Consider the following 214,189-nt stretch of genomic DNA (forward strand, 5'->3'; position numbering starts at 1 on the left):
TAAGAACATACCATACTCTGGCACTCATTAAAATGGGTAAAGATTCAAAAATTAATAAAACTCTGTGCTAGCAAGAATGTGGTGAAACAGACATTCCATAAATTGCTTGGAGATAACTTTATGGATTAGGAAAGTAGTTTGGCAAGTATAGTGGAGGTGTAAGACAGGTTCAGACTATATAGTTCAACTTCTAGGAGTCTAATCTGAACTTGGGAAAAGGTATATATGCCCTTAAACATCTTCATTGCCATATACTTGTGAAAATTGCTATAAATCAGTGTTTCTCAGGCTTTTTTCATTATCACTCCCCCAAGAGCAATTTTACATTTTTCTAATTACCCCTCATGAAATTTTAATGCCACAGATATACTGCATATTAGTTAATATACTGTCTGTATATCTGTGCTTTGTACATTAAAAAGGTACATTTTTTTACTCTGCAAGAACAAATTTTTGCCCCAGTTGAAAATGCATTCTATGAATAATGGTATATCTTTCTGATGGAATATAGTGCAGTTCTTTAAAAAGAATGAAATTCCAATAAGAAAAAGACAACTACTCAAGAGGAAAATGTGCAAAAAGCAGGAACAGGCATATTGTGAACAATGAAACATGTGTGGCCAAGAAGTGCATGGAGAGACGTCCAAGTCTTTAGGGATCAAACAAATGCATGACAAGGACACAACGAGGCCCCATCTTATTCCTCTACCATTGCACCAAATTTAAAGTGTCCAACAATACCAAATGTTAGAGGGGCTGTAAATACACAGGGTTTCCCCACATTGCAACCACTTTGGAAAACAGGTTATCATTAATCACAACACTGAACATTCCTGTGTCACGTAACATAGCCTTTCTGCTCCCAGATACATGGACACAAGAAACCCTTCTTTTTTTGCCCCAGGAAACATGCCCCAGAATGTTCATCACTTTACTGTGAAGAAGACCAAAACCCAGAAACAATCCTAATGGCCATCGCTGAGAAAATGAAGAGATGCATTGTGGGAAATTCACTCAAGGGTTTATTAATCAGCAGCCACAGTGGTGTTCTCAACTACAGGCAAACAGCATAGATGGATTTAGCAACATAACATCAAGTGGAACAAGAAGCTCTCAAATATTCCACACAGCATGATGCTTTCTTTATGAAGTTATAGTAACTAAAGTGAAATAACACTTTTTGAGGGAAATAATATATTTGAGATACAATTATTTTCAAGCAAGGAAAGGATAAATTCCAGATTCGGTAGTATGATTAACTCTGGGGAGAGAATCCCGGAGAGCAGAATGAGGGAAATGCAGGTTATTGCTAAATTTCTGTTTATCTGGGTGGTGGTGAGTTATGGGGTATTTATTCTATTAGCAAACTTTCACACTTACTGATAAATGGAACAATAATGAAAGCAAGTTGTGAATGGGACTGGGATTATGTTCATTCCAGCATCCAAAGCCTAAATAAATAGCTAAATCATTAACTCATTTGCTGAGAGTAGACGTCAGCTCCATGATGGGGATGGTGGGGGAGAGGCTCTTTTGTTCACAGCTGCATCCGGGACCCTGAAAACAGTGCCTGGTACATAGTAGGTGCTCAATAAATATTTGTGGAATTAATGAAAATCTCAGGGGGACCAAAGGTCTTGTAAGTACCATTTTAAAAGAATTATATATGTGTATTTATGTATTATGTTATGTATACATAGAAAATGTGTGATATAAAATGTATATTAAATATGTATTAAGTATGATATATACATATATAAAATGTATATATTAGATATGCAACATATATACATATATGTGGAAATAAATATATTAAATATGTAAATAAACATATTTAAAATAATCATACACACATACACACACACACACACACACCAGGCTTTCTCAAACAGAGCACTGATATGAACTAGTCTCGAAGATGCTTTGCTTGGAGGGGGGGAAAAACACAAATCACTGAAGGATAAAGGCATGCTTCCAACATTTGCATAAGAAGAACACAAACAAAGCCACATAGCACAAAGTGCCAGATATCTAGCCCCATTTTGTAGATGGGGGAACTGAGGCTTGCAGTTACTCACTCCCCAAAGTTATTTTCTACTCCACTCTGCCTTTGTAGCACACAAGCCAACACAGACAGTAAGTAAAGGAATGGGTGTGGCTATGTGTCCATCGCATTCTTTCCTGTCTGGTTTCTTCCACTTAGTATAATTATTTTGTGGTTCATCCACATTGCCGCATGTACCATTAGTTCATGTCTTTTTATGGCTGCCCGGTATGGCCACCATACTGTTACAGCTAAAGCGGTTCTGAGCCTCCTTGCACAATCTTTGTAGGAACACTTGCTCTCATTCCTCTTAAGCGAATGTCCGGGAATGGAACGGGTCATCCGCTAAGTGCATTTATGTAAAAGTCTTTGCACGACTATAGCCTTTCATTCCTCTTGGGTAAAGACCAAGGAGTAAAAGGTTGGATCCCTTGGCGGTAGGTGTGTGTTTAACTTTTTAAGAACCTGTCAGACTGTTTTCCAAGGTGGTTGCACCATTTGACACGCCCACCAGCAGAGACCGGGAGTTCCAGCTACCCACTTCCGGTGGCTGAGACTGAAATCGTTTGGGTGAGTGATGGGAAGCATGCCAATCAGATGGCAGCAGGCGTGAGGAAGTGGGCCAAAAGAGGAATAAATCCAGCAGGGGCTGTATTATACATAGACTTGCTGGCCACACCTCCCAGGCCTTGTGGAAAGGCGTGGCTGCAGGTTTGGGTGGGGCCACCACACCTGGATTCTAAGCAGAGGTTGCCATTACCAGTCTTGACAGGATGGCCAATTTTCCTGGTGACTTGAGTACAAAGCTTGCCTGTAGGAGGCCATAGTTGAGTTGTGAGTATCAGACTTCAGGTTGCCATGGCACTGAGTGATCTCAGTATATGTCCAGTGGAGTTAGCTGGCCAGTGGTTGAATTCTTGAATCTTTGTCATTTGATACAAGGATTCAGCTATCTGGCCTTTACCTCAAGGAATGAGGAGAGTGGCCCAAGGCAACAGTGTGATCTTGAACAAATCACCTTAACTCTCTTAGCCTCAGTTTGCCCATTTGTAAAGTAAGAGGATTGCGGTAGTCATAGTGAGGATTAAATAAGTTATTAGCAAAGTACTTAGAATGGGACCCATCACCCAGTGAATGACAGAAGTATTTGTTACATTTTTTTTTTTTAAACCCAGCTGGAAAAGTGAGGCTGTTCACAACAGCTCTGCCTTAGCCACTCAAAACAACCTAAGTGCCCAAAAGGAGAGGACTGTAGAGATTTCACGTCTCGGGAATAAGGCAGGCTTCTGAGAATCATCAGTGGTACGGGAGAAAGGCTATGGCGATGCTATGGTTACAGGGGAAAAATAGCATGTGACTTTTGTATGAATGATACATTTAAAAACAATAGCAAGCACACCTGGATCAAGCTCATTTTGTGCCCAGCACTGTTCAAAGAAAGTAACTCAGGGATTGCAGTTTTGTTTTTTGTGAGGGTTTGTTTTTTTTCTGTGAAGAGTCACAGGTTACATATTTTAGCTTTGCTGGCCAGATGGCCCCTGTCCCACCTATTCAGCTCTGCCCTTCTAGCTCAAAAGCCAAAAACTACCAAAGATAGTTTTACATGTCAACAAATGGGCCCTGTACCAATAAAACTTTATTTAATTTCACATAATTTTCACATATCACAAAATATCATTCTGTTGATTTCCTCTATTTAAAAATGTAAAATCAATTCTTAGCTCACACGCTGAACAAAAAATCCAGCCCCTGTAACATAGTTTGCTGATCTCTAAGTTAACTCATTGCCACAGCTCCACATAAAAGGTCCCATTATCATTCCCATTTACAGACGAGCAAGCTGAGGCACAAAGAGGTTGAGGGAGTTGCCCAGGGTCATACAGCCAGTACGTGGTAAGCTTGAGATTTGAACCTGGGCAGCCTGGTTCACAAGGCCCATCTTTCTAAACCCAGACAGTCCCACATTCTAGCTCTTAGCTGTAAAAAATGGCAAGCCCTAGCCAGATAGCCCAGTTGGTTAGAACATCATCCCGATATGCCAAGGTTGAGGGTTCGATCCCTCCGCGGTCAGGGCACATATAAGAATGAACTAATGAATGTGTAAATAAGTGGGACAACAAATCAATGTTTCCTTTCTCACTCTCTCTCCCCCCACCCCCAAATCAATTCTAAAAAAAAGGCAGGAAAAAAGGGGGGCGGGGAGGGATGGACAAGGAAGAAAGAGGTCCAAATTGCAACAGTAATGTTGACCATTTTTCTTTTTCAATGTTTTGGCAGGAGGTGTTATTATAACTGGGGTGGGGGGAGGAGGATCTGGACTTCCCCGCAGAAGTCACTCTCCCCACCTTTGCAGAACTTTCACAGCCTTCAGACTTCTCCTCTGCAAAGCATCATAATTACCCCTTGAATTCTCAGGAGCTCTGGGAAGTTAGCAGCAGCAGGTATCATTATGCCCATTTTACAGATGAGGAAATTGAAGACCACAGGTGGCTCTGAAGCCCTAGTAATAGCTTACATTGTGTAGGCAGCCGTTTCGGGCTATGGTACCATCTGATGGACACACAGCCCTCTAGGCAAGCACGAGAACCCTTATTAGTTTGTTTGATAGATAAGGCATTGGCTCAAGCCCTGAGAGAAAAATGACTCGCCAGGGTCACAAAGTGGGTAAGTTGGTGTGACCATGTCTGCTGGGGTCATTTCCCCAAGGGTCTGTCCCCAGGGGTGGGGACCAGACCTCCCTCAGGCTTTGGATTGGCCCTGGCACAAACTAGATCCTTAGGGCCAAAATGAGGGTGAGGTAAGTGAAGCACTTATTGTGGGGCGTGCAACGTTTAAGGGCAGGGGGTGCCAAAACTCAGTCATCAAGGTAACTAATCTTTTAACACATCTTTTAAAGAATCCAAATGAGCCCTGGCCAGTGTGGCTCAGTGGATTGAGCACTGGCCTGCGAGCCAAAGGGTCACTGGTTCAATTCCCAGTCAGGGCACACGCCTGGGTTGCTGGCAGGGTACCTGGTGGGGGGTGCGCAAGAGGCAACTGCACATTGATGTTTCTCTCCCTCTCTTTCTCCTTCTCTTCCTGTCTCTCTAAAAATAAATAAATAAAATATTTAAAAAAAAAAGAATCCAAATGAATGCCGAGAATACGTGATGGACACAAATCATGTTTAAATAAAGACATAATCAGTGCTACTAAATTTTTTTGTCCTTAGGCTCCATCCTGGCTCCCATTGCCTTGTAGGTCCAGAGAGATGGAAAACCAGATCCAAGGTCGCCTTGGGGGGATGCTGAGGTAGATGAGAGGGCATCCCAAGCAGAGGGAAAGGCCTACAAGGAGGTCTGGAGGCAGGGGAGCCAGCTGAGAAGCTGGCGGAAGAGGGGCTGGAGCTGCCACCAGGGGGCCTTGAAGGCTGTGCCTGGTGTCCTTCGAGGAGGCCACCCCTTTTCTGCAAAATGTGGGGATGCTGGTAGAAGATGAGCCTCTCCATCCTCCCTTCCCGTCATCCAACTCCCAGCTATTGAGCACTGAGCAAGAGGCCAGGAGAGAGCCTGCCTCGGCTTGGCTCAATACCTTCTTCCTGCCAACAGTTCTTCCTCTCTCTCTCTCTCTCTCTCTCTCTTTCTCTCACTCTCCCTCTCCCCCCCCCCCAACGTCTCTTTGATTCTGTTGGGGGGAAAAAAAACAACTCTCTCCCTCTGCCCCCACCGCTGCCGGGAGGAATCTGACATGGCAGCGAGCCCAGGTTTCCGCCCTCCCCCACGCTGTCCTCTGCCAAGTGCTACGTGGCCAAACCTGGGGACCCTGCAAGAGTGGTACCCCCTGTCCTGGGCACAGAAGCTTGGAGGGGCTCCCTGACTCAGTTTCCCTTCTGGGAGCACAGCAGGGCTGCTCCAGGGACCTCTGGTCCCCTCCAGGGATCAGTGCAACACCCCACCCTCCTTGGCCTGCGGCCATCTGTTTGTTCATCGTGGAAAACCTCAGCACTGGGGTTTTGTTGGCAAAGAAATTCTGGAGCTAATAGCAGGGCCCCAGGGCCTGAAATGGATGAGGAGAGGGCTGGCCTGGGCCTCAGCGGCCCCTGATTATCCAAGGTGGGATTCTGGGCTGTGAAGGGGGTTCAGACCCCTGCACACATGTGCACACATCCACACGGATCTGTCTCCTCGGTTCCCCGAAGAACCAGCCCAACACCTTTCGATGCTGGCCAGAACTGAGGCCCAGCCACAGCTCTGCAAGGCCTGGCTAGATCACAGAACCTTCCCCCAAACGCAAACATTTACTCCCCTTCTAATTCAGAGAGAGAATCATGTGGCCATAGAAGTGGCTGTCAGTGTGACAAGGTGGCTGAGGGCTGCTGGAGGTGAGCATGACTGTGGAAAATAAAGCTAGGGTGAGAGGAGGAGGGGAAGTGAGGGTCAGGGTTGAGGGTGCCATTTGAAGGAGCTGAGACCTGAAGTAGGTGAAGGAGAAGTCATGTGGCTCTTTGGGGCAAGACTGTTCCAGAGGGAACCAGAATATGCAAAGGCCCTGGGACAGGAACAGGCCTGCCCTGCTGGGGGAACAGTGAGGAAGCCCATGTGACTGGAGCGGAGTGATTGAGGAGGAGAGAGAGGGAGGAGGCGAGGGCATGGAGGGGACACAGACAGGTCATGCAGGGCAGGGCCTGGGCCCACAAGGAGGATTTGAGCATTTTTACAGAGGGAGGCGGGAGCCCTGGAGATCTGTCGGCAGAGGGAGAGGTGGGACCTGACTTTGGCGTTCAGGGGTGCCCCCTGGCCACTGTGGAGAGGGCAGACTGTGGGGGGTGAGGACATAAACCGGGGGACCAGGACTAGGGGCAGGGGGCTCTGCAGGTCCAGGAGGGCAATGATAGGGGCTGGAGCAGATGAAGGCTGTGCACCTACTTTGTGCCAGTCACCTTGCTGGACCTTTTCTTTACCTTCACATCAGCTCCCCAAGTAGATATCGTCACTTCTACATTTGGTGGATGAGGAGATTGTGGCTCAGAGAGAGAGATAGGAACTTGTTCCAAATCCTACAGTCTTTAGGTGGCACATCGCATCTCCCCACTGTCTAAAGCTCTCCAGGGCTCCCCGTTGCCCTTGATAAAATCCATTCTCCTCCATGCAGCCCACAAGGTCCTGCCCAAACTGCCCCTGGCCCTATGCCCTCTCTTCTTCCCTTTCTCCCCCTCGCCCACTCTGCTCCAGCCTCACAGGCCTCCTTGACATTCCTTCAACACACCAGGGTCTGGTCCTGCCCCAGGGCCTTTGCATAGGCTGTGCCCTCTGCCTGGAAAGCTTTCCCTTCAATGTGGCTTTTCCTCAAATTAGGTTCACATTCTCAATGAATATTTAGTGAATGGTTTACTCAACTTTTAAGTATAATCCTGCTCTGATAAGGTAATAACAGCTCAAGGGCACATATCTGAGCAGGGAGCTCCCTCAAACCAACCCTTAGCATCCCCATATTAGGAAGCACTAGCAGAGGACTCTCTGTAAGGGACCAAGAGTGCTGGATTTGGGGGACTTGAGGGACCCACCCTCAACCCTTTCATTGACCAATGGGCTTCACTTGGAGGTGTGGCCTGACTGGCTGGGGCCTTGTCATTGGTCAGGACACACCCAACCCTGCCCTAATAGGCGAGGCAGCAAGACGCAGTGTCTAACTCAGCCCTTATTCTCCGGCGGCCACCCCCAGGCCTGGGTTCTACCATTTGTCTTAGTGCCCAATTCTGAGTTGCTTTCTCTTTCCTGGGGGTGCGCCCAGAGCCGAGGTGATGGCACTGCCCAGGCATGCCGCCCTTGGATGTTGCAACTGTGGCATCTGGGTTCCTTCTGCCAGTTCCTGGAACCCTGGCGTGGCTGAGGATGTGGACTACCCACCCCTGCCCCCACGTGGGCCCGGAGTCCTGTGCAGTGAGGGAGCCTGGGGCAGGGGATGGCTCCGCCCGCTGTGCTGTGAGCTGCCCAAGTCCTTGCTCCTCTCTTAGCCTTAATTCTCTCCTCTGCTAAAGAACTTCGACCTGTTGCAGGGATGTTAATGAGGCCATAAAGCAGGGCGTCTCAGAGGGGCATTTCTGCCCCATAGGGGACACTGAGCAACATCTGGGGACAGCTGTGGTTTTCACACTGAGGGTGTTCCTGGCCTTGAAGGGTGGGGCCAAGGATGATGCTCCACATCCGACAGGGGCCAGACCCGCCCCAGTGTTAGCGGTGAGGAGCAAGGGGCAGGGGGAGCTCTGCATAGAGGTCTAGCCATTTTGGAAACTGGAGAACACTGTGTACGAGAAAGGGGCTGCCTGGTTATCATTATTTACTCAGCAAGCATGTATCAGCCTGCTGTCATGGGCCAGCCCTTCTAGGGCAAGCTTCACTTATCCTCATGACAGCTTTGGGAGGTAGGAATAATGAAAGCATGACAGGTTTATTTTGTACCTACTGTTTGCCAGGCACTGCTCACACCTCTTCTACATGTGAGTCTATGTCGCAACCCAGATGCAGCCCTCTCTCCTTGCCCCAGTTCACAGATGTGCAAACTGAGGCACATAGCCTGGTCACACACTGAGCCCAAGGTCCACTCTGGTTCCTTCCACCCCAAAGCCTGGCCCTCCCCAGGGCTGGCTGTCCTCTGCCCAGCGACCATTGTACCCACCTCTGCAGGCTGTGCTGGTTTGACAAGAGCACACAGTAGGTGGTACTCACATGGTCCAGCCCCCTAACACTTGCCCGGGATGAAGAGCCGAAGAGCCAAAGAATCAAGACTGTTTCCAGTGTCCACAGCCAGTATCTATTGTCACAGTCAGGCTACTCATTGTCATAGGTGCTTTGGTGGCATCTGCATATGGTATCATAATAGGAGTATCAATAGCCAACATCAAAGAGAGCCTACTAGGCATCAGACCCTGTGCTAAATCCTTTATACACTCAACGTGTGGATCCTCAAAGCGACTGAGAGTAGCACTACGATCCCCATTTTACAGATGGGAAACTGAGGCCCAGAGAAGGATATGTCTCTTCCAGGGCTCCATGGCCTCATACAATACCAGGTTCGCAGGCCACCTCAGATTTGCACCGGCATCTTGGTGGGACCCAGTCCCGTGCTTAGGGGCCGCTGCCCGCATTTCTGCCAAGTTGGGTCCCCCAGCCTCTCACCTCACACGCCTGCAAGGGGGCTGTCCTCCCTGCGCCCTCTAAACAGCTGGGAGGAGAAGCAAAGCAGCAAGAGATATGGGAGCACTTCCCCCGTTTGGAGATCTGTGGAGCAGGGAGTTCACCCAATCTTCCCGCCCCCGGCCCCATGGATACATTTCAAGTCCTTGAAAGTGGACCTGAGCCGAGAGCAGGCGAGGGATGACTCTTTAGGAGGAGACAGGGCGACTGTAGCTCGGGAAGCGGCAGCCACTTGCTGTGGACAGCAGGACACCCAGCCTGCGGGGGAGCCGGTGCCCTTGAACCCTTTGAAATTCTCCAGATTTAGTGGTTTTGGAGCTGGGCTAAGCTGGGATGGAATTCTGGTTTTGTCACTTTCTGTGTGACTTGGGGCAGAGGTCTAGAGGTGGGACTGAGCTTGGCACATGCGGGGACAGAACGAGGCCATGGAGTGAGGTGGCCAGAGCCAAAGCCAGACTCTATGGGGGTAATGGGGAGGCCTCTGCCCAGCCTCTTGCCCAAGGGCCTGGCTCGAGAACCTGGGTGTGGGCTCGCCCCGCCTGGAACTCAGGAACCTGCCCACACACGTTGGTCCCCAGGGCCAGCCTCCCAAGTCCTGCTCCTATCTCTGTGGAGTCTCTCCCTTCGGATTGAGAAACCGAGGTCCAGGGATGCCAGGGTCGCACAGGGTAGGAGCTGCTGAAAGATATGGAGCATGCGGACACTGCCTGCATGTCCCCCATGGCTGCCCAGCTCAGGCACTTCCTAGGCTACGCCTGTCCCGCTGTTGTCTGAGCCTCAGCTCCCCAGCCCCCACCCTCTCATGCGAACTCCCTGCCTGGCAGGGGTCCCTGCAGGGAAGAAAAGATATCTAACTCTGTGCAGAAATGGGGGGCATTATGATTTCCACCCCACAGAGGCCACCCAGATCTTCTATCCTGATCCCCCGAAGTTCCCTATCAGCCAGGCCTTTGGAAGTTTTGGAAGTTGAAAGCCCAGCTCTGCCTCTTACAAGCCAGGTGGCCTTGAGCAGGTAGCATCCTCGCTCAGCGCCTCAGTTCCCCATCTGTAGAATGAGCACAGTGCTATGACGACGGTAACTCTTCATCAACCGCGTTGCTGGCTGGAGGACCCTGCATGTCCTCCATATTCTCTTCCAGGCCAGGGCGGGGCTCACCTCCCTGCGCACCGCAAAGGCAGCCCTTGTCCCTGCCCGTGACTCTGAAGTCCTGCTGACCTGGGGGTTTATTTCCTTTTTGCAAGTTCGGGGGTCCACGTCTCTCCATCTGAAAAGGGGGCTTCTTGGCCTTTGGCCTTGGCTCTCTAACCCTCAAGCAGAGGGCAGGTAGCAAGCAATCTGCCACCCAAGTGGCAGAGGGGAGCTTGGCAATGGGCACCAGCAGCCTGAAGCCCCATCCAGGAAGATGTGCCATTCTTGGGGGCGCTGAGGGGAGGGGGCCAGAGCTCATTCCTTGGGGCAGAAGCCTCGAGGTGAGAGATTGCAGCCCTCTGCCTCTGTAGGCCCAGGGTGGGGGGTAGGGAGCGGGTAGCTGGTACCCAAGGTGGGTGGGTAACGGCAGGAAGTCGGTTACAGAGGGAGGGAGTCGTTGGCACTGTGATTTCCGGCTGTGCTGCCGGGTTATGCAAAGGAGCAGAATGTTAGGGTGGGAAGGGCGGGCACCCCGACATTGCTGCCCACCCTGGTCCTCTGTGACTGAGGAGGGAAATGGGGGTTCAGAGCAGGGTGGCCACCAGCTTCAGACAGCCAGGAGGGGATCTGACTCAGGCCCATTGGGGCTGGAGGCTCCCACTCCCTCCGACCCAGACGCTGCCCACTGGGCAACAGGAGGGTGGGGGGGGCAGTCAGCGTGGCTCCTCCACTCCCATCCCTGCCCCTGCCATACCGCATGAACCCGAGCCTTGTTCTGTTCACGTGTGCAATGGGCCTGGGTCATTTATTTTACTTCTTTTTTAGTTCTAATGTTCTCTTATGTAGTAGACACATATATTCACCTATGCCAGCACCCATTCTAAATGCTTTATACGGGTGAATGAGCTTAACTTTCTCAGAGGCCCTGGAACACAGAGGGGACACTTGTCTGATCCCCATTTTACAGACAGGGAAACTGAGGCAGAGAGCAGCGAAGTGACTGGGATGACACAGCTAGTAGAGGAGGAGTGGGGAGATTTGAATGAGGCCTCCCTGTGGGGGCATCCCTGAGGCTTAGAGGAGAGGAAGGTGCACGCCTGATCTTGGTGGGGGCCACCAGCGTCCCAGTGTCCTGGGACCAGTCCCCAGGGCTGGTCTGTGCCTGGTGCACCATGTGTGTGGAATAGGCACTGACACCTCTGCAGGTTCATCTTAACAGCAAACAACCCACGTTAACTGAGCATTTACTACATGGCATGTTCATTCCTTGCTTGGATTTGTCAACCGCCTGGAAGTTGGGACCACCAGGGCCCTCATTTTCTGGAGAAAGAAACGGAGGTGCAGAGTGGAAAGATGATATGCCCAGGATCAGAGTGGGGCCGGAGCCTGACTTTGGCATCCCCGGTCTGGGCCTGTGCTCCAATTGTGCTCTAATGTCTAAGACACGCTCCATCAGCCATGCCCAGCTGCCCACGCCTCCCACCAGCTGAACACACTGGATCTCCTTGAAGAGGAAAAGGCGGTGGCTGGGGCACAGGGGGTAGGGAAGGTTGGGTTGCAGACCCCATGCCTTGAAGATGCTTGGCCCCAAGCGCCCTACCCCTGGCCCTGTTCACAGGGCCATTAAGGAGTGACAGATGAGGGGAAGCCTGCAGGAATTAAACAAACACAGGGAGAGGTCGGTTTATACAGTCTCTAGGACAACGTGTCCTCCGAGCCAGGATTAGGCGCTGGCGTTTCCCAGACAGCTCTGGGGGTGTGTGGCAGACACCCACTCCTGCTCCGGCCTGCCCTGCCCCGGTGCCGGCCTTAGTCACTTCCCTCCTGAGGCCCAGCCTCCATGGACCTCTGTTTGGGGAAGATTGGCGTGAGGGGGTGGGTGCAGCTGGGAGGGTGCCGACGCTGCCTGGGAGAGGGGTGGGGTCCAGGAACCATGACACCTGGCAGATCTGCTCCTAAGCTCTGCCTGCACAACCAGCTTGTGACCTCTGACAAACCACAGGCGTTGCTTTCTCCTTGGGAAATGGGCTAACGGGATTATGCCTATGGAGCGTGGTAGGCAATTGACACTAAATAGCTGCACATCTTGAAAGGCTTCGGAAGCTGGAGTGTGGGCTATCCAGACTATCGATGGGGTGTCAACAACAGTAATCACAATAATAAAACCTCATGATCATTTTAGTTTTCTTCACAGTGCTCAGTACTCCTCGACATGATGTGCTGTTTTTTTGTTTCTTGTCTGTCTGTGTCCCTGGAAGGCCAGCTCTACAGGACAGGCATCTTCGTTTTGCTTGCCGCTGTGTTGCCAGCATCTAGGATGGCCTGGCACCAGGAGGCAGCCTGTGCCTGCTTTGGGCACCGGTGGCTGAGCCGTCAGCATGTATTGCATAGCCCCTCAGGGCCGTGCTCTGTGCTCAGAGTGTCAGTATTACATTTGAGTCTCACAAAACCAGGAAAGGGGGAGGGTTCACCACCCTCATTTTCCAGAGGAGGAAACTGAAACTCAGAAAGAGGGGTCACCTTCTTAAGGTCACCCTGAAAAAAAGTGACAGAGCCGAGATTTGAACCCAGCCCTTTTTGATGTCAAGGCTCCCAACCAAGTTGCTAACTTGTTCCTGCTGGACACACTTGGTCCTCTGGGACCAATGTGCAAGGAAACACATGAGAAAACCAAGGAGGAACCTCTACCCTGTCACAGTTTGGTGGCCATGGCACTCCTGTCTCCAGCAGCCAGGCTGGGGACCCAGCTGACTCCCCTCCACACACACAGGAGGATGCACTGCACCACTCAGCAGGCTGAGGTATTTTTCCAGCAACGATTACTCGGCTCTGGGATCTAGGAGAAAAGTCGCGGCCCCGACCAAGAGCAGCAGCCGGACTAGACAAGGGAGGGGCTGGGATTCCCACCCACCCCCGGCCTAGCTGGCTGCTGCCCCTTTCAGGTGTCTGTGTTCCTGGAGGCAGGAAAGAGGCGTGGAGGCTTCCTGCCCCAGATATGCCCCAGACTGCCCCACAGGGTGGCTCTCTGTTATCCACCCTGCAATCCACTCAGTCCCGTCTCAGCCACCTGTCCCCAACCTTCAGAACTCATGCCTTCTGATGGTGACTGGACCCAACTGGCAGCATCTCCTGGGGACCCCCTTCCCCCATGCCTGGCACAGACCGGGGGGAGTATGCAGAAGGGGCTTCCCTCTTCTGCTCTCCCTCCATTCTCTTCCTCCATCTCCGACGTGTACCAACCAGGCACTTGACATGTGTCCACCTCCCCCAGTATGGCTTGGGAGCACTCTTTCCTTCCCCGAGCCTCGGTTTCCCACCTGTCAATGGAGATTGTAAGAATCTCGACCTCACAAACAGTATCCAACGGGGCAACGTGCTTACAGTAATCAAATGGGCTGACAGAGAGATTTGAGAGCCCAGAGATGCATCCCTGAATATCTGTAGAGGTGATAACACAAGCTGATGAAGGTGGTTTGGTCAATGGTCTCGGGGAAAACTGGCTTGCTTCATGACAAAGCTCAAACTGGTTCCCTGCCTGAATCACCTATAGCGGCAGAGGCCGCCTGGATTAAAGACCTAAATGGGAAAGATCAAATGGAAGCATTAACAGAAGAAAGTGTAGAAGAGCTTGATGACCGAGGGGAGAGGAAAAACTTCTTAAACAAAGCTTCTGAAGCACAAGCCAGAAGGCAAAAGATGTGTGAAACTAGTGACATTAAAATTAAAGATGTTCAGTGAGAGAACAGGCTGATGGCTGTCAGAGGGGAGGGGTTGGGGGACTGGGTGACAAATAGGAAGGGATTAAGAACTACAAATGGGTAGTTATAAAGTAGTCACAGGGATGTAACATACAGCATAGGGAATAGAGTCAATAATATTATGTAATAACTATGTACAAGTGCCAGGTGGGTGTTGGAAATATCAGGGGGAACATTTTGTAAAGTATATGATTGTCTGACATCATGTTGCACACCTGAAACTAATACAAGATAATATTGAATGTAAACTGTAATTTAAACCTTGGCTGGGTAGCTCAGTTGCTTAGAACATTGTCCCGATACACCAAGGTTGTGGGTTCAATCCCCAGTCAGGGCACATACAAGAAGCAACCAATGACTGCATCAGTAAGTGGAAGAACAAATCAATGTCTCTCTCTCTCTCTCTTTCTAAAATCAAAAAGTAAAATTTTAAAAAAATCTGTAATTGAAAAATAAAATTTAAATTAAAAAGGAATGTATATGAGACCCTAATACGTAACTAGGCTTTCACACTTATCTTTAGAAGGCTAGTACCTTGGTAATTGTACCCACTTAACTACTCCCATTATTTATTTATTCATATAGCCAAACCTAGTAGTGGTCAGATAGGGTTATTCTTAAGAGGTCTGAAATATGTATTTTAATTATGTTTAAACTGGGGGCTCTATTTCTCTTTACAAACCATGTCATTGACATTCCCAAATTTATTCTGTATGTGTTCTTTATTTTAATGTATTTATTTATGTTGTTTTTCTTTTCCTGTTTCATTATTCCAACTTTTATATCAAGCCAGTAACTTGAGGAGTGTTTATCTTTTCTTGTACTTTGCACCATTAAAGTTTATTCTTACTGATTTTCAACAGTAAAAAAGATTTCTGCCTAATGATGGACACTGTGAACAGAGTGAATAGAGGGATGACAGGATGAAAGGAATGGCAGAGGTGACAGCTGGACTATACAAGGAGCTCCTACCCAGGGCTGCTGTACATTGCATGTTACTTGGGGAGTCATTCTCACTCTAGTGTAATTGAGTTTCAAAGAGTCCCAGTGGGAATGTCTGTCCTGAGGGTATGCTGTATGATGACCCTGCTTCTCAAAATTACTGCGAAAAGGTGGCACCACTAGAGCCAAATAGATAACATGTATGAACAGTCAACTTTCAGAGGACAGGAACCTAAAGACCACCAGACTCAAGAAGAAATGCAGGCTCCGTGAGTAAAGCCAATTAGCACGGCAGGCAGGTGGCCCTTCGCACCTGTCAGAGAGGCAAAAATGAGGAAGAGAGATGATGCCAAGGGCGGCAGGGATATGAGAACCTGGGAGCGTGTGAGCCTGTGTGAGTCTGGACTGTGGCAGTCCCTCTGACCAGCCTGTCACTACCAGTTGACACAGACAGGTACACACCCAACAGGAAGGCCGCATCCGTCCACCAGAAAGCAGGTACTGGAACGTACACAGAAGCTTCATTCATGAAAATCTCAAACTAGAAACAACATAAATACCTGTCTATACTAGAACGGATGAAAAAAGGAGGTATATTCATATGATGAAGTATTATACAGTGATGAGAAAGAACCACCACATTTAAAGCAGGAGGTCATGAGTCAAACTGTGCCCCCACAAAATTCATATATTAAAGTCCTAACCCCCAAGGCCTCCAAGACCTCAGAATATGACTGAACTTGGAGATGGGGTTTTCAGAGAGGGGGTAATCAAGCTAAAAATGAGGTCATTAGAGTGGGCCCTAATCCAATATGACTGGTGTCCTTGTAAAGAGGGAAAGTTTGGACAGAGCTGTGCGCCCGGGGAGAATGCCATGTGAACGTGTAGGCGGCCACCCAGAAGCCCAGGAGCGAGGCCCGAGTCAGGTCCTTCCCGTGGCTCTCTGAAGAAGCCAGCCTTGCTAACACCTTGATATCAGACGTCTAGCCTCTAGAACTGTGTGACAGTCAACTTCGGTTGTCTAAGCCACCCAGTGTGTGGTCTTTGTTACAGTAGCTCCAGGAAATGAATAAACCAGGCATGGCAAGTTAGAGCCCATGGATGAAATCCAACCTGTGACGATTAAATTTTAAGTGTCCACTTGGCCAGGCCATGGTGTCCAGCTATTTAGTCTAACATTCACCTAGATGTTGCTGTGCAGGTTTTTTTTAATAGGTACAATTCACATTTACAATTTAAATGAAGGAGGTGACTTTCGGTTATGTGGGTGGGCCTCATCCAATCAGTCAAGGGGCTTAAGAGCATAACACCAAAACCTTTCCTGGTAAAGAGGGAATTATGTCTCAAGACCGAAGCACAAAACTACTGCTTGAGTTTCCAGCCTGCCTGCCTTGCGGATGTCAGACTTAAAACCACAACATTGCCTGCTACTCGAATTTTCAACATGCTGGCCTGTCCTACAAATTTTGGGCTTGCCAGCCTCATCTTTATCTGTTTATATCCATCTCTATACTTATCTATTCATCCAGACATACACAATACATATACAATATATACACACAAAAACATCCCTATTGGTTCTGTTTCTCTGGAGAACCCTGACCGATGCTCAGCCCATCACCTGCTTATAAATAAAACTTTATTGGCACACAGCCACACCCATTCACCTATGTATCACCTTTTCAGGCAGATTAGGAACATGTGCAACCTATAGCAACAAAATACATTTTTTGAGGACACATGGAAATAAAAAAGACACACACTGAACACTGAAACATTCATCTGTGGGGGGAAGATAATGAGAAAAAAGGATAGAAATACTTAGGTAATTATTATTATTATTATTATTATTATTTTTTTTTTTTTTAAGGGAGGAACAAGGAAAAGAAAACCTTCAATAACGGGAGAAAGGGAGAGCAAAACATGAAGGCGAGTCTCCCGCGCGTGTGCTGCCCTCTAGCGGCGGCCTTGAGTATCGCAGCCCGTGTCACTTGGTTTATTTTACAGGTGGTTTGCCCATCTTAGAAGCCGAAACTCAAGTCTGTTAACGGCTGCGGTGGCCTACTGCAGGGGTGCACCACTGGTTTGTTTTATTTTGCTTTTTTCACTTGTGATTAAATATATGTAACCTAAAATTTGCCATCTTCACCATTTTTAAGTGCACAGTTCTGTGACATGAAGTACATTCATATTGTTGTTCAGACATCACCACCATCCCTTTAAAGAACCTTTTATCTTCCCAAACTGAAACTCTGCCCTACTGAATACTAACTCCCCGCCCCGCTCCTCCAGCCTCTGGCACCCACCACTCTGCTTTCCGTCTCTCAGTCTGACTCCTCAAGGGACATCATCCTATGAGTGGGGCAGATTATGCAGGGCCTTATGGGGCGGGGGAGGACTTGGGATTCGGCACCAGGGAGGTGGGAGCCCTGGAGGGCTGTGGTCAGAGGAGGGGCAGGACCTGACTCAGGTGCTCACAGGTGCTCAAGTCCTCTGGCAGCTTGTGGGGACTAGGTTGGGGTTGGGAGATCAGGACAGAAGGAATGGTACCGGTCCAGGCATACAGGGACGTTATCAGGCCAATTTTTCTAGCTTCTGAGGGCCTCGGTGATCCCATCCTTAAAGTGGGATTGCAATGGTTTGGTGACCAGAGTCCTACGCCTGGCATATAGTATAGTAAATGCTCAGTAAGTAGCAGTTTGCCCTGAATACATCATTTATTCCTCCCTCCCCCAATAGCCCTGTGAAGAAGGGGTTATTATTACCCCCTTTTTTTAATAGATGAGAAAAACCAGGCACAGAGAGAAAAAGTGACTTACCCTATGACACACAGGTAGTGAGTGGCAAAGTGGGGTTATTGCTCTTAATTCCTGTGTATCTAGGAGGTTAAGATTGTAGGTGATCTGGGCAGATGCCTCTGAGAGTAAATAATTGGAGGGCCTCTGAGTGTAAATAATTGGAGGAATTGACCTAGTCTGGGAGGGCTCCCCGGAGGTGGTGATGTTGGAGCTGAGACTTAAAAGATGACCTACCCAGGTAAAATAGGGCTGAAGGAGCACCCCTGAAAGAAGAAAATGCATGGGCAGAGGACCTGGGACCAGACGCCCAGGAACGCAGGGGCACAGGCGGGGCCATCTCCGGAGCCCAGGGCCATCTTTCTCCTTTACCCCCCCACCAGTCACGACCACCACGTGGCTCTCCCCAGCAGTACAGCAGCGCTGTTTCCAGCCCCCCTCCCTCTCCCTTGCAGATTGGGTGGCTTGGCGCTGACCCCCTCCCCTAGCCACCTCCAGCTGGTAACAATCCCCAGAAAGGGGTCATTAAGTGGCCCAGCTGAAGCCGCCGATCACCAGCACACAGGGACTATTTTAATTTTCCACTGATTTGTCTGCGGTGGGCCCCCCAGAGCTGAGCCATGTGTGCGTGCAGAGGAACATCAAGTTCCAATGCTGTTTATGGGGAGTGAGGGCAGAGGAAAGGACTTGGTGGGAAGACCTCACTGAGACATAGTTATGGGGGTGACTGGCATGGTTTCTGGGGGCACCACGTCTCCCCTGCCTAGCCCTGAAGTGGGAGATTCCCGGTCTTTGCTGGGCCCCTTGCCTTTCACACTGAGAGCAAGCACTCTTGTCTTCAGCCTTCACTTGTCCATCCATCCACCTCTCCATTCATATGTCCATCCATCCATCTATCTGTCCATCTGCCTATCTATCCATCTAGCCATCCATCACTCACCCATCCTTCCATCCCTCCATCTCTCAACTATCCACCTATTCCTCCCTCCATTCCATTGACAGGCAGTTATTGATCACATAGGAGGTACCAGGCACTGCTTTAGGCCCAGTGGCCTTCTCCACACTTACTCAGTATCCCTAGAACACCCCCAGGAGCCCTGAATTCAGACTCTTCCTCCTCAAGCCCCCCTCCCTGTGTCCCTGTCTCAGAGACAATTCTACCACTGCTCCCCATCCCCGAGGCAGGGACCCAAGCACTGGCCTCGTTCCCTCCCTCCTTCTCACTTCCCACGGCCTGTCAGTCCCCATTCTGCCCACTCTGCCCCTGACCGGCCTGGTCTCCTCACCCTCCGTCTGGACCACGGCTCTTCTGTCTCCTTCTGGTCCCCATTCAAGTTCCCACACCTGCGTTAGACCTGCCCGTGGCATGCCCTGCTCAAACACCTCCCGCAGCTCCCTGTTGCCCTGGGGAGAAAGCCCCTACTCCACAGCCTGGCATTCAAGGACCCTCGTGGTCTGGCCTGGCCTGGCACATCTCTCTGACCCCCTCCCTGTTGCGGCCGTCACACTCAGCACAGTCCCACCTCCATGCTTTTGAGCAGTTCCTTCTCCAGGAAGCCAGCAGCTCCCTGTCCATGACTTTATACCACAGGACCAGGTGCCTCCACCCTGCCAGTGGCTCTGCTCTTCCGGCTCCTGGAGGCTTGCAAGGCCACCAGGTGCAGAGTTGGACAAAATCACCACATCATGACAATCACAAGCGCTGAGTGTGAAACTAGGGTGCGACACACAGTTTCTGGGTGATGCAGCCTCCCGGAGTATCACCCATTTGCAGATGGCAAAGCCGACACTGATGTCCCCGCTGACTCTGATCCAGCAGTTAGGCTCTGAACCGTCACATTACCCTGCAACCTCCTACCGTAACCGTCCTTCTGTGGGCCTCAGTTTCCCCACCCATAAGATGGTGATAACAACAGTTCCTTTTTCATAAGCCTTTTCGGAAGATGGAGCAAAATACAATGTGGGAGGCCCAGCTGGCTGTGACTCCAATTGGTTATGATTTGAAGTCTCAGCTCAGGACTGCGAGTTCACAGCCATTTGCTGTGTGATCTTGGAAAACGTGCCATCGCTCGCTGAGCCTCAGCTTTCCCTTCTCTGATGACTTCTAGAATGAACAGCATCCTGGTTCTACCCTTCTCCTGGAGGAAAAGGCTCAGGAGTCCCCCAGGGAAGGGTGACTCCACATTTGTCTGCCCTGGAGAAAAAAGGATCAAGGAGAGACTGAGGTCGGATATGAAGAGGGACTTCCAGAAGGTAGGAGAAATGCCGGGAACTGGAAAATGCGGTCTGATGGGTGCCATCAGGGTCCTGGGTTGTCAGCCTGAAGTGGGAGGCGGGGCTAGCTGGTGTTTTCTGCCTTCATTCACTCACTTTCATCATTTCTTCATCATTCATTCATTCACTGAAAGAACTGCACTGGCTCCTTTACTATGGGTTAGAGTTAAGCCCCCAAGCTCCGCAGCCAGGTGGTCTGGATTTGAATCCCAGTGCTGCTTCTCCACTGCTCTGTGGACAAGTCCATTTGCCACTCTGTGCCTCAGTTTCCCCATCTGTAAAGAGGGGGGCACCACGGTGACAGTAACTTCATGTTGACCTGTGGTGCCACCCGGGCCCGCTTTCTGTGTCTCCCCGACTCTCTTCTCGGGGCTCCCCACCCTTCCCCTCCTCACCGCCGACATTCCCGGCCCGGGCGCTCCGGGAAACATTCCGTGGTTTGCAGCAGACTGTCCGGCTCCTCGGCGCCTCAGATGTGGGCAGAGTGGGCGGCGGCTGGGCGGGCGCAGGCCGGGGGCTGGGGAGACTGCACACCCCCGGCCCCCCGCTCCAGCACCGGGCACCCGATGGGGGAGGCAGTGGGTGGCACTCACAGACGGGCACAGGGACCTGCTTGGGCAGATGGGGAGGCCCTCCCCTGCTTACAGCACCCCCCAGGGCTCCCTCATGCCCCTTGGATAAAACTCAAGTCCCCCCTGTGGCCCACTAAGCCCTGCCTGACCTGCCCTCACCTCCTCCCTCTCTCCCCCTCGGTCACTCTGCTCCAGCCACGGGGGTCTCCTTGCTGTTCCTCCAACATGCCAGGCACGTCCTACCCCAGGGCCTTTGCACATGCTGTTCTCACTGCCCCCAGAACTTTTGGTCCATTGAGATCACACAGGCTACAATGTCGTCTCCTCAGAGAGGCCTTTCCTGCCCACCCAGCTTCCATTGCGCTCTTCTAAAGCCTCTGCAGCCTTTCTCCCAATGTGAAATTATCTCATGCATTTATTCATTTTCTCTTTCACTGTTCCCAATGCTGGGCCGTGAGCCCGGGAAGGGCAGGGCTGGGGAGGCCTTGTTCACCGCAGACAAGTAACAGGCCCTCACTGAATAGACGGAGCAACCACGAAAGTCCTCCTGGAATCTGACCACAATCTCTTCTGTTTTAGCTGCGTGAATATCACACAGTTTCCAACCTGGACACAGTCCTTAACAGTTTACAAGACACCTCCACAGTCATCGGCTCATTGGATTCCCCACAAAGCCCCTGTCCAGGGGGAGGTTCTATTACTCATGGCTCCTCATTTTACAGATCAAGAAACTGAGGCACAGAGAGGCAGTGAGATAACCTGCTCTTTGAACAAATGGACGGAGATTGGATGAACTAGCTGCATGATGACTTTTGAGGGCGTGATGCGCACTTGCCTTCCTCCGTGAAAATAAAATTGTTAAATATTCTCTTTTAGGGCTGCATTGGTGTACAGATGAATATAATCCAGGCTGGATTCATTTCTATGTATTCATTATATGATATTCACTGCTTTCTTCCGATTGTAAAAGATGTAAAAATTAAAATATTTACGAGGACCCTGAAAGTCTCGCAGAACCCCGTCCCGGGCCTCCTCTGACTCCAGGAGGTGTTGGGTGTGTCTGGGACTGGGGGGCTGAGGCTGCAATCTCTGACCTCTACCCTCTCTCCCCCACTCAGCCCCACATTTTAAATGATGCACGGACCCCTCCACCCCCTGGGGATCCTTGATGCTCTGAGCATAAGGGACCTTTTCAGAACCACCTGGTTCACGTTACTTAGGAGAATGAAATTCTTACCAGTTGGGGCTTGGATGCCTCTTGTGATGAAAACCTCATTACCTTTTAGCCAGTTAGGAGGAAGTTCTTTCAGAGGTTGAACTGACCCTGCAGAGGCTGAGCTCTGACCTCTGGGGTTGAACAGACCCCTCCCCTACTTGACCCTCATCAGCTTCCTATGCCCAAGGGCGGCCCTGCTGGGAAGACTTGAGACCTGTCTTGCACCTGGCTTTCCAGCTCTTGTGACTGGGCGCTTCTTGTGGGTGGGGCTGGAACAGATCCTCTGTGGGGAACCCAGATGACATAACTCACAGCCGAGCCCAGAGAAAGGTCAGAGGAACCAGGAGAATTGAACCAAATTCTCCCAAGCACCTTCCTTTTTTTGGGTGGAAGCCCTGAGTCTCATTCTTCCTCTGCAGGCTGCTGGACTCCACCCTCTTTCCCTTTCCGGATACACCTCAGTTTGACACCTGCCCTTGGCTGATTTGTGGATCCATAACCTCCTCCATATTGGCTTCTACCTCTGTTGATAAGACCTCAAGTTTGCACAGAAACGCCCACCTTTTCTCGCACTGCCAGTTCTGCTGGGCCCTCCGAGGGCCCTGAGAGGGGGATGGGGACTGCGGCCCTCACCTCGGGCCCCAGGCCTCTTCCCCACCCCCGGCTCTTCCCTTCGCTTGCTGTGTGACTCTGAGCAAGTCACTCTGTTATCTGCGCTTCCAGTTAAGTCACGAAGTCCCTACCACTCTTCAGCTGAAACCCACCCACTTTCTTCCACCTCCAGGCCTCCATCATCGCTGACCTGGGCATCGCCTTCCTCTGGTCTGGGGCTGACGTCGCCGCCCCAGACCATCCCTTCTCCTCGCAGGAGCCCAAGGGAGCTTTCAGAAATGAAAAACAGGTCCTGTCCCTGCTCTGCCCGCAGTGCTCCAGGGTCCCCCTCTCACTGGCCTAAAAGCCTAAGCCCCCGCAGCCCACAAGGCCCTGTGCGACCTGTCCCCCCTCCGCCCCCTTTCTGCGGTCACCTCCTCTCTCTGTCACTTTCGCCCACTCTGTCTGCTTCAGCTACAGAGGCCTCCTCGCCGTTCCTCCCCGCCCCGTACCTAGCATGGTCGCGCCTCAGGGCCTTTGCATATACTCTTCCCTCTGACTAGAACTCTTCCCCCTTCTCTTCTAGTGAATTCTGTCATCTGCCAGGTCTCAGGTTGGATGTCGCCTCCTCAGTGAAGCCTTCCTGGACTACCCAGTCTCAAAGCCCGCCCAGCTCCTTGTGACCCCTTGCACAATCATGACTAACTCCTAGTTCGTGCACTGATATTTTTATTTTCTGCCTCCCCCACTGGAACATCAGACCCAAGAAGACAGGGGTCTTTGTCTGTATAGGTCACTGCTGTGTCCCCAGCATGAGGGCAGGAGACAATAGGTGTTCAGCAAATGCTGGCTGAATGAAGAATCAAAATGAAAACAATTTGCGACACTCCACAGGGATGTGGGGACAATCTCTGTCCTCATGGACCCCGAGACCTCAATACTCTCAGTCCGGGAGGTGCCACCCCCATCATCCCCCACATGCCTGAGGCAGCTACAAGGGAGTCACAGAAGGTCATAAGGCGCTGTCTCTTCCCCCGAGGCCCAGCTGTCCTCCGGGACTCACAGAGCACCGGCCACAACACCCAAGACGTTCAGGCCCCAAACCATTTCCTTGATTGGGAAACCAAAGGCCAGGAGGGTAAGCCACTGGCCCAAGGTCACACAGCACACCCAAGTTCAAACCCAGGAATGTGTGATCTATTGCAGAACCATGCTGATAGGTTTCAGAGTTCCGCTATGGGTGACAGGCCTGGGAAGACGGATGGGTGGACAGCAGAACAGACAGCAATGCATTGGCCCAGGGGCCACGCTGGCCTGCAAGGCACGGACTCACAGCCTCAGGCTCCAGGACTTCTTGCACTGCCTCTGGCTTCTCCCCTCGATGGCTGGGTTCGGGAAGCTTCCGGAAGTGTGCTAAGTCTTAGGGGTGGGTGCTGCAGGGTGCCCACTCCCTCTCTGGGGTCAGGGGGCACAGAAACAGCCAAGGTCCCACAGTGGCTCAGACCCTAAGCCTCCTGCCTCCTGGTCAGTTAACCGCTGGACCCCTCCAACCCCCTAGACCTTGCTGCACTCACAGCTTCCCACCTCAGGCCCTGGGGTCACAGGAGTCGCGGTGATGCCATCACAAGAGCTCCAGGTCCAGCTAACTCGCTGCCAGTCTTCCAAGGCAGCAGCCACCCTTGGCGCCCTCCCCGGCCAAAGAAACTGGCATGTCCCAACCCTGAGTCGCATCTGGGGAGTCTCGGCCATGCTTTCAAGTGCAAGGCTCAGAAATGGTTTTTCTCCCCATTGTCTGGTCTCGGTTTCCCCACTTCTGATCACCTTTCCCATTTTCAACTGCCCAGGGCAGGGTCGCTGCCACTGCCAACCACGCCTGACAGCCTAGCACCAATGCTCAAGTGTCCACACATCTGAGAGGCCCCCTTGCTGCCCGCTGTCCCCTCCTGCCTCCGGGGTGGCCGCCTGAGTCCCCACTCGGGTGCCGGTGGGCACCTCCCCACTCACCATCCACCACATTTTGGCCGTCATGTCGTAGCAGAGCTGCCATTTGACCGAGGTCTCTCCTGGTTTGCTGGACACGGAGGCCCCGGGCACCTCCATGCTGGGACGGAGGGGGAGGGCGGCCCCACGTCGCCTTATTCAGATAAAAGTGAGGGCTGGACCAGCTGCCTCGGGTGCAGGGATCCAGCATCCATGGCCCTGGGCAAGGGGGCTTTCTTCTGGGAGTCGGAAGAGGGTGCCTGGGACGTTCAGAGCTGGAGATCATAGACGAGAGGGAGGGAGGGAGAGAGAGAGAGAGAGAGAGAGAGGCGGAGGAATGGAGATACGTTAATCTGAGACACACCAGCACCAGGCCACCAGTCTCATGCAAGTGGCCACCCACAGCCCGAGGAGGCTGTCAAAGGCCGTGTGTGTGTGTGTGTGTGTGTGTGTGTGTGTGTGTGTGTGTGTGTCGGCAGTCAGAATGATCATACCAGAGCATGGATTTGTGAATGAGACTCTGATTGGAAATACCCCTCACTCCAGCCCCGGAAGGAGTGTGGCTTGTCCCATCTACCCCCAGCCCCACCCCCACCTTTTGACTCCCCATCAACTTCATCAGGGAAGAAAGCCTGGGGCCTCGACCCACCCCCTACCCTGTCCTATATGCCATCTGGAAAAGGCAGCCTGAGGCCTTGTTAGTTCCAGGAAGGGCCCTGAAGCCATGGGACAACAAATATGTTCTGCAAAATGAGAAAGGCGCTCTAAGTGTGTGAAGAGAGTCAGGGGCAAGGGCCCTGGACTTGGAAAGAGATGGGGTATTGTGTTCTGGCTGTGTGATCTTGGACAAGTTGCTCTGCCTCTCTGGGCCTCCCTCTACCTACCTGGAAAATGGAAGATAATCACTGAAAACAGTGGAGGAATGGAGGTGGGGGTGATGAGACAAAATGCAAAGCTCATAGAAGGGGATGTAATTGTCATGATTCTTCTTCCTTTCTTTCTTTCTTTTTTCCTTTCTCTCACACAAGGACTTTTTTTTTCATTGTTTCCAGAGAGAGAGGAAGGGAGAGACAGAAATATCGATAAGAGAGACAAGCATTGATAGGTTGCTTTTCAAACATGCCCGGACTAGGAATCATATATGCCCAGACAGGGAACCAAACCTGCAACCCAGGCATGTGCCCTGACTGGGAATCGAACTTGCAACTTTTTGGTTACAGAACGATGCTCCAACCAACTGAGCCACACTGACCAGGGCTCATTTTCTTTCTTTCCTTCTCCAAACCTCTGAGAAGAGACAAGCCAGGGGGATTTTTTTTTTAAATTTATTGATTGATTTTAGTGAGAGAAGAAGGGGAGGGGGAAAGAGAAAGAAACATCAATTTGCTGTTCCATTTATTGATGCATTCATTGGTTGCTTCTTTTCGCACTGAATGAAGATCAAACCCGAAACCTTGGCGTATTGGGATGATGCTCTAACCAACTGAACTACTCAACCAGGGCTTGGATTTTTTTGTTGTTATGATCTAATCATTACTGTGCATACATGAAGCCCTGAGTGTGTGTCTAAGCTAGATGAGAAGGGGCCGGTCACTGCTTGTGTGCGTTGCATGTCCTGGCCCCACATGGCAGTAGGAGGGACTGAATACAGACAGCAGGAGGAACTTCCCGGTGAGGGGCTGCCCAGCAACTCTGAAATGGCTAGACAGCATTTGGCCTTTGTTTTTGCACGTGGCCTAGCAGGCCTAGGAGTGGACAGAGGGAGTGGGAGATGTTGAGCAGCAGATGCTGGACATAAATGGGGACCGAGGTCGATCCCTGTGGAATCAGGAGTGAGGACAGAGCGGCATGCGGGAGCGTGGCCAGCGCAGGCTTGCCCCTTCTCCTCTGTCCCACAACAACCAGGAGGACTCTTCTGAAAACATGGTTCTGACTAGTTCCCTCCCCTGCTTGACCACCAGTGTCGTCAGGTTCCCGGCCCCACTGGCGTCCCCCTCACCCCCTGCCTGGAACGCCCTTCCTCTCCCATCACCTTTGCCTCCTTTAAAACCCAGGCCAACAGTCCCCACCCCCAGAGTGAGACAGAGAGTTAGAGAGACGGGGAAAGAGATACAGAGACAACAGGAGGAGACACAGATGGAGGCACGGAGAGAATGAGAGAGACAGTGAGAGAGGTAGAGGGGGCTATCCGCCACGCCCATCCATTGTCTGGGTCACACACTCCCGACTCCCATCCAGAGGCCTGGATTATCAGCCATACTTTCCTTGAGGAAAAGATGCCTAGGTGGCACCCCCTCCCAGCCCCAGCCCCAGCCCTGAGCATGCAAGGGCTCCAGAGGACAGGCCCCAGGTCTGAGCCCCCCGCGGGACCCCTCATCACACCGGACAGGGCTGTGCACGCGACACGCTCCAATGATCGCTGGCAAAGGGCAAGCATGTGGATTAGACCCAGTTATTTGAATCATCCTTATTAACAGCAACCACTGATCGATCGCCTACTATGCGCCAAGTGTACAATCACACCCATCCCTCCCAAGAGCCATATGAGGTGACTACTTTGATTGTTTCTATTTTACAGATAGGGAAACTGAGGCTCAGAGACATTCAGTCAGGAGCCCAGGGACACCCAATGAGTATAGCTCACCCCTCGGACGCAGGGGAGTCGAATATTCACCCAGCTCCCCTCCTTGCCTCCTCCAGGTCTCAGCTCAGGTGTGACCTTCCCATGGGAGCCTTCTCTGACCCCCTGCTTAAAGTTGCCCACCCACCCCTGGTATATTCACCTCCTCCAACTTTATTTTTCTTTATCACTACTATTTATTTCTTGTCTGTGTCCGCCAAGGGAGTGTCAGCCTTTGTCTGTCTCATTCCCTGCTTTGGCCTCAGTACCCAGATCAGGAACAGCCCCTGGCACAGGGTAGGTGCTCGGTAATATATCTGTTGAATGAATGAACGAATGAATGAATAATGGGTCTAGGGTTTTGCAAACATTGGCATTTCCTGCTGACTTTCACGAAAGGCATTTACATCTTGGCATAAAAGATACAGGTCTGGTAAGGGGGGCGGAGAGGGGTAAGAAGCCAGGCATTGCTCCCATGGCCAGAGTAGGGCCACGCCTTGGCCATCTCACCCAGCTGAGGCCAGCAGAGCCCAGCCCAGCGGACGCGGTTCGCCCACATGGAGGCCCCCGCCCCGTAACTATAATTTGCCTCAGTACCTTGTGGTCTAGGAGACAATTACCCCACAGATGTGCGGTTGGAGTGAGGCATTCAGATGGCGGGTCAGAGCCTGGGCCTTGGCGGAAGGCAGATGTGGGAGGCAGCCTTCAAACGGGAAAGGAGGGAGGAAGAGGGAGAGAAAGAGAGAGGAGAGAGAGAGAGAGGGAAAGGGGGGGGAGGAGAGAGAGAGAACACTACCCTGAGAGAGATAGAGACAAGGAAAGAAGAAATTGACAGAGACAGAGAGCAGTGGGGAGGGGGGACAGAAACAGAAAGGAGAGAGAACAGGGACACACAGAGAGAAACAGAGAAATAGAGAAATTACACACAGATGAAAGAAGACAAGTAGAAACAGAGAGAAAGAGAAGGAGAATGGGAGGAAGAGGGAAGGAGGGAGAGAAAGAGACATACATTAAAAGAGAGAAACAGAGATAGAGAAATGCACACCGAGATAGAGACAGACACACATAAAGGGACAGAGAGATGTGAAGAAGATGCGAGGGAGCCAGAGGAGGGAGGCATACACAGAGTGAGACAGAGGTGAGACAGAGGCAAGGAGAGACAGAGAGACAAAGAGAAACAGGTAAGAGAGAGACTAAATGAGAAAAGCTAAGAGGTCCAGCCATGCCCCATCCAATGGTACAGGCTGTGGGACTTCTGGGTCACACCCTCCGTACTCCCACCCTGAGAGACCTACCTGGCTTATCGGCTACATTTTTCACTTGCGGAAACTGAGACCCCTGAGGGACGGGCCCAATGCCCAAACCTCCCATAGAAGCAGAACTAAGCAGGAGCCTGGATCTCTGCGAGGGCTCCCCAGCTCCTCCCCCAGTTCCCATTCCTCTACACTAAGAGCAGAGAGCCCAGGTCCGCCCAGTATCTCAGTTTCCCCAGCTTCAAAGTGATGAAGCTAGATAGGGAAGCCCCTCTCAACCATATGCCCTTACAGACCACCATCCCCATTTTGTCTGTGTCCAGATATTACTGAACATTTCTCTTTCAATCAAACCACTAATATAAAGAGACTTGGATGTATTTAAAGAGAAAATGCAACTACAGGCTGCCGTGAGTCAAGGTCAGCTGTAAAGATAAATGCAGTAAAAACCTCCTAAATCTTATCTAACTCTACCCGGAGATCAAACTGGAAACCTGCTCTCTTTGTTAAAAAGATACTCACGAATTAGAGAGGTGTCACAGGCAGGTTAAGAGAACCCAAGTGCTGAGGGACAAGATCAAGAGATCTAACATATGTGTAATGAGAATCCCAGAAGGAGAAGAAAGAGAAGGGAGCAGAACATTTTAAGAGAGAATGGCCAACAATTTTCCAAAATTAAAGACATCGTTACAGATCCAAGAACTTCAGAAAATGCCTATCAGAAAAAGTATCGCTCCAAACACATTCCCAGACACATAATATTCAAAATGCAGGAAATTAAAGAGAAAGAGAAAAAAATTGAAAGCAGCTGGGGCAGTGGAGGGGGAGGGGAAAATCTTGCGTAGAGGAACAAAGACAAGAATAACAGATTCGTCATCAGAAACTGTGCAAACAAGGAGACAATGGAGTGATATATTCAAAGTGCTGGCAGGAAGACTCTCAACCCGGAATTTTATACCCAGTGAAAATGTCATTTGAAAATGAAGGAGAAATGAAGGCTATTTCAGCAAACAAAAGCTGAAAAAAATTATTATTAACAAGACCCTTTCTTTCTTTCTTTCTTTCTTTCTTTCTTTCTTTCTTTCTTTCTTTCTTTCTTTCTTTCTTCCTTTATTTCTAAAGATTTATTTATTTTTAGATAGAGGGGAAGGGAGGGAGAAAGACAGGGAGAGAAGCATCAGTGGGTGGTTGCCTCTCACGCACCCCTTACTGGGGACCTGGCCAGCAACCTAGGTCAGTGCCCTGACTAGGGATCGAACCAGTGACCTTTCAGTTTGCAGGCTAGCACTCAATCCACTGAGCCACCCCAGCTAGGGCTATTTATTTATTTTAATTTTTAAAATTGATTTTAGAGAGAGAGGATGGGGGGGAGAGAGAAAAAGAGAGAGACATTGATTTTTTTGTTCCACTTATTTATGTATTCATTGATTGATTCTTGCATAAACCCTGACTGGGGAATGAACCAGGGCAAGACACCCTTTTACAAGTAAAAGAATGGGGGAAGTACACCAAGAAAACACTGATTTAAAAAATGCTGTAGTGGATACATTAAAGTCAGACAAAGCAACTGTATGTCAACTGTAATTGAAAAATTAATAGAATCAGACAGTGCAGACATCACAGCAGGGATACACAAGGAGAAAGGGGTCAGTGGACTGACCCTGACTGTGTACGCGTCTAACCACATACTATCCAGCAACACACAATCACAACACACAGAGCTGATACTGTGGAGCTTAAAGGAGAAACTGGGAGATCTGCGATTATATGTGAAGTCTTCACACTACTTTCTCAGAAACTGATGGAAAAAATAGACAAAATCTGCAAGGATATAGCAGACCTGAACAACACGACAGACCAACTTAAAGTGACATTTATAGAATTCTCCATACAACAACAGTATATACACTGTTTAAGTTACCATGGAAATTTCACCAAGATAGACCATACTCTTTAATCATATTCACTGAGATAGGCCATAAAATAAACCTTAATAAAAATTTTAAAAGATTTTATTTATTTATTTTTAGAGAGCGGAAGAGAGGGAGAGAAACATCAGTGTGTGGGTGCATTTTGTGCACCCCCTGCTGGGGACCGGGCCTGCAACACAGACAAGTGCCCTACACTGGGAATCCAACCCGCGACACTTTGGTTCACAGGCCGACACTCAGTCCACTGAGCCACACCAGCTAGGGTTAAACCTTAATAAATTTTTAAAAATTCAAGTCCAAATTATGTTCTCTGGGCATAAAAAAATCAAATAAGATATTAATTACAAAAAGATACATGAAAAAAATCTCCAAATATTTGGAAATTAAACAACAAACTTCTTAATAACTTAGGTCAAAGGAGAAATCTTTAAGAGATCTGAGAAAATACTTCTCTTTTTTTTCCTGAGAAAATACTTTTAATTCAATGAAGATGAAAATGACAACATTTCAAACTTAGTGAGATGCAGCTAAAGCTGTGCTTAGGAGAAAAATTATAGCTTTTAGTGTTATTTATACATTTCATATAAGTGCCTATAGCACTTCATATTATTTATATTGAATATAATACATATGCCTATATGATAAATTATGTGAATGTTCTTTAATGCTATTGAGCTGTAACGTCTAAAAATGGTTAAAATGGTAAATTTTATGTTTCATGTATTTTACCATATCGACAAAAACAAGAGAAAGGGAATGTAAACAGATCATGAAAGTGACATTGTCACCTTTACCAAATTCTATTGGTCAAGGCAAGTTACAGGTCCTACCCATGCTCAAGCGGCGGGGCTGACCAGGGGCGGCGTCAGGCAGGTGTCACGGGAGCTGGCAGTCCCCCGCACTCTGCTCTACACCCCACAAGCACTCCCAACTCAAGACCATCTCTCTGACCCTCAAGCCCCACACATTCTACCCATCAGGTTTCCAGCTGGATTTCATCCTCCTGCAATTGAATGACTTGACTCTTGCTCATGCCATTCCTGTAGCCAGGAGTAACCTCCTCTGACCCTTCATCCTCACCCTTCCAGACCCCACCCAATGCCACCTTCCCCTGGAAACCACCAGAGGACTCTCTCATGTGGCCTGGGTTTGCTCAGTCAAATCTCTTCCCTTCTTTGAGCCTCACATTTCCCATCTGTACAGTGGGTCCAATTACGCCGTCTTTGTAACTTTGGTGTGATTTAATGTGATGTCAGATATCTCCACGCCAGAGCTCTGGGCATGAGACATGTCTTCATTCATCTGTTCATCAGACTTTTACTGAGCACCTGCTGTATGCCAGGTTCTGTACTGAGCTCTAGGGAACATAGCAGGAACAAAGCAGGGGAATGCAGCCTTCGGGGAGCCCACAGTATACAGGAGCAGATGGATGTTAGGTAGGTAATTACATACTTAATGTTTAAATGACAAAGGTGACAGATTATGGGGGAATTCTGGGGGTCCCCAGTCTTATCTAAACCATACCCTTGCTTACCTAGAAGCCAGCACAAACCTCTTCTTTTTACCTAGTCTCCCCTGCAACATGTCCACACAGCAGCCAGGGGGAGACTTAAAAATGCAGATGTGATTGTTTGAACACTACCCCATGTAAAACCTTCCCGTGGTTCTCTATCACCTTTGGGATAGGCATCAACATCCTCACTGTGTCTCCGGAGCCTGTGATGCCTTCACAGCTAGCCCCCTGCTAAATTCTCCCACCTCCACCCCCCCCATACAGGATACCCATATGAGTGAGAAGTAGGTGAGAGCAAGTTTGCAGGTGAGTAGCTGGAGAAAGAGGGTTCCAGACAAAAGGCACAGCCCATGCAAAGGCCCTGGGGCAGTACCGTGCCTGGCAGATAAACAGCAAGGTAGCCCATAAGGCTGGAGCAGAGTGAGTGAAGAGGAGAAAGGGAGAAGATGAGGGCTGAGAGGAGGTGGGGGCAGATTGTGCAGGTCCTTATGGGTGGAGGGGAAGGCTTGGGTTTTTATCTTCAGGGAGATGGGAGCCCTGGAGAGCTATAGGCAGAGGGGCAGAAGAGGTTGTTCACACGCGCCCTCTGGTGGCTGCTTCTGGGAGAACGGACCTAACTGGGTGCAAGGAGGGGAGCCTGGGGACCAGAATAGAGAACTGCACACGTGTAGATGGGAGATGATGGGGCTGGACCAGGTGGCGGCAGAGGAGTGGGGAGAAGTGGGCGGATCCACGATAGAATTTTGAAGGCAGAGGCAACAGGACTTGCTAATAGATTTGCTATGGAGTGAGCAAGAAAGAAAGGCCCTGTTCGACTCCAGCACCTGGAAAGATGGGACTGGCATCTGCTGAGATGAAGACCGTGTGGAGGAGCAGGATTGGGGGACCAGGAACAGTTGCGACCTAAGTAACATCTGCTTGGAGATGTCAGGTGGGTTCATAGATTTAGGGCTGGGCTCATTGGAGTCTTCGATAGGGGGCAGACAGGTAGAGAAATACTAGGCCCTTGTCCCCGTGGGCGGGCTGAGGGCCTGGGTTTCATTCTGGACTCTGTTCCCAGAACGTCCTATACACCCATCCACCCACCCACACAGCAACCCTCTGTCCAGACCCTGGAGCTGTCCGCGACCCCCGGTGCTGAAACTCCAGCTCTCTGTTGCAACCTGGCTCCCCAAGCTGGCGAGAGAGAGCGCTCAAAACGCATGCCTGGACTTCACCTAAGCTGGCAAAGCTATTCGGTCCCATTGGTCTGTGCAGGTCTTTGTATGCTTCGCACACCCCAACCTGCATTGCACAGAGCTCCCCCAAAAGGGGCAGGTATGTATCTCTCTAAGTTGGTTCCAAACTCTGACTTACAGTTTACTTCTCCTTTAAGGACCATTATTGTGTGCGTCACTCCTGACGTCACAATCACCCAGGCTCTGAAGCCAAACCGGACCTCAGACTGCGGATTGGCTGATGGCCTTATGAATACGTAGATCACCCTCACATCCAACTTGCTGTGGTAGGCTCGGGAAAAGAGGGCAGAGAGGAGGCCGGTCTGGGGTGGGGGCAGGGCTCTGGGGACTTGGTCACGGAATTTTGTGCATTTTGTTTCTTGCAGTGTCTCCAATATCTACCACAGGGCCTGGCACACGGCAGGCGCTCAATAAATGTTCATTGCTGTTCGAATCCAGTAGAAGTGATGTCCAAGAGTTCACTTTTCTGATTTTGGAAGAGTTCCTGTTTTGCCTTATCAAATATGATAATGACAAAGCTGTTATCTGTGTGCATTAATCAACCTCCTGGGTTGTTTAAACATACCTGGATGGTGCTTACTATCGTGAGCCCCATTTTACAGAGGAGGAAACTGAGACTTGGAGAAAGACCGAGGTTGCTCAAGAGCAATGCAAACCTTGAATTGCTTAGCAAATATTGAGAACCCAGAGGTGAGCATGTCAGTCCCTGTCCTCCTCCGGCTCATGTTCCACTTCAACCTCAGTTTGACCACCACATGCCCTGCTTCTGTCCCCTGTGCAGCCTTGAGACCCACCAGGCTGAAGGCCCCATATTCTCTGACTAGCACCCAGATAATTCATACCTCTATAGCTTGGCCAGCGCTGTTCCCTGTGCCTGAAAGATAACGTGTGCCTCCATCCCAAATTAGCATCTCAGAACTCTAGGGGTTGGGGTTCGGGGGACAGGGAAGAGAGTGTTCAGACCAGAGTCAATCTGGAGAGAGGATGGGAGAGAAGGGGGGTGGGGCAGGCTTTAAGAGACAAGCTAAGGAATTTGCATGGGGTAGCTTTTGTGTCCCAGGAGAGAGCCTGGAGGTCCCCTCACAACCTCATCAAGCCGCACAGCAGGTGCTGTAGGTGCAGTAGGTGGCACATGCTTAGTACTCAGTAAATGCTTGAGGCATTTCAAATGAAGGCCCCAATACTGAACAAAGGCGTGGGTCTCTGCTGGCCCCTGCTGGTGGCCAGGGACAAAGCCTCTGGAAAAGTCGATTTTCTACTTTTCAAAGGGATTATTTTGACACTTTTGAAGCTTGATAACTATCAACTCCCACAACAATCCTCAGAAGCATGTGCCCTCTTAGCCTTGTTTTCCAGAAGGTGAGTGGGGGGGGACAGGGACTGAGCTGCAGGGAGATCAGCCGCTGGCCTGATGAATGTCATAACCAGGATTCACATCCTGGGCAGTCAGCCTCCAGATTCAACCACTACGCTTTTAGGACATTCAGGAAGTAGCTACTATGCGTGGGACTCCAAGGAATAGAAAAGTAAATAAGGCGCCACAGACACTGGTGACACGCTACTTTAGTTACTATAGCTTCATAATGTGTCTTAGTGTTTTACAGGGCAGTGGAGCATAGAGGCCAGCCAGCCAGTCTCTGTATTTCCCCGTCGGTGAGCTAGATCCTGCAGCCCAGGACTGCTGTGCTGACTAAGTGTAAAGTGGCATGAGACACACTGGGAACTGTGTCTGGCACAGAGTAGGTGTTTAATAAACAGCTATTAATTTCAGCCCATTCCAGTTCTGTTTTCCTTACTATCCCATCATCCACATGAATTTCAGAGAACGTTTGCCCAGTTCTGTGGAAATTACTCTGGGGGTCTGAACTGGGCCGAGGGACTCACGGTTCACCCGGACAGAACTGGCGCTTTGGAATCGTGAGCGGTCCTGGGTGGTGCCACCATCGTCCAGTCCACTGCTTTTTCTTTTATGTCTTTCAACAAAATGCTACCACGTTCTCCGGGTTTTCCTGAGGTTCATTTCAGGTAGTTTGTAGTTTTTGTCATTGTAGTTGAAGAGGTTTTACCAGCGTGTTGGTTATCATGGCTACATAATGAATTACCTTAAAAGGCAGTGGCTTAAAACATTTATCTCACAGTGTCTGTAGGTCAGAAATCCCAGGGTACTTAGCTTGGTTCTCTTCCTCAGGGTCTCTCACAGGTTTTCTCAATGTGTTACCTGGTCTGGAGTCTCATCCGAAGGCCCAGCTGGGGAGGGTCCACTTCCAAGTTCTCGGTTGTTGGCAGGATGCAGTCCCTGGCTGGCTCTCGGCCCTGGCCTCACGGGCCCCTCCACAGGACAGCGGGGCAGTTGTGTTAAATGTACGCACTTTTCCCCAAATGTTTCTCATGCCTGCCTTTTACACTTATCTTTTGAAAAGGCATTGAAAGTAAATTCTTAATTTCCTGAGTAATACCTGAATATATTCACCTCATAAAGATTGTAGCTAAGGCTCAAATCTGCTTCATCCTGGCCCTCAGTTCCTCATTTCCCAAAGCCACTACCTTCATCATTGTGGTAAGTATACTTCTGGTCTTTTCTTCTCATTCTTTTTTTTAAGGTTTATTTTATTCTCATTCAACAGAGAGGGGAAGGGAGAGGGAGAGAAAAATCAACGCAAGAGAGAAACACCTATCGGCTTTCTCCAGCACGTGCCCCGCCAGGGGACTGAGCTTGCAACCTGGGCATGTGCCCTGATCGGGAATCGAACTGACAACCTATCAGTTACAGGACAACACTACAGCCAACTGAGCCATGCCAGCCAGGGCATTCTTCTCATTCTTACAATTATATACATGGCCCCAGAGAGAATGTATATATATTTTAGAAACCACATACGCGCGCACACACACACACACACACACTCCTCATGGATTACTTCCTGCTGTATTTTTCCACATCTCTCTCATTTTCCCCTAACAATGTGACCCGAGGTGACTCCATCCTCTAATAGCCACACAGCAGGAGTAATCCTTGTGGGGGCCACCCTCCTGGTATTCATGCCTGTGTCTATATAATCCCCTGCTACGACTGTAGGCTAATTTAGTGACTTGCTTCTAACAACTAGGATAAGGCAGAGGTGATGGGGTGTGAGAAAAATCACAGAAGGCAGGGTTCAAGAGGTCCATGTGGAGAGGAACTGAGGCCTCTTGCCAACTGCCACATGAGGCAACCAGCTAGGAGGGGCCCCTCCAGTCCCGGTTGAGCCTTCCAATGAGGCAGCCCTGGCGGACGTCTTGACTGTACCTCATGAGAAAGCCCAAGCCATTACCACCCAGCTGTCATTGCTGGTTTCATGACCTACAGAAACTGTGTGAGATAATGAGTGTGTGTTGTTTTAACCTGCTAAAATTGGGGCAGGTGACCCGATGTGCAGCAGTAGCTGACTAATGTGCCCTGCCTGTCACCTAGTCTGTCCCCCTGACGGACACCTACGCCGCAGCCAGTGCTCAGCTGGCCCAAGCGCATCCCTGCGCGCTCCGAGGTAGAATGGCTGTACTGTAAGGATGCACAGTCTAAATGCTTAACAACTTTGAGTTAAATTTCAAGGCTTACATTGACTGATTACAAACAATAACTGAATTATAATCTCACATGTGAACTTTAGCCGCTACACAGCATGGGGAAGTGGCATAGCACAGCCGTATAGCGACAGCCTGAGAGCCTAGGTTTGACTCCTGCTGTGTAGCCTCAGGCGGGTCACCTCACCTCTGCGGGCCCTGGTTTACTAACTCATAAATGTGGGCTATTAATAGAACATCCTCACAAGGTGGGGGCAGGCTAAGTGAGCTAAGCCACGTAAAACACCTAGGCCAGTGAGGCCTGCTAGGCTTTTCTGCAGTGACCGGCATGTGGCTACTGAGCCCTTGAAATGTGGCTCAGTATAACTGAGGAAGTGAATTTATAATAATTGAACCTGATTTATTTTTAAAATTTTTTATTGACTTTTAGAGAGATAGAGGGGGAGAGAGCGAGAGAAACATTGATGTGAGAGAGAAACACCGATCGGTTGCCTCCTGACTGGGGACTGAACCCGCAAAGTAGGCAATTGAATCTGTAACGTTTTTGGTTTATAGGATGACACTCCAACCAACTGAACCACACTGGCCAGGGCTAATTAAAACTGATTTAAATTTAAATAGCCACATGTAGCTAGTGCCTCCTGTATTAGATGACACATCTTGAAACAATGCTTGGCAAACAGTAAGTGCTTAATAAATGCTTCGTAGGAATAGTATCCTGCCAAATTATCCTCCAGAGTGCTGATTAACACCTCACCTGCTTGGCGGTCACTCCAGGTACCCTCCTAACACCCCAATCTAATTATGCCCCTCCCCCGCTCAAAGCCCTTCTGTGGTTCCCCATTGCCCTATGGTGATGTCCCAGATTTGCTAATCTCACTGTGGCCACAACCTTCAGCATGCTCTAGAATTATTTGACTGAGGCCTCGTTGAGCACACAATAGGTGCTTCATCATGAAAGGACCTCTGTAATCTGGCTCCTATTATCTCTGCACCTGTTTCCTTGCCCAGTGCTGCAGTCTTAGCCACCTATCCAACTGTCGAACCACCACACCAGCTCAAGCCTCTAAGCCTTTGCCCAGGCCATTTCTTCCGCCTAGAAAACCCCTGCAGGCAGACTTAGACTCACCGTCCCAGCTCGTACCCGAGCTGGTCCTTGTTCTCTCTGCGGGCGCTAAAGCAAGGCACTCCACGCCTCAGAGCCTGTTTCCTCAACCATAAAATGGAATGAATTACCAATAAAAGACATGGTTCTGCAAAACATCTGGCAGGATATTAAGTAGCTCATTAAACTGAGTCGTTAGCATGACTCCCATCCATTTCGAGAGGCTCAGCGGGGGTGTGGCCGTCTCTACTATTCACACCCCCATCCCAAGTCCTCTCCTGAAGCCCAGTGTCCCCCACCCCAGGTCTCAGGATTTTTTTTTTTTTTAGGAACTTTGAGGCCTCCATTGGAGTGGGGCAGGAGCCAAAGAAAGCCACATCACCTCTCTGATCTTGCCTTCTTCGCACCTCACCTCCTTGGGGCACTTCTTGGTCCTGGGCTACAAGTCCAGCTGGGGACTTTTCCCCTCAACATTTCCATTCAAAATCTATTGTATAACAGAGCTGGCAAAAATGTGGAGAAATCCTGGAACCCCTGTGCAATGCTGGTGGGAATGTAAAACGGGGCAGTTGCCATGGAAGATGGTTGGGTGGTTCCTGAAAGAGCTAAAGGTAGAATTACCACATGACCCAGCACTTCTGCTCACAGATATCTACCGTGGAGAACTGAAACAAGTGTTTAAACAAAAACCTGTACACGAATATTTATGGTGGAACTATTCACAATAGCCCAAAGGTAGCAACAACCCAAATGTCCATTGATAGATGAATGGATACACAAGGTGTGGTCCACATGCTGCAATAGCACTCAGCCATGAAAAACAGTGAAGCCCTGACACTCGCTACAATGTGGACAGACTTTGAACACATGATGCTCAGTGAGAGAAGCCACACACCAAAGGTCACATAGTGTGTGATTCCATTTATGTGACATGTCCAGGACAGGCGCATCCACAGAGAAAGAGAGTGGGTTAGTGGTTGCCTGGGGCAAATGGGGAGTGACTGCTAAGAGGGATGAGATTGCTTTCGGGGTGACGGAATGGTCTCAAAGTAGACAGAGGTGATGGCTGCACAACCTTGTGGATGTACTTAATGCCAATGAATTATACACTTTAAAATGGTAAATTTTAGGTACTGTGAATTTTACCCCAATTTTTTAAAAAGATTTTATTTTTAGACAGAGGGAAAGGAAGGGAGAGAAATATCAATGTGTGGTTGCCTCTCATGCACTCCCTACCGGGGACCTAGCCCACAACCCTGGCTCCTATTATCTCTGCATGTGCCCTGACTGGGAATCGAACTGGCAACCTTTTAGTTTGCAGGCCAGTGCTCAATCCATTGAGCCACACCAGCTAGGGCTTTTACCTCAGTTTTTGAAAAATGTGTATTGTATAGAGTCTCTTCTCCTGGGCTGCCTCCGTGAGGGCAGAGACCAAAGCCATTTGGTCACTGCTATGTCCATGGTGGCCAGTAGACAGGTGTGCAGTAGTTGCTCAAGAAACATTTATGGACTGAATGACTGAATGAACGACTGCAGGAATCAAGGAACATAGACACTTTCTCTTCCGAGAAAGAGCACTCTGTTTCTTCAAATTCTGGACAGATGAAATTTTGGCTATGAGAACTTCAGACTTGCCTTCTTAGAATATTTCCGTATCTCCTAACTCTAAACCTGAATTTTTCTCTAGCCCAGGAACCCAGTGGGGCCAGAGGCACTTGGTCTTTATCAACATGAAAGGGCAAATAAGGGAGGACTCAGTCCTTTAGCAAGTAAAACTTTTATTAAATAAACTTTCAGTTTTTCCAGACCAAAGAGAGGCGTTTTGGACATAAAGATGATGCTTGCAGTTTCTCACCTGAGACACGCCACAGTGACAAGGACCTCTCCAGCCACGAAATCCATCAACCCAGAGTTTCTTCTAAGTCCTTTTCTTGTTTTTCATGTGTGTGTGTGTGCGCGCGCGCGGCAGTTTGTTTCCAAAAGTCGGTTTGCAAGTTGAAACTTCATGAAATTACTAGTAGCAGAAATAAAGTACATTGTACAAATCATGTAGATCTTCAGTGTGGAGTATAAAAATGATATTTACAGCCAGTAAACATGGACCAGAAGGACACACGCCACTGCACGCCAGGCCTGGCGGGAGCTTGGTGGGTGCCGGAGACACAGACGAGGCCCCCTCGCGGCCCCTGAGCACACGCTTGCACACGCAGACGCACGGGACACAGGCACACTAGAGAATGTCTTGGAACAATTACCAAACTCTGGAATATCGAAACAAGTTGGTCAGAAGATTTTTTTTCTTTTTCTTTTTCTTTTTTTTTTACTATGTGTTTTTTTTCTTTTTTTTTTTTCTGGGTCAGTCAACACATTTGGTAGAAACAAAAGGGAACGCTTTTTTCTTTTCCAAAAAATTATTTTTCTTGAGCTTATTAAGTTCTCTGGTGCCGCGTTTGGCAATAGGCCCCACTGGACGACCCAAAGAACTCGACTCTGTGCTTTACGGTGGGTTTTCGTGGTTTGGGTGGGTGTACAGCGGCGCCCCACAGGACCTCCCTCCCGGCCCCAGCTAGGATACAAAAGTCCATTGTTCTTCGATTTTCCCCCCATTTTTTCTTCTCTTTTCTTCTTTGTACCTGCTCAGAAAGATCAAAATTTAAAAAAAAAAAATTCTTTGAAGAGGTATCTTCGGCAAAGGGGTGCTTGGCCAGTGCAGGTTGGGCTTGTCCAACGAGCGTGGCGGTCTTGGTATGAGACTGTGAATTCCAGGCTGGTGATCCTAAGGCAGGGAGGGTTGGCTGCCTGCCCTTGGGAGGGGGCAAGAGGAGTGGCGGTTCCCACAGACCCCATCTACCCCCGACGGAAAGCTAAGGGCTATTGGTCACATGAGTAAGGCTATGACTGGGGGAAAGGGCTGGGGGAGGCCAGGGGTCTCTTTTGTGCTGAGGAAGGCAGGGCCCGAGGACATGGGAGGGAGTTTGGGGCTCCCGGAGCTGCAGCTAGGACCAGGGACACTCAAGCCGGCTGAGCCCACAGGCCCGAGAGAATCGGTGGTGGCAGCGGCCAAAAGTCCTGGAGGTATATCGGTTGGCTGATGACTCCCAGTGCTTCTCCGGTGCCCTGGCCTGACATGACAGCCGGGAGGTGGGGAGACCCCGGGCTGCCCGGCCAGCCTCAGACCTTCTTATGTCCCTGCTGAGTGACCAGCCTAGGGTCACCTTCTCTTGGATGAAAGGAAGTCAGAAAAGTTTGGTCCCATGATCTATACTCAAAAAATATATATGTCTATAGCTCTATATATATATGCATATATATATATAGGAAAAGTTGTGATTTAGTTTGGGGAAGCCACCAAGGTTGTTGGGGGGGAGCCAAGGAAATCTCCCAGGAGGAAGTGGCGAACTCCTCAGCCCCCAACTCAGGAGCTTCCTCACCCCCGCCCCCTCCAGTAGCATTTCACATTTTGGGGAGGGGCTCAGGGGAGACAGGAGAGGAGAGGGAGGGCTGGTGTCCAAATTCGGTTGTAATTTACGGAAAAGTCCTGGATCAGTTGGAAGCGGGGAAACCCTCCTGGGGTGGAAGGCCCCTCACCTGGCGGAGAAGGGAGGGGCGTTAGAGAGCTCCGGGCCAGGGCACGCAGACGACCTCACCTCCCATCCGCCCTCTGCCCTGACCAGGCTGGGGTCTGGGGCCCAACGCCCCTCATCTTTTCGAAAGAGTCCATTTTGGGGTTCAGAGGGCCGACAAACCCGGCTTGGAACAGATTTAGGGTTACCAAGCCCATGTCCTTATCTGGCAACTGGGGACAAATATTCCCGTTTGTGTCTCCTCTCCCCTGCTGCCTGCCACTGAAGCTCCAGGAAGGCAGTTTCTCCCTCCACCCTCCCCTCAGTTTCTGTTCATTCGCAGCTGTGTTCCCAAGTGCTGGAAGCAGTGCCTAGGACATAGTAGGTGCTCAGGAAGGATGTGCTATCCCGGAGTGTTAAAAGTGTGCAGATCGCCTGTGAGTTGGTTTCCAAATGTGGCAGGTTTCCAAACGTGCGCTCCAAGATGCAGGGCTGTGGCCACATGCCCTCAAATCTGTGGGTGCTGACCTGACAGGGTCTGAAGCTATCACCGTCTCCTAACTGAGCACCCACTTTGCACAAGACCCCAAGCAAGGCTCTCTGGTGATGATGGCAATGGTGATTTAAAAAGGGAAAAAAACCCCGAAAGGAATTATCAAGACCTTTACAGGTGGTGAGTTCTGGGCTCGATGGGGAAAACACTGCATCTCCTATATGAGTCCACCCCACTGCTTCTGGGGGAAGTGACTGTTATGAGCCCATTTCACAGATGAGGCTCAGGGAAGGTTAAGATCAGTTCTCCTCATTGGCCCTTTAGGCTCACTATTTGTTCCCAAAGAAGGTGATTAGTTGATAAAGATGTTTGCTCTGGTAGCAGAATACTCTTGGGGATTTGTTTGTGGCAGGGGCGTCATTTTATTCTGGCATGCCAGTGGGCGGGGCAAAATCCCACCTTCCCTTCAACCCACCAAGTGTGAATTATATCAAATAAGGGAGATGCCAGTGGGGCCCAGCTGGGCGAGTCACAGGACAGGATAGAAGCCCTTCTGCACACTCCCCACCCAAGACCACACCTGGCCTCTCACATAAATTTCTATTCATCCTTCAAAGCCTTCTTCAGGAAGGATTCCCTAACCACCCTGGGTGAGCACTGGCTTTCCCTGCTTCCCCACCCCAATCCTACCCTCCAGTCTGCGACAGGGAGTGACAGGGTCTTTATCTAGCTCCGTCCCTACCAATCCAACCTGGGGGCTCCTGTATGCAGCCTCTTGCAGCAACCTCACCCCCACTCTTGCCTTCCCCAACCGGGCCTGGAGAGGGTTCGAGACTCGGGGGGCCGGGCCACAACACCGGGCAGGGCAGGGTTGGGGCCGCCTGGCGGCTCACCTGGGCCAAGCCCACAGCCTAGGGGTGGCTGTGGGCGTGGTCAGTAGGGGTGTCCCGGGTCTTTGGGCCGCTTCAGCTGCACTTTCAGTCTCTTCATGCCAATCTGAAAGCCATTCATGGCCTGGATGGCGGTCTGCGCGCTGGCCGGGTTGTCAAAGCTCACGAATCCTGCAGAGACCGGGGTGGACCCGCGATGGTGGGCAACGTGGGCGTCTTCCACTCGGCTTCCCAGCTCGGGGTCCTAGGGGCGGGGCGTGTGCTCGCAGGGGCAGACAGCCCCTGGAAGTGGCAGGGCTTGCCAGAGGACACAGCAGTCCTGGCCTGGTTCGGACACCCCTGGGCTTGCATGGCTCTGGGAACAGGGCACCTACTCCTTAACTGAGGCGTGTTCTGCTGAGACTTCCCACGTGGAGTTGGGGACAGGTGGGATCTCTAGGGGTCCCAGGAGGGCCACGTTCTCCCTCCCACCCTGATGCCAACCCTTTGCCTCCTCTGAGACCCCTGTCCGCCTGGGATCTTGTCTGTCCATCTGACTCTGTGTGTCTTTGCCTCTTCTGTCTCCTTTTCTATCTCTCCCTCCCTCCCTCTCCCTCTTTTCCCTCTGTCCCTATCTGTCTCTCTCTTTTTTGTCCGTCTTCTACTCCCAGTCTGCCCCGAGATCATCAGAAACACTTAAGCCTCCCCCTCCTTAAACTGCCACCAGCCCAAACTCCCTTTACCTACCACCTCAAGGCCACCTGGCCCTACTCCTGCCCCTCACCTCTTGGTCCTCACAGACTTCACAGGGGACCGTGTGTAGGCCACAAGGACCAGGGGCGCTCCACGGGGAGGGAACCCAATGTACAAACATTTGGAGGTGGGGTCACCAGAGCTCTGTGGCCAAGAGGTCAAGTGGGTGAAAGCTCAACCAGTGATATAAGGGGTACAGGCTTGAAGGGTCTTGCTGAGGCCCATGGGGGGCCATGGGGGAATTTAGAGCTGGGGGGATTGATGTCATCATATTTATCTCCTCTAATCCTCCTTCATCATATAGATGAGCAAACTGAGGCTCACAGAATGCGTATGACCCTGAGTGTCGAAAGTGATTGAGTATGTTTTCTTTCAGAAATTTCATCTTCCTTCTGGGAGCAGGATACAGAAGAGGGGGCCTGGGAACTGGTAGGAGTCCCTTACTTGCTGTGTGACTTCAAGTGTGTCCCTTGACCACTCCAGTCCTCTCCTTCCTCCCTCAGTAAATTGGGACAGGTCTTCTCTTTTATGGTTGGATACTAAGCACATACCGAAGGCACTTAATAAATAGACAAGAGTTAGCCCTTCAAAGACGACAGGGTGAGGTTAACAAATTTTGTAGTCAAACAGACTGGTTCTAATCTAGGTCCTGCCTCTTTGCTGCTGTGTAACTTTGAACATGTCAGTGCCTCTCTGAGCCCTAATTTCCTCTGTTTCTGGGGAACAGAAAGAAGTCCCTCCCAAGGTGTGCAAGGCCCTGCATGACCTGCCCCTGTCCCCCACCTGTCCTTATCTCCTTCATTTCTCCCTATCATTTACTCTGTTCCAGCCACACAGGCCTCCTTGCTATTCCTCCAATAAGCGTGGTCCAGCCCCAGGGCCTTTGCACATGCTGTTCCCTCTCATTAGAACACTTTCTGCAGATTTCCCCACGTTCGCTCCTCATCAGTCAAGTCTATTTTTCTTCATATCATTTAAAATTCCCTGACCTATATTCCATGTTTCTTTATTTCTATCTTCTCCCCCTAAACCTGTGCTTTCCAAGTCAGTAGCCACTAGCCACAGTGGTTATTTAAATTTAAGTTAATTAAAATTAAATAAAATTTCAAACTTAGTCCTTTGGTCACACTGGCCACATTTTAAGTGCTTGGTAGCCACATGGGGCTGATGGCTTAGAGAGCCTGGATGCAGAACATTTTCATCATCAGAAAAAGTTCTGTAGGACAGCGCAGGAGGGCTGAGAGCTTTTGGAGGGCAAGGGTTTGTCGGTTTCCTTCACCACAATATGCCCAGTACCAAGTGCAGAGCCTGGCACACAGCAGGAGCACAATGTATCTATTTGTTGAATGAATGAATGAACAGGTAAGTCTTGGAAAGAACGTATGGCAAGTGCCTGGAACACGGTAGGTACTTAGGTGCTTAGTAAGTGCTTTGATTATGAATGTGATTCTTAAAAAAAAAAAAAAGGTGATTCCTTTGGACCAGGCCTGTCTTGTGGCTGACCAACCCTTCCCCACCACCACCCACTGCCGCCCTTTCCAATGCAAGGGGTGTAGGACGGGCTGGCCAGCAGGAAGGGGCACCCTCTGCAGGTACTCACCAAAACATTTGCTCTGGTTGGTGGCCCGATCCATAAACACCTTGGAGGAGATGATATTGCCGAAGGGCAGGAACATCTGCGTCAGCTCCGTGTCTCCAAACTCCTGGGGGAGGTGGTAGATAAACAGGTTACAGCCTTCGGGACCTGCAGGTGGGGAAGAGAAAGACATAAAGCCCCCAAGGAGAGGAGGCGGACCCGCCCCCAGTGGAGAGCAGTCCGGACCCACATCTGGCAGCTCCAGCTGTCAAGAGAGGAGTGCCCCATGACACCCAGAAAGAAGGGGAGTGGAAATGGGGATAGGGAAGGCAGGGCACCTTGACTTCTGGTGTATATAATCCCACACACAGATACTCCGAACCTCTGATGATCCTCAGGCTCCAGACAATTTACAGAATTCAGATGATCCCTCCCCCTCCCCCCAAACCAAGATAAATCCCAGGAACTCCAAGCTCCCAAAAAATCCCTTAGCCTCAAACTCCAGGTTATTTACAAATGTTAAGTTAACTAGGTGATAGAGATATGAAAACTACAATCTATCTTTGCAATTATTCTAATTGCAATGAATAAATAAGTCTAGGACTGGTTCTGAAATAAAATAAAAATGTTTGTTTTTTTAAAAGTCCTATGATTACAGAATACAAGAGAAGTAATTATCTGGTCCCAAACCCCAAATATCCAGATATATTTTCCAAAAGCCTTGGATAATCCTTGTAACTTTGGATAATTTTCAAAACTCAGATGATGCAAAAATAAAATAAAGTGAAAGAAATAGAATTCTCCAGTCCTAAACCCCAGAAATCCTGAAACCATGGATCATTTTTAAATGGTAGACTATACCAAGCAGAATTGTAGTATTCATGTATTTCTTATACATCTAACATTGATAAAACTATGCTACAGTTTTTATTAGGATCCTATCCTTTTTTTTCCTCCCGACATGGCTGTGCGCCAGACTCCGAGCTTCCTTTGCCATGGGGTGACCGGGGCTTTTCTAGTTCGTTGGTCACCTCTCCCCAGACCCTGCACCCCTACTAGCTGGATTAAAGGCAGAAGGTGCTCCCTGGTGATGAGCACCCTATGTGTCAGAAATGGCTACTGTTTACTTCCCATTAAGATGCTTTGCACAGATAGTCGCCTGTGTTACAGGTGAGAGAACCGAGGCCTAGGGTAGTGAGGCACCTTCCTTTTGGCACAAGTCAGAACTAGGTGGATATGAACTCCAGTTGCCCGACTTAAGAATCTAATTCCTGCATCCTTCGACTTTACTGGAGAGGCGTCAGTTTACCTGAAATACCTCATCATCCCATCCCCAAAATCAAAACGGATTTTCTCTCCAAAAATTCAGAGAATCATTCAGTTTTGAAGAGGGCACCTCTATGCCTACGGGGTCGAGCTAGAATGGTTCCTTCTTTACGGAGAAGGAAACTGAGGCTCAGAGAAGGAGATTCATTTGCTTCCCCCCAACACCCAGGGGCTGCGGCATAACTTGAACCCAGGCCTATACGGCCCAAAGGCTGCGTTCTTAGTCCCCGGTTCCCAGACACCTGGTCAGGTAAAAGTCCTAGAGGTGGAGGGGGCGGTCAGAGGGCGGGGCTGGCGCCCAGGGGAGTTCGCGGCCCCCTCACCTTCTCGCTGCTGCTGCTGCTGCAGGAGGGGCGGCGGCTGTGGGACGCTGTGCGCGATGGGCGTGATGGCCGCAGTGGGGTACACGGCTGTAGAGACCCGGAGCGGAAGCGGGCGTGAGGCGGATGGGCGCCCGACATGAGCGGGACTGGACTGACTCGAGGGGGAGGGGCCAAAGATGAGGGTGCGGCCAAGGCCGGGTCTTGGGAGAGGGGCGTGGCCACAACGAACAGCTAGCCTAAGGGTGGAGCCAAGGCAACAAGGAAGGAGGCGGGGCCAGGGCTTGAGAAGAGGGGCCATAGGTTAAGGGAAGGGCCAAGGTAGGCCCTAGGAAGAGCTAGAGATGGGGTGGGGCCTTGGTAGAGGCAGGGCGGTACCAAAGGTGGGTTTTGAAGGGCGGGACCAGACGCTGAAGAGGGAACAAGGGCTAAGAGCTGGGATTGGGCCAAGGCCAAAGTAGGAAGCCTGGCTAAAAAAGAAAGACGACGGGGCTGCGCTCTGGGGCCGGGGCTTCTTGCGAGGTGGGTCCACCCGCAAGGCGGGCCGGGCTGCTTCCCTACCTGTGTACTGCTGGACTCCGGAGAAGGCAGGATGGAGGGTCTCAGCCATGGTCGGGCTCTGAGCTGCGGGCAGACGGAAGGGCTAAGTGGGGCAGAGGCTGCATAAGACTTCTTTCCACCCCCAATTCTTAAGAGCCGGAAGGAGAGCAACAGACATCTGCCCCTACTTCACCCCTGTGTAAACGGTTTACAGGTATGATTCCCATTTTACAGGTGGGGAAACTAAGGCTCAAATAGGTGAAGTAACTGGCACACTCAGATAGGAAATAGCAGAAGCCAAACTGGAATCCAGGTTTCTTGGACTCCAGAGAGGCTGAAATATCACCCCCATCTCTCTCTACCCATCCTGGCCCGCTTGCTCCTTCCCTTTTATTCTCTACATTCTCCAGGACTCCAGGCCTCTGCACCAGACCACCGCTCACGCCCATCCCTTCTCTCTCCATCATTTATCAGACACCCTGCGGACTCCCTACGTGGTTGTGACCTGACTCCCCCTAGTGGAGGAGGTAAGAGAGTGGAGAGTTTGTCCAGGCCACCAGAGCACGTGAATGTAAGAAAATTAAGCCAGAAGACTCTTCAAGTGAAGAGAGGTTGCTACAGGATGGAATGGTGTTGGGGAATGTGACTGTAAAGGGGATGCATGAACAAATTACTTTGTAGAGGTGGAACAATTCTGTATCTTGGTTGTGGTGGTGGTTCCATGACTCTATACCTGTGATAAAATGGTATAGAAGAGCGCACACACAGAAGTAAATGTAAAAAGTGGTGAAATATGAATAAGCTCTTCTACTCCAGTTGAGTTCACTGTACATACCAATGTCAGTTTCCTGGTTTTGACAATGTCCCATGATTATGTAAATCATTAGCACGGGGGGAAGGTGGATGAGGGGTACACAGGACTTCTCTGTATTATTTTAGCAACTCTACTGGAGCCTCTGATCATTTCAAAACAAAAATAAAAATAAATTATCTTCAATGGTGGAAACATCGGTGACTTACTTCACCTTAGCAATATGTTGGAAGATGTTTTCCTTGAAATCACAGAATAGGGTAGGGAAAGGTGGGACCTCTACTTCATGAGGGCAGGGCCCAGCCCAAATCAGCGCATGCTCCATACTGAGTGGATGAATGAATACAAGTACTGATAGCTTCCCAGATAGTAATGATTAGTAACTAAGATTGATGGTGCCATTCTTGCTACTAAGTGACGTGTTAAGCATTTTACATACTAAATTCATTGTCAGTGCAACCTCATGAGATGACTGTTGTTATCTGATCCATTTTACAGATGAGCAAATGAAAACTCACAGACTTAAAGGAATCACGCAGGGCCACCAAACCTAAATATGATCCCAGAAGCATCTGAGTCCAAAATTCCTATGTTTAACCTTTTCCTCTGTGCCCATAGCACATATATGCTCAGTTAAGACTCTCTTTGTTCTGCATCTCTGTTCCATGGGCACCAAGGCATAGGAAATTATGCTTGTCCTAGAGACACCACCCCTGTGCCCTGATGCTCTCCTAGGCCCTGAGGAACCATCTGAGTTACCTGGGTAGGGCATGAGGCCATTGGCATATACAGTCTCTAGGGCAGGGTGCCCGCCAGGGAAGGGCACAACACCTGCAAAACTGTTGGTGATGGGAGCCACGAGGCCAGGTACGGCGGCAGTGCTGAGCAGCGGGGGTGAGTGTAGTCCTGTGGAACAGAGGAACGTCAGGAGGAGCCTGGCCCTGGCCCCGGCCCCGGCCCCGCCCACCCATCCTTGGGCCTCCGGGGGACTCTCACCAGAGGCAGGGGCAATGGGCGTGGCAGGCAGCCCATTAAGGCTGACTGCGCCGATCTGCTGGATGTGGCAGGGTGAGAAGGCCACGCCAGGGCTCAGGTAGCTGCCTGAAGTGGACAGGACCGTGGTCTGCTGCTGCATGAGCTGGGGGTGGAGAGGGAGTCAACATGCACAGTCAGGGTGGCTCCTGCCCTGAGATCATAGCTTCTGGGGGAGGCCTGGTCCTCCAGTAACTAGGTGGGTGGCGGGGAGGTCAGGCTGGATACTATGGCTCAGGCCAGGGTCAGGGATCAGTAAGGAATTGGGGCTCAGCCTGGGATTAAGTCTCAGTCCAGGATCAGGGCTCTGCCTGGGGATTCAGGGTTCCTAGGAATCAGGGCTCCTCCACGGATTCAGTCAGGAATTTGGTCTTGGTCTGGGATCAGGCATCAGGCGACATTGAACTCGGCCAGGGTTGGGATTCAGTTTGGAGTTAGCCTGGACTGAGAGGCTCAATCCGGGTTTGGTCTCAGTTTGGGGTTGAGGCTCAGCCTGGATTTGGGGTCTCATCTTGGGGCCATGTCAGTCCAGAGTTGAGGTTCAGCTTGGGCTCAGGGCTCAGTTTATGGCTGGGGGCTCATGTTGGGTTGGGGCTCATGAATCAGCCTGGATCTGTGGGCTCAGCCATGGCCAGGAAAGGACCCTGAGTCAGAGAGACTGGGCAAGAGACAGAAAGATGGGCAGAGTGGCAGACCTCTCAACAGATACTAGATGGAGAGAGAGACTGAACCAGATCATCATCAGAGTGGTCTTGGGAATCCCACTGGAGACAAAGGTGTATCTTCTGGGGTCACTCACAGCCTGGGCGTAGGCACTGTAGGGGCTGAAGGGCAGGGTGAGGGATGGTGTCAGAATGCCCAGTTGGCCCACCATCTGCTGCATGCGCCGTAGCGTTCGCTCCTTATCCGTGTCGGCAAACTTCACCACCAGGCTGGAGGAGGCACCCTGCAGGAGCAGCCGAGAGCAGGAAGGGAAAAGGGGAGGAAGGTAACCAGGACTCTGGGGTCTCCAGAGCCACACCAGCTCAGGTCCTTGTGTGAGGGGTGTAGATGGCAACAGCTGTTGGCCCTGACCATGAGCGCCCAGCTGCAGACCTCAGGCATCCCAGCAAGACAACCTAAAGGTCAGAGTCCTGCATCTCACACTTGACCTGCAGCCAGCCCTGCGCATAGGAGGGGCATCGGGCCCAGCGCGCTGTGTTTTGGATACAGTGGGGGACCCGGATTCTCAGGCAATTCTCTCTCAAAAATAGCAGGGGAATCCAACTGCTGGAGAGCAACAGTGGCAGCCTGGGTGGAGGAATAATTGTCACCCACACACCTGAGAACAGGTCAGAATCTAGTCACCAGTGAGTAACAATGGAGCACAATGGATAGCCCTGCGAACAGCACCTTGCACCTGAGAACCGCCAGAGAGGCTGGCGTGCCCCTCTGATGAGGAGCTCACTCCCTGCTGTAAGTGCAGCCCCCCACTGGACAGCGCTGAGCAGGCGGAGGCCTGACCTGGTGATACGCTGAATCCTGCCTCTCCAGGGACTAAAACTGACGCCTGCTCTTCTGCGACTGCCCTGTGCTTCAAGACTGCCCCGTTTTCAAGAACAACTGAGAGGAGAGATGGTTCTTCAAGGCTCGTCTTCCCTTGTAGATTTGGACATTTACATACAGTGAAGGTGGCTCCTGGAGCTTCCCTTCTAGGGGAGCCGGCTACCCCCAGTGCCTGGGTGCTCCTCCCCAGCCTTACTCCGCTGCCAACCCACAAGCTACTGGCTCCAGTTTTACCTCTGCCCACCCCCTACTCTGGCCCCAAGGAGACATTTCAAACCAACCTGGTTCTTCCCTTCCTTGTGGAGCCCCTCTGTGGCTCCCCACGGCCATAGGAGGAATCTGTGTGCCTCAGCCTTGAACTGCAGGCCCCTCCAACCCGCCCTCCTCCGCTCGCCTGGGGGTGCCCATTTCTAACACCGCCTTTGATCTTGTCACTCCCCAGCCCTCATGGCCCCCTGCCGGCCCCGGCAAATCCCATCCACTCTCAGGTCTCACTCCTCCTGTGTGCTCACGCATACACACACATACTCTCACACACATACACTCACCACGCATGCTCACATTCATGCATAGCACTCACACATACACACCATGCATGCTCACACATACTTGCATGCATCCATTCACATATTCATGCACAAAATCACATACATACACACATAAGCATAATAGTCACTACATATAATTACAACCTTCACCCACACATTCACACATGCACTCATCCACACACATATTCACACACCCTCACACCTAAAGAGGCACACACATGTGCTTTTCCCCCACATCACCCCGGCATACTTACGCACTCAACATGTTTGCACACATGCACTCCCACTCACATACATGCACTCCCACATACTCTCTCAGACACACACTGGCAGTACATCCTTGCACACTCACACATTCACACACACACACACACATGCACAATCACATACATGCATCCACCCACTGGCACCATCAGAAACTGCCCCTTTTTCCAGCTATGTCTTTTCTGAAGAAGAGCCAGGGACTCCCAGATGGCTGGGACGGAAGGGACAGGGCCCCCGTGCCTCTCTCCCATGTTCACCACCTTGGCCCAGGGCAGCTCCTACTCACCGGCATGGTCTGGCTGCCATGCAGGGCGTGGATAGCCGCCTGCGCCTCTGTGTGGGAGGAGAACTTCACGAAGGCACAGCCTGCACCAAGAGAAGAACAGGTGAGAGGCAGCGGGGTCTTTCTGGGCAGGCGGGGGCCACCAGAAGGGGCTGGAAGCCCTGGACGGCCAGTCAGCATCAGGCACACACATCCAGAAAGCCAGACATCTGGGCAACAGAGCCAGCCAGCCATTTGCTCAGAGAGCTGGTCAACGAAGGGTCTGACAGTCAGAGAAGCACAGAGCCCGCCGCAGAGCTGGACAGTCAGCCAATCAGCCACCCATTCAATCAGAAAGCCATCCAGCCAGATAACTGTTTGCCAAATGCACAATCAAGTGAAGGGGACAGACTTAGAGGACACCCACTAGCCACCAACACCATGAGATCCAGAGTTGTAATTAGATGTGGAGAATTAAAGTGATAAACCATGAGACACAGATGCAAAGATACAGTCCTGTGCACACACCTAGGCAGAGATGGACTCAGACTCAGAAGGATAGACTCATGTGACCAGAATTGAAGAAATGGGGATAAAGTCACCAGACAAGGGCAGACATAGCTGGTCACTCCAACAGGCAGAATCAGGTGGATAGATAGCCAGAGACCACCAGACACATGAAGACCCAGACAGAAATAGTCATTTGGACACCCAGGCAGAAAGAGCCAGAGACTGAGATGCAGAATGAGTGATATTCAACCCCAGTTACATACAGTCATGTGGGCAGACAGGAAAATAAGTCTTTGGAGGTCATTAAACAGTCATTCCTAGAAGGTAGAGCTATATAGGCAGAAATCCAATCCACAGGACATAGGCAAATCCAGGCGGAAACTCCCATGGAGAGTCAGGTGGAGAGACGCATTCCCAGATAGTCGTAGGCACATAGGTAGGACCAGCCTTCTGCTCACTCACGGATGGAGCGAACACCTGACCACCCACGTGCCCCATCCCACAGTCCCGCCTGCGCGTGCCCCGCCCCGCCCCTGGGTCCTAGGCTCCGCCCCCGGAGCCAGCCCCGACCCTAGCCTGTCACCTTTGCTGCTGCCATCAGGTCCCCGGAGCACCGTGCACTCGTCTATAACCCCGAAGGGCTGGAACAGCCGCAGCACGTCCTCCTCTGATTGCTGCTTGTTCAGCATCCCCACAAACAGCTTCCGGTCCCCTGTGGGCGGAGACACCACCTCAGCCGAGTCCTGGCTTGAAAACCTCCGGGAATTTCTCCACTGACCCCGCCTGTTTGTGCGTGCGAGGGAGGTCACAGCCAGGTGCTTTCCCTGCCCTGGGTCTCTCCACCCTCCCACAGTTCTGGACAGTCCCATCTCCACGCCTCTGCTCATGCAGTGCCACCCCCGCCTCCACCCCCCGCCTCACCGTCCCATTTGGAATGCCCTCCCTTCAAATCCTCCGGACCTCTGCTCCACTGCTCCCACTCTCCTGGCAAACATGGTCTCTCTCTCCTGCGGCCTCTGAGAGCCTGCCCTAGTACCAGGGTTAAGAACTGCTCTGCCTGGCTTAGGTCCTTGTTGGTCTGTCTGTCTGCCATCTACATTTTCCAGGGAGGGGTCAGCGCTGATGGCCTCTGCATCCTCAGGGTGCCCAGCAGAGCTCCCTGCTCAGCCTTGCCAGGGCTCAAAAGGGTCCAGGCAATCAATGTTTGTTGAATGAATGAGGGCACATGTGCACACAGGACCAGGTGTCTGGGGAGCCTGCAGTCCCCATCAGGTGGGGTTGGAGTGGGCTTCTGGCTGGATGCCTGGACGCCCAAGTCTAAGGTCAGGGGTCAGTCTGGGCCAACCTCTCCTGTGTTGGGCCAGCCCTGCCCTTGGGGGTAATCGCGCTGCTCCCCTGTAATCAGGAATGTGGCAGCTTCCTGTCCCTGAGATGGTGATTGCATTACTATGGAGACCAGTTTTCTGGCAGATGTCACTCACGGGGGTGGGAGGGAGGAAGAAACACAGAAGAGAAACTGAGGATCAGGGAGAGAGAGAGATGAAAGAGAGAGAGAAACAGACAAAGAGAGACACAGAGACTAGCAGAGAGAGAGAGAGAACCAGAGAGGCAGGACAGAGAAACAGATATGGAGAGAGAGGGAGACAAGAGAGGATAAAGAGGTTGAGACACGCAGACCGCACCTCTCTAATCCCTGACCCACACTGGCAGTCAGGTTGGAGAGTATAAAAACAGGCTCCCAGCCCACAGGGGCTTTACCAGACTCCTACACATACATGGGGACCCTAACAGCCCTGCCCCACAGACCATCCCCAAGGCTGGTGGTTCTCCCTCAGCTCCCAATCTACTTGAGATGAGGAGGGAAATCTTCAAGATGTTTTGTTTCCCACTGGGGACAGCCAAGCACCCCCATAGGCACACCCCCCTGCAGTCCAGCCCCACACAGACACCAGGCCTCCAACCCGCACTCCCACACGCCCAGCCTGTTACAGTCAAGCACACACACTCGAACATACACGCCCGCACACTGGCTCCGTGTGCAGCCATGCATGCACCCCCACCACACCTGCTGCAGAAACATGCACACATATGCAGACATGGGCAATCATGTATGCTTGCCCATGTCTGCACGCCGGTGTGCTCAACTATGCGTGATTACACACACACTTCCACTTGTTCAGATGTGCAAACGTGGTGTATGCACCAGAGATCAACCCACAGCCCTTCAGAGACACCATCCCCTCTGCATCTAAAGGTCCCCATTGCTGCTCCCTGAGAGGAATGGGGAATTTCAAGCTCCAGAGGGAAGCAGCTGCACCTGGCCTGTGGCTCTATGGTTGGGATGAGGGGACACAGCCCCTCCTGCTGTCCTGTGCCTGACCCAATAGGTGTTTGAGCAGGCAGGCAGCCACTGCAGCCTTTTGTGCAAGGATCTTCCCTCCTTCCCCCATTCCTCTGCCCACCCCCAGCCTGGAGGTCAGGGAGAGATGACAACTACCTCCACGACTTTCGCTGTCCGCAGGCTTCACCTGGATTGGCCGCGCCATCTGTGGAGAGAGGGGGGAGGGGGAGGTCAAGGTCAGCAGTAGGGGCTCTGCCTGGGCTCCACCGGGCGACCCTGCCTGCCTCCCCAGCCTCAGCATCCGGCCAACACCCGGCAGCAGCTGACCCTCCTCTCGAGCCAAACAACACGTGGTCCCACCCACGGGTTTTGCTCATGCTGTCTGGAAAACTCTTATTTAGCCTTTAAAACTTAGTAACAATATCCCTTCCTCCAGGAAGCCTCCTTGCCTCCCCAAGTGCGATAAACTGCTTACAACGATGGCCCAGCTCCTCCAGTCCCTGTATGTGATCCGACTCTGTGGTGTCTCTCATCAAGAACTGGAGTCTATTTTCCCTTTGCATCTGGACTTGGCCAAATGACTTGCTCTGACCAACAGAATGTGATGGAAGTGAAGTTGTGGGAGTTCCAACCTTGGCTTCAAGAGACCTTGCAGCTTCCACTCTTGAGTTTACCAGGGGGATATGCCCTGGCAAGCTACTGGAGGACGGTGGACTTCACACACAGCGAGGCCCCACTGACACAAGCACATAGGAGTGAGGTCGTCCCACCCAGCTTGCCCCGGTCAAGCCCCAGCTGACTGCAGCTGCACGAATGACCCCTGGAGAGGCCAGCCGAAGAACCACCAGCTGAACCAGACTAGCATTACCAACCCACAGAATCCTGACCAAATAAAGTGGTTGGGTGATTTGTTACTCAGAAGTAGCTGACTAATACACCAAGGCTGCAACTTTTAGTCAGCTCCCTGAGCCTTAGGTGGGAGGACTATCATACCTAAGTGGACCAGCCTGCAACATGGAGTCAGTGTTCTGAATACTTCTATCCTCCACCACTAGCACTAAAGGTAATGTTCAATGAAAGAAATCTTCGCCTAGCCCCTACCCCCAAACTTACCCAGCTACGGGTATGATATGAGCTAATGTGAATATTTGACAACAGACTTAAGGGATATGGGATGGGGGTGACATTTGTTTTTCCACTGGTCCTATGACAGAATCCTCCCAACCTGGTGTCTCTGGTGAACTCCCACTCATTCTGTAAAACCCAGTTCAAAAGCCCCCATATGAGCAATCCATCCACCCCTCTGGGTTCCCTCCTCCTTCTGCCTCAGGGCAGGACACGTCTATGTGTTGATCTCCCTCCAGACTGGGGACTACAGCGTCCCCCCATACCGGGCAGAGCACATGGGAGAGTCAGAGGAGCCTGCCAAACTGAGCTGACCAGAAGAAAGTGGCCAACGTCCACCATCACCGAAAGGCACCTGGTCCCTCCCCAGCAGGGCTGGGGTCAGTGCGTGCTGGCCCTAGGCCGGACAATCTGGGAGTAGACCCCCACTCATCCAGAAAAGGTGCTTGATAAATGTCAATGTTCTAATCGCAATGTAGCTTGCCCAGCAAGCTCAAGAGAGAGGTCCAGTTTTCACCCCATTTTATAGATGTCAAAATCAAGGCCCAGAGAGGAGTTATTTACTATATCTACCAACGTCATAGTAGGTAAGTCCAGGCACTAAGGATTCTGAGAGGTCAAATTTAGAGATCTTTCCACCCACTCCCTTGAGTATAGACCCCTCCCCAACTTTGGAAGCCCCCTGCCTCTTCCCCTCAGAACTCCTTCCCCTTCTCTCAGACACTGTCTCCGCTCTGAACCCCCTCCCTCACTCAGCACCCCCTTTGCCTGAGTACCCTCCCCTAGGAAGTGCCCCTCTCTAGCTTCCCTCCCCTCTCTGAGCCCCACCCCGTTCTGAGTTCTTTCCTTCTCTCTGCTTCCCTTCCCCATCCACGCCCTTCCCACTTCAAATACCCTCCCCCCCGAGTGTGTGTCCTAAGCACATATGGGCCCAACTGCCTCAATCTGAACTCAGCCTTGGGAGCTCCAGACACAGAGAGGTCTTAGCCTCCCTTATCCAGTGTCCCCAGTTCCCGTGGCCCAACCTTCCTGCCACCCAGCCTCACCCTCAGAAAAGGGGAAACTATGTCTCCCTTCCCCCACTACATACACACATGCATGCACACACACTGAGCCTTCTCCACCTGGGTACCACACCCTCTTAGCTGGAGGAAGGAGGGGAGGTTATTTCAACCAGATGGGACCAGATTCTGGACTGAGGTGGGGAGGGGAGAGGGGGGGTAGGAGGAACCTGAGCATCAGCCTGCTGCTCCCCCATTCCTCCCACCTTACCTCCACTGGCCCTCACCTCCTCCCCCCTCCCAGCACCTTGGGCAGATGAGGATGGGGTTGCCATGGCAACACTGATTCACCACTTGGAAGCTGGCAATTGTTGTTGTCATGGAAACCGCCTCTTAGGGGCGAGACCAGCTCCTGCCTTGCACAAAAGAGATATTTAAATATAATCTTCTGGAGATGGATGAGCCAAGAGAGGGAACTAGGGAGGGGGCCACAGGGAGGGAACCTGCCCTCATCACAGCACCCCTAACCCTCACCCCATTCTCATGGCCTGGTTACCTGCTTGCCATCTGCAGAGCCTGGGACCTTTCACCTCCTACTGGAAGGCTCCTTCCCCACCTTGGGTCAGATTGGCAAGGGGAGGCGGTCCTGGTCTGGTCCCCGAGGCCAGGTGGGCAGTCCCCTCTTCTTCAGCCCCCAGACTCGAAGGCGCGGAGGTCCAGCTGTTCTGTCGCACCCCACAGCCCCGCACCCCACGTTACCCACCAACCTGGGGACTCACATCCACGTGCTGAGGCCTGCGCAGAGGCCCTGGGTGCACAGGGGTGCATATGTCATACAAAAGTTGAGGCCAGCGCCTCATTCCCTGTGCCTCACACCCGGGCAATTCCCCAGCTACTGGTCAGGCCCTGCCCACCCGCTGGAGCCCAGAGGAGGCTGCAGGAAAGGGGGAGCCAGGTCTCCCCATACGCCACCTCTCCACCTCTCCACTTGCCCCTGCCTGCCCATCTGGCTCTGCCCACCTCCTTCCAGCTCTTTCTTTCCATCTGTCCCACCAAGCTCTCTGCCCAGTCCCTCCCTCCTCCATATTCTCTGGCCCCCAATGCTGCATCTCTTCTTCCCTTTCCTCTCCCTTCCTCTTTTCATTCATTCAACAGCACTCCCAGTGTGCCCCATGCTGAGTGATTCTGCAGAGTCCCAGAGAGGACAGCACTGGTCTGCTGGAGGGGAGACAGAGGCAGCTACAGACACTCCCAGGCACAGAGGGTCAGAGGTGGAGTAACAAGTAGGATCAGGGGCTGGGAGAGCCTGGGGTGAGGAACAGTGAAGAGCTAAAGGCAACCCTGGGGCTGCGCTGAAGATGGGAAATCTGTGGTGGGTTTTGAAGTGAATAGGAGATTGAATAGGAGTTGGAGGAAACAAATTTCTCACGTTGGAGCCGTATGTATATCCACTGACTCATTTAATCGCCAGACAACTTTATGAGATGTAAACATTCCCATTTTATGGGTGAGCAAATCAGAAAGGGAAAGATTCAGGCTCAGAGGCCCAATCTCCTGCTGATTTCCTCATGGTCCTCTGAGGACCCAGCCCCGCCTCCAGCCAAGGGTCCCGTGGGCTGGGGCTCCAGGAGTGTCTGCGTCTTTGGCATGGGCACGCATGAAGTGGCTGGGGTTCAGTCCCTGCTCTGTCCCCCTCAGCGAAATCTTCAAGCAAGCCATGCACCACTAGGAAAACAGAGTCCCTTAAGTCTGACCTGTGTAGATTACAGATAGGGAAACTGAGGCCACTGCGGGGAGGGACTGCAGGAGGACTCTTTAGTGGTCAGGCTGGGGCTCCACAGAGTCTCCTGGATTTGCAAAGTTGTGACTTTAGAAGATGTGGGGACCCCCAGGGAAGCCCACACTGGGTCGTTTCTGGAGGTGTGGAGAGGAATGAAGCAAGGCGGACACCCCGCCTGGGCTGCCCAGGCCGCCATTCCAGCCTCCTCCTCTCCCATCTGGGCTCAGACCAAGCCTTTCTCCTGGTCTAGATGCTTCCATGGCTCCCTACTGCCCTTGGAGTAGCATGTCAGCTCCTCGTCCTGGCATTCGAGCCACCTTCACTGCTTAGCCCCAGGTATGTCTCCCCCCAGGACACCGCTGTCGCACTGTGTCGCTCACTGCATCCCATCCTCACCTTGAAGAGGCCCCCTCAAATGTCACCGTCCCTTAAAACCTTCCCCTCACTATCCATTTGCTTTAGTTGCTTTGCCCAGGCCTTGCTTGGGTCACTGCACATCTCCCAATACACACACACACACACACACATATGCACATGCATGTGCACGCACACTGTCCCTCTTCTGGGTGAGCTCCTTGGAGCAGGGGCTGAGGGGCTTGGTGCCTCCTTACCTGAAAAGACCCAGCACAGGGCCTGAAAATAACAAGCAAAATGAAATGAGGCAAGACCTACGGTTTTTCACAGAAAGCAAAACCCAGGTCCTGCCCCCTTGGGCACAGCGCAAGCTGGGCATGTGCTGGGCACAGTGCCCAGCAGGGGCAGTAACCCAAGAGTTTGTGCCAGGCTGTGTCCACACCGTCCCCCTTTCATGGGACATAAACAGGCTCGGAAAGACACCACAACTGGCTGTGGGTCCCAAAGCTCGACTTGCCTGGGATGGTTCATTCATTCATTCATTCAGCGTAGATGTATCAAGTTCACATTGCGTGCTTAGCACCTGGCACGCATCACCTCACAGAATCCTCAAAACACTCCTGTAGTCTCATTTCACAAGTAAGGAAACTGAGGCCTAGGAAAGTCAAATCATTAGATGTTTGATACCTTGGGGCCCTTCGCTCATTTGCAGGTTTGGCTTGATGCTCACTTGGCCATGTCATGGGGCATGGGTATGGGCCTTGAAGGGGGTCACCTCAGAGACCCCTGTGTGTACAGAAGGGGTTTTCAGGAAGGGTCTATGGAGGAGACTCACAGATGAACAGACAAACACACTCCTTCCCTGGGTGGTCAGATGAGAACCAGATCTGGAGTGTCCCTCGCCCCCAAGACCTTCACAATGAAAGAGATGGTATTTCCGTAAACAGTCCAGCCCCTTGATGGCCAAGAGGCAGCAGCTGGCCCCGCTGGCACCCACTACCCCTGTGGGACCTGTTCTGCCTCCAGGAACCCCAGTCTGGGGTTTGACAGCCCAGCAGAGACCGTCCGCTGGATCTGAGGCACCTGCCCAGCTTGGATTCAGGGACCAGGGTCCAGCCTGGGCTCTATTCTGGGATTCCGTTATTCAATTTAGGATTCTGTTCCAGGAGGCTGAGATTTGATTAAACCATGTCCCCCATGGACCCTGCTGGCACACTCAAGGGGGAAGCTGGAAAGGGGTGTTATCCTCACTTCAGAAAGCAGCATGGGGAGGGAGCGCTACACATGGCAAGCCAATGACCTGGGTCACCCCCTTCCTGATTTATCAAGAGATAAAAGACAGAAGTGTCCACTCCACACTGCCTTCCCCAACACACACATGCACATGGGGGTTTTTGAGAGGATACTGTGGACAGGAGGGATGGTGGCTATATCTTGATCTCTAGAGCGACTCGGCTCTGGCTCCTGACTCCCAGGCTGCGCCTGCAAACGTGTCCAGGCGCAAGAGCCAGCAGGGTGGGCTTTTCCAGCACGAGGTAAATCTTATGTGGCTCCATCTTCTGGTGGAGATGCTTTGGGTGGGGTATGAGTTGGGGATCAGATGTCGGTGCTCAGGTGTAGCTGACAGGTGAGGGGGCCTCTGCTCCAGCAGTCACCTTCCCCTGCCATGCAACCTACAAATGAGCCTCGAGCTCTGGTTCTGAAGGGCTAATCCCAGGTCTGTGGGTGTCATCGGGGAGGGTGGCTTACCTGGAAAATCATCCCCTTCACTAATCATAAGCCAAAAGTACACAGACTTAGAGATCAGAACTCCTGGGTATGTGCCCAACGGGAACATGGCACATGCCCACCAGAACCAATACACAGACAAGGGTCTCTATTTGCAACTGCAAAAATTGGAAACAACCCAAATGTCCACCAGCAGGAGGATGAACAAATAAGTTGTGTATTCATGTCGTGGAATACTACACGACAATGAAAAAGCACCAGTTAAGGATGTATGCGATGCTGGCTCTTATTAGCATCATACTAAGTGGGGAAAAAATGCAGATAGAAAAGCCTACATATAATATGATTCCATTCCTATCATAAAGGAAAACAGACAAAAGCCATATAATGGACTTAGGAGTAAACTTTAGGAAGCGCTGAGACCACGGAGAAAAGCAGGGGTTAGGCACCATAAAAGTCACAGTAGCGGCTCCTCCAACAGGAAGTGAGAGGCTGAAGCTTGGGGACTGGGATGGCGGTTTCCAGGGCGGCAGCTATGTAGTAATATAGGGGTAGTGACCTGTGTTGCATGTGCTTTTCTCTAAGGGTGTAGTATTTTGCAAACTTTAAGAAATATTTTTTTAAAATCAGGCTGTTCTCCCGGAGAATGCTGCTCCGGCCTGGGGGTGGTCCCCAGGGGGGACCCTGCATACCCAGGGTCCAGCTCTGAGCCACCTTCCCCTTATTTATCAAACATCAGCCCTACCTCCGGGAGGGCGGAGGGACCAGCTTGCAGGAAACAACCAGACAAGCCCTGTGGAGTGGGGCAGAGAGAGCTGCAGCCCTCGCCCTGCCGGGTGACCTCGCATGAGTCCTTCCCTCTTAGCCACAGCCCCCGCCTCTGTCAAGCAGGGCTGGCAGCAGCCCCGGCCCCCCGGTGGACATGGCATTGAGATGGAGGCCCCAGCAGTGCTGGGCAATGGTGATAATTCACACCCCAGGCCTCGTGGGGAGGCTGGGGAAACTGAGGCCCAGAGGGTCTTGCCTAAGACTCCTCATCACTCAACCGTGAACTAGTATCAAAGAGAGACCTTGGACCCTGCAATCTAGACATATGATGACACTGCATCATAACCTGGGTCTAGGACATTCTAGGTCTGTGCTACCCATTATGGGGCCTGACCCCTGGTCTAGAATATTCTGGGTCTGTGCTCTCCACTACAGCGGCTGGCTCAGTCTAGGACATTCTAGATCTGTGCTGTCCAACACAGTACCTGACCCTGATCTGGAACATTTTAGATTTTAGCTGTCAAATACAGTAGCCACTGGCCACATGCAGCCATTTAAACTTAAATTTACACTTATTAGAATTAAATACCATAAAAAATTCAGCCCCTGAGCCATACTTGCCCCATTTTAAAGAGTCAGTAGCCATGTGGGCCTAGTGGCCACCATATTGGACAGCGCAGGCAGGGCATGCCCATCACTGGAGAAAGTTCGACTGGACAGCAATGGTCTAGAATGGGGTTTGGCAAATTATATCGCCTTATTCTGACCCCCCTGTCTGTTTTTGTAAATAAAGTTTTATTAGCACACAGCCACATCTATTCAGTTACATGTTGTCTGAGGCTTTTATGTGGCTGTGACAGTGGCCATATGGCCGGCAAAGCCAAAAATATGTACTCTGATCCTCTGCATAAAAAGTTTGCTGATCTTGAGCTTAGAACCCTTTAGAACTATAGTGTCCAATATGGTAGCTACCAGCCACACGTGGCTGCTGAGCCCTTGAAATGTGGCTTGTATGACTGGGGACTGGGATTTTAAATTCTGTTTAGTTATAATTAATAAACTATACTGACTGCTTGTTGAAATAAGATTTTAGAGATATTCGGTTAAAATGAAATGTAGTATTAAAATTCATTTTACCTGTTTCTTTTTCCTTTTTAAATGTTGCCACTAGACATTTTAAATGCTCTGTGTGGCTTGCGTTATATTTCTATTAGCACTGCTCACCAGCTCCTTATCCTCCTACCCAGGCTCCATCCACCGGGGCTCTATTGATTCGGCGGGGGGCGGGGGGGGCGGATAATTCTCTGTTGCAGAGGGTCATCTTGCGCACCCTGTAGGGTGCTGAGCGGCATTCCTGGCCTCTACACACAACATCTTCCAGTCTTGACAATGACGAATATCACCAGAAATTACCCAGTGTCCCCGAGAACAGAACCACCCTATGTTGAAACCTCCTCCTAGCCTAATGTAAACTCTTCCGTTAGACTACAGGGGCCCTCGTGTGTTCTCGGCAACACACCGGGCACATTCCTGCCTCTGAGTCTTGGTACACTCCGTCCCACACCGCCCCATCTCCATCTCCATCTGCCACCACCCTCCCCACCTCTCAAGGCTCAGCTCACGTGCTCCCTCCTCCGAGAAGCCATCCTGTCTGTCCTCTGCTAAGTCCTCCGTGCAGGTCTGCTGGCTCTCCTTGGCGATGCCGCCCCCTGTCGCCCTTACGTCTGGCCATGCCCTTTGTAGTAACCCTCTGTAGTGGGTTGAATGGTAGCCCCCCTAAAATACGCCAAGTCCTAACCTCTGGAGCCTGTGAATGAAATGGCACCTTATTTGGGGGAGAGGTCTTTACGGATGGAATTAAGTGACAGATCTGGAGATGATGTCACCCTGGATTTAGTGTGAGCTCTAAATCAAATGACAGGCGTCCCTATAAAAGAAAGGCAGAGGGACATTGGAGAGATGTAGACACAGAGGAGAAGGCCTTGTGATAAGAGAGGCAGAAATTATTGGAGTGATAGGTCTACAAGCCAAGGGACTTCCGGCAGCCTGCAGAAGCTGGGAGAGAGTCATAGAGACGATTCTCCCAGAGGGGAACGGCCTTGCTGTCACCTTGATTTCAGGCTTCTGGCTTGCAGAGCTGTGAGACAATGTGTTTCTGTTGCTTTAAGTCACCTCCCAACCACCAGTTTATTGTGCTTTGTTAGGTAGTCCCAGGACTCCAGTAGTTGGAAGAGGATTTTTATTTAAAGATTTTATTTGTTTGTTTTTAGAAAAAGGGGAAGGGAAGGAGAAAGAGAGGGAGAGAAACATCTATGTGAGAGGGAAACATTGATTGGTTGCCTCTCGTACACACCCTGACTGGGGACCGAACACCCAAACCAGGCATGTGCCCTGACCAGGGATCTAACAAGCAACCTTTTGTTTTGTGGGACGCACAAAGGACTAAGCCACACCAGTCAGAGCAGAAGAGGGTTTTGAAAATAAAAATCAAACCAGTTTACTCCTCTGCTCGCCACTCTCCTGTGGCCCTAGTCACCCTTGGAACAAAACCCAAACCCCTCCTGAAGTTCTCCTTTCCTCTCCCCACCCTCCTCCTCACGCCCATGGCACCCCTCTGCTGACCTCCTCGCTGCTCCTCAAATGCACTGAGTTTGGTCCAGCCTCGGAGCCTTCGCACTGGCTCTGCCTCTGCCAGGAATGCCCTTCCTGCAGAGAGTGCACGCTCCCTCCCTCATCTCCGCCAGGTCACCTCCGCAGAGGGGGCTTCCCTAACCACCTGGTTTATCTAGAACCTGCTTAGCAGGCACACCCCAGCCTTCCCACGATTGGCTGTGCTGTGCCCATGTTCCCAGAATTGAGGGCTACAGATGCCCCAAGCAGCCCCTAAATGCTTTTGATGCTGAGAATTCCAGAGGGAAAGGCAAGCCCCACTCCCAGAGCCACAAATCTCAACATGGTTCCTTCACTCTCCATCAGGAGGTACTGCCTGGAGACCAGGCTCATTTGGCTCAGAGGATGCCCACCTTTCACTGGGGGCAAGGACCTCCTGCCCACCCAACGAGGACAGGGCTAACAAGAGAGACCTGGCAGGATCAGAGCCTGGGCCGGCCTCCTCTGGGGATGGAAATACTGCCCAAGCAACCTCTGCCCCCAAGGACTGTACCTCTATTTTCTTCAATGTTCCTTTAACGCACCAGGCACAGTCCTGCCTCAGGACCTTTGCACATGCTGCTCCCTCTGCCTCATGCTAATGCTGCCTCATCTTCAGGTCTCAGGCCAATGACAATTGCACCCTGGGCAAAGTGCCACCTTCATAACCATGCGCCACTACTCTGGTGTGCCACATAGGACCCGATATGCTCACTCCGGTGATCATTTCTGTCCCTCTGCACCTTACACCTCTTTCTGAGTCCAGAGACACATGGGTTTCACATCTGATCCCAAGAAGGGTCTCAGCCTTCCCAGGGCTGAGGGCAGCCCCTCCATCCCCCATCCCTTCCCAGACAGCATTCGACTCACCCCGGGCAAGGTCTTCTGTTCGTGCAGAGCAGTCTGAGCTTTGATGGCAGAGTCCCTGGCACAGTAAGTGAGAAAGGCACAGCCTGCAAGGGAGAGAATGGGGGTGTTAAGAGAAAAGGATGCTGCACACCCATGTTCATAGCAGCATAACTCACAACAGCCAAGAAGTGGAAACAACCCAAGTGTCCACGGAAGGATGAATGGATGAACATAGGATGAATGGACTGCATCCATACAGTGGAATATTATTCAGTCTCATAAAAGCGGAAATTTTCACACCTGCTACAACATGGAGGGGCCTTGAGGACATTTTGCTCAGTGGAATAAGACAGACACAAAAGATCAAATATTGTGTTTCCACTCATACGAGGTCCCCGTAGGTGTCAAATCCACAGAGACAGAAAGTAGATGGTGGGCGCCAGGGTCTGGAAGGAGGATGGGGAGTCAGCGCTTAGTGGGGACAGAGCTTCAGCTGGGGAAGGTGAGACCGTCCTGAAGACGGACAGTGGGGACAGGTGCACAACAGTGTGAGTGGACTTAATGCCACTGAACTGTACATTTAAAAATGGTTAAGGCTGTAAATTTAATATTATGAATACTTTGCTACAGTAAGAAAATTGAGGAAAAAGAAAGAAAATGGTAGATTTCATGTTATGTGTATTTTACTACAATTAAAATAAGAAAAAAGAGGACCCTGAAGCCAGCTTTTTTTCAGGGGGAGGCAGTAGCAGGGGTTCAGCCCCCCACCCACTGCCACTTCCCAAAGAGCCAAACAGGGAAGGGAAGAGAGGAGGCCCAGCTGCTAATGAAGCCTGTGGCGGACACTAGATGAAGAGATTCTGGAACTGAGGGCTGGGCGATGCCGACTCAGGGCAGTGAGCAGAGCCGCTGCCCCGAGCGGGCAGGGGGCGGGGAAGGGGGGCACCAGCAGCTCCAAGGAGCCAAGAGCGGTCCCAGCACTGGGATCAGGAGCAGCAGGCTCTCCCACGGACTCGTTTTGTGGTCTCGGATGGGGTGTTGCCCCGTCTTTGCCTCAGTTCCCCCACCAGAGAATGGTCCGAGAGTGCCTTAGGTTGGGCCAACCAAGGGGCGTCCGTGGAGCTAGAGGATGTGTGGTTTGGCAAAGAGCAGGGCCAGCCAGGAGAGGCGGAGGGCAGGGCCGGCCCTGAAGGGGGTCCAAAGCCAGGGTGTGATTGCACAACGTCTGTTGCGAGTCACAGAAGCAGGGAACATTGAGAGAGACAGAGACAAAGAGAAGCGAGGAGAAAGAAACGCCAGAGAAAGACCAATGAGGTCAAAGATATTTTGAAAGGTGTTTGCTGGAGGTGGGGTGGGGGTTGCAGGCAGGCGTCCGTCCCCTGGGATAGAGGTCTAGGCCCAGAGTTGGGCTCCGCCTTTCTGACTTCTGTGGACCTTATTTTCACTGCCTGTGAAATGAGACCATCATCGGCTGCTCTGATGCTGTTGGACCTTATATTCCCCCACGCCCAGCCTCTCCCACTCATGGTTCCCACCTCTCTGCCTCCCTTCACTCCTGACCTCCTGGGCAGCATTCTTGGGAACCGGCCTGGGGTGCCCACGCCTGCTCCAGGCAGGAGCTAATGAAAGCTGAGCCCTGCTGGGCTACACTCGCCACAGTGGCCGTTCCCACCAGCTGGGCCGGGCGATGGGGAGGGGTCCCTGCCCCAGGCCTGAGAGGTCTCCTGGAACCCTGGGGAAGGGGGCACCAGGCAGAGCTGAAGCCAGTCTCTAGCATTTTAGAAAACATTTGTAAAATGTAAAACGGTGCAGCCACTGTGGAGAACAGTTTGGTGGTTCCTCAATAAAGTTAAACGTAGAATTACCATATGATCCAGCAATTCCACTTCTGAGTAGATGCCCAAAAGAATTGAAAGCAAGGACTGAAAGAGATATTTGCACACCCATGCTCACAGCAGCATTATTCATGGCAGCCAAAAGGTAGGCACAACCCAAATATCCATCAGCAGACGAGTGGATAAATGAAATGTGGGATCCATATACAAGGAGATATTATTCAGCCTTAGAAAAGAAGGAAATTCTGACACCTGCTACAACGTGGATAAACTTAGGTACATTACACTCAATGAAATAAGCCAGACGCAAAAGGACAAATGCTGTATGTTTTCATTTTATGAGGTTCCTAGAGAAGTCAAGTCCAAAAAGAGAAAAAGTAGACGGCGGGAGCCAGGGGCTGAGGGAGAAAGATGGGAGCTCGTGTTTAATGAGGACAGAGTTTCAGTTTGGAAAAACGAGACAGTCCTGGAGACAAATGGCGATGATAGTTGCACAACAGTGTGAATGTGTCTAATGCCACTGAATTGTACATTGTAAAATGGTAACTTTTACCACAATAAAAAATATAGTTAGAATATATTACAAATCATCTCCCCCCAAAAAAGTGCAGAACATGCCAGTGTACAATGTAACAAATAAACATAAAGTCATGTGACCATTTCACAGATCCAGAAATAGAACGCAGCAGCCACCAGAAGCCCCAATGTTCCTCCCACGCTACAACAATCTTCCAGCCCCAAGAAATAAACCACCCTGGCTCTTGTGATAACCAGGTCATTGCTTTCATTATGGTTTCCCACACTGCATGCATGAATCGCTAATCAATGTGGTTGAGTGCTTCCCTGTGTTGATCTTATATAAATGGAATCATAATGTATGTCCAGTTTTGTGTCTTGTTTCTTCCACTCAACAATGAGTGGTTGTACGTCTCGGGGATTAATTCCTTTTTGTCCCTGACTACTATTTTGTATTACTATGCTACAAATGGATATCCATTGTCCTGTGGATGGCATCGAGCCTGTTCACTGTTTGGGGCTCTCATGAATAAAGCTGTGGAACATTCTTGCATATGTATTTTGATGCACAAATGCATAGCCAGGGATGAGAGTCCTGGTTATAAGGTTGGTATATGTTTAGTTTTGATTGATTTTTTTCACTTTTCCAAACTGGGTTGCACCTTTGTATATTTCCCCCAATGGAGTCTGAGAATCCTATTAGTGCTTTTTTCTCACCAACCTGGTTTTTTCAGACTTTCAAGTGTTAGTCATTGTGGTGTGTGTGCATTGTATTTCATTGAGATTTTAACATACATCCCTAGAGTTATTAATGAAGCCAGGAACCTTGTTGTTTCGCAGTTCTTTATATATTGTGTGCTTATCTGTTTTTGGTTATGTATGATGCAAACATGTTCTCCCGATCCATGATCTGCCATTCTATTTTTTTTCTGTGTGTTACTATTTTCTGAATTAAATCCCCAGAGCCTTCAGGAAAATGAGAGGTGCTAAGATACCTCTCCATAAAACTCAGAGACATTAGGCATGGCTGGCAAGAAGTCAGGTTGCAGGGAGATGTAAAAAAGAGGGAAATTCCTTCCTCTTTCAGTCTTTTCTTGCAGGTGGAGCCCTACCTGCATAACATGAAGTCTGCTGACCCTAGGAGGGTAGGGAGGGGCCCCAGAGCAACCTTCCAAACCATCACCCTCCGCATCCGGAAGAGGGAAAAAACGAACTCGAGAGCCGCTGTCCCTGGTGCTGAAAAGCCTCCCAGTTCTTTGCCCAACCTTTTCTGGGACTCTTAGTTTTTCTTTTCTAGTTGGTGAAAATATGTGACATTTACCTGTTTCTGGATAAATAGAGAGCTTTGGTTTTCAGTTCCTAAAACTATTGGATGGTTTTCCCCCTCCCCCCAATTCATATGTTGCTGCCCTAACTCCCAGGACCTCGGAATATGACCTTATTCGGAAATAGAGTTGGTGCAGATGTAATTAGTTAAGATGAGGTCATGCTGGATCAGGGTCAGCCCTAATGCAATAGAACTCGTGCCCTCATAAAAGGGAGGAAATCTGGACACAGAGACGTGCATACAGGGAGGAGGTCATGCGAACACAAAAGCAGAAATTCAGGCAATGTATCATCAAGCCAAGGAACAGTAAGGATTGCCAGCGGCACCAGAAGCTGGGAGAGGGGACTGGATCAGAGACTCCACCACAGCCTCAGAAGGAACCAAGTCAAACCAAACCTTGATCTCAGACTTCCAACCTCTGGAACTGGACCCTCTGAAGGAAAACTTGGGCTGCCCAATACCCACACTGGGTGAGCCTCTCACCCTGATTCCAGCTTTGGTCACCCCCACCCTGCACATCAGCCCCATTGATGACATGGGTGCTTGGGCTGGGTTTCCAGCAGCCCCTCCTCAAACTGACTGAACCCTGAAGGGTTAATTGAGGAGTGGGGCAGGTAGAGGGGGCAATCCCACCTGCAAGAACCAGCAGGCAGAATGCTTAGCACTTGACAATCCTATGGTTCCCTTTACGCCCACCTCCATTGTCAAAGATAGGACCAGGGCTGATCCTGGGCGGGGCGATCAGCGCCCACAGATCTCTCAAGACTCAAGGGCAGAGCAGCACCAATGGGGGGATCCTTGGGGAGCAAGACATTTCCTCCAGGTTATGAAGGTCTCCTTGTAAGTAGATCTGCCTCATCACAGGTCTGTTACTCAGAAGAGGGCTCCCCACAAGCAGTGTTTCCACAAAGAGGAAACTTCTTTGCCATGGAAACCTCAGGGTCCATCCTCATGCCAAGATCCTCTGCTCTCTGCTCTGAGATCTGCTCTTTTTGGATTTCACATTGAAACTGTAATAACAATAATAGTCGACGTCCACTAAGCACCAGGCATCTTAGGGGGTCATGCCACCCATATCACCTTTTGAATCCTCAGACTAGTCCAAGAGAATGGTACTACCGGTTGTATTATTATTCCCATTTTACAGATGGGCAAACTGAGACACCAGCCATTGAGTCCCCTGCCCGATGTCACAGAGCAATGGGGGCCAGGGGCTTCTGAGTTTCAGAAAATCCCAGCACAATGGGGACTACTTAAGTTGCCAAAGTTTGTTACACTGATCAAATGGCCTAAAAATGTTTTAAAATAAAAAGAAAACATGGTTTTTCCTTCTTACTACTTATAATCTTTATTCTCATGCATCCACCTGGGGTTTTTGTCACTTCCTGTGGAGCTTGGTAGGTCTGGGGACTGACTCTGGTTGGCCATGTCCCTGGCTGCACCCAGACCCAAGCCACATGCATGCCCAGCCTCTCACAGGCTGTCTTTGAGCACCACATTTCCTCAGTCCACACTCTCTGGTCTTCATCTTTCGCTCATTTCTTCTCAACCTTGGGTCCCAACTGAGTCACTCCGTCCTCTGGGAAGCCTCCCCACCCCCAACCTATGCTGGGTGAGGCACCCCACAGGCTTTTTCTGTGCTTGTGTGTCCCCCATCACAGCTCTGCTCACTCATGCCATAACTATCTAGTCCTGTGTCATTTGTCCCCACAGGACTGTGGACGCATGGAAGGTAGGGCCATGCTATGTCCCAGTCACCGACATGTCCCTAATGCGCAGCATTGGGCCCAGCACACAGTGTCTGCTCAGTAAAAATTTGGCCACTGATCATGGTCTCCGTCCTGGTTCACTGCCATCATCTCCAGTCTGGGCCAGGACAGTTGACTCTACCCTGGTTCCCCAGCTTCTACCCTGGCCCCTTAGTCTGTCCTCCCTACAGAAGCCATCAGAGGGCAACTGTGAGCCCCTGAGTCACGTTCTGTCCCCTTCCACCCACGGCCCTCCCGGGCTCCTACCTCCTTCAGGGTAAAAGCCCAAGTTCTCCCTGAAACCCACATGGCCTTGCACAACCTGCCCCCATCCACTTCGCACCCTCACCTCCTCCCTTGCTCCCTCACTTCCTCTGCTCCAGCCACATGGGCCTCCTCACTACCCTCCATCACACCAGGCGCAGTCCTGCCCCACGACCTTTGCACACGCTGTTCTGAAATGTGCTTCCCCCAGATCCTTGCATGGTTCACTCTCACTTTCTTCAGAGAATGGCTCAAATGTCATCCCTCTTAGGAGTGAAAACTTAACTTGGAGCATCCTGTTTAAATTACAGCCCTCAACCATCTCCCACCCTGTTCTTTTTTTCCCCAGTGCCCTTTTCGCCGTCTCACATGCCATATATTCTATTTATCTCTGACTCCCCCTTTGAAATGCAGCTTCCACAAGGACTGGAGCTTTGTTCAGGGCTGGGTCTCCAGAACCTAAATAGTGCCAGGCATGCAGTAGGCACTCGATACATGCTTGTTGACTGGTTGAATAAATGTATTTTGTTTCCAAACTGATCTGCTAATATCAAGACCACCGCCATGAGGGCAATGACCACATTTGATTCATTTTTATCCCTCGCCTTCCCCACACCAGTCAATATTTTCTGAGTACCTGCTATGCGCCACCTTTGCTAGGGCAACAGATGTAGTAAAGACAACCTTGTTGATCTCCTCTTTGAGTTCCAACATCTCATTCTCTCCCCAGCCAGGACCCCAAATATAACCAATCATGTGAACTGCTAGTCCAAATCCCTTTGATCCCCAACCCCCTGTACACTGGTATCCCACATTCTTGATTTTTAGCTTCAGCTCCCTAACCTAGTGGTTAATCTAGACCCAATGCCTTTCTACTGTGTGATCTTGGGCCTACAACTTACCCCTCTGAGCCCCCACTTTCTCATCCATAAAATAAGAGTCATAGTACTATCTACTAAGGATTATAGGAGACACTCTTCTGCTGTAGGAACCACCTCTCTGTCACTCACCTGTCCCTGGCCACCCTCTCTACATCTTCCCTCCTCTCAACCTGAGGCTGTTACCCACTTTGCTGATAACAATGGGGCTGGCAGGCCCTCTCCCATATTCACTGTCCCCCCCAACACACGCTTATAAACTCATCAGTTCCTGTCCAACAGGGCAAGGCCTCGGGCTCCGGGATCACACTCCTGGAGCCCTGCATCGGGCACACTACTCTCAGGCTGACCGCCACTTCCCTGGCTGTCATTCTTCTACCTTCTTTGCTGACTTCTCCTCTGCCCCAGCCTTCCATGTTGGGGTTTCTCAGGGCTCTTCTGGACCCCCTTCCCCAATCTCCTGCCCACAGCCTCCTGACTCCTCTCAGGGATTTAGTCACCATCATTGCACCAGTAGTTCACCCATCCTGGCACCCACTTATACACCTTTCCATCCACCTACCTACCCATCCATTCATTTATCCACCCACCCACCCATCCACTCACCCACTTGTCCGTCCATCCATCCATCCATCCACCCCCCTGTCCATTGACCTATCCATCCATACATACATCCATACATCCATCTATCCACTTATCCATTCTCCCTAGAGCAGGGTCTCTCCCTCGGCACTGCTGACACTGGGACTGGGTGACTCTGAGGGGCCGTCCTGAGCACTGTGGGGTGTTGAGCAGCATCCCTGGCCCCACTCATTCAATGCTAGGACCACCCCTAGTCCTGACAATCACAGATGTCTCCAGACATCTTCCGGTGACCCCTGGGAGCAGGGTCACCCTGGGTGACACCCATTTTTCAAGAACTCTCCTTCTTCCTCATCACCTACCCTCTCCTGCCAAGAGCTGATAATTTGACATCTTAAATATGTCTCCAACAGCCCTCTCCTCTCTACACCCACCACCTAGGCCCGGCTCAAGTCTTATCCTCTTCCCCCTGAACCATGGCTTGGCCGCCTCTCTGACCTTTGGCGTCCCATCCTGCCCCCATCCGTCTTCCACACCAAATACCAAAAGAATATCCCTGCACTCAGCTGTGAACTATGTCTCTCCCTAGCTCTAAACCCTGCCATAGCTCCCCAGTGCCTTCAGGTCAAAACGAAGATTGTCAGCCTTTACAGCCCTTCCCAACCTAATCACTGCTGTCTTCTGACCCCTTCTCTCAACATTTTCCTCCACTGTCCTTGAATTCAGGCCTCTTATAATTTCCCAGACACACATGTAGCCCCCTTCATGCCTCCATGTGCCTGACTCCGGAGTTCTAACCCCTCCCAAATATCCAGCCATGCCTAAGACTATAATTTTTCCATCTAGTAAATGGAAGACCCAGAGTTCACATTCTCCAGATTCTGAAGAATGATCTCCTTAAGAGGCCCTGTGTTTCCTGCCCACGGCCCTCCAAGGCTCCCATCTCCTTTGGGGTAAAAGCTCAAAGCCTCTCGAGGCCCACATGGCTCTGCACAATCTGACTCCCTCACCTCTCCCCTCCTCCTCCCTCTCTATCCCTTTCTCACTCTCCTCCAGCTACACAGGCCTCCTCACTGTTCTTACAACATGTCAAACTTGTTCTGACCTCAGGGCCTTTGCACGTTCTACGTCCTCCTCCTAGAATGCCTTTCCGTTGGGTTTGGAATAACAGCTTTCTCATCTGTCATTCAGGCCCCATCCCAATGTCACGTCCTCAGAGAGGCCATCTTTGGCCACCCAAAGTAAGCCATCACCCCCTAACACACAGTTGGTTTTATTTCCTTCATAGCAACTCATTCTTATCTAAATCTTAGTTCTGTGTTTACAAGTTTATTGTCAATCCCTCCTCCCTGCTGGATTTCTTAGTGTCCCCAGAGACTAGCTCAGTGCCTGGCACATCACAGAGACTTGATAAACAATTGTTGACTATCTGACTGCCTGACTATGTATTGACACCAGCCATATGTAAGACATTACTCAGAGTAATTACATTAATCACATTGTATAAGTGAATTCTAATTTTTCTAACTACTCTGTAAGACAGCTGTCAATATTCTCTCTCTTTTACAAATGAAGAAGCTAAGAAAAGATGAGGCAGCTTGTCCAAGATCACACAGAAATAAAAAGCAGAGACAGGAATGGAAATCAAGTCTGTTGTCCTACAAAGCTGATGGTTACTCCCATGCACCAGCTCAGGAGGAAGGTGGTAAATGTTGGAGAGGTGTCTATCTCCCATCCTTCAATCCACCCATCCATCTATTCATTCATCCACCACTCACCTGTCCCTCCATCCATCCATCCATCATCTGGCCATCTTTCCATCTATCCTCCATTCATCTATCCATCATTAATCCATCTTTCCATCTATCTACCCATTCCTCTATCCATCCATCTATTCCTCCATCCATCTATATATTTATCCACCCATTCACCCACCCAGGTATCCACCAGTCCATTCAGCATTCTATCCATCCACCCACTCTTTGATCCACCAATCCACTGACACATCCACTGAGTCATTGTCATCCATCCATCCATTCATGCCTACATTCATCTCACGTATCCATCTACCTGTTAGCTGGTCCACCCTCCCTCATCCCACATCATCCCATATTCCCAATCCTCTGGTTCCCTCATTCATCTCTATGCCCTCACTCATCTACATGCTCCACTTGAAACTAGCAAACAAAACCCAGTCCCCTATTGCTAGGTCAATGTCTTCTTCAGTCCAATGGCCTTTGTCACCTTCAGTCCAAGGACAGCCTCCCTGGATGGCTTTCACCCTGAGTCTACGTCTCACAATCACATCTCTTTCTCTGCCTCCTCTATTTTTATATTTTTGGAGAGAGGGGAAGGGATAGAGAAAGAGAGAGAGAAAAACATTGATTGGTTGTCTCCCATATGTGCCCCAACCAGGTATTGGGGACCAAACACGCAACATAGGCATATGCCCTAACTAAGGATGGAATCAGTGACCTTTTGGTTTGCAGGATGACGGACAAGCAACTGAGCCACACTGGCTAGGATTCTTCTATTAATCTCCTAAAGTGAGTCAAGGCTCAAGCTGGGAAGTGTGCTGCCTAGCTATAGTGCTGTGTGACTTGGGGCTGGGTCTTGGCCCTCTGTGAGCCCCAATCTATCACCTGATCCATGTGGAGGAGGGGAACTGGTTTTCTAAGAACGACTGCAACCTGAACACATGCCTGCTCCTTTCCATTCTTTCCACACTGTGGGCCTCACTCCAAGGGGAAGCTTCCATTTTATTCCTACAGGTTTGTAGGAAGTGGGCATACTCTGAATAAGGCTGGGAGGAAAGAGGCAGGTGGTGGCAATGGCAGATAACAAGACATAAAACTCCCTTTCCATGCAGATCTGACATCCTCCCCTACTCTAAATTCTTCCATGGCTCCCAAGTGCCCTCAGGGAAGAGTCTAAGCTCAGTCCAGCATCAGAGGCTCTTCAAGGTCCAGCCTCTTCTGGCCCCATCTCCCATGTCTCACCTAATTCTTTCTCAATTCCAGCTGTGCCCTTTCATACCTCCAGGACATTGCAAACCCTGTTCCTTCTGCCCATATCTAGAAGGATGGAGACATCCATCTAGTGACTCACTGCTGTGTTTCACACTCATCATAGGGCCCAGAACACAGCTAAGTACTTCTCTTAATAAATAAGTGAAATATTTTCTCCACCTGGCTTGCTCCTATTCATCTTTCAAAGCCCCAGTTCGAATGCAGGATTTCCCAGGTGGAGTCTCTGATCCCTATCTATTTCCCTCAACCCTGCATCCCTCCCTCAGACCCAACACTGACCACTGTGGCTGTAGGTGCCAGTGTCTGCCTCTGTTTATACATAGAGAACCCTTGGACCTCTCTTGCCCAGTATAAGGCCAGTCCCCAAAGGGCTTTCAGGAAGTGTTGAGTGAGTAAGTGAGTGAGTGAATGAGTGTGGTCCTACTGAGTGCTCCTTATGGCCAGGTTCTCTTCTAACAATATCAGGGGCGAAAGAGAGACACAAGCCTATATCAGAGAGAGCTCCTGGATTCAACTCCAATGACAGAACTTTTCAGGAGAGACCTGCAGCTTAGAGCCACATCGGGACTCTGGGGCTCCCAAGACCTTTTCTCTCTTCCCGCCAGGGCAAAAGCTCCATCCTCCCCACCATCTGAAGCTACCAGGGTCAGCGCTCCTCTGGGCATTCACACATGCTGCTCTCCACACCAGGAACACCTTTCCCCATCAACAGACCCTTCTCACCCTTCAGGTCTCAGCTTAGTCACCCAATATGCTCCCAGCGACCAAACATGCGCTCTGGGGCTGTCATTCCCACCCTCCCCTCCCCCAGTCCCAAGGTGGGAGGCTCCTCTACAGAGGATGACACTGGGGCTTGGAGAGAGAGACAAAGATGCCTGTCCAAGTCCCCATAGCTGGTAAGATGCAGAGAAACCAGATTCGCATCAATGCTAAGCTCTTAAATGCTCTTCCACACTCACTGCCTCCTCCAGGAAGCCTTCCTGGCTTCCATGCATGCAAGGGCTGACAGATCCTCCTGCAGGTTGTCCCTGCCAGTGTGTGTTTCTGCCATCGCAGCCTTGACATCAACACCTTGTAACCTGCTGGTTTCTCACTGTGTTCCCCAATCAGACTGATTCTGGGCTTTGGAGGGCTCTAGGTGGGGGGGTATCTATCTCTTTAGTTCAACAGGTCTAGCCTGGTACACAGCTGGCACTCAATAAGTGTTGGTCATATAGGAAGATGGATTCACGTATTGCTTACTCTTATAGAGATTCCCGTTTGCATGAAATTCCAGCTCTGCTCAAATGCGGGCACACAGTAGGTGCTCAATCAATGTCCTCTGCCTGAAGGAGGGCAGAAAATGCGTTACAGTCATTTGTAAGGCCCCAGGAGCCTTGTAAAAGCCTGTTAAATCACCGAAGAATGGGAAGCTGGGGAAACTGAGGCACAAAGTGGGGTGCTTGGCTCAAAGCCACACAGCCAGCCCGGGTGGCTCCTGCTCAGCCCCCGCCCCCAGCCACTGTCCCCTCAGATGTCTCAGGGAGGGCAGCTCCTCCCTCAGTGCCCCACCCCAGGCAGTGCCTGATGGCCGCCCAGCCCAGCGCAGCCTGTTGTCTCCCTGGGGCTGGCACGTCACACACGGAATCTCACGCCTCAGAGCTCAGCATGCTCCAGCCTCCCCTCCTGCCTCTGAGCGGAGCAGCTGGTGCTCCCATGGAAACCACAGGCCCCCCCATATTCCCCCCCACCTGCACGGCCCCCCTCGCAACCTCCGCTTTAAGATAAATATTGTCATTAACATGCAAATGCATATGTGATTACCATAAATGGGGGGTCACGCGGCAGCAACGGCCAGCGAACCCTATCACCAGGATGGGCATTAATATTCAGCCCTGACCAGAGAGGGGAGAGAAGCACCTCAGGGCCCCTACAGGCACCCAGCCCTCTCAGAGCGAGGGTCCTGGGGGATCCTGCCTCCATGCAGGGGACTGGAGGGGTGTAATGACTGGACACCGGCCACTGGGAGCCCCATCCCAGCCTCAGACCCTGGCCTGAGCCCCTGGCTGGGCTGGGGGCACAGCAGGCGGTCCCCTTCCTCTGGATGAGGCACAGATCTGGGAGAAGGGGGTAGGAAGCAGCACCGTGGCTTCCTGCTTCCCCTTCTCCATCTCTCTCCCTGGCTCCCACCCTCTCTCTGCCTCTCCCTGTGCGTGTGGAGGGGGAGGGCTCCCTCTCTTTCTCTCCCCCTCTCTGTCTCTGTCTCCACCTCTCTTTAAAAAAAAGAAAAAAGAAAAACCCAGCACCATGGGCCTGCCCTCTTTCTGAGAACCCCTCACTTCCCACCCCCTCCCAGCCCCTGTCCAGCCCCAGAGTCCCAGGACTTGCCGAGCCCTCAGTCTTTCTTTTGGTCCCAGCAAGACCCCCACTGCACAGGCCCTGCCCTGCCGTTGGCTGAGGCTGTCAGATGTCACAGCCGCTTCCCCCAGACCATTTTTGGGGAGCCTTATTCTCAGCTTGGGGGAACCTGTCACTCCTTCATCGCGCACATATACCTCCGCTTCCCCTGGCCTGGGAGGGAAACAGGTAAGTGACAGTGGGGAGGACAGTTCTAGTTGGTCCTTGGGACCAAGTAGTTGGCCCTCTGTGCCTCAGTTTCCCTTTTGTATGAAATGTGGCAATGCTCCCAAGCCACCCTCAGTAGTGATGTCTTTGGTGAGAGATCAAACAGGCTCCTGAACGTGAAAATTAAGGAATTAAGGATAAGACGGTCATGCGGATGTGACAACACTGGGGTGCGGGGCATCTCGACCACAGTGATGTTTTTCTTCACCCCATTCTGGCCCTCTCAGCTGCCCTGGTGCCCAGCCTCCCTCAGCATCCAAAGGCCCAGAAGGCTCTGGGAGAGGGGTTCTCTCCACCCCCGGGGCCCAGGCCCTCCCACCCCTCCCGCTCTCCTCCAGCACCAACAGCAGGCACCCTGTTTAGTCGGCTCCCCAGAAATTGCACCATGTAAGTGTTGTTGGGGAGGCACCTGGACCTCCCCCTACCCCGCCCCCACTTCCCATTTATCATTTTACCTCCCTTTACTTGAGGCCCAGAGAGGGGCAGCCACTGGCCACGGGTCACACAGGCCTCCATCCCTGCTGCTGGCCCTCGAGACACCCGCACCTCCAGCTTGCCTCCCTCAGGGTAGGGTCTTGCCTCAAGGCCCAGCATAGGTGGGACCAGGAGGGGGATCCATTCTTGACCTGAGGGTTTTGGGTGAGGGCAGACACAAGGGAACCCCCCACCCTCTTGTTCCCCTCAGGCCCTGCACCCTGAGTTCAGACTGGCCCAGGATCCCTGCAAAGCGAAAGATGAGGACTGAGTGTCATGGACACCCCGCTTCCTAATTTTAAGCATCCAAAGAAAGACAGGAAAGACCCTGAGACACCCCCCCAATCCCAACATTCTCCAGCCAGAAAAATCAACCCCACATGCATGGGGCCCTGCTTTACCGGTAGTGGGAAACTGAGGCTCTAGTCCAGGTGGACTCTCAGCCAAGCACCCCCCTTTTCACTTGGGGGGACTTCCGTGGGAGATTTAAAAAATGAGAAAGGGGGCACCTCTGCAACCCATTTGTTTCCCTGACCCCGAGCTCACCAGCAAGTCTTCCAATCCAACATTTGAGACACCACATGGACACCCCTGACTCCCATGAGAATCCTTCTAGAAATGGGCCCTTCAGACATCCTAGGGGGTTGGGCTGGGGTGTGCAGACAGAGCCCTCCATAAGCTGCGGACCCCTGAGCTGGATTCATGGATTCATTGGCAAAAAGGGACCATCAGCCCCCTTAGGCCACATGGAGGAGTTACATTTTCCAGGCTTTTTTTTTTTTTTTTTTTTTTTTACTTGGCGATGGTAGAATTTGAAAAAAGATTAAGGGTGGGAGGGGTTTCCTTCCACCATAGGGTACCAGCTGAGGGTCTAGCTGAAGTGACAGGCCTGGGCCCCATCCTACCAGACTCTCATTCATTCATTCAACGAACATGTATTAATGATTACCACGCCTGCAACACTGAGGGGAGGGTGGGGATAAGCGGGTCTGAAATAGGTCATGGGCCCCGGTCCACCCCTAAGGTCTTGCCATGGATGTCCAGCACAAAGCCTTCACCATCGCCACCCCCAGTCCCCAACACCTGACAGGAGAGCTGTCAAAGCAACCCCAATCCAGCAGGGGCCACAATCCCTGGGCACCTGCTCCCAGCATGCCATCAGAGAGAGAATCAGGTTGGGGGGAGGCAGGCAGGCCTCCTCACCCCACCTGCCTCCCCGCTGGGTTTGCAGGCCGCCCACGCCTCCCCTGTCCACCCCAGGATCTGGGCTCGGCCAGATGGACAGCCCAGGCTCATCATCGTTGGCCTGAGACCTCAACACATTGCTGACAGGATCGGCCAGTTTTAACTTGAGCCAAAGGTGGAGACAGGGAGGGGAAGGGCAGAGAAACGGAGGGGGGATGCTGATCCAAAGAGAGAGGGTGGGCAGGGGGAGGATGAGCGGTAGCGTTTGAGCCACCCGAGGCTGGTGCTCCCCCCTCAGCCTGGCTCAGCTCCCTGCGCCCCCCCAACCCCCCTCCTGCTTTCTTTGTAGTTACCGATTAGCCCGGGGTCCTGGGCATCCGTGTGTCCCCGGAGGCCAGCTGGACCTGCCCCACCGGCCTGGCTTTGTGAAAATGACCAAAGCAATGGAGTCCGGAGGCGCAAAGTTCCCCGACGGGGCCTGGGGAGGCTGAATGAATGGGGGGGGGAGCAGAGAGGGGTGGCAGTGTTCAGGCAGCTCCCCCAGAAAAGGGGCAGGATAGAGTGGGTGAGGGGGAAGGGGTGGGGGTCTGGGAAAATGGGAGGGAAGGGAGAGAGAGAGAGATGCTGGGGGGTGGAGAATGGGAGGTAAAGGAAGATGGGAGAGTAGAGAAAGGGGGAGAGAGAGAGCGAGAGAGAGAGAGAGAGAGAGAGAGAGAGAGAGAGAGAGAGAGAGAATGAATGCCGGAAGGTGGCGAGGGAGGGAGAGGGGGCGGAGGAGGGGAGGGGGCCAGATCGTATCTGTCAGCTGCACCCCCAGAGGGGGGAGGAGAGGGTGGGTGGAAGGGGGGAGAAATGATGCCGTGGCAGAAGCAAGTGGAGGGAGGAGGTTAGGAGAGGAGGGCTGGGGGAGAGAAGATGCCGGAAGGTGGGGTGGGGAGGAGAGAGGAGGGGAGGGAGGGGGCCGGGGCGCCCACCTTTGTGCATGCCCGTGTAGGGGTCTTTGAGCACCGTGAGCTCATAGATGCGGCCGAACTGCTCGAATAGCGGCTTGAGGTCCTTCTCGTCCAGGTTGCGCGGGATCTGGCCCACGAAGAGCTTGATGGCGTCCAGGTCCTTCATGCCGTCGGGCTGCCCCCCGGGGGGCTCGGGCCCGCTGCTGCCCACCGGCGAGGGCCGCGGCTGCAGGAGCTGCTGCTGCTGCCGGCGCGCCTCGCTTTCAGTGAGGCGGGCCATGGCGAGCGAAGGCGGGCGGCGGGCGCGGGACCGAGCCGGCGGCGGCGGCGGGCAGCGGGCGGACTCGCAGCTAGAGCGACGGACGCCGCCTCCCTCCCGCCCGGTCCCCGCGCCCTCCTCCCTCCGCGCCCGCTCGCTCCAGCATCAGGACCACAAAAGGGCGGCTCCGCAGCGTCCCCTAGCGGCCGGCGAGCGCATAGCCATCCCGCCTCCCGCCTCCCGCCTCCCGCCTCCCGCGCGCATCCTGCACTTCTCATCCCTCATTCCACATCCGTATCCCCACCCCCAGTCCAGGCGGGGAAACTGAGGCCAGCAGGCCCGAAACCCCGCCTTCTGGGTGGGTGCCAGAGAAGCTTGGAGCAGGGCTGACCTGACTTCCAGTTGTCACAGGCTCCTCACACTGATAACAACAGGAAAAACGCTAAAAGTAGAGCCCAGCATTTACTATTTACTGGGCTGCTCTTGGCATTTTTAAGAATACAAATTTTGTTGTTGTTGTTATTGTTATTATTATTATTATTAATTGTTATTACTATTATTATTATTGCAACAAGTTCAAAACTCTCCCAAAAAGTAAAAGTCCAGGTCCAGGTGACTTCACTAGGGAATTTTACCAAGCATTCAAGGAAGAATTGATACCTATCCTTCTCAAACTCTTCCAAAAAAATTGAAGAAGAGGCAACGCTCCCTAACACACTTTATGAGGTCAACATAACCCTTATACCAAAACCTGGAAAGGATAACACTAGAAAGTAAAACTATAGAGCAATATCCCTGATGAATATGGATCCAAAAATCCTAAACAAATTACTGGCAAATTGAATGCAACATTGCATTAAAAAAAATAATACACAGCGATCAAGTGGGGTTCATTCTAGGGACACAAGGATGGTTCAACATACGCAAATAGATCAATGTAATACACCACATTAACAAAACAAAGGATAAAGATCATATGCTCTTATCAATAGATACAGAAAAAAAAAGCATTTGTTAAGATACAACATCCAATTGTGATTAACACTCAATGGAATGGATTTAGAAAGAAAGTCCCTCAACATAATGTAGGCCATGTGTGACAGACTCACAGCTAATATCATTCTCAGTGGTGAAACACTGAACGCTTTCCCTCTAAAATCAGGATCAAGACAAGGATGCCCTCTCTCACCACTCCCATTTAACATGGTTCTGGAAGTCCTAGCCAGAGCAATCAGGCAAGAGAAAGAAAGAAAAGGCATCCAAATTGGGAAGGAAGAAGTAAAAGTGTCACTTTTTGTAGGTGACATGATTTTGTACATAGAAAATCCTAAAGACTCCACACACACCAAAAAAAACTATTGAAAACAATAGGCAAATGCAGTAAAGTTGCAGGATACAAAATCAATGTACAAAATCCACTGGTTTCCTATATACTAACAATAAAACTTCAGGAAAAGAAATGAAAAACACAATTCCTTTTGCAATTGCAATCAAAAGAATAAAATACCTAGGAATAAACTTAGCAAAGGATGTAAAGGACCTATATACTGAAAACTACAAAGCATTATTAAAAGAGATGGGAAAAGACAAAATATAATGGAAAGATATTCTGTGTTCAAGGATTGGAGGAATCAACAAAATTTAAAATATGCATATTACCCCTAGCAATATACAAATTTAATGCAATTTCCACCAAAATATCAATGTCATTTCTTTCAAGGTTTTATATATTTATTTTTAGAGAAAGGGGAAGGAAGAGAGACTGAGAGGGAGAGGATGTGCAAGAGAAATATCAATTGGCTGCCTCTTGCACACCCCCAGTTGGAGACCTAGCCCACACAACTCAGGCATGTGCCCTGACTGGGAGTTGAACCAGTGACCTTCCATTTCACAGGCCTGTGCTCAATCCACTGAGCCACACCAGCGAGGTCACAATGTCATTTTTTTAAAGAAACAGAGCAAAAAAAAGAAACACAGATTTGCATGAAAACACAAAAGACATTGAGGAGCCAAAGTAATCCTGAGTTAAAAGAACAAAGCCAGAGATATTATACTACCTGACTTCAAAGTATACTACAGAGCTATGATAATCAAAACAGCATGATATTGGCAGAAAAACACCAATGGAATAGACCTGGGAACAGAAATAAAACCACAGGCACATGGGCAAACAATTTTTGACAAAAGAGCTAAAAAAAATTGAGAAAAGAAAGTCTCTTCAATAAATTGTGATGGGAGAATTGGAAAGTGACATGCAAAAGAATAAAACTAGATTATAGTTTGTCTCCTTGTACAAAAATTAATTCAAAATAGGTCAAAGATCTAAATATAAGATTTGAAACAATAAAGTACATAGAAGAAAACATAGGTACTAAACTTACAGACATTGGCCATAGAGAACATTTTATGAATTTAACCCCATAAGCAATGGAAGTAAAGGCAAAAATAAATGAATGAGATTATATCAAAATAAAAAGCTTCTGCACAGCAAAAGAAGCTGATAACAAAATAAAAAGGCAACCAATCAAATGGGAGACGATATTTGCAAACAACAGCTCTGACAAGGGGTTAATATCCAAAATATATAAAGAACTCATACAGCTCAACACCAAACAAACAATCCAATTAAAAAGTAGGCAAAGGACCTGAACAGACACTTCTCCCAAGAAGACATGCAGTTGGCCAACAGATACATGAAAAGATGCTCAACCTCACTAGCTATTAGGGAAATGCAAATCAAAACTACAATGTGCTATTGCCTCATACCTGTTAGAATGGCTATTGTCAACAAAACAGGTAAATTAAAAGTGTTGGAGAGGTTGCAAAGAAAAAAGTAACCCTCATTCACTGCTGGTGGGAATGTAAACTGGTACAGCCACTGTGGAACCAGTGTGGCAGTTCCTTAAAAAATTAACAATGGAGTTATCACATGACCCTCAATCCCTCTTCTGGGTATTTACCCAAAAAACTCGAAAACATTTATTCACAAAGACATATGCACCCCTATGTCCATTGCAGCATTATTCATGGTAACTAAGACACGGAGACAGCCAAAGTGTCCTTCAACAGAGGGCAGTTGATACAGATGTGGTACATACATACAATGGAACATTACTCAGCCATAAGAAAAGATGAAATATTGCCATTTGCGATACCATGGATGGTTCCTGGGAATATTATGTTAAGTGAAATAAGTCAGTCAGGAAAAGCTAAGAACCCTATGATTTCACTCATACGTGGGATATAAAACTGAAACTCACAGGCACGGACAGGCAACAGCATGGCGGTCACCCGAGAGAAGGGGCAGGGGGAGTCAAAAGTAAAGGGGGACAAATGTGTGGTGGTGGAAGACGGTCTGACGTGGGGCGCTGGGCACACAGCGCAACATACAGACCATGTGGCACAGAAATGTACGCCTGAAACCCACATGGCCGTATAAACCGATGTCGCCCCAACAGATTTAATTTAAAAAGAGGTTAGAGCATATAAACTGGTCTTGAAGCCACAGCCCAGAGTGTTCCCTTGTGATATATTTGAAGGAAATGAATGAATTAATCATTTCTCAATCATTTCTCAATTACTATAAATACATCCTTTAACAGAAGAATACTGAAATCATTTATTTGTTTTATTGAAATTAAAATTATTCTCATCCCCCCTAAAAAAATAGTAAACCAAGAGATTTAAAGAAAGATTGAAAGCCTATCATATATCTTCCATTGATAGTTTTCAGTACACACAAGGGGAGAGAATGCACAGGCTAAATATTTGGGTCTATGAGACACATTTGTTAGTTGTCTACAAATGGCACAGCTGTTGACGTAGCATTTCATAGCAGCTGTGAAATACAGGAGGTTGAATAAAGTGGCATTAACAAAATAATAACTATAATAATAATAGCAAGAAGAAAGAACACTCTTGATAATATTATGTGCCAGGCACTGTGCTCAGCACTTTTAGGTTTATAACTTAGAAATAGCAATAGTGTTATATCAACAGCAACAAGAAGTAACATATTTTTAATCACACTTGCTGTGTCCACAGTGTTCAAAATATTTCAAAGGATATTGATGCATTTGGGCCAAAAACTCTGTGGACACATCCCCTGCTTAAAACTCTCCAAAAATTCCCTAAAATTAAGGCTGAGTCCTTTGTGCAGCGCCCAGTGCCCTACGAGACATGCACCTGTCCCCTCCCCGCCCTCCCCGCCTCCCTCTCTCCTCCGCTCTCTGCTCCAGCCACACGGGCCGCCTGGCCTTTCCCCCAGCACACCAGGTACTGTCCTGTCCCAGGGCTTTTGCACAAGCTGTGCCCTCTGCCTGGAACACCCTTCTCCCAAATGGTGCATGACTCACTCCCTCAATCCCCAACACTTTCTCTGTCCATCCTACCTAAAATTGTTCGGCCACCATTACCTTCTTCCTCGGGCTTCCTTTTCCCTCCATAATATTTATACCTATTTTAATGTGATTTAATTCTAATATGCTAATATGCTGAGCTAAATTATTACCATGTACACATTCATTCAACCTACACAACAAACCCCTGGGGTGGTTACAAATAAAGAAACAAGGTGCTTTTAGACTATGATAGATGCATGAAGGAAGCAATTATGTGAGTGGCAGGAAGGCTTTGCAAGCAATTCAGGGAAGGCTGATAACAGAGAGTGACTCCGAGCTGAGCTAAGAGTGGGGCAGCAGGTGCAAAGGCCCTGAGGCAGGATGCGTCCTGACAGGCAGGAGGAGCAGTGAGGAGACCGTGGCAGGGAGAGCGGCGCACTGAGTAAGTGGGAGGCAGTCTACCAGTTCTGATTTAATTTTTAATTTATTTTCTTTATTTTAAAACAAACACAGGATCAGTAACAATGCCAGGCTGAGCCAAAGGAAAACTCAGTGATACTGATTCTATTAAAAATGTTGACCTTTTATTTGTCCTTAATTTGGAGGGTGTTTAATTTTAATTTTTTAAAAATATTGCATTGAAGTATTCTTTATCTTGATGATGAAGTTTTTTTGGTGTCCCCTTAAGCTTTGCTCCCCAGGTGAGCTCACCCTGGTCCCTGCCCATCCCTCAGAGCAACCATTAAGAGGTTAGTACTGTACTCACACCCCTATGACAGAGAGACAAGCTGAGGCCCTAGTCACTTGTGAAGGTCACAGAGAGAGTGCTAGGACTGGAACCCAGCACTCACAACGGAGCCCTCACACTTCCCACCATCTCACACGCTCCTTCCCATGCGTTAGGCAGCCAAGCCTTGATTTCCCTGTTTGCCAAGTGAGACTAAAGAGTGAATAGGATGAAGCGCTTGCTGTGGATTTGGTGAACTAACAGGTGAGGCTTAGCAGAGCACCTGGGACATTCTTACTGCTCAATAAATGGCTGTCGTTGTGACTGTTACAGGCAGCCACCTGCCCAGCCCCAAGGGAGGGGCAGGGTGTCGGGGTTGGGTGAGGAGCCGAGCCACCCCTGGTGTCCTGTTCTTGACTTGCAGCCCCAGGCTGGGAGACCGGCTCTGTCTCCATGGAGAGCCAATCAGGATGCTCGAAGCCCTGTGGGCCTCTGATGTGTGGAGAGTCGTTAAAAAGAGTAAAAATTAAAACCCACCAGCCCTCCTGTGAACCAAAGGTGAATTTTCTCAGACTCTTAACACCCAAAATAAACTGGGGGGAATGGGTGAGAAGGACCTCAGTCTAGCTTGAACGTGACCTCCAGGAATGTAAATTCAGCATTCCGCCTCCTGAATGATACTCGTCTCTGGAGTTCATTCCCTGACCCAGCTGACACAATTCAAGGTCAAGGCAGAGAAAACTTTCACGGCCGTGTGCCTGGAAGCATTTGGAGCCTAGGAGGCCAATTTTCTGACATATTGTTGGCCAGAGGAAACCTATTTTGAGAATAGGACTTCTCAAAATACACAAACTTGAATAAATTTGTCTTGAAGGAAAACTGTGGGCATTTGGGCATTCTCTCTGGGGGGCCCAAGTCGGGAGGGTGTTAAGCAGCATCCCTGGCTCCACTCATTTCGTGCCAGGAGCATCCCCAGCTGTGACAAGCACAGATGTCCCCAGACACCTCCTGGTGTCCCTTCTGGGGCAGAACCTCCCCAGGTAAGAACTGCTGATGTAGGCAGGTAAGGCGCTTACCTTGGCAGAGGGGCCGGGGCAGGGTCAGCAGCAGGGTCCGCCTGCAGAAGCGCACGTGCGCTCCTGGGCATCCCGCTAAGAAGGCAGAGCCTGATCTGGCAGGTCCGAGGTGGGGTCTGGGGCTGCATTTTCTAACGAAGCTCCAGGTGACAGGCAGCAGAGTTCTGGGGAGATGTCTGGCATGTTCCCATTCTGACTTTTCATAGCAAGATTCTTATTTCATGGGTCATGGGTGTGAAAAAGGGCTGAGCCCCGCAGGGAGGAACGAGAAATGGCTTCAGGTCCTTTCTGGGTCCACCAGCCCCCTCTCCCTTCTGCCAACAGCTTGGCTTTCTGCCTGCGGGGGTGGGTGTGGGGGTGGCAGGGTCAGCAGGTGGGGGCCCAGCCCGGAGCTGCCCTGGGCAGGGGCCTCTGCTCGCCGGTGCTCTCTGCACAGCCAGCTGAGTGTCTCCCTGAGTGATATGGGCAGCCTCACTCTGACCCCTCTGCCCTGATGCCCTTTGGCCCTGGCCTCTCCGTGCCCCCAAGTCCCTCGCTGCCCAGGCTGCCTGCAGCTCTTCTAGCGCATTTGCAGGAGTTGAAGCACCTCCACGCTATCGAGGCCTAGGGGCTCGAGATGTGTCCCCTAGGAACACTACCCCACAGTCCCCTCAGGCTCCAGATGCCTCCCGCCTTCACACATCTACAGACACTCAGCGGACAGAGCTCTCTGGTTGCCACATCCCCAACTCTACCGTCTCCCCTCTGTCCATCTTCCTGCAGGAACCCCAGTCTTTGCCTGGATTCTCTCAGGTCCCTGGCCCTACCATTTGGCTTCAGGGATGGGAAAGAATGCCTCATTGGGCCAACCTCTCAACAAACTCCACTCCCTGGATGGGCTGGGGTCGTATGAGGTCTAAGGCACAGCCTGGCCACACTTAAGCCAGTCTGGGGGCAGGGGGAAGGAGGGAGGGGGCTAGGGGGTAGAGACCTGGCCATGCCCCACCCTCCGAAGTTGTGGCCCCTTCTCCCCCATCCCGCCTTCAGTGTGGCTCCACCCCTCTGGCCACAGCTCACGGGACCAGAAGGGGACGCCTGCTCTGCAGGGCCAATGAATTCTTTCCCTGGGAACAAGAGGAGTGGCTTCCTCACCATCCTTGGAGCTGAGTGTGTCTCACATTGAACTTGGGCTTTTCCCCAATATTAGGATGAGAAAGAGGGGAACACGTTACTTCTGAATAAGTCAGCCACAGTGCATTCCCATAACTTGCTATCAAAACTGCATGGGTTCATGTATTGTAGGGTTCCATTTATGTAAAATGTCCAGAACAGGCAAATCCGCAGAGACAGAAGTGTGGATCCGTGGTTGTCGGGGGCTGGGAGGGGAGGGGGGATGACTGCCAATAGGGATGGGGCTTCTTTTTGCAGTCATGGAATGTTCTGGAACTAGATAGACATGACAGCTGCACAACTCTATGAATGTAATAAAAAACCACTGCGTGGTATACCTAAAACAATTAATTTTATGGCAAGTGGATATATTCCAATAAAGCTGTTTGTTTGTTTTTTAAACTGTTTGAATGCAAACTCGGCCTCCTTTTTTGCCACAAGACCTTAAGGTGAGACAGCTCACCTGTCTGAGTGTCCCTTTCATCTTCTGTAAGTTGAAAATAAAAGCAGATACGCATTAAATAATCCCACCAAGGGATACAATGAGAAGAATCCCCACGTGGCAACCACCGGCATGATCATGGTTTCGCAGGAATCGTCAGTGGCTTTGGAAACTAGAGGGTGACGTTTGAAGAGGGACAGGGTATGTGTGCCACCTGAAAGTATCTCGCCACAACTTGCTTATGCGGGGAGGACAGTGACAGCAGCGGAGAGAGCCAGCAGACGCCCCATTATCCCCGCAAGTGGAGCTCACACGCCAGGAGTGCCCTGGCGAAGACACGCTATCTCCGCTCTCACCGCTTTCTGTGCCGGGGCCCCCTCCCCTGTAAAACACATAGGCCGAGCCCAATCGTATGGAAACATCAGAAAACCCAAAGTGAGGGGCCTGCCCGGCCAGGACTCAGAGCAAATGTCAAGGTCATGAGACATAAAGATGGGGAACCATTCCAGGGTAAAGATGGCTAGAAGGATAGGACCCTGGCATGCAATGCATGATCTGGAATCTTCTTTGCTCTAAAGGACACTGTTGGGGACAAGGGCCAACATGTGAGTAAAATCTGTAATTTGGTAACACTGTTGTATTTGTGTCAATTTCCCGATCTGGGTGATTGTTCCGTGAGGAGGGAGGAGGACGCCTTGGACTTTAGGAAGCACACCTTGGCATCTTTAGGAGCGAAGGGGCGGAGGGACAGACAGAAGGAGAGGAGACAGAGAGAGGGACAGAGAAAAAAACAAAACAAAGGTGGTAAAATGTTAACATTTGCAGAATATATGAAGGGTTTAGAAAGTTCTTGGTACGATTTCTGTAAATCTGAAATTATGTCAAAATAAAAAGTTAGAAAACAGAAAGAAAATGGGTTTCATGGAGAGCTGGGCAAGACAGCCGGTTTCTCCCTTTCAATCCATCAGGTAAGTTGGCCTGCGGCCCGGCCGCCCCGCTGCCTGACTGTGGGCTGGCATCTGCCTCGAACCCCAGTTGCAAGCATCACTGCTGCTTTCCTCGTCCCTGGGCCCTGCAGTTTCTGGGCCCTGAGCAGGTGCCAGGCATGGATTAAGGATGCCCTTGCGATTCGGGCCAACAGTGGAGAAGCTCGTGCAGCCCCCTGGAATCACATTTCTTTTGTGCCCCACCCAGCACTCCTGTTCAATTTGCTCTGGACCTTTTTGTACGCCAGAAGGGTGATTAAAACCATTAGTAACTCTCGGAACTGAGATTGAAAGGTCAAAAGAAACCAAAAACATGTGTCCGTTGCAAAATGGATCTGTTTTGCTCTCTGGTAGTGGCCAAAACTTATCCACTATGAAAGAGAAGGAAAACTAGAGCGTGGAAGTTTCCAGTAAAGAGCCGGGTGCCAGGCATTTGGAGGTTGGTGGACCCCACGGCCTCTGCTACAACTGTTCAGCTCTGCCCTTGCACATGAAAGCAGCCCCAGAAGATACACAACTGAGTGGGCTTGGCTGTGTGCCAACAGAACTGTATTTACAACAGGAAGAGGGCTGGACTAGGCCATGGGTGCAGTTTGCTGACCTCTGGTTAAACACACTCCCTCCTGGTGTGCCAAGAGGCACCTACAAAGGCTTATGGTGGTGGAAAGCTGGCCACAAGCAGTTGTGTCCATCAGCATGGGTCTGGGTGGACAGCTTGAGATACCGAGCGTAGAATACTGCACAGCAAAGAAAAGGAGTGTGTATGTGTCAGTGAAATATATAAATGCAAAAGTTGGGCCCACCCAGAGGATGCACTGTGTGGTCCGGGTGGCAGAGCCCATGCTGCCACGCTGAACACGTGACTTATGACGGTCTCGAGGACTGGGTATAAAAGGTGCTGACTCCTCCCTTCAGGTTGACCTCTCTCCTCAGCTGTGAACATGAATCAAAAGACTCGATAGAGGTGCGTTAGTCTGGAATCTCCCAGGAAACAGAACCAATAAGATGTGTGTTTATGGAGAGAGGTTATGGGGACTGGAAAGTCTGAAATCCCCAGGGGAAGCCCGCAGTATGGAAATTCCAGCAAGAGTCAGTGCTGCGGTGAGAAGGCAGCCTGAGGCAGAATTCCTTCCTTCTCATGGAACAGTCTTTTCTCTTCACCAGACTGGATGGGACCCACCCATGTTATAGAGGGTGATGTTTATTCTGTCAACTGTTTTAAATATTAATCACACCCAAAAATGCCTTCACAGCAACAACCAGACTGATGTTTGACTGAACAGCTGGGCACCATAGCCTAGTCAAGTTGACACAGAAAATTAACCATCACAGTTGGTAACTTGTCAGTTCTACAGTCCTTTTCAACCTGATCTAGAGTCATTGTAACCCCAATTAAAATCCAAGGCTTAAAAAAAAACCCAAAAATAATTGATAGGCTGATTCCAAAATTCATATGGAAGTGCAAAGAAACTAGAATAGTCAAAACAACTTTGAAAAAGATCGAAGTTGAAGGATTCACAGTACCTAATTTCAAGACTTACTAGGAAGCCACGGTAATTAAAACAGTGTGGTATTAATGAAAGAATAGACACTTAGATCGATGGAACAGAACGTAGTCCAGAAATTGATTCACACACATTCATCAATTGATTTTTTTAAAAAAGGTGCAAAGGCAATTCAGTGGAGAAAGGATAGTCTTTTCAACAAATGGTTCTGGGACAATTAGATATTCATATGTAAAAATCTAAACTTGTTCCATATTTTGCAACATATTTTTTAAATAGGGGAGGCTGATCTTTTCTGTGCCTTGGTTTTCTTCATTGCATCACTTTCACTTTCTCTTTCCATTTTCATTATTAGCAAAGAAAACAGATATTTTTGTAGCTAAATAACAAAAGTGCCAAGTAAAAATGAGTATGGATTTAAGGGCTTAAATTTTTAAACATCAGTTCCTAATCTTAAAATACATCAAGTTAATATCTAAAAATTAAAAAAAGCACAAAATGGACCATAAATCTAAATGTAAAACCTCAAGCTATTACACTTTTAGAAGAAAACAGAAAGAAATCCTTGTGACCTTGAGTTAGGAAAGAGGTTCTCAGATAAGACACCAGAAGCATAATTCACAAAAGAACAAATTGAAATGTTGGACTTGATAAGAATTAAGAACGTTTGCTCTTTGAAAGATTCTTAAGTGAATGAAAAGATGAGCCACAAACTCGAGGAAAATATTTACAAAGATATAGCTGAAAAAGGGATTGTATCCAGCATATATGAAGAATTCTCAAAACTCAATAAAAGAAAACCTGTAAAAAATGGGCAAAAGCTTTCAACAGGCTTGTCACCAAAGACACACCAAAGATGTGGAAGACAAATATAAATATGTAAATAGTCAATAGGAAGATACAAATTAAAACTACAATGAGATATCACTGCACACAAGACTGACCATACCAAGCACTGGCAAGAACGTGGAGGAACTGGTGGTAGGAATGTAAAATATTAAAATCATCTTCGAAAAAAGTTAGACACCTATGATGAGACCCAACCATCCCACTCCTAGGTATTTACCAAAGAAATGAAAGCACATGTCCATACACTTAATTGTATACAAATGTTTATAGCAGCTGATTGGTAATAGCCAAAATTTGGAAATAACCTAAATTTCTCTCAACAGGTGGATTGATAACAAATTGTCATACACTAAGTCCTCATTTAACGCCATCAATAAATTCTGTGACTTTAAGTGAAACAACGTATAATGAAGTCAGTTTACCAGATACTGCATCCCAACATTATAAGGAAACGACATTGAATTAAATGACATTACTCGAGTACCTGCTGTATATCCAACCACACCATGGAATACTACTCGGAGTAAAAAGGAATGAACTATTGATACATGCTACAACATGAATCTCAAAATAATTATGCTGAGTGAAAAAAGCCAGATAAAAAGGTCACATACAGCATGATTCCACTTATATAAAAATCTAAGAAATGCCAACTAGTACATAGTAACCACAGATCAGTGGTTGCCTGGGAAGGTGTAAAGGGAAAAACAATGAACAGACAAAAGAAAAATTTGAGAGTGAGGACTCTGTTCATCATTTTGATTGTATCTGATTAGAGATCAATAAAGCTATTTTAGAGATTTTTAAAAAAGACAATGCAAGGTAAGGGCAGCACGATGTTTAAGCCATACAGAAAAAATGTTGAATATTGTTCATGTATTCATAAATATGTATGTAAAACATGTTCTAAAGAATGCAAAGGATGTGGACAGTAGGTTATGCCTTTGGGCAAAAGGGGGAGAGACCGAGATGGTTACAAGAGACACTAGCTTGTGTTTTATTGCCTTAAAACAGAGACCCCCCCCAGGGAAGAGGTCAGTCACTGGTTGGGACCCCTTTGGGGTCCTGGTGGAGGATGCAATACCCTTCTTGGAGGACACCTTTGCCCACACTTCTGCCACCCAGGAAATGATGGGGACTAAAGGTGAAGCTCGCGGGCACCAAGGGAGCCCAAGGAACAATCCCTTGGGTGTGTGGCACATGCAGCCCGATCTCATTTCATTTTCATAACTGTCCTTGGGGAACAAGTGACCTTTCCAAATGCAAGTCAGGCCCCATCCTCTCCTCCTTGGGCCACCCTCTCCCCACGCTCCCCATCACACTGAGTCTGAAATGCAAACACCTCGCCAACACCCTTCTGAGTGGCCTGACACCTCCTCCCTCTCCCTGCTCCAGCCACACGGGCCTCCTCACTGTGCCTCCAACACACTGGGCACCGTCCTGCCCCAGGGCCTTTGCGCGGGCTGTGCCCTATGCCTGGGCCATGGATCTGGACTTCCTCCTAGCTTAGTCCTTCTTGTCATTCTGATCTCACTCAAAAGCCCCCCTCAGGGAGCCATCACTGCCCTCCCCACCCCCACTATTTCTGTTGCCTGTCTTCCCCAGGGAACTGCAGGCCCCCAAGCGGCTGGGACAAGGTCTCTTGTTCTGAACATACAGCAGCAGGGCCAATATTGACTTCACAGTTGAGACATGATCAGTGGTGGCCTGGAGACCAGGAGGGCACAGGGAGGGGTTGCAACGGGGAGCAAGGAAACGTTCACCACCTCAGCGTGGCGCTTGCTTCACTGTGCACACAGGACACTGTGCGCCTGACACAGGCACCTCCCTGGCGTTCCTGCTGTCTGCAAAGGGCTGTCTAAAAACAAAAATACTCTAAAAATGCTGCATACCAGTCCTATCTTGAAAATGAGGTTGTACTTCCTTAGATTCTCATGCGACACATACACTGAAGTGGCATGAAAGCACACGAGCATGTTGATGGCAGCCATGTCTGCCAGCTGGGCTAGCGGCGGCTTTCATTTTCTTGGTTACAGTCAGTGGGACGTTTTGCGTAAATAGAGTAAACATGAGTCTGTATTAACGGGAGGTGACGGGCTTGGCCTTTCTTCTGAAGCGTGGGAAGTCTTACCCACGTCCAGGCTGAAGCCAAAGCCACTTTGCCAGCCTTGAGGGGGGGGGGAAGGCGGGGAGAGGAGACAGGTATGGCCCTCTTCCCATATGCAGAGTGACAGCACCCCATAAATCCAGAGTATCCCAGAGGCTGTGCCCAAGCCAGGATATCCCCAGAGCCTGATGGTGGTGGTAGGGAGGGCTTGCCAGTTGGAGGGGCCTCCACACAGCCTGGAGTGCCCCCACCCCTGCCCCTGTAATGGGTTGAATGGTATCCCCTCATATTCACATCCCCTGAGAACCTCAGAATGAAATATTATTTGAAACGTGGGTCTTCACAGATAGTACTAGCTGAGTTTGTACTGGAGTAGGGTGTGTCTAATCACTATCCTTGTTAGACACACACACACTCCACATGAAGGTGGAGGCAGACAAGAGCCACGCGTCCACAAGCCAGGAACAGACCCTCTTACAGCCTCAAGGAATCAGCCCTGACCACACCCCCAAGAGCCCCCAGAAACACACTTGAGGATGATTGTTCGATATGGCTTTATTTTCTGATCATCCGACTGCATCCCACAACCAGCCTGAGCTCTAAACAGTCAGCCACCCTGGGGAGGGAGGACAGTCGCTGGGCAACCCCAGATGGTGCGCCCATCACTGTCACAAGGGGAGGGATGAGCCCTCCGAGGTGGCCGGGCATTTGGGGAACGGTCTCTGGGGGGAGTCGGTCCACCAGGCAAGGTGGGGTGGAACGAGGCAGAACCTGTGACCCCAGCTGACCCCTCCATAGGCCTGGCTTAGCCAACATCCGGAGCCTGGAAGGCTAGACAGGACCGCCAGACAGGCTCATGCTCAGGGAGGAAAGAACTGGTTGGCAAAAGTGGGATGTCAGAGGTGGAGGCAGACATGAGTCCCCGGAGGAGCCCAGTCCCTCCTGCTGGCGGGCTTTGGGGACAGGGCAGCAACAGGCAGGGTGAGGGGTGGGCGGGCCAGTCCTCGGGCCCCCTTAGGCCATTTCAGACCTCCATGGAGCGCCTGGAGCCCCTTCTCCCCTGTCCTGACCCGCCCCTTAGCACTTAACACTTGATTGATTATATTGCTCATGAATCGGTACACCTGCACCTCCCTGAGGTCCACCCGGTGCTGGAGGCCTCCTCCCCTCCACGAGAGAAGCTCACGCCCCATGAGGCACCTGGTTTGTGGGGTGAGGGCTTGGTCAAGGCTCCTGTGAAGCCCACCTCCTCCCCCTCTGGTTCCCACAGTCGTATCTTCTCTGAAAAACGCTCTCCCTTGCTCCCCCGCCCTCCCCACATGGATGTTGCTTCCCCAGGACACATCCTCCTTTTCACAAATGAGAAGACAGGCCCGAGGAGATGTGCTAAGAAGTGAGTCAGCAGAGGGGCCAGTGGGCCTCCAGCCCAGGCCTCTTCTCCAGGGCCTCCCAAGGCACCCGTGTCCCCTTTGAGAGCCAGGGGTTGGAAGCCCAGGAGCCAACAGAGAAGACAGCCTAGGGGAGGTGCTGGATCTCCCCAGGGCACAGTGGGAGGGAGCTGAGGCTAGAGGCTGCGGTGAGGGGGTGACGCAGGGCTGGCCAGGAGGAGGCAGTGCGGGGGAAGGCCGCCAGGTCGCTGGGTCTTCAGGGCATCAGCTGTGGTTCAGGGGAGGCCTATCCCTCAGCCCTGGCCCGGGGAAGAGACACAACCTTCCAAGGGAGGAGCTACAACCTGGGGGCCCGCTTCAGACAAACACGAGGAGAGCATCCGAGTCACCAAGTGGGATGGAGACAGCCGGAGGACAGACGCACAGCCAGTGCCAGCCATGGTTGGCATCGCGAGCAGGAGTGACCCCAAGGCTGAGCCGGGTAACTTTCCTTTTGTAGCATAAGCTTAGCGCCCTGTGGGCTGCAAGGTCACCTCCTGGGCCAGAGGCTCAGCCAAGGCTCGTTCCCAAGTCCATGGCCTGGCCCCAGGGCTCCAATCACTGCTCCTCCACGGGAGTTTGAAGGACAGAAAAGAGAAAGAATCCCCCAAATCCTCAAGAGCAACACAGAAAAGCTCTGTAATTCGGGGTTTCGGCAAGCCCCTGCAGACTGCGGGTGGCGAGGGTGGCAGGCAGAGCCCGCGGTGCTGGCAGGGTCGTGTCATTGCGTCTTGGCCTTCAGGAGTAGTCTCTGAACTGTTTTGTACAGGAGGTCGAAGTGCTGGGGGCAGCGGGAGGGCGCAAGTGAGGTCATGAGTGAGGTCGGGGACAAACCCCAAGGAAGCCCCAGGGACCTGTGGAGTAACCTGCTTCTAGGCAGGACAGGGCCAAGGACTTGCTGGGCCAGTCCACCCCTCCCACCGGAGCCCCACGTGCTCACCTGGACCGCCGTGTAGGCCATGCCGAGGTAGGCGCCGATGCAGACTGCCAGGAGTAGGTCAAAAATGGCTGGCTTGACCCTGGAGAGAGGGGAGTCGGGGTCAGGGGAGGGTGCGGGACTCGCAGCAACCTGGCTGTCCTGTGGACCGCAGTCCCTTGGACGGCAACCAAGGGGGACACGGGCTCCTGGTCCAGAGCAGCTCACCTGTAGGCATTCATCACCTGCTTCAGCTGGTCGTAGAACACAAACTCGGGGTCCCTGGGAGAGAGTGCGTTCTCAGTGGCCTCGCCCCGACTGCTGGGCCAGGTCCTGTGGCCCCCGCAGACACCAGACCACCCGAAGGTCCCACCAGCCCAGCAACGTGGCAGGGAGCACGCCGTGTGTGTGTCTCCTTGAGGCTGCCACTGTCCCTCCTGGGAAAGAACTGTCCTTTATCCTGAAATCCCGTCTTTCCTATTGCTTTTTTGGTGTTAAAATGTTCTTTAAAAATGAAATATGGTGACTACAGAAACTGTACTGGTCTAGAAAGTACTTCTTTACCGGGTGGGTGACCATGGCCTGGGAATCAGAGACCCTGGCTCCACGGCTGTGGGTCCACCTGGGGTCTCGGGTTCATCTAAGTGCTGTCTCCTGAGAGGGCCACGAGCAGGGAGGAAGGCGAGGCCAACAAGGGCAGTAAATAGGCCGGGGGACACCTCCTGCCCGCGGACACCCACAGTGCCCCTCTACTACAGGCCCCAAGGGGCCCACTCAGCACAACTGGGGAGCTCAGGAGCCTTGAACAGAAAAAAGACAAAACTTGGGGGGCTCGCAGTGGGGAGAAGCACCCTAAGGGCACACAGGGACCCAGGTACAAGCCACCTGATACAGAGCACAAAAGGACTAGAGGGTGGGTGGGGGCTACAGAGCTGCCACATAAAACACCGGACATCAATTCTCTGTGGATTCAGATAAACGAATAGGCTTTTAGTGTATTTGGGATATACTTATACTAAAAAATAAATTGTTTGTCTAGAACTCAAATTTAACTGGCACCCTGTCCTTTTTTATTTATCTGCTTAAGCTGGCACTGCAGGAGGTGTAGAAGACTCTAGAAGAGCATGTTTACTGGCAAGCTACACCTTGCACAAGCCTGTGACCGGGTGGGGGCCATCTGCGCCTCACCGTTTGTCAGCCTTGATATGGTGCTGCTTCACCTCCTTCAGGTAGCGGCTCAGGTAGTGCTCCAGTGTGTTGAGGAATGTGCCATCTTTGTCCACCAACTGGGCAGCCCGGGGCTGGTTGGTGAGCCAGTCCATCACTGAGTCCAGCTGTTCCTGCTGGATCTGCTACAAAGGACAGGGCCACGGTCACGGGACCCCTGCCCACCCCTGCACCAGGACCCTGCCCACCCAGCCCAGTGGTTACCATCTGCTCTGTGAAGACAGGCATGTCCGGGGGGGTCCCCTGCAAAGAGAGGAAGGGACAGGCCTCAGTCCAGACCCACCAGGTGCATGGGGATGGAGGACCTGCGGCCACCGCGGGGGGCTCACCTTCTCCGTCAGGTTGTAGATGACTCGAGTCAGGGCCTCCGCGATGAGCCTTGTGTTGCGGGTCAGGGTTTTAGAGTCAACCCGGGACCTTCAAGGGCAGATGTGAAACAAATCTATATGTTTGGAATCAGCATTATTTATAATCACCAAAAAGCAAAGGCAATCACATATCAAATGACAGTGAAATTAGGAAAGTTCCAGCCTCCTCAGGCAAGGTAGGCACCGCTTTGCACCTCAGATTCGGCTTCTTTTTTTTATATCCTCACCCAAGGATATGTGCATTGATTTTAGAGAGAAAAGAGGAGTGGTGGGGAGAGAGAAAAACATCAGTGAGTTGCCTCCTGTATGCACCCTTACTGAGGATCAAACCCACAACCTAGGTATGTGCCTGGATTGGGGATCAAACCTGCAACCTTTGGGTGCGTAGGACGACATTCCAATCAACTAAGCCACCTGGCCCGGGCCACATTCCACTTTAAAATGGGGGACCCTGCCCTCCTCAAAAGGCTGTCCAGCACCCTCAGGGGTTATTTGCAGGTGCAGGGAAGCAGACCTGGCTCCTTGTGTCTGCCTGAAATGCCTGGATCCCTTGAGGCCTCAGTTTTCTCACCTGGATCATGGCATGGGGGTGGTGAGGGCACCTGTCTCCATGGTTTGTTGAGGGCAGAGTCAAGGTAACACCCAGTAGTAGAGTAAAATGTCCCCCCAAATTCACACCAACCTGAACCTGGAGGCGTGACCTAATTTGGAGGTAGGATCTTAGCAGACATTAGTTAGGATAAAGTCACACTAAAGTAGGGTGGCCCTGTGTCCAATGGCTGGTGTCCTTATAAGAGAAGAATTTATAACAACAGAGGCAGAGATTGGGGTGATGCAGCCCCAAGCCAAGGGACACCAAGGATTGCCAGCAACACAGACGCAAAAACAGGAACTTTGGAGGCAAAATGTCACTGATCCAAGAGGGTGTGAGATGCTGGGATCTCCCTGGGAGGGGCAAGTAGAGGGGTGGCCTGGCTCATTCCTCAGGCTGTTTCTCCTTCCCTCCAACTCTCCTTTGCTCTCAGCACCCTCTGTCCTGGAACACCCTTCTCCTGACTCAGGTCCCTTGGTTTCAGTGCCACCTCTTCCAAGAAGCCCTCCAGCCCCAGGACCAGCCAATGCTCCCGCTATGCCTATTCTCTCTCTCTGGGTCTTGCCTGTCCCAGGCTCGCTGGGCCCCTCCAACACCACCTTTGCATTCCCTGCCCCCTCGCTGACATGTGTCTGTTGCTGGGCCGTTGCCTATGAGGGCAGAGGCAGACTATCCGAGGACTGAGTTTGGCAGCTGACACCACCATAGAACCCTGGCCCCACTGAGAGCTGCCATGCCAGCAGGGGGAGCTAATGGGATGGAGCGAATAGTGAGGTTCTAAAATGACAGAAGCCAGAGACATCCATCATCACAGAGGGAGAGAAAGTGATTGGGAAGGCTCCCAAGGAGGCACAAGGGGCCAAGGAGACAGGGCACAGCCCTCCAGGCTGCAGCACAGCGTGAAAAGGTCTGGGGGCAGAAGCCGCAGGGTGAACTGAGGTGCTCAGGGTCTAAAAGTCACACACAGGGGTCAGGCCATTCACTGTGTCCTCCCTGTCCCCAGCACCCCTCTGCTGAGTTAGCACAGGTGACCCACCTTCCTGTTTCTTGAACTGCCAAGCTAGTGCCAGCCCCTCCCCCACCACCCACAGGCGTGGGTCCCTCCCCTCCAGGCACCTATGTTCATAGGACCCAGATGGCAGAGAGACGGCTATGAGGGAAAGTGGGAGGCCTCAGGGCCCCACTCACCGCACGTCCATAATGCTGCTGCGCTGGCCGTCACGGTGGCTCTCCAGGTGGGACAGGGTGAAGGCGGGCAGCCGGCGGATGGCGAAGCGTTCGTGCTCCCAGGCCAGGATGTCCTCTGCCAGGTTGATCTTCTTGTGCACCATTGAGAAGCGCACCTCTGGGAACTGGTGAGCAGCCACCTGCGTGGGCAGCACAGTCAGGGAGTCCACCCACTGCCCTGGGGTCCCGGCCACACCTCACCAAGTCTGCGGAGGGGCCCCTCACACCGAGCTCATTCCACAAGTTTCCACATAGGGCCCTGAGAGCCGGGAGGGTCCCAAGTCCCTCCCGGAACCTCTGGCATTTGGAAATAGGGAGAAATCTGCTTACCCCCCTAGGAAGCCAACTGAGGCTCACTCGAGGTCCCAGGGTTTACAAAGCACCTGGTCTGATGCCTGGCCAATGGTGAACACTAGCTAACGAGGGACAGGAGGGTAGATAACCCGGCCTGGCCTGAGTCCCTTGTGACATGCTGCCACCCTTCTCAGAGCCTCAGGGGCCTCTCTCTGAAATTCTGTCAAGCTGCCGCCCGGAAGGCTCCCTTGCTCCTGGGGCACCTACCATCTCCAGTTCCCGCAGGAAGGCGTGTTGTAGAGTCCCCTCCCTGGGTGGCTTAGACACATGCAGGTGGAGGCTGTTCCCCCGGCCCAGGGTGTCCAGGCAGAGGACGAAAGCCACATTGTCCTGGAGCAGGCTGGAATCTGTGGGAGCAGCAGGAGCTGACTGGGGTGGAGAGACACCAGGACCCCGGACCCCATGTCCTGTTACCAGCTGGGGGCCACTAACCTGTGTGGTCCAGGTTGTCTTCTAACCAGCGCTTGGTCCCCTGATAGTTAAACTTGCCCCCTCCTGAGGCGAAGAACAGGAGATTATACCTGGCGGGGAGAGCAGAGGTGTCAGCTTTGGTAAATGATCACTCAGGTCCTCAACAAGGAGGCGGTGGTCTCCCCAGACACAAAACCCTAACCAGCCCTCAGGGCAGGGCCTCCCCGCTGCTGACACCAGGCCCGGGTCCTCTCTATGGGGCCCGTCCTTGGCATGTGGAGCAGCATGGCTGACCCCCAACCACTTGATGCTAGGAGCGCCCCCAGCTGTGACAACCACAGATGCCCCAGACATGGTCCAGTATCCCCTAGGACAAAGTCACCTCTGAGAGGGTGAGAACCACTGCTGCAGACACTTCTCTTGAGCTTTCAAAACCAGGAGACAACCTGGTTTCAACTAACTAGGAAACAGACCCAGAAGATAAAAAGTGGAAGGGATTCAGCACCGCATCTTCCTGAGGCAGGCCTGGTCCAGGCCGTCACAAAGGACCACGTCCCAGGGCCTCCCTCATCTCCAACTCGCCCATCCCGCCAGGGCCACCGCAGCCCTTATGGGAGAGAAAAGACAGAAAAAGAGAGGACCAGGCAAGGATAAGCCAGAGACTGGAGCCACACAGCCACAGCCAAGGCACTCTGAGGACAGCAGGCAGCTCCCAGAAGCTGGAGAAAGCAGGAAGGACCCTGCCCCAGAGCCTTAACCTTAAGCATGGCCCTGTGGCACCTTGACCTCAGCCTTCTGGTGTCCAGAATTGGGAACATAAATGTCTGCTATTCAGCTACACTGTGTGCTGTGTGTGGATGAACAGAGAATCCAGCCCAGTGTCCACAGTGTCGAGGTAAGGAAACTCATTTAAGCAACTATTTTGTTTGAGTGTTTCTGTTACTTGCAGCTGAAAGCATCCATAACACTTGCTGGGACTAACAGCAGCCAGGCCTCCTGAGCAGGATGCCAGCAGGTGAATGGGAGAGACCCAGCCCCATTAGCAAGTGGCCTCACCAGCCCTCCATCCCTCCCACCTGGCCATCACTTACGCCGCATGGGTGCGCTTGTAGGTGTACAGCCTGGAGAAGAGGCGGGCGAGCTCCAGCAGCACGGAGATGCCACTCCCGTTGGAGTCCGCGCCATGTGACAGCCACTGTGGGCAGGCAGGGCAAGGCAGGCAGGCAGTCACCCCCACCAGTCACACGCAGCACCGCGATACCCCCCTCGTTGGTGGCCCACCCTGCTTGTCCCTGATCTTGTCCCTAGTCCACACTCAGCACACAGGGAGAGCTGCCTCCTCTGCTCAGAGCCCGACGGACAGCACCCTGATGTCCACATGGGGGAGCCCCTGGACACTGGAGGCCCTTCTGAGTCTCCTTGTTCACAGCAACTCTGTCCTGGGCCCCGGCAGGTAGCTGTGCCACCAGGGCAGCCTCTCAGCCTCAGCACGTACACATGGACCCTCACACCTATCACTGTGGGGGGAGTCAGCAGCACAGGTTCCCTCTGGCCAGGCCACCAGCCTTCTGCTCCTTGAAAGCCTCCCCCCTCCCCCCCATATCTGGGTTCTATGATCGAAAGCAGTACTGCAATGAAGGAATGACTACTTCTTGGAGAAAGAGAAGTTTCGGATGCCATAGTGTCTTGGGAACCTCCCAAGGTCACAGCCCATAAACCGACATACGTTGTATCAATGTAATAAAATTCGTGATGTTCAGCAAGAGGAGCCAGACACCAAAGGCCACATAATGTTTGATTCCATTTATGTGAAGTGCCCAGGCTGCTAATGGGGATGGCGGCTTCTTTTTGGGATGATGGAACGTTCTGGAATTAGATGGTCATACAGTCTTGTGACTATATTAAAAACCACTGAATTATATGCTTTAAAAGGGCAAATTTTGCCCTGGCTGGTGTGGCTCAGTGGATTGAGCACCAGCCTGCGAACCAAAGGGTTGCCAGTCTGATTCCCAGTCAGGGCACGTGCCTACGTTGCAGGCCAGGTCCCCAGTAGGGGACGCTCGAGAGGCAGCCACACATCGATGTTTCTCTCTCCTTATCCCTCCCTTCTCCTCTTTAAAAATAAATGAAATTTTTTTTTAATATATTTTAAGTTATGGGAATTATACTTCAAAAAATGTTTTAAATTACACAGGCAATGAAAAATTAGAATGTCTAAAAAGGAATAATGAACAAGTTCAGAAGTGTTGTTCTCAGCTGACTGTCCAGGGCCTGTCTCTGGGCCCCGGCTGCTCCCAGTGTTCCCAAGGATGGCCTTGGCCTTCCAAGTGGTGTGGCCTCTGGAACAGCTGTTACTGGGCTGTGGCACAGTCGGAGCTCGCACCAGGCTGCAGGTCCATCCACCCTCAGTACCCTGTTTGGTTTGGCTGGTTGTTCTCTCAAAGCGAGACTTTCTGACAAAGGAAGCCAATTTACACTTGGCATGAGCCACAATCTCAGTGCTGGGGGCTCTGAGAGCACGGCCCCACCGAGGCCTGCGGCCTGGGGGTGGGGCTAAGGGCGCCTCTGACTTCTATCCGCGTGGCATCTGGAACTGAGCCCTGGGGGCTCCCTGACCATAAACTGTCTGGAAAAGTGGTTCATCTCATCATGTGCATATGTTCTCCTGGAGTCTGGGATCCCATATGTGCCAGGCAGAGGGGTCCGCAGATAGGCCCTCAGTGAGAACCCTGGGCACTGGGACTCCATGAGGCCCCTGGGGACCACACCTCACACGCACTGTCACATCTTGTTGTGTGCGAATAAGTGAGTCCTATGGACTCTACCAGGAGAGAACTCTGGAAGCTTACACCAGGTTCCCGCCTTGACCTGCTCCATGTACTTTTCCTTTGGCTCATTTAGCTCTGCCCTATCTCTGTACAAAGCATGGCCATGAGGACGACCATCTGCTGAGTCTGGGGTCCTCCTGGTGAATTATCTTGGAGACCTTGACAGGCACCCTGGGCTCTATTCCTGGCCTGGCCACCTATTTGCAATGGGACCCTGGCCACAAGACCCACCCTGGCTTAGCCTCTGTCTCAGCTCTGCAATGCCACCCACTCTGCAGGGTCCCCATGGGGAGCTGATGTAATGCCTAAAGGGCCCTCTGAGTAGGTGTCGCTGCTCTGACTGCAGCTGCTGTCCACAGACAGCTGCTTCTGCCTCTGAGCTCGGCTAGAGCAGTGAGGGAGAAAAGGCGCCCACGTCCCCTCCTCCAAGGCGAGCGTATACGTACAGGGGCCACTCCAAAGGCATCGTAGTGAGCCACAATGACGATGGTGGGAAGGTCCTCTCCACCCAGGCCTGTCAGCCGCCCCTGTGAAAAGACAGTCTGTGAAGCACCAGCTGGCCGAGGCCCTGATCACGAGAACAGTCCAGGCTACCCCCACCCAGTGGGAGTGGGGTGGGGGCAGTATTTTTAGCTTTGCTGGCTCTATGGTATGTCATGACTAGTCAGTCGTGGGTGATAAGTGAACAAATGGACATGGCTGGGTACCAATAAAACTTTATTTACAGAAACACGCTAGGGGCCAAGGGCTGCAGTTTGCTGACCACGGCTCTGGCGACGAGAATCTGCTCACTCCTCACAGCATGCTTCTCCCCCGGAAACCATGCCCACCCCTCAAAGGCTGAGCTACATGCCACTGGTTCGGAGTGCAGAGTTCTGCTGATGAGAACAGTGCAGTTGGGAATGGAGCCTCTAGAGCCCCAAGGAGTTAGGGTCTCAGCACTAGTTGGGGACAGTGGGAGGGAGTCCAAGCACCTCGACTCTCTCCCTGACCTCCTCCCTGACCCTGCTTCCCAGGTGAGTAACAGGGATGGCAGAGGACTCATGGCAGCACAGACATTTCCAGAACCAAAGGCCATGGCAGCCAGGTTGGCAGTTTGCAAGAGAGTCCCTAATGGTACGAAGGGCCCACCAGACCCTCAGTGGATCATCTGCTGTGACCCCCTTGGGAAACCAGACCAGTCGCAGCTCAACTCAACCTCTGCAGGTCTGATAAGGTCTCTGGCCAGTGCAGGTTTTCTCTGCCCAAATCACCACCATCTCTTATGCAGTTTTAAAAAACATATTCATCTGATTATTTTATCAATTGCTCAGAGGCTGTAGCAGCTTCCGCTCATCCTCAGTTAGCCTGTCCAGCCCTGTCAGCTGCTGCACCTTCTCCTCCCTGGTCTCCAGCCTGGTCCACTGAGAGCCCCAGTCCTATCCTCACTGCCATTTCACTTGGCTCCAGGACCCTCAGCTTACGTGTCCCTAAGTGCCTCCCACGACGTACAGAAGAAATTCTAGGGAGGGATGACGTCTTGCTCACCACTGCCTCCTGCATACAGCAGGGGCTCAAGAATTTTTCCCAGAAAGGCACGGGATTCACGACTGACTGTGTCTCAAACAGCCCTGAGGTAGGCTCACTTCGTCCTGAACGGGGAGGGGTGGCTGACAATGTGGCTGCACCCCAACTTTTACCAGAGACCACACACTGACATGGGGGGCAGTGCCAAGCAGGCTTGCACCATCTGGTGTAAACCCCTGGAGACTGGGGCCCACAGAAGTCCCCCCTAATACCGAAGGCAGTGCCCAGTCCAAGCCCAGGTCTAAGGAGGGTGGCACACCCAGCCACAAGCGCTCACCGATGGCCCACTGGGCATTGGGCGCCAGGGCAGGCTCTGAGGGTGAGACAGCGGTCTCAGCGCAGGCCTGTCCCTGGGTTTTGGCACAGCAACAGAGCTGGCACTCACCTCCACACTGGTGATGAGCCAGTCACTCACAGCCTTGCTCTGGACCCCGCTGGTGACCATCTGGAAGCCGTTGGCGGTGGCAGTGTGGAGCAGCACTGGGGACAGGAGCAGGGAGGGGTCAGCCCCAGGGTTCCCCAGCACACCAACACCCCGGACCCTTGGTGCTCAGTCTGCAAAGCCATATGCAGAACTGACCACACAAACTAGAACACAAGGTGAGGACTGGATACAGCAAAGGGCTTGGGTGTCCAGGGTTAAGGGCTGGGGAAAGTCACCCCGACCCCAGGTAGGCGGGGGGTGCCCTTGCTCTGCAGGACCCTTAGGCCTCCATTCCAAATTTACAGAGGCATGTGCACACCCTCTGACCCAGCCTCCCAAGGACTGACTCAGCATCCACGCCACAGTCACCCTAGAGGTAACGGAGAAGCAGGCGTCTCCCGCTGGATGGCCCACGATCCAAGAGCCCCGTGCAAAAGGCCTAAACTGCCTGAGCCCCCAAAGGTTTGTAACCCACTTGCTCATGACCAGAAACAACTACCTTTTCATTTTGTGTCACACACTAGAAACAGCCATGAGTTCCCCATCTCGAGTCTGCTTCTGCTATTTACATATTTAAAAATATAATTTTAATGGGTATGTAAGATATTATCACTGGAGAAGGCTGGGAGAAAAGTGCCCTCAGGAACTGTAATATTTTTTCAACTTCTTCTAAGTTTTAATGTATTTCTAAGAAAGACAGTTGTGATCAATATGTATTATTTTTGTATCCTGTTTTTTCCACTTACCAATGTAAAATAAGCATTCTCCTGTGCTGCTAAAATTCTACCCCGATGTCATTTTTAATGACTGCATAATGTTCCACCAAGTAGAGGATTCTTCCTCTTATTTCTCTAACTGGGAATTTAGGTCTTTCCAAAAATTCATTCTTCTGCTCCCACAACACAGATGAATGTTGTCAAGACTTTGATCTAGACCAGAAGTTGACAAACTTTTTCTGTAAAGGGCCAGAGACAATATTTTCTGCTCTGTTCTGCCACAGGCACTCAACTGTGCTGCGATAGTGTGAAAGCCACCATAAACAATATGTAAACAAATGGACACGGCCAAGGGACAATAAAACTTTACTTACAGACAGCTGAGGGCTGTAGTTTGCCAACCCCCAATCTAGCATCCTATGCAGCCAACCAGCTGGCCAGGAGGATCAAATCTTTGTCTACGGCTTAAACACATAGCGCACACTATTTCCCCAAGGAGCTGACTGAGCCTCCCAATGTGGACAAACCCACCTGCCTCTCCATTCCTGTCAATTCGGAGTATTTTTTACTGTTTCACCTGCCATTTCAGTAGGTGAAAACAGAGCACTGGGTGGTTCCTTTTGGTGGCATTTCTTTGACTCATTTTGCTATCTCACTCCCGACAGCAACCCACTCATGCTCCCCGTTCACCACAGCATCCCCAGTCCCTGGTGGGAGAAAAGGGGTTTTCTGCTGCCCCAGAGACCAGAGGACGCTGCTGACCAACCCTGAAGTACTCAGCAGGCAGGACCGACAGAGAAAACTGACTAGATGCTGTGTTTTTCATAAACATCCAGAGGCTTAAAGACAGGAAACACCTCCCTCCAAATTAAGTGGCTCTCAAGCTTTTGTTTGCATGAAAATCAGCAGTGGGGTGAGGTGGGGGGTATCAAATGGGGAGTCCTGGCTCCCAGCCCCAAGACTGTGACACAGCAGGTTTGGTGCAGGGCCTGGTAACCTGCACTGTTAAGTATGGGTGGTGTGTTAAGGGTCTCAAAAGTGGCACAGCGTGACGTGGCCCTCAACAGGGAAGGCTCCCCATGAACCCACCCTGCTCCTGCAGCCGCCAGCCCACCTTCAGCGGCAGAGGCAGAACCCTGGGAGGCGGAGGCGGCCTGAGTCTGCTCGTAGATGGAGAGCAGGGCTTCGTCTTCTACAGCAAAGTACACGGGAACAATGGTCTCCATGGCCAGCATCTCAGGCTCAATCTCCATGAATTGCTGTAGAAGAGACACTCATTTAGACTTATGGCCTGGGCGGAGGGGACTGGGGGGCCCAATGGCTGTCCCTAGAGGGCAGGTAGGCCAGTGCCTGAAAGAACGCCTCCTCCGAGGCAGCTAATGGGGCTAGGACTATGCAAGAGAAAAGGAAGGGGCAGGAGGGGGACCAGGGTGTACGAAGAAGACAGAGGGACAGGTGAGGTGTGGCGATGCCCGGGGCCCGTGGATGGCACCCAGCAGGGAGGAAGTGGGCTGACAGAACAGGTGTTAGAGCCAGCCAGGCAGGGTCAGGCTTGGCGTTACTGTGGGCCCACCCTGCCCTTACTGGCCACGTCCTCAGCTCTAAGAGGGCAACAGGTGCTGGCTTCCCAAGCTGGTGGCATGGACCCACATAGACAGTGGGCATGAACTGCCTGCCTGGCACAGAGCTGGCTTTCAGAGAGCATGGGCTCCCCCACCCCACGCAACCCCCACTGCTCTATACCCCCTTCTCATCTACAAAAGCATCTTTAGCACAGAATTTGGAGGGATCCTATGAGACCCTGTTCATCCAGAACAGATCTTTGCCCCTTGGCACTGCTGACATCGGAGCCAGGTCACCCTCTGTGGGACCTGTCCTGGAGACTGTGGGGTGCTGATCGACATCCCTGGCCCCACCCACTTGATGCCAAGAGCACTTCAAGTTGCGACAACCACAGATGTCCCCAGACATCACCCAGTGTCCCCTGCAGAGTCACTGCAGGGGGACAGGGACCAATGGTGAAGGAGAATAGGCACCATCTGCTTCCTGAAGGGCAAGGGCTCAGGGAGGCAAAACAGACTTGCCACATAGCTGACTCCAAACCTAGGCATTCCTTTCTCCACAGAAGCTTCTGGACCCTGGACTGTGCAGAAGGTAGGGGGCAGGGGCTCACCCGGATGACGTCCTGGGGCACAGCGGCCATGGCCCGTGGCAGGATGATGACCACAGCGCCCGCCGACTGCCGCAGGGCCTTCTGGTACTGCTCATAGGAGAAGTCTAGCAGCCTCATGAGCACACAGCGGCGGCTTAGCACGTCCGCGTCGATGGTGCGTGCCTCCGTGTTGAGCACTGCGTTCCGTGTCCCTGTGGGATGGACACAGAAGGGGAACCACCACTTCAGCAGGGTCCAAGACCTCTGTCCAGAGACCAGTGACTCAGGAGCCTCCAGAGTCCCATCAGCCCTCTGCCCACACGCCCCAACATGTGTCTGCCATGGCCAGCACCCGACTGACACGAATGCAGTGCCCACTTGAACCCTGGAGAGCTGCAGCACCTTTTGAGACCTGAATGAAAGCTGAGACCCTTCCCCCTGGACAAACCCAGAGGTCTGTCCTCCCCAGGCTCCCAGAACCCTGAGGCAAACCTTAACTCCAGGCCCTGCTGACCTGAGCCTGGTGGCCCCTCCTGCCGGGTGCCCCTTCCCCTCCAGGGCTCTAACGTTGCCTTGGTCAATTCCCTGGGGCCTCAGCACCACCTAGAATATTTATGGCTATTTATTCCTCTAATTAGACTGGGGTTCTGGGGGCAGAGACCTTGTTCACTGCAGTGTAAAACTAGCACTCACAGCCACTCCTGGCCCAACAGGTTCTTGATGAACACCAGCCAGGAGAACAAATAAACAAACACTAAGCTCCCCAGTGACATTCAGAAAGCTCCAGACAGGCCAGGGTCAGGTCATTCCTTGTGAGGGGGTGTTCTGGGAACTGTCAGGGGTTAAGCAGCATCCCTGGCCCACATCCACTCAATACCAGGAGCACTTCCAATTGTGACAAACACAGATGTCCCTAGACAATAATGACCTAGGTCCCTAGACATCGCCAAGAGTCTGCTGGGGGAAGTCACCCCAGGTAGAAACTTCTCCCTGCTCTACACACCCAAGTGCCACCTTCCACCTTTCTTTTAAGAGCTCGAGAAAGATCCAAAGGCTCAGAGCAGGAAGAATAGCCTGAGTCCCAGGACAGGCATGGACCCGGCCACTCACAAGCTTCCCCCAGGCAAGTGAATCCCCCCACCCCCACCTAACCAACAGAGCTAGGGTCAGAACCAGAATGTTGCAGAGAGCTTTTCTAAGGCCAGCAGGGTCCCCTGGAGCACACAGCATGTTACTGCTGCCCTGAGAGAGTTATGCTGGAGAAAGGGGTCCTGGAGAAGCCCTGCTGAGGTTAAATGCAGGACCATGAGGCCAATGCAATGGCACAGGCAAGCAAGGAGTCCAGAGCATTTCCCACACTGCAGGCTGACCCAGGCCGAAGCAGGCAAGCAAATCCTAACCACATGAGGACTAGATGGGGCTCACAGGGCCTCCAGTTTGAGACCTAGGCAGTGAGCACAGAGAAGGACACATAGAAGTGATCTGGCTTCCCCAGGGGAGCCAGCCTCAGGTCGTCCCGGAGGCAGAAGCTCAGGGAAGGCACCATGTTTGTACTAATAGAAGCAGACCTACGCTGGGCTACACTAAGTCTCAGGCTCAGGGCCAGGAGCCTAGATCCCTGCTTCTGCTTTCCAGGAATGATCTCTCTGAGAAAGTGAGCAGACAGGAGAAAAGCTGCTTCCAGTGGAGTGCCCTCAGTGGACGGTGGGGAGAGGAGGCTGGAAGGACACAGCAGGGATGGCATCCCAGGTGGGAACAGGGGGAGGCCATCTCTGGGGCAGGCGGTCCGTGACCGAGGAGTAAAAGTGGGCCACATGCCCTGGGCTAGGGGGCACCCTGACTCCACCCGCAATCCTCTAAGGAACTTTTCTCCGCTTTAGGCAGGGAGAGGGTGACAAAGACCTTCAGGACGTCCTTGAAGGTCTTGGAATGCCTGAAAGGCCCCTCCTCCATGCCCTACCTGTTTCAGGCCCTCAGTTTCCCAGGGGCCCACAGCCTCCAATGTCACCTCAGGGGTGAAAACACGGAGGGCAGCCTGTGAAGCCAACTGTGTGCATCTTCCCCCTGGGCCTGGTGCTCCTGCAGGGCAGGAATCAGGACCCCAATTTCCAGAGAAGGTAAGCAAGGCCAGAGAAGGAGAGGAATAAGAGCAAAGCCAGGGACTGGCCCCCAGCCTCTGAGCACCCCAAGGGCAGAGACCATCTTTGCTGATGTGACTCCCAGGCCCCTGCTCTACACCAGCAGAGATCCAGGCTTGGTGGACAGCACCAGACACCTAGACAAAAGTCGTCGGTTCCCACACTGGGACCAGATATGAGTGAAGCCTGCAATCTTCTCTATCGAGGGCCAAATGATCAATCCTCTGGCCTGACTGGGCCACACCAGCCCTGTCATGGCTACTTAGTTCTGGTGTCAGAGACACATCAACTAGTAGGTGTGGCTCGGTGCCAATAAAACTTTACTTACAACAATGGCAGAAGGGCCACCCCAGGTGAAGAAGCCCTGGCAAGTCTGGGATGCTAACAGCCCCCCCCCCCCCGCCCCGGGCCTTGCTGAGCCTATGGTATCAAGGCTGAGAGGGGCGTGAGTGGGCTGCTAACCACCGCATGCGAGCACACAGCAGGTGCTGTTGAAGCAGCAGTCACCTCAAGAAGGCCAGAGTCCACATCTGTGGCCCTGTACCTGGTATATTTCCTCCAGCACAATTTACAGCACAGCACAAAGAGCACACACCTTTCCTTCCTGGGCAGCTGCCCAGCCCTGTTTCTCAACAGGAGCGAACAGGAAGTTGGGAAACGAGAGGCCCAGAGCCAGAATTGCACCAGAGGCGGGGAGCCTGGGGCGTGGGCTCTAGAGGAGGGTGTAAAAGACACAGGGGAGACTGCAATCAGCAGTGACCCAGCAGACCAGCTCTCAAAGGCACCACTGACAGGGAGCAACCAGAGGCTTCTTCCAGCCACACCAGTTCTTTCTGATGTCAGAGAACAAGCAGCAATGCCTCAGACCCCCGAGGGTCCTTCCCTCCAATAACCAACTCCCGCTCCACAGCACCAACTATCCCATCAGCTTCTCCCCGGGCAGCAAGGGTCCGCCCCACATCTGGGCAAGGGACATTGCTAGGTGTGACCCGTGTGGATATGCAAGCCCTACTTGCAGGGCCTCATCAAAATTTCTCAAGCCAGGCCTCTGTCTCCCAGCTCTGCAGACAAGAAGCGCTCAGCTAAGATGGGTGGGTGCCTCACCGGGTCTCCTCTGATTACCCCCCAGAACCCACAGTCTCTATGATGCCTCATGTAGGGCAGGCAGTGCTTAGGTTCCTAACTAGGAGCAACACAGATGGGGGGCCAGGAAGGAGGGCACGTGAAGGGGGGAGATCAAGTCAGAAAAAAGAATGGGAAGGAATCCCAGGATCAGGAGCAAAGCGCTCAGAGAAGGGAGGGAAAAGGAAAAGAAAGCTTAGGGAAAGGAGAGGAGAGGTCACAGAGAGAGAGGATTCCCAAGAATCTGCAATGGAGGGAGATGGAGAACATGCTTCTGCATTTAGAAAGGCAGTGATTTGACACCTGTTTCCTCCACAAATTCAGCCAGCATTTCCTGGGCAGGCTTGGAAGGAAGAGAGGAGGCCACATCAGGTGCAGGACAGTGTCGAGAGGTCCAGAGGAGGCCAGGGGCATCCAGGCTACAGATTACAACTCTCAAAGGGGCCAGAGGGAGAAGTTGGGTGCGCTGGTAGGAACAGGACAGGAGGCTCTTAGCAAGGCTTCTGAGTGTGAGTCGTCTGAGTTGGAACCAAATGACAGGGGTGAATGCAGGAACTGAGACTCAGGATCTGGAAAAATTGGTTATACTAAGTTTTAGGATCTGGGCCTCTTGGACTATGGATTCCTTTGGGAAACTAAGAAAAACTCTAGACCAGGATGGCAGCTACCAGTCACATGTGACTATTTGACTTCATAACAATTAAATAATACAAAAAATTCCCTTCATCTGTGGCATGAGCCACATCTCAAGTGCTCAGTGTCCACCTATGGCTGATGGCTTCCATATTAGTGAAAATATAAAACCCACTGACAGTCACAGAAAGTTCCCTTGCACAGCACTGACCCTTCCCCCAGGAAAATGTCAACGCACAGAAACATGCCCACAACATTAAGGGCTCCTGGATCCCCACCCCAACCCCTCCAGAGCCTGAGGCTTTGGGTTCAGAACCATCACTGTAACACCAAATTTCTCCCCTAAGCACTGGGGCCAGATCACTGGGGCAGGATCCTTCTGTGAGGGGCTGTCCTGGGCGCTGCGAGGTGATGAGCAGCACCCCTGGCTCCCACCCGCTAGAAGCCACTAGGAGCACCCTAAATGTGACGATCACAAAGTCATCACCCAGTCACCCCTGGGTTGACAACCACTGCTCTGAATAGAAACAACGTAACTTTGTGGAGAGGCAGGATCTCAGGGGAAGTCTGGATAAGTCTCCAGAGTCTGAGGCTCTTCAAAGGGCTGGCAGGGGCTTGGGAATCGGGGTCTCAGGTTGGGCCTGAGATGGCCTAACAGGAGAGGGCAGTCTAAGAGAACTGAGGCAGACCCTTCAGAGATGAAGGGACCAGGAGAACTGGAGAGGGGGGCTCCTATATAAGGAAGTCAGGCTTTGAGTTGAGGGGAATCTAGGCACCAGGCTGGAAGAGAAACCTACAGGCCAACAGATCCAAAGGAATTTAAGATGACTTGGGCACGGGGGTCAGAACCACCACAGGCAGGTGAAGAAGCAGGAGTAGGGAGAAAGGAGCTACGCAGGATCCAGGCCCAGGAGTCAGAGACAATACAGAAATCCTGGGGAGAGGGAGCAAGCGGGGCTCCAGGACACTGGGTATAAGGAAGGGGAGCTGGGAGGGGTAGGCAACAAAGAAGAGGACAAGACATGAGTCCAATGAATCCTCAGAAAGCTAAAGGCAAGGGGAAGTCTGGCTAGGGAATTTTGAGGGATCTGGCTCAAGAGCTGGGACCAAGGAGAGCCGAGAGCCTGGAGAGAGATGGGTCCTGACATAGGGCCAGGCCTCAGTTAGCAATCTGTGCTCTGGAGCCCTGAGGTGAACAGAATGTGGACACCGCACAAAAAGCATCACAGTACCCAGGGGCCGTGGAGAGCAGGGGCTGGTTGGAACATCACATTGGGCAACTCACCTGGCAGACCCCAAGCAGGAAGGCTCACCTCCAAATCAACCAGGCCAGAGACTGAAGCTCTGGGTGTAGAGTACGACCCAATGAGGACAGGCACCAGGGTGGTGTCCCAAGGAGGGGGACTGGGCAACACGACTCTGGCCCAGCTGGGAACGGAAGAGGGTACCCCAGGGGTACAGGAGTAGGGGAAGCTTGGCCTGAGAGTTGGAGCTATGTGCTCTGGGACATGAAGCCCTTGTCTAGGACGGAAGGATGCGGGAGCCAGTGCGGCGGGGAGGGGGTCAGTTCCTGGGGGCACTAAGCATATAGTTGGGGACCGCCTAGCGGAGGTCCAGGCATCCAGGCTCTGACATGCCTCGGTATGGGTGAGGGTCTGGCCACTGGACTCCAGCTGGACAGCCCGGAGTGGCGGGTCCTAGGGAAGGAGGGGCAGAGACCCGCTTGAGGGAAGGGGACACCTCGGCTCGGGGAGGCTGGGCCCGGAGTAGGCCGAGAGGAGGCCGGTTGGGCCAGGGGCCGAGGGGTGAAATGGGGGGCTGAAGGAGGCGGGGGCCAGGGAGAGGCCCGGGGGGAGGCCGGGGTCCACGCACCGTATGGTTGCCCCTGTAGGTCGTACTGCTGCATGCGGTAGACTGTGAACTCGTGCGCCGCATCTGCAGCGGGCAGCGGCGGCGCCACCAGCAGCAACACGGCGGGCAGGAAAACGATGAAGCCAAGTGGCAGGCACGACGCCTTCAGCATGTTCTCCAGCACCTCGCCAGCTTCTTCCAGCATCCTGACAGGCGGGGGAGCCGCGCGGGGCGGCGGCGGGGACGGGACGGGGACGCGGACAGCGGCAGCAGCGACTGTTGCGGACTCACCTCAGCATGGGTAGCCGCTGGGGTCCTGCGATCAGTGCGCCGGGCAGCCCCCAGGTCCTACAGGCATTGCTGCGGGCCGCCCCATTCGCCGCGCTGCCCTCTGGGAGGTGTAGTTTTCACGGCGCGCGGTGCCACCTAGCAGTTGTCCACTCGATTACTTCCCAGTGTAAGCAGCAGTCAGTTGTTCGACTAAAACTGCTCAGGTGTCACATAAACTCCACGTCAGAAAATACAGATACTTAAAATAGAACTATTCACACTGGAACTTACTCAAACCCTGTCCTTGTGGGAGGAGAGGGAAGCGACTGCGGAAGTAGAACTTGACCTTGCGACCGGGCAAATTGTTGGGAGCGAAGGGAGAGGCCTGTTTGGTGCGCTGGGTCTCCTGGGAACTGTAGTCCCATTGAGCAAGGACAGGAAATTATGGGAGCTGTAGTCTTCCTGGCAGAACTCCGAGAAAAATCACTTAAGACTTCCAAGGAACGTAAACGTTAAATTCCATGAGGGCAAAGACTTTGGTCTGTTTTGTGCATTGATGTATCCCCGGAACCTAACACAAGGCCTGGCACACAGTCGGTGACCTATACAATCTTGGGATGTAGAAATCATTATAGAAGGCTCCTAAAAGGATGACACAATACATCATGGGACTTGTAGTCTGGAGCCTGGAGTTCATGCAGGGGTTGGTGACATGCTTATTCATTCTGAAGTACTACTCATAGTGAAAAATTATTTATTATTCATCAGAAATTGAAATTTAACTGGTGTCCCGAATCTGTATTTTCTGACCTGGACACCCTAAGCACCCCCTGTCTCGGGGCCAGAGATGTTTGATGAGCATGAATAACACACCCCCTTGTACAGATGGGAGGACTAAGATCACAACCACGGCAAAGAATACAACAGCCCTGACTCACAGCTATTTGACATCCCAGGCTCCAATATTGCAGCATTTGTGCTGATTAACAGCACTGGGTTCAAGTCCCACCTGCTCTGCTTCCCAGATGTGTAACCTTGGGCAAGTCACTTCACCTGTCCCAGCTTCGGTTTCCTTAGCTGCCAGATACGATAAATAGCCAAACACTCTATGACTCCCCCCAGCGGTGTGTAAGAATTCAATCAGATAATCCACATGAACTAACTCCAAAAGAGGAAGGCACACATAAAGCTATCAGTAAATGTCGATATTATGAGAATGCACTCACTTGTGTAGCCGCAGGACTACTGCATCTGCTTGCCTGCAGGACACCCTCCCCCGTTTTCCTTCATTTTTACTGAAATGTTGTTGGGCATTTCATAGCTCAATGTTTGCCACCCTTACCAAAGTAGGATCTTTGTGAGGGCAGAAACCAGGTTGTTTATAGCTGGAACCTCAGTGCCCAGAAGAGAGCCTAACACAGTGGTTGAGTGAATTAATAAGTGAGTGAATGAACTAATGAGTAGTGAAAACTCTAACACACCAGGCACCTTTCCTAGCCATTCTTCTTACTCCTCTGCTTCCAGCCATGCCCCAGGCCTCTCCAGGGAGATCCTAGGCCCGAGGAGTCTGGCATGCCCTGTCAGGGCGGGGAAAGAGACAAGAAGTCATCCTGGCCCACACGGTCTTCATCAGCAAAGGTTTATTACCTGCGTCTTCCATCCGCCTCCCATTCCCCCAGTTCAGGCTATGAACACACAAGATACACACACATATACCCAGAGACAGGCCAAGATAAGGGCCTGAACGTGGCTCAGACAATGAGGTTTGAACCTAGAGCTGCCCATGCTGCCTCCGCTCCTGAGCCTTGGTTTTTCTGTCTAAAATATGGAGGGTCAACTAATCCTGCCCTGTGGAGACAAAATCACGGGCAGCCAAAGAATGATGTGTAACATCTGTTCTGAGTTTTCTGAGGAGAAAAGGAACTGATATTCATTCATTCATTCATTTGTTCAATCATTGAAGAGGCAGTAACACACAGGGATCAAGAAGCCACCTGCCTGGGTTTGAATCCCAGCTCTGCTGCTACCCAGCTGTGTGACCTTGAGTAAGTTACCTAACATCTCTGGGCCTCAGTTTCTCATCTATAAAATGGAGTTAATGGAGTGGTTTTGTAAGGATTAAATGAATTAATATAAAGGTGATTACACACTAGGCTCTGAATGATATATAAGGCATTGTTGTTGTTATTACTCATTTACAAGTATACACATAATAGTTCATGGGTCTTTTTATGCTTCGAGTTATCAACATCCCAGGAGGGCAAGGGCTATCAGTGTCCTCATCTGACAGATGAAGAAGTTTAGGTCCATGGCATTCAGCAGAGCTGAGGAATGGTTATGGGTTACCGACATCTGAGCCATCTAACAAGCGAGAGACACGGATTCTTGGGAACGATTTTGCCACTGTCAGGGAGCGGGGCTGGGGAAGGAAAGGAGGAGGAGGAAGAGGTTCCCGAGGCTCAGCAGAAGGCGTACTACTGACTCCAGTGCTTCCAAAGCTCCTGGTCACTGAGTACCTACTGTATGCTGAGCTCTGTGCCAATTGCCAGGGACATAGTGGTGACCCAGACACTACCACAATCTCCATCATCCCAGAGCTCACAGTCCAGGGGAGGATATGGATACATGACCAGGGGTGATCAGAGCTGCAGTGGGACTCACAAGGAGTTGTGGGAATCCAGAGGAGGACTGGGAAGGGGGAGAAGTCAGAGGAGAATTCCTGGAGGAGGGGATGCTAAAGCTAAAACCCCAAAAATGTACAGGGCAGATGGGGCAACTAAGCCAGCTCAACACAGGCTCAGAGTCTGAGAGCTTTGGGGGTGGTCCAAACTCCACTCTCCTCAAATATCACCAAGCCCCCACCCTGCCTACTGCCGCCCCAGATAAACACATCTGAAACAGGCATCAGGAAAATGTAAGAATCATTCCAGTTTATTGTGCACCCAGATACATGCCAGGAACTCTTTCCAGCTGTGTCCAACAGAACTTCCTGTGATGATGAAAACATTCTGCCTCTACAATATCCAAAACAGTTGCCATGAGCCACACATCACTACTGAGTACTTAAAATGTGGTAGCATGACTGCCATAGGTTAAATTTATATGTTGAAGTCCTAACCCCCAGGACCCCTGAATGTGACCATATTTGGAAAATAGGGTCATCGTATTAGCACACACACAGGGAGAATGCTGTGTGAATGTGAAGGCAGAGATGTGATGATGCGTCTACAAGCCAAGGGACACCAAAGATTGCCAGCTAACACCGGAATCCGTCATGGCCCCAGAAGGTACCAGCTGTGCGGGCAGCTTGACCTCAGACTTCCAGCCTCCAGAACCAGAAGAGAACGGATTTCTGCTCTTTAAGCCCTCTAGTCTATGGGACTTGGATATGGCAGCTCCAGCAAACCAGTACACCGAGAAACTGAATTTTTAAATCTCATTTCATTTTAGCTAATGATAAATAGCTGCACGTGGCTAGTGGCTGCTATATTGGACAGTGCAATAAATGGTTTTCAGTCACTGCACCCCCTCCCATTGTGCAGAGGAAAAACTGAGATAGGGGCTGCCCTGAGGACTTGGAAAGACAGATACAGGAAGACCCACAGGCACTGGCTCGGTCCTGGGAGGGCAAAGAAAGAGAAAACCCTTTCCAGCCAAAGGTAGCCACGTATGGAGGATGTGCACCTGCACTGTCCAATATGGCTGCCCCAAGTCCCATGGGCTGTTTAAATGCAAATTAATTTAAAGTTCAGTTCTTCGGTTGCACCGACCACTTACTGAGTGCTCAATAGCCACGTGGGGCTCCTGTACTGGCGAACACAGATGGGGAACCTTTCACTATTGCCTGACGTTTTATCAGACACATAGATACCACTTACTGTGGCAAACCCTGAGCATGCAACAAGCCTCATGCTGTGGGTTCTGCTTGTTATCAGCCCACTTTAGACAGGGAAGGAGAGGACAAGGACGAGGCTGTGAGTGCTCAAGGGAACTCTAGAGAGTAGGCAAGGTCCCCGAGGTCAGGAGAGCCAGACTGCCGCCCCTCTCCTGGCCCGCAGACTGGGTTCCCAAGCGATGCAGAGCCCAGAGGTGGGGGAAGGAGGCTGCGGCCGGGCTGGGGGGAGGGGCGGGGGGACCAAGATGAAAGATGGGGCAGGAAAGGGGAAGTGAGCGAGAAGGGGCGGGTGTCAAGTCTTGCTGCCCTCCACCCTGGTAGCCTTGTAATACTCAAATACTTTCAGCAGAGTGGTCCAGTCACGCAGGTTTGCACGCGCGCACACACCCCCCCTCAGGCATGAGGCCTGCCGCACAAGGAGACGCCTGTGCACACACAGAGGCACAGCTTATGCTCACAGCACAACATGCTCAGCCTCCCACTTCTCTCCTTCACCCACACACCCCCGCCACCTGCCCTCACAACCACACGCCCCTCCCCCAGAAGCACACAGACCCTGGGCCTTCCCTGGCCACAGACAAGGATGCAGGCTCCCAGCAGACCCACAGCCCTCATGCTACTGTCCCTCTGCAAAAACATGAATAAGAGGAAGGCTGAGACATCTCATACCATCATTGAACTTCCATGTTGCCAGGGCATCGACCCCACAGCCTACCTACCCCTTGTCACCTGGGAGCCCCACTGAAATCCAGAGAGGAGCTGGGGCATACATAGTAATCCCAAGTGTCCCCATTCCAGGGTGCTCTCTGTTCCAATGAGTAGTTGCCTCCTTCTCCGAGGAGACCGTGAAACACCCACAGACCTGAGGGCTGTGAGGAGGAACACAGGGCCTTGGAACACCTGGCTGGTTGCTTGCTCTGTCCTCTCCATCTGGACCTGCCTGCTGCCTCTCTGCATGTTCCCAGGCTCCTGGCCCGCCCATTCTGGGCCTTCTCCAGGCCAGGAGGAGGGCCAGTGTGGACACGCACTGGCAGCTGGACCATCTTCCCCAGCTGTGGCTCAGACGCTCCTCACACTGGAGATGCTAGTCAGTGGCTCCCGCATCCGAAAGCTGAGTGACCGGGAGCCCCGGAAGCTGTCCCTGGGCCTCAGGGAGCTGTCGGTGGTGGAGGCTCCTGAATGGGCCTCAGCAGCCCGGGCCAGACAGTCCCCAGGCCCTCGCAGGCCCAGCCTGAGACACCCACAGCAGAGAAAGCCCAGCACGGCCCGGCAGACTTCCCGGCTGCGGAAGGAGTAGATGAGAGGGTTGACAGCCGAATTGAGCACGGCCAGCGCCAGGATCCAGTCCATGCCCCTCAGGTACTCCTGTGCCCAGACGTCGGAGCCAAAGATGTCAGCCAGCAGCAGACCGAAGAGTGGACCCCAGCAGACCACGAAAGCCACCAGGATCATGAGCACCGTGTTGAGCAGTCGGCGGGCCTTGCGGCGGACTGGGGGGCGCGAAGCCTTCTGCCCATTGGCCCGCACCACCCGGAAGATGGCCCCGTAGAGCACCATGATGGTGGCCAGGATACAGGCAAAGATGATCACGCAGAAGAGGATGTAGGCCTTGGAGTAGAGCGGGAGCAGGCTGGAGCACCTCTGGAAGGAGCACACGCAGTTCCAGCCGAGCAGGGGCAGCAGCCCCAGCAGGGCGGCCAGCAGCCAGCAAAGCCCGATGAAGCCCAGGACACGGCCCCTCTTGGTGTCCCCACTCTCAGCCACCGGCCGCACCATGGTAGCGAAGCGCTCACCTGCAGTGAAAAGCAGGCTGAAGGTGGATGCAGCCAAGGCCATGAAGAGTATGCCCTCCCGTAGGAACCAGGAGGCCGGCGCCAGGTGGAAGGTGTGGGCCCCGGAGAGCAGCACGTTGACTAGGTAGGCCAAGCCAGTGAGCAGGTCACTCAGTGTGATGTTGACCAGGCAGTAGTAGACCCACCGCCGGGACTGCATGCGAGTCACGATGGCCACCAGCACCAGAAGATTCTCCAGCACCACCAGACAGCTCACAGCCACAAAGAGTCCCTTCAGGAACCCCAGGCTCCCATTCTCGGTCTCAGCCCGCCCCATCAGCCGGCCCGAGTGGTTGTAGTGCAGGATAATGAGCTGGCTGTGCCCACCGGCCGCCAACTGCTGGCAGGCCTCATGGGCCTCCACTGGGGACCCTGTGGCATTCATGGCAGTCCCTCGGGGCAGACTGAAGCCCAGGGTGGCTGGCCCCGAGCAGGGTGGAGCTGCTGCCTTGCCTGGTCTTGGTTTCCTGTTATTTGAAATTTCCTGTTATGTTCGAGGTACCCCCAGGGTGGGGGTGAGGCCCGGGCAGGGAGGAGCATCCCAACGGTCTGCTCTAACCCCAGGACCCAGGAGGGCGCTGTAGCCACCCTTGCAAGACCCCAACCTCTGCCCTGCTTCTGTTCCTCGAAAGCCCAGGGGGGTGGAGGCCCCAGAGGGAGGGAAAATTCTCCCCGCAAAAGCACTTGCCACCCCTCCTGGCTAGGTGACTCCCTCCAGGGGACTGGGTGATTCCATCACTGTCTCCTCAACTGCTCCAACTGCGCCTGGAACACAGTAGGTGCTTAGTAAGTGTGTGTTAAGTGACCGCACACACATGAGCATGGGCGCTGCTGGCCACCTTGTCGAAGGGGCAGACGCGCCCCATTTTAGCTCCATGACAGGGCTGAACAAACCTGCAGCATACCTGTCCACAGAAGGGGAAACCGAGGCCTGAAGAGTCGGCACCAGCTGTCACACAGTGACCACCTACAATCACACAGGGGTCTCTGGGTCAGGACTCTCCTTACCAGAGTTTTCGGTTGCCTCTTCTGCCCCCTGAGTTAGGCCCTACTCGGGGCAGAGTTGGGAGCCCCTACCCAGGGTCCTCACCTCTGGGAGGAGGAATTCACGGGAAACATGGGGACTCACCCCACCCCCACCCATGTCCATCTGACCGCGCTCAGGCTGACTCAGTCTGAAATGGCTGAGGACTGAGGTGTGGGCAACAAGCTGAGGTGAGAAGTGGGAGGAGCAGCCCCCACCAGTGTAGCTCAGTTGGTTGGGCATTGTCCCACTAAGTGAAAGGTCGCCGGTTTGATTCCCGGTCAGAGCACATGCCTGGGCTGCGGCTTCAGTCCCCAGATGGGGGTATCTGAGATGCAACTGATCAATCTTCTCCCCTATTCTTTTTCCCTCCCTTACCCTCTCTCTAAATAAAATCTTAAAATAAAAAAAAAAATAGAATTGGGGAAAATAGAGCAGTCCTGGGGGACCTGAGGGTGTGAGGCACAGCCTTACCCTGGGGTTTCAGGGGGGAGGAAGGTTCCCTTGCCAGGCCCACAAGGGGCACAAGGGTGCCCATGGAAGTCAGGGGGGCAGGAGATTGGAGAGGGCAGTCCAGGTGACCATGACCCCTGACCAGCACTCCTCTCTTTGGTCGCTCTTCAGCTGTGGCAGCAGGACCGTTACAGGGAAGCTCAGATCAAGGCACTGGCTTAGGAGGCGGTAGCATATTGTCACTGGAGGTGACAAGCAAAAACGGCCCTAAAGAGGTTTTGGGAGGAGGGGCCACCCAGGCAGCTGTGCAGGCAGCTGGGGTTTGAGGCCAGGGGTGAAATGAGAAACTCAACCATGTGTTTCCCTCGTTGCTGGCCTCACAAGGGACCACCATACTTGGGCACATTAATAGAGAGACACACTGCATGTTCTGAGGCTAAGCCTGTACCCTGTATTGAATCCTGATTCCAGGCTGAGTCTAGACCTTGAACAGAATTCTAACCCCAGGCTGAGCCTTGATCCTGGGCTGAGCTCTATTCCCAAGCTGAAACCTGACCTTGGCCGAGCCCTGGTCCTAGACTGAGTTTTGATTCCAGGCTGAACCCTGAGCCTGTGATTGTAAGCTGACCATGACCCTGATCCTTGACCTTGGGTGAGACCTAGCCCTGGACTGAGCCCTAAACCCAAGCTGAGCCCCAACTCCAGTTCAGCCCTAGCCTCAACTAAACCACAACCCCAGCTGAGCCCCACAACCCCTGGCCCAGAGAGCAAATTCGGGAGCAATGCACAGCACTCGGAGACAGCAGTTTGACCAATGAGGCAGAGCTGTCCAGAGGTGACCTCTCCCCTGAATGACTTGCTGTCTGGGAGGAAGGCCGTACACACATCGCACCTTGTTTAATCTCACAATTATCTCGAGCGGCAGAACAAGCTTTAGAATCTGCCCTGAAGACACAGTTCTAACAATATGCAAGTGCTCACACAGAAGGTCATTATTGTTGTTTGTAAATGAAAAACATTAGCACCCCGAATGTCTGTCCATAGGAGACGGACTGATAGATTAGGCCGCACCAGAGCATGGCACTGCACAGCTGTGAGAAAGAACAGGGACAACTTCTGTGAATGGAATGGAGTGATTTCCAGGTCCTATTGTTGAGTGAGGAGAAAAGTACAAAACAGCTTAGGGTCATATGGTACCTTTTGTGTAATAAAGAAGGGGGATAAAATACACACGTATTTGTTCGTTTTTTTCAAAACACACACAGGAAAGATAAACCAGGAACCAATGAGATTGGTTACTTAGGGGAGGGGCAGATGGGACTGAAACTGAAAAAAAGGGAATGACACCCTCTGAGTGTCCCTCTTTGTATAGTTTTTGAACTCAGTGAATGTTTCCTATAGTCAACAAAGAAATTAGATCAAACAAGGATGGAGAAAAAGAACTTTAAGATGGGAAAGAAATAGAAATCAATGTAATTGCATTTCACATGAAAAACATAATCACACAGAAATAGAAAAGAACCAGCCCATACAACCTTTGGACACAGTACTAACTCTAAAGACAAAAGGAACTGCAAAGAGATTTTGACCTTTGTTTAGGAGATTTGTTTTCGAGAGTAGAAAGAGAGTAGTGATTCTGAAACTACCATCATGTGCCTTATGGGACTAAGCACAGTAGCAAGGGCATTGACATTAGAAGCCAGGTCTTTCCTGAGGGATGACGTGTAAATATGGAATGGGAGAACGCAGAGGAACCCCACAGGAATAGACCAGGGTTGAAAGGGGCAGGGCAGACTCAGGATTTATATAAAAATCTGTTTCCTCACTCTGTCCACTGAAACTCCTCAACAGCAATGAAAGCATTAAACACCCAGATCCTGGCTTCTCAGTATCACCCCCTTCAAAAAAAAAAAAAAAAAAAAAAAAAAGAGGCTCTGGCTAGTGTGCTCAGGGGATTGAGTGCCGACCTGCAAACCGGGGGTCGCCTGTTTGATTCCCAGTCAGGGTACATGTCTGGGTTGCAGGCCAGGTCCCCAGTGGGGGGCACATGAGAGGTGACCACATATTGATGTTTCTCTCTCCCTCCCTTCCCCTCTCTCTAAAAATAAATCAATAAATCTTTAAAAAAAAAAAAAGAAAAAGGACTTAGGCAGGAAGTATGCAAAATGAGCCTGGAATATGTTGGTGGGTCAGAAAGCAAGAAAGTGCTCCGAGAAGGATGGGGACCTGTCACAGAGACACAGGAGCCAGACTGAGGGGCTGCTGGCCAAACCTGGAGCTATGTGAGCACTAGCAATGAATGACCTGAAAATCAGAGCAACAGGAAGTAGATGGTCGGGGCCAGGGCCTGGAGGGAGGGCCACAGGCAGCTAGTGTTTAATGGGTACAGTTTCAGTTTTACAGGATGAAAAGTTCTGGAGACAGATAGTGGTGATCGTTGCACAACAATGTGAATGTGGTTAATGCCACTGAATGATACACCTAAAATGGTTAAAATGGTCAGTTTTATATTATGTGTATTTTACGACAATATAGAAAATGGGAGCCCTTGCTGATGTGGCTCAGTGGATTGAGCGCCGGCCTGCAAACCAAATGGTCTCTGGTTTGATTCCCAGTCAGGGCACAGGCCTGGGTTGCAGCCCAGGTCCCCAGCAGGGGGCGAGCGAGAGGCAACCACACATTGATGTTTCCCTGCCTTTCTCCTTTCCTTCCCTCCTCTCTAAAAATAAATAAACTCTTTTTTAAAAATGGGGGAAAAAATCTTTCCATATGATCCAGCAATTCTATTCTTAGGCATCTCCGCAATACCTGAAAAATCACCTTTTGTAATCATCATAGCATTAATTGATCCAGGCAAGAATCATTGCTAAAATTATTGTGCGAGAGTTTTGTTGGGGGAGCAGGATATTTGCATAATATCGAAGTATCTTTCTACAGAGTACATATTAATTACAAAGAGAAAAATATCCTACTTGAGAAACCTGGTGAATGTCATCTTAACCAAGAGATCCAAGTTAAAACGTCACTGGAAATGCAATAAATAAACATGGCTGGCCTCCTGACGCGACACACTGGGGAGGACACAACACTTCTATGATATTCCTGTGAAAGCATGCAAACTGCGTTGGATCATGAGGAGCCATCACATGAACACACACTGAGGACACGCCACGGAATAGCTGGCCTATACTCTTTGAAAGAGTCAAGATCATGAAGGTCATGAAAGACAGAAAAGCGTATGCCCGTCTTGGATAAAAGGAGACCCAAGACACATGCAACTAAATGCAATGAGTGGTCCCCGACTAGATACTAGAGTGGGGGGAGAGTTGCTGTAAAAGACAATAGTGAGGAAATTTTCATATGAGCTGTGTATTAGATAATATCATTGTATATATACTAGATTTCCTGAATTTGACTCTCATCCTCTGCTTATACAGCAGAAGATTTTTTTCATGAGAAATACATGGTGTTCTGGAGTAAAGGTGCACAATATCTTCAACTTACTCTCAAATTATTTAGAAAATTAAGAAAAAGAATGTGTATATTCTCTATAGAATACCTAACACACTCTTAGATTATGTTTATAGAGAAGTATAAAGCAAAAGTTAACCATGGGCAGATCTAGTTCAGGGATCAGCAAATCTTTTTCTGCAGAGGGCCAAAGAGCAAACAATTTCATCTTGAGAGCCAGGCAGTGTCTGTAGAAACTCTGCTCCCCACGGGAAAAACTGCCAGACAACATATAAAGGAATGGGTGTGGTTGTGTGCCAATAAAACTTTATTTACAAAAACAGGCATTGAACAGATGGTTTACTAAACCCTGACTTAGATGAAGAGTTGATGGGAGTCCATTGCAATAGTTTTGCAACTTCTGTAGGTTTGAATTATTTTCAAAATAAAAAAAATGAATGAAGAAAATATGGATTTCCTAACTTTGTGGCCAAGAGATGGTCTCTAAATATCTTCCATTAAAAAGAATCAGGGTTCCTTGGAGGAATGGCTGCATACAGAGCTGGTGCTGGGAAAGTATAGGACAAGCCAAAAAGCATCTCTCTTTGCCAGGGCTATGAACTCTTAAGACCACCGGGGTCATGTCAAGGGGGCTGAGGAACCCACTCAAAGAGGTTCCACTGGCCACAAGCCACCGGATGCCTGAGCCATCAGAAGCTGAGAGAGGCAGGAAGGATCTTGCCCTAGAGCCCTCAGAGGGAGTGTGACCCTGCTGGTGCCTTGATCTTGAACTCTGGCCTCCAGAATTGGGAGAACATGTTTCTGTTGTTTTAAGCCACCCAGTCTGCAGTACTTTGTTACAGCAACCCCAGGAAAACTATCGGCACTCCTTGAAACTGCCGAGGTCATCAAAAACAGGGCAAAGTCAGAGAAACCATTGCAGCCAAGAGGAGCTTAAGGAGACGTGCCAGCTAAATGTCATGTGGGGTCCTGGATGGGATTCTGGGACCAAAAAAAAAAAAAAAAAAAGACATTAGGGAAAAACCAAGGAAATCCAAACAGAGAATAAATGTTAGCTAATGTGTCAATATTGGTTCACTAATTGTAAAAAAAAAAAAAAAAAAAAAGTACCATATTAATATAAGATGTTAATAGTAGGGGAAGGCAGAGACAAATGTATTTTAAAAAAAATAAAAGAGAGCTGGAGAAGTGAAAAAAAATAGCAGGGGAAATTGAGTATTTTTTATAAGGCAATTCTCTGTACTACTCTCACAATTTTTCTGTAAATTAAACTATTTTAAACATAAGGATTTTTTTAATTAAAAAAAAACCAACTTGTTGAATGAATAGAATCTTGGCTCTGTGACCTCCCAGGTGTGTGACCTTAGTCAAATTGTTCCGTTTCTCAATGGCTGTTTCCTCATCTGTAAAATGGGAGTGATAGAGCCCTGGCGGAGTAGCTCAGCTAGTTAGCGTGTCCTCTGGATACACCAAAGTTGCAGGTTTCATCCCTAGTCAGGGCACATACAAGAATCAACCAATCATGCACCAATAAGTGGAAAAACAAATCAATATGTGTGTGCGTGTGTCTCCTCCCTTCCTCTATTTCTCTAAAATCAATAATTTAAAAAAAAAATTAAAAATGGGGCCCTGGCTGGTGTGGCTCTGTGGATTGAGTGCTGGCCCGTGACCCAAAGGGTCGTCATTTCAGTTCCCAGTCAGGGCACACACCTGGGTTGTGGGCCAGGTCTCCAGTTGGGGGTGCAAGAGGCAACCACACACTGATGTTTCTCTCTCTCTTTCTATCTCCCTTCTTCTCTCTCTAAAAATAAATAATAAAATCTTTTCTAAAAAATGGGAGCAATAGCGCTCGTACTACACGGAGCATCCCTGAGGGTGGTGGGACACCGCAATCTGGCGTAAGTGGAGCCATTACTTTTATCTTCATCACACATGGGTGGGAGCTGCTGCTGGAATTTTGGTGGATAGCTACATGGGGTGGGTTTAAATGTGTCCCCCTCCCAGGAGAGAGGTTGGACTCCACCTCCTGGCTCAAAGTGCGTGCCTTCCCTGAGGGCTCTGGGTAAATCGCCAAGCACAGATGTGTGAACAACTAGAACTTTTTTCCTTCCTTCTCCATGTTTCTACCCCGCCTGGTCTAGGAGACCTGAGAAGGGACTGCAGGTGGATAAACAGGACACCCCTAAGAAATCACAGGTCTCCAGAATGTCATTTCTTTAATGTTCATCCTGCAAGGGGCCCTGCAGGTGAGGGAATAAATACAGTAGGTTTTAAGATGCAGCGCGCCCGGCCCCCAGCCTCAGAGGGAGGGGGATACCTGTGGGCCTCAGTTTCCCTCGTCTGTAATCCAGAACAGGGCACACTTTGAGCCAAGAGACTCTTACAGAGACACTCCCGCAAAGGAAGGTGTCTAAGCTACCCAGACCTCAGGCTGGGAGACTCCACCTCCTGTCCGCTAGGGGGCGCCAGAGTCCGGTTCCTGGGCCTGAAGGTCCACAGCCCCATCCCTGGGGATGTGCATCACCCCCCGGGGGGTTCCTGCCCAGGAGGGGACACACCCAGAGGCGGGAGTCCTAAGAGAGCCCACTCACCCAAGTCCTCCATCCCCTACTCGCTTCACCTTTTCCTCCACCCTGGCATCCCAAATGGTCATTGTGCTCCCTTTCCGAGGAGGTAAACTGAGTCTAAAGGGAAGCCCAGGGGCTGTCCTGGAGAGAGGCGGGGGGTGGGGGGCGGCGACTGGCCTTCCAACCCCAACTCATTCGTGGCCCTCCCGCCACCTGGGCCTGGGCCTGGAGCAACAAGTCGGGTGTCTGGGCTCTCTGAGCTCTGGCCCCGCCCGCAGGTCTTGCCTGCCACACTTTCGTCCGACCAGGGGGAGGCGGGGCCTGGGTCACAGCAGGTTGATCTCGTCGAGGTAGCGGGCCAAGACCGAGTCCCGCACATCCTTAAAGACTTTGCGGATGTTCTGAGTGTCAGTGGCGCACGTGTAGTGGCTGAAGAGGCGCCGGGAGCGCGGGCCCTTTCTGCTCCCATCAGCGCCATTCACGCAACCGGAGTACATGTGGGTGTACATGTCCAGGATGAACCTCTTGGCTGCCTCCGCGTCCTGCTTCGGGCCTAGGGGGCAGAGGTGAGGGCGGTCAGGGCACAAGGCTTCTGAGGCAGGCTGGGACCCTACCTCTTGGGACCTCTTCTCAATATGGGCAACTTAGGGCACAGGGAACCCACTGACCACCCACCCATTACAGTCCCAGCAGGTGTTTGCCATCTAGCAGGCCATGTGACTTCTGCTCAGCCATTGGGAGCATCAGGCTCTGTGGGTCACATGACTTGGGATGTATCAATGAGCCTGAGTTCTGGGACTCTCTGGTCAGAATTTGTGTTGAAGAGAGATCCTCTTTTTGCTGGGTTCAAAGCTGCAGAGACAGAGGCTGGTGCAGACAGGAAACTGAGGCCAAGAGAAGGGGAGGGATGGCAGCACTGGTGAACACATGAGCCACTGTGTTGAAAGCACAACGTGAGTTAAGAGCCCAACGCCTGACTCTGCTACTTACTAGTTTATTTACATATTAACCCATGTAACCTCTGTGAGCCTCAGTTTCCTCATTTGTAAAATCGGGATCAGAATAGTCCCAGGCCTCCCAGAGTTGTGTGGATTCAAAGCAATCATGTCCAGGGCTCTGTGCTCAATGCTCAGAAGGCTTCATGAGTGTGTGTTATCATCATTCTTTCAGAAAGGCAGGTTAGCGTAATGGGTAAGACCTGGCATTTCTCAGAGGCAGAGTGGGCTAGAGACATCTGAGGAGAGACTGGGGAAGGCTTTGGGGAGAGAACTGAGAGAGTAGCCGGCAGGATCCTGGTGCTGATTCATCCCCCAGATGGCAGCAGCCATCTGGCTCAGGCAGACCACTCCCCTGAGTGGCAATAGCGTGAGAGGACACAATAGCCCCACCCTCAGGAGGGATTCTGCCCCGCCCTGTGGTGTCTAAGCTTGACTGCTGAGTGCAGAGTGACTAGATTAACAACTGAAAGGAGACAGCCACAGACAGCAGGTTCCTGGAAGACTTGAAAAGACTGCCTAAGGTCAGACAGGGTCAACAGCTGACATCATCAGAGGCAGATCCAAAAAGAAAAAACAGCAGCCTCCTACCATAGATGTTCACACCACAAAGTCAGGAAATCAAAACAAATCAATTTAAGAAGGGGAAGCAAAAAAAAAGAGTCTCACAAATAATGGGAAGACAAAGAAACGCCCCCTAATCAAAGGGAAAGGAGGAACCCCCAGAAAGAGAATGAAATGATACAGTAAACTATCAGATACTGAGTTCAAAACAATGGTTCTAAGGAAGCTCAATGAGTTCAGTGAGCTCAGAAAGAAGTATAAAAAACTACAGGGAAACTACAAGGAACTTACTACAAACTATATCAGCATGAAAAAGGACATATAAACTATCAACGAGAGACAAGAGAAAATGAAGAATACAATCTCTGAATTCAAGAACACAGTGAAAGGAATCAAAAACAGGCTAGATGAGGCCAATGATCGAATCAGTGAGCTGGAGGACAAGGTAGAAAAAAACTCCCAGAAAGAGCAAGAAAATGAAAAAAGACTCAAAAAGAATGAAGAGCCATTTAGGGAAATGCAGGGCAACCTGAAACATTATAATATCTGTATAATAGGGATACCAAAAGAAGAAGAGGAGGAGCAAGGGATAGAGAACTTGTTCGAAAAAGTAATTACGGAAAACTTCCCTAATTGGAGGAGATAAGAAGTCACACAAGTCCAGGAAACACAGAGGGTCCCACTCAAGAGGAATCCAATGAGGCCCACTCCAAAGACGTATCATAATTAAAATGGCAAATATCAAAGACAAACAGAGAATCCTAAAGGCAGCAAGGGAGAAACAGGTAGTAACATACATGGGAGCCCCGATAAGGCTAGCAGCTGACTTCTTAACAGAAACACTACAAGCCAGAAGGGAATGGCAAGAAATCCTCCAAGTAATGAAAAGCAAAGGCCTGCAACCAAGACTGCTCTACCCAGCAAGGTTCTCGATTAAAATGGAAGGCAAAATAAAGTTTCCCCAGACAAAAGAAGGCTAAAAAAATACACCTCCACCAAACCAACATTGCAAGATGTGCTAAAGGGACTGCTTTAAGAAGATGAAGAAAAAGAGTCTATGAATACATAGTTCCTTTCATAGTCACCAGTATTTGATATTACCAATATTCGTAATACTTACTAATCTGATTGTGACAAATGATGTGTTATTTGAAGTGTTACTTTATTATTTGTTGAAACTAAACCTGTTTTTGTATATTTCTTGCCTATTTCTGTTATTTTTAAAAAGCTTTAAATGACTTTTTGGTATCCTTTATCTATTTTTCAATAAAATGTTTGTAGAATTTTTCTCCCTAAAAAAACCTATTAACCCTTTTTTAGATGTGCTGCAAATACTTTCCTATTCTATTACTTGTCCTTTAACTTTTTTTATATGTATGTTACTGTATAGTCTTAAATGTATAATATAGTCACATTGTCAATATTTTACTTTATAGCTTCTGGACTTGAATATTTTACTTCAGGGTAAGAACAATATTATTTTGTAATTTATCCTAAAACTCCTTAGATTTTACATATTGATTTTTAACTCACCTGAATATTTTTTGTATAATGTATGAAATAGGGCTCTATATTTGTTTTATTTCAAGTAATAGTGGTCCATGCACCTTATCTGTTGAAAAAATCTTATTTTCCCCATTGATTTGAAATATCAATTTAATCATATATTACATTGTTAGACAGATATATACATTTGTTTCTAGAATGCTCATTTTATTTCATTGATCTACTCAATTATTTCTGTGTCATGTTTTAATTGCTGAGACTTTATAATGGATTTGAATTTTTAATATTTTATAATGGATTTTGACATTTAAATAAATAAATAAAATCTGCATTAAAAAAAAGAAAGAAAGAAAGAAGGAACTCCTACCTTTTGTGACAACATGGATGGAACTGGAGAATATTATGCTAAGTGAAATAAGCCAGTCAGTGAAAGACAAACACCACATGATCTCACCTATAAGTAGAACCTATTCAACAAAATACACTAATGAACAAAATAAACCACAGGCATGGAAATGTGGAGCAGATGAAAGTGACCAGAGGGGATGGGAAAGGAGGACAATGGTGGACAGAAGGGGAAGGGACTAGACGAAGAACATGTCTGAATGACCCATGGGCATGGACAACAGAGTGGGAATTGACTGTGGGAGCGGGGAGGCGGGGTGCAGTGGGTGGAGGAGGGCAAAGGGGGAAAAATTGAGATGACTCTAATAGAATAAACATGATGTTTTAAAAAATTAAATTAAATTAAAAAAAAAAAGACATGCCATTTCTGAATCCAGATGGCCTGGGCTGGAACTCAGCCAGAAATCACTGGCTGTATGATTTCTGGCAAGTGACTGTACCTCTTTGTGCCTCAGTTTCCCAATCTCTATGGTTGTGAGAAGAATGAATTCTACTTCACAGGATTTTTTGTGTTTTGTTTTTTTTTAAATGAGGATTAAGCAAGTCAATACATAAGGATGCTTCCATCAGTGTTAGATGTGTTAGTTGTTATTGGTTTATTATTGTCACCAGTATTATTTATTACACAGGAGGGAAAGGCCAAGAGCCAGAAGTTTAGTATACTGGATGCTCCAGCCTCTTGGCGTGGGGGTTCCCTTTGACCTTAAGAAAAGCAAACCATCCTCAAAACTATCGACTTTATCCCTGTTCCCAAACTCTCCAAGTGCTGCTCAGCTGGGAATGGGGGTGAGGGGTGTCCAGGCCACCATTCTGGAACAAGTTGACATCTGTCACTCAGACCCTGAGTCTTGTGGGTATGATTGGCTGAGATTGGCTACATGGGCTCTGACAAGGACAGGGCGGTCACACCCATGATGATGCCACCAAAACTTAGTACAAAGCTTAAGGGCTTCATCTGCCATGATTGATTGTGTATTGGGGTGAAGAGTGTCCCCCCACCCCAATTCATGTCCACTGAGAACCTCAGAATATGATCTTATCTGGAACTAGGGCCTTTGCAGAGGTCATGAGTTAAGTTGAAATGAGGTCATACTCAATTAGGTTGGACCCTAAATTCAATGACTTTTGTGCTTATAAAAAGAGGAGAGATAACAAGAGACAGAGAGGCCATGTGACAATGGAGGAAGAGAATGGAATGATGCATCTATAAGTCAAGGAATGCTAAGGACTGCAGGCAACAGCCAGAAACCAGAAGAGAGGCCTGGGACAGAGTCTCCCTCAGGGCTCTCTGAAGGAACCGACCCTGCTCTGCCACTCAATGGCTGACACCTTGGTTTCAGACTTCCAGCCTCCTGGACTGTGAGGGAATAAATGTCTATTGTTTTCAGCCTCCCATTCTGTGGCCATTTGTCACATCAGCCCATGGAAACAAAGATAGCTGGTCTCCAAGATGGCTGCCCTTGCTTCCTTCCCTCCCTGTAGGTGCATGTCATTCGACCTTCCTAAGGTAGGCTCTGTTTGCCTCCACTGGAGTCTGGGCCAGCCTGAGTGATTATTGTGACCAGTAGAATGAGGTAGATGTAACCATCTGGGACTTCCGAGGCAAGGTCATGAGCAGTGTCTTCCACCTGGGTTGAAGTTCAACCAACCTGCGACAGCCATGCTGTGAGCTAACCCTGGGTTAGGAGGCACCGAATGGGAGAAGGAAGGGGGAAAGGAAGAGAAAGAAAGACAGAGATGGGGAGGGAGAGAAAGAGAGAGAGTAAAAGGAGGAGGAGTAAGGGAGAGGTGGAGAAGCCATCTCAGAAGTGCATCTCCAATCCCAGCCACCCCTACTGATGCCACAGGTGAACTTACCAGCCACAATTTTCCCAAAATTCCTGACCCCCGACAATTGTAAGCGAAATGAAATGGCTAGTTTAAGCCCCTAACTTTGGGGGCATTTGTTACGCCACTGGGACACTTCTAACAGCAACTCTCCCTTCACAGTGCCACTCTGGGGAAAGTGCTAGCTAATACACCCTTTCCCCGGATTCACCAAAACCCTGCATCTCCTCTGGAAGATGCACCGCATGGTGCCAACACTTACTGTACTCCGCTCTAGTTACCCGGGGCCCCTTCCACCTCAGGTTGCACCAAAGGTTTGTTCCCAGACCTGTTGTATTCCTCCTGATTAATGAGCCACTACACAAATCTATTAGCTACAAGCATAGCATGAAAGAGGTTGTTGTATCTCTGAAAACTGAGCCATGCACTTTGGAAAGACTTGTTCAGAGGTCAGTCACAGATATAAAAATAAAATGGCTATACAATTAAGTATAGATGAGCCAATGATGAGAATTGTAAAAAGGAAAGTTTCAAAAATCTAAGCAGATTCCAGAAATGATTGTCAATGCCTTCTGGGTATGCTTTATGACAATGAACTCTATCTAGCAGACCCACCTTCACAAGATCTATAATATATGTCTTTTGAGAATCCTCCACTTTAAGCAATCACACAGAGGATGAAGGTATCTGTTATTTATCCCCATTCTACAGATGGGAAAACTGACAATGGAGAGGCACTGGGCAAACATCTGGGTCTGGAACCCCGGCCTGTCCAATCGTATTTGAAACTCTGCTGAGTCCAGACTGGGGTAGGGCCTGGACGAGCATCTCTCTTGGGAGCTGTTTTGGGGAGGTAGATATTGAACGTTCTAGAACACTTACCCTGGAAACTGGGGAAGTAGGTAGCCAGGTGAGAGGTGGAGATCTTCTCCTCCAGGATGTCGGTTTTGTTGAGGAAGAGGATGACGGATGTGCTTTTGAACCAGGGCAGCTCCAGGATCGTGCCGAACAGGGCCAGACTCTCCTTCATCCTGTTCTGGGTTGGGGGACAGAGGCAGTTCACTGCTCAGGTCAGCCAGGTTGGCCCAAATAGGAGCCCTCCCCCGACGTGGAGGCGGGCCTGCGGGGGCGTGGCTGGCCGCCCGTGAGTGCCCAACATGGTTTTGTGCCTCAGCTGGCTGGACTAGTATCCCCCCAAATTCATGTCCGCCTGGAACTTCAGAATGTGACTTCATTTCGAAGTAGGGTCTTTAAAGATGCAATTAGTTAAGAAGAGGTCACACTGGAATTGGGTGGCCCTGAGTCCAACGCGTGGTGTCCTTATAGAAAGGGGAAATGAGGACAGAGATGCGTACAAGGCAGATGCCATGTGACGACAGAGGCTGAGCTGGGGGGTCACACCTACAGTCATGGAGCCTTGAGGGCTGCCAGAGTCACCAGCAGTTGGGAGAGCTTCTCCCTGAGGGCTGCAGAGGAAGCGGCCCTGCTGACACCCTGCCCTCAGACTGCAGCCTCCAGGACTGAAAGGGGACACTTTTCTGGTGTCTCAGCATCCCCACCTCCCCATCCCCCAAGTGTGTGGTCATTTGTTACAGCCACTTGAGCAAACTAGGACATCTCATATGGCTGGATCCGAGCAAGAGCTATGTCCAAAGGACCTCAAACGCGTTCTTCCTGATTTAGTCTGAAAGCCAAAATTGTAACATCTCCCTCTCAAATGCCCAAACCAGCTATGTGACACCTTAGCCACTAAATATGCACACATCAAAGATGACAGTGTGTCCAACCTTCACGTTGGGTGTTAATTAGGAGAAGAGGTCACAAAAGAAGATTGATCCTCACCAGCATTTCTGCGTAAAAGTGTGATGCTGTCCCTGCAGTGTGACACAATATTTCCAGGACAGTCTGCATTATGCTTCAAGGGGAAGGGGCATGTGTGAGTACATGACTGTCCCTGTGTTTGCGTGTGCATGCATGACACATGTGAGTGTTGCTGGCAACACAAATGCTGTGGGTCAGAGTTTTGGGGCTCAGTGATCCGATTGTGAAAGAACGGAATGTGAGGCCCAGAGCCCCACCGGCACGCACGGGCCTGCTCCAGAGGGGCACTGAGGCTTCCGGCCCGGCCGTGGGTCCCTGCGCCAACGGGAGGAGGAGGGCAGAGAAGATGGCTCCTGCACCCTCAGGGGCCCCTCACCTCTTGGTTGTTCTCCTCCAGGCACTGGTCGTATTCGCTCAGCGAGGCCAGGTAGATGAGGGCGATGACGTTCTCAAAGCAGTGGATCCACTTCTTGCGTTCTGACCTCTGGCCTCCGACATCGACAATCCTAGCAAATCACCCCCTTTCAGAGCTCAGGCTTCATCAGAACCCCACAACATGGCACTCCAGGCCCCAGTCACGTCTGGGACATGCCAAGAATAGCACGACAAGCAGCAAGACTAGGGGCCAGCCAGTGGGCCACACCTCTTGTTTGCTATTGCACTTCAGCCCCCCACTATTATACACGTTATACACATGAGGAAACTGAGGTGCAGAGAGGACAGGGGACCTTCCCAAGCTTCTACTGCACTGGATTGCCTGGTTTCTACCCCCGTGGCGGAGGACAGCAGGTCAGACACATCCGGAGTCTGCCCTTGTCCTGGCTGACTGACCCAGGGGAAACTGCAGACCATCTGCACACCTCGGTCTTCCCATCAGGGAAATGGGGATGCTGGGTCTGGCTGGCCAGGAGACTGCCCAGTGGCGAATGCCTTCCCCTCTGTGTGTGGCTCAAGGCAAGGGCCAGGCCCCCACCTGCACGCACCACAACAGAAGCCTGAGCCTTCCTGCCCTTCTGTGCTGTCGTTGAAGAAATGTGGGTCACCGATAACAAACCCTGCGTCATTTCCCCAGGATCCGGCTGTTACTCGGGCAGCCAACAGGAAATGCCAGAGACCTCAGAGTAAGAAGGGACTTGCCCCACCGTACGGAAAGGGAAAGAGGTTAGCACCTGTAGCTCCTGATCCCAGAAACCTGCCCCTCTCATGCGTCAGACCCCCTCCAGCCCCCAGACCCAGAAGAGGATGTGGGTGCTGCGGCTGAGCGCAGGGCTCTGAAGACTGAGGCGGAGGTGGGGTACACTATTTGCCAGCCTCCCATCTCAGGGTCTCAGTTTCCTCTGCTCCCTCGCTCCACTGATTAACTTCTCTCCTTGGCCTAAGAACATACTCAAGTCTCCCGCCTAAAAGTCCGCTCCCAGCCTAGCCTTCCTTGTGAACATCCCCAACTGCTACCCTCGCTCCTAAGCTCTTACCCGACCATCCACCCATCTACACTTCTATCCCCCCACCCCATCTATCCATCCTCCACCCACATACCCACCCATTCACTGATCTATCCATTTATCTACCTATCCATCCACCCACTGACCCATCCATCCATCCATCCATCCATCCATCCATCCACCCACTGACCCATCCATCCATCCATCCATCCATCCATCCATCCATCCACCCACTGACCCATCCATCCATCCATCCATGTGCTCGTCCTCCCATCTTTCCAGCCCCCCTCCCACATTTACCAGCTTCCATTCTGACCCTGTTCTGATGGGAGCAGAAGGCTGAAACTCAGCCCCAAACCTTGTGGGACTCTCCACCTAGTAATGGAGACCCACAGAAAACAGGTGAATTATGAAGCTTTCTGGAAAGGACTATTGCAGAGGCCAGAACAGCATGTTTAGGGTGGGAGGAGGTGGTCCAGGGAAATGAGAGACTCAACACGGGTGGGCGGGTCACAACCCGTCTCCAGGCGTCCCCTGCACTCTCCAGAGCTCCCTGCCGTCAGCCCACAGACACAGAGCTCGCTACGGTCACAGATGACCCTCTAACTGCCAATCCCAGAAGTCTCTTCTGTTGCATGCTTCCTGACCTCTCCTTGACCTTTGACACTGGCCATCACCCTCCCTGGACGCCACCGGGCTGCGCTGGCCACCACAACTCTGTCTTCCAGCTCAGGCCTGTGCATGCCCAGCCACCTCCCAGACACCCCCGACCCCTCAGACTCAGCTGTCTTATCTAACACTCCCCATCCTGCTGCCACCATAATGGCTCCACCTTTCACCCTGTCACCTTAATGGGAAACTGGGAGTCATTTTCAACTCCCTGCTCTAAGTCTCATACTTACCTAGTCCTGCCCATTCTACCTCTGAAGCACTTCTTGCACCATCCCCTCCTTTCCATCCTCAGGACCACTGTCCTGGCCCTTGCCAACCCTTCCTGCCTGGACCATGGCTCCTGCCTCCTACCTCCCCAGACCTCTAGTCTCACTCCCTTTATTGACCACTAGAGGGATCACCCTCTGAGCTTCCACACCTCCAAATCCATCCCTGTGACCACAGCTCTGATCACACAGTCTCTGTCTTCTCCTGCATAACAACCTCTCAAGAGTCGGCACTAGTGAACTCCTACTCATCCTTCAATGCCCTAATACTAATGTTCCCTCCTCCAGGAAGACCAAGCTCTCGTACCTCACTCTGGACTCTTCCAGGTCCCAGTCCTGACATATGGGGGGCTGGAGGTGTCCATGTCCATCTCTGCCTCCTTTAGCCTGGATGCCCCTTGAGGGCTGGCCCTAGGAAACTCCTACTCCTCCCTCAGGGCCCCAGCTGCTCTGCCCCTCCTCCAGGAAGCACTTTCCACTGTGCAGGCTGCACTCACCGCAGGTTGGTTTTCTGCACAGAGAAGCAGTACTCGTTGATGCCGGTGGTGGGCATTCGGCTGCGAAGCACGTCCTGCGCCGTGGGGATGTAGCCCTCCTCAGTGATGCGCTCCAGGTCCGACAGGTAGCTGGGGAGCAACGAGCCCTGAGCCCAGCCCTGCAGCCTCCCTTGGCTTCTCAGAACCAGGGCCCAGTGAGGACCCTGCTGGGGGAGAGAGCCCCCCAGGAGGGGCTAGGGCCTCTGGGGCCTGGGGCCCAGGAACACTATCCAGAGCCCGTGGGAGCATTGGAAAAAGGAGCTTGGAGCAACATGACCCTGAGACAGTGTGACCTCAAGAACAACACCACTGCAGAGGGGTGTCACCTTGGAGGACTGTCATCAAGAGTGGCATTGCTCCGAAAACAGTGATGGCCTGGGAACACATCACCCCAGGGCCCAGTGTCGTGCCCAGGACAGCAACGCCACATGATAATGAGCATCACCCAGAAATGGTGTCACCCGGGGCAGCATCACCCCAGGAATAACATCACCCCCAAAACAGGATCACCCCAGGGACAATGCCACCCCAAGGACGATGTTACCCTGGGGCACAACCATCCCACAGCCAGCTCATGCGCCACAGCAGGTCCCCAGGGTGGAAGTCGGCCACCTGGGACTCCCTCTGTCCGGGTGCCGTCCTGGGGCTGGGTCTCCGCTGGCTGCATCTCGGCCCATGGCTGTGCCCAGTGACCACCTCACCTGAAGCCCCTGCCCACCACCCTGACCCCAGACTCACTACACAGCCGAGTCAAGCAGGTGAAACTCGCGCCGGCGCTCGTAGCAGGCCCGGATGCCGGCGTCCCTCCACAGCTCCTGCATGGCCACCGCGTAGTGCTTCTCAAAAGTGGTGACTTTGTAGGGGTCCTGGCTCATGACCAGGCTGGCATGGTGCTGGAGGGGCAGACGAGGCAGGTCAGAGTGGCCTCCAGACATGCCAGCAAGTCCCCTCCTTTCTCAGCCGCCTCTCCTTCCTAGCCCAGAGCTCGCTGGCGTTCCCTTCACACCCTGCACGTTCCTGCCTCCCTGCCTCCCCGACGCGCTCCTTCCTTCACTCATGCATTCAACCATGGGGGTGGGGAGGGGGCGGTGCGTGCCCACCCCCCCTTACCAGGGACAGCAGAGAAATGAGTTCCTGGGGACGATAGAGGATGAAGACCGTGGCCCGTGGGCACTGAGGGCCTCCTAAATGCGGGGACCCCTCCTGCTCTTTACAAGCACTGGTTTCTCAACCCCTAGGAGACGAGTCCCTACAACTGTCCCCTTTGCTACAGATTAGACTATGGAGGCATGAGAAGTGACTTGCCCAAGTCTCACATCGAGGTAGAGCACATGGCAGCCCCAGGGGTGGGGAACAGGCAGGGCCTGGGTGTTTGCGAATAATTCCTGTGCAGAATCGATCACAAAGCTTGCAGCCTGTCATGACTTGGATTTCACCCGCTGTTTCCTATACAGGGTGTGGCTGTATGTGGAGGTGGGGGTCTTTACAGAGGTGATCCAGCCACAATGGGGTCACTAGGGTAGGCCCAATCTGACACACGACTGGTGTCCTTTACAAAAAGAAGAGGGATGACCCTGGGCGGACACAGGGAGAAGCCAGCCATCTGCAAGCCAAGGACAGAAGCTTTAAGAAACCAGCCCCATTGACACCTTGATCTGAGACTTCCAGCCTCCAGAATTGTGAAAAAATAAATTTCTGTTGTATAAGCTCCCCAGACTGTGGCACTTTGTTATGGAAGCCTGAGCAAAATAATGCACAGCCTGAAAACATAAGAACTCCAAAGTTTTTTTTAAAAAAACATGATAAAAATGGTTAATAATTTTAAAAGCAAAAATTAAGAGAAGCATCCTTCTAAAAATTAAAGGTACAAATTATATTCGGTGAAGGTCCTGAATGGAGCACAATGTGCTTTGAATGAAGTGAATATGGGGTCTTTGCTATTAAAAGGCAGGAGACTGGAAATGAGACAATGGTGTCCGCTCACAGCATTTCTAATTAGCACTGAACTGAGGTCCCCACCAGGGAAAAGAAATGAAAGATCGGGTTTGGAAAGGAATAAATTCCACCGTGGCTGTTCACAGATGACATGACTTTATGTAGAAAATCCAAAAGAGTCTATAGATAAACTGTTAGAATAAACAAGTGAACTTAACAGGGTCCACAAATGCAAGCTCAATTAAACAAAAATCAAATGTGTGTCTAATACTATCCACTACCTAGTGGAAATTTTTAAAAACTTAAACCCCATTTATAGTAGCATCAAACAATAGCAAATACCTAGGAATAAATCTAACAATGGATGTGAAACAAAGAGTTTATATCCAGAATATACAAAGAATTTGCTACAAATCAGTAAAGAAAAAACTGAGGGCCCTGGCCAGGTGGTTCAGTTGGTTGGAGCATCATCCCATATTCCAAAAAGGTTGCAGGTTCGATTCCTGGGCAGGGCACATACCTAGGTTGTGGGTTCAATCCCTGGTCAGGGTGCATATGGGAGGCAACTGCTCAATGTTTTTCTCTCACATCAAAGTCAGTCTCTCTCGCTCGATCTCTCTCTCTCTCCCCCCCCCTTTCCTCTGTCTCTAAAATCAATAAACATATCCTCAGCCAAGGATTTTTTCAAAACTGAGAAACTATATTTTTTTTAACTAGGAAAAGAACAAAATTAAAAAATGGGCAAAAGATTTGAACAATTGCTTCACAAAAAAAGAATATCCAAGTATCTAAGAAAACATATGAAAAAGTACACAAGTTCATTATTAATCAGGGCCACAAAAATCAAAACCACAATGAAATGCTGCAAGCACTTGGCAGCATTTCCAAGCACCCACCAGAATGGCTTAAATGAAGTGACAGACATCAAATCTTGACTAGGACAAGGAGCACCCAGAACTCTGCACGTACTGCTGATGGGAGTGTGAATTGCTACAATTACTTGAAAAACAGTTTGCTGTCTCCTACCTGTCCCTTCTGGTTAGATACCCAACAGAAATATGCAGATGACCCAAATGTGAACATTAGAATGGACAAATAAACAAACCATGGCATACAGTTACGGTAAAAATAAACCACTACTATGCCACCAAAGGATGGATGAATCACAGATATACTGTACAGCACCAGAAGCCAGACATAAAAGATCATTCCAGAAAACTTGAGAATTAATAAAAATAGGTGACCTGTGTACGGAGATGGAAGATGGGATAGTGGTTCTCCTTCGGGAGAGCCTCCGTTTCATCTGTAGAATGGGGTTATAGCTGAGATGGGTATTGTGAGGATTAAATAATCATATCACACGCTGACACTGAGCCCATACCACATTCCAGACACTGTTTTGAGAGCTTTGGGCAGTTTTCATTTATCACATTCTTATACCAGCCCTGTGAGGTAGAAACTGCTGGCTCCCCACTCACTCTTCCAAAGTCCCTGGACCATCTCAGATTCACAACTGAGATGCTTTCAGATTTTACAAAGGTTATGTGACCTCCCACCTATTAGGATGACCATTGTAAAACAGACCAAAAAAGCAAAAAAACCACCAAGTGTTGGTGAGGATGTGGAAAAATTAGAACCTGTGCATTATTGGTAGGAATGCAAAATGGTGCATCAGCTTTGGAAAACTATGGAGATTCCCCAAAAAATTAAAAATAGAATCACCATATAATGCAGCAATTCTACTCTTGGATATTTATCCAAAAATAAAATTGAAATCATATCTTGAAAAGATATGAGTTCTCCTATATTCATTGCAACACTATTCTCAATAGCCAAGATGTAGAAAAAACCCAAATGTCCATCAACAGATGAATGGACAAAGAAAATGGGGTCCACCATGCAGTGGAATAGTATTCAGCCTTTAAAAAGAAGAAAATTCTTGTAAAGTTTATGATTCTCTAACCACTATGCTGTACACTTAAAACTAACACAAAATAATTGAATGTAAACTGTAATTGAAAAATAAAAATTAAGCCCTGGCCAGGTAGTTGGTTACATCATCACCCTGATACGCCATTGTTGCAGGTTCAGTCCCAGTCAGAGCACATACAAGAATCAACCAATGAATGCATCAATAAGTGAAACAACAAAATTGATGTTTCTCTCTTTCTCTCTCTCTCCCTCCCTGTCTCTCTCTCTCTCTCTCTAAAAATCAATAAATAAAATTGTTTTAAATTAAAAAATAAAATAAAAATAAGGAACTTCTACCATAGGTGACAATGTGGATAAACCTTGAGAATATCATGTTAAGTGACATAAGCCAATCAAAGAAGGACAAATACTGCATGACCCCACTTACACGAGGCATCCAGAATAGGCAGACTCAAGGGACCAGAGGAGAACGGGCTTGTGGGTGGACATGCGCAACTGCTATTCAATAGGCAGAGGGTTCCCGTGACTTGGGGGTTGAGCTCTGCCGCACATCCTCTCTCTAGTTAACACTGAACTATGCACTTAAAATTTGAGAGGGTAGATCTCATGTTGAGTGTCCTTACCACAACAAAATATTTTTTAAAGATTTTATTTAATTTTTAGAGAGGAGAAGGGAGAAAGACAGGGAACGCATCAATGTACGGTTGTCTCTCCAGCGCCCCCTGCTGGGGAGCTAGTCTGCAATCCAGGCATGTGCCCTGACTGGGAATCCAACCAGCAACCCTTTGGTTCACAGGCTGGCACTCAATCCACTGACCCACACCAGCCAGGGCAAAAATAATAATTAAAAAAATTATGTGATTCATGAACTGTATAGCAACCCCTCCCCACAATAATCAGTCCATTGTATTAATATTTCCACCAGGGAACAGGTGCGCTGACTCAGGACTCCCACGTGAATCATGGGGTCCAAGGGTCGAGTGCTGGGGGTGCGCAGGGCACAAGTAAAGAGGGAGCATGCTGGTGTGGAGCTGCCTGGAATGCACAGCAGGACCCAAGAAACCCCTGGAAGGGCGTTCTTAATGAGGACCTGGGGGTCCTGAGAGACCCGCCCCCTAGGATGACACCCGTGCGACAGCCCCAGGACGCTCACCTTGCTCTCCGGCCTGCTGAAGGGGATCTGCAGCTGGTCCATGGCCTCAATCATGGCCCGCATGGACACGAAGATGTTCTGGTAAACGAGCCGCCGGAAGCCCTTGCGGTCCTCCTCCGAGTAGCCAGCCCCATGGATGATGCGCATCTGCTTGATGAATGTGCTCTTCCCGCTCTCACCGGGGCCTGCGGGGGGCACGCCTTCGCTCAGTCTCAACCCCAGCCTCCTGGGTTCAAATCCTCTGGGCCAAGGCTGCACTCGGGGACCCCGGTGAGCGCCTTCACCACCCTGTGCCTCAGTTTCCCTACCTATAAACGACGGATCGTGATAGGCCCTGTCTGCTCGATGTGAGGGTGAAATGAGTGCATTGTAAGGGGCCCCTAGAAGGGGTCTGCAAACTCTGGTCCTCAGGCCAAATCCAGCCACAGCCTGTTTTTGCACAGCCAGGTACTTTTTACAGTTTTTGCACAGGGGTACTTTGTATGTTTTTTCTGTTTCTGATACTTTTCATGGTTCTAGTTTTTACATTTTAAATGGGTGAAAGGAATCAAAAGAAAATTGTTTTGTATCACATGAAAATTAAATGAAGTTCAGGTCTCAGTGCCTATCAATAAAGTTTTATTGGCACACGACCACACCCATTTGTGTTTGAATTGTCTATGGCTGTTTTAACCCTACAATGACAGAGTTCAGTAGTCAGACAGAAACCCTCTGGTCCACAAGGCTGAAAATATTTTGCTGTCTCTTACAGAAAAAGTGTGCGGACCATGGCTTAGAGCATGCTTACACATAGAAAGAGCTACATGTGATTCATGAACTGTCCAGCAGCCCCTATACAGTTCACTATTATTATTAGTGTCAGTGTTCAGTATTATTATTAGTATCAGTGTTTATCATAATTATAATTAATATTATTCGCTATAATAATCTCAAGTAGAGAAACTTTTATGAAGGAAATAAAATAGGATAGATAAAGAGTGTTCAGGTGACTTTTATAGGTGAGTGTCAAGGAAGGCTGGGAAGGTTGCTCTTGTGCCAAGATTTGGTGGAAGGACATTCCATGCATAAGGCATAGCCTGTGCAAAGGTCCTGCGGCAGGACCATGCCTGTCATGTTGGAGGAACAACGAGGAGGCTGGAGGGAAAGAGAGGGAGAAGGTGATGGCAGGAAGGGGACTGGGCAGGTCATGCAGGTCCTTGTGGGAGGACTTGGGCTCTTACCCCTGAGAGGTTGCTGTCTTGGAGAGGCTGTGAAAGGAGGAGGAATAGGACCTGACTTGGGTGCTCACATGCGCCCTCTGGTGGCCGCTTTCAGGGCGACAGGCTGTGGGGTACCAGAGCAGAGGCACTGGGAGGGTAGAGGTAGAAGATGGTGTGGCCCTGGGAACTGGTGAGAAGGGGGCATATTCACAAGATATTTGGGAGATTGAATCAACTGGGCCTTCTTGATGAACCCAAGTGGGTAGAGAGGCCCTCGCAGGGCCAGCTACAAGGCCAAGTGCAAGATGAAACCACAGGCCCCTTCTGAGATAGGGTGCTGGGGGTACTGATCAGGTTGCGCACACACTAAGCTGGCCCTCTGTGATATCAATTCTGGAATATTCAAGAGCCCAGGAGCAAAAGCTCAAAGACCCAGTCCCAGCACCCTGCTGTCTGACCTCCATCCCTCCCTCTCCGTGCCTCTGTTTTCTGTCTGTAAAATGGGTGTGATAGCCAGAGAGAAGATGCAAGGCTAGGAGGCTCCTCCAACATCTGATCACGCTGCCTGGTTCTGGGGGACATGGGCATGGGGGTTTTCCAGGGACCAGAGTGGGACTGTGCAGGAGGAACTGGAAAAGCAGCAAAAAGGGAAGGGGTGGCCTTGTTGGACCCCAGAAAGAGGAAATGAAAGCAGAGAGAGGTGAGCAGAAAGGAGGGTGGAGAGTGCGGGCGGCAAAGAGAAGGAAGGTGCTACCTTGCATCACCCCCTAGAGATGTCTTGTGTCCTGCCCACCCCCAGCATGTCTGAGAGTAAGGGGAGCAGGTCTGAGGTGGCACTGGCTGTTATAAGTCCACTAGAATCGAGGTCTAAGAAAAAGTCACTTTTGCCCTGGCTGGGTGGCCTGGTTGGTTGGAGCGTCATCCTGTACACCAAAACGGTCTCCAGTCAGGGTGCGTGCCTAGGCTGCAGGTTCAATCCCCGCTCGGGACACATCCAGGAGGCAACCAATGCATGTTTCTCTCTCACATCTCTCTCCCTCCCTCTCCCTCCCTCTCTCTCCCTCTCTCTCTCTCTCTTTATAAAGTCATTAATAAAAAATATCCTCTGGTGGGGGTTAAGAAAAGAGAGAGAGAGAGGCGTGTTTCTGTTGCCATGAAGAACACTAGTAGGGAAACGGGGGAAGCCGACTGGTGTGAGTCTGGGGGGCTACGGCTGGCGGCACCGCGCCAGGCTCCTGGCCAGTGTCTGTTGTGGTCCCGGGGGGGTCTTTGCTTTGTAGTGAGACTCAAACCCACTGAAATACTTAGGGGTAAAAAGGCATCAGGTCTGCAACTTACAAATGGTTCAGAAAAAATGGAAATGGACAACCAAGTAGGCCCAGTTGTCACGTGCACCATGTCTGGTTCCTCAAGTGTCACCGCTATGAAGAAAGTGGTTCAGCAGCTCCGGCTGGAGGCCGGGCTCAACCGCGTGAAGGTTTCCCAGGCAGCTGCAGATTTGAAACAATTCTGTCCGCAGAATGCCCAACATGACCCCCTGCTAACTGGAGTATCTTCAAGTACCAATCCCTTCAGACCCCAGAAAGTTTGTTCCCTCTTGTAATGAAATGAATCTTTGAAGGTATTCTAAACCACTTTTCATGAACCAGTAAATATTCAAAGAGAGCTCAGTTTGACGCCTGTACAAAAAGCTTATTATCCCTGTAACACGTGCCACACTATACAAACTTCTGCTTTTGTCAGTCCTTAACATCTACCTCTCTGAATTTTCATGAATTTCTACTTCACAAGGATGATTATTTTATATACACTGGCAGCGGCATACAAATAAATACTTAGTATAAAAAAAAGAAAGAAGAGAAAAAATGGAAACATATGTATTAAATATGTAACTGTATAGTAAATAAATTATAGCTATAATTATGCATGAAATAAATTATGTGTGAATATATACTTACATATAGCATATACATGTGTGTATATATTTGCAGGGAGAAGGATAAAGGAAATGTGGTAAAATGTTAACATTTGCAGAAGAATCCAGGCGCAGCTTCTCTGTAAGTCTGGATGCATTTCAAAGTAAGTTAAGAAAGGAAAAAAAAAAAACAACTCTAAATGCAATATGAAAAGCTGGATTGGATCCTAGAACCAAAAAAAAGGGCCTTCGTGGAAAAGACAGTCAAATGGTCCAATGCTCCGTCTGGAGTTTAGTTAACAGTGATGCGACAGGAAGACTCCCCTGTTAACTCCTCAGCTCAGACAACGGTGCTGCGGTTCCCTGAGACGTGAATGGGCGGGGAAGCTGCTTGGGAGCAGAGGGTAACTCTGTGTACTATCTTTACAACTTTTCCCTACATCTAAAATTATCCCCAGCTAAAAAGTTTCCTTAAAAAAAAAAGTACTGGCGGCTCCCCCAAGTCTATAAGCTCTCCAATGCGGGGCCACATTGTCTCAGGTTCCAGAATTTCTTGCATTTTATGAAGAGGACACATCAGACTCACTAAATATTCCGGAATGGAAACACCTGAATATCACAGCCTTGCTTCCTAGTTAGAAACCTGGGGAGATCTCCAGTCTTCAGAAGTCTGGCGAGTAGGGGAAGGCAGAAGGGACTGAGCTCGCACACCCTTGAGGGCTGAGAGCATGAAGCGCCATCTCACCTGAGCCTCACAGCAAGAGGGATGGTTCTTGGCCCCACTTTTCAGGTAGGAAAACTGAGTCCCAGATCTCTTGAGGGGACTGCTTTGGGTCACACAGCTGGCGAGTGGCAAGCTGAGACTCAAGCCCAGTTCGGCCTGAGTCCAGAGCTTGTGGACTTATTTTTTATGATTTTATTTCATTTATTTTTAGAGAGAGGGGAACAGAGGAAGGAAGAGAGGGAGCAAAACATCAATGTGTGAGAGAAACATAGATCAGTTGCCTCTCATACGCCCCCAACTGGCATGCGCCACAACTGAGGCACAGGCCCTGACGGAGAATTGAATCTGCGCGACCCTTTGGCTTGCGGGATGATGCCCAACCCACTGAGCCACACCAGTCAGGACCTCATGGGCTTCTTAATTATAATACAGAAAGTTCCCCGTGTGCTGCCTAAACAATAATGACATTAATAATAATAACCACTGGCATCATCACCACAGCAAGCATGATTTAACTCTTGGCATCTGCCAGGACAGGGGCCGACACACTTGGTGCTTGTCTTCAGTCAGTCCTCATGAGATTCCTGCTGTTTTCCCACTTACAGAGGAAACGAGGGCTCAGCTCAGGAAGGTGAAGTGCCTTTCCCAGGGTCACACAGCTAGTGGAGAAGCAGGGGACTAAAGTCAAGCCTTAATGGGTCCTTCACCCTGAGAATGGAACATAGCCAGTCGGGTGAGTCAGAAGTCATCAAAATATCAGTTAACGTGACAATCTACAGACGCTCAGAAGCTGGACAGCCCCTTCGGGTGCTGTCGGGGACAGCACTGAGACCTATGGCACAGCGCTGCACCCTTGACCTCTCTCTTGGTTGCCTTTGAACTCTCAGACCTCAGGTCTCCACCAAATATACAGAGAACGAAAGTCTCAGGGAGCAACAGTTAACTATGTTGTGATGCACTGATTTTTTTTTCACTTTGCTTCTGCTTTATTAAAGAAAAAAAAACATTGTGGTCTCCACCCACAATATGGATTTTGTGACTCATGAATGGATCACAACAAGTATTCTGAAAAATTCCCCAGGTTGAAACCCCTCTTTGCATTCCAGGCCTGTCCTGAAGCCACTAAGGGACTTGGAACCTCTCCGTCCCCTGGCTCCTGGCCTGCCTCAGGAAACCCCCTACGTGGCGCTGGGAGCTGTGGGGCAGCTGCATCCACCTGGCGGTGTCGCAGCCCAGACAGGAAGTGATACTTCCTCCTGGGATGGATGAGGAAGTGGAAGCCAGCAGACGCCTGGAGGAGCTGGGCCAAGCCCCAGGCATCACGAGACAGCATGTGGCTCCTGTCAAGGGGACAGGGCCCCAGCCCCCACCTACCCTAGGGTACAGGAGCCAGTCTGGGCAGCAGCGGGTGGAGGGCAGGCAGCTCCGCTCAGCTCTGGCTCAGACTGGCTGCTGACTCAGACCAATGCTGCCACTTCCTTGGACCTCAGTTTCTCCATCCGTCATTGGGGTTTTGTGGCTTTTCTTTCCTGGGGCATGTTCACAGGGCAGTCAAACATACAGACTTGGAACTGGACTTCTAGGTTCTGATCTTGGCTGTGTGACCTTGGGCAAGTTGCTGCATTTCCCTGAGCCTTGGTTTCCCTATCAGAGATTATGGCTTCATTCTGACTCCACCTGGCCCAACTTGGTGATCACTTCCTGTCAGGGAGAGACAGCCCCTCCCCCAACACAGGGTTGGCCCTCATCCTTAAAAGGATTAGCAAACCTGTAGAAAAAATTACTTTTGGATTTAATTCCTGTTTGCAGGAAGGGAGGGAGGTGCAGAGGTGGCCCTCAGAGCCAGGATGGGGGTGGTCAAAACCAGTCCACATGGCTGCTCACAGGGTGCTTGGAACCTGGACACAGTGCTTGGGGACCATCACTGTGCTTGGGGACACAAACAACCTCCTTTCCCCGCTCTCTTTCACACGCCAGCAGAAGGGCTTCCTGATTTTGGGCTGGCTGTGCACTGGTCAGAGCCTTATGGGGCGAGGGTCCTTCCCAGCGCCAGGAAAATACAATACGGCTCTGGAGAAAATCTCCCCTGAATGAAGATTGATTCATTCATTCGTTTGTTCGTTCGTTCACTCCTTTATAAAGCACGCACTAGGCATCAATCATACATCAGGTTCATTGTCTTGCTGGGCTAGATGCTCGGAGCACAGGAGTGAATAAGACAGACATGATCCCCACCTCACACAGTTTGCGCTGTAACCGGAGAGGCAGACAGTAAACAAGCAAACACCTAAGAGTGACAGTGAGTGCTTTGACGAAAAGTCAAGCAGAAGATGGAGGAAGATGGGGCTATCTGTGTAGCCATGGAATTCAGGGAAAACCTCTCTGAGGAGGTAACATTTGAGCTGAGACCTGTGCTGAACGAGAGCACCCTGTGAGCTCTTGGCTGTGAGAACAGCAAGTGCAAAGGCCCCGAGGTTCCGATAAATGAACTCAAAATGTGCAAGGAAATATCACTAACACTGATAAACCACTAGTCTGATGGATGAAGAAAAAGGACTGAAGACAAATAATTAAAGAGGGACATCACTATGGATCCGACACACACAAAAAGGGTGATGAGAGAATGTCATAAACAATGTTATGCCCATAAATTTAACAATTTTGAAGAAATGGACAAATCCTTTGAAAGACACCCATAACCAAAGCTCACTCAAGAACAGATAGCTTAAATAGGCCCATATATTAAAAATAATAAATAACATGTTACTATATCACATATATTAATATAATAATATAAAGAAAGAAAATATAGAGATAGCTAGTAAAGTAATTAAAGTCTTATTTAATAAGAATTAATGTAGGCTCATTCATGATTTCACCAAATGTTAAAGGAAAATGTGAAATATTCAATGAAGAGCAAAGAAGTCCAGTGGCTGCCACTGAAATATTGCAGCCAGTAGACAGAGCCGGGGTCTGAGAGGTCAAAGGGGCGAGAGTTTTAATTTTATGCCATGCCAGATCTTCTTGGAGAAATAAGTGGGGGAGGGGTCCTTTTACCTAGTGCAGCAAGAAGGAGCGCAGTTAGAAGTTAGCAGTTCCCTCAGTTAGGGTGCAGTTTCAGGGTCCAGTGCTCCCACTCCCTTTCCCCTCCTCGACGCTTTCCGCTGAGCAAGGCAAGAGAGAAGTGACTATACAGATGACCAGCCTCTTTGACCTGGGCCAGGCAGATGTGACTTTAAGACACCTGAGAGCTTCCCCAGCACCCACCCTGCACTCGGGGAGTCCTGGGAGACTGTCTAAGGCCCGCGTCCCTGGGGCCACACACGGGGCACAGAGGTTGGGGGAGTGGATACATGTAGACGACAAGACTTCTAGTTTCAGAGGTCACAATCTCCAGCCCTTCGAGTCACTCCTACTCCCTCCTCTGGTTTAATTTTCCTCCTCAATCTTCTAGCAGCAGGAAATTGTTTTAGTTTACAGGCTTAATGTCTGTCTCCCTCATCTTCTGGTGGAAGGGACAACTTCCATCTCCTTTGCCGCTGTGTCCCCAGGAGTTACTCAAAACATCTTGAATGTATGAATCAACCAGCCAATAAATTTATGGGCAACGTTCTGCCCACAAAACCCATGCTAATGAACCTCCAGAACCTGGGTCAAGTCCTCCCGATGAGCTGATGTGGCAGGGAGAGAGGAACTGGAGGGCCGTCTAGAGATGGAGGCAGGGGCCTGGGCTCACTGGCCTGGGCAGGCGACAGGCCTGAGCTCAGGGTTCCCTTCCCACGACACAGAGCCGGTAGGGTGTGCTGGGCCTGCCAGGCTGGAGCCGCCCACGGGCCACCCCACAAGCCGTCTCCATTCCTGCAGATGCTCTGCAAGGTGGCTGGGCCTGTGTCTGGACGAGGAACTGGGCCTCTCGGTGCCTCAGCCTTCTCATTCGGCAAATGGGTTCCCAGGCTCTCCCGCCCCAGGCGGGTGAGGACCCACTCCTCTAGCCTTCTTCCCTCTGCCAACCCAGTAGGCCCTGGACTCACCCAGAAGCAGCAGCTTCAGCTCGCCTCGGTCCCGCCTCTTCTGTTCCAGGAGGATTTTATTGATCTCCTGGTCAATCCGGGCGGCTGCCTTCTCATCCTCCGTCAGGCACCACGGGCAGCAGTGCCAGGTCAGCGACCGGGCCATGATTCTGGGCCTCAGAAGGCACAAGGCAGCATGGCCCCGGCCCCCTGGGGAGGGCACCCCCACCCCCCGGGCTCCAAGGAGGGCTCAAGGCAGCCAAGCGTGAAGGGGTGACCCTTTTCTTGGGGGTCACCCCCCAGAACCCCCGACTTCCTGGCCTCCAACACCCAGCTCAGAGAGGCCCGAGTGCCAGGCACAAGGGCGTTGGGGGAGAAGTAGGAGGAGCAGGAGAGGGGTGCAGAGGCTCAGGGCTCCCCGCCCATCTCCAGACCTGCCCGGCCCGGCCTAACAGGTTGACTGTGGCAGCAAGGAGGAGAGGTGGGTGCCCCTGGGGAGGGTGGGGCAACTCGAGGAAGGGCCCCTCGCCGTCTGGGTCCCGGCAGGGCCCTCCTTCCTCATTCTGGAGAAGGGGTGGACTCCATCCTCCCTGGGCCCCTGACCCCGCCCCTGTCACCAGGCCCGCCCCTGAGAGCCTGCTCTGAGCCAATTAGCAGCCATCCTCAGAACACCGACGAGGAAGGCTGGGCGGCACCTACCGGTTGAAGTCGTTGCCTGTGTGGGCTTGTTTCACGTGCGCCTCGCCTCAGAGTTACTGTTATCTCCTCCCCATGTACAGATGAGTAAACTGAGGCACGGATCATGATGGGACTAGACGGGGCCTGGAGCCATCTCTCACCCATGGGGCTCCAGGGTCTACACACTGACCAGGTAGCTTCGGGATGGCCATTTATTCTTCTGGCGGACATTGATTGAGAGCCCACTGTGTGCCAGGCATTCCAGGCTCTGCCGAAACAAAGTGATGAAATCTCTGACCCCTCTGCCTAGCATTCTAGTCAAGAGAGACAAGTCAGGAAAGATAGTTTTAAAAAAAATACTCGAGCTTGTCGGGTGGCAATACATTCGGAGGGAAAAATAAAGCAGAGAAGGGACTGGGAGATGTTGGGGGCTTGGGCTGTGGCTTTACACAGGGAGTCAAGGAAGGTCACACTGACCCGATGACATTTGGCACCAGGAGGAGATACTGAACAGACAGCCTGGGCACACGGGAACCTTGTGAGTCGAACTGGCTGGTCAAGGCCCCCAGCCTTGACCCCCTGAGCCCTCAGGACCCTCAAAGTAGGACAAGAATGCAGAGGGTGAACGCACGGCTGCTTCCTGACTCTCACAGCCATAGGAGGGGTCTCATTTTTTTCTCCGATCCAGCAGAACTTCACCGTTTCTGGGTGCAGAATCCCCTTTGAGAGGTTCTTGAAATCTCTAGAAAGTTCTGGAACACCACTCCCCCAGAGAGATACATAATTCAGGGGCCTCTGCAACCCTCACAGATGGTACTCTCAAGGCTCAGAGAGGGTGAGTGAGTGCCTGGGGTCACAAAGCAGCAACTGTCACCCACCCCCATCAATCCCCGGCCATCAGCCATCGGGAAGGTGCAGTATTCCTTATTGTTGAATCATAATGAATGGCAGATGAGAAGTGTGATAAGACCCCCCACCCTAGTGAGGTCACTGGGGCAGGCGGGTGCTGCCCTACCCACCCATCCACCCGCCCAGCTGGGTGTCCTGAGGAATTCAGGGTGACTTCCCACTGCCAGGCAGGTGAAGAAAAGCAGAAATCAGTCTGGACCGTGCAGCGTTGGGAGGACAGACAGCACAGAACAGAAATAACCAGCGTGGCAAAACCAGGAGGCCAGGTTGAGTCACAGACTAGAGAGCGGACGGAAGTGCAGAGAGGCCCCGGAACACCAGGGCCATCCTCTCCGGGCATCTCCCTGCTGCGCATTCCAAGATGCACCAAGGTCCCAGTATGTCACAACAGGACCAGGTGTCAGACCCTGGTCTCGCACCTTCTGTGGTTCCCACTGACCTCAAAGAAACAACCCAGCTCCCAGGAACCCCAACAGGTCCGGGCCTCTGAATTTCTCCAGCTTCAAAACAGATCTCCCTTCCAGTTCCCCAAAAGGACAAACTGGCTCCTTTCCACATGTCAGGCGCAAGTGAGGACATTTGTCACATTTTAGTTCATTAGGAAATACCAGGGTGAGCTTGTGTGCATATTTGAAACACACACACACACACACACATACACAGAAAATGCATAAAATATGAATACATAACCTAACCAGTTCTTGTGAACCCAATAGCCATGTGATCCCCAGTCAGGCTAAGACTAAGGACATCATCAACCCCATGAGGGTCCCCAGACACCCTTTCCAACAGCAGTGTCACCACTGCTCTGACTTCTATAGTATTTTTATGTCTGGGGGGTACTTTTTGGCAATAAGATTTATTTCGTTTTTTAGTTTTTAAACGTACGTCGTGCTGTCTTTGTTTTCTTCGGTGTTTGGTTCTGTGAGTTTTAACACATGTAGTCATGTACATTTTCATTGAAAGAGGTAACAGAACACAGTTCCCTCCCACTGAAAAAACTCCCTCCTTTGTAGTGTCAGGTCCTCACCCCACCCCAGCCGCTGGGAACCATTCGTCTGCTCTTTGCTGCTACATTTTTTAAAATCTTTTTGGGCCCTGGCCAGGTGGCTCAGGTGGTTGAAGCATCACCCCCTACACCAAAAGGTTGTGGATCCAGTCCCTGGTCGGGATCATATGGTAGGCAACCGATGGAGGCAACCACTTCATGTTTCTCTCTCTTTCTCCCCCTCCTTACTCTCTCTCTAAAATCAATAAACATATCATTGGGTGAGGATTAGAAAAGATCTTTAATAAATGGAATCATACATGATGTGGCTTTTGGGACTGGTTTCTTTTACTTGGCATTTGAAACTTGTCTGTAGAGTGGGCGCAGGAGGAGCCCGTCCCTTTCGACGGCTGTGTAGTTCTCCACAGTGTGTATGCATCGCTGTTCATCCCCGGACACTTGGGTTGTCTCCCACTTGGGGCCACCATGACTACTGCCGCGATGAACGTACATGTTCAGGTCTCGTATGAACAAGTGGCGTTCATTTCTCTTGGGTAAATTCCTGTAAGTAGGATTGTTAGGTCCTAGCATAATTGTATGTTTAACTTGGCAATAAACTGCTGACACTTTCTGAAACTGGCTGTACCATTTTGCATCCCCACCAGTGATGCCTGAGAGTTCCAGTTTCCTGCATCCTCACCAGCACTTGGTCGAGGTCGTATTTTTTTTTTTATTTTAGCCACTGGTGTTGTATTGTGAATTTAATCTGCATCTCCCCAGTTGAGTAATGATGTTGAATATCTTTTCATGCATTCATGTGCCATCCACATCTTCTTTAGGGGAGTGTCTATTCAAATGTTACTATTTCTTTTAGTAGGCTATTTTTCTGTTATTCTGTTTTGAGAATTCTTTATCTATTCCAGATACAAGTCCTTTACTGGGTATGTGGTTTGCAAATATTCTCTCCCAGTCTGTGGTTTGGCTTTTCATCTGCTCAACTGTGTTTGTTGTGGAGCAAAAGTTTTTAATTTTGATGATATTCAATTTATCCATTTTTTTCCTTTATGGATTATGCTTTTGGTGCTATCTCTAAGAACTCTTTGCCAAACCCAAGGCCACTAAGATGTTTTCTTCTAGGATTTTTATTGTTTTATATTTTACACTTAGATCTGTGATCCATTTTGAGTTAATTTTTATATAGTCAAAGTCCTTCCTTCCGTCCTTCCTTTTGACACGCAGATATCCATTGTTCTAGCGCCCTTTACGGAAGAGACTGTCCTTTCTCCATTGAGTTTTGCCAAAAACCATTTCACTGTATTTGTGTATTTGATGGTTTTGCTTATATCTTCTATATCCTTGCTAATATTCTTTCTGCTCATTCTATTAACTGTGGAGAGGAGTGTTGAAAAACAATTGTAGATTTGTCTATTTTTCCTTTCAGTTCTATTATATTTTGCTTCATATATTTTTGTGAACTCATTTAGGATCATTATGTCCTCTTGGCGAACTGATGCTCTTATATAATACTCCTCTTTATTTCCTTGCTTTTCTTTATAAATTTACAACCAAATTAAGCAACCCTAAAAATCATATTTAATTTCTGCTATTTTTGAACTTGTAAATGGAACTACACAAGATGGATTCTGGTGTGTCTGGTTTCTGTCTTACCTCCTGTTAGGGTTGTGCAATAAGTCCACACTGGTGCATGCGGTTGTAGTTCATTAATTCTCATTATCTTATCAGTATTTTCTATTTATTTGTTAAAATTAGATACAATTCACATATTCATCTATTCATCCATTTTTTTCTTATCAGTATTTTTTATTTTAAAAAATTAGATATAATTGACATATATTAGTTTCAGGTATACAACACAATATTCAATGTTTATATATACTGTGAAATGATCACCAAAGTAAGTCTAGTTAACATCCATAACTACACGGTTCCAATTTTTTTTCTTGTGATGAGAAATTTTAAGATCTACTCTCTTTGCAACTTTCAGATGTGCAATACAGTCACCAAGCTGTACTCGTCATCCATTCTGCTGTTGAGGGGCACATGGCTAACTTTTACTTTGCAGCTGAAATGAGCAGGGCAGCTATGAACATTTGGTCCATTCCTTTTGGTGACCATATGTGACATTCTGTGGAAAAATACCCAATTGTGGAACTGCTGGGTTATAAGGTATTTGCCAGATATTAGCTATCTTGCCAAAGTACACACACTGATTCACACCCCCACTAACTCTGGGGAGTTTTTATAGAGCTAAATTTATTCCATCAGATTCTCCTTTGTTCAGAAAAGATGCAGTCCTTGCAGCATCTCTGTTATTAAAAATGTCCCTTTTGTTTAATGAATAGGATACAGTTTTTTCCAAGTGTCTCCCACCCCTCAGCTGATGGGACTCTTTGCCACTGAGGCAAAGAGCCACAGCTGCATCCTTCCCTGAACGCTGCCCTTGGCCACTCCCAAGGCCATGCCTCCCATCTAAGGGTGACCCAAGGCTGGGGTGCAAAGGTCCATCCCCTTCTTTTTATTGACTGATGAGTAATTTATTTGGATAAGACAAAAAAGTCTCCATCCTCTGGGTATATAACCAAAAGAATAGAAAGTAGGGACTCAGACAGGTACTTGTACACCCATGACCACAGTGCCATTATTCACAGTAGCCAAAAGGTGGAAGCTAACTGTCTATCTCTGGCCAGAGGGCCAGGTTCCTGAAAGTAGGACCCTGGCTTGAAAGGTTTTTGGTTTTGAAATTCTCCTAATTTTGAAACAAGGTTTTATTTTTGCCCCAACTCCACCTGGCTGGCCCAGTCACGGCTGACACCAAGACCCAGGAAGCGCTGGCCTACTGTCAGGGCAAGGGGCTGACTTCTCGCTACATGTTTCCCATGTGGAACCGGAGTGACGACAGGACCTCCTCTGGATGGATGCCTGGTAGAGCCAGTAGGTGGGTGGGACAGCAAGAGAGCAGCCTCAGTTGGACACAGAGGACATAAACTCTAGGTGACGTCCATGTGGACTGGCAGCCTCAACTAGCGTCCCTTCCCAAACCCACCTCCTGAACCTAGCTTGTCTCCTGAGACTTCACTTAGTCCAGCCTCCATCCTCTTCCACATGGAACAGCTCAGTCCCCCTCAACCTGGTCCCAAGTTCCCACCCTTGTCCCCCAGCCTGACCTCCCCACGTCAACCACCAGAGGGCACCTGTGAGCAACAGAGTCAGGCCCTGCATCTCCCTTCCCATCTGTCCTCCCCACAGCAGCCGCCAGAGAGCTCCTGTAAGGACCCAAGTTGGGTCTTGTCCTTCCTCTGCCCACAGCCCTCCAGGCACCTACCTCATTCAGAAAAAAAACCCCAAGTCCTCTCCGTGACCCACGAGGCCCTGCACGACCTGCCCCTGTCCTCACCTCCTCCCTCTCCCCCCTTCATTCATTCTGTTCCAACCACGCGGGGCTCCTTGCCGTTCCTTCAACACACCAGGCACAGTCCTGCCTTGTGGCCGTTGCATGGGCTGTTTCCTCTGCCTGGAAAGCTCTTCCTTCAGGTCACAGTATGGATTCTTCCCTGTATGCCATCCAGGATCCTACTTGTATGCCACTTCCTCAGAAGGGCCTTTTCTGAAAAGCCAGTCTGAAGTGGCCACTATCGCTCATCCCACTTCCCTGCTCTGCTTTTTCTTCAAAGACTAAGTCATGGTGACAAATACTGTTCTCCCCAACTCCCACTGTATCTGCAGCGCCTAGGACAGTGCCTGGCACAGAGGGAGCCTTCGAGACATGTCTTGTTGATGCAGGAGGAGGGATGGGGAGAAGTTGTAATTCTTGTACATGGCTGGTGGGATGTGAAGCAGGGCAGTCACTGAGGAAAAAGGATAGCAGTCCTTCCAACTCACATAGAGTTTCCATACAACCCAGAAATTCCACTTCTGAGCATTTATCCAATAAAATTAAAAGCAGGAACTCAGAGTTTTGTACGCCTGTGTTCACAGCAGCATTATCCATAATGGCCAAGAGCTGGACAGAACCCAAGTGCCCATGCCCGGATGAATGGTCAGTGTGGTCCATCCAGACAAGGGAATACTATTCAGCCTTAAAAAGGAAGGACATTCTGTCACCCGCTACGACATGGATTAACCTTGAGGACAGTACGCTGAATGAAATAAGCTACGCACAGGCAAATACTATGTAATTCCAATCATACAAGGTCTCTAGAGGAAATCAGATTCACAGACAGAAAGTAAATGGTAGATGCCAGGGGATTAGTGTTTAATGGAGGCAGAGTTCCAGTTTGGGAAGATGAGAAAGTTCTGGAGATGAACTAGACAAGAATGGTAAAGCCACAATATGAATATACCTAATGCCACTGCACTCTGCACTCAGAAATGGTTAAGATGGTCAATTTTATGTCTGTCTAAATAGACAAGTGTTATATCTATTTCCCATGATTAAAACTTATTAGGAAAAAAAAATAACAGAAAAGAGACAACAGAGAGCCTGCTGTCCAACAACTTCAGTTTACAGAAAGGTGACGGGCTTTGACTTCCCAGCATCTCCAACTGTGGCGTGTTGGCCCCCGTCCCTAAAAAGGAAGTGCCTCTCTTGCAGGATGCTCCAGCGCTTAAGACAAGTGAACCTGAAGTCAAGAGCCAAGTCAGAGGACATCAGAGCAGGAGCCCTGATGCCCCGATCCCAGCCCAGGGTGGGACACCTCCCTGAGGAAGCTGCAGCTATGGCTCCTGTGAGCTCAGACCCCAGCCTGAAAGTGCCAGGACCCAGGTTACTCATGGGGCCCCAGGCAACACCCCGGGGGCCCTCAGGGCCCCTCCGCTGCCCGCCACCATCCCTGTGGCCAGCAACAGGAAATAAGCCAGAGGGGCCACAGCGTTTAGGAACGAGATTTATTCCAATTTAAAACAATTCATTTCAGGAGAAAGATATGAAAAGTCAATTTCCATCAGTTATCTCTGGATTAAGGGGTCAGGGCCCCGGCACACTGAGCAGAGCCTGCTGGCCCACCCATCTGGACGGGACAGCCTTTGTCTGCCACAGGTTGGCATCGAGCTAATCATGCCCATCCCCCAGCACGCGCAACAATACATGCATTTCAAATGACAAAAGGTTTAAAAACAGCATTTTTATATAATATTCTTTTTTAAATAGGTTAAAGTTTAAATCGTCTGAAATCAGGACTGTAATATACAAGTATCACCAGACAGTGTTCACCCCACTGGCCGCAAGTTCCCGCACTGCCACTAGGGGGCATTGGCACTAGGACATCTCTCTCAGGGAGGCGGGTGCAGGGGGCATTAGCTGTACTGTGATCTGACACAGCGGGAGGAGCCGGGAGGTTGGCACGAGAGAGAGCATTAGGAGTTCATCAGGGTAAAAATCAAAGACATCATCCAACCTGGCATGGGACCCGAGAGGGACCGAGACCTCCCGTCCTGGCTGGCATTGACACTGGCACAAAACTGGTCTTAGATTCCCCTGGGACACAGGGTGGCCCTGCCCTCAGCTCCTGGGGGTGGGGTCAGGCCCATGGGGCTTCAGAAGGCCCGGGCGGGGGTGGTTTGGCGCTCCAGCCAACCTTGGGCTGTGGGATGCTTGGCACACTACCCCCTCTCCAAGAGCAGTACACTCTTTGGGTGCTCCCCCACATGCTCACGCCACCCCTCGAGAGCCCAATCCAGTTCCTTTCTGTGATATGGACCTTTCAGAGGCCCAATGCCAGCAGCACCACCTGCTTCCCCCCGGACTGAGGGCAAGAATGGGGGATTATGTTCAACCCTCTCAAATAGATACATGGCACAAAAAAGGACCCTTTTTGGAAAATTGGCCGAGAAGCTGGGGATCCCTGGCCCATTCTGCCCCCAGATGGAGCTCATCACCAGGAATGTAGCCACCCCCAATTTCTGCCTGTCTTCTGCTCCCCATCGCCCTGGGACCGTCCCGGCTTTGTCCTGGGACTGGGAGAGGGAAAGTGGGGGCCAGCAGCCCAGGACTGGCTGTCTGGGTGGGTTGGATTTTTGCATTGTTTCTTTTCTATTTGTTAATGGTGCCAAAAAGGTGCAGCCCCAGAGGCTGCTTCTATAGGGTCCAGGTGTAGTGGGCAGGGCCAGACATTGCTGGTGGTCCCTTTCCCTTCCATTTGTGCAAAAAACAAACACTGTAGTGTTCAGTCTACATCACAGGAAAAGCTGCCTCCCTCCCTCCCCACAAAAGACCAGCCCCCTGCTTGTACCCTCCCTCCGAGTTCCTCTATGGGGTCCCCAGGCCAGGCAGCCCGTGGCTCTGGCTCAGTGCATGGCCATGGCCTGGAGGTGGCCCCGAGACCAAGGTGCCAGCTGCTGGCTCCCATGCAACCCTCGACAGCTCTGGGCAAGGTGCCCCTGCTGTCGACTCAGTTCCCAGCAGCTCGGGGCACAGGGGTCAGCAAGTGTGTGCGGCAGAGGCCACCATGCCTGAGATCCACTGCAGGACTCTCCCTCAACTTCTCCCTGCCTCGTGGGGACAGACCTGAGAATGTTCTGAAAAAGTCCCCAGCCCACCATCATCACTGTTTCCTAAAGGACTACAAAATGGAATGAAAGCAAAAGTGACTCCCATCTGAGTAGGCCCTCTCCCAGGCCTCCCGAGGGCTCTCCAGCCTGGGAGGTGAGCACATGACCCTCAGGGGCACAGGAACCAGGCCAGGGAGAGCTCTGAGCAGACCAGATTGCCCTGGAGACACTACCCAGAGAATCCCCCAATCCCCCAGGGCTCTCAGAGGGCGGTGGGGACCAGGCAGCCACCTGAGGCTGAGTGAGGGTCAGGAGGCATCTCCTTCATTGCAGAGGAGCCCATATACTTTTTGTTTTCCCTTAAAAAAAAAATGGTTAGGCACTTCCCAGGGTGGGCAACAGGGGACGCCACCCACCCCCACTTCTTGGAGTCCAGTGAGCAAGAACACAGCAAAGTTGTGAGGATGGTAATAACTTAAAAAAAAAGGAAGGAAGAGCAGTCAGTCACAGTCTCCACATCTCCACGCCAAGGGGCCAGGGCCAGCTGGGGGCGGCTCCGTCCCACGGTGGCCCGAAGGTGCAGCCCTGGTTGGGGTGAGGGAACTGAGGGAGGAGGCCTGGAGGCGCTGGGGACAGGGCACTCGCGTATCTCATCTCTGCTTGTCTCATTTTTCTTTTTTTTTGTCTTTTTTCCATTTTTTTTCTAGAAAAAAGGCGAGCCACAGTCAAGGCCAGAAAAAGGCAGCCTGTGCTGCTGACAAAAGGTGAGAAGGTGCACGAAGGATATAGAAAGAAAGATGTACATCCCCTGATAACTGTGAAATAAAAACCATTTGTTAAAAATATGAAAAAAAACAAAAACAAAAAAAAAACCCCAGCTCCTCGGCGGGCAGAGCCGCTATCACATCATCACACAGGAGGGTCTGTCCCGTGGGCTCGCCACACGGTCACACCAGGTTGTACTCCTTCAGGTTGAGCTGCAGGATGGTGTCCTTGACGGCCGCAAAGACAAAGCGGATGTTCTCCGTGTCAGTGGCACAAGTGAAGTGCGAGTAGATGATCTTGTCACTGTCGGGGTTCAGGTCCACAAACATCTTCAGGATGAACTCCCGGGCGGCCTGAGCGTCCCGCTGCGGCCCTAAGGGAGGTGAGGCAGGTGAGTCAGGCCTGCCGTGCGAGGGATGGGCACTGGGATGCCAGCCACAGGGGACAGCATATGCCATGGCCTCTTGGGCCAAGATGTGGCTTCAGGGAGGCAGCTGTGTGTGTGTGGCCGTGCATGGGGGTCTGCACAGGCCCTTGCCCATCTCCACCTGCTCGGCCCTTGGCCTCCCAGCCAGCACCACCGCTGCTGTGCACGCCAAACGCTCCCCTCTCCTCCAAACTGGCGTCAACCTTCCTTCCCAGTCTCACTTCACTCCATTTACACCACACCACAAATACACACCCACATCCAAACATGGACATGTATCCACACACGTGCACACCTGTGCCCAGGCCTATATGTGCACACACACCTGTGCACAAAGAGCTGCCACCCCAGCCACTACTCCACGTGGCCGTGCTGGCTGTCCACCCAGCTGTCCACGCCCTTGCCCAGAGGCTCCTGCCCATGATGTCCATCCTTCCCAGGCCATGGTCTGCACTCACCCTGAAGTCCTGGTCCCATGATTTCCTCACTGTTCCCTCCCAGCAAACCTCCTGCTCCCCCTCAGCCAGAGGAAATCCCTGTCTGCCCTGCCCAACATCTACTCCACCCCCAACCCAAGGGGCCCAGAGGGCTCAGCTCAGAGCCCACCCCCCTAACCCCTGCCAGGCCTCACCCGGGTCTACAGAGCAAGAGCCAATGGCCCAGATCACGAGGCTCCCAGCATGGGTGCCACCACCTGCCTTAGATAAAGGGCATGACCGAGGGCGCTGGGGTACAGACAGCTTCAGCTCACGCACAACAGAGTGGGGCGCTGAAATGCGGGTGGGATGGTCCACACGAGCTGTCTGCCTTCCATTAGGAGCTCAGCTGATCCAGGGAGGTGTTGGGACAGTGGTCCTAAGTCATTCTTTATTCCCAGCACCATGCTCTTCCTTATGGCCAGGCCACTGAACGGGGGACTGGGAACCAGGCATTCCAGCGCGTCCCTCCTATTGCTGTGCACTGACTGCAGGGTGTCCCCCTCCCGTGGACGATGCTCCCCGTGGAGACACAAGGCTCTTATGCCCATCAAATGCTGGGAAGATCCTGGAGGAAGCACTGAGAACACAGCACCGAGGCCCAGGAAGTTCTGGCCGGCCATGACCACGCACAGGCCCGAGGGAACCACCTCCCTGGCTGTCGGATGAGAACACCACGGCCCTAAGAGGGAAAGGGGATGTGCTGGAGGCACCCAGCTCGCCACCCCAGTAGACCTGGTGAGGTTCAGGGTCTCCAGAATATCTCCCATTCTGCGGGGACCATGCAGGAAGCACAAGGCACACTGGGGCGAGGACACTCTAGAGCTCACCATCAAACTCGGGAAAGTAGTCCACCAGGTGGGAGTACAGGATCTTGTCCTCCAGCAGGTCCTTTTTGTTGAGGAAGAGGATGACCGACGAGTTCTGGAACCAGGGGTAGGTGATGATGGTCCGGAACAGGGCTTTGCTTTCCTCCATGCGGTTCTGCAGATGAAAGGCTCCAGGATTGACAAGGCCCTGCCCCCAGAAGGGCAGGGGGCTGCAGGGCAAGCCCTCACCCCTGCCCAGGGCCTCCCTCCTCCCGGCAGGCCGAGCACTGGGAGAGGTGCCTCACCTCGTTGTCCGACTCCACCAGGACTTGGTCATATTCACTAAGGGCCACAAGGAACATGATGGACGTCACATTCTCAAAGCAGTGGATCCACTTTCTCCGCTCAGACCTCTGTCCTCCCACATCCACCATCCTGCAGGGACGGGAATGCCACAGGGGCTCAGTGCGGGGCTCGATAGACAGTACCACTACCACTACTGCTGGCAAGCCCCGCCCCGCCAGCGTGGCCATGTCTGCTAGAGCCTTGAGGGCCCCTCATACCTGCTAAAGCCAGGGGGCTCCTCAATACCCATCAAAGCCCCAAGAGCCTACCAATACCCCTTAGAACCACGAGGGCCCCTCAATACCTGTCAGATCCCCAACAGCCCCCCAATACCAATTAGAGCCCAGAGTATCCCCAATATGTGTCACAGCCTTGAGGACCTCCATCCCGTATCTGGGAATGAGGAGAACACAGCACGGGCCTGATACCCGGTCTCTGACAGCGACCAATGCCTGCCCTGACAGGAGCCCACACATGGCGATGCGAGGTGTGGACCCAGTGGGACCCGCAGTAGGCCCACCCTCCAGCACCACATCCCGCCCTCGTGAGGAAATCCGCTCCCCTCCTTGGTCATCATGCAGCACCATCCGTAAAACCCAGTCTCGACCTTCCCCCACAGGGAGGCCCAGGTCGACGGAGGGGCATTCAGCTGACAGACATGCCATCAGTCACTGCAAGGAAATGGACAAACAGCTACACAGAGCGAAGCTGGGTGTCCTGTCACTGGGTGAACATAGCAGGCTGCGAAGTTCCCTATCCAACGTGAGAAGCAGGTAAGAAACAATGAGTCTAGAAACAAAGGGGGGGAACTGGGGACAGCACCTGAGAGACAGGGTTAGTTACAGGGGCTTTCTCCTTTCTGCCTATGAATTCTCTAGGTTTTCAATAATGAGGAAAGAGATCCTATTTTTAAAAAGGAAGACAGGGCTTAAGGGAGAGCAGCCCTCAAGCCCCCCATACTGAGCTGGAGAAGGCGGAGAGCCCCACAACTGCCCCCCATACACACTGCTGTGAGGATGGCACGGCTCTGGCAGCAGGGGCCCCGGGGCGGGGCTGAGACTCGGGCTGCCCTGCCAAGGCCCACAGAGGCGAATCCACCTGGCAGGGATTTCTCAGAGGAGACTCCAGCAAGCACAGGTGGATGGAGGACGTGCCAGGGTGACTGTGAAGGGACATGAGAGTGGTGACAGACCAAGAGCCCTGCGATCGGATGCCAGGCACACGCTGGCAGCTGCAGCCAGTCTGGGAATGCCATCAGGGACAAGGGTGTTTGGGGCCACAACCATTCTGGAGCAAGAGCCTTCCCGGGAGAGCCAGGCTGAAACCTGGGCCCCTGGGGCCAGATCTCCACACAAGGTAACCCCTCTGGGACCAGGCTCATCTCACACACTGGATCAACGAGGCCATCATTCAGTGACATCTAAGCTCCGATTAAGACCAGGCCACGAGCTCGGCGCCAGGGCCCCGGCCTATCTTCTGTGATCACTCAACCAGACCAGCGCAAAGCTGGATGAGGGCACAGCGGGACCAGAGCTGTATGTACAGCTACACAAAGGGCACAGCTAGATGAGATGCAGCTGGACAAGAGGGGACACAACTGGACAAGGGGCCTTCAGGACCCCTCAACTGCCCACAGCATCCCTGCTCTGGGAGAACTCTAGACCACCCACTGCTCCTGCAGCCCAGGTCAGCGCCCTCCCTCACCCACAGCCCCATCGTGGAGACCCCACCAGAAGGCCATCTTCCCCAGGCCACCTCTGGACAGCCCTCAACAGTCACTGGGGCCTGGCTCACTCTGACACTTAGGGACAGTTACTTATTCATAAATCTTTTCTCCCATCCTGGATCAGAAGCTCCCTGAGGGCAAAGACTAGGATCCAATGCATCTTTTGCTGCTCCCACAATCTAGGAATGGATTCTAGGAACAAACAGCCCTCAGAGCAGCCCGCAGCCCCAGGCCACCCCAGGCCACCGTCACCCTCGGGAAGCCACAGGACACAGGCACCTGAAGATGATGTTCTCCAAGTCGAAAGGGTATTCGATGATGCCAGTGGTGGGCACACGGACCCGAAGCACGTCCTGCTGTGTGGGCAGGTAGCCCGAGGTGGCGATGCGGTCCACATCAGTCAGGTAGCTGCAAGGGAGCAGGGACAGGGCTACTCAGGCCAGGCTGCGAGGGAAGAGGACATCCCAGCCACCACTGGTCCTCCAAGCAGCAGGGAGGGGGCCTGCAAGGGTCTCACCAGCAGGCACTGAAGCAGCCAGGAATATTCGGGACAAAATGGGACAAGGCCTCCCCATCCCTGACCTGGACAGGAAGGAGCAGGTCATTTGCTGGGTCTCATGGGACAGAAATGAAGCTGACCAGGGAAAGACTCAGGAGGGGCTCTCCAATCACAGCTGCCCCGGGACAGCCACTCTAGAAGGAGAAAGGGGACCAGCACTGGGGTTTCCATGAGAGGCTGCTGGGCTGGAGGGGTGACTTTTCAGAAATGAACTTGCCATTTTAAGATTATTTCAGATCCACAGAAAAGTTTTAGAGATTCAACAGAAACCTCCAGCACACACCCGCTTTCCCCACCATGAACATCTGTTAGTCTAGCTCATCTGCCACAACTAACTAGTCAGTATTCACAGTGTCATTAACTGAGTCCGCCTTTTTTCCAGGTTGCCTTGATTTCCCTAACATCCTCTCTCTGTCCCAGGCCCCTGACCAGGACCCACGTGACTGTCGTGACTGTCAACCCCTGCCCCAGCAGGGAAGGTGGGCAACGCCCCACTCACTATTTGGCGGAGTCAGAGAGCTGGTACTCCCGCCTCCGGTCATAGCACTCCTGGATGCCGGGGTCATTCCATAGGGTCTTGATGGCATTGACGTACCGGTGCTCAAATGTCGTCACCTTTTCCACATCCACTTCCCGGATCAGGAGTGCATTGGCCTGTGAGGGCAGGAGGGAGAAAGGCAATGGGCTCTCCATGAGCCTGGACACACAGGGAGCGCCCCTTGTTCCCGGACATGGCTGGATCCTCAGTACCCAGCTGACCAGTCAGAATGAGCAACTCCAGTTTTGTGTGAATATAAGAAAGAAACAAGAATGATCAGCCGCGACTGTCCTTTAGTGCTAGGTCCTAAAGCAACCCTGAGATGGAGACTGAGGCATCTCGGAGCAGGGCCTGCCAGGCACCATATCCCTGTGTGTTGGAGGCACTTTTGCAGATGAGGGAGATGGGTGCTGGTAAAGCTGTGTTTGCGGGAACAGGCTACAGTTTGCCCTACTCTGTCCTAGATGCTGATGGTCATCTATGGCCCAAATGTGAACTGACTCTGAGCTCAGCCTCAGCTGGAAGAGATTCTACAAACCAGGACCCAGTGGGCCAGATGCTCAAGGTGGCCCCACACATGTGGCCCCACAGCCAGGACGGTAGGACTGGCAGGCATCCCTGAAAACCTGTGATTTGGGGTAAAGGTAAGAACACACCAGAGACGTATCAGAAATCTGACTGGCCTTCTTAAACCTAAAAGTAAAGGGACTGATTTAAGCCCTATTTGGACAGATATGGACTCCATGCCATGCATTGGCCCAGGGAAAACTTCCGGGTGTGTGAAAAGCCCCCCAAAACAGATCTACAAAAGAAAAGCTCAGGGAGGTCACCAGAGAGAGCCATGATGAGTGTACTGCTGCTGGAGCAGCCACAGAGGAGAGTGGACTGTCACTAGGTACACACGTAGAATGAGAAAAGGTGTGCAAACAAAAACTTGTCCATGACTCCGGCCAGTGTGGCTCAGTTGGTTAGGGAGTCATCCCCTAAACCAAAAGGTTGTGAATGCCAGCTCAGGGCACGTGCCTATGTTACGGGTTCAGTCTCCTGTCAGGGCACATACGAGCAGCAACCAAGTGATGTTTTGTCCTCATATCAATGTTTCCCTCCCTGTCTCTTACTCCCTTCCCCCTCTCTAAAATTAATGGACATGTCCTCAGGTGAGGATAAACAACCACCACCTGTTCACGAATGTCACAGTACCAGGTTTCACAAAGGCCAAAAAGTGGGGGCAATAAATGTCTATTGATGGGTGAATGTCATTCATCCCTGCACTGGAATATTACACAGCCATGAAAAGGAATGAAGCACTGACACTCGCTACAATGTGGGTGGACGTTGAACACATGACCCTCAGTGAGAGAAGCCACACACAAAAGGCCACAGTGTGTGATTCCATTTATGTGAAATGTCCAGGACAGGCGCATCCACAGAGATGGGAAGTGGGTTCATGGTTGCCAGGGGCTGGGGAGGAAGATGGGGAGAGGCTGCTAATGGGGACAGGGTATCTTTTTGAGGAGATGGAAATGTTCTAGAATTGAATGAAGATGACACTGCATGACTGTGACTATGTTAAAACTGGATTGCACACTTTAAAAGATAACATGTATGGTATGTGAATTCCATCCCAACAGACCTATTATTAAAACAAACAAACAAACAAACAAACAAAACAGAGGGAAGTGCCACCTCCATGGGGTCACCAAGAGGGTCAGACATGGTGTGTGAAGAGCCTGGTAGGACAGGAGTCCTCTGAGGGGCCAGGAACCAAAAGTTCGCAGAGCCCACCCCAGGGCAACTCACCCACTGACCAGGTTCCAGTCCATCGAACGGGGCGCCAACAGCTACCTGATAGGGGAGCCTGAGGTCCACCAGGATGTGCAGGCCTAGCATCAGCCCCCACTGCCCCCTACAGCCTATGCGTTGCTTAGGTGGTGCCTCCCACCAGTTGAAAGCCTCACCTTGTTCTGCTCATACTTGTACAGAATCTTCAGAGTCTCCATCGCCCGGATCATGGCCTGCATGGCAGTAAAGATGTTCTGGTAGACCAATTTGGTGAAGCCCCGCTTGTCCTCCTCCGAGTAGCCAGCCCCGTGGATAATGCGCATCTGCTTGATGAACGTGCTCTTCCCACTCTCACCCGTGCCTGCAACATGCAACACGGCCCAGTGAGATAGCAGAGGGGCCAAGACCCACATGCTAACAGCTCGCACGCTCACCATGTCCCCGCCACGTCTCCACCCAGCATGCCAGGAGATGAGCCTCTGGGACACATGCTCCTGGCCACAAGTGGCTCACTGGCCCTCAGATGGGGCATGGGACACACTTAACAGGCAACCACTCCTTGAAGCACATCCCTAAGATTTACCTCAGTCATCCTCCCACCTGCACCCAGCCTACACAAGGGGAAACTGAGGCTCAAAAAAGGGAAGGATGGCTCTGACTGGTGTGGCTCAGTGGAGTGAGTGCCATCCCACAAAGCAAAAGGCTGCCAGTTCAATTCCCAACTAGGGCACATGCTGGGGTTGCAAGCCAGGTCTGGTTGGAGGCATGTGAGAAGCAACCATCTATGTTTATCTCCTTCTCTTCTCTCAAAAAGTAAATACTGCATTTTGCCGTGTATAATGTACACCCACATTTTTGGCCAAAACTTTCAGGAAAAAAAACTTTTAATTTTTTAATTCAATTTTTATTTATTTATATTTAGATGCTTTTCTTGTATTATTAAGGAATTTTAGCCTTTATTTTTGAACATGTTATGGTGTAAGAAATTTTATGTAACAAATCATTACAAAACACAAGAACAGATACACAGTATTTCAGGTACTACCCAGGTATAATGTGCATCCTTATTTTTCCCTCAAAAAGTGGGCCAAAAAGTGCACATTATACACAGCAAAATATAGGTAAATAAAATCTTTAAAAAAAGAAAAAAGAAAAAGGAAGGATAACATCTTCAGGATGTTTAGCACCTAGGCATACAACAGGCAGGTCCGTCCCCTAAAGTGTCCTGCTGGGTCACAGTGACAGAAGGTAAGTGGCCACCACACTGAGTATGACTCTGTGCAGAATTTAACACGGCTGCGGATGAGGACATGAAGGCCCACAGAAGTTACATGTGTCTCCACCAGATGCCGCCACCTCCCTACCTAGTCAGGGTGACTAGCACCTTCTCCCTTGGAGTTCACGCAGCCCCTTCCCAAGCCTGTCCTGGATCCCAGTCTAATCTGACAATGCCTGTCGACAAGCCCTGCCCTTCCTCCCCCGCCACCCCATCCGAAACAGTTTCCTTTAAGGTAGAAGTTCGGACTGTGCATCTACAGCCATGGCACTGAGGGCCAAATCAAGTCACAGGGCCCAAGGACCCCAGAAACTCCTTTCTTATTAGCTCCAAACTTGTAACCTTACCCAACAACAAGACATCCCAGGGTGCTCCCCAGCTCTATCCTGTGTGACCACAGCACTGTGCCCCATGTCCACCCAGAGCGGGTAACCCCGCTGCCCTCCCACCACCACGGCCAGCCTCTTATCTCTGTCCCGCCGTGCTGGCTGGCGCATCACTGAACCCCTTTGTGTCTCATTTCTTCCTCAATAAGCATGAGGGGAAACGGCCATCTTACCGAGCTCTTCTAGGGCGAGCATGCTGACCCTCCTTCCCACCTCAGAGAAGGCTGCGTTTGAGGTTCTCCTGCCTCGCAAGATCAAAAATTCAGAAAAAAACATCGGAGAAGGGGCTCTCAGCCAGCTGTGTCCTCCCCGGGGCCTGGAGATGAGGCCCTCGTCTCAGTGCGTGCCGCTCAACAGGAGACCTCCGCGCCTCCGCCCCGCCCCAGCCCCACTCCAGCACCATTCAGCCCCGGCCCTCTCCTGCATCAGCCTCCCACCGCCCTGGTCTCCCCACTGTTGTGTACCCACACACACACAGACAGCAACTGCAGTGGTTTTAATGTGTCCACAAATCTCTGAGGAGCGGAGGCCTCCCCCCAACAGCCACGTGAGGAGGCCATTATGGAAGGGGCTCCCCCAGACCCCATGGAGCCTTCGAGTGAGGCAGCCCAGGCAGCAGCTTGACTGCAGCCTCATGAGAGACTCGGCCAGAACCGCTCAGGTTCCTGACCCTCAGAATCTTCAGCTACTAAGTTTTGGAGTGAATTACACAGCAAGAGAGAATGTCTAAACTCTTAAGAAAGCACTGCCTCAGACCCTACTCAATAACATGACAGAGGTCCCCTCTCACGGACTGAATCCCCTCCTCCCTTTTGGGGACTCAGAACATCCCAAAGTTACCTGAACCCACCCCTCTAGGCTCACCTTCAGCGCCCTCTGCGAGCCGCCCTGCATCTGCCCACCTCCACTCGGCTGCCTGAGCTGCGCCTCTGTCCATGGTGCCATCTGCTCACAGCCGCCTGTGACCGGCCTTCACCCCAGGAAGCCCGGTGCCCCAGGCAGGCTGCTCCCTGCCCTGGACACTGGGAGCCGTTAGCACCACCGGTGCGGGGAGTCTCTCTGCAGGGGTCTGTCACCAACCTCTGTGACTAGAAGCTCCTGGAGAAGAGACCAATTCCATGGGCCCCACAGTGACCACACTGCCCTGCAGGCAGGAGGCCCTCAACCAGCACCTGAGTGACTGACCACAGGTGCCTGAACTCACTAGGGGAGACCCGAGTCTCACAGGAGACATATCGCAGAGCAGGGACCTTGGCCGTAATTGCCTCTTTCTGGTACTTTTATCAAGTACCTCAGATCCTTTCTGGAATAAATATGGTTTGGGTTCTATCATCAAGTGGTAATTACCCCCACCATCCTACCTCAGACAATCACCTCGGCCACAAAATGTACAAGAGGCAATATACCCACTTGCTCCAAAGCCACCTGAGTTCCAGGGGCAGGAAAGGGTAGAGGGTCCATGCACGTGGCCCCATGTCTCCCCAGAGGGATCCACACGGCCCCTTCCTCACAACACACTGCAGGAATGTGATTTCTAGTGCATTTTCCTCTTGACCAGGTCTCCCCACCCCCGGTACTGCTGACAGGTCATTCTGGGGGCGGGGGGCTGTCCTGGGCACTCTGGGGTGTTAAGCAGCATCCCTGGCCCCCACCCACTCAATGCCAGGAGCACCCCCCGTCCTGATAACCACAGATGACCCCAGATACCATCCAGTGTCCCACAGGGACAGGATCAGCCCCATTTTTTACAAAATGCTATTACACAAAGGTAACTGCCCTGCTAATCTATCTCGAAGGGTCTCTCACTGGAAACAGGCAAACAGGTACAAGAATTAAGGACAAACACACAGATGCAGCCAAGCCAGGCATGTCCCACCTCCAGTCCACAAGACCCCTTGAGCTGCCAACGCCTAACTACAGAGAAGGAAGGGCAGCCTCGGCTTCCGTGTGAGGACGCGGGGAAGACGCGTGAAGAGTCCTCCAGATCACTGCCCAAAGAGAAAGGAACGGCCTCACACCAGCTTTTTTAAAATGGGGTAAAAATGATTATGAGAGCCCCCCACGGAGCTCTCCAGAGGCAGTGCAGGCACACTGAGGGGTGCGTGCGTCGCACATCCCCCCCTCCATACCCATACACACATGTGTACACATGCATGCAGCCCACGTGAATCAGGATGAGATGCTGCGTGCGCCCCAGGACAGGGCAGAGAGTGCAGGGGCGTGTCTGTGGAGGGGTCCTGAACCACTACTTCATGATTGATGAGACGCTGCCAGCCCCTGGATATGTCGGGGGTCCCGGAGGAGGCAAGTGGCCAAGGTCACGCAGGTCCCTCCAAGCCCTGAAGCCATCCCGTCTGCAAGACCCCCGACACTGCAAAGACAGCAGCCATGATCAACCTCCAGAGGAGCTGAGGGGCACAAAAGACAGCTGAAGCACATGGGACGGTAGGGGTGTTCATTAATCTAATTGTGACAATCATTTTACAGTACATGCCTGCATCAAATCGTCTTATTGTACACCTTAAACTTACACATTACATTTCAATTGTGTCTCGATAAAGCTGAAGGGAAAAGCAAAAGGGACACCCCAGGGACAATGTGACCTGGGACCTGGAATGGGCAGCCACTACTTTTCGAGGAAGGTCAGAGAAAGGAGGGTATGGAGGTGGCAGCTACAGAGAGGGGCGGTCTACTGAAGAGGGCACCACTGCCACGCGTCATGTGCCTTCTGGGCCAGCAGAGACTGGGCGAGGGGAGGCCAGTGCCAGCTCTGAGCATGAACCTCCAAGCCAGGAGCAGTGGTGTGGGAGGGAGGAGCCAGCCTGGTCCTCTGTCCTGCAACAGGACAGGCCCAGCTGGCCTGAGAGGTGCTCAGCCACCACTATGTCCAGAGGGCAGGGAGGGACAGGCTCTGAGCCATATACACAGTGCCGGCCAAAGTAACCTGTTTCAGACGCTCTGGCTGTGGTCTTTGTGTTGAGCTGGCTGCTCCATTTCCTGGTCAATTCAGCCGCTGCCACATCTTGTCAGCACATGTCACCTGTGACTGAATCTCTGGTCCTAGGAATCCTCATGCACCTGACCCAATGCCCACCTGCCCAGAGAAGTCTCTGGGTGCGAAGCCTGCCTGGACCTCAGGGCCACTCACCCAGTCCACTGCAGACTCTCCAGGGCCCTGGTCAGCTAGCAGCGCGCCCCTGGCCTCCAACAGGCTCTGCCTGGTCCTCGGTCACGCTCCCCTTAGGAGAGCTTGTCACACACACTCTCCCACAGGTGCCTCCCCATTGGAGAAAAGCAATCCCCTTCCTCAAGCAAAAATCTGCAAGACACCCATGATCGGGTTTCATTCTGTCCACGTGTACTGGTCCACAGCACCCACTGCCCCCCAACCATTCAGAGAGCAGCTGCTCTGAACCCACACTCGGCATTCCAAGTAGCTTTATTTATAATGGCCAAAAAACAGCACCAGCCCCATGTCCTTCACCAGGCGGAGAGTCACAAACTGTAGCCCACCCACACCATGGACACTACTCAGTGATGACGAGGAAGCCCCGTGGACACACCCAATGGCTGACAGGCTCCATGGAATTGTGCCAAGTGGGAAAAACTGAACCCCAGGAGGCTCTATGCCTTCTGATCCTGTTTACAGAACATTTCTGAGATGATACAACTGTAGAGATGGAGGATGGATGGTGGTTGCTAGGAAGGGGCAGGGGGGTAGGGAGGGTGACACAAGGGTCCGTCTGGTGCCGGAAAAGCCCAGGGCCCTGACAGTGGCTGCGGATTCAGGTGCCTGCACAGGGGATGATACTGTGGGGAAGGGACACGTGCTTACCACCTCCCCACAAGGAAGCTGAGCAGCTCCAGGTCCCGGCTGCAGTAAGACCTCAAGTTCACATCCGTGGGTCCCCTAGCCCTGCCTCCCCACAGTTTCTTGGGAACACGACAAGCCCAGCATTTTGAGAGGCCATCTGTGTGCCAGAGCTCCCACCACTGTTAAATACAAACCACCCCCAAGGGCCCTTCCCCTCCAACCCTACAGAGCTCCTGGCACAGAAGCCCCAAATTCATGGCTTCCAAGAAACACCCAGCACCCCGAAACCCCAGCCATTCCTACCAGAGACCATCCCTGCCATTTACTCTGTATCTGTGAGGTCTGCACGTTCTCATTTTCAGCACACTGGGGACGAGCTCCCCAAAACCAAGGGTCTGCCTCTGGCCTCCTGCCCCAGGCCCTCGCACAGGTCACAGAAGGCACTGCAGGAATTCTTCCCCAATAAATCTGACCAATCCACAGTGCTGGCTTTGTCACACACTCCCACAGACCCCCAAGTCCTGCGCTAGGCAGGCCGGACTTGACCTTTGGCTACTCCGAGAACAGGGGTTGGGGAGCACCTGGGGGTACAGCTCAGGGGCTGAAGTTCTCACCCCTGCCCAGCTGAGCTCCTGGAAGGTGGCTGCAGCACCTGCTTCGTCTGACCATGGGGCCTAGCGGGTTGGGGGCACAGCAGGGCTGAGGCCTGCGGGAGGCTCCCCACCTCCCGGGCATTCAGTGCTGCCACCACCAGGAGGGTTGAGTCTGAGTGCTGCCTCAGCTGCAACTAAATGGAGAGGGAAAACAAGCCCCTCTAGGAGGGGAGGAGGCCGCCAGCCCGCCTTCGCTAACTGGCAGAGACCTTTAAGATTGGATTAAAGGAAGTGAGTCTGAGCCCCACGCCCTGGCAAACACTCCCAAATGTGGGAGAGAAAAGTGGTTCGATCCCATGTTGGCTGCAACCTGGAGTGCAGGAAGGATGGCGCGAATCTGGTATCACTGACAGACTCAAGTCCACAGGCCACTGTATCCACAGCCCCATGGGCAAGTGGCCACAATCTGGCAATAAAACCTGAAGGCTAGAGTCAGAACCTGGGGTTTGGGGCTATTGCCAAGCTGTCAGCCGCTCTGGGATGTGGGTAATGAAGCCAGGAACCCCCAGGGCCTCAGTGAAGTCCAGGCCAATAGCACTCCCAGGGACCTGGGCTCCTGAAAACAGCCTGGAAATGCAGCATGGATCTCGAGCTGTGTCAAGTGATCCAAAATCAAAGAGGGGTGCCGACCTTACGCAGGGCGGTGCAGAAATACGGAATCCTCGTGCGGCTGAGGATAGCTCACACACGCTCCTCTCAACCCCACTCACTCGTTCATTCGGTGGTGCAACTATCACGTCACCTCCCACTGGACAGCTGAGGGAACTGAGGCACAGAGAGGTTAAGTGGCTTTGCTGAGATCACAGAGCCGGTAACTATAGGACCTCAAAAGACTAGAGTCTTTTGGCTTCACAACCACAGTGTCTCTTCCTTCCCAGGACTTCCATCTCTCCTGTTCCACGACTGTCACCACAGGGAAGTGAGAAAACATAGTGAACTGGGGGAAGCGCTCCTCGACCAGCCACAGGGCCACCAAGAGAGAACACAGCAGCGGCCACCTGCTCTGATAAGAGACAGGAAGCAGGACAGCAAGAGTGAACCTACAGACTCATCACGTCTTATCTCCACCCCAAGACAAAGTCAGTGGGGCTGATGTCTCCTGCCCAGGGGTCTCCTAGGTGTGGTGACACCCCTTGTTCAGAACACTTGCCTGCTGTAACTGAAGCCACTGTGCAATAGTCCAAGGGCGGCACTGCCCCCCACCATTTCCTTGGGTGTCTTCTGAGCCCCCACTTTTATCCCCAAGAGCTGGATCTTTTTTAAAAAAAAGATTTTATTTATATGTTTTTAGAGAGAGGGAAAGGGAGGGAGAAAGAGAGGAAGAGCAACATCAACTGGGTCCTGACCAAGAATGACATGAGCCACCAGTCTCACCCATTCCCCACCCCCTTTTTAGCCCAACTGTGGGTGGGTGGGCAGGGTTTCGGGCCTGGGGGACAAAGATGGACATGGAACCTGCCTGCCTAGCCCAGCTCACTGACATCACCATAGACTCATATGAGAGGAATGATGGGGCAGAGACGGGCAACCTGCCTCCAGTTCATACTCCAGTTCAAAGGTCAAGTCCGGCCGGTCAAGTCCAGTTCATACTCTGGGGTCTCCCTGAGGGGTCTGGCCTGTCAACTCTTGTCCCTCCCATCTAGGTCCACGAGCAAACAGACACGTCGACAGGAAATACAGCTTCCACCAGTTTCAGCTGGAACTGCTCCTTCGGAGGTGCTTATGGTGCGCCCACCTCCTGTAGCACCACTCAGGTGCTGGGGATCAGAAAAGGCACAAAGACGGCCAAACCCCTGACAGCCAAGCTCTGGGGACCCTGCTGTAAGGCACCAGAGCTCCGCTCAGTGGCAGAGGGACCAGCTGACCAGTGTGGACACTGCGAATAAACATAACACCAACGGTGCTCCCTATCTTAAAAACCCATCACCCCACTTCATCCTCGCAATAATCCTGAATTATTGTCATTTCACAGAAAAGAAAACCAAGACTTGGGAGTCACATGTGGACAGAAGCCACACTCCAGGACTTTTTAGCACTTCCCACCTCAGTCCTGGTATGGACACCCCTCTCCCAGGACTATTCCTGCGGGGGTTTTTTTTAAGTTTTTATTTATTTGTTTGTTTATTAATATAAAGGGAAAGGAAAGGAGAAAGAGAGGAAGAGAAATATCAATGTATGAAAGAAACATGATCGGCTGCCTCTAACACACCCTCAACTAGGAGCATGGCCCTCAACCCAGGCACGTGCCCGGACCAGGAATCCAATTGGCAACCTTTTGGTGTGCAATACAATGCCCAACCCACTAAGCCACACCAGCCAGGGCATACTCCTGCATCTTTTTAACAGGACCTTATGCAAAGTTTTCTGCTTGCTCAATACCTATGGTGTGCCATTGCATCTTACCACAGTGTTTCAGGGGCCGAGGCACCATCCCCATCCAACAGATGAGGAAACCCGGCCTGAGAAACATGACTGAGTTACCATGGTCTAACCCTAGAGCAAGCACTTCCCCTGCTGCCCTGCCCTGGCTGGTGGGGGCGGGGGAAGGTCTCTGGACGGATGAGCCCAGCCTCCTACAAGGGGGCCTCAGAGACAGGCAGATGTGAGCTGCACCCTGGAGTCCCTGTGTGTCTACCCAGAGAACAGAGGACCACAGGCACGTCGTCGTGGGGCTGCCTAAGCACGGAACCTCACATTCAAGCAAGTTGGGGCATCAGGGGGTGCTAAGTGACTCCCATTCCACTCCCCTGGGGGAATGAATTCAATCACAAATCAGTCACTCAGAACACGTTTCTGAAGCCTGCAGGGCCCTGTGCTACACATGGTAGTGGGGTGGTGAGCGCCTGCGGGGTTGGGTAGAGGGAATGAGGAAGAGTCACCCTGGCAGGTGACGTGCCCACAACCAGCCAGGTGCCCCAAGTCTGAGAGGCACAGGGAGGCCACAGGCCTAGGGGCACAGGGACTATGAATGTCCCCTTCCATGAGCCAACCAGCTGAGATCTGGGGTCCTGGCTCTCTGAGCAACCTGCATTCCACCAGTAAAGAATCTTGCACACGGGCGTTCCCAAAGCTCCTGGAGACGTCCTAAACCCCATCCACTACTCACAAACACCAGGGCACAGGCTACCTAGGCTCACTGTCCCCACTACCAGACCACAACTGCTAGCTAGGAAAGGAGAACCCTTTGGGGGACCAGAGATAGGACCGTTCCTCTCCACTGCTGTCCAGCTCTGTCCACCCTGCGTGACTCACAGTTCCAGACCAGATGCACCCACCCCAGGGCCTGGACAGAGAAGAGACAAATGCACCCCTCTGCCAGGGGACCTCATCTAAGCTATGCCTGGTTTCCTGCATGCCGCTCCAAATGCCCAGGACCACAGGCAGTGACGACTGCAATGGTCGGTAGGGCTGCGCCTAGAACTCCACCACAAGAAGCAGAAAGTGAAACCTTCTGTGGTTAAGTGTCTGAGGCCGAGCACTTCCTCCAGTCTCACCACAGCGACCGGCACAGCTCTGCACACACAGAACCTCGCCCGGAAGCATGGTTTTCTGTGCAAATGAAGTTCAGCGCCGGTGCCAGCCCCAGCCCCAGAGCTTGGTGACACACCTGATGAGGCTATGCTCTTTACTAGCCGTTATTTGTGGGGAGTTGTTCCAGGGGCTCGGACCTGCAGACCCCTTGGGAAGGGGGCAGAGCTTCATCCAGGCACTGGGCATCCTCCTGGGACTCACAGGGAAACAGAGAGCTGGGTCCAACGGCAGTCTGGGCTCCTGAGGCACTTCCAGGGACTGCACCAGGGAAAGCAGACCCTTTTAGCCAAAAACATTTTAATTTTAATTTAAAGTACATTAAGACTTCTGGGGTGGGTTGAGGTCCTTCCACAGCCCCAGGGGAATCAAGGGGTGAATGAGAAGCCACCCAAGGGTGCTCTCTGCTCTCTTGGTGTGCAGGGGATGCGGCCAAGCCTCTCTGCCAGAAGCCAGTGGCCACACGCCACTCTGCACCTCAGAGCACTGGGAGGCGCGCCCTTCCCGCCGGAGCCACCACACCCCAGGCCAGATTCCAAGCCTTTTCACCGCCCTGTGGGGCCCAGAGCTGGCCGACAGGAAGCCTGCAGAACTGACCGCCCTGCTTTATTTAGAAATCCCTGGAGCCACGGGGCTCAGCCTGGTCAGGACGCTGGGCCTCTGAGCCTCTGGAATGGGCTCCCATGGAAGGCCTTGAGTTTCAAATCGGAAACCTGCCTAGAGAAACAGACAAGGGACCACCCCCCCCCCCCCACTGGTTTGCTACCAAATGACAGAAACACCGTGGCAAAGGTCCCAACTGGGCCTTGGGGTTCCGGTCCACAGAATGGGAGAGCGATGCACGCTTTTGGGACCTGCAGCACAGACATACTGGCCATCCCACGACTGAACACAGACGTAACATTAACAAGGACACAGCCTGGAACACCAGAGCTATGACAATAAAGACTTGCATCCATGCATTCACATGTGCACAGAGTGTTGAGTGCACACATACACACACACACACACACACAAAACTCTGGACCCCACAAACAAAAATTCGCACTTTTTAAGCACTCACAAAACATCTGACAAAATGATGTACACGGATGTTACACCAGTGCTGCCACACACACTTCATACTGTGTACTACCAGGGCACAGCGGCTCTCAAACAGAGGTGGCCCCACCCCCGGGGCACACCGGGCCATGTCTGGGAATATCTGTGGTTGTCAAATTGGGGGTGCTCCTGGCATCAAGTGGGTGGAGCCAGGGACACTGCTCAACTCCCCCCAGTGCCCAGAATGGCCTCCCACAGAGGCTGGGTTGGCTCCAGTGTCCCCAGTGCCGAGGAGGAGACCCCGCTGTATGGAAAAGAGATGCTTCTTTGAGGAGTTGAAAGTCAACTTTAAAAAGGAACCACAGAGGGAGCACTGGAGACAGAGCCCGTGAGGTTCCCCCAGTCTGAGGGCCAGAGTACAGCTCCAGGCACTCCACAGTCCCTCCTGGTCTCTCTCGTCACCAGGATGGGACATCAAAACCCCCACCAGGCAGAGAGGCCCTACAGGTTACATGCATACAGGCCCAGGGAGACATGAGACCAACATGGTGAAGTGGGCAAGGGCTCCTCCAGTGCTGGCGACTTGCTCTACTGGTCCCAAACCAAAGTACCAAGGCAGACACCCCCAGAACATCACGGAAACAAGTCCCCCTCGGCCCAGCTGCAGCTGGAAAGCTCAGTCTGCCCCTCAATTTTCTCCCTGCAAAATGAGGACAGTCTTTGGCCAGTGGCTGGCTTGCTGGAGAGGAGAGGGTGGAATGAATCCTACGAGCAGGTTGGGCACTGGGCAGAGGGTACTCAGTAAGGATGCCCTCCCTGCATCCTCACACCCTGCCCTGTCCTCTGGTCATCAAAGTCCCCCCAGCAAGGAGCCCTCAATCTGGGAGGATCGGTAAGTGTCCCCAGGGTTCCCAAAGAGGTCCCTGGTCCAAAGCCTGTGGGATCACTGATAAGGAGCACCTCAGGGTCAGCCCCCACCCCCACACATCCCCAGACCTCCCCCTGGCACTGACGGCTATCTTCACGTCAGAGCCCTTCACCATGGACCTGTGCGCCCACGTCACCCTCACTGCCTTATCTGCCCCCCATGCCTAGGCTGTAACCTCAAGAGACAAGCGCCTGATCCCGCATTGTGCAGGCTGGCAGCAGTGGGCTGGGGCCCCTCTAGGGTTGCACAGGAGAGGAAGAATGGAACTGCAGACACAGGTGCCCCTGCAGCTGACGCCCCACACCCTTGGGCAGGCACTGGACACTTCCAGATCAGCTGCAGGGCTCCTGGGGGGCCTCCAGGCCCAGGGAGAATGCAGAGGCACACCGAGGCTGCAGAAGCACAGGCTGCTGACTTTTTTGGTCTTGACCCACACATCAATCTTGAAGCCTAGACACGCTCGGAACAGGCTGCAGGGGCACCTGGAGGCTCACACGGCCCCTGATCAAGGCCGGCTGATGGCATTAAGACACCTTTAATTTCTAACCTCCTTCTAAGATAAACTCTATTGCCCATTGCAAAAGCCACCTATCACAAGGTCCTCCTAAGTGCCACTCAAATACCATTGCAAGTTTCCTCCAAACTTTAAGGTTACTCTCTATCCGTCCCTTCTGCAAAGGTGGCCTTTTCGTGGTCTTTAGGTAAATCAAAATATATATTTGGAAAACAAAATAGGGAAGGTATTTAATCAAAAGGAGGATCCTGCAGGTTGGAGAAACAATGCACTTCAGCCAAGTCCTGCTGCCTCCCAAAGGGCCACCAATGCCACTCTCCACTATCAGGAGTTCCACAAGGCCTCTAAACCCTCCCCCCTCCTCCTGCCCCATATCCATCAAAGCTACCTCTGAGCAGCTTGCAAGCATTTCCAACTTTCCCTGCAATCCAGGAATAAAAATGAGGCAGGGCTCATAAAGGGCAGGGCCCCAGGTTTCTGTTTTGTAAATGACCTTCTTGCCTTTGACGGCAGAGGTAAGTCCTTCAACAGCCCTTATTTGGGGTGACAACACTTTGCTGACAGCTGGGCCAACTCACTCCCTGCAACAGGTATGCCCTGGGGAGACAGGGATTCCAACAGGAATCTCCCCCAGAGGAGGATGAGGAGGAGGAAGACGACCCAAGAGAATCAGTTCCCACAAAGGCAGAAGGAAAAGATTTCAGAAAGGTTGGTAAGTTGGCCAGTTTCCGAAAACCTGCAAAGGCATAGGGCCCCACCCGCTTCCAGCCTCCAGCTAAAACAGAAATCTCCAGAAAAGAAGAAAATCTGTCTTTCCGTAAGGCGTGTTCCCTTTTCAGGAGAGCAAAAGTTTTCCCCGCAATGGAGGCTGGGGGGCGGGGGGCGTCAGGGAGCTCTTAGGAGACACAGAAACAGCTTGAGGGAATTGGGGGGCGGGCGGGGGGGCGGGGAGATAGGCCCTGAGTGCCGGGAACAGGGCTCCACCTGGTGGGAAGAGCAGAGATGGGATTATGGGAGGTGAGGGGCGCGTCTGAGGATTAGAACCCAGAGATCAGGGCCTGAACAAGTACTGGGGGAAACGAGGGGGGATACTCAGTGGAGCAGTGGAGTAGAAACAGAGGCAGGGCCAGACCTACGCAGGGAGGGGGCTCATTTCGCGAGAAGGGGCAGAAGGCAGACCTCCCCGGGTTTTGGGGGCCCGACCTGAACAAGAGGTAGGGCTGACCCATCAGGGTTCAGGGACCTCCCAGGACGGCACAGGCTGAACCTGAGGATCCGGGATACGGATGTGGACAGCAGAGGCAGGGCCTTACCCCTAGGGTTTCAGAAACTCGACATGGACAGTAGCGACAAGGGTTGGCTCTGAAGAAACCTGAGATCTCATGTGCACAGTACCGGCAGGGGCTGACCCCACAGTGGACAGTGCTGGCGAGGACAGATCTCGAAAACCGTGGTCCCCGCCATGCACAACACAGGCGGGGCCTACCCGAAGGCCCAGACCCCCGCCATGGACAGCACCCACAGGGGCTGACCCAGACGCCCCTGTCTCCGGCGTGGACAGCACGGGCAGTGTCGGCCCCGCCCGACAGCACACGCACCGTCGGCCGCGGACCCCAGCAGGCCCGGCCCAACTCACCGAGCAGCAGCAGCTTCAGCTCGCGCCGGGCGTCGCGCTTATCCCGCCGCAGCTGCTTCTCGATCTCGGCGTTGATCCGCTTGGACTCCTTCACCTCATCGCTGAGGCAACACGCCATCATGGACTCCAGAGTCATCGTCCCGGCCCCGGCCGCCCGCCGGCCGCCCCCGCCGCTGACCCCCGGCCCGGCCCTCGCCTGGAGCCGCCCTGTCCGCGCCCGCCTGGCCCTCGGCGATGGCCCCCGGGGCGGCGGGTCCACACGGCTGTCTGCGAACGCTGGTCCCGCTCGGCCGCGCACTCCAGCCCAGCCACCCTGCGTCCGCGCCACCGCCGCTACCGCCGCCTCCAACCGCAGCCGCCGCGACCGAGCGACAGCGCCACACAACCTAGCCCGCGAGGGCACAGAGCCGACGGGCGGGCGGCACAGCCAATGAGAGGAGGTGGCGGCCAGCGCGCCCGCTGCGAAGGCGGGACTAGCGGCCGGGGTAGGCGGGGTGGGGCGGGGCGGGGCGGGCGCGCCCTCAGGTTTGGTTGAGCCAACGTGGGAAGGGGGACGCTCAGCCCAGAGCCAGGCAGGGCCGCCCGGGATTGTGGGAATGTGGCGGACTCGGCGGGCTGGCTGTGTTGCGCTGGCTCAGCTCGGCCCGGGTCGGCTCCGCTCCGCTGGTGAGCTGGAGGCACGGACCCCGCCAATGCGGTCACGGGGCTGGGAGACCCCAGCCCCACGCGAGACATTGAGGTACCAGCCTTCGCGGTCTTCCGGGAAGAGCCCTGGCATTACCTAACGGGAAAGAACCTTTCACTCATCCATTCTTGGAACAAGCATTAGTGGAATGCCTCTTGTCTACTGGGCCTGCGGGGCCCCCGTTGACCCAGAGCTTGCTATGTGCCACTTAAGCAGTAAGCTTTAATGGAGTGCTTACTGTATAGCAGACATGGACCAAGCACTAATGCAGTACCTGCTATGTACCAGGCACACACCAGGCATTAATATAGCACCTGCTATATACCGCGTATGGGCCAGACATGAGTGCAGCACCTGCTATCTAACTAGGCGTGAACAGGCATTAATGTAATGCCTGTTGTATAACAGAGAGGGCAAAAGCATTAACCCAATTCCTGCTATATATCAGGCAGGGCAAGAACATTATGGAGTGCCTACTGTAAACCAGGAATTAATGCAGTGCCTGCTATATTCCAGACAGCAAGAAAGCATTAATGATGTGCCTACTGTATACCAACCACTGCTTTAAGCCCCTTAAACCAACCCTACTACCCAGTTGATATTATTCTTGGGATGCACCCACATCCCTTCATTTACACATAGAGCTCTGCTAGAGCCCTGCTCTAGCAGACTTGAGTAATTGCAACAGTCCTAAGATATTTACCATCTGACCTCTTACAGAAAGAGACCTAGAACAAGGCCCAAACACACAGAAGTTGCTCAATCAATGCCCTCTGAGTGATGGAAAAAAGAATAAAAGCCTGAAGTGTTCCTGGTACCAGAAACCCATTTTACAGACAAGGAAACAGGTGCCTGACTATGGCACCTCTCCCAGCCCTGGCCTACCTGCATCCCCCACCTCCTCTCCCCATCTGGCCCTGCCCAGATCCCATCATACACCTTTCAAGCTGCACCCTGACACACTGTACTCTTGTGTCTTGAGATAAGGGGTGAGAGGAGGGTCAAAGTCTCCATTTATTGGTTGATTGAGAGGATGGGAAGATTAGCTCCTTGAAACTCTCATCTTGGGGGCTTCCATCCCCACCTCAGCCAGGCTCCTTCCACAAACAGACAAAAGGTCTACTTGAACAAAGAGCCTACAACCAGGGAAATAAGCAAAATATTGTCCAGAGGAGGAGGTCAGGCAGGTCTTCTAACACGAACCCCACCCCAGTCACCACCTTGTGGGATTCCACTCCCCAGCCCTTCAAGGCCCCAAATAATCCTTTTTACTTTTTATTCGTTTACCTACACCCCTCCCCCCCGCCTTAATATAGCGTATCTGTCTTGATCACTGTTATATCTAGAACCTGGCTGGGTACACAATAGGTGCTCAATAAATATTGAAGAAAAGAATGGTTGTTTATCATTTGCTAACATGGCTTGCTATCCATACCCACCACTAGATTGTGAGCTTCAGGTAGGCAATAATCATATGTGCTCTGGTCACCATAGGGTCCCCCACATCCAACACAGAGCCTTGGGCCTTTCCCCTCCTCCAGCAATACTTCTGTGTGTAGGATGCTAGACTGGATAGCGACAAGTGGAATCAGTCACCAATGTGTGTGAGTTCCACATGTCCAGGGAACTTTGTTCATCTTGTTCTCCGTGGCATTCCCAGGGCCTGAAACACCACCTGCCGTAGAGTAGGTGCTCAATGAAAGTTTGTGAAATCATTGAAGGAACCCAGCTCTCCTAGGTGTTTCTTCTCTTTCTCTGGAGTAAAATATAACAATAATTGCACTTTCCTCCCTTCTTCCCTTTTCTGCTCTTGCTCTTAGCTGTTGTCAGCCTCTGCCTCATACAGGCTTAGAAAGCTCAAGGTTGAATCTTGTTTTTGCTTTTTTACTCTGGTGTGGACAGTAGGCCAGTGATTTAACTTCCCTCGACCTGCTTCCCCATCTGTGATGTAGGAAAAATATTTGTCGTGTTTTTTTCTTTCTTTTCTTTTCTTTCTTTCTCTCTTTTCGCAGAAAGCTGTTATAAATAGCCAAGGAGACAATTCTTGCAAAGTGCACAGTAAGAACTTTATGTTTGCTTAAATACTTATTTAAATACTAAGGGACAGTGGTAGATAACCTCTAGGATGGCCCCCAATGAGCCCCACTGCCTGGCATTCATGGCCTTGTGTAAGTCACCTCCTGTCTAGGAGGTAGGTTGAATTTAGTGTTACATTTCTAACAAATAGGATATGGCAGATGTGACTTCAGAGATGCTGTTATGAAATGCTTTTGGCTTACATCTTGGGCTCCCTCTTGCTTCCTCTTATAGCAGTCTCCAGAAGTCTAGGCTATCCTCCTGCAGAGCCATGTGTAGTAGAACTGAGGCCTCCCACCAACAGCCATGTGAGGGAGCCATTTTGGAAGTGGCTCCTCCAGCCCTGATCAAGCCTTCAGATGAGGCAATCTGGCCAATAGCTAGACTGCAGCTTCATGAAAGACCCCAATCCAGAACCATCCAGCTAAGTCACTCCCAAATTCCTGACCCCGAGAAACGGTATAAGATAATGAATGTTTTATCGTTTTAAGGCACCGTGTTTAAGGGTGATTTGTCACACAGAAGTTGATCTCTAATACATGCACCCAAGAGAAATAAAAGCACATGTCCACACAAGACCTGTACACAAATGTTCACAGTAGCTTTATTGATAACATTTATTGGGAACAACCAAAATAAATGTCCACCCATGGGTGAGCGGAATAAACAAACTGTGGTCAACCCAGGCACTGGAATATTATTCAGCCATGAAAAGGGAAAGCCCTCCACGCCCCACAACAACATGAAGGAATCATAAATGCTTTATGCTGAGTGAAAGGAACCAGTCACAAAAGAGGATGTACTGTCTGATTCCATTCATATAAAATTCTGGAAAATGTCAACTATAGAAGCCAATTGTGGCTGAAAGTAAACTGCTGGATGTCAGGGGACATGGTGCAGGGCAGGGAGAGCTGAAGGGAACTTTTGGGGATGATGGAAATGTTAGTTCACTATTGCGATTATGGCCCTGGTTGCACGGGGGTAAACATATGACAAAAACTCACCAAATTGTACATTTTAAACGTGTGCAATTTGTTGTATCATTTAAACCTTAATAAAGCTGTAAAAATAATAAATGTTCCAAGAGGCGGTACTTGTAAAGCACATAGTAGGAGCTTAATAAATACTTAAATGTTAAAAAGGACACAAACAGGGGCAGGCAGTGTTGGGACTGCAGTTAAGGGCAGGAAAACAAATCAGATAGCAGAAGAGTTGGTGGGTTCATTTGTTCCCCCCGAGTATTTATTTATTAAATGGCATCTGTGACACCCCCTCCCGGCAGCAGCTCTGCCCTGGGCATTGAGGCGAGGAAGTGAGGGGAGTAGCAGGGAACTGATCAGCATGGGGTATCTTCCATTCTCATCCATTCACTAAGTGCCAACTATGAGCCAGCCACTGGGAAGGCCCCCAGTGAATAAGACGGGGAACTGGGGCCCACAGAGAGATGGTGAACTGGCCCCGGGGCCCAGCCAGTGCTAAATGCTGACTCTGCCTTCCCCACACCCACAGGCCCAGACGACAAAGTCCACCACCACTGCCACACCTTGATGTCTGGGGGGCCTGCCTTCCTGGCGCCTCAGGCCTCCTCGCCTCTTCCCCAAGGACATTGGACTCCATGCCTTGAGGAGTTCGATTTTATGAGGGGGTCCAGGAGCCAGGGAACAATGCAGTTTTCCTGGCACAGGGCTGAGAGCAAAGGTGAGTGGGGCCCACGGCTGGAGGCATGCAGGGCAGAGGGGCACCTGGGGTCAAAATGCCAACCCTGGAGTCAGGCGGCAGATTCCACAGCACTCAAATCCCTGTCCTTCTCCAGGCCTCATGGCTGAAAGCAGAGCACTCCCTGCCTTCCCCTGTAAAGAAAACTGGCGATATCTCATGGACACAGTATTAGAGGAACTGAAAAGGTGGCTCACACCCTGATCCTGCCTTATGCCCCCAGCACTGCCCCCAACCTGCAATCAGAGAAGATATTCGTTTCCTCTTATTTTTAGTTTCTCAAAGATGGTGTGATCCAAGAAGACTTAGGGGCTCTGGGTCATGGTTTTGTTCTCAATGCTCAACCCTGGGCATGGACTACAGTAGGTGCTTGTGAATGTTTTCTGCACAGCTCCATAAATATTAGCTTTTACTCTTTACTAAAATATGATGTACAGATGGTCAAGAAGCACTTAGGAAAAAGCGATTTAAAAATACAGTAAGATATGGTTAGACCAGAATGATTAACATAAAAAAGCCTGACCATTCTAGTGCTGGTGAAAATAGGGGCCACTGGAACCCTTACCCCAGCTGGTGGGAATGCGAAATGGTGCAGTCAGTGTGTAAAACCATGTGGCAGGTTTTCAAAAGGTTAAGCATATACCTGCTGTTGGATCTAGCCATTTCCTTCCTAGGTATTTACCCAACGGAAATGAAAATATACATCCATACAAAGATTTCCACCCAGATGCTCAGGGTGGTCTCATTTTGAGCAGCTAGTAGACTGTCTGGTTCTTATCCCACACAGACTTGCTCCCTACCCCCTAAGCTGTGTGACTTTCAGGAAGTGGCTGTCCCTTTCTGAGCAAGGCATCAGTATATCTGTAAGAAGAGCAATCCAGGCAGAGGATACAGCCCATGCAAAGGTCATGGGGCAGGACAGGGCCTGGCATGTTGGAGGAACATGTATGGCTGGAGCAGAGGGACTGAGGGGGAGAGAGGGAGGAGGTAAGGACAGGGAAGGGCCAGGGAGGGGGCTGGAGAAACGGGAGGCAGGTGGAGCAGGGCTTTGTTGAGCTTTTACCTTGAGGGAGATAGGAGCCCTGGCTGGAGTGTGGTAGGCAGAGGGACCTCACTTAGGGGCTCGCAGGCGCCCCCTGATGGCTGCTGATGGGAGGATAGGCTGTGGTAGGGGCAGAAGATGCAAGCAGGAGGGTCAGGGCCAAGGGGACTGTGCTGGTCCAGAGAGAAGATGATGGGGGCTGGACCAGGTGGACACTGTGGGACTGGTGAGAAGTGGGCTGGTCAGTAATAACCCAGACTCCGACCCCACAGTTTCTAGGTTCAGATCCCAACTCCATGACACTGGCCTGTGACCTTGAAGCAGTGATTCAACCTTCCTCCATTTTCATTTTTGTAAAACAGGTGCTGTGTAACAGTTACCTACCTCATAGGGGTTAACTTATGCAAAATGCTTACAACAAGGTTTAGTATATAATAACAGTCCATGAGTATTGTTTTTTGTTATAATTATTATTATAGTTTATTATTCTAGTGAGGCAGCTATAAACAATGATTCTCGCCTGGGGGTGATTATGTCCTACCAAAAAACAGCCAGTAATGTTGGTGACACTTCTGAATGTCATACTTGGCGTGATCTTGGAATCGAGTGGGTGGGGGTCTGGGATGCTGCTCAGTACCCCACAGTACCTAGGATGTGGCACCACAGAAACTGACCCGGCCCCGATGTCCAAAAGCAGAGGGGGGACCCTGGACTAGACTGTCTGGGGATGCTGCGCGGTGTCCAGCACAGAACCTGACCCACCGGGGGTGCTTCCCAAGGACACGCAAACTGATGGATGCAGTACCCTTAGCTCAGCTTGTGCCCAAGTCTCTAGATCCTGGGACATGCTGCCCCCGTGTGGACAGTTGTGGAACCGCGCCCGTGGCCGGGGACCACGCTGCCTGCACCGCCTGACCTAGAGGAGGGTCTCCACGAGGCGCTGTCCACCAGAGCTTTCTAGGAAGACGGCACTATTTCAACTTGGGGCTGTCGACATGCCAGCCGCTTGTGGTCACTGAGCCCGTGAGATGTGTGTGCCTGGGCAACGAAGAAAAATTTTTCATTTCCATTAATTTACATTTAAGTGCAAAGAGCCCCTCAGTGACCAGGCTGGATAGCCCAGTTTGCAGAGAAAGCAGCCACTCATGCTTGGGACGGGGTAGGGGACGGGGCAGGGGGAGGTGTGCAACAGTGTGTCTCTGGGTTGGTGGGTATGTTTGTTTTTATGACCATTTTTATTGATTTTTTAAAAGATTTTATTTATTTATTTTTAGAGAGAGGGGAAGGGAGGGAGAAAGAAAGGGAGAGAAACATTAGTGTGTGGTTGCCTCTTGCCCACCCCCAACTGGGGACCTGGCCCACAACCCAGGCAGGTGCCCTGACTGGGCATGGAACCAGAGACCTTTTGGTTTGTAGGCCACCACTCAATCCACTGAGCCACACCAGTCAGGGCTTTACGATCATTTTTAAAAATTAATGTAAATCAAGTGCTTACTAGTTTCAGACCCCGTTCTGAGCTCTTTACTCCCATTCACTCATCTTTGACTCAAGCACTTTACACAAGTAGGTACCAACATTATACTCATTTTATAGAAGAAGAAACTGAGGGTCAGAGAAGACAGCTGCCCACGTTTTCTCACTCTATGCTAAACCCCAGCAAGGGGCACACATGCACCTTCCCCCTCCTCTTCTTCCTCCCCCACAGGTGTGCATTTCCTAAACTCTAAGGGTCCCCATGAGACTTACAACCAAGGGAGCAAAGGGCAGCTTGTCCATGACTAACCCCCTGAACCTGCCTCCACAGCCCCTTTTTCTCCGACTTCCAGTGAGCCAAAGAAGCCCCGCCTAGGCTCTCTCCTGTTGCTTCTTCTGTCCTAAGTCCTTCCTTGTTTCATTGTCCCCAGCTTTAATAAACATATCCTTAAAATCAAAAAAATAAAAATAAACCCCAGTTAAGTGACCGTCATGCCTGATTTTTTCCCCTACCCTCACAACTTTCTGAAACTGTTAGGTCTCCTGTTTTGCAGATGAGGAAACAGGCTCAGACAGAGTGTGCACCTTGGTCGTTGTCGCTCAGCAAGCAAAATGCCAGAGTAAGAATTTGAACCCACATCTCTCTGTTACCCATAAACGTAAACTGCCTCCCTGGAGTGGGTTTCAGAGATGGGGGTTGGGGAAAATTGGGGAGATACGTGCAGGACTGTGAACTAGCCAGACTTGAGTCTGAATCTCATGTCTGTCAATTCCTGTCTGTGTGATCTCAGGGGAGTGTCTTGCCCTTTCTGGGTCCCTGGGTCTCCTTAGCTATAGCAACTTCCTGCTGGGGCTATTCAGAGGATTAAATTACATAATTCCTGTCTTAGCCTGCTCAGGCTGCCGTAACTAAATACCATAGACTGGGTGGCTTAAATGACCAAAATTTACTTTCTCACAGCTCTGGAGACTCGAAGTCTAAGACCAAAGTGCCAGCAGTGACAGTGCCCCGCGGGGGCCATCTTCCTGGCCTGCAGATACTTGCCTTCTCGTCATGTCCTCACATAGTAGAAAGAGAGCTCTGGTCTCTTTCTCTTCTTATGAGGGTGCTAAACCTACCCAGCAGAGGCCCAGAGAACCGCTGGCACACATACAGAGCTAGTTACACAGCCCACCAGCTGCAAAGCTGCTACAGGGGCTTGGCCCTTGGATGTCTCAGGAGAGGCAGTGAGGGCCTCTGGAGGGCAAGCCAGGTGGGCAGCCACACCTCCCTGCTGCCTACAGTCCCGAAATGTCCCCAGATGTCCCCAAAGACACGCCTGTTGAAGGGGGCCTCCTATTCATTATGCCTAATTATTGCACAGTGCCAAGGAAATGTTGGGGACACCTTTTAATGGCCTTTAAACACCCCAACAGCAGCTCCTGGCCCTGCCAATGCCAGGTTCCCAAGGGCACAGCCAGAAGTTCCCGGGAGAAGAACAAATACAAAAACAAACCACGTTGATTGTCAAGCACAACCCTGGGTGGAAGGGACAAAGCTCAGAGACTTGGGTGCCCAGCCCCTTCCAGTCCGGGGAGTCTCCAGCCAGGCCACGTTCTCTCTGAGCCTCTACTGAGCTTATTTGCAAAATGGATTACTAGTGAATGGATGAATACATGAAGAGCAGCTCCTAACGCATACAAGGCCCCTGCCATCAGCATCGTCATTATTACTGTCTGTTCATCTATCTTTCCTGGATTTTACGAGACAGAACATGCAAGGGCTGTGGGAACAAGGGAGCTGCTCTCTCCACTGCAAGGCTGGACTTGGGAGAGACAAGTGAGATGTTTACCTGAGGTTCAAGGTTTAAGGGGGCTAATAACTAGTGCTCATGAGGATGTGGAGAAATCGGAACCCTCAGGCATTGCTGGTGGGAAAGAAAAATGGTGCAGCCACCATGGGAAACAGTCTGGGGGTTCCTCAAAAGGTGAAACATGAATTTTCCATCTGAGCTAGCAATCCCATCTTAGGCATCTGCCCAAGAGAAATAAAAACCTATGTTTACATGAAAACTTGTACATAAGTATTCATAGCAGCTTTATCCATAATAGGCAAAAGGTGGAAACAACCCAAATATCCATCAGCTTATGAATGGATAAATAAAATGCAATATGAAAATATAAAAATACATGTAATGGAATATTATGCAGCCATTAAAAGGAGTGAAGCAACTGACACTGCAACGTGAATGAACCTTGAACATGTGATGCTCAGTGAGAGAAGCCAGACACAAAAGACCACACAGTGTGTGATTCCATTTATGTGAAATGTCTACAACAGGCAAATCCAGACAGAAAGTGGACTCACAGTTGCCAGGGGTTGGGGAAAGGGACGGGGATGGGGCTTCTTTCTTGGAGTGTTGAATGAATGAAATAAGCCAATCACAAACACTCATAGGATGTCCCTAGAGGAGCCAAATTCATAGAGACGGGAAGTACATGGTGGGAGACAGAGTCTGGGGGAGAAGGTTGGAGAGTTAGTGTTTAATGGGGACAGACTTTCAGTTTGGAAAGATGAGAAAGTTCTGGAGATGGATGGTGGGAATGGTTTCCCAAGAATGTGAATGTTGACTTAAAGCCGTACACTTAGAAATGATTAAGATAGCAAATTGTGTTTATCTATTCATCTATGGACACTTGTTTCCACTTTTGGCTGTTGCAAGTAATGCTGCTACCAACACTGGTATACAAATATGTTTGAATTCCTTCTTTTAATTCTTTGCAGTGTACATGTAGGAGTAGAGTTGCTGGGTCATATGGTAATTCTATGTTCAACTTTTTGAAGAACTGCCATTCCATTTCCCACAGTGGGTGCCTCATTTTCCAGTCCCACCAGCTGTGTACAAGGGCTCCAATTTCTCCACCAAAAAATGGTATTTTCCTATTTCTTTCTTTCTTTCTTTCTTTCTTTCTTGCTTTCTTCCTTCCTTTCTTAGATTTTATTTATTTATTTTTAGAGAAGGGAAGGGAGATAGAGAGAGAGAGAAACATCAACGCGTGGTTGCCTCTCACGCACCCCCTACTGAGGATCTGGCCCACACCCAGGCATGTGCCTTGATTGGGAATGGAACTGGCGACCCTTCGGTTTGCAGGCCGGCGCTCAATCCACTGAGCCACTCCAACCAGGACTCCGTTTTCTAATAATAACCAGCCTCATGGATATAAAATTGCATCTCACTGTGGCTTTGATTTGCACCTCCCTAATGAATAGTGATGCTGAGCATCTTCTCATGTGCTCCTTGGCCATACGCATGCTTTTTTGGAGAAATCTCTGTTCAAGTTATGTGCCCATTCTTGTACTGGGTGGTTCGTTTGTTGTTGTTGAGGTGTAGGAGTCTTTATATTTTCCAGATAATGGACCCTGCTCAGATACAAGATTTGCAACTATTTTCTCCCATTCTGAGCTGTAGTTTCATTCTCATGATGTGCTTCACACATGTTCTTAATTTCTACAAAGTCCAATGTATCTACTTTTCCCCTCCTTGACATTTTTGTGGGCATTTCACAAGGTTTTTGAACTCAGTTTGTCCAAAATGGAACTAGCCAACCGCCCTGGACACTCTTAGGCCAGCTCCCTCTCACGACAGCTCTGCGCGCCGTCCTCGTTGCCCCTCCGTCTGGCCAGCCCCGTCCCTGCCAACCCCGGCCCCACTGAATCTGGCTTGTACCCAGCCCCTTCACTCCCTGCCAGGCCCCCACCCGTGCCCAGCCTCCACCCCAGCTCCACCTGCCCCATTTCCTCTCTGCTCCCTGAGGTTTTTTTCCTACCAGGACAAGGTATCCACTGGGCACACTGCCCCCGGCCCCATGGTACTGTTAGGGGCCTGTAACATGTTTTAATTTCCTTTAAAATTAGGAGAAAACGATGACTATAATAATCACAAATATATCACCATACAGCCAGCCTAGATGATACCTGTCTGTATACCTACATCATGGTAAAATGTCTTCATATTTTCTGCAGAGGAAGGGACCCATGAAAATCATAAGGCCACCCTACCTCTTGCTCTCCTAGAAGTAGCCAGAGGGAGGTTTCAAAAGCCAAATCAGATGCTGTTGCCCTCTTTTGATATTCACAAACCTTCCGTGGCTCCCCAGCGCCCTCTGAATGAATGCAGAGTCCAAGGCCCTGGCCGTCTGCCCCCCCCACTCTCCCCACCTCCTTTCCTCTCCCCTCTGCCCACTCCCCTCCAGCCTCCCATGTGACCCCCAGTCTAAGCAGCTTTGTCCCTTCCTCTGCGCCTTTGCGCATGCAGGCTTCTCTAACTAAATCAGTTGTCAACTAGGTAACCCCACATCATTCATTTTAGGGGAAGCCTTAGAGGACAAACCTCGGGCTGCCAGCAAAGGTCAGATTCATTGTTATAAACTCTCCTGGGAAGGAACTCCCCACCCTCTTCTAATCTGTCACTTGGTTCTTATTACAGTATCAAGGTCCCTCCCTCTTTGCAATGGTGATATTGGGGCCAGGTCACTCTCTGTGGTGGACTGTCCTGGGCGCTGTGGGGTGTCCTGCCCCCCTACACGCACGCTGGATGACAGGAGCACTGCTTCAGTGTGACAATCACAAATGTCCCCAGATACTGCAAGATGTCACCCCTGGTTGGGAAACCGCATTAGAGTAGCAATCAGATAAATGCCTGCCTGCCCAGCTATGCTTGCACCAGGTGGAGATGGAGCCTGTCCTCCTCATCCCTTCCTGAGGTTTCAAGACACATACTCCAGACAGAACAGACAGCAACAGTCAGTCGTGTCCCAACAGCAGCGCTCCATCCAGCTGAAAGGGCAGGTCGCAGTAGAACTGTGCTAGGGACTGCATTCCGTCCCCCTACATCTCCGCTGAAGCTCTAACCTCTAATATGACTATATATGGAGATGGGGCTTTTGGGAGGTAAGGTTAAATGAGGTTGTAAGGGTGGGGCCCTGATCTGCCTTTATAAAAAGAGGAAGAGAGAGATCTCTCCAGAGCACTCACCAAAGCAAGAAGGAGGCTATCAACAAGCCAGGAAGAGAGTTCTCACCAGAAAGGGAATCAGCTGGCCCGTTGATCTTGGACTTCCCAGCCTCCAGAACTATGGGAAAAAAATGTTTATTGTTTAGAGGCCACCAGGTCTGTGGTGTTTGGTTACAGCAGCTTCAGCTGACTCAGCTGCGTTCTGCTTTGACTGGGCAGCCTAACCCTGACAGTTTCATATTGACCAAGATTCATTGAGCACCTACTGTGTGACAAGTGCTGTGCAGGGAATGAAAAGAGACTAAATCCAAGCCTTGCTGACACTCTAGAGGGGTAATAAGCTTATAAATGGAAATCTAAAGGCAGAGATATTATTACTAAGAGGCATATAGAAGGGCTAGTGAATGGTGTCAGGAAATTTCAGGGAGTTCCACAATGGTCTGTCTAAGGAAGTGATATCTGAGCCGAAACCTGGAGGAAGTGAAATGATATCTAGAGGAAGATCCTGCAGAGCAAAGAGCACAGCCCATGTAAAGGTCCCGGGGTAGGATAAGGCCTGGCATGTTGGATGAACAGAGAGGAGGCCTGTGAGGCTGGGGCAGAGTAAGCCAGGGAGAAAGAGGGAGGAGGTGAGGGTAGGGCAGGGTGTGGGGTGAGGGGCGTGGGGCATGGGGCAGGTTGTCCAGAGCTGTATGGGCCAAGGGGAAGACCTGAGCTTTTACCACAAGGGAACTGGGAGCCCTGGAGGGCTGTGGGCAAAGGAGGGATGGGATCTGAGTCAAGTTTTGAAAGCCTGTCAGCTCTGCAAGGGGAGGGATTTCGGTCCTTCCTGGCCACTGCTGTCAGCCTTCACTTAGAATCATGCTTGGCACACAGTAGGTGCAATAAATACTTATGGAGGGAATAGATGAATAATAACTCCTGTGGGTGTGGGGGAGACCAAGAGTAGTAAAATCTCATGGCCCCAGGTCACCCAGCCAGGTTACGTCAGGCCAAGGCCTGAACCCAGAGCTGGACAGCTGAGGCCCCAGCTCCGCCAGACCTATCGGAGGGAGTCCCCGTGCCCTAATGGTGGCCACCTGTTTCTTCCCCTGCCTGTGATTAATGGCCACACAGCCCCATCCATCACTTGCCAGCCAGCGCCTGGCTCTGCCCGGGAGGCCGTGGGGCCCAGCACTCATTTGTAAGCAGGCAGCCAGGCTGGTCTCAGATGGTTGGTGACATGAGACAGATCCCTGCTCCAGTTTGGTCCCAGATGTGGCCCTGAGAACTCCAGGGAGAGAAAAGACCAGGATGTGGACCCAGGGGTTTGGAAATGATAGCTGCTCAGACTGTAAGATCTTCAAAAGCTCCTATTCTCCCCAAATTAACTAAATAATCAAAATTGTCCCTTTCTTAGCTGCAGCGTTCCACCCTGCCTTTCCTTCCCCTGCTGTGTTCTGTTCTTTCTACGTCCAAAAGAGCTCCTTGGCACAGTGGACCCAGCCCAGCCTGCCCCTCTTCTGAACCTCAGTTTGGGCTTCCCTCCCCCCAAACCCCGATCTACTGGCCTCTTTCCTTGCTCTCCCCCATTCACACTACCAGCAAAACCCTGTATCGCTCAGCACTGGTGGTCTCTCTCCTTAACTCTAAGCCAGGGCTTCTCAGCTGGGGATGATTTTGCCCCCCACCCTCCGCCACTCCAACCAACAATGTTCGCATACATTTCTGCTTCTGGACGGGGAGGTGCTCCTGGCAGAATGGGTGGGGCCAGGGATGCCGCTCAACACCCCACTGTGTCCAGAGAGTCCCCCACAGAGAACAATCCAGGCCAGAACGTCAACAGTGAAGACAGAAACCCTGGTCTGAAACCTCCCACGGTTCTGCAGTGCCCTCCAGGTCAGATCCCATCTCCTCAGTCCGGAGGCAGGTTCTACAGTGCTCTGGGCCCGGTTCTCTCCAGCCCGTATCCCACCATACCCTGCCTCATGCCCCATCTGGAAGGGCAGTAACCCAGAGTCAAGGGTCTAAGTACCTGGGTTTGCATCCTGGCTCTGCCACCTACTGGCTGCGTGATTTTTAGCTATGACTTAGCTTCTCAGTGCCTTCATTTCCCCTTCATTCAAACACCATAATGGCAGTACCTAGAGTTAAAATGCTTAAGGCAGCGACTGGCATGGTAGTGAAAACACATGCAGGTGGGTTAATTTATTATTATTCATAGTTTGGGTCACATTTCTGGGCTTTGCTATGTGCCTAAAGGCTCTTTTTTTTTCTGAAAATTACTTTTTAATAATTAATCTCCTTCAAAGGCGAAGCCCTGAGTCCCTCCCTGTGGCCCAGTCCTGACCCCACTGTGCTGGCAGTGGCTGTGATCAGCTCTGGAGGCTGTTAAAATGGGGGTGTCTGGTCACTGGGTGCCACAATACTGGGAAGTGCCTACCCAGGTGAGGGTCAGATGCAGGTGGCCCCCCAGAAGAATGGGTGTCTGGTCCCCATGGTGTGTGGGAGGTGTGTATTGGGGGCAGGGCCAGCTTCGTGGACAGGCAATTCATGCACTCAAACAGGACACTGTCCTCTCCAAGGAAGGGCCTTGCATCTCCAAATTCCTAATCACTTCAAACAAGATGCCATACATCTTCATTTTTCCCGGACCCCCAAAATTCTGTAGCTTGTCCCAGTCAGGGGCTTTCATATGATCTGTAGAGTCTATGTATTCCAGAACCTGATGGGAATATTGAAGAACTTTCCAAAAGTTTGTTGCTTTAGCATGAGGACTAGATAGGCCCTACATTTTTGCAACTCCTCTCTGGCCCCATCAGATTCTTTTTTTTTTCTTCCCTCAATTGCTTTTAGAGAGAGAGGAAAGAAGAGAGAGAAACATCAATTGGCAGCCTTCTGTATGTGCCCAGACCAGGGATCGAACCCACAACCTAGGTATGTGCCCCTGACTAGAAATCGAACCTGCGGTTATAGGACAACACTCCAACCAACTGAGCCACACTGGCCAGAGCTCGATCCTTTTTTAAATAGGTTGACATTTTGCTCATCATGTATTTTTACTTATTTTTATTGTATTTATTGGGGTGACATTGGTTAATAACATAAATTTCAGGTGTACAACATTATAATCCAACCTTTGTATATTCCATTGCATGCTTACCACCCAAAGTCTAGGTTCCTTCCATCATCGTGAGTTTTTTGGCATCAATTTTTATTTTAAAAAATATTGCATTAAAGTACTACTTATCTTGAAGGGGTTTTTTTTTGGTGGTGGTGGTGGGGCTTTATATTTTGCTTATTCATTTCACCCTCATCTTAGCCCCTCAACTGCCCAGGAAAAGTGATGAGGTCTCAACTTTCCATTTTACAGATGAGAAAACCCAAGGCTCAAAAAGTTATTCATCTGTAGAGGGCAAGCTGCATAGCTGATGATGATATGAGAATTAAGAGACTGTATTTAACACTTGCTGGGGCAGTAACATGCATTATTTCAACCGCTTCTTTGAGGCCTGATTTCCACAAGAAGGGGAGAGACATTCTATCAAAATCCAAGTCCGGTCCCATCCTTCATCTGCCTTCCATGGATCCCACTTCCCTCAGAATAAAACCTCAAGTACTTCCTGTGGGCCACAAGGCCCTGCACATTTTATGTATCACCAGCTACAGAATGTGCAGGGCCAACGCAAAATGAAACTTCAAACCCTCTTGTTCAAAATAATTAGGAATTTCCAGGCTGGAACAGCAAATCATGATCCCACCCACAGGCCATGCTGGGAGAAAGCCCCTTGTTCCAATGCTAAAAGCTGCCTGCCTGGCCTCAATTTCTCTCAGGCTCCCCTGCACCAAAAACAGAGCTGTCTCTGGGCCCTTGCACTTGCTATTACTGTCTCCTTGAATAAGCTCCCATATCCCATACCCCTATTGGCTCTATCACCTTCGGGTCCTTTATTTTTTTTCTGGACAAGGAGGCCATCTTTGACTTGGCCATGTTTAAAATTGCACCTTCTTGGCCCTCACCCCTGGTTTATTTTCTCCATAGCTGTTACCACCATCTGACCTGCCAGGGTTTGGGCTCAACTATTTGTTTCTTGTCTGTCAAGTCATCTCCACCAGGGTTGGGACTTTATATGCCCCCACCTGCATCCCACGTCCTGGAGCAGGGCTTGGCACACAGTAGGTGCTCAATACATTCGTGTTGCCGGTATGACTCCTGCCTTTCTACAAAGGAGGAAAATGAGGCTCAGAGAGAACAGCCAGGAAGCCAAGGTTACAGAACATGTTTCTGGCACGCATCCAGGTCTCCCCGACAGCGCGGGTGGTTTAGATGGGGGCCGCCGGGACCCTTTTTTGACAGAGAAACCGAGGCCCAGGCGGCTGCCAGGGCTACCTAGCCCGGAGGGGTGACGGCCCAGCGCTTGGGGCTGGGGGCTGAGGCTGAGCCAGGCCCAAGGTCACCGCACAGGCGGCCCGAGAGAGGCGGGCTGGGTGGGGATCCACAGGCCTCCCCGGGCGCGCGCCCCCCCCTTCGGCGGCGCGCACGGGGCCCGGGCGGCAGCAGCAGGTGGAGTCGGAGCCTCCGCGCAGCCGAGGCCGCGGCCACTGCCGACGTCGCCGCCATTAGACAATAGGAGCCGCGGCCCGGCGTGCGAGGAGGCGGGCGGCGGGAGGGGCGCCGGGCGCGCAGGAAGCGGGGCCCGGGGCGCGCCGGGGCCGGGCGCACGGGGAGGGGGCGCAGGAAGCGGTCGAGGCCGGGCGCAGGAGGCTGCGGCGGCGGCCCCGGGAGCTGCTGATCGGCGCCGGGACAAAGGCGCGGCCGCCCGGCGCCCCGAGGCGCCGGAGCCGGGGCGCACAGCCGGGGCGCAGCCCGCGCCCCCCCGCAGCGACTGACATGATGTTTCCACAAAGCAGGCATTCGGTAAGCGGGGCCCGCGGCCTGGCGCCCTCCCCCCAGATTCGGGCCCTGCGCAGCCCCCAGCTCCCGGCCGGTCCACCCCCCCCACCCCTCTCCGGGCCCTACGGGCCCCCCAGGTCCTCGCCTGGCACACCCCCTCCAGGTCCGGGCCCTGCGCCCCCCAGTTCCCTGCCGGACCATCCCCCTCCAGATCCGAGCCCTACGCCCTCCCTCCCTCCCTCAGCTCCCTGCTCGGCGACTCCCCCCAACTCCATGGCCAGGTCCCCTTCAGCTCCGGGCCCAGCGCTACTCTACCCCACCCCCAGCTCCCCAGACTTTCCCCCCCACTGTAGCTCCTTGTCCCCCTCCCAGCTTCCGGGCCCGGAGTGCCCCCAGCTCCCAGGCGGGGTCCTCTCCAGCTCTCCCTCTGGACTCCACCCCAGTCCCTAAACCCTGCAGCCCGCCCCCGCCGAACCAAGCAGGGCCCGGGCGGCCTTGGCCTCCGGCGCCCCGGTAGCCCCACTAGGCGCCTCTAACGCTGGGCCTGCAGTCGGGGCCTGGGAGCGGGAGGAGATTCGAGACGCACCCCTCCCGGAAGAGTGCGGCCTGGAGGAAGGGTGCCGGGAACCTGGGGTGGGGGCCCCCAGCTGAATTTCGGGCGCTGAGAGAGGCCCCTCCCCGAATGGGACTTTGCGGGGAGGCCTCGCTCCCCTACTTGGGGAGGGGGAATTCCCTAGAACTCGCTCTCCCCCCTCCCGGAGGTAGTTGGGGCTCTCGGATGTGCACCCCCCTGCCGGCGCTTTGGAGCAGCAGTAGAGGGCGCACCCTGCCCCCCACCAAGGGCGGGTGTTGAAGCGCACCTCCACAGCCTAGGAGGTGGCGAGGGACGGAGAGGCTCCGGGCGCACCCACCCCGTCGGCTTCCCCGGGAGAGGCGGGGGCAGGAAGCGAAGGCGGGGACCGCGCCAGGGGCAGTAAACACGGGCCGGGGAAGTGGGGCAGGGCTGGGGGGCGGGTTGCGGCGCTGCAGCTGCGCCGGCTGCTGCCTCGGGGCGCCCCGGAGGGAAGTGAGCGGCCGTCCGGCCCGCCTGGCCCTGACCCGGGCCGTCCCCTACCCACAGGGCTCGTCGCACCTACCCCAGCAACTCAAATTCACCACCTCCGACTCCTGCGACCGCATCAAAGACGAATTTCAGCTGCTGCAGGCTCAGTACCACAGGTGAGCTGGGGCTCGGGTCCCCACCGGGAGCAGGTAGCCCCCAAAGCAGATGGCAAGGAGGCCTGGAGGTGGTGGGCCCTGCCATATACAAATACTTGAAAAAATATAAGTGTAGAGTGTCGTCTTGTATGGCAGGCGCTGTCCTGCGCGCTTGACCAGCATTAAACTCATTTAATCTTCAGAGCAGCCCATTTTACAGATGAAAAAACAGAGGCACAGAATTAAACCATTTGCTCAGACTCAGTTGTATGGCTTCAGAACCCTGCTCTCACCCCCACCCAATCCCCACTGAATGAAAAACTTCCCAACAACTGGAGTTGGGGTGGACCCCTACCAACCAAAAGAAAAAGTAATGAAAAAATACCTGAAAAGAAATAATTCTGTAGCCTGTTATCTCTCTGCCCAATTTTGGGGAAAACGTTCATGGCATCCAACAGATTTTTATTCTCCTTCCAGAATTCAATCTCTAACATTTGCCATGTGCTGGGATGTAAGGCGAAGGAACTATTACTGTTAGCACCTTACACTTAGAGAAACCAAGCACAGAAACGTACAGATTTCTAGGGGAAGCACAGCAAGGAAGTGACAGAACTGAGATTTGCACCCAGTTTCTGGTTTGAAGGATGCAAATTCTCAACTGATCTGTGACAGCAGAGAGAGCTTTGCCTGGGAATCAGAATGGAGCCACCAGTTTCAACAAGGTCTTGGGCCCTCTCTAGACTTCAGTTTACTCACAGGAAAGGATCCTGGATGTTCTCCAAAAAGAAAGGGGGAGTAGTGATATATATTCTTTCTTTTTTAAAAACAAACATCCAACCTTTTGGGGTACTTCCCATGATCCCCAGTGTTAACTACTGAATACACATCCTTTTGTTTAATCTTCTTGCTGTTCTATTGCTGTGATGGACTTCAAAGATGAGGAAACTGAGGCATTGCTGGTTGAAAGGCATGCCTGGGAACTTTGTTCTGGTCCCATGACATGGAGGCTTTGTCTGGCAGGTCTGCCCTTTCTGGGTCCCTGCAAGGGATCTTCCCCCTCCTGTCTGGACCATGCGCATCTCACAGGGAGCATTAGGACTGCCAGTCTCTGAGACCCAGAGTCACAGGTGCTGCTGCCGTGCTGTGTGTCCTTCAGTACGCCAGACCCCTCCTGGAGCTTTGAGGACTCCCGTTCACTTGGCCAGAGCTTCACACTATACAGTGAGGGATCCTACCATGTTGGCACACAAGATCTGCCAAGCCCTCAGGAGGGGCCAGAAATCCAGAATTGGGAATGAGATTGTTTGGGTTTTGTTTTTGTTTTTTTGTTAATGGTGGCAACAAATGAATACTTTTTTAAAAAATTAGAGAAAACAACTTCAAGGGGGCCACAATAACCCTAGCTGCGGCTCATCTCTGAACTGGGGTGTACAATTATGGTCAGTCTGGCAGAATGAAACACCAGGTTCCTGGGGTGACCATGAAATCAACAAGTATTTAATGGGTGCTTACTATATGCCAGGCATTATTCTAAGAACATTTCTAGTCTTAATTCATGTCATCCTCAACATCCCACTCAGGGTGGTTGATATTTTAAGAGGCACAGAGACTGAGGCCCAGAGAAGTAAAAGGGTTTGCCCAGAGTCACACAGCATCCAAGTCATAGGGCTGAACTTTGAACCCTGTCTACCTAGATTGAGTTTGTATGTCAGTCTCTCTACCTGACTCCTGAATTGGGGGGCCGAGGGGAGGTGCTTTGAGAAATGCCCACAGTTCCTCCTCGCTGGGAAGCCTAAGAGAGGCCAGGGGGTCACCACCTCTCATTACCCAACAGTGGAACTTTTACCCCTTAGTTAAATCAAGGCCCATAAAAGCGGCTGAGCCCCACTGAAGAGTTCTTGATGAGTTACACCCAGAGCACTAACAGTCAGCCCTTGGCCCTCTCCTGGGTTCTGTCACAGTTTCTGTTTGTCCCTCTGCCTTGTTGGAGAGTTTTCCCCAGTTGCTGAGAGCGTGACTCTGAAGCCAACTTCCTGGCTGTGTGACCTTGAGCCAGTTACTCAACCTCTCTGGGCATCCATTGCATCATCTGTAAAATGAGTGATGTTCATAGCACTGACCTCACTGGGTTTGCGGATGGGTAAAAGTTGTTTGAATCTCCGGCTGATGTAGAATCAGAGTATTTGCTCTGACTTGTTATTTTTATTATTATCATTATTGTTTTCACCACCACCAGATCTGTAAGGCTGGTTTCCTAATCCCCATTTTACGGTTAGGATGCTTGAGGCTCCCCCAACCCCATCCTGACAGAGTACTTGTCTCCTGTCAAAGTTTGAGGCTCAGCCCAGCCCCCACCCCTTCTCCCCATGTTCTTCTTCAGCCTGAAGCTCGAATGTGACAAACTGGCCAGTGAGAAGTCGGAGATGCAGCGTCATTATGTGATGGTGAGCAAGCCGAGGCAAATGGGCAGGCATGGGGCGGGCAGGCTCTCCTCCACCACCAGCAGCTCCTGCCTGAACCCTAGCCGCCTCCTCTGGGAAGTGTGAGGATTCAGGGTCCACCTTGCTGGCCTGGCTGCTGGCCCAGGCAGTGGCGGAGGTGCCAAACCACCGGGTTGCAGCCTGGGCCTGCCAGGTCCCCTGGCTGTCCTTGGCAGCCAGTAGAAGAGGCAGTGGCTGTGGAAGCCAGGAACTGACGTGGGGGAGCAGCCGGATCCCCGCCCCCAAGATGCAGGCATCCCAGTGCTTAACCCCTCCTCTCCCAAGCTTTGGGAAGAGGACTCCTAGGCTTTCCACACACACACCCACACACACACACCCACACACCCACCCACCTTCCAGAAGGCTGACACCCTCTGAGTTTGGTGGGAAGGAGGGGGTAACAAGACATTCTTCGGACTGACATTTGAGACCCTGCCCATCCACATTGCCAGAATCACTTGCTGTTTCATACCCACCAGGTGGCAGTTTCTGCATCAAAAACTCTTACCTTGGCCCAGTGCCTAGGCTGGCTCTCCCAGGCTGCGTGGGAGGCAGGGCCAGACTGAAGCTCCCAGCCCCAGAGGGAGGGAGCTGTGCAGAGAGGGACCCAGCAGGGACTGGGGGACTTGACCCGAGCCACTACCTGGGGAAGGCTGCTCTGAGAATGGGGCATTGCCCCTGGGGTCTTGAAGAATGAGTAGGAGCTTGCCTGGGTTGGGGGGAGAAAATGACCAAGCAAAGACCTAGGAATGACTTGGCTGTCTAGGGGTGGCCCATGATGGAAAGCTGTAAGAGGGTTTAGAACCGGGGAGGGGGCAGGGTTAGATCTGGGCCGTGGGGAGGGGGGCTGCTGGCTCTGGAGCCAAACCCAGCAGGCTTTGTTTATCTTCCATTATTTATACCCAGGAAGGCAAACTTCCCTTCAGTCTGGGGCCACCCGCAGACAAGACACATAAAGATAAAAGATTAGGAGCCCTGGAATGTGTGTGTGTTGGGGGGAGGTGGAGCTGGATACTTAACTCGAGAAACCAGGGAGCCAGGCTGGGGTTGAGGGCCTAGAGCTCCCCCAGCTCTGTGGGCAGCCCCACCAGGCACCTGGGCTGTTCCTGGTGTGGGTGTCTTCCCCCTCCTGTCTCCTCCCACCTGCCTCTCTCCATCACTTCCTGCTCCATGTCTCTGTCTTGCTTTTTCCCCTTCTCTGCCTCCCCCTTTGTCTCTCTCAGTTACTCCCATCTCTTTGTCTCTTGAGCTCACCCATCCTTCGCCCGCCCCCATTTCTTTTTCTCTGTCTCCCCTCATGCAGTACTACGAGATGTCCTATGGCTTGAACATTGAGATGCACAAGCAGGTACGCCCTCTCGCTCTCTCCATGGCACCCCCAGGCAGGTAGGAGCCCGCCCCTTGGCTGAACACCAAGTCTGCCCTTGTGATCCTGTTCCCTCCCGAGCACCCCCCTTCTTTTGTAGGCCTCCCTGGGAGGTTGTTCTGCCTGAGGCGGAGGGGCAAAAGCCTTCCCTCATATGCCACCACCACCCTGTTGTCTCTCCTTTATGACAGTGGCAGGAAGGTGATATGTATACCTACACTCCGTGTAACTCTCAGATTGCCCCTTGCCCTCTGGCTTTGCTTTGCCCTGAGGAGGTCATTATCAGGGATATCACAGAATAATGGTGCCACTGTCCCACCCTCCTTCCCATGGAGTGCTTACTACCTACCAGGCTCTGGGGGTCATCTGCTCAGAGCCACCCAGACCCAGAGTGGCCCAGTCTGGATTCCAGCTTGTGCCTGCACCGTTAGCTGCAGGGCAGAGCACCAGCCTCAGATCCCACCTTTGCCGCTGATTAGGTGCCGGTGGGCCCCCTGGGTCGGTTCTGCCTTGCCTGAGCTGATCCCTCTTAAGCAGAACCTCAGGCCTCTTGGGCTGGTCTGTGCCTGTGCCCACGCGAGAGGACTGGGGACTGAAGAGTCTGTGTGTTTGTTCTAGGCTGAAATTGTCAAGAGGCTGAATGGGATCTGTGCCCAGGTCCTCCCCTACCTTTCCCAAGAGGTGAGTAGTGTCCCTGGGGCTTCAGGGAGGAGGGGGAGGAGTAGGAGGAGGAGGTAGATGGACCATGAACTTGCTCTGGGCCCTCCCAGCTGACATCACCTGGGACAGCAGTGAGCTGGATGCCCCAGGGCACATGCCTCCCCTTGTTGGACCTCCCAGCTACCAGACAGCCTGTGCAAAAGAATCCCCAGGCTGGAGAACCCCTAGGGGTGCAGGGCCATGGAAGGAGGGGCCTCACCCTGCTGTGGAATTCCTAGCCTGAGTGAGTCATTTCACTGTAAAAATGTCAGCTATGCCCAAGGCTGCACCAAGAAATTTTTTCCTTGTTTTGCTTCCACCGTCCACTCTCCTGAGATTCACCTGCGAGACCCTGTGGGCTGCTTTGAGCCAGGGACAAGGAACAAGTGTGGGGAGGGCACCCTGCACACATATGAAGACAGACAGACATGGATAAACAGAGATGCAGCATGCATACACATTTGTGCACACCTACAGAGATACACACACATGCTCAGATACAAATTTGGACATGGCACTTACACAGGAGACAGCTACATACAGATGAAAATATACACAGATATGTGCACTTGACAGAGGCACACATGGACACATGCACTCACCCAGGGGAACTGGGCACCCAGCTCTTCCTCTTCAGCTTTTTGGGGTTCTCAAACTTTCAGTATAAGGCCCACTCCACACAGGCCCCACACCGGTGCCCCGCCAGACTAAGGTCAAGCTCCTGCTCTCTTCCAGGTTAACTATCGATAACTCATCATTTCCTCTTTTATCCGTCCCCATGTATCAGGGACCTCTGAGTGATGGCGCATGCATAGGGACCATTCCAGAAAAACACCATAAAGCCCCAGAGAAGAAGGTTCTGGAGGCCCTGGCGGCTTCCCAGCAGCCAGGGCACAAAGGAATAGGGCAAAAAGGAGAGACTGACTTTAAGGGAGGGGTGGGAAAAGATGGGAGATACTCCTTGAACCTAGAGTCATGCCCCAGCCCTGCCAGAATTTCACTGGCCTTGCGCAGCTGTGGAAGGACAGGAGCTTGGATTAGCAGATCTCACAGCACAGTCTCCGAGCTGTTGGGAGAACAGGACTTTCCTGTATGGTAGGCCAGGTTGTGCTCTGTGCTTGTCTTTGCACGTGGCATCAGATAGGACATGATTTCTCTCCAACTCACCCAAAGGCCTTTTCTTAAGTATCTGTCCCCAACCCCTTTGGGTCTTCTATGCATCTCCATTTGTCCCCATTTTCCAGATGAAAAGACTTGGTGAGAGAAGTGGCTGGAGAGAGGAGGCTTTTCTAGTAGGATGGAAAGCTGTGGGGGTTGGGGGAGGCCAGATGGGAATGGAGCTTCCCCTGGGCTCTGACACAAACCCTCTCTGGCGTCTCTCCTGCCAGCACCAACAGCAAGTCTTGGGAGCCATTGAGAGAGCTAAGCAAGTCACGGCTCCAGAACTGAACTCCATCATTCGAGTAAGTCTGGGGCCTGATGGCGCATAGGGGGTGGGTTATGGCAGGTGGCAACTGGAAGTGGCTAACATCCCCCTCTCTCTGCCCTGCAGCAGCAGCTCCAAGCCCACCAGCTGTCCCAGCTGCAGGCTCTGGCCCTGCCCCTGACCCCACTACCCGTGGGGCTGCAGCCGCCTTCACTGCCGGCGGTCAGCGCAGGCACTGGCCTCCTCTCGCTGTCTGCGCTGGGCTCGCAGGCCCACCTCTCCAAGGAAGACAAGAACGGGCACGATGGTGACACCCACCAGGAGGACGACGGGGAGAAGTCAGATTAGCGGGTGGTCAGGGTGGGGAGGGCGGGGGGGACAAAGAGGAGACAAGACACACGCAGAGAGGAATGTTCACCGCAAGACAGTATAGCTCTGGATTGGCTAATCTCCTGGTAGTATTTATGGTAGCTGCTGGGGCCTTAGCCCTGCTTGTGTGCCACCCCCTAGCTTTGCTCTGGCTCCCAGTCTCCTTCCTCCTCCCCCCTGCAGCCTGAATGGGTGAATACCTGCTTGTACCACACATAAGGCAAGCTGAGGCCTGAAGGCGAAAAGGGGAGGCCAGGTCAGAAGGGAGCAAAACCTCAAGAAGTCTAACACCCCCTGCACCTCCCCATTTCGCACACGTATAACTGACAGTCTGCCCGCTGGGCCCCCTCAGGGCACACCCCAGCTTCCCACCCTGGCACTGCATGCAAACACAATGCTAGTTGCCCCTTCCTGCCCTGGGCATCCCTTTCTCTCCCTCCACCTCCCATCCATTCACCTCTGCTAGTTCCAGACATTCATGCCCACCTGGTCCTCTCTACTCGCCCAGTCAGGATGAGCAGGGTGGGGGTGGGCAACCCAAGATTCCCCTTCTCCCTTTCCCAAATAAAGATGAGGGTACTCAAGTCGTCTTGTTTTTTATTTTTTTTTCTTCCAGTATACTAGCTTGTCTTTTAAGGGGATTAAAAAAAAAAAAAAAGACAGAAAAATGTTAAAAAAAAAAAAAAAGCAACACCCACACCTGTGTCTGTATATAGCCTTTTAGACTGTCAGCTTTTGTTGTGTTCAGTCGTTTGAACTCTGCAGAGAAGTGAAAATGCTGTATCGAGGGTGGGCTTAGCTGTGCCTTTCAAATAAAGATGTGAGAAGGTTGGTTGCTGTGTTCCTGCCTCTGTGTTGCAGCTGCCTGTGGCTCCCCCTTCCCTGGGAGGAGGGGACTTCTTTCAAGTCTGGGCTCCCTCTGTTATAGGACCAAATATTGAGAGTCCTAGGTGAGTCCATCTTTTAAGTGTAGTCTATCTCCTGAACTTGATGCACAGACCAGAGAGGGTCAACTGGAAGCTATAGGTCACACAGCCAGCCCAGGTGCTAGAGGTTTAGCAGAGCTGGTTTCTGAGCAGCAGGCCAGAGGGTTCCTAAGTAATGTTCTTCGAGTCTGCAGGATCTCCCCCCACTGTGTGTATCACACACAGACCCTTCTTCCAGGTCAGAAAACTCAGACCCCCAGCTGAACCTTGACTCTCCAAGGAGCAGATTGAAGGCCCTCCCCACCACATCCAAGCCATACTACCCAGGGCTAAAAGGAAAGGAGATTTCCTGATACAGGCCTGGATGGGCATGGGATTGGGGGGAGGGTGGGCAGCCGTTCCCGCTCTACAAGAGCTTTGCAAGGGTTGTATGGCACAGAAATCCCAACCTTGGAGCTGGAGCGCCCAAGGGACTTTAAAGTGCAGGAAATTCTCATCTGCCTCCCTAATCAAGTGGGTTCCCTTGGGAGGGGGGCAAGGGTAGAGAGGGATGGTAAGAAGGGTGGTGATGGCCCACTGCCCTCAGGGAAAATATCTTACGTCCCTAAGGAGAGAAAGGATACTAAGAGGGGAGAGGCTAGTGGGTGTTCACACCAGCCTCCTGCTGGGTCCCACCTCTCCACTGCAGCCAAAGCACATCTAAAAAACGTCAATGTGATGGAATAACTCACTGCTTAATGTTTATCCTTGTGCTGAAAACCCGACCTCACCCCACTTGGGGGGTGTAAGTTGTTACATCTGTATTGGAAGGCTGTTGGCACCCAGCAATGCCCCTTCTGGATCCATCCCCCAACAGACATACCACTTGAGTCTGCCCAAAAAGTGTTCAGATCCCTGTAATTAGTCATCATTGCCCGAAACTGGAAACTACTGGCTGTTTAGTAAGCACAGAATACATAAGTTGTGACATAGTTGTGTCGTGGAATATTGCACAGCCATGAAAAAGGTGTTATTGCTGCATTTTACACCATGCAGCTCTCAAATAATGCTCAACAAAAGAAGCTGGGTACAAAAGAGTAAATGCTGTGTAATTCCATCTATACAAAGAACAATACCAAGACCAAGTGACTTCATTTGATTACCCTTGGCAAGGGGTAAGAGTGAAGGGGGTTCCTAATGGGGCTGGTCATGTTTTGTTTCTCAGCTTGGGGGTTGATTCCTGAGTGTGTTCACTTGGAGATAATTCATCAAGTTGTTCGCTTATAATCTGCTCTTCTGTGTGTTATATTTCACAAGTTAAAACAATATTTTTTAAAAATATATTATTTTTGGCATCCATTGCCCGCAAAATACATTCTAAGTTCTTCACTGAGGCCCAGCAGATCCTGCAACTGTTCCTCCTCAGCAGGCTGCAGCCAGGCTGAAACTTCTTGTTATTCCTTGTCTAGAGGCCTTTTTGCACATGTTGTTCCCTCTGCCTCGAAAAACTAGGCAGTTCTCTTTTTTTCCCTCCCCAGCTTTCTAACCCTGCAAGACTCCCCGAAGTTACTTTTCTGAAGGCCTCCCCCTGACACTCCCCGCAAATAGGGGAGTGACAGCCCCCACCCCAACATGGAAAGTGCTTAGAGCAGAGCCTGGCACAGTCTATTCATTCATTTAGAGACCCAACTATGAGCTCCAGAGACACAGCAGGGAACAAAACACATGAATCCCTGCCCTCCCGGGCGGAATAAACAAATAAGGGAAATACAAAATGTATCAGGAGGCTTGTTGATAGAGAACAAAGCAGAAAAGGGATGGGGACTGTCAGGTGCATTTTTATATTTTTGAAATTTGCACGCAGAAGCAACTCAATACATTTTAGCAAATGCGTTGAGGGTAGACCTGGGTTTGTACCCGACTCCTACCCTAAGTAGTGATTTGAGGCATGAAGTCACTTGTCTGATCGCAGTTTCTCGGAAACTGTTGGGAGAATTAGCAGAGAGCTTGCTAAGGTTCACTAGCTGTCAACTGATATTATTATCATCACGGATGTTGCTGGCTGATGAAAGGCATTGTGGGGGGGGGTCACAAACCTGACAGCCCCCACCCAAGGGTCTTCTCTGAGGAAGGTGGGAGGGTCTTGCTCAGCCAAAGACAGGACTGTGACCTGGGGTCGTCCTCTGGGCCTCAGAGCCCTCCATCGCCGCCATCCCACCCGCGGAGCAGGTCCTCTCGGGGGTTTAGAAAGGATCCGGGAGACGGCGGGGGCTGGAGGGGTGCGTGCGCGATCTCGACCGGGAAGCCGGGCGAACGGAGGTGCCATCACCGGAGCTTCCTCCGAGCCGCGGTCTCCCGCGCTTAACGACGCGCCGCTGGCGACCTCGGCTAATTGATCCGCTAATGGGCCCCGCGCCGCGGCCGCGCCTAATGAGGCGGGAGAGAGGGGTGGAGGGGGCGGTAGGAAGGGAGAAGGGGGGTTAGGGACCGGAGGAGGAGGAAAGGGGGAGGGGGAGAGAATGAAGGAGGAGGAGGAGGAGGGGGGTTAAGCAGGGAAGGGGGAGGAAAGGAGAGGAAGAGGGAAAGAAGGGAAGGGGTGGAGGGGGAGGGGAAGAGAATGGAGAGGAGGGGGGTTAGGAAAAAAGGGGGTAGAGAAGGGGGAGGAAAGAAGAGAGGGGAGGGAGGGGGAGGGGGAAGAGGTAAAGAAGGGAGGAGGAGGGGCGGTGAGACTCGGGGAGAGAGCTCAGGGAGAAGGAGGGAGGAGGGGGAGCAATGCTCCCAGCTCCCTGGGCACTGGACTTGCGGGGAGGAAAGCTACGGGGACTAGAGTAGACCCATCCCTTTCTGACTACCCAGCGCCCCTCTCTCAGACCCTGTCCCCTGCGTGAATCCCTCTGGAAGGCCTCTCCCCTCATCCGACCCCTCCTCTCTCCAGGCCTCATCCCCCTTTCCAAGGGTCTTTCCAGCAGGGAATCTGGGTACATCCAGGGTGTGAGAGTCCCCAACAGTGTCTCTGCCCCGATTTCCGCGTCCATACAATGGCTCTAATGTCCTTAGCGCTGGAGAATCCCACAGGTCCCAGAATCTGACTCTGACCCGGCCCTGTTCCCTCACACCCTCCTGCCCTTGGGGAGGGGACTGAGCACCCCACCCCCCAGGGCCAGGCTCACCTACTCCTCCTGGTTTGGCCTCCAGGGCTCAGCAGGGGTTGGGAGGACCTCTGGATTCCCCAGCCCAAGAGAAAAACACCCTCAGAATATGAACTATAACTAGGATGTGACACAGTAAAGATTCACATTCCAGGCCAGCTAGGTACATCTGCTGTCTGAAATATTTACGTGGCCCTCCTCCCCAAGTCAGCTGGGTGTTTGTGGCTTGGAGGAAAAACAAAAAGAAGCTATGCTGCAGTGAAACCAGAGGCCTCTAGATCATGTCGCTCTCTCCCCATTGTGCGGAGGGGGAAATGAAGCCCCAGGAAGGGACAAAATGGTCAAAGTCACAAAACAAGGCAGGCCACAGCCTAGTCTCCTGCTCTTGACTGGCAGAGCTCTTGGTCCCATTCTGAGCAGCCAAAAATAATCAGAAAGGGAAAGCAAGTCATCAGGATAACAAACAATAAACAGCTGTGATTTGCCAAACACCTGTTATGCTCCTGCCTTGGCTAAGGGCCTCGCTGCACCTCTCAATTAATTCTTGAAAATACCCACGAAGGAAGGACTGTGTCACAGATAAGGAAACTGAGGCCTGAAACTCAAAGTGACTCGCCCAAGGACACACAGCCATGGAATCTGCCTTCTGATTCAGGACGGTCCAGGCTGTTGTGTCCAGGATCTTAGCCATTTTAAGAGAAAGAGAAACTTCTGGACCCAGTGCAGGTGGGCAGAGCCTTGTGTCTCCCCACCTCCACCACCACCTCAGGGCCTTTTCCTCTGCCCAAACACACTGTCCCCAGAGCCACCACACTCCCTACTGCCACTCCCCGCTCTTGCTTGCTTTATCTTCACAGCATTGATTGGTATGGACAACTTAAGTCCACAAAGATTCCCTTGTCTTCCACTTTCCCCACTGATATGAATTCTTTATGTGACAATAGAGATTTGTTCCTTTTGGTCACTCCTGAATTCCCAGAGCTTAGCTTAGAACCCTCAGTGGCACACAGTAGGTGTTCCGTGAAGGCTGAGGGAGAAAGTGAGGCAATGGCAGAGCAGTCAGTGACAGGGGTTGGTGTGGACCTGCCCTGCAGGACCCTGTCTGCCTGGATGGGAAGGAGGGAGCTAGGGGTGGGGAGGGGGGTAGGGCTTCTGTGAGCCACGGGAGGCGTTTTAGCAGGGGAGGGCCACACTCAGAGGTGCCATGAGCAAGATCTGGGCACTTGAGCCAGGCGGGAGTGGAGACAAATGTAGGTGCGCAGGGAGAGGCCCTTGGAGTATCTAAATGTTTCCTGACCTTTGGAGCTGCATGCAACACCCCGAACCCCTGCTCACCGCCAAGGTGGCCCTTCTGAGGGTCTCTCCCAGGTTTCCACCCTGCTCCTTTCCACGCCTCTGCCTTTCGAGGTTTGCGTGTGTTCTCTCTGATCTATTTCTCCCTCTGTCCTTCAAGGTCTTTCTAGATCTCTCCCTTCTGCTCTCCCCGTATGGCCCCACTTTATGCCCTCCTCCCCACCATCCTGCCTCTTATCCGAACTAGCGGGTCTCCCCACCCCCGCCACTTCTCCCTGCCAGCATCTCCCAGCCACCCGGCCCACTGGGCCCGGTTGCTGGGCGCCTGCCAGACCTGGAAGCTCGCCCCTCCCCCGCCCTTGACCCTCCGCTCACCACTCTGCCTCCTCGAGCTTTGCCCATTCCATTTCCTCCTCCTCTCCCCCTACTCTCTCTGTCCTTCTCCCCTGTCTGCCTCCGGGATCCCAGGACGGAGCCCGCGCTCCCAGTAGGCTGCTGAGCCTGACCCGGCCTATTGGGTTGTCGCTGGGCCATACCGCGTGGGTAACGTTGGCTTCCCCGGCAGCAGCGGCGCCTTGGAGAGGGGGGGGGCGACGACTTGGCACTTTGCCCAGCTGGGCATGGGACGCGGGGAGGGGGTGCCCCGGGGTCTCTGAACTGCAGTGACAAAGTGCCTATTCCCAGGGTGGGGCTGTGTGACTTGAACAGGTCCCTAGGCGTCTCTGGGCCTTCGTCCCCGCACACCAAGCCAGAACAAAGGGCAACAGGAATATATAGGGCGCCTGCCTGCTGTGTGTGAGACGCTGAGTTGGGTGTCCAGAGACCCTGACTTAGGCCCTCTCAACCCTCATGAACCCACTAGGTGGTGAGGCAGACAACAAACAAACTAGTAAAGAAAATAATTTCAGAGAACAGTCCAGTGCCAGGAAGAAAAATCCAGCAGGCGCAGAGACAGAATGACAGGAGATAGGAAGCCCCTCTGAAAAGGTGACATTTGAGAATTGGAGGACAGAAGGAGCCTGCCTTGCAAGAGGAGATGGCTGCAGAGCGGAAGGGTGTTCAGTGTTCCAGGTGGAGGGGACCAGCACAGCAGAAGCTTGGAAGCAGGACTGACTATTCTGTTGCAGACCCTCAGCCTCTACTTTGCAAGGCCAAGCGATTGCACACAAGGTCAAGTGAATAAAGTAGCTGGCTCAAGAATAACAGTGGCAGGGATCATTATCAAGGATCTAGCCCACTTTTCCAGATGAACAAACTGAGGCCCAGAGAGGGTGAAAGGTCTGAGCACAAGCCAGAAGCTAGAGGAGTAAGATTCATATTGGGCCCCATGGTTTGTGCCACCCGTGCAGTGCCTGCTGGGGGCTGGGCCAGTCTGGGGTCAGGCAAGGAGGATGCCAGGACAAAGTGTACAGAGGGTGCAGCCCAGTCTCAGGATGGAGGGGTCATGGGTGGTGTAGGGTCTGGGATAGAAGCAATGACCAGGATGCCTCCAGGGCTTTAAAAACAGGGGTGCCTTTCAGTACCAGCTCCAGCCCTGTCCCCTCCCCCCACTCACACGATAACAGCTAAACCTGGTTCATCTATTGAGCTATATTTGATCCTGTAACAGTGGGATGAAGTTTCGATCATGACCTCCATTTTACAGAATCACAGTGACACAGCAGCCAAAGTGGGATTTGAACCCAGGTCATCAGGATACTGTGACTTCAGATAGCAGAGGACCCCTGCAGGGCTGGGTTGGCACTGAGCAGGTTTTCAGGGGCCCTGGGGCCCTGTTCTATGTGTTGGGTGACCTAGGTGAGGTTCTGCCCCTCTCCAGACTTGCCCTTTATTCTCCCCACAAATACACGGGCAGGCACTGACTGTGTTGGGCCTGGGCAGACCATAAGCACACAAGCAAATGCATAGTAAGTGTTCAGAAAGTCATGGGGCTTCTGAAGGGAATGAAATGAGAGACTGGCCAGGCAGAGAGGTAGGGGCTACTTACTGTAGCCAGGCTGGCTAGTCCAGGCCTCGCTAGGATATGGTGTTTTTTATTTGACATTGGTTTACAAAATCATACAGATTTCAAGTGTAGAACTCAACACATCATTATCTGCACATGGCATAGTGCCCAATCCCCCAAAACAAAGTCTCTTTCCATCTCTGTCCCCCACCCCACTTTTAGGATGTGGTGTTTGATCAGCAGGGAACAAAAACCACAGTTCAGGCAACGGAAAACAACAGCAGAAGCAAAGGCCCTGAGGCAGGACCTGGTGTGTTGAAAGATCAGGGAGGAGGTTTACTTGACTAAAGGTGACTGAGTGAAGGAGAGAGAGGGAGGAGGTAAGGGTAGGGAGGGGAGAGGATTAGGTCACCTAAGCAAAGGTAGAGAATTCACATTTTATTCTGAGAGTGATGAGGAGCTATGGAAGATTCTTAAGCAGAGGGGAGGATGGTATCCGATTCACATTTTAATGGTTGATCAAAGATGTGGGAGGAAATGAGAATGACTGCCTACCCCAGCTGTGGGGTGTGAGGTTAGGGTGAATTATGTTAAATACTTTAAAGGCCTTAACTTATTTGCAGATTCTATTATCAACGTCACTTTTTCCAGCCAAGGTCCATGCTGAGCTCCCTGCCACTCTTCTTTTTCTTTCCTGAGCTGCACAGTTCTTGCCTAGGGAGAGGCTGGAGTGCTTCTTGCCACTAAGCCTATGGCAACTTTGCAAACCCTGGCGAAGGTAGGCAGAGGGGCCTACAGCCCATGGGTGTATACGCCTCCCCCCATTTCACAGCCAGGTAACGTTCAGAGGTGTATCCAGCAAGGCCAGGAGTCAGAGTTCATGGCTCCTCAATCCCAAGAGGGACTTAAGGTTGCCTCATCTTTCCTCTGTCCATTTTGGGTAGGGGCAGCAGTTTTCAACCTTTTGCATCTCATAGCACACAAAAAATAATTACTAACATTCTGGGGCACACCAAAAAAATATATATTTTTGGCGATCTAACAAAAAATAGGTATAATTTTGATTCCTTCACACCAGATGGCTACTGTTGTGTTGGCTGTTGTCATTTTTTTATTTGACAATGTAAGGGAAAAGAGGACAGTGCCCCTGACTAAATAGTCAGGTATTACATGTTTTAAAAATTCTTGTGGCACACCAGTTGAAAATCGCTGGGTTAGGGAGATACAAATGCACTACTTAAATGAGACAAATCCCATGCATTTTGCGGAACCCCAGTTTAAACACCCTTAACCTGACATCTAGGAACCCTTCCCAACTTCCCAAGCAGGGACCTCACTCCTGCTTGAGCTCCCCACCCCCACCCCTCCCTTTACCCCAGCCCTGACCACAGGGGCTTGACATGGTTCTGCTTGGTCTCCCACCACTTCCCCAAAGTTGCGAACCCTTGAGTCCCCAGCAGAGCCTGGACCTGGCTGCTCACGGGTTGGACAGCAAAAAAACACTGGCTTCATTAATAAGTCTTATTGAACTATCTCGCTATAAAGGTGAGTAAACTGAGGCCCAGAGAGGCCCTCAAGAATCTCAAGGTCACGTGAGGCAGTGGGCGCTAGAACAAGGCGGGAGGGCTCCCCATATTCTTGGATGGAAGGAAACGTGTGTGTGATTTTTCCAGGGGGTGTGGGGCTCACTGCCAGCCGTGGCAGGGAATCGAGGCTCTGAGGTCACCCAAGAGCCCTAGCCTGCGGGAGGGGACAGGCCTGGCTGGTGGCCCAGCAGCTCTTCTGGGAGGGCGGTAGGCAGAGGTTGGCGATGTCGGAAGCCAAAGGCTTGGCCTCCCCGAGGGAGCCGCTTTCCCGGCCCGGGTCGGATCAATGGGCTGTAATTATACCGCACCGGGCCCGGAGCTGGCGGGGAGGGAGCGGGAGCTGGCAGGAGCTAGCAGGCTGGAGGGAGAGCGCGGGCGGAGAGGTACCCACGTTACTTTGATTGACAGCCCGGGAGGGCGCCGCGCGGGAGCTTCTGGGGATCGTAGTCTTTCCAAGAAGCCCTGCTCCCTTCTCCTCTTCCTTCCTTCTCCTCTTAGTCCTTGGGTAAACTGAGGCACGGGGACGAGCAAACCCCCCCACCCCGACCCCGGCCTACACGTCGACCCATCCCTCCTCCATCTGACCTGGAAACAAAATATGAGGCGTGCTAGAAACCTCTAGGCTCCCATGATAGTCTCACCTCTTCCCCAGGCGTCTAGCGTGACTTAACATTTCTCTACCTCAGTTTATCTACCGGTGAAATAGGGCGAAAGGCGCCCAGTCGGCCC

At 51.6% G+C, this 214,189-nt stretch overlaps 7 protein-coding genes across 13 annotated transcripts; 2 read left to right on the forward strand and 5 right to left on the reverse strand.

Moving 5' to 3' along the window:
- Positions 1-40,161: 40,161 nt before the first annotated feature.
- On the reverse strand, positions 40,162-80,391 carry CELF5 (CUGBP Elav-like family member 5). Of its 6 annotated transcripts, none has more exons than XM_054578082.1 (13): positions 80,118-80,391; positions 64,723-64,805; positions 54,601-54,652; positions 52,690-52,818; positions 51,621-51,700; positions 49,777-49,923; positions 48,942-49,083; positions 48,705-48,851; positions 47,156-47,218; positions 46,598-46,684; positions 44,973-45,116; positions 42,644-42,811; positions 40,162-41,282 (listed from the first exon to the last, which is right to left on the reverse strand). In XM_054578082.1, the coding sequence occupies exons 1-12, from the start codon at positions 80,374-80,376 to the stop codon at positions 42,684-42,686; spliced, it is 1,461 nt and encodes a 486-aa protein (XP_054434057.1). In that variant the 5' UTR covers positions 80,377-80,391; the 3' UTR covers positions 40,162-41,282; positions 42,644-42,683. The 6 variants fall into 6 exon arrangements, with proteins under 6 accessions (XP_054434057.1, XP_054434053.1, XP_054434055.1 ...); XM_054578078.1 differs by having other exon boundaries at positions 54,604-54,652; positions 80,118-80,376; XM_054578080.1 differs by having other exon boundaries at positions 48,942-49,074; positions 80,118-80,262.
- A 13,693-nt stretch (positions 80,392-94,084) lies between these two features.
- NCLN (nicalin) lies at positions 94,085-114,138 on the reverse strand. 2 transcript variants are annotated; one of them, XM_054578087.1, is made up of 15 exons: positions 113,510-114,138; positions 107,766-107,956; positions 106,707-106,851; positions 104,838-104,932; positions 103,333-103,413; positions 101,150-101,253; positions 100,080-100,168; positions 99,855-99,994; positions 99,255-99,433; positions 97,436-97,523; positions 97,311-97,349; positions 97,068-97,228; positions 96,108-96,161; positions 95,904-95,982; positions 94,085-95,744 (listed from the first exon to the last, which is right to left on the reverse strand). In XM_054578087.1, the coding sequence occupies exons 1-15, from the start codon at positions 113,691-113,693 to the stop codon at positions 95,685-95,687; spliced, it is 1,689 nt and encodes a 562-aa protein (XP_054434062.1). In that variant the 5' UTR covers positions 113,694-114,138; the 3' UTR covers positions 94,085-95,684. The 2 variants fall into 2 exon arrangements, with proteins under 2 accessions (XP_054434062.1, XP_054434059.1); XM_054578084.1 differs by having other exon boundaries at positions 97,068-97,231.
- Positions 114,139-118,705: 4,567 nt separating this feature from the next.
- Positions 118,706-119,870, reverse strand: S1PR4 (sphingosine-1-phosphate receptor 4). Its single transcript, XM_054578044.1, has one exon. The coding sequence runs from the start codon at positions 119,868-119,870 to the stop codon at positions 118,713-118,715; it is 1,158 nt and encodes a 385-aa protein (XP_054434019.1). The 3' UTR covers positions 118,706-118,712.
- Positions 119,871-126,702: 6,832 nt separating this feature from the next.
- On the reverse strand, positions 126,703-150,099 carry GNA15 (G protein subunit alpha 15). The gene is made up of 7 exons (XM_054578045.1): positions 149,924-150,099; positions 142,055-142,239; positions 137,773-137,927; positions 136,996-137,124; positions 134,495-134,624; positions 133,180-133,333; positions 126,703-127,553 (listed from the first exon to the last, which is right to left on the reverse strand). Exons 1-7 carry the CDS (start codon positions 150,066-150,068, stop codon positions 127,327-127,329), a joined length of 1,125 nt encoding a protein of 374 aa, XP_054434020.1. The 5' UTR covers positions 150,069-150,099; the 3' UTR covers positions 126,703-127,326.
- LOC129074288 (guanine nucleotide-binding protein G(I)/G(S)/G(O) subunit gamma-5-like) lies at positions 144,650-144,897 on the forward strand. Its single transcript, XM_054578046.1, has one exon. The coding sequence runs from the start codon at positions 144,650-144,652 to the stop codon at positions 144,854-144,856; it is 207 nt and encodes a 68-aa protein (XP_054434021.1). The 3' UTR covers positions 144,857-144,897.
- Positions 150,100-157,417: 7,318 nt separating the features above from the next.
- On the reverse strand, positions 157,418-180,538 carry GNA11 (G protein subunit alpha 11). The gene is made up of 7 exons (XM_054578088.1): positions 180,188-180,538; positions 166,588-166,772; positions 164,591-164,745; positions 163,812-163,940; positions 161,767-161,896; positions 161,483-161,636; positions 157,418-160,122 (listed from the first exon to the last, which is right to left on the reverse strand). Exons 1-7 carry the CDS (start codon positions 180,321-180,323, stop codon positions 159,932-159,934), a joined length of 1,080 nt encoding a protein of 359 aa, XP_054434063.1. The 5' UTR covers positions 180,324-180,538; the 3' UTR covers positions 157,418-159,931.
- Positions 180,539-196,838: 16,300 nt separating this feature from the next.
- Positions 196,839-205,166, forward strand: TLE5 (TLE family member 5, transcriptional modulator). The gene is made up of 7 exons (XM_054578089.1): positions 196,839-197,069; positions 198,166-198,263; positions 200,623-200,686; positions 202,026-202,070; positions 202,707-202,769; positions 204,176-204,250; positions 204,340-205,166. The coding sequence occupies exons 1-7, from the start codon at positions 197,043-197,045 to the stop codon at positions 204,559-204,561; spliced, it is 594 nt and encodes a 197-aa protein (XP_054434064.1). The 5' UTR covers positions 196,839-197,042; the 3' UTR covers positions 204,562-205,166.
- The last annotated feature ends 9,023 nt before the right edge of the window (positions 205,167-214,189 follow it).

This window comes from Pteronotus mesoamericanus, unplaced genomic scaffold (assembly GCF_021234165.1).
Source record: "Pteronotus mesoamericanus isolate MK-2021 breed Mesoamerican mustached bat unplaced genomic scaffold, CSHL_Meso_final contig_482, whole genome shotgun sequence".
NCBI classification, from domain to species: domain Eukaryota; kingdom Metazoa; phylum Chordata; class Mammalia; order Chiroptera; family Mormoopidae; genus Pteronotus; species Pteronotus mesoamericanus.

Coding starts and splice junctions, on each gene's coding strand:
- CELF5 (XM_054578082.1), bottom strand. CDS start 80,376: ATGGCCCGCCTCACTGAAAGCGAGGCGCGCCGGCAGCAGCAGCAGCTC. Junction 64,806..80,117: donor CTACACGGGCATGCACAAAG/GTGGGCGCCCCG, acceptor TCTCCCTTGCAG/GCTGTGCCTTTCTCACTTAC. Junction 48,852..48,941: donor GCCCATTGCCCCTGCCTCTG/GTGAGAGTCCCC, acceptor TCTGTTCCACAG/GACTACACTCACCCCCGCTG.
- NCLN (XM_054578084.1), bottom strand. CDS start 113,693: ATGCTGGAAGAAGCTGGCGAGGTGCTGGAGAACATGCTGAAGGCGTCG. Junction 99,995..100,079: donor AGACAACCTGGACCACACAG/GTTAGTGGCCCC, acceptor CTGCTCCCACAG/ATTCCAGCCTGCTCCAGGAC. Junction 97,232..97,310: donor CTGTCTTCACAGAGCAGATG/GTAACCACTGGG, acceptor TGTCCTTTGTAG/CAGATCCAGCAGGAACAGCT.
- S1PR4 (XM_054578044.1), bottom strand. CDS start 119,870: ATGAATGCCACAGGGTCCCCAGTGGAGGCCCATGAGGCCTGCCAGCAG.
- LOC129074288 (XM_054578046.1), top strand. CDS start 144,650: ATGTCTGGTTCCTCAAGTGTCACCGCTATGAAGAAAGTGGTTCAGCAG.
- GNA15 (XM_054578045.1), bottom strand. CDS start 150,068: ATGGCCCGGTCGCTGACCTGGCACTGCTGCCCGTGGTGCCTGACGGAG. Junction 133,334..134,494: donor TGGAGGAGAACAACCAAGAG/GTGAGGGGCCCC, acceptor CCCCCAACCCAG/AACAGGATGAAGGAGAGTCT. Junction 127,554..133,179: donor CTACTTCCCCAGTTTCCAGG/GTAAGTGTTCTA, acceptor TCTGCCCCCTAG/GCCCGAAGCAGGACGCGGAG.
- GNA11 (XM_054578088.1), bottom strand. CDS start 180,323: ATGACTCTGGAGTCCATGATGGCGTGTTGCCTCAGCGATGAGGTGAAG. Junction 166,773..180,187: donor GCTGAAGCTGCTGCTGCTCG/GTGAGTTGGGCC, acceptor TGCATGTTGCAG/GCACGGGTGAGAGTGGGAAG. Junction 161,637..161,766: donor TGGTGGAGTCGGACAACGAG/GTGAGGCACCTC, acceptor TTTCATCTGCAG/AACCGCATGGAGGAAAGCAA.
- TLE5 (XM_054578089.1), top strand. CDS start 197,043: ATGATGTTTCCACAAAGCAGGCATTCG. Junction 202,770..204,175: donor TCCCCTACCTTTCCCAAGAG/GTGAGTAGTGTC, acceptor CTCTCCTGCCAG/CACCAACAGCAAGTCTTGGG. Junction 204,251..204,339: donor AACTGAACTCCATCATTCGA/GTAAGTCTGGGG, acceptor TCTGCCCTGCAG/CAGCAGCTCCAAGCCCACCA.